The 283,180-nt window shown below is 41.7% G+C and overlaps 16 protein-coding genes, 1 non-coding gene and 1 pseudogene across 32 annotated transcripts in view; 11 read left to right on the forward strand and 7 right to left on the reverse strand.

Moving 5' to 3' along the window:
- Window positions 1-8,803, forward strand: part of gpr161b (G protein-coupled receptor 161b) — a 9,389-nt gene extending 586 nt beyond the window's left edge. The window contains exons 2-6 of one of the 2 annotated variants that reach the window (XM_085765478.1): window positions 1,168-1,558; window positions 3,706-4,427; window positions 5,431-5,538; window positions 5,997-6,122; window positions 6,915-8,803. In XM_085765478.1, coding sequence (XP_085621604.1) covers window positions 1,215-1,558; window positions 3,706-4,427; window positions 5,431-5,538; window positions 5,997-6,122; window positions 6,915-7,192 — 1,578 coding nt within the window. In that variant the 5' untranslated portion in view covers window positions 1,168-1,214 and the 3' untranslated portion in view covers window positions 7,193-8,803. The remainder of the gene's footprint in view (window positions 1-1,167; window positions 1,559-3,705; window positions 4,428-5,430; window positions 5,539-5,996; window positions 6,123-6,914) is intronic. The other variant, XM_085765479.1, reaches the window with a different exon arrangement.
- Window positions 8,804-9,764: 961 nt separating this feature from the next.
- Window positions 9,765-43,363, reverse strand: dcaf6 (ddb1 and cul4 associated factor 6). Of its 9 annotated transcripts, none has more exons than XM_085765470.1 (21): window positions 42,950-43,363; window positions 38,467-38,528; window positions 35,376-35,468; window positions 34,411-34,596; window positions 34,188-34,301; window positions 33,139-33,274; window positions 31,215-31,426; window positions 28,792-28,885; window positions 27,388-27,507; window positions 25,580-25,999; window positions 23,974-24,171; window positions 19,549-19,608; window positions 18,047-18,287; window positions 16,274-16,380; window positions 14,696-15,017; window positions 13,865-13,906; window positions 13,050-13,188; window positions 12,310-12,466; window positions 10,998-11,086; window positions 10,380-10,485; window positions 9,765-10,260 (listed from the first exon to the last, which is right to left on the reverse strand). In XM_085765470.1, the coding sequence occupies exons 1-21, from the start codon at window positions 43,044-43,046 to the stop codon at window positions 10,202-10,204; spliced, it is 3,054 nt and encodes a 1,017-aa protein (XP_085621596.1). In that variant the 5' UTR covers window positions 43,047-43,363; the 3' UTR covers window positions 9,765-10,201. The 9 variants fall into 9 exon arrangements, with proteins under 9 accessions (XP_085621596.1, XP_085621598.1, XP_085621603.1 ...); XM_085765468.1 differs by having other exon boundaries at window positions 10,184-10,260; window positions 14,696-15,006; window positions 16,260-16,380; window positions 42,950-43,339; XM_085765472.1 differs by lacking the exon at window positions 13,865-13,906 and having other exon boundaries at window positions 42,950-43,280.
- A 1,657-nt stretch (window positions 43,364-45,020) lies between these two features.
- Window positions 45,021-50,976, forward strand: mpc2b (mitochondrial pyruvate carrier 2b). 2 transcript variants are annotated; one of them, XM_085765481.1, is made up of 5 exons: window positions 45,021-45,394; window positions 47,674-47,714; window positions 47,934-48,018; window positions 48,378-48,493; window positions 50,209-50,976. In XM_085765481.1, exons 1-5 carry the CDS (start codon window positions 45,301-45,303, stop codon window positions 50,251-50,253), a joined length of 381 nt encoding a protein of 126 aa, XP_085621607.1. In that variant the 5' UTR covers window positions 45,021-45,300; the 3' UTR covers window positions 50,254-50,976. The 2 variants fall into 2 exon arrangements, with proteins under 2 accessions (XP_085621607.1, XP_085621606.1); XM_085765480.1 differs by having other exon boundaries at window positions 48,378-48,489; window positions 50,190-50,976.
- A 971-nt stretch (window positions 50,977-51,947) lies between these two features.
- Window positions 51,948-55,536, reverse strand: rpl24 (ribosomal protein L24). The gene is made up of 6 exons (XM_085765496.1): window positions 55,501-55,536; window positions 55,299-55,374; window positions 54,443-54,553; window positions 53,269-53,405; window positions 52,822-52,885; window positions 51,948-52,078 (listed from the first exon to the last, which is right to left on the reverse strand). Exons 1-6 carry the CDS (start codon window positions 55,503-55,505, stop codon window positions 51,998-52,000), a joined length of 474 nt encoding a protein of 157 aa, XP_085621622.1. The 5' UTR covers window positions 55,506-55,536; the 3' UTR covers window positions 51,948-51,997.
- On the reverse strand, window positions 53,864-54,044 carry LOC146965171 (small nucleolar RNA SNORA23). The gene has a single exon (XR_015034681.1). It is a non-coding gene; the product is annotated as a small nucleolar RNA SNORA23 (small nucleolar RNA).
- Window positions 55,537-55,994: 458 nt separating the features above from the next.
- cep97 (centrosomal protein 97) lies at window positions 55,995-61,078 on the forward strand. The gene is made up of 11 exons (XM_085765485.1): window positions 55,995-56,142; window positions 56,778-56,920; window positions 57,041-57,199; window positions 57,328-57,429; window positions 57,516-57,629; window positions 57,763-57,929; window positions 58,027-58,191; window positions 58,801-58,976; window positions 59,068-59,710; window positions 59,828-59,903; window positions 60,016-61,078. The coding sequence occupies exons 1-11, from the start codon at window positions 56,106-56,108 to the stop codon at window positions 60,499-60,501; spliced, it is 2,268 nt and encodes a 755-aa protein (XP_085621611.1). The 5' UTR covers window positions 55,995-56,105; the 3' UTR covers window positions 60,502-61,078.
- Window positions 61,079-62,541: 1,463 nt separating this feature from the next.
- Window positions 62,542-67,902, forward strand: nxpe3 (neurexophilin and PC-esterase domain family, member 3). Of its 2 annotated transcripts, XM_085765490.1 has the most exons (6): window positions 62,542-62,804; window positions 63,048-63,253; window positions 63,496-64,277; window positions 65,020-65,090; window positions 65,186-65,407; window positions 67,101-67,902. In XM_085765490.1, the coding sequence occupies exons 2-6, from the start codon at window positions 63,161-63,163 to the stop codon at window positions 67,664-67,666; spliced, it is 1,734 nt and encodes a 577-aa protein (XP_085621616.1). In that variant the 5' UTR covers window positions 62,542-62,804; window positions 63,048-63,160; the 3' UTR covers window positions 67,667-67,902. The 2 variants fall into 2 exon arrangements, with proteins under 2 accessions (XP_085621616.1, XP_085621617.1); XM_085765491.1 differs by lacking the exon at window positions 62,542-62,804 and having other exon boundaries at window positions 63,029-63,253.
- Window positions 67,903-71,356: 3,454 nt separating this feature from the next.
- On the reverse strand, window positions 71,357-203,823 carry me3 (malic enzyme 3, NADP(+)-dependent, mitochondrial). Of its 4 annotated transcripts, XM_085765487.1 has the most exons (16): window positions 203,801-203,823; window positions 84,795-84,833; window positions 84,117-84,349; window positions 80,408-80,541; window positions 79,346-79,495; window positions 78,506-78,581; window positions 78,255-78,416; window positions 77,753-77,856; window positions 77,573-77,682; window positions 75,820-75,917; window positions 75,576-75,689; window positions 75,349-75,454; window positions 74,613-74,755; window positions 74,029-74,202; window positions 73,716-73,814; window positions 71,357-73,116 (listed from the first exon to the last, which is right to left on the reverse strand). In XM_085765487.1, exons 3-16 carry the CDS (start codon window positions 84,339-84,341, stop codon window positions 72,955-72,957), a joined length of 1,857 nt encoding a protein of 618 aa, XP_085621613.1. In that variant the 5' UTR covers window positions 84,342-84,349; window positions 84,795-84,833; window positions 203,801-203,823; the 3' UTR covers window positions 71,357-72,954. The 4 variants fall into 4 exon arrangements, with proteins under 4 accessions (XP_085621613.1, XP_085621614.1, XP_085621612.1 ...); XM_085765488.1 differs by lacking the exon at window positions 203,801-203,823 and having other exon boundaries at window positions 84,117-84,342; window positions 84,795-84,916; XM_085765486.1 differs by lacking the exon at window positions 203,801-203,823 and having other exon boundaries at window positions 84,795-84,916.
- On the reverse strand, window positions 86,353-105,027 carry LOC146965175 (inositol polyphosphate-4-phosphatase type I A-like). Its single transcript, XM_085765497.1, has 23 exons — window positions 104,834-105,027; window positions 104,689-104,733; window positions 103,582-103,700; window positions 103,358-103,474; window positions 103,167-103,246; window positions 102,927-103,044; window positions 102,555-102,645; window positions 101,782-101,929; window positions 100,664-100,794; window positions 100,376-100,480; window positions 100,165-100,273; window positions 100,027-100,044; window positions 99,716-99,908; window positions 93,084-93,365; window positions 92,831-92,978; window positions 92,472-92,507; window positions 90,957-91,129; window positions 90,700-90,823; window positions 89,302-89,569; window positions 89,093-89,190; window positions 88,899-89,011; window positions 88,668-88,822; window positions 86,353-88,581 (listed from the first exon to the last, which is right to left on the reverse strand). Exons 1-23 carry the CDS (start codon window positions 104,931-104,933, stop codon window positions 88,449-88,451), a joined length of 2,904 nt encoding a protein of 967 aa, XP_085621623.1. The 5' UTR covers window positions 104,934-105,027; the 3' UTR covers window positions 86,353-88,448.
- slc9a2 (solute carrier family 9 member 2) lies at window positions 112,181-127,632 on the forward strand. The gene is made up of 13 exons (XM_085765482.1): window positions 112,181-112,708; window positions 112,959-113,173; window positions 114,251-114,499; window positions 117,366-117,616; window positions 117,714-117,931; window positions 119,897-120,096; window positions 121,105-121,194; window positions 121,450-121,520; window positions 122,690-122,857; window positions 122,949-123,054; window positions 125,599-125,715; window positions 125,881-125,971; window positions 126,935-127,632. The coding sequence occupies exons 1-13, from the start codon at window positions 112,444-112,446 to the stop codon at window positions 127,363-127,365; spliced, it is 2,472 nt and encodes an 823-aa protein (XP_085621608.1). The 5' UTR covers window positions 112,181-112,443; the 3' UTR covers window positions 127,366-127,632.
- Window positions 128,093-135,468, reverse strand: slc67a2 (solute carrier family 67 member 2). Its single transcript, XM_085765492.1, has 6 exons — window positions 135,119-135,468; window positions 133,669-133,756; window positions 133,148-133,191; window positions 130,932-131,061; window positions 130,643-130,852; window positions 128,093-129,905 (listed from the first exon to the last, which is right to left on the reverse strand). The coding sequence occupies exons 1-6, from the start codon at window positions 135,203-135,205 to the stop codon at window positions 129,031-129,033; spliced, it is 1,434 nt and encodes a 477-aa protein (XP_085621618.1). The 5' UTR covers window positions 135,206-135,468; the 3' UTR covers window positions 128,093-129,030.
- On the forward strand, window positions 137,845-141,949 carry tmem182a (transmembrane protein 182a). Its single transcript, XM_085765502.1, has 5 exons — window positions 137,845-138,255; window positions 139,618-139,741; window positions 140,804-140,902; window positions 140,999-141,136; window positions 141,455-141,949. The coding sequence occupies exons 1-5, from the start codon at window positions 138,097-138,099 to the stop codon at window positions 141,679-141,681; spliced, it is 747 nt and encodes a 248-aa protein (XP_085621628.1). The 5' UTR covers window positions 137,845-138,096; the 3' UTR covers window positions 141,682-141,949.
- On the forward strand, window positions 154,749-192,030 carry gpr45 (G protein-coupled receptor 45). Its single transcript, XM_085765622.1, has 5 exons — window positions 154,749-154,967; window positions 155,562-155,736; window positions 186,988-187,165; window positions 188,963-189,162; window positions 190,670-192,030. Exon 5 carries the CDS (start codon window positions 190,779-190,781, stop codon window positions 191,940-191,942), a length of 1,164 nt encoding a protein of 387 aa, XP_085621748.1. The 5' UTR covers window positions 154,749-154,967; window positions 155,562-155,736; window positions 186,988-187,165; window positions 188,963-189,162; window positions 190,670-190,778; the 3' UTR covers window positions 191,943-192,030.
- On the forward strand, window positions 179,982-182,609 carry LOC146965180 (POU domain, class 3, transcription factor 3-A pseudogene; annotated as a pseudogene).
- On the forward strand, window positions 196,911-201,407 carry tslig2 (tRNA splicing ligase complex subunit 2). The gene is made up of 4 exons (XM_085765495.1): window positions 196,911-197,063; window positions 197,257-197,411; window positions 199,319-199,568; window positions 200,328-201,407. The coding sequence occupies exons 1-4, from the start codon at window positions 196,926-196,928 to the stop codon at window positions 200,382-200,384; spliced, it is 600 nt and encodes a 199-aa protein (XP_085621621.1). The 5' UTR covers window positions 196,911-196,925; the 3' UTR covers window positions 200,385-201,407.
- LOC146965182 (four and a half LIM domains protein 2) lies at window positions 201,251-206,756 on the reverse strand. Its single transcript, XM_085765494.1, has 6 exons — window positions 206,711-206,756; window positions 204,014-204,189; window positions 203,742-203,916; window positions 202,746-202,915; window positions 202,474-202,660; window positions 201,251-202,374 (listed from the first exon to the last, which is right to left on the reverse strand). The coding sequence occupies exons 2-6, from the start codon at window positions 204,167-204,169 to the stop codon at window positions 202,223-202,225; spliced, it is 840 nt and encodes a 279-aa protein (XP_085621620.1). The 5' UTR covers window positions 204,170-204,189; window positions 206,711-206,756; the 3' UTR covers window positions 201,251-202,222.
- A 24,853-nt stretch (window positions 206,757-231,609) lies between these two features.
- On the forward strand, window positions 231,610-273,288 carry nck2a (NCK adaptor protein 2a). 2 transcript variants are annotated; one of them, XM_085765240.1, is made up of 4 exons: window positions 231,610-231,864; window positions 261,480-261,721; window positions 269,017-269,822; window positions 270,951-273,288. In XM_085765240.1, exons 2-4 carry the CDS (start codon window positions 261,496-261,498, stop codon window positions 271,143-271,145), a joined length of 1,227 nt encoding a protein of 408 aa, XP_085621366.1. In that variant the 5' UTR covers window positions 231,610-231,864; window positions 261,480-261,495; the 3' UTR covers window positions 271,146-273,288. The 2 variants fall into 2 exon arrangements, with proteins under 2 accessions (XP_085621366.1, XP_085621367.1); XM_085765241.1 differs by having other exon boundaries at window positions 231,659-231,679.
- A 7,564-nt stretch (window positions 273,289-280,852) lies between these two features.
- Window positions 280,853-281,574, forward strand: otos2 (otospiralin 2). The gene is given in 3 exon segments (XM_085764310.1): window positions 280,853-280,928; window positions 281,124-281,220; window positions 281,355-281,574. Coding segments are annotated over 3 exon segments (393 nt in total).
- The last annotated feature ends 1,606 nt before the right edge of the window (window positions 281,575-283,180 follow it).

The raw sequence follows: 283,180 nt of genomic DNA on the forward strand, positions 1-283,180 counted from the left end.
TGCAGTAAAATAATTTTACGTTTATTATTTGGCAGCAGTGAGATTGTACAACAAAGCTAATATGTGGCTAAATGATATTGTTTTAAAGTTCACTTTTCCGGTACTTTCTCAACCTACAAAAATAGTCATTTTTAACCGTGCTGAGATAGCAACAGACTGATGTGCAGTAAAATAATGTTAACTGGCGAGGCTAACGTTATAGTTTACGATTTGTTTTTTGGGGGGGAAAATTGATTTTTAGCCTCTTAGGTTTGGTGTAAATCTTGTAAATTGTGAATAAGAAGGGGACCAGTTACATGGTCTGTGCTGAATTATACTCAGTGACATGAGAAAGTGTAGTCAGACTTTTTTTTCCCCAAACAAAAGTAGCAATATGACAATTTAAAAAGCTAAAATACAAGCAAAAGTCCACCATCTGACTAAAGTAAAAATTTAATCTGCTGTTGTCACCGATATAGATGCATCTTTTCCTTGATTACTTGACGAGCCATCAACATATTGGTCATTGCTTGATTATCAGGGTGATTTTTCAAGTGAACATGTCCTCTTTCAGTTATGTACCTGTTTGTATTTTGTCTTCATCTGGATTTTTTTTTAAAGTTATTTTGTTAAGGAAGATTTAAAAAACTTAACATGGTGTCAGGCGATTTAACTTATGCTAATGGGTTTTAAACTAAGCAGTGTGTTGTATACAAACCTGAGAGGCACCACAGACCTGAAAGGACCATACCAGTGTTTTCTGCATATTGCAGCTCAGAATAAAAAAAATCACATGGACTATAAAATCTCAATTAACCATTTTTGGCAGCCACGTGTTTTTAGTTCATTTCTGTACATTATGGAAATCCAATAACAAGCCCCTGAAACTCACTTCATCAGAGTGAACATGGAGTAAGTGTTGATGCTTATTAAAGTTACATGACAGGTCTGACTGCAACCTAGGCCGTTAAATACAAGTTAAGTACTGAAATGACAGAAAAGTGGAAAAACTGCATGAGAAAATGTAGCATTATACATCTCATGTTTGGAAATGGTCACCAGAAATGTTAATTATAGCACATAATTTGTAGTTAAGAAGTTAAAATGTGCAGACACCAGAGTGCAGCAGTGGTTTGTAATATACTGTTGTAATTTTCCCCCCTTTCCAACCATGTCTTCCTTTCTCAGCAGTCTCCTACCATTCCTTCACCTGTCCAGCGGCCCGGTCTCGTACCATGAACACCAGTAGGAACTGCACCGTGGTGGGGAATGGTGAGGGTCTGGCTGCCCTGGAGTCGGTCTCCATTGTGACCATCACGCTCCTCGCCTGCCTGGGGAACCTCCTGATTGTGGCCACGCTCTACCGCAGACCTTATCTCCTCACACCCAGCAACAAGTTTGTGTTCAGCCTGACCCTGTCTAATCTGCTGCTGTCAGTGCTGGTGCTGCCGTTCGTGGCCGTGAGCTCCGCAAAGAGAGAGTGGGTGTTCGGGGTGGTGTGGTGCAACTTCACCGCCCTTCTCTACCTGCTCATCAGCTCTGCCAGTATGCTCACCCTCGGAGCCATCGCCATTGACAGGTTAGTGCAGAATAGTAAGAGTGCCTAGATAATAACAATACATGAATGTCATGTCCTTGAAGCTGTATTAATGCATTTTCTTACCTATGTGGGTGCAAGCTGTAAACACAACATTGATTTATAATTACTGTATTAAATTGATATGGTGACAGTGTAAACAAATGGTTGAATATTTACAATTTTACTCTTATTATGCAGCTTAAGCAGTAGCCATTAGTTTACAGTGGAGCAATTGTGTTGCAGTAATTTGTTCCCATGCCCATGAGCACAACAGTTAAACACAACCACCCGAGGCAAAGTGTTAACACATTTGTTCCATTGTAACTCAAGAAAAGGGGCATTGCTGTTTTTGCAGAGTAAAAAGCCCAGTGTTTGTTGTTGGTGGAGCTGCAATTTTCTTGGGCAAAACATAATAAAAACCCGCCAGGTGGTTGACATGATTTCACTCAGATGTAACAAGCGTGGTAAAATTGTAGTGTGAGCTACTGGAGCAGAGGACCCCACATGCACAAGTAGTTTTAACAAAAGATTTGCCTTTAGGAAAAAAAACAAAAAACAACAGGTCTCCGTGAGGTTTCCATTTCATTACAGTCAAATGACTCTGATTAGTTTTTGAAACTGTTCTGAGAGAATTCTTTCCAAACCGTTTTTAGTGACAAAACATCTTTATAAGATTAGCAGTTGTCTGATTACGTCTGTCACAGTTGGTGTAGAGGTCAACAACAAAATACGTGGTTATGTGGTTTCATTTGTGATGGAGTGAAGCCAGTACAGTAAGTCGATCAATTTCCACCTTTGACATTTTCTCCTGCCTCTGCAAGAAACACCGTCATGTTCACAAACATGAAAAGTGAAATGTTTGGTGTGTGTTTCCCTTTAAGGTCAGCCTGTGGCCGTGTAAAATAAGATTAGTCAGCCACACACTTGGGTCGTGGTATTTTTCTGGAGATTTTCCCAGCTCAAGTGACAAGCATTAGACAGACTTAACCAACTTCAAATATCCACTGATATGAATGCACCATTCATCTGCAGAGATGAGATTATTTCCTATGATTCCTATTCTTGGAAATAAGAAACTGATACACAAACTAAGTGTCGACACGTACGTAGCTAATCAGTGAATTAAAGCCCTTTTTAATTTGTTCAAGCCACAGGGATTTTTCAGAAATGGTGGAAGTTGGCATTCAGTCTTTCAGTCTCTGAGTGACTTCTTAAGGTCCTTTGCTTATTAATTGATTTTACATTGGAATGTGTGAAATCATTCACTAGGTGATGAAACACTGACAAAGTTCTTGTATTGTCATTGTGTGTTAAGACAATTATAAAAAGGGGAAGATGTTTATATTCTCAAATACATGACATTGCATTTAATATTACACAATAATGATTTGATCAATCATTTCTGTTATTATTCATGTAAAAAATGGGCCTTCAATCAAATTTCTGGTTTTATATCACGATGAATTTCATATACACCATTCTGTCATTTAGAAAAACAACCCAAAAAAAGAGTCATCAAATGAATCAGATATGAAAATAATTGATAGGTTATAGACATTCATAAAGATTTTTTATTGATTCCACATATCAATATTCAACATTTTACATATACAATTTTCCAACAGTATAAAACATTCCTATACTTCTCCAACAGGGAGCAGAGACGTAGATAAACATACATTCTCAAAGAAAGTGACTGTAGAGTAAATTTGAAGAAAAAAGAAACACTTTTTCTCATAAAGATTTTTTTAACTTAAAAGTTTGTCAGAATAACATTTGACATTGAGTTAAATTGTTTAGTTATTTCTGTTGTCTGGGATCACCGATGACTGTACGCATACATTTCTGTAGCATACAGTCCTCGCTGGTTTCACTGTTTTCCTAATTACCCCGAGCACCTTTTGGGAATATTTCTGATTACAGTGCATGTTCTTGTTCTTTCACCGAGCTCCTCTCTTTCTCCTCTGTATGCACCTTTTCAGAAAAACACTTTGCAGCTTTGTTAGGGGGAGAAAAGTGCAGCCTGTCGTCTCTGTACCACACTCAGATCTGAACCGTCTCTGTGTCGACTGGTTCCCCTGAGAAAGGTGTTGTGTTTCCCCATCATTGACCGTTCCCTTCACTCGTTTCCTCTCTTGTCACAACAGGTACTACGCCGTGCTCTACCCGATGATCTACCCCATGAAGATCACAGGAAACCGTGCGGTCGTGGTCATCGCCTACGTGTGGATACACTCTCTGATTGGCTGTCTGCCTCCTCTGTTCGGCTGGTCCTCCTTCGAGTTCGACTGCTTCAAGTGGACCTGCGTGGCGTCTTGGCACAGAGAGCTGAGCTACACGGCCTTCTGGGTCACCTGGTGCATCCTCCCCCCCTTCATCATCATGTTGGCCTGTTATGGCGTCATTTTCCGTGTCGCCCGAATGAAGGCTCGTAAGGTTCACTGTGGGACTGTCATCGTGGGTCAGGACGACTCCGGTGGAGCTCAGAGGAACGGGCGCAAGAACTCGAGCACCTCGCTGTCCTCTAACGGGAGTCGGAGGAGCCTCGTGTACGCAGGGAGCCAGTGCAAGGCCTTCGTCACCATCTTAGTGGTGATCGGCACCTTCCTCATGAGCTGGGGGCCGTACGTCGGCGTGGTGTGCACCGAGGCTTTGTGGGGACAGGGGAGCGTTTCTGAGGGGCTGGAGACTCTGGTGGCGTGGCTGTCCTTCTGCAGCGCCGTGTGCCACCCGCTCATCTACGGTCTGTGGAATAAGACGGTCAGGAAGGAGCTGCTAGGGATGTGCTTCGGAGACCGCTACTACAGAGAGTCGTTCGCCACTCGGCAGAGGACGTCCCGACTCTTCAGCATCTCCAACAGAATCACAGGTGGGACGGTTTTACATGAATGGGAACGTTGGGACATATCTCTGTTTTTGTATGTGAAGATAGATGAGACCACAGTTTTGACTGAAGACTTTGGGTGGCAGTCAGTGTGAACCAAAAACAATGTTCATGAAGATACGCAGACAACCACTATCATTGTGACTTCATTTGTATTTTGTCTATAAGAGGGAAGAAAGTGGTTGGACGTGTCCAGTGTCCATAGCTTGTTTTATTCAATAAACAGTCCAAAAAGCAACAATGTTTGGATAACAAACAGATAAGACAAGGAAGAGCAGCAAATCATCACATTTGAGTTTTTGTTTGTTGATGGACTAATGATGCAGCTTTAACAAAGTTGTACAATTTAAAGAGGAACTATGCAGGATTTTTACCTTAACTCTGCTACATTTTACCTTAATTAAACAGCTTTGGAGTAACTGTGATGGTTAAATGACTGGTAACTTGTTACAGGGAGAATGGAGGCTCTCTGCCTTCCATGTAGCGTTAGCAATTTAGAGACCAGCTCCTCCGGTGTCCCAGCTCTCGTCTCGGCAGCACCACGACACAAACGCGCCCCATAACCTGTGATCTCTTGTTTACGACAGATAAGACTAGACAAATATACGCGTCGTAACATCGTATATGATGTATAAAGTTATGTACCAGCGCTCTATTGATTGATTTCTCGTCGGCTTTGTTGAAAACAAATGCACATGGCCAGGAAGAGGGTTAGCAAAACAGTGGAAAAGCCACTGGACTTGCATAGTTCCCCTTTAACATTAATATATAAGTCTAATGTACAAGAAGGTGGGTTATATGAGTAGATAGATTAACCATTGATACAATAGTGCAGGGGTGGGTGTGGGTGCAGAGCTTGAATAAATATGAATGGGTGGCATGTTTAAATGTGTATAAATAACCTGCTTAGATATGTACTTTTTGTGTTGCTGTGATTTTGTGTATATCCATGATTTCGTATGACAAGCACTTGGTTGTGTTCTTTCAGACTTGGGTATGTCGCCACACCTGACTGCCATGCTGGCGGGTGGAGGGCATCTGTTAGCCCCCGGGAGCAGCACAGGAGACACTGGCTTCAGTTTCACTCAGGACTCATGTAAGTGTTGCACACAGAGGAATTTTACAAAAGTCTCCCTCTGTGTTTCCCCAAGTCTCATTCATGTTTTAAACAATGTCCTTTCCTGCTTTTTGAAAAAAACGCTAAAAGCTGTTGATCTGAACCTGAAAGTAAACCAGAGATTAAGTTGTGTATGTGTGGTTTTAAGGACTGGCAGATGATCATACTCACCCTATTGCGTCATACTCCCACAGCTTTGTCAGCCTCACATTCCTGCTTCACAGCTCATGTTTTCATTTGGCGATGGTGTAAATAGGACAAGTAATGTCATGTGTAACACGTGTCTTGTGTAACACAAGAGATGTAAGAACCATCCACCTCATTCATGGTGTACTTGATTACTTCAGAGGTATGAGAGGGATTTTTTTCCCCTTGACATTTGAGTTTTTCTTGACGTACTTATTTTCACTGATGGATTTTTTTTGTTCCCCCTGCAGGCACAGACGTAATGCTGCTGGATAACTTCTCCGTCGACGGCTCCTCCCAAGCGCAGCAGCACGGAAATCCGTCTGGGAAGAGGAGGAGCTCGGTCACCTTTGAAGACCAGGTGGAGCACTCCAAAGGTATCTGTCATTTCCCAGCTCCACAAAAGATTAAGAGGAAGCACTTCATGCTCACTCATGGCTCAGGGAGGGGGAAGAGCTACAAAATACATCAACTAAACTTATTGTCTCAATTTGAATACTTTCATACTTACACTAACTATTTTGAGTATGTAAGTGCGTCTCAACTGACGCATGTCAAAATGCAGTGAACTGTAAGTACCTGGATGGTTGTTTTGATTTATTTATTAGCACATGAGAGAGAAAAAAAAATATATACTGTATATAAAACAGCATGATAAAAGAGTAGAACAAAAACAACAACAACATAGAATAGATACAACATATCACAAATGTGGAGGAGAAACCAAAAAAACCAAAAAGGACTTGTCAAGTGGTCCTGGCTCCTAGAGACAAACATTCAACATAAAAATAAGTTGTACAATAATGTGAAGAACATCATAAAACAGTTAAGAAAAGTTATGTTATGTAGCGATGTAGAGGAAGACAGGCGGTTATGCATCGCTCAACTGGGCCAATAAAAAATGAAATATTTGCTTCTTGATACTCTCTTTATACTTTCTAATGTGGGCTGGTAATGTGCTCCAATAGTGTGTACCTCTGAATCTAATTGAGAACTGAGAGAAAGTAAACCTGAAAAAAGTGGGATGAGGATTATTTGCTGACCTTGTGTTGAAATTATGAATTTGGGATTTGAACTGAAATAGAGAATGGAAACAGATGGTGCACTCATAACGGTGGCATCTGGTTAACCTAGACCTCACAAGTAATTCAGAGCGTTATCCTCCTCAGCTGAAAACACCAACACGTCCTCAGTCCAAGTCCACGCAGAGGTTCACAAATCCCTCGACTCGTTCGCCTCCTCCCTGGCGAAGGCCATAGAGAGCGACGCTAAGCTCACGCTGTTTGGAGACGGCCTGGCTCTGCCCGGGGGGCTGTTCACGACCAGGGCAGCACCGAGACCCAGATACCTGGACGGTCAGAGACTGAGGCTGGAGAGCATCGACGAAGGGATCGTCAAGGACGACAGAGAGGAGGAAGAGCAGGATGTGGAGGAGAAACCAGCCTGAGCACAGCCGGACTGGTAACACGCTGGACTTATTTAGACCAAACACCGTTATTACTGGTCAACTCTTAAGGGTTTCGCACCCTTAACACTGTTACATGCGATCTTTCAGAGCGGCGCTCGTCACGCTCTGTGGTACACATTATGAAGTCTTATTACACATGGGTCCGACCCCATACTTGAAATTCTTAGCAAACAGGAAGAGGCACATTATTCATTCCACTATGTTGGACCACAGCAATCAGAGTCTTTGCAGGCGTCTGCATTGAATTAATGTGATCAAATAGGAAGACGTAACTACTGTAACCTTAATGGTTTGAATGTGGTAGTACATTGTTTACTACTCCATACTATTATTATTGTATGTCCTCAGAAATAGCAGGATGCTTCATCAGGGCTGGGTAATATCAGATAATACAGAAATGTCTTCGTCTCATCTTCCAAAAAGGATTCACAACAATCATCAGATCCTTTAGGTTCATTTGATTAAGAAGCTCAGATTGTCAGCCCAGAAAATAGGAAAAAAAATGTCTTGTTTTGTCAAACCAACTGTCCAAAAGCCAAAGATATTCACTTTATTAAAACTGTGTGTGTCTCATCAAGCATCAAATATGAACATCTGAGAACCAGGGACCATCCAATAATAATAATAATAATAATAAATCGATCATCAGGAACAGCTGACAATACATTTTCTCACGTTAATTGACTAATCACTGCAGCTGTAGGTGTAAACACAGGAGTGAATACAGTAGGAATTACTTGATATGACACAGGTAGATTTTGATAATTAACTTGTGTATTGCGGTTCAGAGTCGTTACAGTGATGCAGTGATGTGTACGCGTTGCCCAGGCGACTGAGTGACTGTAGTATTATGAAGGTACATAAATACAGAGCTGTTGAGTTGTTGGTACCTGCAGTAACCACAGGTGTTATTAGGAACGACTGGACATGCACAGTCATTGCATTTGAACACACAGTGTGTACTAGTTCTCATAGAAACCACTCATGTTACGTCAGAGATGTTGAATACTGTTTGTCAGTGTTGTTTTTTGTTGTTTTTGCATTATGGTCCAAGGCAAAGCTGTAGAAAAGCAGCAATGTAGTGACGACCAAATGAGGTAAGAAGAACACACATTTATGAAGTAATTAAGTCCAAAATCATCCATTAAGATACTGTTAACAGTATTTTAAGATTGTTGAATCAATGAAAACACAAAGATCCACATTTCATTATATGGGCAGTGCAAAGCAATGATGGAAATAATTTACTGTTCACTGAAAAAAAGAAATCGTCTTCAGTTCTGTCTTAATGAAACAAAAATGGTCTTAAAACGACAAAACTTATTATTTTTTGGTACATGTGGTTTACCTCAGTTTGTACACTCCATCGTTTCCTTTGCTATTACAAAAGGAATTGAGATTTATAATGTGTAGAGCACAGTTCAGATGCTTCAGTCTTACCTCGTATTTTCATATTATTATGTTTGAACAGGTACTACTTTTGTAAGAAAAAGCTGTACACCTGAGAAGTGATGTAACCTTTTGATTTTTTTTCTCCACTATACAGTTAACTATTAATACCAATATTTCCAGTAAAGTTTTGTATTAAGATTCTTCTATTAAGTTTGTTTTTACATAAAGTTTTCTAAACAAACTCTTGTCCTTTTTCTGTGCTGTCATGACTGTCAGGATTGTCTTCAGGTCCTGAAAAAAACTAGATTCCTCTTTTAAGGCGGGCTTGAACTTTTTCTATTGCCCATCATTGACTGTAACATTAATTACATTTGCTTGTATGTGGTTAGGGTTCTTTTGTACCTCTAATAATTAATATAAATTAAGTTTAATCCTTTATTATGGCGTTAAAGTCAGCGCCGTCAGCCAAACCTGTATCAAACACAGGCACAGTAGCAAATCTTTATTTTAGCAATAACTTAAATTGTCTTCAGTTAGATCATGAGTCATTTTACTCAATCAGTCCATCAATTTTCTGGCACTTACAGTCCATGTAAACTGAATTCATTATCTATCTTATATTACTGGGAAATTAATTTTAATTTTATATACAAAAAAAACTAATATTAAGTTAAGTGAAAACTGCAAACGCCCACATCACAGCCACCAAAACAATGGCTATGTCTCCTGATAACAATTATTGCTGCCAGAACATGTATCCACAGATCAGTGCAGGTCTGGTGACGACCTTCAGGATCAAATCCAACATCAACAATAAATGAGGGCGTACAAAAAAAAAATGAACACAGTGGAATCTCACTCTGTTTTCCATATTAATTGGTTTCATTATCATCCTGTATTTTCAAATACTTTGGTATCTATGAACTCCTGCAGTTAATCCTGTCAGGAATCTATGTGCAAGGTAGGAATTGTTTATTTAATCAATTACCTTAAATTAATTTTAAGTTAGTATATTAAAATAATTAAACAGTTGCCATTAGCTTTCACTTTATTTTTTTTTTCAAATTCTGTAAAAGATTATAATTTAGTGACATGACCCTTTAAGGAGAAAAACCTCCACCCCCTGCCCCCCTTTTTTTTCTCAACAACAAAATTAAAGCATTTTCCACGTTTGTTTTACTTAAAGTTGTTGTTCACATGCGTAACTGCACATCAACATCTCTTAGCTTTGTGCTACAAATCCAAAATATCACACGTTAACACTGATCGAAGCTCACTCTCTCCTAACAAAATAATATTGCACTTAACATCCTTGCACACCAGCCGCCATTATTCTCACACATGTATATTTATATATATATAAGTTTATATATATATATATCTATATACTGACGTCCTTTTTGCATTCACACAAATGTAGTTTATCCTCATACAGAAACATCAGTAAGAAAGTTGTCTTAAAAAAACACAGGGGGCTAGAAATTATACTAATTTTCAAAAGGAAGTATTCTACACTATACTTGTACAAATCTCATTTTTTTCAAGTGCTATACAGCAAGAAGAAATAGTGTTTCTTTATAATAAAATGCCAGCAGGCTACTGCTCATCCTCGTTTTCCTGGCCCGAACCTTCAGAGCGATCGCCTTCTAGTCGATCTACGGGACGGAAAAGCAGAAAGAGGAGGCGGGTAAATAATTCATCTTCCCAAGGTATTAATCAGAGTAAATATTATATATATTTTACATGAGGTGTGTGTGAGTGTGTGTGTTCGTACCTGATCTGATGTGATTGAGGGAGGCCAACATTCGGAGCATGAAAGAGGCCGGGACTGTGATTGTGTTTCTTGTTTCCTCGAGCATCAGCTCATTCCGAGTTATCACCTTGACAGAGGAGCAGGAGAAAAAAAAAAAGTGTAAAATAAAAGTGTGAAGGAGATTCATCAGTCAGGTGTATAACGGGAAGAAAACAAAAGCTTTTGTGCCACAGAGAGCGAGAAAATCTAATCAGAATCCTGCTTTATTGAGACAAATTGTATAAATTCTATTAAAACAATTAAAAATTATAAATAAATATTACAAATCAATTTACTCAAATGAAACAAATTACATTATTCAATTAAAATAAATTGAGTGGAAATTATGAAATTGACTTAATTAAATTAGTTGAGTGTGCTGATGTGATTAAAGTGAACAAAATTAAATTCATTCAACAAATTGAGTTATGCAAATTAAAAATAAAAATTAAATGGAGTTCAATTATTTTTACAAATTAGTTAAATAAAATGTATTGTATGTATGTACAAACACGTTAAAAACCATCCACTTCTCTCCTCCTTTTTAAAAGCAGAGTTCAGGATTTCCACTTCAAACTGGTCTTGGTCGTGTCGTCATACCTCATCAGCGAGGACTCTGTTGAAAGACGCCGACTGTTCCAGTGGCGACCAAATTTTGATATCGTAGTCTATCCCTGAAGAAGCCAGAACTGAAACACACACCCAGAGAAATGCAGCGTTAACACGGTCGACAACATGGTGGCGCTGTGGTGACCACAACAGTCTTTTACTAAAAAAAAGAGAGAGCTATTCAAACATTAACCCCCAGAGGCCTAAACCAGGAGGACGATATTAAACATTTTCTTTAGTCACCCTTACAAAAGCTTGAAGCAGGATTTTAATGTTTTTCTGTGTCTATTAATTATGTAATTATGTGATGTTGGATAATGGTTTGTCGTTTATGCATCTGTGTCTATTTTTTATACTATATACATTGTTTTTACTCTATTTCCTCATAAAGATGAATTTTGGTAACACTTTATTTTAAGGGGTCCTTGTTCCTGTGTATCTACCTAATTAATTACAGTGTAATTACCTATGTAACCGTATGTAATAACATGTACTTACATTGTAAATACATAGTGTATTTTGGTGTACTTACAGGTCCTTGTTACACTTGTAATAAGAAATGCCAAAGTGGCCTTTCTCTTTGCACAAGCATTTCTTATTACTAGTGTAACAAGGACCTGTAAGTACACCAAAATACACCATGTAATTACAATGTAAGTACATGTTATTACATACGTTACATAGGTAATTACACTGTAATTAATTAGGTAGATACACAGGAACAAGGACCCCTTAAAATAAAGTGTTACCTGAATTTTCGACTACGAATGGTGTTCCCACTGATTATATTTATGCGATTATGGATTTACTATGGATTTATTTGGGCTATCAATTAATATTTGATGTCATTGTTTGTATTTCTGAATGGTTGTCAATTTTTTCCACCGTCTTAACGCACAGTGAGGCAACTTTAAGTCGAAGGATGTGCCCCTCACCTTCAGGCTTGCCCCCTTTCATCCAACTGGACCACACATTAACACACCTGTGACTCATGTGGTTCATCTTTATATATAGATGTGTGTTTTCTATTGTTCCAACGGCACCTGAAGAAACCAACAGGTCGAAATCGTTTGTGTGCAATAAAAATCACTGTGTGACTATCCGTGTGCGGGAATCCCCTCTCTTTTTTTCCATGGCATCTTTGTATTGCCCTGCACCTCAAGAAAATGCGATGTGCATATAAAAAACTCTTGCTTTCTCCACAACATTATCATCATCATCATGTCATCTGTGCAGAGAGGATCTGTGGCCCAGAGTGAGGCCGGGGTGCGAGGTGGGGGGTGGGGGGGGGGGGGCGACTCACTGGGGTCGTAGGGGTGCGGCTGCAGGCAGTTGACCACATGGTTGTCGGCTTCAAGGAGCATGAGGTGCTCTGCAGTGTGTCTGTCCCAGATGAAGATGTGGCCGCAGTCTGAGCCGCTCATCACAAAGTTGTTGCCCCAGAAACACGACTCCTTAATCTACACAAACAAGAAATTAAAAACGTAAAAAAACCTTTTTTTTAAAAAAACAACAACAACAACAACAACAACTCTCTACTAAACTCTCTCTAAACTCAGAAGGAAATCTCCTCTCGCTATCTGCATGGACCAAAGATCGAACCTGGGGGGACAGAGCCTCCTGCATCAGTTTGTGTGTTACTTTATATTTATATTAATTTATCATAATGTTTTATTCTGTATTCCATTCTATAATTTCTAACTGTGTAAAGCACTTACAAATAAAATGTATTATTGTAATAATTATTAAATTTAAACAACAGATTATTAGCTCAAGATTTGGGGGGAATACTGGAGACGATCCAGAAGTAGTTTCCTACCAAACAGTTTGTCAACAACCAGATTGTGTGTCGTTTAAAAAGACTTTATGAAGAAGAAAAAAAGTTGAAATATTCCTTTATTTACCACAAAGTCCACAACCTGCTAAAGAATAAAACATACAAAACACCTCTTTTTCTTTCTTCAATTTTATCCGTCGCCAGCACCTCTACAACCTGTTTCTCATCTGAACAAAGAATAAAAACATAAACATCCTGAGGTTTACCATCGTCCTGGAGTTACGGTGGCCCTTGTAGACCATTTTGACCGAGGGTCTCCTGATGTTCTGGGTCTCGCTCTCCTCCATCTCCCTCCTCTCTTTCCTCCGGCGAAACAGCTCCTGGATGCGAGCCGCCGCCGAGCGTCTGACAAACACGACAGAGAAACGAAGCACGTGATGAATATAAAGACAACACAAGGCTGAGAGACAAAACCCATGCTGGCACTGATGCTCGTGAACTCCATGCGCTGACTTTATGCCGCATTGATCCAAACTAGAAAGCAGCCACTTTAAAAAAAAAAACAAAACAAAACAAAACAAAACAAAAAAAAAAGCAGAACGCCCAGCTCGCCAGGTTGTAACTCAATTAAGCCGTTGTACCTGCTGTTACGCAAAGCCTTGTCTGCTCACTCCAAAACAACAACAGTGTCGCTGAATTTATTGAAAGAGTTCCAGCTGATGTGTTTCTTTTTTTTTTTTTTTTCAAAGGGAGAGAAAATCAAACGTGTCTCATGTTCGGCTCTTTTCCATCAGTGCCATGCACACACATTCATCATTTTGCACCTCTGTGTGTGGCGGAGCATCCTCAAGACGCCTGTTGGTGGAGTCAGTACTCACATGCACGGCACTCAAACACAACAGTTAGCTGTGTGCTTATTAGTATTTTTGTGATTTATCTTTTGTGCATATACAGTATGTGTGTGTGTGTATGTGTGCAATGACCAAACCAGCACATAAACCGCTCTGTTCAGACTGCACACTGCTCTGCTGCATGGCACACGGCCGACGGGTTAGAGATGCTTTAAGTTCAAGGACTTTACCTGATCATCCTATCTCCTACTGCAGATCCTCTGGTATTAAATCTATATTTATAGTAAAACAGTCAATGGCAAGGCGTCACCAAAAAAAAAAAACAAGTCAGTTAACCCACCCTTTAAAGGGATAGTTCAACATTTTGGCAAATTCGCCCTATTGCCATAATCCCTATTGTCATAGCAGTGGGTTCGTTACCTTTAATTATCGGTGCATGTTGTTTGTTTTGAGATCCACGGGGCAGAGACGTGAGCTGCTCAGCTAACGCCAAAGAGGAGAACAGTAGTTTTGCTTTTCCCTCATCAAATACACAATCCAACAACTCCAAAACGCTCTCGTGGAGAAGTTGTGACCTGCACATTCACCACGCTATGAGATAATCATGTATAATTACAAGATGTAGTTGTTTTCAAATGCAGCCTGACAAACTACATCCAGACACGGCTGCTGGGCAGAGTGATTTCAAAAGCACAAGTAGTTCAGAGTATTTGCTTTGTGTGTCGTAATATTACATAATTATACATGATTATCAGCGTGGTGAATGTGCAGGTCACAACTTCTCCACGAGAGCGTTTTGGAGTTGTTGGATTGTCTATTTGATGAGTTTGATGAGGGACGGGGGAACCTGTACCATTCGCCTCCATTGTGTTTGCTAAACAGCTCACGTCTCTGCCCCGCTGATCTCAAAACAACATGCACCGATAATTAAAGGTGATGAACCTACTGCTATGACTATAGGGATTATGGCAATAGGCGAATTTGTCAAAATGTTGAACTATCCCTTTAAAAGTGAGAGCTAATAAACACATGAAGGTGTTCTCTCATGTCCTCTAACGTACCTCTGTCCCTGTCCTCTGAGCCTCGCTGACGGGATGAGGATGGGGTCGTCGTCGCTGTCGTCAGAGTCCTGGTTGCCGCGGGCAGCAGGCTGACTCTGCCCCTCCCACTCCTGGGACAGGGGGCCTCTCCCGCAGTGGCCCTCCTCCCCCGCGGGCTCCGCTCTCCTGCAGCCACCCGACGTGTCCGCGTCCGTCCCCTCCGGCTGACCGCCGCCCCCGGACGCGCCCGCTGCCGGGGCCGCGGCCGCCGAGCTGCAGGAGGCGTCACACGGCGGCTCTGTGGAGGCGGCCGGCGAACTGTGCTGCTTCGACTCTGAGGGACCTGAAGGGAAAACGCATCAACACTTAAAGCAGAAGTAAGCGATCCGGTCGTTTTCGCTAATGCTGCGTTCCAGGCAGGCTTTTGAAATCGTAAATTACAGCTTCAAGTCACAACTTACGACTTTGTAGCGTTTCAGGCAACCCACTCGTGTTTTTCCGACGTGTTTTACCGGTGAAAGTCACTATAACGGCCACTCGTAACTTCCGACCGGTGAACTCGTACCAGATCGAACTGGTATGACTTCACGGTCGGAAAAATACGAGTTTCCTTGAACGCACCATAACAGTCCTCGTCGCTACGTCGCCACATTCACGGTGTTCCTTGGCTGCACACACAGCCCTGCATGCCGTTCTCTCTCCTCATTGGATAAAAACTGTAGGATACGATAAATGTTTTCTCCTCGGCTCAGAGCAGAGCAGAGTGACTGACAGACCCGTGTTTCGGTCCAAACACTCTATGTAAGTGATTGCTGTTGGAAGATATAACTATTTAAGACTTATATTAACACAAAAATATCGCTTACTTCTGCTTTAATAATGTTTGTAATGTGTTTAAATCCATCACTGTGTGCTCGGCTGTTGGTTGGTTTGTGTTTGTTGTAAAATAATATAACTTTCAAATATAAAGTTAATAATTTCATTAATTTACTTTCTTATTTATTTATTTTTCTTATAGCATGTAGCAATTTAGATAATGAATAAATTGTATGACACAAATAATTTGTATTTGGTTGTGTTATGGTTTGAGCACAGAAAAAACAAGTGAAGAAAACCATGAAAACTAAAAGTATAGATGGGTGGATTCTTTCAAATACGTATTTGAAAGTTATACTTGTATTAATTAACCTTTAATTTATTTTTATTTATTTACTTTTCTTACAGCATGTAGCAATATAGATAATTAATAAACTGTACTGTATAAATAATGAAAAATGTTTTCCAATAATCATTTTCTTAGTCCTGATTTTTCAGGGTAAAATTTCATGTTGTAAATTTTCTAATAAAAAATGTTGTATTTTTGAAGTAAACTCAACATTATTAATTTTCTCATCCTGCTTGAATAAGGAAAACTCTTATAAATATCAAAATCAAAATCATTCCATCCAACTTTTCTTTTAACTGATTCACATATTCTTACTTTGTTTTTATCTTTACTCGGGATCAGGATTTGGCTTTTTACAGTGTGTTGGAGTTTGAGCACAGAAAAAACAAGTTTCTTTAAAGAGAAGAAAATTGAAAAAACTAAATGTACAGCACCTTGCTCTGACGCTGAGCTCTCCGTCAACAGACTCTCTCTGCTCTGAGTGGCCACAGCCTCAGACGCTTTGGGAGCTCCACTGCCCATAGAGCTGGATGTGCTGCTCCTGTGGAGGAAAGAAACAAACACAGACTGTGTCCATCATCAACACCCTCAAACCTTTTGACTTTGTGTTTTACATCATTTGTTCCCAAGATATAGAACAAAATCTGACAAGTTCCTCAGTGAGAAACAGTCGTCACTCTGAATTACTACTTCCTGTGTAACAAAATGCACTAAACAAGAAGAAGGCCGTCTAACTGTGTTTTTGGGACTGTGTATTTAAAGCCCCTGTACAGACTTTTCATTTAGTGTTGATTTTGGCGGCCCCTGTGGACGAAAGCGGCGGAATGAAGACTGCATTTCCCACTGTCTGGTCGGTGCGTGTAGATTTGTTTTGGAAAGACGGGACTTGCTTTAAAAACTTTTTTTTTTTTTTTAGCAGCTATCTGCAGCGTCAGTGGTCCGACCCGACCATGCCAGTGTATCTTCACACTGATGGGCTCATTTGCTGTTGTAGGTAACAGAGACACATCAACAGAAACCAGAGACTTTTGCGTATCCAGTTAAAAGCTCCGTACAGGGGCTTTAATATGATGTGTCATTTGGTTTGTTGAAACTGATTGGACTTGGATATGGTATCAGGTTGCCTCTAGATTATCCATTCATAACAAGTTGATATCGCACATATTGTTGATTCTCTAAATCTAAATTAATAAATGTCCATCAAAATAATCAACATCTTGAATGGATGAATGAATGAATGAATGAATGAATGAGTGTTTATTTCGATCACAGCATAAAAATTTCAACAAAACAAATTCAAGGTAGTAACAAATACTATACAGCTGGTCGAAAAGGGTTGCGGCTGAAGCAAAGCTTATAGCTGCCGCACCCTCATTTCTCATTTCATTATAAAAAACCATAAGCAGTCTGATCGGAATGGCGCATATACATACACCCCACACACGTACATACATATACCTACAGAGTACGTCCCCCCACCGACCATCCTATATCCACAAACCTTCACAACTCAAAAACAAAACAGGTCTAAATTTCCTAGGTTACATTACAAATCCCATATCAATCCTATACGCTAAAAAACAGTCCGAATCAAACAAACAAGAAAACTTCATGTTTGTTGCAAAATTAAGTTAATTATTTCCCTTTGTTGCTCTCAACATTTTCACTTCTGTACTTTTCAAAAATATTATTTTTAAACATTGTTTTTAAATGGGCAACATTTTTACTATCTTTAATATCTTCTGGTAAGCTATTCCAAAGTTTCACTCCACAGACAGATATGCACATACTTTTCAACGTGGTACGAGCAAAAGGTTGCTTTAACTTCCCTCTCCCTCTTAGGTTGTACCCTCCCTCTCTTTCCCCAAACATTTTTTGGATTTTTCCTGGAAGTAGATTGTGCTTTGCTTTATACAAAAATTGTGCAGTTTTGCAGTCCACTAGATCTCTAAATTTCAATGCTCTTGATTTTAAAAACAATACACTGGTATGTTCATGGTACCCCACATTATGCACTATTCTTATTGCACGCTTCTGCATGACACATATCGTGTGTAAGGTGCTTTTATATGTGTTACCCCAAACTTCGGCACAATAGGTCAGATAAGGAAGAACAAGAGTACAGTATCTTGAATTCCTTTAAAGATGGAAGATTAAAAACGGACCCTCACAGTGATTTCAGATATTATTTACTTTTCCCCACTCACCATTCATCAGTGAAGTCCAGCTTGATGGTGCTGGTGGTGGTTCCCTCCGAGCTGTAGTGGAGGCTGAGGACCGGCTCGGCGCCGCTGGGTCGACTGGTGCCGGCCATGGTGGAGGAAGAGGAGGAGGAGGAAGAAGAGGAGGAGGAGGTGGTGGTGGTGGTGGGGGTGGGGGTAGAAGTGCTGTTGGTGGCCGGGGCAGATACAGGTTCTTCGGGGGGTGAACCTGCAGCTTCTGCTCCTCCTGAGAGCGGAGAGGACGACACAGACAAACAAACGACAACGAGTTGTTATTAACATCTGTCTGTTTGACTAATTCAATTTAATTAAAAATATATATATCCATTAGCTTTTATAAGCGCAGCGGAAATGTGCAACTTGTCCGTTGCATCACTTCCCATTGATTAACAGCACAGATCAGAGAGGGGAACATGCAGCGGACTTTACCAGAGCAGACAGAGGTGAACACACTGAAACACACTGAAACACGCAGCCACAGCAACAAGACAGAAACACAACGGAGACACAAGATGCTCAGATGGCAGCCCTCTGAAGGACCGATACACAACGTACACACACACACACAACAGTCTTTGACAGGATCGTTACAACAGTCCTGTCAAAGAAATAAATCAACCTGGCTTAGTTGTTAGAGATGTTATTTAACTTAAAAAGAAATTAGTTCCCAATGAAAACTGGTGACATCTGAACAGGTGATATTTCTGATCACATGTTGAGTTGCTTTGTAGAGGAAAAAAATATATTCAGCCTTGTCCTACTGATGTGAAAAGAAATATATTTACTGCATTCCAGGTGTAGATCTGCAATAAATGAGCCAATAGATGGAAAATTAACTATTTTAAAGTAGCTAATTGTTGTTGTTTTTTTGTTTTTTTTTACAATTATCAGTGAGTATCAGTATCAGTGCTGAATAAAAAACAATTGTACATATATTTTTAATGTTTAAAACTATTGTCTGACGTTTTATGGGCCAAACAACTGATGCATTGAAAAACAAATTGTCGGATTAATCAATGATTGATGATTAATAGTTACAGCTCTACTCAGAACCAGGGCAAGAAAAACTGGAACTATGCATCTTGTTTATTTGTTAATTTGGATAAACTAACTAACTATTACAGTGACTTATTGTAAAGTCAACTCAATGTGAATTTGCCAATATTCAGATAATATCACAGTATCTCCAGATGAATGTTGACAAAAAGAAAGAAAGAATGTGATTTCACAGCTCAGATTCATTTCTCTGTAATTTATATCATCAGCGCTTTGACGAACGAGTGGGAGGATGACGGGAAAGTGAAGCGGTGGATACACAGACAGAAGTATGAAGAGAAAAGGGGGGGGAGGGGGGGGCAGACTGAAGAAGAGAGGGTTGAGATTAGGAAATAAGCGTCTGTGTCTCTGAGTGAGGAGGGTGAAGGAGACACAGCGAGTAGCAGGGTGGTGGGGGGCGAGGGAGGGAGGGGGGGAGGGGGAGGACGCACCCTGCTGTTCATCGAGAGTCATGGATCCCAGCTGTTTGTTTACCACAGACGAGGGGGAATCTGGAACACAAACGAGACCGACTAAACATTGGACACAGAGGTCAAACCTGGGGGCTCAAACAGTCAAGACGCACAAGGGTTAAAAACTTCCAACGTCCAAAAAAATAAATGTAAAAAAAAAGAAAAAAGAAAGAAGAAATAAAAAAATAAAACCCAAACATCCAAGGCCAAGCAGGAGGAGCTGTAAAAAACCAGCCAAATAAAAATAAAAATAAAAGCTTCATCTGATATCAGGCAGGATCATTTCACATACTGTTGGTGCAGCTTCAGCTTTTAGATGTAAAATGAGAATCAGAGATTCATGAGTCTGAACAGAAATAAAATGACAAGTTCACACATGCTCTCTACAGATGTACTATACTCAACCTATGGACGGTGTGTGTTACATAAACTGGGAAATCACAACCATCGAGACTGATTCATACAATAACACAAATATAAATAAAGTAAATATGTACTAACGCTAAAATAAAATTCTCTCTGCATAATTTCAAATGAGAAAATACACTTTACTCTTCCTTTGATATAAATTTAAACACCTTCAAGCTATGGCTGCTTATTCTTAGAAGGAATCATCACCAGCGTGTGTCAGATAGTTAAAGTTATAAACAATGTGTCCAGTAAAGAACAAAGCCCCTTTCAGACGCAACGCCCGCTCACACGAGTTCACACTTAGATCTCGAGTCCTAATACTGTACGTTAACGTGGAGCCTGGTGACATTTCACAAGTCTGAACTAAATGTTGTGCTGTTCACAGTCGGGCAGCGGCAGCGGCAGCAGCACACGGTGAAACACTGAGAGAGAGAAAGAGACTGACTATCTTCTACCTGGCACTGGAATAAATGAATCACTTAATAATCATCTTAAAAAGCAGGAAACACTTGTCTATGAGTCACTCTTTACATGTCAGATCATATAGCAGGTTGTTTGTTTCCCTGTGTGCTGCACATGCAACCACATGAATCCTCAACTCTGCACTCTGTACAGTATGTATTTTTTAATTTTTTATTTCAATTGAGGCAAACTATACATGGATATGGTACAGTGGCCCAGAAGAAGATACACTACCAGTCAAAAGTTTGGACACACCTTCTCATTCAGTGTTTTTTCTTTATTTTTATTACCTTCTATATTGTAGATTCAAACTGAAGGCATCAAAACTATGGAGGAAAACATATGAAATTGTGTAGTAAACAAAAAAGTGTTTAAAAAAAGCAGAATATTGGCACTTGTTGGCTGTTTTGTCTTCACTGTGTGGTCCAACTCGTCCCAAACCATCTCAGTTGGGTTTAGGTCAGATGAGATTAAGTACTATCTATCTATCTATCTATCTATCTATCTATCTATCTATCTATCTATCTATCTATCTATCTATCTATCTATCTATCAATCAATCAAACACTTTTGTTTTAATTAACACTTTTCTGTTTACTATAACTCCATATGTGTTCCTTCATAGTTTTAATGTCTTCAGTATGAATCTACAATGTAGAAAGTAATAAAGAAAAAGAAAGACCATTGTATGAGAAGCTGTGTCCAAACTTTTGACTGATACATGTCAACATATTACAAAACCCACCAAACAAATGTATGAAGACATAAGTGTGACCTATCTATGTATTTGTGTTGTGAGTCTTGTAATGATTTGGTCCTTCTGGGCCACCGTTGTGCACTGTCGGATAGTAGAAAACACTGACTGTATTTGCTCTCTGCTGAAGTGAAATGGATTCACTTTGAGAAGCTCACAACTCATTAATTTAGGCTCCAGCTGCAGCATGAAATTTTAAAAACCATCCGTGATGCAGCTGATGTGTGAATAATCTCATGATTAAAAAGCCATCGCTTTAACAGACGGGTGAAGAAAAAAAAAAAAATCTGTGTTTCACGTCTGAAAAGGGCTTTTGGTTCTGAGTCTCAGGTTTGAAGTGAGACCGGAGTCACTAGTTAATAGCGAGTGAATCCGAGTGCATCGTCAAAACATGGGTGAACATACAACCACACGGAGCACATGGCGGACGCCCAAGCAGAGCTTCACACTCGTCGGCCGGTGCCACTCCTGCACGGGAGAGTTTGCGGGTGAAAACTCAAGCAAACGAGTGGAGTGATGGAGTGAGAGCGTTAGTGAGTGAGGGGGCCGAGAGGCGACACAATCGGCAACAGCAGCAGCAGCAGCAGCAGCAGCAGCGATGGTGGCGGCGGCGGCTACAGAGGTTAATAAGTACAAGGTGCATCATTGGAAAAATGGAAAGAGGATCATCACGGTGGGATTAGTGGTCAGTTGTGGCGAGACCGGGTCTCTCTGGAGCCTGGCTGTCTCTCTACACACAGACACGTCCGCTTTGCCAACATACAGGGGGAGGGGGGAGATGGCAGGAGTAGGGTGAAGCTGCAGTACCGGAGTAACCGTTCTAGGACCGCAGTTTCAGGACCGCAGTTTTTACATCACAGCGCTTCCTACCATAGATATATACACGTTTGTTTATATTAGGGCTGTTTGATTAATTGATTTAAAAAATCGATTTTTTGAAATCGTAAAAATCAATTTTTTTACTCTAACTAGGGTAATTACGGTAAGCCCCCGTTCATGAATCTGGGCTGCGCTGAATTATCGTAATGACTGCCGCCTCCTTCCTCCCATCACGCTCTCCCACTGCTCATCCCCACACACTGTAAACAAGCATGTCGGCATTTTGCTGAGACCGGTGAGGATTTCGTTGCCAAAAAGACCAACGGCCCTTTTCCACTACACAGTTACAGCTCTCACGGTCCATTAGGTCCATTTAAAAAGACACAAACAGCACACAAAATAGTTTGTCATTTAACAAAAATATCGTAATCGTAATCGGAAATCGATTTTTCAGAGAAGAAAATCGAGATTTTATTTTTGGGCAAAATCGAACAGGCTTCCTACCAAGTGGAGATTGCCGTTACGCCCACCTAAACCTAACCACTCAAACTCAAAATGTGAACTTGGAATATAAATTTCAAATAATCGCCTCCGGAGCGGTGACCATTTCCATAGTAACGCAGCAACTTCCGAACGTTGGGGGCGCTGTGACGTAAATCGAACGGTCCTAAAACTGCGGTCCTGAAACTACGGTCCTAGAACTGTTGCCTCCGGTACTGCAGCTTTACACTATTGGATGGCAGGAGAGGAAGGGGAAGGGGAAGGGGAACGGGAAGGGGAAGGGCAAGGGGAAGGGGAAGGGGAGGGGCCCATAGAGTGCCGAAGCGGAAGCAGGAAGTAACGGCGCCATGGGTCCTCAATTCGAAAAAAGTCTCCATACAAATGAACGGGAGTCCAAGTTTTATTTCGTGATCCGTTTGAAGTGTGCCATGAGAAAAAAATATGACCTCTACCTGTTTAAAACATCAAGTTTCATCCTGAGAAATCAGCAGTTTGTTGTAAACCTATTGTAAAATAAAATAAGGTGACGTCACACACCAGGTGCCGCCCTTTCCCGTGTCAGATCTGTAGTCCGTAGAGCGACGTCACACAAAATACATTCTTCTGTTGCCGTTTTACAATAAACTGCTGATTTCTCGGCATGAAACGTGATGTTTTAACCCTAGAACACTAACGTTACAAAAAGTAACATCATCACTAACGCCGGGTATTTTTTACCCGATATAATATACCCATAAAAATATATTTCTCACCAAAGTATATTAAAATACAACAATACATGGCAAATTGAAGTACACTTCCTTAATTTTCCACTATACAATGTTTCACAAAATGAAAAAAAGGTATCATGGTGACCCTATAAAAAAATGTCCAAAATTTGTGATTTTTTTTGTTTTTTTAACAAAAACTTCCTTTAAAAACAAACTAATGGAGCTGGGACTTTGTCCTTCAGACCACCCATTTGTGGGACATTTGAGCCTTATTTGGTGGAGTAAAAAGAAAAAAGAAAAATTTTCAGCATCACCAGAAATGGTCGCCAGATTTAGATACATAAACACTAACGTCGGGTGAAATCCACCCGAACATGTGCCTGCTGAAAAAACTAGGGATGGGAGCAGGGTAACATGCCTACCTTCAATGACGTCAGTGAGCAGTATGAAGCTACCCAGGGACCCATGAAACTCAGACAACAGCAACATAATGAAAATTATGAAACAATAATTTCATGGGTGAAAATCACCCAACGTTAGGGTTAAACAGGTAGAGGACATATTTTTTTCTCATGGCACAATTCAAACGGATCACGAAATAAAACTTGGACTCCTGTTCATTTGTATGGAGACTTTTTTCGAATTGAGGTCCCATGGCGCCGTTACTTCCTGCTTCCGCTTCGGCACTCTATGGAGGGTTGCTGCGGGCGGGGGGAGGGGGAGGGGAGCTCGGAAGGGGAGGGTAACCTGTATGGGGTTGAGTCTCGGCAGCACCAGCAGCAGCGGCAGCAGCAGAGGGAGCGGCTCTCTGTGACTGTCTCTCGGGGGCCGCGGAGGTAGAGGGGCGGGCCGGTCGCGGACCCTGTCCTGGGGGGTCGGCCAGCCGGAGCAACCGCTGCAAACGCCTACAGACTAAACTTATGGGCAGCCGGTGAGGACCGTACTCTGACAGGGAGGAGGGAGAGAGGGAGAGAGGGATGCAGAAGATTAGAAAGACTGAACGGTGGAAGATAATGAGGAGAGCAGAGAGGCAGGCCAGGAGGAGCAGGAAGAGGAGGAGGAAGAGGAGGAGGAGGGGGAAGAGGAGGAGGAGGAGGAGGGGAAGAGGAGGAGGAGGAGGAGGAGGAGGAGGAGGAGGAAGAGGAGAAGAGGAGGAAGAAGAGGAGGAGGAAGAGGAGGAGGAGGAGGAGAGGAGGAGGAGGAGGAGGAGAGGAGGAGGAAGAGGAGGAGGAGGAGGGGGAGGAGGAGGAAGAGGAGGAGGAGGAGGAGGAGGGGGAAGAGAAGGAGGAGGAGGAGGAGGAGGAGGAGGAGGGGGAAGAGAAGGAAGAGGAGGAGCAGGAGGAGGAGGAGGAAGAGGAGGAGGAGGAGGAGGAGGAGAGGGGGGAGAGGGAGAGTGAATGCAAAAGATTAGAAAGACTGAACGGTGGAAGATAATGAGGAGAGCAGAGAGGCAGGCCAGGAGGAGCAGGAAGAGGAGGAGGAGGAGGGGGAAGAGAAGGAGGAGGAGGAGGAGGAGGAGGAGGAGGAGGAGGAGGAAGAGGAGGAGGAGGAGGAGGAGGAGGGGGAAGAGAAGGAGGAGGAGGAGCAGGAAGAGGAGGAGGAAGAGGAGGAGGAGGAGGGGGAAGAGAAGGAGGAGGAGGAGGAGCAGGAAGAGGAGGAGGAGGAGGAGGAGGAGGAGGAGGAGGAGGAGGAGGAGGAAGAGGAAGAGGAAGAGGAAGAGGAGGAGGAGGAGGGGAGAGGGAGAGTGAATGCAAAAGATTAGAAAGACTAAACGGTGGAAGATAATGAGGAGAGCAGAGAGTCAGGCCAGGAGGAGCAGGAAGAGGAGGAGGAGGAGGAAGAGGAGGAGGAGGAAGAGGAGGAGGAGAGCAGAGAGTCAGGCCAGGAGGAGGAGGAGGAGGAGGAGGAGCAGGAGGAGGAGGAAGAGGAGGAGGAGGTGGAGGAGGAGGAGGAGGAGGAGGAGGAAGAGGAGGACCCCAGGAAGAATAGCCGATGCTGCTGCAGGTGCTAATGGGGATCCTAATAAAGAAAAGAAAAGAAAAGGAGGAGGAGGAGGAGGAGGAGGAGAACAGGATGCTGGAGGAGAACAGGATGCTGGAGGAGAACAGGGTGCTGAAGGAGAACAGGATGCTGGAGGAGAACAGGATGCTGGAGGAGAACAGGGTGCTGAAGGAGAACAGGATGCTGGAGGAGAACAGGATGCTGGAGGAGAACAGGATGCTGGAGGAGAACAGGGTGAAGAGCGGCGGCTGCCTGAGTGGAGCGGCTCCGACAAACACACTCACACATCGACCCGTCGACACTGAACTGAACCGGGAGGAAGAAGAAGATTGTTGATGTGACGTCTTTCTACCTGAGAGCGCCGGGTCTGAGGTGGGCGTGGACGTGGACGTCGTCGTCGGGGTCCCGGTCGTTGTCGTCGTGGTGGCGGTCTCGGCCTGACTCCTCTGCTCCGAGTCCGGGGAGGGGGAGGGGGTGGGGGGGGCCGAGGAGGAAGGAGGGGCCGAGCTCTCCGCCGACGAGGAGCTGGAAGGAGGAGGCGCCGAGACTGTGGATGAAGATCCTGAGGAGGAAGAGGAGGCGGATTTAGGCACGGGGGCGGCGGCGGCGGCGGCGGCAGCGGGTACCTCTGGAGCGTCGGCCCCCTCTCCCGCGGCGGCGGCGGCCGGCCTCTCAGGAGCGCCGGACTCCTGACTGGAGGCTCCGGCGGCGGCGGCGGCGGCGGGAGAGGGGGAGGGGGCGGGGGCGGGGCCCTCTGGACGGACGGCGGTTCCTGAGGGGAGGAGCAGGAACAGGTGTTAAAATGTAAAAACGTCTGTTAATGAAGCCACTGATCAATTATTCTATTTTCCTCTCGTTCAAATGTTTGTTTTTTTAAAGGGATAGTTCAACATTTTGGCAAATTGGCCCATTGCCATAATCCCTATAGTCATAGCAGTAGGTTTGACACCTTTAAAGCAGAAGTAAGTGATATATTTGTGTTAATATAAGTCTTAAATAGTTATATCTTCCGACAGCAATCACTTCTATAGAGTGTTTGGTCTGAAACACGGGTCTGTCAGTCACTCTGCTCTGCTCTGAGCCGAGGAGAAAACATTTATCGTATCCTACAGTTTTTATCCAATGAGGAGAGAGAACGGCATGCAGGGCTGTGTGTGCAGCCAAGGGACGCCGTGAATGTGGCGACGTAGCGACGAGGACTGTTATGGTGCGTTCAAGGAAACTCGTATTTTTCCGACCGTGAAGTCGTACCAGTTCGATCTGGTACGAGTTCACCGGTCGGAAGTTACGAGTGGCCGTTATAGTGACTTTCACCGGTAAAACAGGTCGGAAAAACACGAGTGGGTTGCCTGAAACGCTACAAAGTCGTTAGTTGTGACTTGAAGCTGTAATTTACAATTTCAAAAGCCTGCCTGGAACGCAGCATTAGCGAAAACGACCGGACCACTTACTTCTGCTTTAATTGCCGGTGCAAACTGTTTTTAGAACGGCGGAGCAGAGTCGTGAGCTGCTCAGAGCTACACTACAGAGGCTCATTATGGGATTTCTTGGTTTCCCTCATCAAACTCATCAAATACACAATCCAACAACTCCACAACGCTCTGGTGGACAAGTTGTGACCTGCACATTCACCACGCTATGAGATAATAACACAACGTTACCAGACAGAGTTGTTTTCGAGGTAAATGCAGAGACTGCTTGATGAAAAACTGCCCCCAACGGGAACGCGCATCAGCGGTTTTGCATGAATTTACCTAGAAAACGACTCCGTATCAATAAAGGCATTCTATCTTCTGTCTATCCATACCGTTCCAATCTGTGGATGCTTTGCTCTTGAAGCTGTTAACAATATTAATAATAATTTTATTTTCTGTGACTTCTTGCCAGTGGCTTCATCTGTTGATTTTAAGATTTCTGCTCCTTTCTGTCACATTGAAACCATAATGAGCTCCGAAGCTCTTTAACTGAAATGAAATGAAGTGAATACCTTCAGCCTTCACCTTTTTCAATCTACGTATCAATTATGAATTAAGTTTGAAATGAGGAATGCATTATTGAAGGTTGATTGATGGCTGACTGTAACGATTTGTGCACAAGATCGAATAAACTACTAGGCTACTGCTTCCACGTCTCTGATCTCGGTCCCAGCTGCGGCCTCACCTCGGGGTCGTGTCTGTGGTCGGGCTCCTCTGCTGCCCTGAGCCTCGCTGGCCTCCTCAAACCAGCGAGACAACATGTCCGACATCCTCTGCATCAGAGAGACGTTCGGGCTCTGCTCACCTGCGAGACGGACGGAGAGACACGTTAAGACCTTGGTAACTATTCAAACTGTTAAATATCACGTAACACAATCACAACCCACATCTTTTTAATGTATTTTATTTAATCTTTTCTTTTATTATTGATTTTCTCATGTTTTTTATTTCATATTGTTCTACAGCTTATTTAACTCGTTTCATTGTTTCCCACTGGCGGCTTTATTACTTCATATTTCCTTCTCTTTTTCTTAGTTATCAGTCATAACAGTCTTAAAACTCTGAACTGCAGCATCAGACTTCAGATTTATTGTCATTTCAACCAGATGTCTGGCAGGAAGTGAAACGAAATGTCGTATCATGCTGACTCAAGGTGCATTCAAAAGGATTTAAAAAGAATTTAAAAATTACAACAACACGAACATAAAAAAAAAACAACCACCACAGGACAGTAATAGCTGTGCTGCAAACTGACAGTGCATTCAAACAATACAAATATGCACTTGCTTGTATGAAAAGTGCCATAAAAATAAAATTTGATTGATTGATTGGTTGATTGATTGATTCTACTCTACATCTCTGATGGGACTCAAGGAGGACAGCAGTTTTCTCTTTGCAGATGAGACAAAGAGCAATCTGACGTGGATATAATCACATCTTTAATGTTAATAGTGCATCACAGGTAAGATGAGCCGTATCTATCAGTCATAGTGACAAACAGGTGAAACAGTTACAGTTCAACTGTTTTTTCTCTCCAGAAGTGATTTACCACCGTTGTGCAAGGTCTACTTTGATTCTTAAGGGGGGGTGGGTCAGAGAACAGATTTGGAGTTATAAGTTTATGAACGTCTTGTTAAACTGAAAATATTGAAATATAACGACTTCAAGCAGCTAAAAACACAACGATATTTAGATGAAGAGCTTGTGGCGATGTGAAACTGACCTGTCAATACTGAACTTAAATTCTGACCATGGTCGCTGCTGGATGTTTGAATATGCAGCTGTTTATTTAAAACGAGGACACACTCAGGTTTTATTCTGTCTGGGCGCCAGGTTTTAGCGTTTAGGAGACAAACCCTTCAGATGTGCCACAGTCGGTCCTTGTTTAAGTGTTTGCATCAACATAAAATACTGGGGGGGGTGAGGGAGGGGTCGGTGGGTGAAACTGTCTCAGGAGCCAGGTCTGTAATTTGAGATCTTTGCTTTAAAGCAGACGAGCCAGAGGGGGGGCAGGGGGGCAGGGGGGCAGGGGGGGGGGGCACAGACAGACACGTCAGCTGCTGCGGCTGCTGCGGCGCTCTGATCTTACCGTCCCTCTCTCTCTCGCTCTCGGGGCGAGCGCGGGGTCCGGTGTCGGACCAGTCCCCTCGCAGACGGAGGCGCTTCACCGGAGGCTGCCTCAGCTGTGGAAAACACGCACACGCACACGGAAAGATTAGCAGTTTGTCAGTCAAAGCATGGTCAAAAATAGCTGCGCTGCCAAAGCAAAACACTGCTCGTCTCTGTCAGTGCCCTTCTTTAACGTGCCCACCCCCCACCTCCTCGCCCCCCCACCACCTCCTCCTCCTCCTCCTCCTCCCTTCTGGCTGCACGACTGAGGTTGCCTTCACTTTCCAGTCCCCTGGCTCTCTGCGCGGGGCAACAGGCGGAGAGCCAGAAATAGAAAAAAGGGGGTCTTAGTGCAGAGACTATCAACTGCTTCACTTAGGAAATGTCATCGGGTCTGGACGCGGCGGCGGCGGCGGCGGCGGCGGCGGCGGCGGCGGTGGAGGTGGCGAAAAGGGGCCGGGGGGGGTGAAAGACACAGCAGCAGGATAAATAAAGAGAGAAAAGACCCCGAAACAAATGGGGTCACAGGTGGAAGGCAGCAGAGGAGGGAAGGGTAACGAGCCTTTACTTGGCCGTCTGGTGCCCCCTCTCTCTCCCCCCCTCCCCTCCCCTCCCTCCCCTCCCTCCCCCCCTTCAGTCTGAACTATTTTGGAGGATGGAGGAGCACACTGCCTGTGCCGGTCACTGTATTTGGAAAGGAATGTGTGTGGTAGTTGCATCTCGACACAGCTGAACTCACCACGAGGCTCCGAAGCACTGGCACCATGATCCAGCACATTCAGGCACACGTGAAGCCGAGACCTCGCTCCGCCTCATCCTACAGTACGTCCTACGTTTTCTTGGTTGTTTTTTTTACATTTATCCAATTTTCCAAAAACTGACGGATCGAAACGCCCTGTGTTTAATAACAATGCAGTTTTTTTTCCCCCATCACTGCGTTCCTTCCCCTCTCCTCCGTCCTCCTTGTCTTGGTTTTCTCAGGGTCATTCGCTCCCCTTCGCTGCACTGCATCAGCCAGCACAGATATAGATAGCACTGACGTCTGCAGAGCTCTCAGAGAAGACAGCAGACGGCAACAACAAGGTGCACCCTGTTTACAACAAACAATCCTTCACCGCCCCCTCCCCACCCTTTATAAAATACACCATAATACTGTCTGTATTGGAAGACATGTGCTTATGTTTATCCTATGTTACAAACACAGGTCGTAGCGGTTACGTAGAGCTCCACACTCCAGGCTACAGATGCTTTTATGACCTTAATGTGCAGCATATGCACCAGGGACACATCAGTGTTTAAAGGTTGAAGGCTCTACCTGCGTTATAGTGATGGTGCAGATGGCAGACTGCAGACGCTTCTGCTGCATCAACCTTTTCTGTATCAGACAACACAACATTTTTCACACTTGGTTGTTTTAAACGAGGAAATCAGCCAAACTTTCCTCTGGTTCCAACTTTTTTTTAATTTTTTTTATCGGGATCGTTAATTTCCTTGTTTAATCACATGAGACTGAAAATATAGAGTGACAGGATGGTATCGTTGATCCATCCAGACTGAAATATCTCAATATTTATTAGACAGACTAATTCCTACAGGATGCGTCCTACTCACTTTTGGTGATTCCTAAACTTTTCCTTGAGCATCATCATCATTTTTTTTTTGTTTAGTCCATGACAAACTACCTGTGAGATGAATGACTCTCCTTTCAGCTTCTGCTCTGCTCTGTGTTTAGACCTGATTGGAAATATTAGCTTTCTAAAATGCTGAACTCAGGTAAAACAGACTAAAGTCAGGGGATTATAATTAGTCAACTACGTGTTATTAATTTCTGTATTGTCATCTTTTTTTGACTTGACATGGGGGAGGTATTTTAATGAGCCTTTTTTGGCTTCCACCTCTCCTGCACAATGTTTAATTTCATTATTTTAAGAACTTTAAACTTTATCTATTTTCTTTTCTCTCTCTACTTTTTATTCTTCTTTGCTCTTGCTTTTATCTCTATGTTTAATGTTAATAACTTTTTTTTTCATTTTTAAAAGATTGTTTGTTTTTATGTTGGCTTATGCTGTTCTTTTTAAATGTTTTGTCTTTGTCTTTATGTAAAGCACATTGAGTTGCCTTGGTATGAAATGCGCTATATATAAAGGTGCCTTGCCTATTGTCATTGTTTTTATGTAGGTTTTACTGTATAATGTGCAGATACACTAAACTAAACCAGTGAAGACGCCTCAGCCAAGGTCACAGACCCTCAAGGTGGCGCTAGAGGGAAGGTCGGGGGAACACCGGAGTCACTGGGATTCACCCCGTGTGGACACCTGTATAACGTTTCACAGTGATCACACGCAGTTCCCGTCAGGCCGCGTGTGACGGATGATGTTACAGGAGCCGCGTGCTCCCACTCACCTCCTCCCTGCGCTCCTCGGACGGGCCCTTCAGCTCTCGGGCCTGGTCGTCTTTGGGGTCGAACAGGTAGATGTAATCGGAGGAGTAGCTGACCAGCACCTCCTGACCGTCCTCGCTGTAGCACAGAGACGTCACCCGGCACGACTTGTTGGACAGGTGGGCGGGGACGAAGCGGACGCACATGCCCGTCGTCCCGCGGCCCATGTAGTTCCCTGAGAGGGAGAGAGAGAGAGGGAGAGGGGGATAGAGGGATAGAGGGAGAGAGGGAGATGTTAACGGTGTCGGCCTTCCTCACAGAGTCTGAGGTCATCGGCAGCAGCCCTGCTTTCTGTCCCCAGAGTCAAAACCTTGTTCAGTTTCTATGCTCCACATATCTGCAAATACTCCCCACAAACCTCCAGGGTTTGCTCCACTTCAGTTTAAACAAACCTGAAAACTCTCCTGCTCATCACTTAAACTCACTTCAGGACTATTTTGTACAATCTTTTTATCTGTTTAATCATTTTAGCTCATCATAATAAGACATCTATAACATAATAAGACATCTATAATTATGTTGTTTATTTATTGTCATGTTTTTTTCTCATTATTACATGTATCATTATTGTTTTGCATTATTCATTCATGTATGTACAGTATTTTGATTGTTACTTTTTTCTTTTTACTTCTTTTTACTTCTACTTATTTCTTACTTTTACTTATTTTTTATGTTTTTATGTTTTTAACACCTAGACTGCAACCAAATTGCCCAAGTTGGGACAAATAAACTACTTGACTTGACTTGACTTGACTTGTTATCATTTAATTATTCCTTATTTTCTTGTCTTTACTTGTAACAAATTTGGTTTTTGACATGGGTGAGGTTTTCATATAAGCCCTTTTGGGTTTCATACCTCCCCTTCGCACATCCCAATCATAATACTTGTTCATACTATTTTAAATGATATGTTCATGCAAAATAAAAAATTAAAAAAACAAAATAAAATAAAAAAAGCTTCATTGTTGTCAAAATCCTCTACAGTGATTCTGCTCTGCTATTTATCCACAATCTAATGATCATGTGTAAGAGGAAGCTTATCTCACTGACTGATATTTGATTCAACAGGTGAATGTAAAAGTCCCAGAGTTCAAGATAAGGGATCAAACATATTTCATGTTTCACAGGATGAAAAAACAAGGGGGCGGCACATAACAAGAGCTATTTGAACAACATTCACAGGGTTGTAACATGGAAAATGTAATTTCTTATTTTCACTTTCATTTCTTTTTACATCTCAATTGTGGTCTTTGTGGGGGAAAAAAGCATGTTAAGGTTCATTTTGTATTGGAATACCGCTCTATAAATTGTGGTTTATATTGAACCCTACCTGTTAGGGAGGGAATAAATATTGACTTGACATGGGGGAGGTATTTTAATGAGCCTTTTTTGGCTTCCACCTCTCCTGCACAATGTTTAATTTCATTATTTTAAGAACTTTAAACTTTATCTATTTTCTTTTCTCTCTCTACTTTTTATTCTTCTTTGCTCTTGCTTTTATCTCTATGTTTAATGTTAATAACTTTTTTTTTCATTTTTAAAAGATTGTTTGTTTTTATGTTGGTTTATGCTGTTCTTTTTAAATGTTTTGTCTTTGTCTTTATGTAAAGCACATTGAGTTGCCTTGGTATGAAATGCGCTATATATAAAGGTGCCTTGTCTATTGTCATTGTTTTTATGTACAAATCGACTAAAAACCTGGACAGAAACTTCTCTGCTCTGCTTCATCAGCTTGTTTTTTCCTCACAAACATCTTCAGTCACTTATTTTTTAACTTTGATCACCCTGTTGTTCTCAATATTTGATGCTACGAACACAAGCCTGACAAACAGCATGAATCTACGATATCAATAAAAGTGTAAATATATACTATAGAGGATAGTTTACCTGTCGCTCTGGTTCCAAGCATGCGTCTGTCGTAGATTCGCACGGAGCTGTCCGAGCAGCCCACGGCCAGATAATACGGCACCAGTGGAGAAATGGATATAGAGGTCGCTGCCCTCCGACAGTTTATCAGGATGTCCTGAAATCAGAAACATTAACAATGTGGTGAAGTTTCAAGAGGCAACATGAAATGATTTCTGCCGAAGATGCACTAATCAAAACATCCAGCTGCTAATCGATTAGGTTAATCCATCTGAAGATTGCGTAGTTTAACACAACATAAGTCCTGCTGCATGAAGGTTAAAATGATCAGTGTTTGTTTGGAGTTGATTTGACTTTCTGTCTTTCTGTCTTTCAACTTCACGTATTCCGAAAACTGAAGAATCGTTTTTTCCTGCCGTGTTCACTTCAACATGTTGTAAGATAATTAAGAGGACGAGGTAACAGAGTCTGGCAAAGCTGTAGTGACAGTTTTAAGGTCACAAGTACTGATCTCCTGCATGAAACAGGAGAAGATGCAACACAATCTGGGATGGCACGGCCTCACCCTTGCACACACACATTTGCACACACACACACACACACACACACACACACACCAGTCCATCCCTACACCAGGCACTCGGCTCCCTCCGATGCAGCCTGGCCCGAAGCCAAGGAGACTGTTTTCTGAATTACTCCAGCGGGAGAGAGGTGTTTGTGAAGACAGCAGGACTGATGATGAGCTCTCATTAATTAGATCATCAATAGAAATCTCAAAGATCAATTAAAAAATTTGAAATCTGAAAAATTTTAACAAGCAAAACTTAAGTTATTTATGATTTATATTTCATTTAGTTAGTTTCATTATATGTGCCAAACACTTTTATCATATTGCTTAAAATTAAGGCAAGTCACCTACGAGGAGCAGATTATTGACCTGCAATGGGCCAGTTTATCTAAAACTGGTAAAAACAGACAAACAAAATAAAAAAACAATTGAATCCAGCAGATAACAGATACTAGTGATGCGTCTCACTGACTGAGAACAAACATCACAGCTGTCACCGTACGTCTTTGCAGTCTTCTTTAGTGCAGCTCGTCTTGGTGCGGAGATCGAACCACCGCACGGTGCCGTCCTCCCCACACGACAGGAACGTGTAGGGGTCGTTTGGTACCGTCATAATCTGACCAAACAGAAAACACAGAGGGTTTAAGATTAGAGGACAAGAAAACAGAAAACAAAGCAGCACGGGTTGTCGTGTGATGTCGTCTCGTGTTTCTCTGCTCCGGTACCTCGTAAGCCGTCCCGTAATGACAGGTGAACTGACACTGTCTGTTGTACTCGGGACTCTTCTCGGTGTGGGTGTAGTAGATGATGCCGTCCCCGGAGCAGGAGATGATCTCCTGGTCGTTGGTGTGGGGCATGAACTTGGCGCTGAAGATATTTGCCCGGTGACCTGAACGTATCGACTTCTTGACCTGAGGATGAGGAGCAAAAATATGCAGCTGTTTACAGGGAGTCGGACATCTTCAAAAGTCCCTTACACCGACCCCCCATCACAACCAAACCTAAGTCTGAAACATTACAATTTATTTTCTTTTTTTTTTACTTTATTGCCCTTACTGCACATTAACAGGCAAATAACATCACAAAAGAAAACAAACGAACAAAAAAAAAAAACATCTTGAGATTGGGCCTCATCTCTCACGCAGAGATTTGACTGTATAAAGGTTACTTATCTAGTTAAAACAATAAATCAAAACAGTAAATAAATAATGAAACATAACAATTTCAAAAGAGGAAATTCTCTTCTCTTCTCTCTTTGCTGCAAGAGCTACGTTTGTTTCCCTAAAACAAAGTCAGAAAACAGACGTTTCCTTGTCTCGATCCCGTTGGTGAACTTTATTAACAACCAACTTACTTTAAATGTTAAATGTTTAGAGGCTCAATATTCCTCCAATTTTTTTGGTATAACCTAACCACCTTTTCTGTGAATCTGTTTTCTGGAAACACACACATAAGGATATCCATTTCAAACCTCTGTTACATCCTATATGTAAACAAAACAGACCCAAACACAGGCTTCAACCCCCATCTGTCCCTTCACAGAAAATCAGAGTACAAGTCTATTGCTTGTTGCTCATTGACACACAATTGGTTTTTCTCCATATCCACAGTTACGACTGCTTTACCTCCGTTTGTTGTTCCTAAACAAACAGTCATCATATCTGAGGTGATAGTTTTGGTGAAGACCTACCTTCTTGTTGTACGGGTTTGTAATAACCAAGAAGGTATCGTCTGACCCCGACAGGAGGTACTCTCCTGTGTCGTTCCAGGATATAGTGTTGACCTGCAGAGACACGACAGCTTGGATTAAGAGAGGATGCATCATTAGACTGCAGAGAACGTTCATCCTGAAACAGGTGGTCGATCGATCAATTAGCTGGACACGATTTTGCTAATCGGGCAAAAAATATTAAATGTTTGCAGCGTCTCTGATGAGCAGTGAGAAGATGAATCTCAGAATCTGAGAATAATAATCAGAGGAGAAAATAAGAAGATGCTGTATTTTCCTTTTTTGTTTTTGGGGTCAAATTAGGTAATTTTACTGTTGACCACCAGGTTTATCCATTTACCCATTACATAGACCTGTTGTATTACTACTGTCTAGTTTCTGCATTTTATGAGGATAATAGTACACTTTTCCATCTTTCTATTAAAAAAAATCTACTCAGCATCAGATTTATGAATATATAAACATTTATTATTAACCAAAATGCAATGCAGCAACAAGAACAACAACCTGTATTTTCCTTTTTTGTTTTATCTGATTTCTCTGTATCTGTGTGTATATTCTTGTGAAATTTAAAAATAATGAGATCAGAAAATCAGCTGAACTATTCACAGTCCAAAAACAAACACTTGGACCACAAGAACAAAAAGGGCTTGAAACAACTTATCAATATAAAAAAGTTGTAATCGATAAGAAAAGTCGTATTTTCTTGGCTTGGTCAAACAACTTTCAGTGATTTAATCAACAAAAACTCTGGTCACTCTCTTAATGTTTGCCGTCTCTCTGTGGATCAGTGTTTCATCGTCACGCTACAGAATCACTAACACGACTCTGAAACGATCTTTCCCACGAGTGACGACGGATCATTTCCAGCAATCCTGAAAACTGAACTCGCAGCTCAGTCCGATCAGAGGCTTTAACAGGTTTGAATCGATTCCTGAGAAGCAGCGTCTGAAGAGGGTTCAGATGTTATTAGGACGAGTGGGTGAATCTGCCTCTGGTGTCTCTCCTGTGATGAAACAGCAGGAGACAGATGCTGCCAAGTAGATTCAGACGGAGGCGGAGATGCAGCGGCGAGGTCAGGTGATGTGGTGCGATATGGTTAGACAAATTTAACCAGAGCAAAATACTGCATTGAACTGTTTTTTATTTTTATATTTTCTCCCCCACTCCGACCAACAACTGCAAATTGTATTTTGCCACTGATCCAGATCAACTGCAACATCCACCTACTTCTGTTTTTACTGATTTTGCAACATTTGATGAGACGGTCTGAGAGGTGACAACAGCTGCTGATGGCAACACCAGAAAAACAGGAAACAGCTTCACTACATAATACTACTGACACATGTCAGTTTTATTATCAGTTCACCTGCTTATTACATTTTTTTCCCCACAGACAATGACTTTCATCTTAACCAATCATAATCATGCAGTAAATCTGTGACACTTTTCAAATTATTGATAATAATGGGTCCTGATTATCTTTCTGCTTATCATCTAATTCAGTATTTTTCAACCTTGGGGTCGGGACCCCATGTTGGGTCGCCTGAAATTCAAATGGGGTCGCCTGAAATGTCTAGTAATTGATTAAAAAAATTACTAATAAAAATAGATTTTTTAATTAAAGCAGAAGTAAGTGATATATTTGTGTTAATATAAGTCTTAAATAGTTATATCTTCCGACAGCAATCACTTACATAGAGTGTTTGGACTGAAACACGGGTCCGTCAGTCACTCTGCTCTGCTCTGAGCCGAGGAGAAAACATTTATTGTATCCTACAGTTTTTATCCAATGAGGAGAGAGAACGGCATGCAGGGCTGTGTGTGCAGCCAAGGGACGCCGTGAATGTGGTGACGTAGGGACGAGGACTGTTATGGTGCGTTCAAGGAAACTCGTAGACTCGTGTTTTTCCGTCCTGTGAAGTTGTATCAGTTCGATCTGGTACGAGTTCACGGGTCAGAAGTTACGAGTGGCCGTTATAGTGACTTTCACAGGTAAAACAGGTCGGAAAAACACGAGTGGGTTGCCTGGAACGCTACAAAGTCGTAAGTTGTGACTTGAAGCTGTAATTTACGATTTCAAAAGCCTGCCTCGAACGCAGCATTAGCGAAAACGACCGGATCGCTTACTTCTGCTTTAATATTATTTTTCAAATTATGATTAAAAACACCACACAGAATCTTAAACAACTATATTCTATACTTTCACTTTCTCGAATATAAATCAAGTTCAAATAAAATGCAGCATATAAAAATGTCTGAGCTGGCGCATCTTGATTGACGGGGTCACCAGAAAGTTGTGATGTCAAAATGGGGTCGTGAGCCAAAAAAGGTTGGGAACTACTGATCTAATTGTTCAGATTCTTTTTTTTTCTTTCAGTAATCTATATTTTTTAAAGCATTATTTGTAAAGCACATTGTAACTGTGTTTGGAAAAGTGCAATATACATAAAGTATTTTATATAATCATGAAACAGTAGATACTAGTAGATAGTTGACTAGACTTCCTGCTGAAAGCCTCTGTGTGGATCAGCTGCTACATCAACCAGCCCATCGATCGACTGACCTTTGTTTGCAAACATACTGGTTGAACTATTGATTATTTACTGCTCAGCTTAGTCTATAATGTTCCACAAACGATGCTCAGATGACAGCAGCCTTTACCAGCCATATGTAATTTAACACAGAATATCTGCGCTTCTCTCTAAACACTTCACTCATCCACAAAATGCAATAAAAGCATTCGTCTAATCCCTTTCTCTGTATCAGTTCGGATTTAGACCTGGCAGGTATCAAAGAGCGGCTCCTCCTGGGGGTTTCGTGTGCCGTGGTTGTTGTGGTGTTTTGGACGGACGGCCTGGCGGTCTGGCCGATACTGTGACAGGACGCGTGACTGTTGTGTCAGCTTCAGGTTTCTCAGAGGCATCAACAACCTGACCTGAAGTCAGAGATCTGCTCTCTGTCAGAGACTCAGGCCTCAAGGAGCGACAGGGAAGAAATGACATGGACACACACACACACACACACATAAACAAAGATGTGGGGCACTTACACAGCCATCATGTACATTCAGTGTCGCTTCAAGTTTAAGCCTCTGCACGAATTCTCTTCTACCTGTGAAGAGAGAGAAATTGTAAAAGACAGAGTTAAAACCAAGGAGTAACAAAGACATGTTTCTGTTTCTTGTTTATAACAACAAGAGAGAATATTTTCCTCTTTCTCAGTTATTTTTTTGTGTTTTGTTTTGTCTTTCGAATCAGATCAATCTGAAAATGATTTACCGTACATTGCACACAGAAGGATTTACAAAGCCTGTGCATATTCTCATTTGTCCAGGTCATAGTATCTCAAAGGAATTTAAATCGAAAGCAAATGGACTTGGTTATTTGTCTAGGAAAGTTAAAAAGAAATTTTCCTAGACAAATAACCAAGTCCAGTTGCTTTCGATTTAAATTCCTTTGAGAGGGATTTAGAAACAAATTTTGGGATTTATATGTAAAAAACAACAAAAAAAACTCTCCACAATAATATTCTTGTGGTTGGCTGAACGGAGGGAGACATGTGATGACTTCCTGTTGAAATAAAATACCTTTTGGGGGGATTTTATGGAGAGAGACATTTACATATATATAATCCCCCATTTGTGATTCCTCCTGTGTGCATTTATTCATTCAGACACTAGATCAACCTGACATATTAATTGGACAAGGCAGTGGGGGAGTGACAGGAAGGTTGGAGAAGAGAGAGAGAGAGTCGTGAGGCGTGAGTGTGTGTGTGCTCCCTTCAGACAGTTGAGAAACAATAAAACACACACACTGAGGTACGATCCGAGACTCATTAACATTAACTCACTTGTGTAGAACCACAACAGACATATTTTGACCTGTGAATCCATTTCTCATTGACTGTGAATGGAGCAGGACAATGACATTTAAGATGATGAGCTCTTATTTTGAAAAGCTACTCCTCCTCATGAGTAATAATGAAGGTCGTCAATGTCTTTTACACCTCGACCTGCTCAAATCAAAGGAGGATCCATGTTTCTGGATGTGTTGTGTGAAGCACTGTGAAGCGTCTGTGCACAGTCGTGTCTGGGCTTCTCACCGCTGCGTCCTGCACCGACAGAGACCGATCAGGTGTTTACATGTCGGTTTTATCCTGGTTTCTATCCCACCACAACCCAGGAGACTCATAATAACCAGGACGATTCTCCACCACGCTGTTGATCATAACCAGGAGACTGCGAGTGAGCATGTAAACACTCTCTCTACACGGTCAACATGAAACTCATTTCCAGTCAGGACTGAGGCTGCAGCTAACAACTACTTTCATTATTGACTGAGCTGGCGATTTATGAATTCATCTCTCAGTCTATGAAATGTCCAAATCCTAAAGATATCAATTTCAATGTAAAAAAAATGTTTGTTTTTTTTATTTTGCCATTTTTGCATGTGAAAATATGTTAACAAATTACTCAACAATCAAAATCGGTGTTGTAAAAAACTTGGGAGGACCTCTGCAGTTATGAACAACATGGAGAAAATGAATAAAAACCATTTTCAAATTCAAAATACGACCTTTCAAGTCTGTGTCCCACCTCCACAACATTCACACTCAGGTTTTGTGTTGTAGTGTGCGGCCGGTGTTAAAATGACAAAAGTCAGTATGCATGCAGCACTGAAAACCCTTCAGTTGTTGAGTGTGCTGTTGACACTGCAGCCACAGTGCAATAAAAAAAAACATAAATACAGTCCAGTCAACTATTTTATGAGAATAACACAGCAAACCTCCTTTGTCCCAATAACGTAGGTTTTCTCTTATAGAAACTGATCAACCAAACCTAACTCTGTCAGCAGGACGGACAGGTTTCGTCCAACCAGGTGCTGCTGCGTATCCAACTTTAACTGCTGGTTTTATTAGCACTGCAGGGGCTTTTTCTCTCCCACTGAAGAGTCAAGAGACGAGGCCGAGCCGGTTTCAGAGAGCTAACACGAACTGACAGTCGGAGCCGATCCTGAAGCTCCCGAACACAGACACTAATATTAATCCCACATATTAAAATGTGATCCAATAATCTGAAAAAAAATAATCCTCACAGTCAAAATCAGTTCCCTATCATATTATTATCATATATTGTTGTGTAAAAACATGCTACAATCATCATTTAATACGTTGAGCAGAACAAAATGAATATTTACTGCTTTAATGGTCCAAAACCAGTGAGCTGTAATGATGGTTAAAGAGGTCAGTGTGAATACTGTTGTAATGTACAAATTACTTTACTTTATTAATCCCCAAAGAGAAATTCATTATATCTGCAGCTGCAACAAATTATCATTTTATTTTATTCATAAATTAATAAACTGAAAACTGGTCAGTATTTGGTCAGTCACCCATAGAAATAAGAAGGACAGAGAGGATGCTAAAGAAGTCAGACAGGGTCAATAAATAGATTTAGTTGTTTTATTTCTAGTTTAATCATGAATCGATGTCAGGACATTGTGTTTCAACATCTGTCTTAACCCTGTTGTTTTTGCTTTCCCTCTCTGTCCTCATTACAGTCTCTCATGTCCCTGTCAATAATAACTCCTATATCCCCCCGTACAGCATCAACATGGAGTCATTTCACCTCCCCGGAAGTTTCTCTGTTGGAATTTGATGTGGACCACTGTTTGTCGCCCCCGCCCCCTTCTCAGAGCTAAATATATCCTACAAGAGCTCTGAGCCACACACACACACACACACACACACACACACACACACACCACTGCATGTATCCTCCTCAACACATCCACAATAACTGCTTGAACCATATCTCAGTCCTGCTAAATACAGCGCTGACTAAACCTCCGCGGCCCCCCGCCCTACCTCTACAGGCCTGTAAATCTCCATTCAAACACTGTCAGGTGCTGACTTTTTGACAGGACAGGACACACACTGCAGACGAGTCTCAGAAAAGCCTCGCTCTCAGCCTGGTGCCAGCGGCTCCGTCCGTCCTACGTTGTGCTCTGCGGTCACCGCTGCTCTTACACGCTTGCTCTCCCACAGACAACACACAGTCACAGACAGACACACGCATCAAAAGACCAAGAGAAAAAAAATGACCGGTTTATAACCCAGACGTCTCCCCGATGAGGAGAGGAAAACTCTGTCGGTGTTACAGCTTTGGCCTCAGCAGCCTCACCAAGTCACAAACAGGATATGGAACATTTAAAAAAAAATTAAAATAATATTATACCACATTTAACAGCTGCTTTTCCACCCAGACTATGAAGCTTTCAAGGAACCCAGTATGTTGACATCCAATAGAAGAAATAATGAATCACTCACCATTAATAATTCTTAATTGTTTTGTTATTATCAGTTAGCAAAACTCTTATTTGTTGCAATCTGTTACATGCTGATAATAATTAGTAACAGTGTTTTGCGATATTGGATTGCTATTTTGTGTAACATCAGATTAGTGCCTTTAGTGTCTGTTTTTTTATTACATATTATTCATTATTATTATTTATTATATTTATTATATGCTGTTGTTTTGGGTGATGGGGATTAACTGCAGCTTGGACACAAGACTCAACATGGCACAGCTGCTTCCTCCACTACCTCAAGATATAGGCTGTGAATAACTCAAGGAAGACAGTATATTGGCAAGTGACTTTACACCTGAGAGGACAAATAATCAATGTCAATATATCATGATATCGTGTGGTCAGGCCAATACACCGCACTTCTGTTACAGGTCCTTCCAAGTTTGAGTATCACTTTTTTTTTATATAGGGCTACAAGTATGAACTGTAAGCCTGTGTGCTAATTTCAATTGTGAGCAGAATTTAGATTTGCACTTTGTAGCTATTTATATATGAATGATGACACTTGTCTATAATGATACTGCGAAACTCTGACCACTTCCTCTCTACACATAACTGCAGCAGAAAGAAAGCGGTTTTTAGGTCCCCATAAATGCATTACATGATTGTTTTTATTACATTTTTCACATCCAGTTTGACTGCTACACTTTAGAGTTCACTTACATAAACATATAGAGATGATGCAGCCTGCAGATGGTTGGTTTACTGTACATTAACTCTGTGCAAAACCCTGTGGTTGCACAGAAATTACATTTATGCTGCAAATCAATTAAATCTCTCAGGGAGGGTATGAATATGAGTTTTTGCTGCAGCTACACAACCTCCTGGAAGAGCTGCACTACCATGGGTTATACATAACACTTAATCCCATCTATGTGGTCGCTTTAGCTCCAGACTCTCACATCTCCTCTTTTACATAAGTAAATTAAATTTGCATGCGGTCACAGTGGACGGCTCTGACTTTGCAGAAGCAGCAGCAGCAGCAGCAGCAGCTCTGTTATTAATAAGAAAGCTTGAAGGCACAGCCATGTTGGGTTTTACTGTCAGTTCACCAGGTATCTGCTTAATAAAAGCATGATAGATAAATAAAATAACACATTTCCTCAGTATGTGCTGTGGGTTGGTGTTAGCGTTGAGGAGGAGGAGGTTTGTTTTTGTTCTTACCCAGGTAGTTGGTCCTGATGGTGTTAGGCTCGTTGTATCCAATTAAGCGTTTATTTACATCCCAAACCAGGTTGCCAGTGCAGGACATTGTGACCATAGGTGGCTTTTAATTAACAATAACATTGAAACTAAGCTAACCCTTTCCTGTTGATGTCGCCTTTTCTCTACCGTCGCCTCGGTTTTACCATCGGGAACAAGTCCCCCCCCCCCCCCCAGTCTGTTGGGACGGCGCTAGCGCTAACAAGCAGCGATCCTCGGTGTTTGCATGGCCGGCGGAAAGGCTCGCTGCTCCGGTCCTGTCCCTGCGATCCCGCTGCGTTTCCGCCGACTGTGCCCCCTGCTCTCCGGGCTGCTAACTGTCCGTCCTGCTAGCCTAGCCTGGTGTATTTCTCCTAGCAGACAGCGGTCAGCTGTGTCCAAACAACGCGATAAACAGAGAGGCGCTCGGTCTAATCCGCCGAGTGCAGCTGGGGCGGGCGGAGTCTGTCCAGAGAAGTTTGAAAGGCATGGAGCCAACACTATGCTGTTTGGTTTTTCTTAGTAGTGCCATAGACATTTATTTAATCACGTTTTGTCAATGTTATTAGACTGACCTAATTAGACTTTAGGGCTACAATTATTTGATTGAAATACAGATTATCAAATCTTGGAGCTCAAAAATTAAGACTAGTTTGTTTTTTGTTTTTTCATAAGGACCATCTTCTGTGTTCATATTTTTTTTTTTTTTTAAAGCAAGGTCCAGATCAGCAAGGCTTTTTTGATATCCGCTAACATGTTTATAAAATAATTTTCTGTTATACAAACTGAAGCCTGCAAATATCACAGCCATGCTGTGAAACCTCACGTCTCTTTAAACACAAGTAAATCAAATTTACTGCCAGGCTTTGCTGTATTCATGTAGGTTGGCTCTGACTTTGCAAGAGGGTGCAAAGAAAGCACTGTGTTTTGTAGATGACTTGGCACAGGACTAGTCTGAATGTAGAAATTTCTTTATTTGGATAAACCCCTTGAGATGTATCATCTCGTTTTCGAGGGGGTCTAGTTTGCAGCACAGTTATGGTCGCTACTTGGGTATGGATGTAAACCAGTTGAACAGATAGCATTTGATGTGGTTTGTTTCCAGACACTTCAAAGAAAGGGCCCAGGGAAAAAAAGTGGAAGCTGGCCTTTTTGTTACAGAGCCTTCTTATGAAACAGGGTCATGAGATCATACAGCAATGCAGGCCTGACCTTAACTGATATTTCACTTCAGAGTTTCATTTTTTTTTTAATAGGCCACCTATAACAAAACAATCTCTGTACAGCACTGTCCAGAATCTGATGCTTTTGCACCTTGTTAAAAAAGAAGTCTATAATATACTGCTGGAAAATATTTTGTCAGAGTCAGTTTTACATAATCCATCCATGGTAGGAATCCATTTCGGCCTTGCAACTCAGTAATTTATTTTCAGAAAGAATTGAAGGTTAGTATTAGCCTACCTTAAAATCTGAACATTTATTTTTGTTCCAGTTTAGAAATGGACAAATGCTCCAAATGCTATCCTATTTCCCACTCACCAAACTGTCTCAGTGTTAATTCAAGTTAGAGCAACAACATGCAACATAATGATATAATATGACTATTACTTTGAGTTTTGACTTACCATATGCTCATAGCCCATTGAACTGAAGTCCATTGAATGGGGTTGGGTAGACAGAGAAGTAAAAAGAAGAAAAGAGAGAGCATTTCATACAGATTTTTGCCATTATCTTTCTTGAGTTCAAACCACAACACCCAACCAGACTGAAGAGGAAATGATAGTGAAAATGGGAAGTGTTAAAAAAAGAAAAGAAAAGAAAAAAATATATCTTTCTGTCTCCAATTTGTTGTAGGCTAAACGTTGGATTCATACCCACCCAGTTAGGATACGCCGGCTTTATAAAAGAAGCAGCGTCAAATCCACCAATCACATCGAGGGTCTGACGCGGCGGACCAATGGGAATGCAGGGAACGTGTGGCCCCGCCCCTCACGTGATAGGTTGCATCGCACGAACAGAAAGTCACCTCGTCGTGTCGGTCAGAGAGGAGCTAACTGACGGCTAGCAGCAGCAGCGCTAGCATGTTCACAGAGCCGCCGGGGGAAGGTCGACAGTAGGACAGCAGCATCTACCTCTACCTGTACAATCACCTGCCGTTCATTTATTTATTCACCTGTCGACGTCCTTCAAGGAGGCAAAACAAAACTGTTTTTTTTGTAAACAATCCTGTGGCTGTAAAAGGGAGAAACGCTGCTATATTAGCTAGCCGTGTAGCAGAGCTAGCTGTAAGTTTCTTTATTTCAGTGTGAGCAGCTTCATCTACATATACAGTCATGGCTGCGCTCAGAGCCTCCTACCACAGGATCCTGGACAAGGTCGAGCACATGTTGCCCGCCAAGCTGAGACCCCTGTACAACCATCCGGCAGGTAAATGCAAAATGCAAATGCACAACCCGGGTTTGTGCTCAGTCTGAGTCTGTGTTTATGATGGTGGTGGTGGCTGTTTGACAGATGTGGCGGGGCTCCCGTCCAGCTGTTTTGATATGAGGTGGATAGATGCAGCACCTGCATCCATTCCCGAGGGAATAAAAAGCAGCTGCAGCCTGTGTTTGTTTGTTGTAGTTTGAGGTGTGTGGAGGTCGTTGCTTCAATGTGCCAGTGGGAGGGAGAGACCCTGGTTTTATGCACCAGCTCTGAGGCTCAGTGTCTGAAGAGGAACTGGGTCTGTGACAGAGTCAGGGTGCAGCCCTGTTTGTCCTATAGCCTGAGCGTTATGTGTGGTGTTATGGTATGGATAAGTGGAGGGTTCAAAGGTATCGACATAAAAAAGGCACTCAGATTTTCAGCCAATCCTGTCTCCTTACTGCCATGTTATTAACTTTGTACAAGTTAATAAAATAGAAGTAACATGAAGCCAATGGGTCATGAACAGTGCAAAAAAGTACATTTTTTCCCAAACTTCAATTAGTGTCATTAAATATATAACTAAAGTTAAGTCATTGGCAGTGCCTATAATGTGTTTGTGTTTTTCTTTGATAGTTTTTGAATGGACAAAAAATTTAGAGTTGTGCAACTTAAGTTATATAATAGATATAAATCAAAAAGAAAACTATAAGAAGCTGAAAAGAAGCAAATACTAGGTATTTCGGCATGATTAAAGCACTTAAATGATTATGGGGTAATTATCTAAGAGTGACCTAAGGCTTATTTTTAACAGCTTTGTTTACACACCTTGTTGTCATAAAAGTATGTTTGTCAACTCTTGTTGCTTTCAGTGGATGAGGGAAGTTAAGAAAACAGAAAACACCTCCCAGTTAATGCAGTCTAACAGACCAGAAATCCAAAAGAATCCAAAGGAAGATTTGTTGCATTAGGCTGCATTATAGTTGTAGAAGTAGAAACACCTAGCAACTCAAGAGTGTGTGTTTCCCTTGTGAAAGTACAACTTGCACACATATTGTTTTCTCTCTGACACTGATATTAACTAGAGGCTACTGAGATTAAGATTTTACTGGCGTCACCGGTGACGCTCTGATCTTTGTTTTGTCTGTTCAAGGGCACAAGGACTTTCGGACCAGGTATAAAGGGGCGGCAACATACGCCAACTCCGTCACATATAATTTGCAGTGACATACCTTGTTTAGGCTGCAACACTGGTCGGGAATGTGTCCAGAGCTGATTTCAGACCAGCAGCCTTTTTACACTCCCTCATGCTTTTCTCCCCTTTGCTGTTGCTAATGAGGTTTATGTGAGTTTTCTCCCAGCGACTCAGACGGCCTGAGGTGTCCAAGTCTCTTACACAGATTTGCAGGCCTGACCGTCTCGGGTTCTGTCTAATCTTTTCACCCAGTAGAAAAGCCTGGTAGGAAGATTATCTACAGGACAGAACCTCAGTGTTTGGTATGAGACGTTCACCGTCCTCCTGATGATGTGTTACCTTATCTCAGCCTTAAAAAAAAGATTAAGTTATGTTTACAGTGTAAGCTTTGAGATTAAGAGGAGTTTTGTCATCAAAACAAATTAAATTTCAATCAGAACTGAGGTTGCTGTGTGCTGACTTGTCTACTGCTGTAAGCAATTATTGATTAATCTGCCAGTTATTTATGCGGTGAATTGATTGATTTTGTTTATGGTTTGTCAAAAATTCACAGTGCAAGTACTGAAAGGCCGAAGTCTTGTCTTAAAAATGTTTTTTTTTTTTACTGATTTGTGAAGTTTTAACAAATATAGTTTACCCATTAACTAAAAATCTGTTTGTTTTGTGTCTGATTTGTCACATTTTTGTGTACTATGTCCCATTGCGCCATCTATTTGACCTATTTAATTTACTTCATGCAGGTACATGTACATGATTTTGCAAATATTTGCCCCTCTGAGACGTTTTTCTCTCCGTCTGCACTGGAAAAATATTCTAATATGATGACAGTAGATGTTGCACCAGAGGGTTTTTGTTGTAAGTAGCACAGAACCGATTAAGTTTCCTCCCAGCACGTTTTGTTACACTGAGTCGTCCAGGTATCTGTTACGCTGATGCTCCGACGTGACTTTCTGGAGTTTGGTTTCATATTTACACTCATTCAGAAAATCCTAGACCTAGAGTGCTCGTCTGTGATCTCAGAGAAAATCCATGTAATTAAGAAAGACAATAAATCACACATTGTCACAATCATTGCATGCTTCTAATTTCTTTTGCTTTTTTATTCTAGGACCTAAAACTGTTTTCTTCTGGGCCCCAGTGTTTAAATGGGTAAGTACTATATTATTTTGACCCTTCAAAATAAAACTTTGTCAACGTACGATCTACTCATCAGAAGTTGCATAAATATGTGTGTGGTAGCTATTTAAATCACTGATGCATATGTTATTTTGATATTCATAAGAGCCTACATGCAGTAATGTTGTGTTTCATCCTTTGAGGGTCTCAACACTGAGTTTGGGAAAGAAAACCATGTTCTCTTCTCCACAGGGTCTGGTGGCAGCCGGTTTGGCTGATATGACTCGACCAGCAGAGAAACTCAGTGCCTCCCAGTCTGGAGTGCTGACGGCCACAGGTGAGATGAGATGTCAATAATATCCATCATAATGTTTCAGTTTCAAACACACATTTGTTTAATTTCCAAGAAAATGTTGCAGCTGATTCAAGTTACTGGGTGTAAAAGTTCCCTTCATGTTGGAAAATAATATGAAATCACACTAAAGACATCTGGATTGTAACTTTTCACAATGTGAAACTTGAATTCACCTTTCATCACAGCGCTCGTAGAGAATTGGACCAATCTGTGCTAAAGGTCGACTGATGCATCTGCTTTTGCAATATGTGTCTTTCAACAAATCTTATCTTTTGCCAAAACATAGACTGTGTCATCCGTGTGCATAACCTTCACTCATAGCTGTCGTTCTTCTCCACCAGGGCTCATCTGGTCCAGATACTCGTTGGTCATTATCCCCAAGAACTGGAACCTGTTTTGCGTCAACTTCTTTGTCGGCAGCGCGGGAGCCTCCCAGCTCTACAGGATCTGGAGGTTCGTAGTGAATTTACAGTAACGAGTCCTCACTGATACCTGTTATTACCCCTCTAATGACCAGTAATATGAAAGAATCCAAGATAAATTAACAGTAGCTTTGTGAGATATTCAGTCCTAAATCATTGCTGATATGAAATCATAGAGACAAGTTAATTTTTAACTACATAGACTGCAGCAGCTGCTACAGTTAAGCAGAGTTGTAGTAAATGTGCAACACAGTACTTTTCATGTTTGCTCAGTTTTCACATGTCGACAACTGACTGAACTTCAGCAGGAAAGTGTTGAAATATTTCCTACAAAGAGAGAAGCTCTGTAATTGATTAGAAATGATGATTAGAAACGATTTAAGCAATGACGATTTAGTGAAAATGAGACATGTGGTCAGGAAAACAACATCCATTGGATAGGTTATAATGTAGAAACATGGCGGTGCAAGATGACAACACTCTCTAAAGCAAGACCCTTGCTATATGTATATAAGAATTAAAGAATAATTGGGCTACGAAAACCAAACAAATTTTGTTTTATAGTGATTATAAACTTTATACACTATTACACACAGGACCTTTAAAGGGACAACGAGGAGTTTTGGAAAAGCGAAGCGTTTTCACACTACATTTATGAGCCTCCGCGCGCACCGTAAAATTCTTTGACCGGCGCAAGACAGACTCATGTTTTCATTCATCAATAATTAAAGTCAGAGGTTCAAAGACGTTCAGTTACCGTTGTAGTTCCGACCATTTACGGCCATTCAGCTGCGTTATTCTCATTAAGGAAACGCTGGTCGGCTCGACCAGCATTTCCGCCACCACTAATAATAACAAAATAACGATAGAGACAGAACGATATATTTATCGAAAATGGGCCCATTAACAAGTGTGGGTAGCGGAGATTCATCCACATTAACGTGAGACTTTTTTATAACCGAATAGAAACTCCTCGTTGTCCCTTTAATAAATAACAATGACAATTTCAGTCCAGGGACTTTAAACAGTGATGGTTGAAGTACATCCCAACATGTAGTCATCGTGATGGATATCAAAGATTACTAAGCAACGTCTACTTGTCTTCTTGAGTTTGTATAAATCTGTGTGTTACTTAGGCACCGTGGACGGTGTCATGGTTTCGTTAACACACAGAACAGTTAAAGGTTGTGGGTTGGAGAGGGAGGACGGCAGGTTAACCACAATCAGTCCTCACAAGCCTGGACAAATATCTTGAACGAACAGACTCATAAGCCATACAGCTAATAACAGTGTGGATGAATGTAAACAATATTGGGGTGTTAGATATCATCAAAAATGTATTAATTTTTGAAGGTGTCATAATCAAACTAGTCTTTGTCCTGCAGTTGAGTTGGGCAGCAACAGAGTCTGTGACTCCTAACCAATTACCTACAAAGCCTGAAATAAGGCTCTTTGTAACCTTTGTAACCTTTATAACCTGTAACATGATATTTTGTTCTATTCAATCATGGAAACACCTGTCCAAAGAAACACTTTTTTTTTTTTGCAAACTTCCAGAATAAGAACCTTTTTTTAAAGATATATTTTGGGCTTTTCATGACTTATTATATCAGAGACAGTCTGGCAAAGACAGGAAATCAGGGGAGAGAGGGGGTGGACATGCAGCAAAGGGCCGCTAGCCAGATTTGAACCCATGCCTTAAAGCTGTTGATGTTTTTTTCCCTCTAACAGGCACAAGCAGGATGTGAAGGCACAGGAGGCGGCGGCAGCGGCGGCGGCGGCTGCAGAGTCCTGAGTGCTCGTGTTGCCAGCGCTCCACCTGCAGTGGACTGAAAGGGAGACTTCACACCAGGCACTAACCTGCCCCTTCTCATCATCCCATGTCGTCTCCATTACATCCATGCCATAACCATTATTCTACCACATTAAGCCTGTTGGCCCTGTTGGAAATGTGCACTTTTTACTTAAGTTTCAAATTTCCTCAGGGTGTTACAAAAAAAAGAGAGGGAGAAAGAAAGAAAACAGACAAGAGTACGGTTTTTTAAATAATGTAATCGACACACACTCAAGAATGGTCGTCATCAACGCACAAGTACCGCTTGCTCAACAAGTTGTATGATTGTACATTGTTTGGTTTAAGTTCATGCTTGATATATCGTGCACTATGTGGGAAGTTTTGCTTTTTCCATCATTATTTTTCAGGTGTAGCAAATCAGTACCTCATGCAATAATTTCCCAAAAAAAGAAAAAAAAAGATGTATCTCTTGGATTTGTGTTGAACGTGGTTGAAGGAGTGTTTCCAAATGAAAACTAAGAGGGATGCCAACACATTTATATTTGGGTTTACTTATTTATAATTTGACCACAGTCGCGCCATCTGTACCTCAGTGATTATTAAACCATTATTCATCACCATGTAACAATTCCTTCCATTTTAATGGCTTTAAGTACTTTAATTTGTGTGAGAACAAATCCTAATTTATGAATAACTTGATTAAATCTTTCTCTTGTAGTCAAAGATGTATAGAGATGCTGTTATTTTCTGATTCTCTTATCAGGAATACTTCCACCAATGCCACATGTTTATTCTGTGCAGCTTTTTATTGATTGTTACCGACAGAGTCGACCAGTGAACACTGGCACCGACGCTGTAACCCTGACTCTTTAATATCAACGCAATGCTTCTGATGCCTCTCAGTTCTTAGAAGAGTGTATATTTTTCCACTCACATGTATATTTGTTTTTTTTCCCACTTGATTTTTAGCAATAATTGAGGTAATCACTTTTAAAATATTTCTTGATCTGCTGACTGTTTGAACAAATGGCACTTTGAAGATCGATCATTAAGGCTCTGTGGCTATGTAATGCTAATAAATCTGGTTTAACACCTGCAGTTGATTTTACAATTACAACTATAAGTGACTGACCATTAAGATGCAAGTCAAGATACAGAGCTGTCAACTTTACACATTTAAGGTGCGTTTACTTGTCATGGTATTCAATCCTGTTGAACAGCTCGATTTGTGATATTTACAGTATATAGTTTTATTTTAGCCCTATCAGCTGTATATAAAAACAATGTGATATGATTAACCAACATGAACTAAGGGCAGGTGAACGGATTTAATGCCTTCTCAAGAGCAGGAGACAAGAGAAGCTGAACTTCGCCCCCCAATCTGTCTACACTTTAAACTACAGAGCAACTGCATCAAGCAAGTCCCAACCTCAGCTGCCTGAAGAGAGTAAACTGTTCTGAGATCTGGAGACGGCTTACAGACACAGGTGCTTATTTTGTGTAATTAGGCCTCAGCTGTGGTGAAGGTTGGATGCTGCTGCGACCGACCTTTAACTGATGGTGCAAACCTCGGAGGAGACGCTCGATACACTGTCCAAAATCCCTCACAACTCCCTTTTAAGTGGATGAAGTGAGTGTAGTGATGTTAGGATGTGTGAATAGTGAACAATTATACAAGAATCAACTCAAACAAATGATGGTTTACCACAAAATTTTATTCACAACCATTAACAGTGAGTCAGGCTTAGCGTTTGCCACCGACACGGGGTGCGCTCATCTTCATGGGCTTAGCGATCTTGGGTTTCTGTGCAGTCTTGGCTGCAGCCTACAGAAAGAGAAACACAAGAAACATGTGATTAAAGACAAATTCAATAACCCGATGAATACTGAACAGGATTCACTAATATACAGCTCTGGAAAAAATTAAGAGACCAAAATGATCAGGGTCTCTAGTTTTACTATTTACAGGTATGTGTTTGAGTAAAATTATTTTTTTTTTTATTCTATCAACTACCGTCAACATTTCTCCCAAAATTGAAAAAAATAAAATAAAAATTGTCATTTAGAGCTTTTATTGGCTAATGACTAAACTAGTCTAAATAACAGAAATATCAAGTCTTTTCAGACCTTGAATAATAATAATGCAAAGAAAACATGTTCATATTTATTCCTTTAAGAACACAGCAAGAATATTTTAACTCAGGAAGAGTTTATAAATCAGTTTTTGTGGGATAATGTCAATATTTAATCCAGCAGTGGGTTTTAATAATCTTCCTATAAAATCAGATGTGGTTCAGGTGATGACCTCATCAGTGTCTCATTAAGTAGAATGAGTTGTGTTGGTATTTAAAAAAGAAAAGAAAAGAATGACTGTCATACATGTAGAGATGCTTTTAAGAAACACTTGTGAAAGTGGTGGTCTCTTAATTTTTTCCAGAGCTGCATGTGTATTCAACGTCAAAGCTCTAAAATAACTATTTCTTACTGGCCAATTAAAAAAAAAAGAAGAAAAAAAGTAGTGTTTGCTGCTTAGAAGGATGAAGCCCTGATTTAATAAGGAGATCTTACTTTTGCGCTTGGGGCGGCGGGCTTCTTGGTTGCCTGCTTTGCCTTCTTGGCCTCCTTGGCAGCTCTGAAGGAAGAACGAGAAACAAATCAGTTTATCGAAATAAACAGGAGCAAGCAACAAGATTAAAGTCATAAACCTGCCACTCTCATTTCCAATGTGTTCTTCAGTGGTATAACTGAGGCAGAACAGATGGGACTTAATCTGAACATTAAGTCATATTTGATAGATATTGACCAAAATGATGCCAAACTGATGTTGTGAATTAAGTCATACAGTGAAAGACCCATGACATTAAAGTCATTGCAAATCTTCACCTGGTCTGCAAGCTAAACTGGAGAAACTGTAATAAATTTTTAAGTGCATGATGCGTCTTTACCTGCAGAGTTTCTTAAAATCTAAGAGAAACCCAGAAATCAGATGATAAATAGAGGTAGTTTGTGTCGTACCTGATGGCCTGCTCCCTCTGGGCCTTGCGGACCTCGGGCTTCTGGTTCCTCTTGGCCATGATCTCAGCCAGGGAGGCCCCAGTGATGGCCCTCTGGAATTTGACAGCGCGGCGGGTGCGCTTCTTGGTCACCTCTTCCTGTTAAAGACACAAGGAGATTCAGTTTTTTTTTGTCGGCCACAATCACAATCCCTCAATATTACTTCAGCATCATGTCGTCCTCCCCCCCAGCTCAACCTCTGTTCACTGAATGAGATTAGAAAAAAGGACCGGTAGCATCCTACATCTTCACTAGATGACATCATGTTCAGATGTGTGGTGTAATTTGCCAAACACTTTCACAGTCAACATTTCTCAATAGCAATATTGGAAAAGTCCCAAACTTCCATCAGCTTATGTCTACCTCACACATGAATATTAACATCAGATACTGCAAACAACTGATTTTTGTACATTATGAAGACCAAGATACAACAATTTGGCTATTAAGTTTTAGTTTGTCTAAATTAATTCCCTGCAAAAACCCTGAAATGCTGCTATCGGTGAAAAGCAGCATTTTAGACTGCACATAAAAAACAATTATGATAGGTAACATGACATGTTGGAGAGTTTGGAGGCTGACCGATGGTGAGAGGTCAATAAAGACGTCAAAGGCCAGTACTATGATCTCCTGTTGTTCTATGGCTGCAGGTGTGGAGTGAGCACTGCTGCCCAGACTGAAAAACACAGTCAGACAACAGCACATAACACAGACCAACACTGTGCACACCATTCACCCACAGCCAAACCTAACTGTGCAGCCAAGCGGAAATAAAACTTGTGTTGTGCTGAAGTTTAATAGTTTGAACAAGTACAGATCAATGAGAATGATTTTGTGTAACCACCACACTTTTAGTCCTGTGGGAAACCATCTGCTGTGATGAAACTTTGCAGCAGTGGATTTACACATTTTTCAACTTTGAGACATCAGTGGTAAACATTCAGCAGTAAATTAACACACACACACACCATTTCATCTATCAAACATCAGCACCTAAGAGAGTCACTCCAACAAATACTTTTAGATGATACAGTACAGACGACTACTTTGGTATAGTGATATCCACAAATTAGAAAAACGGTGCACATTTTAATAACCACTGCCCCTGAACAGCACACATAGTATTGTTACTTACAGACTGGCCCTTCTTGTGCTTGCGTCTGTACAGCACAGTCCAGTTGATCTGTCTGGGGTTCCTCTTGGCCAGGAAAGCAGACTCACATTTGGCGTTCAAGAACTGGAACACCTGATGAACACAGTAAAGCAAACTTTAAAAAAGACTTGTCATACATTTATCTTCAAACATGACTTCCTAGTCTATTAGATTGAATTATGATTAACTGTTTTATGTAGAAGAAAAAAAAAAAGATAGCAAACACTGAAGGAAGTACTGGTTGAAATTTCCCAGAGCCCCTTGGTGCCATCTACAAAGTGCTGGTTGTAACCAATCAGTCCAGATATTGTAATCTACAAATGCATGCAACTTTTGGCAAAATAGCTATTCAAATTTCAAAGCTTTTGCTAAACCAGTCTCTTCTAACGCTCATGTAACAGCTGATGGGTCACCAGCTATTCAACTATTGTTTAATATCAAGTACCATCAATAACCCTCAAGGATCTGATGAACACCTTATTGCACCTGAGAGTACACATGTAACTCAAGTGTCACAACTTAGATCACAGACCATGGAGGTAAAATATCCAGTGACAAGTGATTGTGTCCACGCTGCCCAGCTGAAGTTTGGGTTGTGAAGTTTTTCGTATCACTAGTTGATTCACACAGTTTGTCTCACACATTGACGCTGTCAGCTAACGTTAGCATTGACATAGCATAGCACTGAGCCGACGAGGCCTCTCCAGAGACAATTACAGATGTTATTTACACACTGTGGGAAACTTGGACAGCGAATACTTGGATTTAATAGGGTAAACTGTAAACCAAACCAACCCAGACGAAGCTCAGACAAACCGGCTTCGGGGTTTGTAGTTACCTTTCCGTCTATCCTGGCGTATCGGCGGCCATGGCCGGGGTAAATTTTATACCCGCTGAAACTGCACAACTCGACCCTGAAAACGACAAATATCAGACATCACTGAAAGAACATGATACAATTGCATCTTGGACGTGGATAGAGTGCTTAAAATGTTTATTTAACAAGGTAGATGGCGTTTGATAGTATTCCGTTTACTCACTTCATGATGGCTACGAGAGGGCACAAAACCGGAAAGAAAGACGACGGAAGCGGAAACGGAATTTAGGCGACCTCAAATAGATTTTTATAAACTACAAAACAACTCACATTTTTAGTCGGCTGGAGTTTTATTAGTGTTTTACTCATAATATACACACGGGGTTTATGTTTTAATTAATATGTTCATCAAATTAATACAAATTCATAATTTAGCAATGACGTCACAACCTAACGGTTGCCCAGCAATCTCATCACTAGCAAACAAACATTTAACACTACTTTCTTACGTATGATAATACAATGGTTTACAGGCCTATTGTATAAAAAATAAACAAAATAAAAATGTTATTAACCAGCTTTTTTTCCTTTCTACAACCTGGTTCGCGGTTTCCAGTAACGTAAGCGCGCTATGGGATAAACGCCGACGGTTGTAGTTCTTTCCAGCCGCGGAGACACCGCTTCGTAATGAACAGAGCAGTCCCTTTGGACTACATTTCCCAGAAACAGCGCAGACGTTTGACAAGCGGCAGACGTTTCTAGTCACTACCGGGCTCTGCAGCTAATAGAGTTATCCGCCAACATAGGGTGTTTGCCTGGGACAACAGGATGGGTGTATCAGACTTACAGTTTGATTTAAACGCTGGTAAGAGGCCCGTTGGTTTTTCGTGCCACTATCAAAAACGACTCTCGTTTGTTTAAAAGAATATGTTGTGCTATATCGTATTATTAGTGGCTAACGTTAGCTAGCATGCATCACCCGAACACTAACATTAGCTGTGTCCAGAGGTGCAGATCAAAACACCCTGATATCAGACTTACAAATTGTCTAATAGCGATGTTTAACGAACATTGAATGTTAAACCAGCTAATTTAATGGTGTGATCTGCGTTAGACCGTAAAAAGCAAGTCATAGCGATTTATGCAATTGACAGTAGCATAACTTAGGCTATAGATTATTTTTCTGCCCTTTATAGTCATGTTTCATCATGTCCTCAGATGTCACAATGTCAGCAGTTACAATTTGAGTGCACTGATTTTAACCATTATTTGAATCCAAGTAACAAGGCGTAAAGACATGTTGAAATGACTAACATATTTTCTTTTGTTGTCTGGAAGATGTCAATCTCTACAGTACAGAATGGGTTTTTTCTTCATCACCCTTTTCTTTGAAGCACTTAACTAGCTATGTGTATGCTTGGCTGCTTTAACAGCCCGTGTGTTATGTGGCTATGGTGATGATCCAGTCTGTTTAATTTCCAACTTCTTTTCTCTTCCAAGGGCCTGTGCTGGACCTTTCAGCCAGAAATGTCCAAAAGCTGGATCCTAATTTCACCTGCTCTGAAGACACTCACACACTCATCCTGGACCGTAACCACATCATGAAACTGGACCACCTGGAAAGAAGCCCAGGCCTTCAGCAGGTAGTTATCAAATAGTCAGATTCTACTGTCTTTTTATTCACTTTTCACTCCTTTTATCTACAGAAGCATTGTTGATAGTTTACTTACTTAATGTCCGGTTATAACTCTTTTCCTCTTCAGCTCTCTGTTGCTAGCAACCGTCTGGTGAGGATGATGGGTGTGTCTCGGCTGACAGAGCTGAAAGTCCTCAATCTTCCCAATAACAGTATCGGCTACATCGAGGGGCTGAGAGATCTGCCTCACCTTCAATGGCTCAACCTGTCTGGAAACAATATTAAGGTGTGGAGAACAGAGATCCTCATGTCGACGTAATTTCGTTTTTACAAAAATATCAATGCACAGATTAGCTTCAGCCTGTGTGTGTATTTGTTGTTTGTTTAATCAGATGTGTACACTCTTTTACATAGGTCATTGAGCAACTCAGCAACTGTGTTTCCCTTCAACACCTGGATCTGTCTGACAATAACATATCAACCATTGGTGACCTGACTAAACTTGTAGCATTAAAGGTGAGTTCTGCAGCCAAAACAAAACAAAAAACAGGTTGATAATATGAAGTTATGTCATCAGTTTTATTTTGTGATTCAATTTTCAGACACTTTTACTCCATGGAAACAGCATTACAACACTTCGTACTGTTCCTGCTCACCTACCTGCCCATTTATCCATTCTGTCCCTGGCAGAAAATGAGATAAGAGATCTCAATGAAGTAATTAACTCTTTCTCTTAGACTCAATACAGCAACACTGATTTCCATTAGAAAAAATGTTTTGAACAGACTTGACTGATTTCTGCTCTTTTTTTCTCCTCCCTCCCCTGTTTTATTTCTGATCGCTCCATAGGTGTCTTACCTGGCATCCCTCCACGAACTGGAGCAGCTGTCAATAATGAGCAACCCCTGTGTTATGGCAACACCTTCACTGCCAGGATTCGACTATCGGCCTTATATCATGAGTTGGTGCCTGAGCCTAAAGGTGCTGGATGGCTATGTAGTCACACAAAAAGAAGGGTGCGTACATTTGTATACTGTTACATTTTGCTTGTTGCCATAAAGACAGGAATAGTGTGAATCTCTAATTTCTTGTGCGTAATTGTGACCATTCCAGTCTGAAAGCAGAGTGGCTGTACAGTCAAGGTAAAGGACGTTCATACCGACCAGGTCAGCACATACAGCTGGTTCAGTACCTCACCACTGTTTGCCCACTGACGTCATCACCGGCCTTGGAGACGGCAGAAGACGCCAAGCTGGAGAAGATCCTCAGTAAGCAGAGGTATGAGTCTGATCTTACAGAGAGCTTTTAAAAGGGATAGTTCATCATTTTGGCAATTTTTTTGCCATAATCGCTATAGTCGTTACCTTTAATTGTTGGTGCAAGCTATTTTTAGAACGGTGGAGCAGAACTGCGAGCTGCTCAGAGCTACGCTACAGAGGCTCATTATGGGATTTCTTGGTTTCCCTCATCAAACTCATCAAATACACAATCCAACAACTCCAAAACGCTTTCGTGGACAAGTTGTGACCTGCACATTCACCATGCTATGAGATAATAACAGAGTGTTACGAGACCGAGTTGTTTTCATGGCAAATTCATGCAAAACCGCAGTTTTTCGGCAAGCAGTCTCTGCGTTTGCCTCGAAAACAACCCTGTCTTGTAACGTTCCGTAGCGTAGCTCGGGGCAGCTCGCGGCTCGGCTCCGCCGTTCTAAAAATAGCTTGCACCTACCATTAAAGGTAACAAACCTACTCCTAAAACTATAGGGATTATGGCAATGGGCCAATTTGTCGACATGTTGAACTATTCCTTAAACAAGCAGTACATGTGCATTTATTGAAAACATTTACTTAAATGAGTGTTTGTGCTGACATACTTTTCCCTCAGGTTTCACCAAAAGCAGTTGTTAGAGGAGACCCGGGGAGGATGCTCCAGTCTTCCACGACCGACTCAGCTGGATGTGGACATGCGCAGTCCTTCAGATGCCACACCACAGGGGGGAGCCAGAGAGTTGAAGAGCATTGCCCCAGGACCAACTGCTGCCCCGTCAGTTCTGGAGACAGGTACGAGAGCTTCAGCTTTATACCAGGAGACCAGTCCTGCTCATTTTTTTTAAAAATAATGTTGACCTTTCTTTTTGTGTTTAACTTACAGAGCCAGTTGTGCAGTTCAACACTTGGGTGGGCTCCGATTCTTCCCACACATCGTTGCCAGTGGTTCGCAGCCCAAGGCTCGGAGAGCAGCCGATCTTTTTGGAGGACGTTCAGACTGATGAGGACAAACTTAACGGCAGCTTGCTTTCCTCCGAGTCTACCTTTATCCCCTTCACGTCCGATCTGGAGCCACAAACAAACCAGTCGGACAGCGAGGATGAGACGGAGACCTTCGAACTTGATTCCCTCGCCCCAATGCGGCCACCACAGCCCAGAAAACCCACCACTAGCAAGACACATATTTCACCCCCAGAGGAGAAGCAAGAGAGGAAGACTCTTGAAGAAGAAGAAGCCACAACTGCTGTCTCCCCCGGGGTTAATGTTAGCACATCACAAACTGACCTGGAAGCATCTTCTCATGCTGGACAAGCAGAGATGAAAGAAGCTCCTGAGCAGGAAGACGCCGCTGTGTGTGCCAGCAAAGCAGGTTTGATGGAGGCAGACAAGGCAGCAGTTAAAATCCAGTCGTGGTGGAGGGGGCAGTACACTCGCTGTTGTCACCCCATGGCCAGAGAGGTGCGCAGTGAAATCCGCCTGCGCAGAATGCAAGAGCATATCGTCTTCCTGTCTGAGAAGCTGGGCAGGTCAGTGGTTCAGTGTTAGCATGATAATAATAATATAATAATAATAATAATCTGTGATGAGACATTTTTGTTTTGTACTTTGACTAAAAGATAAAACAGATGTGTTTGCATGTGCAGTGTGCAGAAACAGTATGAAGAAGAGCGGCTGCAAAGGCTGGTTCAGGAGGAGGCGGTGAAGTTTCTTTGGAAAGAGGTCAGTGATTTGAATTATTCATCATTACCTTACATAAGTCGTTATTCGTGCTGTGTAATGTTGTGTCTTGTGGTATTGCTCTTATGTGCCTCGTTCCTTTTGCGCCATGTAGCTTCAGTCTATGCAGCAGTGGAAGAAGTCTGTGGAGCAGCAGCTGTCCCACATTACTCACGCTGTCAGCCAGGCTCAGGCCTCATCTCCCGGACAGTGTAAGGCCGCGCTGCCCGTCGCCTCCAGCACGAAGAACCCGCCCGGCACAGATGTCTCCTTCCCCGACTCCGGCATCCAGTCGTCGAGCGATCAGCAGGCGGCGCAGGAGGACAGCTTCCTGAGCAGCGGGACGGAAGACTCCCTGAAGACGGTGCGCGCGCTCAGCCCCGTCCGTAGCGGCTTCACCGGCTGCAGCGACGGCGTGGACAGCGCCGACTGCAGCCTGCTGGAGCAGTACCTGTCCTCGGTGCAGCAGAGGGAGGAGGAGGCCGAGGAGGCGGCCAGCGACAGAACAGAGACGCCACAGCCCTCCTCGCCCATCTCACCTGGTAAAACAGCACAGTCCAGCTCCCCCGTGGAGAAGACAGAGGGAACCGCCCCCGTCTGAGAGTCTCGTACTCGTCCTGTACAGAACTCTTATGTAAATTGGCACTGGACGTAGGATTGAGATGCGCTGCTCCCTTGAGACTTTGGGCCTGACAGCAGTCATCATGATTACTGACCTGGTTATAAATAACTGCACTCCAGCCTGAACCCAGGACAGGCTTGAAAACTAAACCTTACTGTGAATGTAACTTTGTCTTTTTTATACATCACTACGTTTTCCCTTATTTAATGGACCATTTCCTCTTTGTGTGAAGACAATGATTGTAATGTGGCTTTGAAAATGTAATATTAACTTAAAAAGCAATTGTGTGATGACGAGTATGTTGCTTCCTTTTCTGATGCAAAGCCCAGACATATACTGTCAGTATCCACTGCATTGTTTATAAACCACAATACATCAGATTAGAGTTGATGTGTTAAATGTAGTGCACTTATAAACACTACGCTACACATGAGCAAAAACATGCAAACTATCCAGTGTGACACACTGTGTTTTAATGTTTAACTGAAGAAAATGTTGCTGTGTCTTTATGTTCTTAAGATAAATGTAAATAAATCTGCAATTATAATTTTTCAAATATTCTTATTTGGTTTTATGTAATATTGAAATATTGTGAAAGATAAGGCTGCAACTAACAAACACAGTAATTATCAAGGATTCTTGTTATTCCTGAGTTGCTCAACGAATCCTCTGCCAAAAACTAACAAGAAATATACAACACAACCAGAACCCCAGGACTCAGTTTTCAGTTTGAAAGGAGAAGACATGGGACATAATAATCTTGGGACAAGTCTGCTTTAAAAAGAAAAGGAAAAAAAAAGAAAAATTTCTCTAAGCAGAGGAAATTGTATTTTTGAGGATTTTTTTATTGAACTTTTGAGGAAACTAAAATTAAAACTAATAAGTAATAATCACTATCATGAAGTTAGTTTTGCCCTTACGTATCTTTGATTTTGGTCCAGTAATGACCCATTAAATTTGCGGAATTACTTAGTAATCAATAACAGGGATTCTGAGTTATAGGGAGTCTTGCCAGTCTCATAACATACATTTCTAAAAAAGCATTAAACTGTTTTCTGACCCAACACAGTTTTAATCTATCATTCAGAGAGATTTCTCCAATGGATTGTTTGGTCATTTCATGGGCTGCAGGACATCTGGATTAAAAGTTAACTGCTACTTATTTAACTTTCAGAGCTGCCACCCAAAATATGTTGCTGCTGCTGCTGCTGCTGCTGTTGTTGTTTAAAGTTATTCTATAGTTAACTACCTAAAACTGATTATCTATAATTATTGAGTACACAATTTTTTTTTTATCAAGGTCTTTTTATATTGTTTTTACAATTCAAAACAAGTCCAACAAAACAATGAGGAAACTAAAACCCCTCCCACCCTTCCTTCCCTCAAATACCAGACATTTATCGGATACAGCCAGACATAACAAAACACACACACACACACACACACACACACACACACACACACACACACACACACACACACACACACACACAAACAAAAAAAGACAGATAACATTGAAATGAAATGAAATGACAGAGGGCAGCAACAGCTAGTTTACATTACTATATTCTTCAATAAATATTGAGAAAGGCTGCCAAATATTATACAATTTTCTTCACACATGTACATTTGTGACCTTATCTTTTCCCCCCTGTGGACAAACAGCTTTCTTCTGTTACAGTAATTCGCCTTTAATGCAGAAGTTGTAAACGACCAGCAGAGGACGCAGCAGGGCAGGACAGACCGTGTAGTCTACCGTAGACCGTAGACCCACCCCTAACGTTACCCCTGTGGGAGCTTTAACCATAATAACCAGGACGCTCCTCCGGTCTACTACGCTGTCCTCGACCCGCTGATGCCTCCACTCCTCCGGCCAGCAGCTCTCCGTCTCCTCGCCCTCCTCCTCCTCCTCCTCCGTCTGTGTCCGACGCTACGCTTTTAACGTTTCCCCCCCGGTCAGATACGTAAGTTATACGACCACTACGCGGCTAAACCAGCCGTTAACGTTTAGTTAGCTAACGGATATCGGTTTCGCGTTATGATCGATGACACAAACATGTCGGAACATCCGCCCGTGTAGCTATATGTATTGATTACTATCGTCTGGCCGTTTCTTTGTTGATGGCTCGTGCGCCAGACAGTGCAGCAGCCGTTAATGTGATTGATGAGTCAACGTAGAGAGGCAGTCAACCGACCGAACGTCACCGCCGTGACCGTTAGTACGACCGTTAACGTGTCTTTACACAGAGACGTTCATATACGTTGAAAGTAACGGTAGCGAGGTAATGCCAACAACAAGCAGCAACTTTCGTAATAGCCAATACGATAGCCAATTAATCGGTTGGTCACTTGCCTGTAACAGCGTTTAATGCTTTTAAACAACCTAATTCCACATGTTACATCTTGACAAATTTGAATATTTGCTGTTTTTAGTCTTATATTTGTATTTGCATTTGCATTTTGCTGGTCATCAACCAGCTTTCTGTCTTCCTGTCTCACACTTTGACAACGTCTTTTTCTCTCAGTGTTGGGTGCTTGAGGATGAAGTGATGCCATCATCGCCGTGGTGACAGCACAGAGAGAGAGAGAGAGAGAGAGGGGAGCAGGGCCTGATCATGGGAGACAGAAGGAGGTCACCATGTGCCGTTATCTGTCCAAATATGCCCTCGTCTTCCTCTTCCTAGCTCTTTCCGGACTCATCTTCCTGTTGCGCAACATCCACACAGTGGAGGTGAGGAAGGAAGTGGGTTACACATGTGTACATATTTGTATACATTCAGTGACCTCTAAGTAGAAATGGTTAATAGCTTTTTATCCCTGACTTGCTTTTTCGACAAATTTGGAATATTCTGTAGATTTCGAGTCATTGTTGTCAATTTTCTATGGAGATTTTAAGAAATTGAGTAAAAGATAAAGAAAATATATGTGTATTAATACGTATGTTTTGTCAATTCTTTTCTTTTTTCCCTTCAGAGCTGGAATTGCCACACGTTTTCAGCCCTCTACCAGCTACAGAGCAGGATCCACTCGTCCTTCATCTCCGTCAGTCTCCCTACTTTTTACCACAACCGCACGTTCTGTGCTCACCTGGGTCAAAAGCCCTCACCTGAAGATGAGCTTGAGGAGCGCTACCTGTTGGACTCGATCTCCTGGCCTGGGCCTCCGCCAAGGGCAGCGACGGCTGCCCTGCGCCAGTCCAGCGACCCTGTGCACAGTCTGTTTGCCATCCTTCCCACCAAAGAAGGAAGAGAGTGGCATGTGGGCGACCAGCTGGAGGCTCTCGTCCAAATGCACGACTTCCAGGGTCGCCCCAAGCGGTACGGTGGGGACTTCCTCTTGGCCAGGCTGCACTCTCCGGAGCTTGGAGCAGGTATAGGAGGTAAAGTGCTGGACCACAGGAATGGATTTTACTCTGCTCTGTTCCCTCTCCTCTGGAACGGATCTGCACAGGTGGAAGTCACGTTGGTGCACTCCAGCGAGGCGGTCGCGGTGCTGCGGCGGCTGAGGGAAGAACGTCCCGACCGGGTGTTTTTCAAGAGCCTCTTCCGCTTGGGATTCCTCTCTGAAACGACTGTGTGTAACATGTGCCTGCCCCCTGATCAGCAGCCTCTGTGCAACTACACTGACCTTTACACAGGGGAGCCCTGGTACTGCTACAAACCTAAGATGCTCAGCTGTGACACCAGAGTCAACCACGCCAAAGGAGGCTACCTGAAACACCTCATCACCAACAAAGAGGCATTGCTCTTCCAGAGGTTGGTAGTGTTGTATTTTAAAAGTTGGGGATTTTTGGCTTTATTTCAATAGAACAGTTAAAGATAGACAGAAAGTCAGGGGGAGGTGAGGAGGGGATAAAATGTAGTAAAGGGCCAGAGGTCCAATTTAAACAAAAGGCCACTAAAGTTAGCACTCTTCTAGATGATCCAAGGTTGGGGGCACCACTAGCTATATTGTGCCCCATCAAAAGACATTCCACTGGAGGAAAGAAGGGTTTAATTAAAAATTTTTTTTTTAAAAAGACGCTATGATTTCATATTTTCATGGCCTCTATAACTTTTCAATCCCATATGGTGCCCCTGACCAAGGTATCCCATGTGTGTAGCTTTAACAAAGAGGAATATGTGCCTATTTTAATAAAGGATTATATTTTGTAAACCCAAATGTTCTTATAATATGATTAAATTGTCATTATGTTGCTTAACAATGACCATGACCATGATTTTATTTTTAGTCATTTTAATCCTGCATTGGATTAACATGACTAAAGTAGAAAAAATGTGTATGAATCCACAACTGAATTTTCATTTTATTTTATTTTTTTAAAGAAGAAACTATATGTGATATATGTCTTTAGCAATAACAATGTGCTTGGGCAGAGTGTCTCAGACAGGGTGAAGGACAGGCCAACACATTGGTGGTTTTGATATTACATGCAGGATTTGTTGATCATCAATAGCTTTATTTTTAACATTGAACTGTTTTCTTGTTTCACCCTAGCGGTGTAAACATCAAAGTTCACATACATGCTTCAGGACCCGGCAAAATCAATGTGCTGCCTCCAAGGAAAGGTACACTATACCCGCAAAGTCACATTTGTAGTTTGTGTAGTTTTGTCCAAGGAATTGAATTTATTTTGTCTCCAACGTCTCTCACCTTGTGTCAGATAAAGTCAAGGAGGAGAGCAGCAGTGTAAAGCCAGAGCCTACGGAGCAAGCACCGTCTGGATATTACTACGGCGAGGCATGGAGGGCGCTAGGTGGCGTTACAATGCGCCAGTTCAATCATTCATCTGCCGTCACTCAGTGTTTGAGGAACAAGGTGATCAACATGTACGGAGACTCCACAGTGAGGCAGTGGTTCGAGTACCTCATTACTTTTGTACCAGGTGAGTTTTGTCTTCTTGTTTATTATTGCCTAAAGGCCCTTTCACACCGCGGACGTAACGAATAAACGACACGAAATTGCGAAATATTCGCGGCCAAATATTTCGCATCAAAACCATTCACACCGGCGGCGACGCGAATATGCGACAATTAAATTCCAAAGTTTCGCTTTGCGACGGCTGGTTCTTCGCCTCCACGTCATGTCTTTAATCTGTTAATTATCCCTCATGTATTCGCTACTTTATGCCACTGTTGTCTTGTTACCAACTTCACTCAACACAGCAGCTCACTGTCTGATCACTGATCAATATCTGATCACTGTCCTATGGACACACTCTATTGCTATTTCTCCTCTTTCCACTTACCCCCCTCCTCCTCTCTCCTCCTCCTCTCTTCTCCTCCTCTTCCTCTCTCCTCCGAGCCACAGGTTATTTATTGTTTACATTAGCGGCCAAGCACGTGTCCATGCGCCCGCATGTCCGTGTGTGTGTGTGTGCGTGTGCATGTGCGTGTGTGTGTGTGTGTGTGTGTGTGTGCCCAGAGAGACAGCAGGTGGAGGGGCTGACTGGCAGAGATCAGAGCAAAGACGGTGAACAACTTATTTTTCCTGTGAGAGACTGTGGCGGCCCGAGACTGTGCGGCCACCGTCTGTTATGGGAAACAGCTGTCTGTGTTCTGACGTGAGGGATGTGACGTACCTCCTTTTCACGGCACATGATTGGTTGATGCGTTTATTCGCGGGGCGAAAGCTCGGAAAAATCGACCGCACGACGAAAAAAAATTATGTCGCATTTTCGCCGCGACACATTCGCAGTCGATGTGAAAGGACCCGTGATGAAAACCGGGGTTCGAAAAAAAAAATACGTCTCCGGTGTGAAAGGGCCTTTAATCCGACTTTAACTGGACAACTGAGTGCATGTAAACGCGTTAGTCCGACTAATATCGGCCCGGAACGAAAACATCCAAGAAAGCCGGTCGCAGAAGCTATGTTGTTGTAGCGTTACAGCGTTCTTGTCTGCCTCTCGAAATCACCATGGCCACGAGGGATAGCGTCCACCTTAAAGCAGAAGTAAGCAGAATGTTTGTGTTAATATAAGTCTTAAATAGTTATATCTTCCGACAGCAATCACTTACATAGAGTGTTTGGACCGAAACACGGGTCTGTCAGTCACTCTGCTCTGCTGTAAGCCGAGGAGAAAACTTTCCTTGTATCCTACAACCTTTATCCAATGAGGAGAGAGAACGGCATAAAGGGGCGGTCCTCTCTGTGTGTGCAGCCAAGGGATGCGCGTGAATGTGGTGACGTAGGGACGAGGGCGGGGACTGCTAACTCCATCGGCTGACAAGAAGTTAGCCAAAATGACCGGATCGCTTACTTCTGCTTTAAGTAACGCGCACATTACATATGAGATGAACAAAGTCATACGATTAACCATCTTGCTGTTGAAAAGGGGCCGTATTAACCCGCTGAAACGATGCATAATCGCCACCTAGTGTTGAGGAGGAGGACACGTTCCTGTCGTTTATTCAATTTTCTCAGTAGCATGTAAACTGGGACAAGGACAGAAGTCCAATTAGACGCCGCAATCGAATTTTGAGCAAAGCTCGATTAAGCTCTGGATGTAAACGTACTGACTGATGTTTGCCCCGTGCGTCCTACCCACTGGATCTTCCGTTTCTCCCCACTCTCCCCAGAATTAAAGGAGTTTAACCTCCACAGTCCCAAAAACGTCGGTCCTTTCATGGCAGTGGACAGCACACATAATATTCTCTTGAAGTACCGCTGCCACGGCCCGCCCATCCGGTTCTCCACCGTCATGTCCAGCGAGATGAGGTACGTCTCAAACGAGCTGGACGGCCTCTCCGGGGGTCCCAACTCCATCGTCGTCCTCAGCATCTGGGCCCATTTCAGCACCTTTCCCGTGGAGGTGTACATACGCCGGCTGCGTCACATCCGGCGGGCAGTGCTTCGACTTCTGGACCGGGCGCCGGGGACGCTCGTCGTGATCCGGTCGGCCAACCTCCAAGCCTTGGACCAAGAGGTGAGCCTGTACAACAGCGACTGGTACTCGCTGCAGCTGGACGAGGTGCTCAGGGCCATGTTCAAGGGAATGAGCGTTTTGATCGTGGATGCTTGGCAAATGACGTTGGCGCACCACTCCCCCCACGCCCTCCACCCACCCCCAACCATCGTCAAGAACATGATAGATGTGCTTCTGTCTTACATTTGCCCAGTGAACAAAACAAAGCAACATGTTTAGGCCTACAGAGACAGACCAAGGAGTTTACTAATGTGAATCCACCGATTGGTTCTTCACATCCAAACACTTTTTGTTTTTGTTTGGCATTATTATCGACAAGTGTCTGAAGCTACATACCCTTTAAACACCATCTTTACTGACAGGTTTACCAAATGTCTTGTACTGATCAGTGTTTAGATGCCAGGTGGATTTATTTTCTATCCCCTCAAAACTAATTTTTTCAGGAACGCCAAAGACCTTGGTAACAAAAACAAATACTAACGTTAATAGTTAATGGAATAGTTTAATATTTTGGCAAATTGGCCCATTGCCATAATCCCTATAGCCATAGCAGTAGGTTCGTTACCTAGCCGCGAGCTGCTCAGAGCTACGCTACAGAGGCTAATGGGATTTCTTGGTTTCCCTCATCAAACTCATCAAATACACAATCCAACAACTCCAAAGCGCTCTCGTTGACAAGTTGTGACCTGCACATTCACCACGCTATGAGATAATAACGGAGACAGAGTTGCTTTCGAGGTTTGGAGTTGTTGGATTGTGTATTTGATGAGTTTGATGAGGGGAACCAAGAAATCCCATGAGCCTCCGTAGCGTAGCTCTGAGCAGCTCGTGGCTCTGCTTCGCTGTTCTAGAAATAGCTTGCACCGACAATTAAAGGTAACGAACCTACTGCTAAAACTATAGGGATTATGCCAATGGGCCAATTTGCCAAAATGTTGAACTATCCCTTTAAACAGTCAACATGCCAAAGTGTTTTTTTTTTTGTGTGTGTGTGTGTGTGCAATACATGTACCGTACTTAAACCTTCAGTGTTTAGCTTTTGTCTGAGATGAATTACACAAACAGCATTCCCCCAACAATAACAAGCTGCAACAGTGTGAGACTTGTTTATCCTCACTGTAGACTGTAATCCTTTTCTCAAATGCCTCTTATGTTTTTCCACTGTTACTCCACTAGTAAGTGGCACAGAGAGGTTTAATCAGCAACACTTGATCATTTATATGGATATGAAGTCCGACGTTCCAGCTTTAAGTTTCCCATTGCTAAGTTCTTGTTTCAAAAGGTTTTTCTCAGGCTATGTGTTCTTATGTTCTGAGCCGTGGTTCAGCATGTCGAACACTGTCTTTACTTGCTGCTGTGTGTGATAGGTCAGTCTGTGCTTTGTGAACTACATGCTGCTACGTAGAGTGTGTTTCCTGTGCTGGATTTAAATTACATTGGAGTCATTTTATGTTTACTTACCTCACTATGAGAAACAAAAGTTTACGATACAAGAGTGAAACCAACATTAGGACAGATGAAAATGTATTTGACTTGTGTATGTAAATGGAAAAGCCTGCATTGTTAACTGTCAGCTCTTTTGGTGTTTAGCAGCTTTTATATGTTCCTTTACCAGACAGTGTTTTGTGTTTGGTTTTTTTTGCTGGCTACATTATTTCCAATACACACAATATTTTTTACCTGACGACGACAGATCTGCCTCTCAGTCTTTCACACCCACCAGACTTCCCACAATGTTTGGAAAAAGGTCCACACAGGTCCACTATTTGACCTTTTGACCTGTACGTTTATAATGACTCTTTTGTATATTAGTGGTTAACTTTCTATTTCAGAAACCATTTTTCATACCCAGGTCGGTTTCTGGGTGTTTTATATTGTTGTCATCATAGAAAGACGTCTGGAGGAGAGACATCTGTTGGAAACAAAGATAATGTGCCTATTTTGTATCTGCTTCTGTTTGTGAGCTGAGCCACCATTTCCGGTCCTAGTTTATAATGAGTGAATTTCTCTCATGTATTTTTATTTATTTTTTTACTTTTCCAACATTGTTTTAACGGTCTGGTTCTGGACTGTGGAGTTTGGAGGTCGTTGCTCTGTGTTTCACTCAAGGTCTGGTTTAGACGAAGCAGTAAAAAGCAGGCTTGTACAGGAGCTGGGCAAGATGGCTGTCAAATATTATATATTATATAACATCGTATGTAAAGAAATTTGATCATTACAAACTGAAATTCGTTAGACCTGGCGGCATTAATACACTAGTACAACAGATCTAAACTACAGCTGTCACACACTACACTATAAAGAGATACATGATTCCTCTCACAATGTTTTTAGAAAGTCTGAAACATGATCAACATTGATGCTTATGCCAAAGAGTGTTGCAACTCTACCAGACTGATGACTAGACCTCTATTTCCATTAAACATAATTTAATTCTGACAGTTTATTGTTAATCCAGACCCTGAGGGAAAAGAATGAAACTAATGTGGCGTTTAGTTTCAGTCCTATTACACGGCTCTCTGAGAGCACGAGAAGTGATATCATCTCATCTCTATCATCTGGGCGGTTGGACCATATTGCACATCAGCTGCTACAGCTCTCAATCACATTTGGCATTAACGTCATTATTTTACAGATGCTTTTATCTGTAATGAGTTTAGCACGAGGAGCATCGCTTTAATTAATACCAGTTGAGTTTGCATCGCTGTTACTACTACATTATCTTATCAGTGTTACAGATTGTTGGAGGTGCAGAGGGTTGCAGAGAATTTGAAAGCTGCATGTCACAGTCAACATTATGCAAAGGCACGATGACTGCATTTTATTAGGCTGCTTTCTTTCTGTGAAAGTATAAGAATAATGATGATTTATATATATTACAATAGACAAAATATAAGAATTACAGTAAAAAAAATCAAAAAACAGATGTGATTTGGGACAATGTTTAATGTTTTCTGACATAACCCTGCTGAGTCCCTGATTGTGACTGTGATTCCTAACCTTTATCATATCAGTGGCAGTTGTGCTCAGTGACTTACCTGCTTGCTAATGTTAAAACTAAAGAGCCAAGAAATGTTTTGCAATTAAAAAAAAAAGCATTCAACTATTTAATTTTGTAGCATTGTGAGTTAAGGTTAAGTTTATTTAAAGTGCATTATCACACAAGAGTGCCTCAATATATAAAGTGAGCAACGTGGCTGTGTAAAGGTCTAATAATAATGATAAAAATAAAAATATACAATAATAATGATGTTTTGATTAATTACAAGAAATGCTTTAGATGGGAACTGATTGAGGCTGAGAGCTTTTACATAAATAAGAAGAAATAATTGTAATGGACCCAGCTTTGTGCACTGAGGCGTTGTGTTGGAACAAGAATGAGCTTTTCCCAGAATTGGGAGTGCACTAATATGTTAATACGATGTTATTGCTGCGGTGGCGAAGCATGAAATGCAGCCTGCAGCCTAATAACATAAGAGTGGGACAGTTTTCTGGAAGTTATTAACAGAGTGAATGATGTTGTTGCTGACGTTACCAGTTAAATGCAGTGTTATACTTGACATTCATTTTAAGCTTCATTTGCAAAGAGGTTTCAAAGGAAGCTTTTATCTGATGACAGCTCTGTGGTTATGTAAAACTCAATATGTCTGATATTTTCCTCATATTTAAAACAACTTCATGACACTGGAATATTTTGTCAGAATCACAATAAATTATGTTTCTTCACCACATTTTTGTACAATCTGAACCCGTCCTGAATATCAGTTGCTGTAGCTGCTTTCCCATACTTAGTGTGTCCGTCGGCCCGTGTGAAATTGTGCATTCATTGATCACTGAACTTTTGGAATCATGAAAGATGTAAAACTGTCAAATAAAATCATTGAAAAATGAATCAAATGGAATAATTCATTCGTTGTGATCATTTTATTTTAAAAAGTTTCATCTTCCCTTTGAAAACTTCAAACATCTCTTCAGTACTAAAGCTTGTTGAGCATCATGTTCTCTACGAGTCAAAGATAAAGACACAGTTCATCAGTAACTTTGGCAAAAAAAAACAAAAAAAAAAACACATACACACCAGCAAACAGGCAGAGAGCTCTGTACAAAACTACAACAAAACACACCACTGTTTATAAAAAGACAACTCCTGATGGTCACATTCGATTCCTATCAATGCATAATAACTCTAGAAAACAGCAATACCTCCTATCATGAATAACAGTGAATAAAACAGAAATACAGGCTGGAGTGTTTTTTTTTTCAGTCCTGCAGGTTACGACTTGTGCGCACATGGACAGGAGTGTAAAATATAGAGCAGCAGCTGCAGGGATGAGCCAGATTTCAGCTACCCACCGAACAATTTCAGAGGTTTTGACTCATAATCTGGAGCAGTGATGTCCTGAGGTCACACAGGAAGAGGCACTAATAGTTTTCGCTCTATGTTTTTCCTTTTTTTTTATTTAAGCTTTACAAATGAGTCCTCTGTTCATTCGTGTCAAGACAAGAGGAAGTATTGAGTGTTGTTGTGAAACACTGCTTTGTTTTTCATGCACAAGCTCAGATTCACCCATTGAGAACTGTGTCTGAGTCATTGCACTCGCCAGATGTTGTCTGGCAAATCTAGTGAAAGAAGTGCAGTCGATGTTGTACAGTCACAGAGGACTTGCTATTGATTTTTGATATGCTGTTGTGTAGATATAATGTGTGTTTTTTTTCAGCCAGACCTTCAGAGAACCGGGAAAAAAAAGAAAATTACAGCACTGGGAAAAAACAACTTGTACATTAAAAGGCTGACAGAGAGAATCCTTAACATACAGTATTATTCAGTGTTTTGTTGTTTTCTTATGCTAATCTGCACTGTGTGCTACTTGTTGAACTGAACACTGACATTTATAGAAACTGTATTTTTAAGGGGGGAAAAAAACTACAGAAAAAGGCAAAAATCATGGCAAAGTATCTGTGCAGAACTTGTATGCGACATCACGGCAGCACGTTAAAGGAGACCTACTACACTCGTCTCCAGCTCTATAATTTTATTCTGGGACTTCACTTTTGCAGCTTTGTATGATTCAGCTATTCAACCTACTTATTTCTGATTAACCCAACGTTCAGAGGGTGTGGATGTACGAGTAACACACTGTAATTGATCTGGAAACTTCTCAAATCCATCTGCACACGTTTGACAGCACAGCAACAAAGATTACAGCAGGACGTCTCTGTTAAGGAAATATTACACCTATTATCTGCTTAGTCACAATCAGTATACTGTATTTTTCCTATGCTCATATTGATATCTGTACATGTGACTTATGTGGTGAACGTCTTTTGTCAGGAAATACAACAGCTAATGTTGCTTAATGTTATTCTGTGGTTGCCAAAACGACTTTACAGTAAACATGCAGCGTTGGTTATTTGTCGGCTGGAGCGCATGAAATGACAGAAAATGAAGGAAAAGTGTAGTAGGTCCCCTTTAAGTTTAGACAGAGACAGAGACGAGAAAGTCTGGATTACACGTCCTGGACATTCATAGCGTCCTGTGGCCAAGCGTACGTGTCCAGGGTGAAGGAATCGTAATCGGGACTGTAGACGTGGGACAGCACGAACGCCTCCTTGTCTTTAGGCTCCGGGTACAATGAAGCGATGTTGTGTCTATATGCATAGTTGACAACCTGGTAGAGAGAGAGAGAGAAGTGGTGAAGAATACTGAACCTGTTGGATGGGTGTTAATAAAAGTCAGGGGCTCCTCCTTCAAGAAAAACAAGTGCTAGTTGATATTATGGTAATTTACAGTCTTTGTCTTTAAGAGCAGATTTTTATATTACTGTGCCACAATATGCCTTCATTATAGTTTATATGTGTCTTTTTTTTTACCAATAAACCATTGGGTGTGCAGATGAGGATAAACTCTCTGGACGTGTGTCCACAAAACCAATGTCCATTCCTCAGAATTTTCTTTTTCATTTAATATTAATTTCTTAACACAAACAGCTCATTTAGCACAGGTAAATCACGATATCACTGTTCTTCTCAGGTAAGTGGAATAACTACATCACCATTATGTTCCTTCACGGGCAAAACACTTTCAATCATGCTAAAACACGATGAGTCATGGTCAGAAAACCACCTGAGGCTCATTATGCTCTTACCTACAGTATATGCCCTTTTTCCCAACATAATACCCCACCTAGTGGTCAAATCCAAAACTGGCAAAATGACTCCAACAACATGTATCGATGTAAATGTTAAGAAGTGCATAGAGAACACCCACCTTCACTGCAATCTTGAAGGACACCTCTCTAATGCTGTTCAGAGGAGGATAAAGTCTTCCCTCAGCCAGGTTCTCCTCTGTCACCATGTCAGCTATGGCCTGAGACAGACAGAATAAATAAAGTGAATTTGAAGTAGAGGGAGAGAGCAGTATGAACAGAAAACACAGCACTGAGATGAAGATAATGGTAAAAGTGGTGTGAAATGATTATTATATTTATTATTATTTATTATGGAATCAACCGGTGTCACTTTTTCTTTACCATTGGACATGACATCTTCATGAACTACAACCTACGGTAACACTAACGTACCTCTGCTGTAGTGAGGAAGACGTCATCAGATATGTGGCGCACTCCACAGGCGATAACGCCCAAAGCCACTCCAGGGAAGACGTAGGCGTTGTTTCCCTGCCCGGGGTAGAAGGTGCGTCCATCGGCCAGCGTCACCTTGTCAAATGGGCTTCCACTCGCAAAAATACCCCGACCCTGAGACAAAGAGGAAGAGAGAGGGTGGAGTTTTATTTGCTAAAAAGGCAAGTTCCCTTATCACATTTTTCCACATTCAGCCTAATTTAAGCCTGGTCATATCTGCCAAGTAAAAGGGACCAAATAAAACATCTATATGTGTTGGATTAAAACAAATTACAGATCTTCCATCCTCCAACCAATGGATGCTACCAGCCCTAGGCAAGACTGTTAGATTTAGTTAGACAAGACTACACTAAACTTGGTTGGATTAGGTCGGGTTAAGTTAAACTAAACTAGGTTAGGCTAGGCTATCAAAATAAGTCAACTGAACTGAACACCTAAATTTAAACCTGATTTTATTCAATAACAAATGTTGCTGTCTCTGCAGGTAGGCCTATCACTCTTAAAGTAGGCTGTGTGTGCATTACCTCTGTGAGCTTGTAGCATTGCTCTGCTGTGCACTCAGCCTTGCTGGTTGGATTACTCAAGGCGAAGATGATCGGCCTCTCATTGAAGGAAGCCATGTCTTTGATAATTTTCTCAGTAAACGCTCCTCCAATCGCAGCCACGCCTTCATGAGATGGGACAGAGTGAGACAGAAATGATTTCACTTCAACATGACAGTGTCATTTGTAGGTTTTAGATCAGTCAGTTACCATCAAGTAAAAACTGAAATTACAACCTCTACATTGCAGTTTTAAACCTGAATCCATTTCTAATTTGAATTATTTTTAATGATTTCTTCTTCAATCTTCACAGAGGATGTGGACTTCAAACAGGCTTGATTCTGAAGCTGTTAATATCCTCCAGGTCCTCGTACATGCATCGGCTGAGTTTTAAACCCATGTATATAACACAAACCAATGGTGAAACTTTGAGGCATTTAATTAAACAGACAGTGTGAATTAGTTGATTTGTGGCAAATTACCAAGTTGTTACTGTGGCGAGCGTAAAAAAAATTCACCTCAAATAGTTTTCTCTGTTTTTCCCAGGCCTGCTCAGGTATTACCGTGAATGGATGAGAGACACAGTTTGGGTTATGAAGCGGTTTTATATATGACATTGGGGAAAAAAAACAATCTTCTTTGAGAGTTATTTAAAGATGTTTAGTGCTGCAGTGTCTTGAGGGAACCACACAGTTGCTTCACATCGAGGTAAACTCACCTATGATCGCAGTGGGTTTGATGGTGTGCACGACCTCCTCCAGGGTCTTCACGTGTGGGTGATCGTGAGCAAACTCCTCCTTCTCGTGGTTCAAGTGGCCCCTTCCCTAAAAAAATAAAAAAGTGAAGCATATCTTTTGGTCAAAGCTCCACAATGTGCAGTTTTAGTGATTCGCAAGCAGGCGATGATGATGTGAGTGGACCAGACAAGTGAGAGACACACGTCACCTTCACAATGAGACCTTTGGAGTCCACCATCCAGATCCTCTTGGCAGCTTCTTCTCTACTGACTCCCTCCTTGGCCATGGCCATGATCAGAAGGTGAGCGATACCCAGAGCAGCCTGGGAGGAAACAAAGAAAACATTTGATATATACACGTACAGTATATATTTTATATTTTATATCTCCTGGGGATTAAGGGCAGTTATTTATACTTTGAAACATAATCAAATGGTGATTACATCTCCTCACCTCGCCTGCCCCCTGGAAAACAAAAGTGTGATCTAACAGTTTGTTCTTAGTGATCTTCAGAGCAGCCAACACCCCAGCAACAGCTACGGAGGCAGTGCCTTAAACATAAAAAAAACACTTGTGAGAAATAGTAGCCTACATTGTGATTTTACACATTTCTTGTATGTGACCTCCAAGTGTGTTATGAGGAAGCAGAAACACATTCTATGTTTCCACTTTCCTACACGGTTCAACATCTTTTGACATGTATCTAGCGACCTCTGGTGGAGACCCTGACCCCTACACAGGGAACCACTGTGTGCATGGTTGCAGGAGTAAATAAGTCTCAGACTGATTGATCAGTGCACAATCAGTGGATATTTGTATAAATAATTTAAAATAGTAAAATGGATCTTTTAAAAATTTAAAGCAGAAGTAAGCGATATTTTTGTGTTAATATAAGTCTTAAATAGTTATATCTTCCGACGGCAATCACTTACATAGAGTGTTTGGACCGAAACACGGATCTCTCAGTCCCTCTGCTCTGCTCTGAGCCGAGGAGAAAACTTTTCTCGTATCCTACAATTTTTATCCAATGAGGAGAGAGAACGGCATGAAGGGCTGTGTGTGCAGCCAAGGGATGCGCGTGAATGTGGTGACGTAGGGACGAGGACCAATAGATCCATGACGAGAGCGGGGGCTGCTAACTCCGTCGGCTGACAAGAAGTTATGGTGCGTTCAGGGCAGCCTGTAACTCGTGTTTTTCCGACCGTGAAGTCGTACCAGTTTGATCTGGTACGAGTTCACCGGTCGGAAGTTACGAGTGGCCGTTATAGTGACTTTCACAGGTAAAACAGGTCGGAAAAACACGAGTGGGTTGCCTGGAACGCTACAAAGTCGTAAGTCGTGACTTGAAGCTGTAATTTACGGTTTCAAAAGCCTGCCTGGAACGCAGCATTAGCCAAAACGACCGGATCGCTTACTTCTGCTTTAAGGAAGTCAATTCTGAAGTCTCTTGTATTTGAAAGGTTCCTCCAGTTGAAAGCATACTGTACATTTCTGCAGGAAATTTATCCGAAAAAAAGGAGAAGAAACATGTGTGTGCTCATGTATGAACGGACACAGGTTGATGCCATTCGTGGTGAATATTCAACATTTGAGCTCATGAGCTTGTGGTTACGACTTGGGTGTCATGTACACAGAGTGTGCATTTATTAATTCGTCAGTTCGTGAAAAGATCCTGGCAATGGCAACGTGCACGTAAAAAGACTCACAGAGACAAACAATAACGCAAGTAGCAGGCAGCTGACAAAGCATTCTTCAAGAACTCTGCATGAATATTGTTTTAACATCCAACGAAAAATCAAACTGTCTGAAAACATCAGGGAACACATCACAGCTTGTGAAATTCGAATGTCCAGCGTTGTGATACTACAAAAGGGAGGTCGACCCCATTTAGAGGTAGCAACAGCATTTCACGACTTAATCCTGAGAGCGATTACGCACATATGCATTGAGAAACTTTCTTTTTTAATTACTTGCTTTTATACAGTCTTCATTCTGTTGTTATGTTATAAAATTCCTCCCGTGAATGTTGGAAATACAGTAAAATGAGGGAGGTCATGTGGATGTTTGAATGTCAAAAGTGTCTGAACAATTAAAAAAAAAATATATATATATAGTATATACAGAATATTGGCTGGTTATGTAAACAGGCTGCCTGATGAGGGCTGGGTTGTAGGATTAGTGCAGGGTCCTATGAGTGCTACATTACCTTGGATGTCATCATTGAAGGTGCAGTATCTATTCCTGTATTTGTTGAGGATGCGAAACGCGTTGCTGTTGGCGAAATCCTCAAACTGAATCAGACAGTTCATCCCGTACCTGCAGGGTGACAACAACCAGTCAGAGGGGATCACCTGAGCCTCCTCTGGTCATTTTAGTTTCCACTCACTTGTCCGTCACTGCCTGCATGAACTCGTCGATCAGATCGTCGTACTCCTTCCCTCTGATCCTCTTGTGCTTCAGTCCGATGTACAGGGGGTCGTTGAGCAGCGCCTACGCCAGAAATAAAACAGTTAAAAGGATAGTTCAACATTTTGAACTATCCCATGAGCCTCCGTAGCGTAGTTCTGAGCAGTTCGCGGCTCTGCTCCGCCGTTCTAAAAATAGCTTGCACCGACAATTAAAGGTAACAAACCTACTGCTAAGACTATAGGGATTATGGCAATGGGCCAATTTGCCTAAATGTTGAACTATCCCTTTAAAATGATCAGTAACAATTGTTTGGGTTTGGAACTGATCATATCTATGGATCAGTAAACGATTACACAGTCTACATCAGTAATTCTCTTAACTTGTCAGATATGGACTCTATAACAGCTGATAAAAAGGGCAGATAAGAAGCGCTGCAACAGCTCATAAAAACCTCTTTCTAGCTTTCACTTCTCTCTCACCTGGTTGTCTGTGCCCACGTCCAGCAGCACTGGGAGACACTGCTGTGGCTTAACACCTCCGCAGGCTGTGTAGAGCGCCAGTTTCCCAACAGGTATCCCCATCCCATAGCTGCCCAGGTCGCCCAGGCCGAGGATACGCTCCCCGTCTGTCACCACGATGGCCTAGACAGACACAAACACAGTATAATGACGCATTATACGTTTCTCAGGATCGAGCAGTGGCGTATATAAGTGTGGGGAGAGGTGTGAACCTTTATGTTTTCTTCTGGCCAGGAGTTGAGCATGGTGGCGATGTGGCCTCTATCATGGATGGTGATGAAGAGTCCTCTGTCAACAAGAAGCCAAGATTAAAGGAGCATTATCGCAAATACAGCAGTAATAGCATAAAACAAGCTGAAATATGCAAAAGATAGGTCGGGGGGAGCCATAACTAAATTTACAAAAAAAATCGCCAACAGTATAGTGTCCGTGGGGCAAATGCAGCATTTGTCTTTGTTATGATCCAAGCCGGCCCGGCGCTTGCTGCGTTCGATTGCACTCGGAACTCGCAAATCCGACCTCCGAACCGGAAAAATGCAACAGTAAATTGTAATGTAGCAGTGTTAGGCTGCTTACAGTCACTGAATCGTCCCACTGCGGTCTGCACGTCACACCAACTATCATACATTTGTAGGAGGAAGTTGCAGTTGCTGTTGTTGCCGTTGTTGTGGTTGTGCGCGAATAGAGTTGCCGCTTCCACTAGCGAGTTTTCTTTTTCCTTTCCTGCGATTTCACGTTCATTCAGCCTGGTGAGGTAGGAGGAGGGGTGGGGGGGACTAAACGAGGCTGCTCTCTCTCTCTGACAGCTGCCCACTTGTTTATATCTGATATGCTCCGCCTGGCTCCATCTAGTGGCCGAATTAAGAATTTGGATTTGCGATATGGTTTGATAACAGCCTCCTGTCTGCTGCTGATTTTACTTCACTCCACAAACTCTGCAAATCAAAGTGGTATAAATCTACAAAATATTAAACCATGAAGAAGTGGTTTTTCACACATACATTTAACCAGATGTACAAAGTAGAAAATTACACTCCACTGTAAACCCTCACCGTGGTCTCCTGAAGGCCAGTCCGTACTGTTGGCACGCCAGGCCCACGGTGGGCGTGTACACGATGGGCATGTACTCCTCGATGTCAGAGGTCAACAAACGGTAGAAGAGCTTCTCGTTTCTGTCCTGTAGCGTCATCAACAGGATGTACCTGAGACAGAAACAGAGACATCACTGACACCTGACATCATGGTCTTTGTTTCACCAAACCTGTATGATCCTCTCATATTTAAAATCAACTGTAGCTACACTGTCAATATATCTGCATGAATATTGTCTATCTATCATTTGCATTAAAAAGAACACATGACCATGTCCTTTAATTGCATATTTTTTTGTATCAATTAAAAATTCTTGGTTTCTTTAAATATAAACGTAATACTCAACTCTCACTACAACCTTGCCTTTCAATAATATTTAATTAAATAAATCACTGGATATTCCATTGAATTGTTTTTAACCCTAACCTTTATATCCCTTCCATGTGTTACTGCGTTTGATGTGTCATCTTTTTTTTTTTTTTAATCTTTTAACCATTGGCTGCTGTTACTGGTTTTATTATTTCTTCATCAATGATCTCAAATTATTTTACTGCTTGCATTTGATCTTAATATCATCTTATTCAGAATTGTACTAGTAATACATACAATAAAAGTTTGATTAAGGGCATTGACCATAAAAACCACTGACTATAAAATGTGTCACCCTGTGTTGACGACGTGCATACAAATGGACTTTACAGGCCCTTATGAAGACTTTATTTTTAAGTTTGTCTTCATGGGGCAGATTAAAGTGTGAACACATACAGGGAATATGGGGAGACAAAGGGGTACAATATGCAACAAAGGTCCCCATTGGTAATTTCAACTAATAGTCCAGTGGAGGTCCCTTTAAAATCCTTCACCTCGTTTGATAGTAGATGCACCGAGGCTGACCTGCTTAAGAGGATTGAACTCAAACAATTGGGACAGTGTGGACAGAGTTGGGTCATTTTAAGATCTGAAGCCGCAGCGCGACTGTCTTAAACAGCGCTTAAGCCCGATGTCTGAGTCTGTGCTCTTACTTGTCGAGGGGATTGGTGCGCGTTTCGTAGCTCTTCATTACACGCAGGACCTGCACATCCTGGGAGAGGAAACAAGGGGGCAGCAGGCCGTGGATGCCCAGTTGTAAGCGCTCCTCCAGGGTGAATGCCATTCCCTGCACGGTGGAGGAGGAGGAGGAACAGTTATGCAACACTACGATCCCGGAAAAAGACTCTGCATTTGGGTGAAGTCCACAAACTAAATAAGAGGATCACACAACCGAGACCACAGTGACTCATGTGTTAGTCATCTATGACTCATAACCACACCCCAAGATCTGTTGAATCTGTTCTAAATTTAAATTCAAATGATTACTTGATTTTGTATGTGAACACTGGTAAAGAAAAGACAATTAATGCCACATTGTTAAGTGTTTCGAGTAGCGAACAACATGACGCCATGCTTTTCCCCTGATGAGCCGTCTCGTACCCCTCTGCTGTCTGATTATAGTCGGTGCTGGGGCTCCTGTCTCTCTGTTGGCAGGAGTGTGAGGTTTAATCTATTTATTCTGCCCAATAGTGTGGGAGCCTGAACTCACTCCCCAGTCAGCTCGACTTCTCTTCCCTCCACTCCGCTTTGTCACTCACTTCGTTTCTTTGATTCTTGCACGCCAGAGGAAACATTGACCTACATGGAAAGAATGAACTGGCTTTATATGGTCACTTTGTTTTGCTGTGGGTCCGTGTATTTTCTGCACACACCCCTATCCGGGTAAAACATTCATTTTGGCAGAGCGGAGCATGAAATGTGATACTGCATTGGATATTTAGTTTCCAATAGCAACCTCCGCTGGCAATCATTACGCCTACAGTGGCCTCCCCATTGAAGAGTTTTCTGATGATAGATGCTCAACAGCTGAACAACACGACTCGGCTTTAAGTTGCATACTTCATTATGACAGCAATTTACTGTAGCTACACTACACAACACAAGGTCGACCTGCCAGAGGTCGTGAAAAGGAGATACTCTGATACACTGGTGCCTAAAATACCTAACACAAGACAGAGAGAAAGTCAAATGGAGGGCAATTAAAAAAAGAAAAACTACAACCATGTAGAAAGAGATGGAAAACTTTTCACACGCATCATGGAAGGATTGTACAGCAATGAACTACTGGAAACAGACAAGTAAAAGCCTTCCAAGTTACTTTACAGTTATTTGTAGTCACTTTGTGACTTTCTCTGGATGAGTTTTGTGTTTCCTTCAGCTCACTTTGTTTGTGTTTGTAGTTATTTGTCTTTGTTTTTGGCTGATTGACTTGCCAACAAGATATAAGAGCCACTTCATACAGAGGCTCTGGTGCAGAGCTCACATGACCTCAACGGCCCCGGGGCCTGTTTCTCAGTAATCCAGCCATGATCTACATTACTAACACTAACATTACTAAGTTGACAGGGTTAAGTTAAACCCATTTGGATGAGCAGGTTAAGAAGCACTTAAGTAACCCCATGAAAGTGACACTAACCAGCAGCTGTGGCCTACACACAAAGAGAGGGAAGGAAACAGCATGTGGACTATGATATTAACCTTTGTAATGACTCCAAATAAAATCTTATCATGGATTACTGTGATGTTACAATATAACAGGTTTGACTTTTATTGATTGATTCTTTTAATGACCACACAGCCAGGCTGGTGGAATTTGCTTCCAGTACAGCTTATTGGTACAGGTGAGGTGACTATCACTTTATACTCTAGATATATTAGCGAAGTTACTGGAATCAATTTTACTGAGGTGCCCTAGTGTAAGAATGCATTAGTACACAAACCTAAATATGTACATGTTAAAGTGAATGTGTACTATATTGTGAATGGGAAACTTGTGTAAATATGCAACTACAGGTTATTTAAAGATGATTTTGACAGGCTATCAAAGCATACTCCCAATGTGCAAAAACTAAATGTCAGTAGTTTTACTTTTTTACTGAAGTGAGGCTCCACTTCCTGACTGCTTGCGCTGACCTGACACCGTGAGTTCACTCGTAGCTGCTGACTGGGCATCAGCAGGGGAAGGAACAGTGACCGACCTCCTATCAGCCTAAATCACAGCAATAAACTCAGCTGCAGCTTCACTATCTGCCTCGCTGTTCTCGCAGAATAGGCAGGGAAAAAAACACTTCATTTTTTTACGCTGAATCACTTGGAGGATGTTTTTTTTAGATCAGTTTCGACAGTTTCACTGCAACTGCATTACTGGTCATGTAGAAATAATTGTCATTCTCTGACCAGAGTCTGGTTTGAAGAATATATATTATTAAATAGGTTATTACTGTTTTGAAAGAGAAGTCTGTTGTCCAATCACCATTTGTCTATATCATGGTATTTCTTACACTTCACTGAGACTGAGAGAGAGGAAGAGAAGACAGAGACACCTTAGAGGAATCTACAGCGAACCCATTCATAGCTCTGGCCACTTGGCTATCTCACTTCAGATAGGAGCAATGACATTCACGTCGGACTCCTGTGCTGTGTAAATGTAGCACATATATGGTATTCTCTGTTTATATATGTTCCACCACCATAGCACGTGACGCGAGGGGCGTTGTGTTGTGTGTAGACACAGACATGTGAGTGCAAGGCAGGTTTAGGTGAGAAAGCTGAGTGTTGCATTTGTTTAAAAACTTGTTTATATAAAACATAAGTATTACTACATTATTATGTGTACTTTCATGTGATTTACTACAACGTACGTTCAATTACTTTTACTGTCTTAATCACTGTAAATGTAGTGTATGTTGAAACTACACTCATGCAACACTCCTTACATTATCCACACAACCCACCACCAGCTACATGACATTGAAAATGTTAGAAAAGTCTGGAGTGATGTCAACTGACACTGTACTGCTGAAATGTATATACCAATATAAAGCTGAGGGTGTGAGCGCACATGTATAGCCAGGTTGTAATTATATGTTGTGTGTCATCTATAATTTGCCAACTGATAGTGTGCTTAAATAGGCTACTATGTGAATGTCACAATGGCATAACAACTTACACTGGAAAGTTACTGTTTATGTCTGAAATATGTGAATGTTGTTCAATATTGGTAGCTAGCCTACATTAAAGCAGAAGTAAGCGATCCGGTCGTTTTGGCTAATGCTGCGTTCCAGGCAGGCTTTTGAAACCGTAAATTACAGCTTCAAGTCACAACTTACGACTTTGTAGCGTTCCAGGCAACCCACTCGTGTTTTTCCGACCTGTTTTACCTGTGAAAGTCACTATAACGGCCACTCGTAACTTCCGACCCGTGAACTCGTACCAGATTTAACTGGTATGACTTCATAGGTCGGAAAAACACGAGTTACGAGTTTCCTTGAACGCACCATAACAGTCCTCGTCCCTACGTCACCACATTCAGGTGCATCCCTTGGCTGCACACACAGCCCTGCATGCCGTTCTCTCTCCTCATTGGATAAAAACTGTAGGATACGAGAAATGTTTTCTCCTCGGCTCAGAGCAGAGCAGAGTGACTGAGAGACCCGTGTTTCGGTCCAAACACTCTATGTACGTGATTGCTGTCGGAAGATATAACTATTTAAGACTTATATTAACACAAATATATCACTTACTTCTGCTTTAACACAGATATAACAACTATAAAAAAGATTAAAGGTTATTGATTTTAACATAAGGACTTGAACTTAAGCTATAAATGTGAATCTATTGCACATCCTGGTCAGAGCTTGCCTTGTTGAGGTGTGGGTTTCTGGTGATGTCATAGCCCCGCTTCTTGGTGTTGACGCTCCTGCGGTTCGCCCCGGAGTGGCAGACCCGCGCCGCCTGGAAAGAGGCCCTGTCTGCCGGCTGCGCCCCCGCGGTTTGCCCCGGGAAACCTGCGAACACCCTGGGTCCTCCGGCCGCCGCCGAGCGCCTGCACAGAGACAGCGCGGCTCTTCCTGGGAGGGAGTTCATGCTGCTTGCTGCCTGCAGAACAACACAACACAACAACATCACCGTGTTTAGGTCACACAGCCACACATGACCTAGAGACGTCAGACACATACCAGACATAATATAGAGTCAGCAAGTCTGGCTGTAAACAACCTGCTTCAAGTTTTAACAAGCGTGGACCGTTAGTTTGTTACGCTGCGTTGCGTCACCTGGGCACAGACAGACAACAGGTGCCCCCCCCCCGGCCACAGCAGCCGTTCATTACACTGCACATAAATAGTCCTAAATAAAGTGCAAATGATTGAGCTGTGGAGCTTGAACCTCCAGCCGATGTGTACCGTGTTTTCATGTAGAAACCCCCCGCTTTGTGAGGCTGCATCAGAGCAGCTAGCTCCTGTTAGCAACCGGCAGCTTTTAGTGATAATTCATTGTTTTCCTCATAGAACGTTCGGCCTTAGCAACGCGGTCGGTTACCTGGAAACGACGTGAAGCTGCGTTGCACCTGACTTCAATCTGCTGCAGAGGAGGCTGCTCCTCTTCTTAGCTCCTGCTGCTGGTAGCCCGTTGGTGGTGGATGGATGTTGTGGCGGATCGACGGCAAACAGCTGATCCAGGATCCTTTGACATTGACACCGTTTCACTTCCTCCAGTCAGCCCGCCTCTCGGAGCGCCGCGCCCACCAATCACACGGCGGCGAGGCGGGCGAGTTCAGAGTTTCTCCCCACCCACAGCCTCAACATCACCACCCCCACAACCACCTTGTCTGCCCTCACATATAGTAAACAAAGGCTCCATCTTCAGCCGAATGGATGCACTAACACTCAACACTATGTTTAAACTTGGGATGTTCTTTTATGATCCAAACTGTTTTGATTTGACATTTGGTAACTTAAATAATAACCTACTGCTCTGCTTTGTTAATCAACAGATTGAGATTGAGAAACACTTTTTTTTTTTTTTTTTACATGCTTTTACATTTTAGAGGATGCAAAATACATTTTTGTCTTCCATTATGTTTGTATTTTCTTGGCCTGAGCCCTTCCGGAATACAAAATAAAGAGAACATTATGATGTCATAACCTGGAACTGACTTTTCAGAGGGATGTGATGTCATATATAGAATTTTCAAAACAGGCTGCACTGTCCCTTAGGGTCATCCAAACTAAAGTATGAGAGATGACAAGCTCCTGCATGTCCCAACATGGAGCATCCTGGAGGGGCAAGCCTTTAAATAAGAAGCCCGGCAAACACAAACCGAAATGGGTCAAATTTTTGCTCGCTGACTATCAGGGCCAACAACATCAGGCCAGAGCAGAAGTTGAAGATCAGCCAAACGAGCACATAACACACCTTTGAAATCTGCAGAACAGCACAGCGCAGGGTCTGGAAAAGGTGGTGGAAATGAAAGAGAAGCTGAAACAGCAAGACAATCAAACCCAGCAATTTACTCAGGAGTAAGACGACCTCTGCTGCAAGGTCAAACACTCTCAGGAAGAGACAATCAAGAACCTCAAAGCAGAGTTTGCCAGTAAGACTGTCTCCTGGAAGTGATAGAAATCACAGAGGGTGAGAAGAAAGAACTGGAGACAAGAAACAAGCAACTGGAACTGCAGGCGGAGGAGAGCCAAGACAAGTTAAAGGAGACGATAGAGAATGTTAATCAGAAGGACATTCAGATCAGGAGCTCAATGATGCTACATTTTTAAAATGTATTGCTCACAGTTTTTGTGTTTAAACTTTATGTTTTATACATAATATTTTTTTAGAAGAAAAAGTATGACACTGATGATAGATTCAATAGTCCTAAAGAAACTCACCAAAGTGATATTTTTCCACATTTATGAACTATGATTCATCACATTTATTATACAATTGATTGTAGATAATGACATTTTCCTAAATGTCAAAACTTTAACTTACTTTTTGAAGACACTGCTCCTTGCAGATGATACATGATGCATGAGGTGGACATTTTTGCAGCCTAATTCAAAAACCACAGTGTCTCATTTAACTCGCTGACACACAGTACACTGGCATTGACAAGCTTTTATTTATTTTCCAGTTTCAGCTCATACCTCTGTGGGGGTGCAGGTGTATTCCAGACTCCCCTGGCCGACCCGTGTGCACATATAACTGATCTGAACAAGGTCATAACTCAATAACAATGGATTAAACTATAACAGCATTTAAGAACAGCAGCCATATCAACATAAATACATGTTAAGCAAAATAACATCTTTAAAATAAAATCCACTGTCTCTATAAGTTCTGTACAATAAGGTACACTGGAGCCAGTAGCTGGTAAACTGACAACACAAGGGGTGTTGTTGATGGTCAGTTCAATAATGCAATATGCATTTTATCACTTCAGTCTAAAAACATTTATCAAGTGCTCATTGGTTCTCCTGACTGCAAAAGTACAACTGCAACAGTAGAAGGGCAGTGTTTTTTTTTGTTTTTTTTAAATAGTCATGCACATTAAATTAATACTTTCTAGCCAATTTTGATCACAAAATTATCATTCAACTGAGTGATTTAAAACTGAAGTCACACACTTAAAAAATAAAATAAAAACCCAAGTTTGAAGGGCTTACAAACCATATGTGCTGCATAAGACCTGCAGCTGCAGAGATGTCTTCAATATTTTTGTCAATATGTTATGTTAGAATTACAGAATAATGTGATGCACCACTTCTGAAGCCTGTGATTAGCAAACCAGTTTCAGGAAAACTTCAGAAATCACATTATTTTATTACAAATGCCCATGAATAGTGTCATATATGTACTTCTTAAAGACCTGTGCTTGTTGTACTGAGTATTTACGTGATCAAAGAAGAAAGATGAGAGACAGTGGGAGGGAGACAACAGGCTCAAAGCACAGAAATAAATCGCTTAAGTGATTCAACTTTTAACAGTGCAGTGTGATTTAGGTCCAGAGAGATATATTAACAGGCAAAGACAAATGTTTTGATAAAGCTGATCGTCTGCTGTGTTGCCTACTTTGGTTTTTAAAGCTACATTGGGCAACTTTACATGCAGGCAAAGCTATAAACGGCAGAAAGGAGGTTACATTTGTTTTTACATAGTCTCTTATTTGGCTCTTTTCATAATGTTATTGTTGTAGAACTGCCCGTACTTGACAGATAAGCGGAATAGTTGGTGATCTGAGCATAGCCCCACTTTGTTATTCAGGCTGAGAATGAGTGAATTCTGCATATACTTTGCCTAATGTAGCCTTAAAGAATGAGGCCGGTGTTATTCTTTATCTTTTTTCTTTAAAATTGTCAACAAATGCCATGATAAAACCAAAAATACTGCAAATGCAACTCTTAAAAACAAGTCCTAATATGTTTCCACAGCTGGGCACTGCAGTGTTAACCAAACAGGAGTAGACTGTGCATTCTTTATGGACTATTTATCACAGGTGGATTCTTACACATTTGTTCTGCTGGTGAGTTTTGTGGCACATTGACATAAAACTACAGTGCCCATGCTCACCGTACTGAAGGAACGAGCTTGCAGTGTGGCTCACTTACTGGAGTGCTTTGAAACAGTAGAGATTGGTCTGTGTGAGTGGGATTTGTTGACAATGACAACAATTAAAAAATAGAGATTATCACCTGCCTATCATCCTGAAAATGACAAACTGACACCATCAAATCAAAACAGCTTGGATATGTATAGATATGCGTACCTTCGACCAACACCGTCTTTTCTAAAGCACACGTTATTTTCTAGGGAAGTTCAAATGACTGAAATCCAGAGTGACCTACCGACCGCACGCTTCCTGATGCTACTGGTACAGCAGCCGATGGTGGTGTCTACATACTGGCTACGATGTAACACAGAGAACCATGTCTTTACTGTTTTATTTTTTGGCTGTGACGTGGTCGTGGTCGACACGGTGTTGTTCTAGTTAGTACTACTGGGAGGAGAGGAAACTGCTATAAAACTATCTACAGTAGCACTGGCACTTGGACATTAATCATCTTAACAGTGACTAAGCACAAAACAAAGGGGCTGTTGCTCCAGATAGTGGTGGTGTTTTTTTTCTTTGAGTGGTGCCATCATCATCATCATCATCATCCCCCTGCAGTCTTTTGGTTTCCTCCAGATAGAAGTGTCCGCTTAGGTCTCAACTTTCCCGTACGTCCCCTCTGGGGGGCGATATTGTCTGGGGAAGGCCTTGAGCTGGAGAGAGTTAAAGGCGTATTTACGACATCCCACATTCTTCATGGTGTTCTCTCTCCTGCAGCCCTCGCTGTGAGAGAAACAGGACAGAAGCGTTAGTCACTTTGGCATAAGTACATAACATTTTTTTTTTAGAGATGTGGTGCAGAGACTGACCTGCGCATACAGTCCAGAGCCTGGTAGAAGACCTGCGGGGCCAGGCCGTGCTCTTGCTGCAGGATCTGACACTGCTCCAAAGTCAGAGACATGGCCGTGCGGTCCTTGGCACTCTTACAGCTGGTGAAACGCACCCCGTTCAGACGGCGACAAGCCTTTCAAGTTCAGAAAAGAAGATATTAGAGGAGAAAAATGCAGGTGCTGAGAATGACGGATGAAAAGGTGGTCTACCTCAGCTGCCTGCCACAGAATCTCCACGTTCTTGCTTTTCTTGGCGCTCACGTTCTGGCTCAGCAGTTTGAGCAGCTCGGGCAGACCGGTGGTGCTGCGGGAGCGAGGGAGGCCTGGGGAGATAACAGAGAAGGGAGTGATGAGGTGGGTGAGAAATGAAAATGAAAAGGTGCGGTGCAGGGATGCAGACTCACAGTCTTCTGGCAGGACTTCCTTAAACTGGTCGTAGTATGAGCTGAGGCGACCCATGCTCTCCATGTTGATCACTTCCTGCAGTGACGTATCTCCGAACCTGAAAGAACAAAATGAAATAGCTTCATCCGATTTGGCAAAAGTAGAATTTTTTCTCTCCACTGCCCATCCTCCTCTCCATCTTTCCTTTCCTCCAGGCTCAGTGACTCACTTCTCAGCCAGCGTCTGCTGTTCGTTGATCCCCACGTTGAACAGGACGGGCTGGACGCGCAGCAGCATCCCGTTCTGGATCTCTCGCGGCAGCGTGTCGAACATGGCTCCGGGCATCGGGACCCTGACGTTGAAGCCGTTCCTGTTTCCTGTGATCACCGGCAGCATGTCCGGGGCGAAACCTGAGGTCGCCTGGGTGACTTTAAAGGTGACGTTTCTCAGGTCCATCACTCCGATGCTCATATCCTCCAGCATGGCCAGCTCCTCCCCTTTAAGGCGCAACAAGAAGTCAGGATAGAGGTTATTGATAATAATGAGATCCATAATTTTACAGCCCAAATGAGAACAATATCATGTCTGTCTTTTGACTTGTGTGTTCTCCCTTCCTGTTCTTTTTTAATCATCTCACTGTCTGTCTGTGTCTGGGAGTGTGTGTCCGGAGCGTCTGGGGTGTGGTTGCAGCTGAGTCTCAATTTGAGTTTCTCCAGCTCAGCTCTGCCAGTCTCCCAGATCTGCTTGCCCCCTCCTCCATCAACATCAATACTCATTACACATTACTGCCCCTTCATTCCATCTCATTTACATATTGCCAATAAATTACCCTTTCCGCTTTCACCACCTGCCTCTTTGAGTTTATGCTCTGCAGCGTACGTCCTCTAGAGAACTGAATATCACATTTAACACAGATAGAACTAAATTTATCTTTCCGTTAAAACAGCACTTTACGGTTTGGTTCATAACTCGTGACCTGTGAGGTCATTCAAATTTCTGTCTTTTTAAAATAAATTTGGTAAATAAAAATGTTTAATAAGCCAAAAGAAGTTGTTTTTTCCTTTGTTTCTGTTTATTTTATAAGATTTTTATATTGTTGGTTACTAAATCTTGGCCTGTTTCAAATATCCTGCCTTAATTTCTAAGTGGAGAGTCAGACAGCAGTACTACAATTTATTCTGAGTAATCCTACTCAGTTAGGGAAGGATTTTATATATGAAATGTGCATTGGCAACATTATACATCAAATCATGCAGACAAACACTGGCAGATACTGAATAGCAGATAACTTTACAATGGTTTATAATTGCCTTGTGCTCATATGTCATGTGTTGCACAGATTGTTCAGGCTGTTGAAATCTACACCTGCTTGGGCACTAAACATCTGCACTTTACGCTTTCATGCTGTTTATTTATTGATATATTACTTTTTAATCATATTTTATCCCTATTTTAATCTGCCCACTATGACATGCTATCTGTTGTTGTCCATCTGTGTATTGTACAGTGTGTTTATACAGTGTGTTTAAATGTCTCTGTGTGTGTATCTTCCTGGCTGCAAACCCATTTTCCCTGTTTGGGACAATAAAGATACAAAGATAAGATACAAAAGATACACATAAGTTACCGTAGGTGCTGAGCAGGCCCTCGTACTGCACCAGTAAGCCGATGGTGTGTAGCTGCCTGAGGAAGCCCGAGTCACACAGACTGTTCCTCAGCTTGATGATGAAGCCGCAGATCAGAGCCGTCAGCTGTAGGCGGCACGACATGAAGAGTCATGGTTTCACTTTCATATGATACGCTCGGACTAAAACTGACAAAGCCACAAATGTATGACAGACAGGATGGTTTGAGGGAGGAGGAGGAGGAGGCTGACTGACGTACCGTCTGGCAGAAAACGACATCACGGCGGTACTGCAGGGGGAGGCTCATGGCGATGGTGGGGGCGCTGTCCTGCATCAGGAGGAACACCATGGCCTTTTTGGCTTTGTCACTCATCAGAGACGCACAGTCCGTCAGTGTGGTGAGGAGAGGATACAGAGCCTCGCTCCACTCGCCTGCAGACACAGCAAACAGGTTAAAGGGATAGTTCAACATTTTGGCAAATTGGCCCATTGCCATAATCGCTGTAGTAATAGCAGTAGGTTCGTTACCTTTAATTGTCGGTGTAAGCTATTTTTAGAACGGCGGAGCGAAGCGGCAGGCTGCTCAGGGCTATGCTATGGACGCTAAGGGAATTTCTTGGTTTCCCTCATCAAACTCATCAAATACACAACCCAACAACTCAAAAACGCTGTTGTGGACAAGTTGTGACCTGCACATTCACCACGCTATGAGATAATAACGGAACGTTACGAGACGGAGCTGTTTTAGACGTAAATTCATGCAAAACCGCTGATGCGCGTTGCGTTCAGGGACAGTTTTTCAGCAAGCAGACTCTGTATTTACCCTGTATTTACCTCGAAAAAGGCTCAGTTTCGTAACGTTCCATTATTATCTCATAGCGTGGTGAATGTGCAGGTCACAACTTGTCCATGAGAGCGTTTTGGAGTTTTGGGATTGTGTATTTGATGAGTTTGATGAGGGAAACCAAGAAATTCCCTTAGCGTCCATAGCGTAGCCCTGAGCAGCCTGCCGCTTCGCTCCGCCGTTCTAAAAATAGCTTACACCGACAAATAAAGTTAACGAACCTACTGCTATGACTATAGCGATTATGGCAATGGGCCAATTTGCCAAAATGTTGAACTATCCCTTTAAACCCACACATACACAAACAGTGTGCGTGCAGATACTGTGAAATGAAAGGTTTAGAGCATCTGTATTTAAAGAAAATGCTTGAAAACTCGATAGATTTTAAAATTTTATTTTTATTTATTGTTGAACACTTACTGATTAATTGATTGACCTATTTGGTAGCTATGAAGTTTCCACTTTTTCATATCTTTGTTTTGAAGCAAAGTGGAAAAGTGGAAATTGCCCCCAGTTTCAAACCCTTTCAATGACTTTCAAAAAATGGAACCAAAAAAATGTATCGAAATGTTTGTCGATATGACTGAAGGTCGTCTCCATTTTGTTTGTTTTTTGTGATCACATTTTTATAATGTTTTCCAAACTTTGAAAAGCGGTACATATTTATAACAAATACAAAACATGATGCCAGACATAAAAATGAGAAGATGAGAAATAAGAGAAACCACAATAGTAAAAACTAAGGGAAAAAACAAACAAACAAAATAAATCCCCCGTCTTCATTTTGTTTTTTGAATCTATTTCTTCATCATACAATCTTGCATTCTGATGTTTGCTGTAACAATGTTTTTCGAATGGTTGTATAATTACAGCAATAAATACAATAGTTAGTTTTATTTGGGTGTAGTGTTTGGGTTTCATCCTCCTCACCTGGAGACGTCTTTTCTACGACTTCTGGGCTGCTTTCTACAAATGGGAGAAAATTAAAAAATAAATAAATAAACAAATAACAATATGAACAGACTTCACACATTGTACTTACCACTCCACATTCCTCTTCATGTGTTCAAAGCCAATAACACTGAAGCAGTTTAAAGTGTGTGTGAGAATGAACCTATAGATGTGAGAATAGTGATGATAATAGAGGATGACATGCTGCTGCTGATGATGATGATGATGGTAAATCCTTGTTTTATGTTATTATGATGGACATGAATGGTAGTTAGCAAATAGTAGCTCATCCATAGACAATGCTTCAAACACCTATTTCTGTGTATGTATGCGTGTACCTTTCTTAGTGTTACTTGGCTGCTCGTTGGCAAGCAGGAAGACGTCCTCTGAGCTGCTGTCACTCTGGATTTTGTCTCGCTGCAGCAGCCTGTCCACCCTCTGGATCACACACTCCAGACTCTTATCAACATTTAACCAAACCTTCTCCTGCACAGACAGAAAATGCAAAAAAAAAAGTTAGTGCAGATATTCATAGAAATTTAAAAAAACAAACACACATGATCACAGAGAGGCGGTTCAACTTTCTCTTACCCACTCCTCCTCGTGCAAATCTGCCTGCAAAGAGGAGCGCTTGTTTATACTCCTCTCGCCGCCGTCTGGGGGAGCTCCGTGGCGAGAGGGCGAGGTCGCGGCGCGGGACGGAGAAGCCGGGTGACGAGAGGGAGAGCGAGACGGTGAGCGAGAGGAGGGGGAGAGGGAGGAGGAGGACGGGGACGGGGTGCTGTGCCGCGAGAACTCCGGGCGGGCGGCCGCCAGCGCCACGATGGCCGTGGACAGCAGCTTGGAGTCGCACACGGTCACCAGCTGACGAGTCTGCAGGAGGATGGAGAGAGAGGGAAAAGGCAAAGTTGTAAAAAATGTTTTATTGCACAGGTACAGTAGGTGATGTGGCTGTGAGCAAAGGATGCTCTTTAAAGTTCATGAACCATGATATTAAGAATGGGGGCGAAATTGCTTGTGATTACAATTTTATTTTCCGTGCCCTGCAGGTCATTTTTGTAGATTTTTCCTTTTTTACATAAAGTAAAACAATGTTATCTCGCCATCTTTGCACAAGCCTTTTTTTTCCCCCATTTCTCTCTGTTTTTTTAATTTTCCGCATAATTATTTATTTTATATTTTACCTTGCTCAGTTCATATAAGCTGTAAATTTACTTGCATTCATGCACACCCACACTGTGCAATATTTCTGCTCAAGCAACTTGTATATATAGTTTCTTCTCTATTTAAATAATATTTGTACATAACAGTGTATATTTTTGTTTTACATATATTTTGCACATAGTGAATGTCTTTATATTTTTATTCCTAACTTTCCTTACTTGTCCTGTACTTCTATGCTACTGTGGGATCAATAAAAAGTCTTATGGCTTAACAAATTGAACTAGAAAATTTCCTCTCGGGAAATTTTGAATGGGCCACGGGAGCTACTGCGGGTTGTGCCATCTCTGTCAACATGGGAATCAAACCCATGATCTTAAGGTCAAGACAGAGCTGATCAGACAGACACATGATCATCTTTCTATAAGCACTGATATGGAGGAGCTGTAATCACATTAGGTTAACTGTGTGTGTGTGTGTGTGTGTGTGTGTGTGACTGTAATCACATGAAGCTGGCTCTAGAGTCTGTGTGTGACTGACTTGACACATAGTTAGTTAGTAGCTGCATCCTGTGTCAGTCTGATTTAGCTGTGTCTGTGTTTATAAACATTTAAACGAGCGCCAGGTGGATTGTTTATGAAGTTAACGAGCCCTGGCCTGAGGATCAAAGAGGTTACCACGGCGATAGGGGCCCCCGCAGGCTGAGACAGACAGAAACGTGGAGAAAAACAGCCATTTTCTGCCTCTAAACCGGTCTCACAATTAGGCTCAGCATGACAAAACGGTAACTCCTATCAGAACAAAACACAGATCAACGTTGCTCTAAGGACTTACTGAAAATTTCGGTACGATTTGGTGTTTCTACAGTAAATATTTTGGCGACGCTGGCAGTTTTAAAACATCAGGCCGTTCTGCTCCTCTCAGAAAATATTTGTATTGGACTCAATGAGGAGCAGAGACAGACGTGGCCGCACTCAGAGGCTGATTCTGTAAGTTCTGTAAGTCTCTCTGATATTTTGAGCACATGACATGAGAGATAACAAGTTTGTCTTACAAATTCTGAAAAAATTATGTCTGTAGAGTGTAAATTGTGGCCGTGCTCACAGTTTATCCAGAAAAAATACAGAATGTTTCTTCACTCTCTCCCACTCTAACTGATGATGTCACGCACTCTGACACGAACATTCTATGCAATACACACCCATTATAAACTCATAATTTCTCCAAAAATGATCATGGTCATTGATCAGGGATTGATCAAAAACTATATGACCTATCAAAACGTGGAGTAATACGACAATACACAAGACTTGTGTCTACTGTTTAAAGTTTAAATGGAGTCTCTAGGTGAAAGTATGCCTGAGCAGTAGACTTTTGTTAAACTCCAATGATTGGTCTTTTTCGCTCTTTTTTTCCCGCCCGTCCCATTGACTTACATGCAAAAATTTTGCGCAGTAAATCGCGACTTACGTCGCGAATAATTCGTACACTGTTGAGAAAAGTAATAGCACACCGATCCCGATCAGGACGCACATTTTGATATATAATTTGTCCTGCAACTCGACTAGTAGCGAACCGAAAGTTGGCCGGAAGTGGAAAAATAACTAGAAAAAGCATTTCCAAGAATGGAAATGGTGTGACTGCTGATAGCAACTGAACGCTGTTGCAGAATTAGCAAATAGTGCAAGCAGTGATCACCATACAAATGTTTGACCAAGGTCAGAATCGAACCCACAACCTCATGGTCATTAGACTTCCACTCTGCCTCTAGGCCACAGTGCACACACAGTTGCAGAGACTGTTGTCTGTTAATGATCTGCACACTGTCTCACTCTGACATCAAGAAAGCTTGAGAGTCAAGCTTGAATGACTTAGAATGAAAATTTCTGTGAATTTCAGGCTGAGAGCAGCAGTTTCAACATGAAGCAAGTTATCAGAAGTCAACAGAGGACAACTGGGAAAATAATTCACTATAATTGTTGTTGAGGCAAGATTTGAACCAACAACCTTCAGGTCTCCAGACCAGCAAGCTAACCACTAGGCTACAGACAGAGACAGTATGTGAGGGGTAAAGAAAACCTTTGATAAGAGGATCACTGGCTTCTGCTTAAAAAAAAAAGTAAGGAACCGAACCCATGACCTCATGATCAATAAACCTTTACTCTGCCACTTCGCCACAGAGAGCACAGACATAAGCATGTTTCAGACAGAGTTGTGGAGAATTCTCAGCATTGGGCTGAATGAGAGCAGAGAGCTCCCTGGCTGCATTTAAAAAATATTTAAAATTATTATCTAAGTCTCTTTGCATTTTTGACCAGAATTTTAGCCAGAAGACAAGTGTGGCTACAAAACTGGAGAAAATAATTTGTCTAGAGTTTAATTTGCAGAAAAAGTTAAATATTTGAAAAAGTATAAATAGTTAAAAAGAGAAAAGTAATGCCGATAAAGTTCAAAAAAAGCTGCACGTTTTGATATATGAATTGTTGAAATAGCACAACACCTAACACACTAACCATATGGCCACAGATAACCTGAGTTACAATGAGCTTTATACTATGAGGAATCAAAGACTGTCCAATGACAGCTGAATAATTGGAATCAAAAGTCAAGCAATGAAGTGAAAAGACTGAGGCAGGAATCGAACCCATGACCATATGATCACTAAACCTTTACTCTGCCACTCGGCTACAGAGAGCACACTGCTTTCAAATCTGTTGTCATTCATTGTAATGTGATGATGTGCTGCAAACTGGTATGAGTAATCAAGGAGATAACAAACACCTGTAACCAATTGAAGGCGGGGGAGGAGAGCAGAATTGAACATAACATAACAAGAATTCTTCCCTTGGATTCGAACCAGTGACCTTAGGGTTGGCAGGCAGTTACCCTAACCCCTACACTACAGTGGAGTTGTGAAGAAGAGAGGTTGAGACTTTGATGAATGTGAGATTTTTTGTGAAAAAGTTAAATATTTGAAAAAGTATAAATAGTTAAAAAGAGAAAAGTAATGCCGATAAAGTTCAAAAAAAGCTGCACGTTTTGATATATGAATATTTGAAATAGCACAAAGTATGAAGGACTAGAAGAAGACCGTAAAAAGGCGGAAGAAAATGGCCAAACAGAAGAACAATAGTGTGACTGCTTCAGCAGTCACACTAACTAGAAAAAGCATTTCCAAGAATGGAAATGGTGTGACTGCTGATAGCAACTGAACGCTGTTGCAGAATTAGCAAATAGTGCAAGCTGTGATCACCATACAAATGTTTGACCAAGGTCAGAATCGAACCCACATCCTCATGGTCATTAGACTTCCACTCTGCCTCTAGGCCACAGTGCACACACAGTTGCAGAGACTGTTGTCTGTTAATGATCTGCACACTGTCAACATCAAGAAAGCTTGAGAGTCAAGCTTGAATGACTTAGAATGAAAATGTCTGTGAATTTCAGGCTGAGCACTAACCATATGGCCACAGAGAACCTGAGTTACAATGAGCTTTATACTATGAGGAATCAAAGACTGTCCAATGACAGCTGAATAATTGGAATCAAAAGTCAAGCAATGAAGTGAAAAGACTGAGGCAGGAATCGAACCCATGACCATATGATCACTAAACCTTTACTCTGCCACTCGGCTACAGAGAGCACACTGCTTTCAAAACTGTTGTCATTCATTGTAATGTGATGATGTGCTGCAAACTGGTATGAGTAATCAAGGAGATAACAAACACCTGTAACCAATTGAAGGCGGGGGAGGAGAGCAGAATTCAACATAACATAACAAGAGTCCTTCCCTTGGATTCGAACCAGTGACCTTGGGGTTGGCAGGCAGCCACCCTAACCCCTACACTACAGTGGAGTTGTGGAGAAGAGAGGTTGAGACTTTGATGAATGTGAGATTTTTTGTGAAAAAGTTAAATATTTGAAAAAGTATAAATAGTTAAAAAGAGAAAAGTAATGCCGATAAAGTTCAAAAAAAGCTGCACGTTTTGATATATGAATTGTTGAAATAGCACAAAGTATGAAGGACTAGAAGAAGACCGTAAAAAGGCGGAAGAAAATGGCCAAACAGAAGAACAATAGTGTGACTGCTTCAGCAGTCACACTAACTAGAAAAAGCATTTCCAAGAATGGAAATGGTGTGACTGCTGATAGCAACTGAACGCTGTTGCAGAATTAGCAAATAGTGCAAGCAGTTATCACCATACAAATGTTTGACCAAGGTCAGAATCGAACCCACAACCTCATGGTCATTAGACTTCCACTCTGCCTCTAGGCCACAGTGCACACACAGTTGCAGAGACTGTTGTCTGTTAATGATCTGCACACTGTCTCACTCTGACACCAAGAAAGCTTGAGAGTCAAGCTTGAATGACTTAGAATGAAAATTTCTGTGAATTTCAGGCTGAGAGCAGCAGTTTCAACATGAAGCAAGTTATCAGAAGTCAACAGAGGACAACTGGGAAAATAATTCACTATAATTGTTGTTGAGGCAAGATTTGAACCAACAACCTTCAGGTCTCCAGACCAGCAAGCTAACCACTAGGCTACAGACAGAGACAGTATGTGAGGGGTAAAGAAAACCTTTGATAAGAGGATCACTGGCTTCTGCTTAAAAAAAAAAGTAAGGAATCGAACCCATGACCTCATGATCAATAAACCTTTACTCTGCCACTTCGCCACAGAGAGCACAGACATAAGCATGTTTCAGACAGAGTTGTGGAGAATTCTCAGCATTGGGCTGAATGAGAGCAGAGAGCTCCCTGGCTGCATTTAAAAAATATTTAAAATTATTATCTAAGTCTCTTTGCATTTTTGACCAGAATTTTAGCCAGAAGACAAGTGTGGCTACAAAACTGGAGAAAATAATTTGTCTAGAGTTTAATTTGCAGAAAAAGTTAAATATTTGAAAAAGTATAAATAGTTAAAAAGAGAAAAGTAATGCCGATAAAGTTCAAAAAAAGCTGCACGTTTTGATATATGAATTGTTGAAATAGCACAACACCTAACACACTAACCATATGGCCACAGATAACCTGAGTTACAATGAGCTTTATACTATGAGGAATCAAAGACTGTCCAATGACAGCTGAATAATTGGAATCAAAAGTCAAGCAATGAAGTGAAAAGACTGAGGCAGGAATCGAACCCATGACCACATGATCATTAAACCTTTACTCTGCCACTCGGCTACAGAGAGCACACTGCTTTCAAAACTGTTGTCATTCATTGTAATGTGATGATGTGCTGCAAACTGGTATGAGTAATCAAGGAGATAACAAACACCTGTAACCAATTGAAGGCGGGGGAGGAGAGCAGAATTGAACATAACATAACAAGAATTCTTCCCTTGGATTCGAACCAGTGACCTTAGGGTTGGGAGGCAGTTACCCTAACCCCTACACTAGAGTGGAGTTGTGAAGAAGAGAGGTTGAGACTTTGATGAATGTGAGATTTTTTGTGAAAAAGTTAAATATTTGAAAAAGTATAAATAGTTAAAAAGAGAAAAGTAATGCCGATAAAGTTCAAAAAAAGCTGCACGTTTTGATATATGAATTGTTGAAATAGCACAAAGTATGAAGGACTAGAAGAAGACCGTAAAAAGGCGGAAGAAAATGGCCAAACAGAAGAACAATAGTGTGACTGCTTCAGCAGTCACACTAACTAGGAAAAAATCCACACAATAACAGTAGTGCCCGGGCTTCGCCCGGGCACTGGTCCCTGCAGCTATTTCATAGCTGTAGGGATCAGTGCCCGGTGCGATTGCCCGTGGCCCTAATAAATAACTGAACCAATGGGAACATGAAAATTACATGAAATCAAAGCAATTTATTGATTTTGGTGTGGTTGGCTGGTGATGCTGAACTTTTTGTTTGTGTATTGGCTGATGAATCGGGAGAGGGAGAGTGAAAGAAAGAAAGAAAGAAAGAAAGAAAGAAAGAAAGAAAGAAAGAAAGAAAGAAAGAAAGAAAGAAAGAGGACACACTGCCGTGAGATGAAACAGAGCAGAAAGTTTAACACAGCACTTGACTGATACACTCCAGTTCCTCCGAGCGCCGTCTCACCTTCTCCGTCAGGATGGCCAGCGTCCTCTCCAGAGCGTTGGCCGAGCGTTCCTTGGCGGCTCGAGACAGACGTTCGGTGTAGTAACACACTTGCGTCTTCAGGGTGTTTATTTGACCAATCAGCTCCTTCGCTTTGACGACGTCCTGCGGCTGGTACGCCATCCCTTTGGGCCCGGAGCCAGTGGAGCTTTGGCTGTGACGGGGATAGAAAGCAGAAAATAAAATCGACTGTGGAGCGAGTGTGATGTACACAGTAGATAACGAACACACAAACAAACGCCTTGTAATAAATATACTTGTCATAATCTCACCTCTCCTCGCCGTAGGAGCTGAATCACAAAAAGGAAGAATAAAAAAGAGAAAGACTAGTAAATCACAAACAAATCCAACACCGCCACCATGACACCCAAATCATAGTAAGTCTGCACTTTCTGCTTCGCTACACTCACTGTTTCCTGGCCTCCTCCAGCTTGTGCAGCAGATTTCGGAGGCCGCAGCCTTTAAACCCTTGATGATGTGCTGCAGGAGCACCGATGGTCACGACATCGTACGTCCGGTCTGATTGGAGGAGGGAGGACAATCGTAAAATCGGATGAAATAAGATCCTAAAAATAGTTTAAAGTTCGGACAAACACAAACATGCCCCCACCAACCACCTACCATAACCAGTCTCTCCCTGTACCCTCATCCTCTGAATGTGTAGGTTGGTAGGAATAAACTCCAGCTTCCTCTCAGCTTTCAAAGTGCTCGACTTAAATGAAGGACCTGTGAGGGAACAAAATACGTCCTAAAATGAATCAGTTTTTGGCAATCAATTATATGTATTAATGCATTTCATGTATGTAAATTGTAAGAGACAGATTGAAAATAAAGAATTTAGATTAACCTTAGTTTTGATATGTAAAAAAAACTGATTGCCTTATTAACAGTCTTATCTGTGGTTCTGACCTTTATATTCGTGCAGGTCACTTATGGTCTCCTGGTAGGTGAGGATGATGGTCTGGTACTGAGTGATGATCTGCCTCCTGAGGTTTTCCCAACATGGAGACAGCTCCCCCAGCTCCTCCAGCTCACACACCCTGTGTGAACCAAGCCCATTAGTGAAGGAGACATCCAGCTGATGCACTGATGACCTCACAGCTTGTGTTTAAGTAGCTTGTTCAATTGAGGCCTCTGCCATACACACAAGAGCTGTACTGAGCATTATCAGCTCTCCACATATGATGAACATTACAAGAAACCATTAAGAAAGTGGCCACAGTGGGAGCTGTAATAGGTTGCTTTGACCATATGATGAAGATACAAAGCTCATGGTATTGAGAGTGAGGAGTTGTCGTCACAGCTCAGAGCCCCACCCCCCTTCTCCGCCATGATGGAAGGATTCCGGTGGCAAAAGCCTTACTAGTCTATGGGCAAAACAAAATCGTCTACTCCGTAATTTACTGTTTTACAATGCCTGGAAATCACTGCTGTGTTAAAAACTGCTCCAGTGATTTACTTTCTCCTTATTCTTTCTTGTAATTTGTTGATCTGTTGGCGCAAAAAAGAGCTAGAATTTAGTCCGTCTCTGTGCTGTTCTGATGACGTTGCCCCTGGCAACCGATAGCATCTCCTTCCATCATGGCCGACCGGACTGTAAAAAGCTCAAACCCCGCCCAGATTAGACCAAATCGGCACGTGACTCCTCACTCTCAATAGAACAACTCACCTAAAACTCTTAGTGCCGCTTTATTTTCACCCAGTCTATAGTTAAACGCTGAATAGCTAAGGCTGCATTTACACAGTGTTTTGCTACGTTTAGCAAGGAGCTTGCAGTTTTGCCTCAGGACACTTTGACATGTGTGAGGAGAAGCTGGGGATCAAACCACCGACTGTGTGATGATAAGTGAACAACCTGCTGTAGCTCATGAAGCAGAGCCGCCACCGGCCTCTTCACACTGTTAACTGCTATTCAAATGAAACAAACCGAGGAGGGAGGCAGCACCACTTGCATCTTATTTGCAACCGGTGACAGCAGGACAACGATCTGACTGATTCAATGATGAGGTTCAAAATCACATCGTTACCTGACGGCGTCTTCTTCCAGCAGCAGTTTGACGAACTGTCGAGGAATGTGCAGCGACAGGGCGCTCTCCGCCATCTGCTCCAGGATCCGCAGGTGGTTTCCGTCCGTGGTGGGGAACCGGTACGTCCGCGACATGACACCTCCAAACACTGAGACAGACAGAACGATGTGCTTCATACGATAGTCAGCTCCGACCAAGTCTTTTTGTTTGGACTGGAGGTATTTCAGTTATTTCAGATCCAGAGAGTTCAACAACAGTGGGACGATTGGATTCATGTTTTGGTTGTTATCTGTCTATTATTGTGACAATTTTTGCACAAACAACATTTGAAAACGATTATCTACTCTATCCGATCTGTTCTACTATGAGTAAACACTGTGATTTCAATCACATCACATCAATCTTTTAATTCTCACTTTTTAAATTGATGTCATTTTTGTTGGTCCCTTTACATCGTGAGAATATGATTTGTTGGCCAAGACGTTGTGACTTGATTTTGGTTGCATTGCAATTAATGGTGAAGCTCTACTGTGCTTATTACTGTGGCGCTTGTGGAACTAATGTAAAAAAAAAAAAAGAAGCAATATTACACTTAATGTTGTGAATATCAGCAAAATTGATCGTCCTAACTGAATCAGAGCTGTGATGATATTCAGTGCAACATCACTCCCTCTCTGTTGATGCTGCATACTGTAAGTAACACAGCTAGAAATCTCCTGCAACTAAACTTACAACACGAACATAAGAACTGGTTCATATACACAAACACTCACCAGCCTTCAGCAGTGGATCTTTACACAGAGACGAAGACTTGGATTTAATACCCATGGATTCAGTCAGGCTTTCATCGACAGGGAGGACCATCTGATACGCACACAAGCAAACACACACACACACACACAACCATGAACATCCCTGTTTAATAACTTGTTTTGTCCACCAACTCAAAAACCTATAAATTAGTAGAAAATCATCACAATTCAGAAGCTGTAACTGAGGGATCTTTGGCCTTGTGCTAGAAAATCAAATGATCCGAATAATTGCTAATGATCTCACATAATCATGTAATCAATTTTCAATTATTTCATAAAAACAATACTATGCTAGCTTTTATCATAGAAAAGATATCTTTCTTGACCACTCACCCGTCCATTAACAGTGTCTCCTCTCTGTAATCTTGCAACAGGAGCCCTCTGCTCACGCTTCTCCTCTATCTGCCATGCGATGACAGTGATGTTGCCCACACGCTCGTTCTCCGCTGACCTGGCAGACAAACGATGTTAAGTAAATTAAACATCCCTGAACTCCAAATTCAGCATGCAATTGATATCATTTACAGAGGAAATGTGTTTCTCTGTGTCACCGTATCCTGTCTGGCCTGTTACCTGAGAGCCAAGTGCAGCCTGTGGTGTTTGTCCTGCAGCAGCTCCTTCACGGAAAACATGGACGAACCCTGCATGTACATCTAGCACGTAAAAACACAAAGGATATGATTCATTTCAAAACTTTCATTTCCTTGCAGGGGAATTTAAAAGAAATGGTTTTGTAAGACATTATTCTTGGCCTGGGGCCTTACCGTGCCCTGGGAGCGATCTTTCACATCATAGACAGAGAGCTTGACCTGAGTCTGCTGGGTGATCAGAGAGTCCTGAAAGAACGCAATACTGCTGAGGAAGATGGGGTTACTGGTCCCCTGGAGGAAAAAGAGAGAGAGAAAGAGAAAGAGAGGGGATGAAATGGTTTTGAAGCCTCCAAGAGCAGACAGGAGGAAAGGGCAAAGCAAGCGAGCAAATAGTGCACCTCAATGATTTCAGTCTGAGCGTGCTTGGTCCAGAAGGCCTGAGGCGGAGTGGTGCAGCTGACGGCGACAAAGCTGGTGGGCTTACGATCCAGGGATGGAGTAACCAGTTCACTGCAGGCTGCATGCGGCACATAAACACAGGAAGAGATTATTACAAACTGTGGGATTTAACCAGTGGGATGGTCCCTAATCCTCGGCCACGGGAGGAAATGTAGTACAGTTGTCGGTATTTGATGAAAAGCAGTTGCTTACAGTAATGCTTTCGAGTCGAAACAATGAATAAAACCAAAACACAAATGATGAAATTGACTACTGAGCCAATCGCTGACGAGATACATCGCCCGTCATCATAAATAAGCATCTTATTACAATTATTTGTTTGTCCCTCCCGATGCTAATATGTTGTTACGTAGATCCAATGCAATTTTTGGATTACTTTCATTTCCCTTCAGTCACTATTTAACTATCCTGGCCCATTTCTTCTTCTTCCACCAAGCTGGCAGGATGCCCACTACCTCATTAACTCACATTAACATTACAGTAAGCACTATATTTTGCATTACAGCCACAGATTTACACAGGTTATGTTTTTAAAGTATATTTTTGGTGGTTTATTGGGTTTATTGGTTGTCTTTAATTGATAGTGGGAACCACACGCAGCAAATAGGACTCAACCCGGAGCTGGCTGCAGCGAGGACTACAGCCTCCACATATGGGGCGCCTGCTCCACCCACCGAGCCAAACAGCGCCCTTACATAGGTGATTATATATTATACATTATATATTATATTTTGTTTTCTAGAGCATCTAATTTATATCTATAATAAGGTGAGAGAGAAATGACTTTTCGATTCTTCTCTGTGTCCTGAACGAATAGAAAACTGACATTAAAAAATCTTTGAATCTTGGTAGCATTCTTGGTGGCATTCAAGCTCCAGTCACAGACACAGTAACTGCAATATGCATAGTTTGGTTGTGATTTGTTAAGTGCATGAGTAACTTTTAATATTATGACTATTGCTAATCATACTACCTTCAAAAGACAGACATACACCATTTGATCTACTTGTGATGTAACTGTGTGTTTGGCTTCCTACGTGACTTACCCACACTGAACTCCAGCACAGGCTCATCTGGGTCCTGACTGTTGCCTGTAGGACAGAGAGAAGAGAGAAACGGGTGAGGAAGCGAAGCTCTTTTGAAATGCCCTGGTAAATAAACGTGTTACCATGGGAGCAGTTACTTGGTTACCTGAGAGAGCCAGCCCCATCATCTCAGCTGAGAGATCAAACGTGTTGGCCCGGTAGACCGACCACGGCCGATGGCGGGGGCTGCGCTCCTTCCCGGACATGGTGGGTTCGTGTGTGTGTGTGGGGGGGTGAGGATGGATTTCAGAACAAACAGACGGTGGAGCAGAACAATGTGGTGCAGACGCAAATCCAGAAGTCGTCACGCCACGTCACTTTCTTTTTTTTTTTGCAGATATGTGCACGTTCAGTTTCCTGAGAGGAGAAACACAAGAAAACAGCAAATAGATCATCTGATGGTCCCCATAGAAACAGCCGAGACGGACTGACAAGATGGCAGCTGCACTCGGAGAAATTACACAATAGCTGATACTGAGTCCTTTAAAGGATACTGCTGGCTGAAAACACCCTCAAGATCAAGTAACAGTTTTCTTTTCACAAGGTTAAAGTGATTATTAACTAGTGTAAGTTGGGTCTTTGCCATGATGCTCCAGTCTGATATGAACATCCCATCAGAGGCGCTTTGACTTATTCTCCTCTTCTCTGTTGATATTCAAATAGAGACAGTGTGAAAAGTATGTTGTGGGGCTGAGGTGCGACTTTTCACACAGTGAGTAGGATATGAAACACTGACTCTCTACACCTTCCATCTCCAGTTGCTATTTGTGCTCGGCGATTACAGCTTTCTACTTTTAGACAGACTAATCACAAGCATGCACAGATACGCATAAAGAAGCAAACGCTCCAGTTTGATCAGAGATCAGATGCAGCCACTCTGCTCCAGAGAAAAACCTTGTAACAAGCAGACAAAACAGATATTTTACAGCCAGATTCTCTCACAGACTCCAGACTAAACTCTAATTGTGCAAAATATAAAAAAAAAGTATGTGGTGCAAAAGTGCCAGTAATATAATTCAAATCCTTTCTTCTACACAAATATTCTGTGAAGAAAAATCTCAGTTATGAAAATCTAAATTGTATTATTTTCATTGCAATCTATAGATTAAATTATTATATATTTACATGTAAATATGGTTCAGACAGGGAGCATCATCTGGGGAGTATGAATATCAACAGTGAATTTCATGGACATGTAACTATAATAAACAGGACATGTTGAACAAAGTGAACAAAACTTGGTAACATGATAATCTGGCTCAAAATATGAAGCTCACATCCTCTACACCTTGAATGCAAATTATAAATCAATTCCCTCGTTGTCAGCAATCTGATCTCATTTTAACCACAAACTCTTGCATAACGATTATTATATCAGTAAATATTTCCCCATCGTGTACTGTATGTGCTTGTGATGTGTGGTGTGTGTAATGAAAGCGACGGATCGTTTGCCCGTCATGTTTGATTCTCATTTTATGAACACAAGGTTCGTGTTGTTACCTCACTAACACTGCACCTGCCAAAAAATGACTTGGCTCAGTGAGAGACAGGAAACAAAAAGCGATGCCAAGTGTGCCAGCACAGGAGATTTAGCTCAGCTGAAACATTTATATCTTCTCTTGATTAATTTCCTCGCTGTGTTTCTGCTGTGTTTGAGTCTCTTTGGCCTCATTCAATTTCTCTCGATTGCATTGATAGGAAGAGACAAAGAGCTGTAACCGCTGCTTGGCCGTCACGTCATCATCTACCCTTCTGTTTATCAGCATCTTCTGGCTGCAAAGTGATGCCTATTGTCCCCTCTCTCTTTCCTTCTCACATTTCTCTCTGTAGTCTTTTGGTCTGGTGTTAGTGGAAGCTCTAACATGAGTTTTTCCAGGAAACGAAAAGAAGAAGAAATGTGAAAGAGGATGAAAAATGGTTGAAATATAACGTGATTCATTAGGGATCGGAGACAGCACTTGGAGGTTTGTGTTTCATTAACATCAACATAGGCCGACCCTGTGTCATTCTCTGAACAAAGCACAGGAGAGGTGTAAAGACAAGTTCAAACGAATGTCACACGCTGGCTGCTAAGTGAAAACACAGATGTAAGAGTTGGCTCACAACTGAGCATAAATATGAACCACAGACGAACGAAGGAGAGGAGGAGGAAAGAGACGTGGAGAAAGGAACGCAAAGGAGAAAATGTAAAAGGTTCATACACAGTAAAGGGAAAGGATGCAGCAAGTGGTCTGATGACTAACTTGAAGTGAAGACTGCTTCAAATTCACAAAGAGAGGTAAATGTTTACATTTCCAGTAGCATGTCAGACATAGTTAACATTATCCATTTGTGCGTGTGTGTGTGTGCCACACAAAAGCCCTGGCTTATAGTGATCAGCTGAAATAAATGTCACTTCCTTTTCAGCTCTAATATACACAGACCTGGTGCAACAAACATCAGTGTCACGGTCAGGCTGCGCTTTCCCCTCCTTTCCTGTGTTTTCCCATTCTAGTTCCCTGTATCTAGTGTGTGTTTGTGTTTGTTTGTGTGTGTGTGTCTCCCCCTGCACACCTGATTGTCCCTACTTTGGCTCCCCCATGTTTACCTGAACCTTGTCTGAACCTGAACCTAAACTCTGTGTCTGCCTCAGCTCCACCTCATCCATCTCTCCTATCTTCTCTTCTCACGCTGCTGTGTCTACCTCACCCTGAATCATCATCTCTCCTCTCCGCTCCGCTCCAGCGTCCATTCTAGCTCAACTCCTGACGTCTCCAACTTTTATTTCTCCATTACGTCTCTATGTTCTGCTTTTAAGTATTCTCTGCATTCAGCGTCAAATCGATGGGAGTATCTGTGTAGCTACAGTATGTATCGACTACTGCGATGACAAAGAGAGAGCATCACTATATATTGTGTGTGTGTCTCTGTGCATTCATGTGTAATGACTTCTGCAACGGAGGTCTATTTTTACACGTGAATCTGTTCTGACGTCACAAGCTGCACACAATTGAAAACGTCTACCAGTAACACACACACACACACACACACACACACACACACACACACACACACACACACACAGATAACCCTCGAAGTAATTTGTACAGCCGTCAGCCGCCCACAAAATCCAGAATGTGAGTGAGTGTGATGATCTTTGCCAGTTTAATCTTTGCTTTGGCAGCTTCATGTGAGACCAAAACGGATGACAATTAGTGCATGGGTGCTCTGCCTCATTAGGCTGCGATCGAGGCTGTAACTGTCAATGGGAGCTGTCTTCTCCCATACCGTAATCTGCACTGCCTGTGGCACTGTGGGAGGCTCTCTAGGAAACCCACCGTGGATCTGATGCCAAGCCACGGGGGAGGCACGGATCACCGTCATTCCCCTCCTCAGGTACAATCTATTTAACCAATCGATCATCAAACAGAATAATATCGTCATCAATCAAGCACAAATCTGTTCACTAATTCACAAACTTCTCAGTGGAGGGGAGTCGATGTTTTTCTACTACATCTTTACAAGCAGAATGTCTTCAATGATGAGGCAACTGACAATTATTGTCATTCTTGAGTAATTTCACAATCAAATGCACATTGCCGTTTCTAAAGTGTGTTTTCAATTCATGTTTTTTTTGCCCACTATGGATTTAATTAATTAATTACGTGTTTTGCCCCATGAAAGATTCAGAAAACTGAATCACCATAACTTTCCTGGAGGCAGAGATGATGCCATCGAAGTGTCTGTTTCATCCAACCAGCAGTCCAAAGCTATAACCACAAATAATGACATTCTTGATATATATAGTTATGAATTGAATATTAAATATTAAATATTACTGATAGAGCGATAGAAAAATCAATACTTTTTTTTTCAGTCCTATCAATGTACAGCCCACAACCCTAAACCCTGACCTGAGAAAACAACCACACTGATGATGATGATGAGTCTCTGAGCTGAATCCCAATCAGCTCCACATCCACATCCAGTTTGCCTGTCCACCTGCTGGCATCCCTTGCTCTTTCTTTTAGTTTTTAGTATGTTTTTATTTGGACTTGTATTATAAGTATTTTACTCTATTTATTGCACCCCGCACTTTCTTTCTTTCTTTCTCTTCTCTTGGATATGTTTGCCTTTGTTACTGTTTTATTGTATATTATGTTCTGTGTATGGATGTTTTACATGTACATGGCAGCTGTCACAAGACACATTTCCCCTAGTGGGACAAATAAAGTTTATTTTGATTTGATTTGATTTGATTTTGACCTCTACTGCTGGTCATGTCGGTGACCTCTGACCTCAATGACACCACGCAGGTCAAGGGGGGCGGAGACATGTTTTTTTGGTTTTGCAGCTTTAAAAGGGAGGTGAAGATGTGGAAGAAGGCGGAAGAGGTGGGAGCAGGAAGGAGGGGAATGGAGGAGGAGGGGGAGATTCAGGTGGTCCTCGTGGCAGACCGTCCTCAGAGACAGCATGGGGACAAAACCTGACCCAGTTAGTGAGGCTGGCGGCGCACAGCTGGCCCCCTGCGGCTGCTGTCAGCGCCGGCTGCACTGCAGTGGCTCCTCTCTCAGACATCATCTCCTCCTCTTACCTCTAATCTCTCACAAATACCTCCTCTTCACCTTATTCTGCTCTGTCATCATCAGCCCTGTCCTGTTCCTCCGTCTCCCCCCTCTATAACCCCAATGCTCCTCTCGATTTCCTCCTATCGATCCTAGTTTCAGTCCAGAGCCTGAACCGCTGCCCCTCGAGTGTGATCTACAGAGAAACAGCTGTTGTCACCATGGGCACATGGCTGCTTTGTTAGCAGGAGACTGATCCATAAATTGCCCCCCTGATACCGCTGATGAAAGAGGAGGAGGAAATGCAAATGAGTTGGGAGTGGAAAACGTTTATCCACACACACACACACACACACACACACACAGCAACTGGAGAGACTAGCTACTACATCCTGAGTCCATTATTATCAGACAGATGATGACGATGATGATGACGACGACGATGATGAACTATGTATCTGGTGAACATCCCATCCAGGACTGTAGCTACTCCAGAAGTCTCCAACGTGCTTTGTTCAATTTCATCCTCAAAAATCCTAATCATCACAAAACACACACACACACACACACACACACAAGCTCACACAGCGAGAAAGACAAAAACAGACAAAAACCCCCCAAAAACCAGACAGCTGGAAGTGAGTCACAGGAGCTCAGTGTGTTTTAGTTTCCTGTCTGATGTGAAAAGAGTGAAAATGGTGATTCAACAGATCAAATCTAATCCTGTGGCCGTGTCGGTGGAGGCCTCAGAGGGTTTTAACAAAACAACACACCCCTTATTATATAAAAACAACAACAACAACAACAACAAATGTGTAGCATATTGCTCTTCCCTGTCTTGTCTTGGCTTGCTGTGCATGAATCTGGGTGTCATCCTGTCGGTTGGCCAGGCTGGGTGCAGGCGTGGAGAGATCAACATGCAGAGGCCCAGAGCTCCTACAATGGAGATCTATCTATTTATTTATGGCAACACTGATCACTGATAATGTGATTATACATCAGTGCGTTTATGTTTATTCACTGACACTCGGACAATAACAAATATTGCGTCATGATATCTGCTGATGCTCATTCAGTGAGGCTGCTGCACGGTGCTGCAGGGTGTGCACCTCGCTCAGCGATATTAAAAATAACCCACGTTCGTGTGTATATTTCTATGTCTATATAGGCTATAAAAAACACCAGAGAAATAAATCGACATTTGAGATGTTGCTGTGGCTGTAAACATGTCTCATCCTGAGCTGGCTGCTCTCTCTCTCTCATCCACAGCATCACAGTGAACAAACGCCCTCCACAAAACCGTGAAACGACGAGATGGAGCGTAAATCAGCAAACATGAGAAAGAGAGAAATGATTTCATACCGTGAAGAGAGAAGCGATGGTTTCTTCTCATATTGATGCGCATCCTGGTTAAACACTCGACGATGTCTGCAGTTACAGTAAGACTCGCCCTGACTCCCTGTGACACAGCCCAACGTAATAACCCCCCCACCGGAGCAGCTCCACCCGCGGCCGGCGGGGGGCGCTGCAGGCGAGGGGTCCGCAGGGAACCGGCTTCACCACAACACTGAAGCAATGTTGTAACCTCACTGGTCCAAAGTAACATCAGTGGTTGTAGTGGGGGGTTGTTTTCTCTCCGGCTAGGGATCCAGATATGATGGAGACAGAACATCTGGATCATCCTGCTGCATGCATCCACCTCCAGGCGTGGCAACAACTGCATGTTTCATTCCGGAGGGCACTTCTGAGTACTTTGCAGAACAATAATGTAAAAAAAAAAAAGAAAAGAAAAGAAAAGAAAAAAAGATAATAAATAATAATAAAAGACACTTAATTACAATAAAATAAATAAAATCAGATATAAAAGGAATATAAACTACTTAATGGTTTACAAATTGAAATAGCTAAGTGCAACCTCAGACCTTTGACATAGGCCTAGTATCCCAAACTATACACTGTTGCCCATAAAGTTGGAATATTTTACCTCTTCTCATGAAATGATTGTGACAATGTGGTTTATTCTTGATGACAAAGTGTAGGCTATATCTCAGTGTGTAATCATTGCACCTGGTCAAAGGTGATTGGGCTACTGATGTGTAGGGAAAAAAACAGCAATGTGTCTGAAAACTAAATTATTCCAATTTTATGGACAGCAGCGTTCAATTACAAACTTAATTGTAAACACAGTTACAAAGTGCCTTACGCTTGAGAAGAAAAAACTTTTTTTTTTGTAAAATCAGGAAATGCCTTTTGATAAAATATGTTTTGAGGTTAGACTTAAAATGGACACTAACATAAACAGTGTAGCCTATTCCCTAGAGTCTAGGGGGTTTGATCTAAGAATGTTCACACTATTTTCTCCATATCAGACATTTTAACACCATATTTAAAACATTTATATTAGGTGTAGCCTACATGCATGTAGATTACCCTAGTGTGTGTGTGGGTTGTACCATCTCTTATGTAAAAGAGATGATGTAGCCTGTAGCCTTTCAAAAAATGCTCAAATAATTATTATTCCAACATTTTACAGGAAGCAATCTAATGCAAAATTTCCTGTCACACCGGTTTATATTTTTGTTTCCCTTTTTTTTTTTTTTTTACCCACTACCCTTTGCGGCCTGTTGCCTAATTCAGTGCCAATTTAGATGAATCAGGGAACCTGTATCTCACCTGAGACAGGTTGAAACTAGTGTCGCACAGTGAGCTGGTGTCACCGAAACCAAAGAGCGTCGCCTCACCTCCTCCAGCAGCAGAAAATATAAAACACCTCGTCTTCTTCCCCAGGTGACAACCAATCAGGGCGGCGCTCGGGACCGCGCCCAGGCCAGTATCGGAACTCGTGGACGCGCCTCAGGTAAACCACCGCCAGGTGTGTGTGTGTCAATGTGAATGTGAGTGTTTCCCTCAGTGTTAAGGAGACTCGCCGCGACCACACAACTTAAGAAGAAACACTGAGGACAAAAGTGTTGAACTATGACTTGATGATGGTGAAGTGAGAGCACGCGGGGAAACTAAACAACAGTTTGTTTTCTCTTAATTTTTAAATTTTTTAAAAAGTACCTATATTTTTTTTCTTTTTCTTCTGATCGTGGATGGATTGAATCTCACCGACGTGGATATTCACATTCAGTTTTGAGCTTCTGTGTGGGGACTGCTAAAAAAAACAAAAATGGATTCAAACATTTCCACACTGAGAGGAGTTTTATTGCTCCTGCTGTCAGTTTCTAGTCGCCTTCATGGCTGCAGAGGAGAAGTCCCTCCCAAACCCACCGGCGGGGTCACCATCGTGCCCCCGGTTAAACCCGATGGAGGCCCCCAGGCCTACCCGGACGCTGCCAAGGCTAATTTACCAGTGTTTACAATGGATTATGCAAGAATACAGATTCCATTTGAGATCACTCTGTGGGTGCTGCTGGCTTCATTCGCAAAGATTGGTGAGTAACAGGAACATATCTCAAGGAAATTTAAATAGAATGCAATGTTTCCTAGACAAATAACCAAGTCCAGTTGCATTCAGTTAAAATTTCCTTGAGATAACTATAACCTGGACAAATGAGAATATTCACAGGCTTATAACAGGAACATGTGTTTTTTTACTTACACTGAGGTGTGTTCTGCACTGATCACTGAGTGGGTCTGTTGTTTGTTGTCTGTTGTTCACCTGAGGTCACATCTCTCCTTCAGGTTTCCATGTGTACCACAAGATCACCATCTGGGTGCCGGAGACGTGTCTCCTGATCAGCATCGGTCTGATCGTGGGCGGCATCATGCACTCGGTCCACGAGGAGCCGCCCGCCGTGCTCACCAGCAACGTCTTCTTCCTCTACATGCTGCCCCTCATCGTCCTGGACTCGGGCTACTTCATGCCCACCAGGCCTTTCTTTGAGAACATCGGCACGGTCCGTCACACATCAACCCCTGTCTCTTACCACTGATCCATCTTCTTCTTCTTCCTCTCACAGACTGTTTCTTTTTACTTTTTATTAGTTTTCTTTTAGTAATATACACATAGGCAATGTGCCAACTGGGCACAAAAACATATAACAAACATAACATGACAAGGGGGAGGATTTGTTCATTAAGTGGAAACAGCGGAGTCAAACATAAACACATCATACATTTCTTCAGGATATGGAACAAAACATTTCTTAAAGCAGAAGTAAGTGATATATTTGTGTTAATATAAGTCTTAAATAGTTATATCTTCCGACAGCAATCACTTACATAGAGTGTTTGGACCGAAACACGGGTCTGTCAGTCACTCTGCTCTGCTCTGAGCCGAGGAGAAAACATTTATCGTATCCTACAGTTTTTATCCAATGAGGAGAGAGAACGGCATGCAGGGCTGTGTGTGCAGCCAAGGGACGCCGTGAATGTGGTGACGTAGGGACGAGGACTGTTATGGTGCGTTCAAGGAAACTCGTATTTTTCCGACCTGTGAAGTCGTACCAGTTCGATCTGGTACGAGTTCACCGGTCGGAAGTTACGAGTGGCCGTTATAGTGACTTTCACCGGTAAAACAGGTCGGAAAAACACGAGTGGGTTGCCTGGAACGCTACAAAGTCGTAAGTTATGACTTGAAGCTGTAATTTACGATTTCAAAAGCCTGCCTGGAACGCAGCATTAGCGAAAACGACCGGACCACTTACTTCTGCTTTAATCAAGGGTTTGGCCTTATCTTTGTGGTCTATATGACATCAGGTCTTACAGTTGACACGTAGCTGAGCTATTTAACCAGTTCTCTTCAAAAATATCAGTTTGGTTTTTGAGTTTGAATGTAATTCTCTCCATAACATATATATTATAAATGATATCAGTCCATTCATTAATTGTTGGTTTGTCTTTTTTAAACCACTTTCTGGTCAGAGCCTTTTCAACACTCTCAGAAGGTATTTGTCTCTCTTTGGAAGATCAAGTCCTCACAGACTGTGTCATCTTGTTTCCCTCCCTGTGTGTGTGTGTGTGTGTGTGTGCAGGTGATGTGGTTCGCGGTGGTGGGGACTCTGTGGAACAGCATCGGCATCGGCATGTCTCTGTTCGCCATCTGCCAGATCGAGGCCTTCGACGTCCAGGACATCAACCTGCAGGAGAACCTGCTGTTCGCCACCATCATCTCGGCCGTGGACCCCGTGGCCGTGCTGAGCGTGTTCGAGGACGTGAACGTGAACGAGCAGCTCTACATCGTGGTGTTCGGGGAATGTCTCTTCAATGATGCCGTCACTGTGGTGAGTGGGCGTCGACAGACCAAACCAATTTTTAAAGGGATAGTTCACCCTAGAATGATATTTCGCTCATTATCTACTCACCCTCATGTTGACTAAGGGCTGGAATAATTCTCAGAGTCCACCGTCCCTTCTCTGAGTTACAGGGGGTCTTGGCGTAGCAGTGCATGTCCATATAACGGTTGCAAAGGGACACAAAAAAAACACACACAAAAAAACATCCAAATACCTCCATGATGCTCGTATGTAATGTCCGTCTTGTGCTGAAGCCCCAAATTGCGTAATTGTCCCGAAAAAAATTAAATAAGTCTATATTTTAAGCTTGTTTGTAGCGGAAGCTTCTCGAAGCTCCTCTTCCTGGTCCGTCCAAATCTCGCGTGATTTGCGCCGGCGTCAGTGCGGTTACTGCGAATCACGCGAGATTTGGACGGACCAGGAAGAGGAGCTTCGAGAAGCTTCCGCTACAAACAAGCTTAAAATATAGACTTATTTAATTTTTTTCGGGACAATTACGCAATTTGGGGCTTCAGCACAAGACGGACATTACATACGAGCATCATGGAGGTATTTGGATGTTTTTTTGTGTGTGTTTTTTACGAAGAGCTCTGGTGTCCCTTTGCAACCGTTATATGGACATGCACTGCTACGCTGAGACCCCCTGTAACTCAGAGAAGGGACGGTGGACTCTGAAACTTCTTCCAGCCCTTAGTCAACATGAGGGTGAGTAGATAATGAGCGAAATATCATTCTAGGGTGAACTATCCCTTTAAGGTTAGACTTATCTGAGGCCTGCTGCGACACAGTGACCTGACGTGGATACCTCTGGGCTGCTGCTTGTTATGAAAACACACAGTGCAAAGGACAAGGTACCATTATTGTTCAGGATCGTGGGGTGTACGTCAGTGACTACAAAAACAAAACAAAACACAGATCAAAATCCCACCCTAAATGGACACACTGAACATCTAGTAAAGTTATTTTATCCAGGTCAAAGGTTGTACATCCCAGTCACACAGATACAGACGCCATCGCAGCCTTTACTGCGGTTTAAAAACCCGTCTGGGGCGTTTCATTTTAACATGAAACAGCAGATTCACCATTGTGTCGTCTGAGGCTTCTCCATTCTTTCACTCTAAAAGACTCGGCTCAGGTTTCATAAGATACTGTACAAGTTGTTCACTCAAATCTGGGTTAGGATGCACGTATGAGAAGAGAACATGGTGCGTGGGAGGAAAAAAAAGTCTGTGCGTGGATGTGGGAGTCAAACAGATGAATTATTCAGATTTGCAAGTGAGGAAATGTTGACGGAGATGTATAACGGATGTCTCCACAGCCAGGCCGGGCCGCGTAGCCTCAGGAGTCCGTTTCCACAGATGCCGCCAAACCTGTTTCTGACTTGTTTCATTTGCTTACATGGGAGGAGTTAACGCACACATACACACACTGATACACACACTCATTGTTGCCTGAAATTTGACTGAAGTGAGTTAATGCTCAAATTTCCTCCCCTCACCCTCCTTTTTTTTGTATTATTGTGCTAAAAACGAGCCAGGAACCCGCTGTGGGCTCTGGTGACCCTGTTGTTTAGTACACAGCAGCAGAGCCATGCAGGAGGAGACAAACATTTACACAGGAGCCTGGAAAATGTCCAGATGAGGCCTGTGTAGAGGTGTGTGTGTCTCAGTATGATCACATGTTGAAAACATATTTCACTTTCATTTAATGTAAGTGGTAAAAACAGGACCTATCACTTTCCTGTTTGCCTTATCTTGATCTTTCAGGTATTATTAAAGACTTATCTGCCCATGTGTGTGACTGGCTTGTCCCAGAGCAGAAAAGTCTCCTTTAAATCTGACTTTTCAAGGTAATGAAAAAGGCAATACTGTTTCTAGTGTTGCCAGGATAGTGGCAATTAACATGTAAACATGATTTAGAATTCAAACCAAATACCACAATAAAACTGGTGGTATTCTACAGTTTTGCTACATTCAGCAAATCCTACAATCAGACCAAACTAAACATTTAGTGAATCTTTAAAACAACGTATAAATATATGTGTTTTCATACTTTTAAAAAGAGGTAAAACACTCTTTTTTTAGCCACACATAACTCAAACAGGAGTAAATAATGGATTTGCTGTATATAAACTGAAGATTTGGTGCTATAGTGAGTTATTAACAGCAGCCAGTTGATGCACATGGAAGTGACACAGGACAAACTGACATGTTAATGAAGGAACGTGTCACAACAATGGAGCTCAGTGACACTAATATAGATGATATCACCAGACTTGTTTTAAAATTAACATTATGTATTGTGTTCTTCTATGTTTTAGCCTTTCATATCATTTCCAGTAACTCTAGATTAGTTTGAATACACTCTAAAATGCCTGTCTTGGTGTCAGACTACATTTCCTGACGAAGGATCTCAGCCGAAGCGTCAAAGGTCCTGTTTGGCCCTTAATGCAATAAAAGCATTTTAATATTTTTATTTACGTAAGATGAGTGCCTTAGTATTTTCTCTCTTTTTTTCTACACTCTAAAATCTAATGAAACACCACAAATGCAGCTAATATAGACTAAAGGGCATACTCTTTGTAAATGAACAACAGTAGCCCAATGGTCCTTTTCCATGAGTCATTAACCGTGCTTGGTGAAATGGTATTATCAAATTGCAAACAGTGCAGAGTAAATATTTCAATAAATCACTCTTATCTGAAACGGTGTCGTTAGAGGCCACAGCCCCTGACACCGCCCGTGACCTCTGACTGGGATGTTTGGGCTGCCCAAAGCTTCACATAAAAGTGTTTGCACAAGTGTCTCTGAATGTGTGTGTGTGAACATTTGTGTGTATGTGTGTGTGTTTCCAGGTGTTGTACAGCATGTTCAGCTTTGTGGCCGACATGCCGGAGGTGGAGCCGGTGGATGTTTTCCTCGGGATGGCGAGGTTCTTCGTGGTCGGGCTCGGAGGAATGGGCTTCGGCGTTCTGTTCGGCTTCGTGGCCGCGTTCACCACCAGATTCACCTCCAAGGTCCGAGAGATCGAGCCGCTCTTCATCTTCATGTACAGCTACCTGGCCTATCTGGTGGCCGAGCTCTTCGCCATCTCATCCATCATGGCGTGAGTGCATTTAAATAATGTTAACAGGTCCAAATATTCTCACAGCTGCAGAAATATAGAAAGTATAGTGTTTGTGTTTGTTTGTGTTTCGCTGCAGCATCGTCACCTGCGCCGTCACCATGAAATACTACGTGGAGGAAAACGTCTCCCAGCGTTCCTGCACAACCATCCGCCACGTGATCAAGATGCTCGGCTCCATCTCTGAGACGCTCATCTTCTTCTTCCTCGGGGTCGTCACGATAACGACGGAGCACGAGTGGAACTGGGGCTACATCCTGTTCACGCTGCTGTTTGCCTTCGTGTGGCGCGGTCTGGGTAAGCGCCGGGTCATGGTGGAGGTCGGGGCTTGTTTGACTGCATCTGTCGACTGTGTAGCACCAGGAAACAGAGCGACATAGAGAAAAAGTTGTGGGGGGGGGGGGGGGCAATGAAACAATCGTCTTAGGAGTGGGTCCTCCTGCTTCGTTTGTTTTGTACTAGGGCTGTCAGGCGATTAAAAAAATTAATCTAATTAATTATAGAATTTGTAATTAATTAATCTAATTAATCGCATTTTAATCTTATATCTGCTAAAGGTAGGCCTACCCAAATAAAGAATTCAAATTCTAGGACGTTGCAAAATTGTATTGCATGACTAATCATTTGAATACACGCAGAGAAGATTTGAAATCCACAATTTTATTGGTGATGTGCGTTTCATGAATGAAATTTAAAAGAAAATGGTCAAGCACATCCAATTAGGCCAGGTGAGGAACCGATCAGCGCCCATGTTAACCTATCTTCAGTTCGCTGTCTGTTCTATTTTTCACGCGAGCCGTGAGCGCCGTTGTCAAGCTGGATAGACCAGATCGTACCAGACAGGAAGTCGGGCTCAGAAAAGACGAGAGAATCCGGTCAATTTTCAAAATAAAATAATTAAATGATGATTAATTAAGTTGTTGCTTGTCCGTCTATTTGTCAGTTGTGTCTGCACGCGAGACACACACACACAAAGTTCCTCGGTGCTATGCTACCGTGACGTGCTACTGCCAAGTAGCCAGGGTCATTCAATGGCCAAATTTAAAGTGCTCGCGCATTGAATTGCGTTAATTTTTCTAACGCGTTAATTTGCAGTGTAATTAATTAATCTAATTAACGCATTAAACTGACAGCCCTATTTTGTACACACACACACACACACACACACACACACACACACACACACACACACACACACACACACACACACACACACATGAGTGGTGTAACTTGCAAAGCATGTTTCTTTTGTTCACCTCCCAGTGTTTAGTAGCTCAGCCTTGCAGACATCACTGGAGGGAATGGCTACTAACGCACACACCTGTTGGTGGGTGTGGTCAGCTCAGCGGAGAAAACTTTGAATTAACTTTTCAGCCCGGGGCTAAGTTACTCTATAGAGCTCCATGAAGAGTTGTTTTTTTTTTTTTTTTTTTTTTACTGCTTCGGGCAGCAGAAAAAGCTGTGAACACAACACTGAGATATTATCTCTGTCTGTTGTTGTTAATGGGGAAAGTAGCTGACAAGTCTCCTCAGGTTAAATACTGTTATGTTCAGTCTCCAGGCTGATGTCTGTTGAAATAATGAAAGTGAAATTTAGGAGCTGAAAGGAGCTGCAAAGTTTGTCAGAGCTGAGATTCTGTGTCACATTACACACAATGACTTTATCCACTCTCAATATAAAATATAAACTGCTGCAGCTTTAACCCTCCAGGGTCTTTGATCACCTGACGGATCAGACCAAGGTCACCTGGAGCGCTGCTGTCAACTTCACTGGAAAGTGCAGATTTGAAACTCTCCCAGTTTTTGTTTGACATTGATGGACCAAGTAAAACCAGAGATAGTGTTAATTTCATATTACAAAAATACTTACTGTATAACATAAAAGTGGGATGAGATGGGCAGGCGTCGGATATTTTTTCTCTCTATATTCGTCATTTTTTTGTAATTTCACCAAACAGGAAAAAGTGGTTGAATGAGCTGATACTACTCTATGTGACTTTTGTGTATTTTTGGGCCCAATATGTTAATAAAGTAGGTTAAAGGGGAAAAATAATTGTCATATCATATAGGTGAAGTTGTGCTGAAAAGAAAAGATACCAAACATGGCTATGGTGAATATATTTTTCTATGTGGTTTATAAAGATAAAATCCAAAGTATTCAAAAACAGTCAAAACCGACTCAGACCTCTAAATGTGAAACCTTCTAACAATATAATTTGAACAAAAGCATCTTGACGTTTCTTTTCTGTTCCTTCCTCTCAGGCATCCTGGTGCTGACTCAGATCATTAACCCTTTCCGTACCATCCCTTTCAACCTGAAAGATCAGTTTGGTCTGGCTTACGGTGGCCTGCGAGGCGCAATCTCATTCGCCTTGGCCTTCACTCTGCCTGACACCATTGCCCGCAGGCAGCTCTTCATTACAGCCACCATCGCCATTATCCTCTTCACCGTGTTTCTTCAGGTAAGAGAGCATCTCTGTGTTTGCACCCAGAACATCTTGCACTGGGAATACGTTTTTACACCTTTAGTGTGACGTCTCCATATACGAGGCCATTTTCTGAGTCTCAGTGAAACAGACTCGTGGCCTCAGTCATGATTTTCTTTTAAGCTTTGAACACATCACATGATTTAAGTCCAGATCCGACCTGATTTCATTATCTAGTTCAATGTGAGGGTTTTAGATTTAATGTTCTTGCATTCCCGAGTCTGAGTCAGATCTTTGGCCGCAAAACCAGTCAAGTTTACAGCAGGACAACCTTTTGCTGCAGAAATTAAACTCTGACTTCTGTTTAGTTAAGTTTAGTTTATTTGTTTAGCACAGAAAATGTGTAAAACGCTGCGCAAGGAGGGAACAAAGTCCTGACGAACTTGTACAAAGTTCCACCCCTGTCTATGATACAAAACAAAAGACAAGCAGACAACAACACATGAGCTAAACAAAAGAAAAAGACAAGAAATCAATAGCAGTAGGAGTTACAGTAGGGTACCTGAAGCAACTAACAGCAAAAAATAGGTGACAAAAGCAGAACAATGACAAAGAAAATATAGTTAGAGAGCAGACTTCTGACTCTTATAATTTATAACTGTCCTCTTACTTTACTGTGACTGGTATTTATTAGGTGTGATTGGTATTTATTATGTAATATGTTTCCCCATGCTTTAAGTGGAACAGTCACAAAAGGAGGTCACAATAATTTCAGGTCAACTCAACTTTATTTATAGAGCACTTTAAAAACAGCCACAGCTGAAACAAAGTCTTGTACATAAATAAAAATAGGACATGAGACATCAAACAATGAAAAACAATAAAACAATAACAATGTTAAAACAGTAAAAACAATAAAACACTGCTGGGTTGAAAGCCAACAAATGAAAAAAGTCAGGTCAGTTGGGATTTTAAAAGTGTCTAATATTCATGTAACACTAATATTTTTCTGGGTTGTGTTGCTGTGTTTCTTCCTCTCCACAGGGCATCAGTATCCGGCCTCTGATTGAGTTCATCAATGTCCGCAGAACCAACCGCAATCTTGACACCATCAATGTAGAGGTCCACTGCAGGGTACGACGCAGCTTGTGGTGATTGTGCATGTAATAAAAAAAATGCAAATAAGAACAGAAACAGAGTTTAAAACAAATGAGATATATTAGAAATACAATATAGAATAAAATGGAGTGGGAGGCCATAACTTTTACCTGTCTTGAAATGTTTATCATTTAGCTTCTGTACAAGCAGATGTAGTTGAATTATATTGAAAGCTGAACTTAAGTCTGTAAGTAAAACATCATTATAACAACTGTTTCTTTTTTCTCTCAGCTCATGGAGCACACTATAGCAGGTATAGAGGACCTCTGCGGACAGTGGAGCCACTTCTACTGGAAGGACAAGTAAGAACTTTGTCTTCTCTGTTTGCTCATACTGCTCAACAAAAAGTGTACACATTACTCTCCTCATCTTAAACCAGTCGCTTCACGCTAATAAAACTCAAGAGAAAGAATCTGCAGTGAAGCTCGAGAGGCGAGATGACAGTTTTAGTTTTAGTTTACCTGCCTTTAGTTTCCCCCTTTTGTGGTTTTTGTTTAGCAGCGCTATTGTTCACATGGGGACAGTGTGGGAATGTCGACGGCTAATCACACGTTGGTGTCATTTTTCTTTCTAAAAAAAACAGCCTCATTTCCTCCTCTGACTCTTTTACATGTCCAGTTTTAAGGTAACATTATGCAGTTAACTACATGGTATCGATTTTTAATTAACTTAGTTGTTGTGAATCTTGTTTCTGTGGATGTTATAAAGACGACAACAGATGTATAGATGGAGCTACATTAGAAGCAGTAATAGATTGTAGTATTGTACCTTCACACTAACGTAAACCTCTTAAATATCACAATATTACACTTTTATTTGTCTTTTAGACGCACAATACTCTACTAAATATTCCTGAAAATTGCAAACATTATTACACACCTTATAAATTGTATATTTTACAACATATTGGCGTTTTTTATGGGACAGTTTCCTGTCATTATTTCACTGCTTTCACTGCTTTCTTTCTTTTCCTTCTACTCCTCTTGGTTTTGTTGACACTCTCCGAATCAGGTGAGACTGGTTCCTCAGGCCTCAGGTTTTCAGTTTGAGTGAAGTCAAAACGTGCTGTAAACATTGACTGTAACACACACAGTATTAGGATGTATATAAATTATATAGAGTGAAACATATCAACATAGACTATCTGCTTAACTTAGAGCAGTCAAGTCTGCAGCAGTTAACAGCTGTTAGATGTGGGTCAGAGATTTCAGCCATTCATCAACTGCAAAATAACATGATCCCAGAATAAGAATTAGTTGTCATACATACGTAACAAGTATACACTCTACTATTATGCACAAAATTAAGTAGTCTTGTGGAAGTTGAGATAAAAATAAATAAATATGGAAATGCAACTATGCAACCAAGTATTGCCTACATGACGACTAAATGAAGTCTTCTCCACCGGGTCATCACACCAAACTCTGTTCCGCACAAACCTAATCCACTCTTTTGTTTATTTCAATTTCAGGTTTATGAAATTCAACAATCGAATCCTGCGCAGGATCCTGATCCGAGACAGCCGGGCCGAGTCCAGTATCGTGGCGTTGTACAAGAAGCTGGAATTACAGAACGCCATGGAGATCCTGGACCAGGTGTCAGGAGACATCAGTGCTGCGCCGTCCATCGTCTCCGTCTAGTACGAAACCCTACACACGGTCTCTGTGCTGCTCTGTTGCTGTCAGGAACAGACATTTTCATCATCATATCTGTTTCTATCTGATTTTCAGTGAAGAAAAGAAGAGCGCCGCCAAACCTAAGAGGAAGTTCCTGGCTGCCGACCTGAGGAACATGCACGACATCCTGTCCAAGAACATGTACAAGATCAGGCAGCGGGTGAGAAACCATTCTGCCTTTTACTCCCTTTTGATTCATTCTCATACAGCATAGTGGTGGAAGTACATTCAATTAGGTGCTATATAAACTATAAAAATTAAACATACACTTTGCTGCATCAGCATTAATAGTAGTAATATTATGTATAGCTATATATTAGTTGTGGGTCATCAATTTAATTTAATTAGCTCTTTTCATAGTTTAGTAAAATAAGGTAAACCAGGTTTAAAATTAAATTAAACTAAGTTCTGTTGAACTACTTCAAATTAGACTCGGTTTCATTCAAACAGTTTCATTCAAATTCTTCTTTATCATAAAATCAAGTGGGTTAACTCTGATTCTTTTAGGATCAATCCATGTCAAAGCCGTAAATGTTAAAGCTCCTCAACTGGTGTATTTAAAGTTGACCCAAGATCACAGTTTAGATTTGACTGTAAAGTTTGGTGCAACAGATTTAAATTTTATTTAGAGAAGGTTTTTGTTTTTTTACCAGTTTGCTAAAACAGAACTTAAACTAAAACCATGACCTAGTCTGGTTTAAAAGGTAAACGTTGTTGGTGCCATCCACTCTTATTCTGAAGACTCCTTCCACCACTGATCACTGCACCGTAAACAACACTACACAAAACCTACAGCCTGTTTGCTCTCATGTGATCTGTAACTCTCAGCTGCTGACAGTACATACAGCAAAGTGTAATGTGAACTCCTGCTTGTTGGATTCTTCCTGGATGAACAAACAAGCCACTTGAAGCTATGCAGCTATTTGTCCAACTCAGCTTCTCTTTGTTTTTATTTGAACAGAAACCATCGTGTTCCTGTTTGTCAATAAAGCACACGTGTAGTTTTCATGCTTGGTCTACAGAAAACAAACATATGTTGGCGACTATGTCCTCACTCCAGTGTGATTCCCACAACCACTGAAACTTGGTGCTGTTTTGCATACCCGCTCTCTGCGGCCGGCAGTACTTTTCCATTAGTGACATGACATCACCCCTCAGAAAGGCTCTTTGATGTTCAGGCAAATAGACAGCATGTGCTTCTGTTCTTGGGTAGACGAACTGTCTGATAAGTGTAATAGCCCCTCTTTTCAAGTCGGTCGCCCCACCGCTCTTCACTTATTCACAGCCTTGTCTCTCCCAGAAACTCACGTCACTCCTGTCTGTGATGTTATCTTGGTCTGGACAAGCTGAACATGCAAAACTGTGATGGTAACCAACCTGAATATCACATTGTTTCCTTCTGACCACTTTGAAACCCCCTCTGAGGTAGACGGGAGTGTTTTGTTGGCATGATGAGACCTCCCTCTAAAGAACAATGGCCACCTAAGAGTGTTTGAAAGGCAGCTATATTTGCTTTGGGTCTTAACAACTGCAGGACAGAAAGAGCTATGTTGACAGCGATGGGTGCACCGCGCTGAAAAAGGTTAGAGTCGCAGCTCATAAAGGCCAAACAGAGACATTTACTCGGGTGTGGTCACTAGTATTGGTTGAGTAATCTGAGTCAGTAAAGAAAGCATCTCGGCGGTGAGTGTGTGTGTGTGTGGATGTTATTGAATTAACAGTTAAATTTGTTGAGATGAAAAATGCTCCAATCTTTGAGTTTAGGGCTGAACAATTAAATTAACTATAATCTAAATGGCAATATTCAAATAGCAAGAGCTGCCATTTTTTCAATAAAGGTAAAACATGACACAACAGGCCATAAAATGAAGCATTGTGGAGAGTTAAAGACATAATTCAAGCTGGGAAATATTTTCTATAGGCATAAAGAAACTTGCTTATTTCCAACATAAAACATAATAGTAGGGAGGTTAAGCCCAAAAAATAGGCCTTTGACTTCAAGTCATGATGCAAATGTCCCCTTTGGCATGGAGGTACCTTAGGGCCATACAAATAAATCTATCCTAAGACACAAGTGAGATCACACTTTGTATCCGAAATAAACATTTCATTGTTTTTCAAAAATTAGCCGCCAACCATACTTGAGAGGCCCATATCTTTGCTTCTGTTGTAGCTACAATAACTAATTTGGTGTCAGAGTGTACATTTTTGGGGTCAAGGAATCCAATAAAATAGGTTTCAAGACTAAAAGAAACAATGATGTTCTCCTTACCATGACAGTTGCAGGTAAGACAAAAATGCACGCCAAAAACACATTGCATTTAGAATGTCCATATAAACTCAGGCAGATCCCCTAATGGCTTCGGCTCCTGGATGTTATCTACAGCTTCTCAGACAACATGGAGCTGCTTGTGTGACAGGATATTGGGTTTTATTAATGTAGAAACAGTAATAAAACTATACTGATACTGATTTAGTGAACATCAGGCGAAGTTCAACAAATATAGCCAACAAGTAGTTAAGTAATAAGATGTAATTCAAATCACAGTGGTGGCAGAGACCAATTAGTAACCAAATACAGTATATAATATAATCACAAGTCCCAGTTTCAACTGAAATCATGACTCTTTTTTTTGTGCAATCTGTTCACGATGTTGTGTGTATGTAATGTCCTTTCTTCTGCCTTTGTATTTTCTGTATTTAGACGGTGGCATTCAAAGGGAAGCACGCCTTGCCCAACGACAGCCACGCCAGAGAGATACTGCTCAGGCGCCACCCCAGCATCCGCCGCAGCCTCCGACCTGGAAGCTTTCAGACATCGGTAAGTCGGTTAACTGTAGCTGACATTGACCTAAGGGTCTTGCTACATGACGTCTATCATTCTAAGAGATAGAGGTAAAGCAGGTTAATCAGCTCTTGACTACACCCCCGTCTACTCATTTTCCTTTCTCACCATTTTTCCTCTCCACTTTCTTGTTATTTTCAGGAAATGCCCAAATCTCATAAGTACTTCTCTCTTCCTGCTGGGAAGAGTCTGGACTCCAACTTCTTTCCCCCAAAGAGGCTGAGCTATGAAGGTAAGCTTCCCTCAGTTGCAGTGTCCATGGTGATTTGTCTTTAAGTAAATTCAAGGTTGGAACGACCTTGTTCCACATTGTACGACAGGGAAGTAAAGTCAAGGTTCACTTGTTAGCTTGTCTACAGCTTTAACCCCACAACCTTTTTCAGTGAGAAAAACGTGCTCAGGTATTTATTCACATCGCCATCAGGTCAACAAAACTTTGGTTTAGAGCTAAATATCTGCAGAGCTTCTCATATTCCCAAGTTCCTCAGCTGTACTTTTTTAATTGGTGCTGATTAGCAAATATTAGCAACACATCATGCTAAACTATGATGAACAGAGTGAATTCACAGAGCACCGACGTCCACTTAGGCCAGTGTCAAACCACATGCACCAGACTTCAAACATATGATCATCATGATAGTAAATCATACTATCATCATAGTAAATGATCCGTAACTTCCTCCAAAACTACTCAGTACTTTTCATGCAATTTTGCTAAAAAGACATGAGTGAATTTCAGTAGAAGGATTGGCCTCCTGGTGACGCTGCTACAGCAACGCATGTCACTGGTTGAAAATGCTAAAAGGAAATAATAATCAGAACTAATTAATGACTCACAAACTCTTTTTATTAATGCAAAAATGTCAGATTGAAACTTTGGTTGTTATGTTTTTGTTTGTTTTGTTTACTTTATTGTAGGACTGTTGCTCAGTGACTGACAGGTTATTTCAGAATAATTATGTAATGAGTGAGGGGCAGGCAATATTAGATGTATCTTCTCCCTGCTCCTTTCTAACTAGGGAATAAGAAAGTGTGTTTTGGTATGTTTATTGGGAAAAGTCGTGAAATTACCTTGGCTGGAACAAATAAAAAAAATGAAAAGAAATGAAACGAAACTTCCTTGAGGCGTAACATCAGCCTTGTCACAGTGAGCACCTATGTAAAATATAATGTGGTATTTGATTTTCTTTCCCAGATGGTCAGGAAACCATGTCAGAGGTGGCGTACCCCAACAGTCGCTCTCGGTTTGGCCATCCAGCGCGCTCCTCCTCCAGAGCCATGATGCCTCTACGGAGGCTGGACACCCTGAGAGAAGCCCCGTCCGTGGACGCTCTGGATGAAGGCAGCGGTGGGAGCGGTGGGAGGGGCCGCGGCATGTCCAGAACTAACTCCTCATACAGCGATTCCCGCGTGCCTGCCGCTCGCCGTCACTTCAGCTCCAATGACAGCGGCTCAGCGGATAACTTAAGAAACGTGCATCATGAAACAGAAGAGGACGGCGAGCAGCAGCAGCAGCAGCAGCAGCAGCCTTTGTCTCCACCTCCAGCCTGGGCTGCAGAGCCACGGGACAACACGACACGAAACCCTCTGCTCAGGCGGCCGCAGTGGAACCCCAAGAAGATATAAGAGGAGATCGTGGGCTTTGAGCAGCAGCAGCAGCAGCCGGCCTGCCACAGACTGAGTCTCGGGCTCCACAGCAGCTCCAGGGGCCTCGACATGTAACTGTGTATTCATGTCATGTAAAGGCCCGGCAACGGAGACGCTTTCGTTTCTCAGAGGAGCCGACCCACCTTCAAAATGAGCCAAAGTGACAGAGCTCACAGACTCATCACAGTGCACTACAGTGGAGGAAGTGTCAGTAGAGTCCAGGCTTCGTCTACAAGTCACGTGAATGTGATTTTTAATAATTTTATATTCCCGTAGGATTTTTAAAAATGTTTAAAGTTGATGTAAGTTAAACTGCTTATTTTATTGTGAATATTTTAGTTTTTCTTCTATTTTTATCACCTCCTGTGTGTCATAGCTGTGTGAATGAGGATGCATGTTCTGTAAATAGTCCGTTTTTAGTTGAACATGAGGAACAAATCGCTGTTCAGTACAAAGTACTGGATTTTGTCTGTTACGCTCATGGATCTCACAAGTCTGGGCCCGCTTAGTTACCGTTTTCTGTAATAAATTTTCTATATTACATAAAAAAACAGTTTTCAGTGATTTGATGCGATGAAACTTTGAATATGACTTAAAAAGCTAGAAAGATGGGATGGGTGTATTGACTATGACATAGATGGATGTCAACATGCACATTGCAGCACTGACTTTAATGTTATACGATTGAAAACACAACAGACTCCAACATAGAAAACATTGTTTATTCCTTGTGACTTTTTGGCATGAATCTGAATCCTTCTCAGTAACATCTTACATATCATACATTTTACACCATACTCCTTCTAGACTAGTTAGTGGTGGGGTTTTTTTTTAGACAGTTGTGCCCATAGTACATTTGCAACTCAACTTAAAACAAAACAACAAATCACTTCTTAAAATGTCAACTCAAAACACATCCTAAGATAAATTAACAAATCTCAAATCTGACAAAACTGTAAAATTCAAGTGTCAAAGACTAGAGCAACTATTTGCTCATATACCACCCTAGGAACCATTTCTGACGCAGTGTATTAGAAAACAAAAAAACAACAAAAAACAATTGGTATTGAGGTAAAAATGTGTAAACCAGCTTGGTTTACGCCTACAGTGGAAAAATGTTGTGTTCAGGACAGGTAGTTAATTGCCTCCACAGTTTCATCTCATCTCTGAACATCTTTAAGTGTAACTGCCAGGAAAGTAAAAGGGAAGAAGGTGAAACTTTTACCTTTTTCCCCTTCGGTTCGTGCAATTGAGGGAATTTGGACAACGTAGTGGTTACAGGGTTAGAATAAAAATCAAAGTTAACATCGTTTCCAATCAAGCTGTCACCAGCAACATGTGCCAGTGCCAGTTCCTGCCCCTCATGTTTCTATCTGATCGCGCTTCAGCCCTGGACTTCGCTCTCGCTCTCAGCGCTGCTCTTGAATTTTTGAGTCCTTTCTCTCAGAGAAGGACCACAGTGCCGGTGGGGACGAGCCACCTTGACTCACAAATTTGTCGGTAAAGGAAACAAGCTCGAGTGGTTAATACACTGCTTCCACTGTGAGTCTGCCACCTACAAGATAAGAGCACTTCTGAGTGGTGGGTGTGCATTGTTTGTCAATTCTTTTTTCTTTTTTTAAATTCAATCGATTGCACTGAGCTTCAGAGTTTTTTTTCCTCTGTTTTTGTCCTTCCTCTCCCGTCCCATTTGGGGATCCTGATGAGCAGTAAACCCACCGCTGCTAGAGCCAGGACCACCCCCAGACTAGGGGGGCCGCAGGGGCTGAACTCCTGAGCCAGACCGGAGAGCAGCGGAGCCAGGACGCGACCCACAGCGGTGACGGACTGCCCGGCGCCGATCAGAGTCCCGCTGGCCTGCACCCCGCCTCTCTGCAGCTCTAGGTCCGTGATACACGTCCGTCCGATGGTGGTGGAGATGGCGAAGAAGGTGGAGGTGAGCAGCACCTGCCAGACGCTGGGCGCAGCGGCGTAGAGGGAGATGAGCGAGCAGGTGAGCACGGTGGAGTGCAGCAGCAGGTCGGGCATGTTGTTCCTGTAGAGCTGCGTGACCGGCCCCACCAGGAACCCGGCCAGGGCGCCCAAGGTGCTGCTGTAGCTGATCAGATAGCCCGTCACCTTCGGCTTCAGGGAGAAACGCTCCTCCATGGCCAGAGAGAAGTTGCTGTAGTAAAGCATGATCGCTATTCCCATCAACAGACGGACCAGGAAGAGGTCCCACATGTCGGAGGAGGCCACCATGTGGATCTTGGAGCCGACCGACGACAGCTGCCTCCAGGCCGGCTGCAGCACCGGCACCTCCCTCCACCTGACGCCACCCGGATGCTTCCCGGCGGGGCCCGGCTCGCCGCCTGGAGCCGCCGCCGCCGACACTGTGTGGTTTCTACTTGTGTGAGAGCCGTTCTGCACCGACTTACTGCAGTGGTTGTCATGGCAGCGATTGCTGGTGTTGTTGCTGGAGTTGGTGTCGTTACGTTGAACTACTAGTGTCTCGCTCCACGGCAACATCCACACCAGTCCTGGAAATGACAAACATAAGACCTTATAATAAAAAAAATGTAATATCTCAAATTGTGTTAGTTACATCTAAACATAGAAAAATACAATTTAACAATTTCAATAAAACAAATTATACTCCTATTTATATTAGATAACATTCACCACGATGCCTCTTCAAACTGTCAGTGACTGTAAAACTTGTACTGGAGATTTACTTCACATGGATTAATTTGTTTTATCTGAAATCATTTTGGAAATGAATTGCTAGAATAACATCAAACGCCTTAAAGAGTCTTGGGTGCCGCTTAGCTCAGTGGGTAGAGCAGGCGCCCCATATGCAGAGGCTCTCTTGACTATACTATCAATTAAAGGCAAAAAGCCCCAAAAATATACTTTAAAAAAAAGTCTCACTGGACCTTTAGATCTGGATCCTGGCAGACATGACACATTACAATACAGTAAATCTCTATCTATCTATCTATCTATCTATCTATCTATCTATCTATCTATCTATCTATCTATCTATCTATCTATCTATCTATCTATCTATCTATCTATCTATCTATCTATCTATCTATCTATCTATCTATCTATCTATCTATCTATCTATCTATCTATAAAAAAACACACAGTTGAGAGCAGTTCACTGTTAGTACGTCATTAAGTTGAGTTGAGGAGGCGGGTAAAGGACTTTTTAAAAGCCCCCTTAGCCAATGTGACTTAATTGGTCTTAACATGGACTACATATTCAACCCACCTGCATTAATAAGGAAGATAGCGGCACAAGTAAAGGAGGAGGTGTAGAAGCCTCCTTCATGCTCTGTGAGATAACCACCAACCACGGGGCCCAGGATGAAGCCGACACTGGAGGCGGCATTGAAGTGTCCCATCACCAGAGGGCGCTCCGACTCAGACACCAGGTCGGACAGCAGGGCTCTGCAGATGGACAGGGAGTGCTTGAACAGCCCTGGGATGGAGAACAGGAAGGGAATAAGTGGAAAAACTCAATTTCATGACATATTTTTCTGGGAGGTGGCCTGACTCACCCACAGGGATCCGTGCGAGGACGAACAGAGCGATGCTGGTGGACATTCCCAACAGGCCGTAGCCCAGGGCGCTGAGCAGCAGGCACGTCAGGAGAGAGTACCGCCGTCCCACCACGTCACTCCAGCTGCCCTGCCGAACACACACAGGAAATGAAACTCAACCAGGAACAACAATCGAACCTGTTGCAGTTTTTATCATTATCTCTGGAAGAAACATCTGGGCAGGTGGAGCTGGTGCCACAACAAGCATGGGCAATTATTTTTTTTTTGTGTGATGTTTTTATTTTGAATGAATTGCCCCCCCAAATTAATTGGTGTCATAATTTATTTCAAATAATTGATAACATCAACAAATTGGCCCAATGCCATAATCCCTAGGAGTAGATTTGTTACCTTTAATTGTCGGTGCAAGCTATTTTTAGATTGGCAGAGATATGATATGAGATAATAACAGAACGTTACGAGTTGTTTTCAAGGTAAATGCAAAGCCAGTACAGAGCCGAAAAGAGATTGCTTGCCGAAAAACTGCCCCCGATGGAAACACGCTTTGGCGGCTTTGTATAAATTTACCTCAAAAACAACTCTGCGCTTCGTGCACTGGCATGGATAGGGCCCCACTGACATTACGAGTGTACGGGGCCCAGAATTTGGTGCTACGCCCCTGACAACAAGAGATATAAACCAATGAAAATAAAAGCCTGATCCCTTACTGGCCGTGGACCCCAAACAAAAGAAATGTATTTCAGTGTTGTATAACTTTCTTTGGTCGACTGCCTTTGACTCTCTCAATCTAACCAGGACCGCATGGGAAAATGACCTGGCAATGGTGTTGACAGATCAGCAATGGACCTCTGCTCTTAACTTAGTCCACACCTCTTCCATCTGCGCCCGTCATGGCCTGATTCAATGTAAAGTTCTCCATAGAATGCCTGTAATCAATCCCCTGCTACTCATTATCACATGTTTTGGTCGTGCCCTAAATTGACGACTTTTTGGCAAAGGATTTTTGATACTATAGGTAGCATTTATTTACGATTTTATTTTATTACTATTATTTTTTTCTCTCTTCCTTTTATCTTCCTTCTCCTGTGTGTGTGTGTGTGTGTGTGTGTGTGTGTGTGTGTGTGTGTGTGTGTGTGTGTGTGTGTGTGTGTGTGTGTGTGTGTGTGTGTGTGTGTTGTGTGTGTTGTTTGTCCCAGTGTGGTTCAGACCTGAAGTGGGTGGGTTTGTGGGTGGGTGGGACTGGGTTTAGGGGTTTTGTTGACATATTGTTGTGAATGTCTTTTTCCCATATTGTACGATATCACTTAATGTCATCTTGTTGGAAAACCTCAATAAAAAGATTTGGAAAAAATAAATAAATAAAAGCCTGATCTTTGACCTATGGAGTGATAAACTGATTTTATTTTTTTATTTTTTTGGTGGATGTCTGTGTGAAAGATCAGGTGACTAAAAAAAGAAATTCAAAAACTGTGCATTTCCTCTTAACCAAGCATCCCAAGCCTTTATTAGATTCTCGCCCTGTCTCTCTCTTTACAACACACACACACACACCCATCTGATGAAATAATGAAATTAGGACCAATTGAGTTTACTGTGTTCTGGATGTAGCTGGGTGGGATTATCATAGAGACCCAGCTGTTCATGTATCCCCTCCTCTATCAGGAGTCAACCGGTCTGCACACGGGAGCCAACAGATGACTCCTTATCTGTTTAATTTGTCGCATGACCCCTGAGAATTAAACCAATTTCAGGAGCTGTGCACGGCAGGAGACAGCCGCGGAAAAGCTGAGAATCTTTACGTCAGATGACATGCTCGTTTTCGAGTTAATTACTTCACAGTCTCCGTACTGTTACAGAGTCATTAAGGCTTTCATATTTCATTATAACGCTCTTAATGTTGAGTCTGCCCAATGTCCGGGAGATGAGTGAATAATTCATTTCTGTGAAAGAGGTGAGTGATATTTGTGGATCTGCAGCGAACTGGGAGTAGCCAGCGTGTGTGAATATCCAAAGACAGGACGTATTGTTTGACCACAATCAACTTAAAACGGCCAGTGTTTATTGTTCTCATGAAATACCAGAGATGACATGGAATGCAATCGTTTCGGCCTCTAACTGTGAGCATGCCTTGTCGAGCACGGAGGGACTGAATAGACGGTTAGTGACAGAGAGATGCACGGTTTTACAGGGGAGGAACCAGGTTTAATACTTACAACTATTGTGCTTGAGAAGAGCTGTAAGATCCCATATGTAGATCCTGCAACAGTTTCACATTAGTTTTAATACATATCGGTTATACAAAGTGCAGAGAAAACATCGTGTGATGGAAAGCTCAACATTCGACAGTAGGACATGATTGCTATCATACACACACTTGGTGCATTACTGCTCATCATTATTCTGCAACAAATTGGTGTATCATATCATCCAGTTATCTTTACTTTGTTTGGCTTCAAGTTTATGACAGAAATGACAGAAAATTGAGCCACAATTTTCAAATTTCCATTCAAATTTATTTTGGTCCAGTGTACAACTGCACTTCTCTGTATTTCTCATATGGTTGATTATTGAATTCATGACTTACTGTTTCAGCCCTTTTGTCTCTAGTCAGCAGGTAATTACTTGGTGGTAAGACTATAAATATGCACCAACTATTATATATATCACTCTAAGGATGCTACATGTGCCGCTATGTGTGTTAAATAGACGACTCAGTGTAATGGACACACCTTACCTACTATGCCAGCCACAGAGGGACTGGCTCCTAGGGCTTTTACATGATGGCTCAGCAGCGGGATGATCATGCTCACCCCAAACAAATCCTGGAGAAAAGGAAAAAAACAAAAAGAGGAGGAGGTTTTTTTTATCACAACAGAAACCCCCCTGAACTGACCGGGACGTGTAAACCAATCAGACAGTGCGGAGCCAGTGTTGAGTGTTTGTTACAGAGAGTTTGGTGGTGGACAGTTGGAGCAGCTACAGAAAGTCACTGCTCGTCCTGTTTATCTGCATAGCTGAGATCAGAGCAGCTCTTGCCAAACACTTGATTGAAGTCACACAGCGATTCATACGATGTTCCACCACTGCCTATTACACTAATTGCTTAAAACTTTCAGTGCCGTTACTGTTCCAGCAATTTCTGTCTGCTGCCTGTGCCAAAAATCTGACCCTCCGAGCCACCTTAAATTAGAGGCTCATTCCGCGAGCTATTCAGGCTGAAAAGTAGAGTTAAGTTTTCTGGAAAGTGACTCTGGTCAGCCCTGAAAAACACGTTGAATGTTGGTCGGTCTCGCCGTCTGTAGAAATTAATTTTTAGATCAAATGCAACATCTTTTCATACGGGGTTCAAGTGCGTCCTTTGTCTTGCACCGTTTGTCTTTGCAACACATTTTACTGACAGTGGTGCTTTGAAAAGGCGACTCTCAACACTCAGAGGTGTCAGAACAACCTGCCATGTTCTCTAACGCCTCTCTTATTTAGTGGCTACACACCTGAGCAACTCCAGTGTACACATTCACATTTCTAATGTAGCCTACCTGTAGATACAGACATGTAGTAGTAGAAGTATAGGTACACACTCCTAACCCTTACATGCTCAGAGGTTAAACATGTATCTACAGGTAAGTAGCCTATGACAGGTAACATTGATCAGTGTTACTGTATGTTTAAACGGGTGACCATTGAACTTCAGATGTTACTACTGAAGACATAATCAAATAGCCTATTGGAGAAAACTAATATTAAAATATAACATAAGATGTAAACTTTGACATTATGAGCCATACATTTAGGCCTAATCTAATACCTGAGTTCAGCTTCCTCACCTTTTAAAAGCAAAGACAATGTGACTGTATTGAAATCTTTTTAAGTCCCTGGTTAGGACCAATTAGGACTAAATGATTATTTACATTGCTTCATTTTGAAAACTTGTTCTCAGATATATATTTTTTACTTACATTATTAGCCTATTTTAATTTGACTGTGTTACATAGCCTGAGTTACATTTCCATACATTTTAGGTTTTCTACAGAGTGTAAACATGACTTCCTTGAGGCTGTTGTGAAATATTTTTTTGGCATCACACCACTGGGTTATTATGAAAGCATGACTTTTATGACGCAGCAGAGCTCAGTCACACATAAACACTCACACACACACAGCTGAAACGGAGCTATATTACTCACCATGAAGCCCACCACATAGATACATTGTATAATCCTCGTCCGTCCTCTTGGTTTCTGAATTAAAGTGCTACATCTCTGGTCGTTCATCCTCCCGCTGTGACGCTGTCACGGCTGCAGCCAACGCGGAAGAGCTCATCCGCTCCACCGTTGAATGAACCAAAGCGGACGATGTCTCCGTCCCCGGCGGGGGTTTCGCGGACAGACGGCGTCGGTGTGTTGCCAGGTTTGTTACCGTCTGTTCAGATGAAGCAGGTATGAAAATGTTGCAGATTTTTTTTTTAAACAAATAGCAAATATACGTCCTGCGCCAGCACTCGCTCGCTGTTGTGTTGTAGTGTGGTGTCGTCTGCTCGGACTCCCTCCCCGCTGCAAGACACACATGGTTTCGTCCACTGACGTCACAAATCCGAGTCGACGGCATTCCTTATTCATAAGCATACGATTATCATATCAGAGATGATGTTTTTCATTTTGATTGTTCCAGTAATTGGTTATATTTAAATGTAATATTTCTCTGTTGAATATCGATCAGTGTATAAAAAAATACAAAATAAAACAAATATTTAGTCATAGCCTAGAACCAATAATAAAGGCAAGTCAAGTTTTCCTTGATAAAGATTAATGAACTCAAGAAATAAGTGCAAAGCAAACAAATTACAAATTCGTAATCACATCACACCATTCAGGGTAATTTCATTTTCTCGCCCAATTAACCACTATTTAGGCTAATAGCAATAACTTGGATATTGATTTTGCATGGACTAAACATAAAAAGTTCAAGATTTTTTTCTTCTCTTTTTTTAATTGGTCTTCAGTTGTGTGGATGAGCTATAATGTTTGGTTTCTCTGTCACCACCTGCTGGACGAACTGGAGCGTCCATAAAACATAAAAACTGTTCTGTTCAAATAATTTAAGAAGGTTTGTTTGTGTAAATATTGCACTTTAATGTCAGCAGTGCTCAGATAGCAGTGTACGGTATGTCTTCTAGGCTATATTCTTTGAAAGAACGTCACCACAAGGATCCAACAAGTTAAGAAATCCTATCTACATTATTGTTTTGTCATGTCCAGAGTTGTTTCAGTTATTTTAGCAGTGCAGCCTTGTTTCTGTTGGAACCAATAATAACTTTAAATAAATAAAAACAAAAAAGGCATTTTAATTAAAAACCAGTAAAACAGCCACAGTAAAATGAGGCGTCCAAAATCTAACTGAAAGTGATTTTGGATGTAGTACTGATCTGAATTTTTACTCTCTCTCCCTCTCTCTCTTTCTCTCTTTCACACACTCAAACACACACACACACACACGCAGACACACAACAGAGTCGATGAGGGTGGAGAGCTTGTGGCTGAGGGGGGCCCTGAGTCACATCAGTGTGTAAATTGGTCGGTGTCTACATAAAGGTTCACTGCTAAATGTTCCTCATAGATGCTAATAAACCTGCAGTTCCTACCAACTCGCACTGAGTTCTAGGCTACTAACCACAAAATACGTTTTTAATCCTGTTTCCAGTCCTATGATAAATGGACTTTGTACTCGCTTAAATGAGATCCAGGTCACTGCTGTTTTTCTGGTATAAGAGAAAACATTAAACATCTTCTCTGTTGCTCAGTGTCATGGCTATTCTTTTCTCTATGTTAGCCTTCTTTTGTGAGTGTCGAAGGACTGATGTAGTTCTCATGAGCTTTTTGTTGTACTCTTGTGATGTTTAGGCTTTGTTTTGGGATTCCTCTTTAATATCAGCCTTAAGCACGCTGTATTTCAATCTTTAAGAAAAACTTTAAAAAAAACAAAACAACTATTGTCAATGTATGTGATTGATTGGTCATGTATACGGGTGGGTAATTTGGCACTAGCGCTGTGTTTCCCTTCACCGATGTTGCCCTGACAATTGTTGCCAATGCTTCCCCTTAACCGTTGTGTCCTGACTTGTTTTTTTCCTCACACACAAAGTTGCATTTGAAAGCTGGGAACGTCTGTTGTGTGTCTGTCCTAGTGTGAGTTATTGTATTTATTGTCTGTTGTGTTAATGTATCTGTGAGAAATTGGGCTTTTTCACACACACACACACAGTCACTGTGGTACTAATGTAAATATGTTTGTAAGATTTTTTCAGATGACGTGTGCGTGTGTGAAATAAAAATCAATCAAGCACCTTGAATTGTCATATGACAAGTTCTGCACAAATGATCACTGACCTTAAGTGGTTTTTAAACGAAGGCCATGGAGCTTTTAACAACGAGAAGTTAACACAGAAAATGTGTTTTTTTTGACAACTTGCTAGATGCAAAATGTTCAGTGTTGTTTTGTGTAAATTTTCAGACATTGTGACTTTGTGGCATCTAATTGAACCATTTTCAGTAATTGACACTAACCACCCCCATTTACAGGAAGTGGTCCTGGTGTGTGTGTGTGTGTGTTTATATGCACGTTGTCCTGTTGAGCCAGAAGCCTTGGACAGGGTGTCACAGGATACTTTACCTTTCCTCTGTCCTTTCGCTCTCACCCTGCCTTGACATTCCCGTGCAGACACTGGGTGTCCAGTTGCCACCGGTTATTTCTGCGATGATCCCCTCCCTCTCTCCCTCTCTCTCACACTCTCCAACTGCTCCACACACTCATCCCACAGCCGCCCTCAGTCAGACCCCAAAAATAACTCTGGGGGAGTTGTGTGGGGGCTGGCTACAGACCCCAGTGGATGGTCCAAAGGAGTCATGTGCACAACCTTGTCCTCCCATAACACAGACAGACAGACAGACAGAGGGGACAAGACAGGACAAGACAGGAGAGGAGTCCAGATCCATTAACCCGACATAAAGCAGCTGTGCAGAGTAACAACTGGTCTCACTCAGTGGATCTAATACACAGCAAGAGGAGTGACTCTGCTTGTCACATGCACTTACTGTAGTTGGAGGGGAAAGTCAGATTATTGGGCATCCAGAAGAAGCTGAGCGGAGCGGCCGGTCAATCCTGGACCATGAAGCTAAGTGTGGCGTTGTTTTTCGCCGGCCTCTTCGGGGCTTTGGCAGCTGTGTTCATCCTCCTCTCTTTTGGAACTGATTACTGGCTGCTGGCCTCGGAGAGCTGCCACCCAAACCCTGACGGATCTGTTGGCCCCGGTGGTGTGACCATAGAGGTGGGTGTTGGACTTGGAGGTGAAGAGTATAGCCAGATATCATTGACTGCACTCAATATTAGTGATTGCATGTTTTCAAGTTGATATTACTGTAGTAACTCTGACATGAGGCGATTGTTGTTGTTTCTCTAGGCTATATAGGGGCAAAAATACACAAAGTAACTCCATTGTTTTTTATATAGGCTAGTATTTAAACTTTAAATGGTGTGTTGTGAAGTTTCACTCTTCACCCATGTGTTTCAGGTCTAATATAATAGTTAGCTCTTAAACTAGAATCATGCTTCTTCTATTTTGGAAACTGTGATCAGTTGCTGCAGTCATTCTCCCAGCGGATAAATTGCAGGGCAGAGAGAGAGACATCCCTGCAGGACCTGGCTGTGTAATCAGACACTGTTTAATGTAGCATGTGTGCAGCTATGCAGTGATTGAGACATCGCTTGTACCATGTGCCCCTATAACTGGAGTACAAATACCACTAGTCCCAGCGGTATGGCACTGGATTAAATATCACCGAGTAGAGCATACTTTGCTTTACATAGTACGCACTGATATTGGAATTGGGAAATGATATCAGTACAATAAAAAGCCAAACTGGTACTGAGCATATGCAGCATAGTAAAGCAATGTGATCTCAATCGAATCAACTATTTAGTATTATTTTTAGAGTGTATTATATAACAGAGGATATCAGTCTATAAAAAGCTGCTGGATCCAATCAGAATTGTTTTCAATTATGTTTGGAGAGTTCATTGTTTGCATCATATAACACTGGTTGCACAACTTGTGTCCCTTTAAAAGCCATAATTTCAGTCTATGATCCTTCGTCACAAATAACAAATATTAGAGATTATTATGCTGTGACTTCTGGGGGAAGTCCTCACCCCTGGGGGCTTGGGAGACACTGACCTAGTCAGGAATCTGGATCTATCTGGATTTTTGAAAACAAACTAACACTGCAATATAATTCAACAAGATAGTGATTTGAAAATGTAAGATCTTGTACAAAACCTCTGCTCTGAGCTCTTCATGGTTGATGTGACAGGTAATTTGGGTTGTGTTATTTCGCTGATGTGCAAAAATAGTGACCACCAATGATGAATGTTTCCTGATTGGGAACATCCTCGACCTGCACGCTCACTTGGCACCTAAACCAAACCTGAATAAGGTCAAAAGTGCTTGCTCAGCTCGACCCTTGACCTGAATCAGCAGCTGCCAAGTCGCATGTGGCCGCTCACCGTACACCTGCTCTCACAGACTTTATTTACATCAACAGATCAACATATGAAATGCCCCACCCACCCTGTACTGTAGGTTGTATATTCCTCTTATGTTCGGTAACAAGTCTTATTTTCATCTTTCCAGAGTGGAGATGTGGTTGTGCAGGACGACATTCAACAAATCACTCTGTACCATGAGGGTTTTTTCTGGAGGTGCTCCTTTGGAGCCGACATGGACGACGCCAACTTGCTATGGAAGCTCTGGTTCAGTAAGTGAGACATGTAACATCACATTAATGCTTTTGCTAAATTGACATTAGCTTTATTTTCTCTTTGTTTCCATCACTTTACATTGAAGAATGACAAGAATATCTTACTGTAAAAGCAGCCATGGGTCTCTTCTCATAGTTTGTTTCTTTTCCTCTAACTTTATTATAACTGAACTTGGAGAAAAGCATTTATGTGGTAAATTATAATTAGTATATTATTATTTGAGCTATGCACAATATGAATTTACATGAGGTCATTCATAGACAAAGAAATGTTTTGCTGGCACCCTGTGTTTGACGTCCTCTATAATAAATATTGGGTTAGGGAGGGTCACTACTATGAGATAGGTCTACTGTCAACACCAACACACCAATTAGCCATATATTTTCTCTTATCTATAGATAAGAGAGAGAAGTAAAAGCGATTTTTTTGATCTTATGATTGGTGAGTGCAGTTCTCCTCCAGTGCTTTACTTCACCAGAGTCACATGGCAACGTTTGCTACGTCTCTGCTGCAGAATAAATATCAGCTTCTGATTTGCTGCCTCGATGACAAAACAGCACAAACTCTCTCTAGTGAGTTTTTAGAAAAAGTGCCATGTGATGTTATTCTGGTCGTGTGTCAGATGATTGTGCGTCGTCTATTTTCTGACGGAGACTTTGAATGGTGGTTCATTGTCAGGAAGAGCCTCCAGCTGCTGGAGGGACCTTGTGAGGGTCTGAGGAATTTCACATGGTGGAAGAAAAGAGAGAGAAAAGGGCAGGGGAGGAAAATCAAAACATTAGAGGAGATCTTTTCATTTCTGCGTTGTCAGATTTAGACAAAATCAAAAGGGATTGCAGTCAAAGACAAAATCTGAAAATGACTAAAATCATTTTTAAAATAACATGCAATGCATTTGACCTTCTTTAGCATGAGAGTGGAGGGAGGTTTTGAGTTGTTTTGCTATGTAATGGTATTGTATTTGTAAGTGATGTCCTCTTACTGCCAACTGTGTCTGTTAACCTGCACAATTACATTTTCATTTCTTGTCTCTGTTGATTTTTTCTCTCTCTCTTTAGCAAACCAGCCACACTCCAAAGTGTGCATGCACGCCTACCTCTTCCCGTTCCCTATATCTCACCAGACCCACAATGCCACAGAGTATGATTCTGCCATAAGTAAGTGTCGCACAAAATGGCATTGCAGAGATTTCCTCTTCATTTCACTGGTTCTTATTGTACAACTGGCTATAATAATATTCCTGTTTGTTCTAGTCTACAGAGGCTTCTGGAGCATCTTCATGCTGATTGGTGTGGCAGCTGTGGTGCTTGGTGGGTTCGTCATCATCTGTGCTGCTCCATTCGCCAGCTATCGCCTGTACAAAGCAGGCGGAGGCCTCTTACTGACATCTGGTGAGACTCGAAAATGGTTAAATCCACTCTTTTACTGTTTTACACTTTGACCCAACTACATTTCCAGAAGAGACTGTCCTCCAGTAAAAGAAAACACAGACAAATAGTTACATTTTTCTTAAGGCGACATCTAGTGGCCGCAGTAAATATGACAGAGGGAACAGAGGGAGAACTGGTGTAATTTTACAGTGTTGTGTTTATAATCTCACTCTTCCACTGGTCTTGTGTTGAGGATCTTCTGGTTTATATGTATTAAAAAAATTATATGAGTGGGTTTTTGTCTCACATCTCTGCTTGTGTCGCTCCTCTCTGCTCCAGGTGTGTTCCTGCTGTGTGTGGTGGTGATGTACGTGCTGTGGGTGCAGGTGTTGGACGTGGTGGACGTCTACGTGGAGCACCAGCGCACGGCCGTGTGTCCAGACTTCCAGCTGTCCCTCACCTATGGTTTGTCTTTTATGTTTGCCCCCATTGGCATCTTCTTCTGCCTCCTGGCCGGCCTCCTCTTCCTCCTCATCGGCCGAACCATCCAGATTCACTATCACTAGTTTTTAACCACCACCAGCAGCAGCAGGTTAGAGGAAAAGGTGTGATCCTGAGATGTTTAGAGCACCTTTTTTTTAAACCATTATCTTTATTTTGTCTACCTTTAAAAACAGGAATCTGTGGAAGCTTAGTGGTATAAATTATCTAACAGGCTTGAATACCTGTGGTGTATGACATAATGTTGTTGGTTATGGCTATGAGACTTACGAGTATATTTTTTATGTATAATTAGCTGAAACTGAATGTTAATGAGGGTTTTTTTTTGTCCGTTGTGGCATATTTTTGATTGCATGGGAATATGTTCCCTGGTTTAAAAGCAACAAAAAGTGTGCATAATGAAAAGATCACAAGGTGGCATGATCATTTTTATATTTTGTATATATACACTGAAACAAACACAGCTTTTCTATATTCAGTTTAAAGGATAAGGCTGATGATGTCCTATATTTTTGTTATTATCGCCAATAAATCAATTAAAAGGGCAAAACCACCAGTGCCTTAGTCTCTCATTATTTTCCAACTTGCCGTCATCCATTGAAACTGAACATGTAAATCTTTAAAATCAGATAATAAATACATGTATATACTGATTATGTCTTTAAAATGTCCACTGTAAACTATTTTCTACCTACATTTGGAGAACAACATATTTATATAGCATTTTATGAGAAGAATATGGAATATCATCAGACTTATCTTGTAATATGATCAAATATTGTGTAGTGTATCATGCTTCATATTTTCTGCTTTTTCTGCAGTATTATTCAACTAATTCTGTACATATTCTGAAACTGTGCTGGTTTTTTGGTCATATTGTTCCAGTTTGACGTTATTGGTTCAGCACCTTTCATCCTGTTTATAAGTGAAGCTTGAAGCATGAAGTACTTTTTTTAATGGTGCTTTTATGTATCTGTTTTATGTTCATGTTTCATGTTATTATGTGTTATACTGGTCCATTTTCTATGTGATTTATGAAGTGTGTTGTGAGATTCTAATATAACATTATATCTGCTTTAGTAGGCCTAAAAAAACACAATTTTTGTGATGAAGACGAGTGTAAAATAAAACATTAATAAATAATTTTATCATTAACACCACTAAATCCAGGTGTTTTTTTTTTAGAAGACAGTGGCAGATGCATCTTCATAGCAAAACGTAAACAGTGTATCAGGTAAACAGCAGTGACCAATCAAGAGAACAAATCAATTAGTAGTATGAGCACTTCTCTATGTAACGAGATCAGAGGCCTGGGTTGAACCATCCCGCCACAAGATGGCACTGTTGTCTCACTTGACTCAAACACAATCTTAACACCTGAGAGGCAGAAATCCCATTTTGCTTATCTGGAGTCTGTGAGGAGTGTGTGTGGTGTTATGCATTTAATCACAACTTCAGAGGTAGGATCTGTAGATGAAAGAATTCACACCTTGGCTGACAGACGGATGGTAATTTCACTCATGAATGGAGCATTTGATCAGGATCTGAATGGACTCCTGTGTCGATTCTCATGTGTCTGTATAAACTCTGTGCCTTTTGAGGTTTATAATATACTTATCATACATAAGGAAATGCATCTGCGGTTTGCCTTCGAATGCAGGAGAGAGCGACACAATGTAAGGCATTGATTACTTTGTGAGATTGACTTTGCCGTCACAGGAGACTCTCATGATGGAGATTCATGCTTCCAAATTCCCCCCCCCAAAATTTTTTTATTTTATTTTATTGCTGTCCATGTGAGAGTGGCCGCACCAGACTTCAGTTCAGCCGTGCACTGAGGTAAAACCACAGCAGGTCACAGGAAGAGGCCACAGAGGTTGTCAGATGCTAATAAATAATAAAGATCACAGGATTGTTGCTGTTTCAGGTTTGGACCAGTCCTTTCAGCCAAGTCTGCCCTGGGGGAGAGATTTCTTATCTGGTGGACTTCCTGGTTTAAATGAAATCCTAATAAGATAAAAAATAATGTTTAATCATTTCTCTTCCCATAGTGAGAGCGTGGGTGAGAAAGTCATAGAGAGAGGGGTGTGGGAGAGAGAGAGGGAGAGAGATGTTTAATGCAGGTAAGGAGCAAGCTACCTCCAGAAGACGCCCAGGCCTTGCAGTCAGTAATGTCATCAGAGTGGGAGTCCCAGCTGAATTCAGCACTGTTCTGCATGATTGCCCATGATAATTGTGTGTTGATAGGGAGCGCCGGAGATGGAGTATAATTTCCACCGAGAGATTCCTAAACAAATACCTGTGCTCAGCAGAGGGATGGAGTGCGGCAGGAGGTGAGGAGGAGAATAGCGGATGAGGGGAGATAGAGGATGAGAGGGTAACACTTCTACAGGAGGAGGAGGAGGAGGAGGGGGAGGAAGAGGAGGAGGAGGTCAGGAAGCAGTGCTCTCACTCCCGGCTCGTACAGTCTGCACATACTGCAGCCAGGGCAAGGCCCCGCAAGATACTGCTCTTTAAGAAAAACGGGGGGAAAAAAGAGAGAAAATGTCTGCACTAAAAAGACTGTGGAGACAGAACAGACCAGAGCAGACAATGACAGAACAAAACAGAACTAAAGTGGGGCAGACAACCGTAGAATAGAAAAGAATAGAATAGAATAGATGAGACGAACAATGTATAATACTCATGCAATGAGGACCTGACATTATAGCAAAAGCACAATCTTCTTGTCTAAAGCCAAATGAGCTCAATGACAATAAATTAAAAAGAAACTGCAAGATTGAAAAAAAAAAACAAGAAAAACTGTGACTTTATCACTGAGAATGACAAATAATCTTTATTTGTATTCCACTTTTCAAAGTTACACAGAGGTTCATGTCAAAACAAAGAGACATCATGAAGTTGAAGGATTGCTCCAGAGGTTTTTTGCTACTGTAAGACAGTAAGTGCTGCGCTTTGAATAATAATCAGTGTCTGATACGAGTTTCCCATTTAATGGAGTTACATTATTATACAGTACCTACAGTACTCCCTGTCTCTCACTGAACAATCCACAACCTATAGAAATGACACAAGATATCTCCTGCTACATAGAAAAGTCCACTAGTGTGTATATATGTGTCCTATGTATGAGCTGCACATTGAACCACAACCGACTCCAAACCCACCGTGATGCCACAGAATCACGTGTTAGACCAGAGATCTAAGGAGAGCAAAGTGAAACTTTTCACCTTCAGCAAATGAACGTGTCACTGAGCGTCAAAAACTCAGAGCACACGCGTCACTCTGCACAGTGAAGGTCAAAGATCCAAGAGAAGAAACAAGAGGCAAAACACATTTTTGTTGAGCTGAGGGTGACTTTAAAAAAGTGACAGAGTGCGGAAAATACAAGTTAAAAATAACGAGATAAAGTTTAGGAGTCACTGAGGAAGCAAGATGAAGCTCACCAGAAAGGAGTTGTTTCACAGTCTGAGGTCCTCGACACTGACGGCACAGGATACACAAGCTCCTCTACTTCTGACTGGGTGAGTACTTGCTTGTGAGTTATATGTTCGGACTAATGGCCTTTATGTAGTGACCAGGTGTCCTACTTTGTGTTGATGCAGCATTTTCATCCCTTGTCCCAAGTCATGCATGTTGAGACGATGTCCCACATTTTGACTGAGCTCTAGGTCCAACACACATTACATCCTGATTATACTTACTAATAATGACACAAAGCACAATTCAGTCAATGCATACAATGGCACGCATTGAGTTCTTAACCTTCGTCTTGTGCTACTGTAACTTTCTGCTACCATCCATGGTGTTAGAGTCAGTTTTGACCCGTGTTTTAAATCAGCTGTAAAACACGCTAAAAACAATTATGTATCATTCACTTTGTTTCTCATCTCTTGGTTACATTGTTAGGCTTCCTTATCCATGAAAAGGTTGGTTTTGCACTTACAAAATTGACCCTAACATCACAGATGTTGATGAATCTTTTTTTTTTTTTTAGTTGGTTTTATTTTGTTCAAATAGAGGTTCCTGACAAAGTCAAAAACCCTTGATGCAATAAACAAATTTATATGGTACTTTTATGCATTTAAAACCTGAAAACGGGTCACTGGTGACCTGAACACAAGAGGAGGGTTAAACTTTTTTACATTAAGGACTCCTAAACTGACACAAATTAGACCACGGACCCCTCATTGGACAAACTTTTGAAACAAACACCAGAAATACACAAATATTTGTTCTAAGACTGAAAAATGTTAAGGTTGTGGGTTCAATTCCCATGTTGACAGAGTTAACATCCCGTCAGCGCCCTTACTGGCACTCAAAATGTCTGCACGGACGTTTTCTACTTTGTTGTGCAGGCTTGCATTTGGAGTGTGAAAGCACCAATAGTTTAATTGAATCTTTGAGTCTGTGTAATTATTTTTCAGGACTAAGTCTGAATCTATCAGCATTTTAGATTACCTTTCATTGGTTGTCCCACCTTGTCCAACATAAAAAATGTCTTTGTCCCACATTTGTTGTTTTGGGATCTGGTCATCCCTACCTACAGTATGCCACATGCAGTGTGTACCTCAAAGTGGAAAGCAAATCTATTTCTGTATTTAAACTAACTTTCTCATCTCTGCCAGGAACCTGTTTGTGTATATGTTTTGTATATGTATATGTTTCTGTGTGAAGAAATCATCAGAAAACAAAGTCCACACAGAAACAAGGAGACACCACGGGACAGGCTGAGGTCCGTTTCTCGTCTGGTCCAGAGGAGAAGATAGGTTCGTCTCTCAGTCAACACTTGTATATTTAACCTTGAGGGAGGTTTAAGTTAATTGGAAGACACTCTTTGCCTGAGCGCTCTCACCTCGTGGCACGTTGTGTAGTTATCATAGCTTATCTTCCAAATGTATCATAATCCCACATGACATGCAAGTCAGATTTCATTTAAATCTGATTACTTTCAACTCTCAGAAAAAGCAAAGTATTTGAATTGCATGAACAATATGGCAAGTCATATTACACGCTGCTTTCCTCTTTAGAGATAGTTTTACATAATTTCCCATTCGTTTTGAAATAATGAATAGACAATGGGCTGTATAATTGTGAGAATTTACAATTCAGAGGACTACGTCGTATAATCACCATGCATAATTCAGAGAGTTGAGCGCATAGGTCACCGGTGGCAGTGCCACAAAAAGTAACTCAGGTCTTCAAACAAACAGCTGAAAATCAACACTTTTCACTGTCGCTCGGCTTGAAACGTCCCTTTGATGAGGCAGCGTCTTCCTTCAAGATCACTGAGGAGATATGAAGACGTACAAGCAGGGCATCCAATTATCCACACACCTCGTATATTTCCTTTTGAGCGGTGAGATTGTTTCAGTGGAGTCTGTAAGTTCAGAGGAACTCGCTGATGTGTAAAGAGGCGCTGGCAGGATAAAAATGGTTATTACATTGTTGGCCGGTGAAAACTACACCTGTACTGAGTGCTTCCTTTCTGCCCCTCCAACATCCTCTGGCCCCACACCTCAGTTTGTGCATATAAATTACATACCAAAGTGTGTATGGATGGCCCTCGTTCATACTCAAGGTCTCTTGTTTCAAAGGCATGCTAATGTCTTTCACAGTGAAACTCCTCTCAGCGGCCCTCTTTTAACTGCCGGGGCAACCGTGTAGGAGATGATTGGGACTCTTCATCCATCTCACCTATTGAATATTCACACACTTTTAATGGAACACACACGCAGACATGTATATTTATATATATAATATATATCCACAACTCCTAAACAAAGAGAAGTTCTGATCAAGTCTAGACTATAGCAGATTATTTCAACTATTCCATTTGCTTTGTTGCCTTTTGCTTTTTGTTGCTTCTTTATGTGCCCGTTGATTGTTAAACACACGAGTGAAAACTTTCAGCACTGACATAGCCTACCCAGTGTGTAGTTAGTTAGTCACATATTTCTCACTTTCTTTCTCAATTCTTTCTGTAGGATTGCTGGTGTTTCAGCACCGAGCACTTCTTCAGGCTTCTTCTTTGGGTTTAGCTCCCCCTCGAGCAACTAATTAATGCTACAGTACAAACAGCCGTTGGATTTGGTCATGAATATTCAAATATTCAGCTTGCATATCATTTCTTATGCAGCGTTGTAACACAGGGTGTTGCTGAGGCGGGCGTCAGGGTTTCAAAGCCATTTGAGGTTTTCTGCATCGTATACCTTCTCCATCCCAACGTGAACAGACAGTCTGTCCCCACTGTTACTTGACAAAGTGAGACTTAAGGAGGTGTCAAACTGAAATGTGAAATGACATTACCTACAAATGTCATTATTGTGACACACATTTTTTTTTTTTACTCAGTTGTCTTGTTTTGTTAACTTATAGCTTTAAATCAATTCATTTGGCTGGTTACATGATTGATTTATTTTGTTTTCTTAATTAGATAATCATGATTTTCCAACACATCTGTGGTGCAAACATTTGAAACTGTCTTTTATAATTACCGAGCTATAAAATGCACATTTAAAAAGCAGCAAAGCGACTATTCATTAAAATGAGCAGACAAATCCAATAAATAGCCAGTATTTATTTGCATAAACACCAACAATTGTTTGACATTTTTACACCATAATTTTGAGCTTTAGTCATTTTGAGGAAAAATGAAAGAAAAAAAGGTGGTAACTGGTGCTGTTTGAGGTTTATTATCTTTTGTGAACCTTTTTTATTTCACAAAAGGGAAACAAAAAAATATAGATTTATTTTTACTAAATTGATTCAATTATTATTTTTTCTCTCAACATCATTAACACGTCCATAACCATAACTCATAGTACAGAGATCGGATACTATAAACTAAACTATAACGTCTAATAAATTTATAGGGAATAAAAAATCTGTCTCTTTACATCCCTGGTCACAGATTCACTTCATGCTGCTTTAAACCTCTCATTCTTCAGCACAACAGAAATATTTCTTGTTCCGTTCTGCTGAACTATAATTCCTCACATGTATATTAATGCCATTTTACAAGAGGGCATTGTCATATTTGTTTCCCTTAAATATGCCAACATGTTAAAAAAAATAACAAACCGGCACGAGCACTATTTACCATATCTAATAGAAACGAATATACAATTCTAATGTAGCTATTCAAATCACTTCTACTGTCTTTGTTTCACTCTTCATGTGAATTCATAAGAGTTGCTTAATATGCAACCTCACTTCATTAGAGTAACATTTATGAAAATGATGTATTATGTATTGAAATTACAGCAACGCAAACACGGGCCTATTATTAACACTTGAACTACATCTGTACAGACATTAGAGTCACATCGGCTGGATATTAACAAAGGTGACGTCTCGCAAAAGTTACAACAGCACAAAGAGACTTCTTGTGCTCAGATTTATATGGAAAAAAAGAAAAAGAAAACAGCACTGACAAGAACAGGAAATCTCAATGGCTCGAGGTAACGTACAGCATGTACACTGCGGTGATATGGCTCTGATTAGCAGATAAAGCACTTTGAGGAAAGTAAAGAAACAAGAGAAAAAAGAGGGTTTAACTGCAAAAATACAAGGTGTTGCAGCTGAAAACGTTAACTACACAGTTCATGGACATGCAGCAAATCTGACAGAGACACAGACAGTGAATGTCAAATGAAAAGACCCAAATAAAAGCCAAAGGAAAACAGTCTGTTCACACACAGACTGACTGTCTTACCTGCTGAATTCCTTTGAGGTTTTACAGCAGCTCAGACGACAAACAATCATTTCCCCTCATCGTTTTCCAAATTAAAGCCCAATGTAAGCTGGGATATCTTAACATTACAATCCTTTTCATTCAGCCATGCAACCCAACAGGGCTTCATGTGTGTCCTCATCCTGTGGCTGCTGCTTCTGTGCTTTTATACGAGTCTCAACTTGCAAAAATTATACCTTTGACCCCGAGTGGGGCTGACATTCCTTGAAAGTAAAATTCTGCGTGGAGAGAGTGTGGTTGTGTAGTTTTGCAATGGTAAAAGTAGACTTTATATTAATTGAAGTATAATGACATCCCTGGTGTGGATGGTGCATGGGGAAAGGGGAAACAGTGAATAATGTATCTCCATGCAGATGATAAATGAATATGTTCATATTATTCATTTATTAATTTATACATCTGAATTGCATTTATGCTTTCCATTACTTAAGACATATCTGTTTTGGTCTGACACTAAATCTGCTCCATGTGAGACGTGTTCAGTTATTTATTGTTGTGGAAATTCACTTTCAGATATTTCATCTTTCCTCACAAAAGACAAATAAGACATGAGTGTTATAGCCTACTTTCTTCCTGTTTCTCCCTGTTTATTTCTGTTTCTTCCTCTTTCTTCATACCTTTAAAAGGACAGAAACCCTGATAGACAGAGAGAAAAGTTTCTGAAAGTTTCCTGGAGTTTGACTGAGTAAAAAAGAAGAAGAAAGAAGAAAGAAAGAAAGAAAGAAAGAAAAGGAAATGCCAGCTGAGGAGACACTGTCGGGGCTTCAGGCAGTTGGAGTCACACGCCAGAGGGGCCATACGGGGGGCTGGTAAATGTTACCGTTGATAAATAAACATTATTTAAAAGATCTGTCAGCTCTTGTTAGAACGTGGCCGTGGTTCATTTGTTTCACTGCTCTGAGGGTATAAGGAATATTTAATCACTCCTCTGAATGACATGAATAATCACAGATACCATTTTCTGGAAGCCATGAACACACACACACCCACACCAACACACACACATACACACACACATATTGATGATGACTGGTGCACTGACTGGTTAAGATTTACATACAGTACGGACTATATGAAGTTGAGAGAGTACAGGATGTTCTGAGTGATAACAAAGCAGTACAACAGTTATTGTTCAGTTAAAGTTTAAAAGCCATTAAACATACAGACATTTAGACATTAAAGATACTACTGTTTTTTTTGTTTTTTTTTATGATGGTTATATTCATGACAAGAGGTTTCGAGAGGTTTCAGAAAATCGAATTTGAGACATTTACAACCGTGACATTCTCAAATAAAGTTTAAAAAGCAAGTAAAATCACATTAAGTTTCAAAATTACTGAGAAATAAAGACAAAGGAAATCAACTTTTACTTACTGTAAAAGTGAACATGACATCAATGTGTGGGCTTATCCTTGAACAAATCTGCATTACTAAACCACTGGGACAGTTTTATTGTCCTATATCCTATAATTTAAATCATTTTAAATGCATCACAATCTGACTCTTCATGAGACTTAAGCTCATGAGACTTAATTTTTTGGATTTTTAATCTCTGGTTTGATTTCACACCCACATCCATACTCTTCTGATTCACTCTCATACTATCAGTTACCTGCGCTACCTGCTCAGCATTGATCAGAAAACAGACACAGTTAGCGACTAGGTGAGTGTAGTAGAGCACAATAATGGCTTCAGCTTCAAATGAATGCCAGTGCTGCAAGTTCTTGTACGGTCTGTAACTGTGGCTGCAAATGAAGGCAGTCCAACCTCCGCCTCCTCCTCACTAAGTCGTTCTCAGGTCAAAGTGGATGTAAAGGTAGATTATATTCTTTATTTCATGACCCTATTGATGGCCGTTTGTAAAACTGACATATATTAATTTTTTAAATCTCCAACTCATCCTCTAAATGAAGCTCATAGGCTCGATCCAGTGACATTAGGAATCCAGTAAGATTCCTAATCAAAAACCAAACCAGATGAGAATCAACACCCGGCCTGCGACTCTGGCAACTACATAAAGGAAAAGAACAAAAGTGACGTCAGGCGCTGCAGGGTGTTAAACACATGCACTTAGTTTGCTGCTCTGTTCGTATCTGTGTATGTGTATGTGTGTGTGTGTGTGTGTGTGTGTGTGTAACCGCGGTCCGGTCGCTCCCTTTGCCCCTCCATGCTCTGCAGAAGATGTCTGCCCATTGGCACATAGGACACCTGCTTGTTGGCATGGCGACATCTGAGCCTCTGGGACGAGCACAGGGGCATCTGCTCGACAGACAGAGGGGCTGAACGGGTTGCCCTTAGCAACAGGCTTCAGAGCAGGCCTTGGCATCTGGTCCATCTATCTATCTATCTATCTATCTATCTATCTATCTATCTATCTATCTATCTATCTATCTATCTATCTATCTATCTATCTATCTATCTATCTATCTATCTATCTATCTATCTATCTATCCATCTATCTATCTATCTCCACGGCCGTTACTTAAACAAGCTGCATGGTTCGTGCAGTCACTATCGCGGTTCCCTCATAACCACTGTTACATAAAAATAATTCATTAAACGCAAGATTTTTTTTCTTTGTGCATTTCAGTGATTCATTTAATTGTTTGGGTGTGTTTTATGTAAATGAAATCTTTAGAGAAACTCTACCACCCCGCTAACTCGCGTAAAAGGGTTTAATTAATACAAATTTAATGAAGCGTTTTAGTCTGATGTGATGGTTCAAATCCTGCTTCAGAGGCTCTCACACCATGCTTAGGATTTTTTTTTTCCAAGATCAGATTACAGTAAAAACTGCCAAATGTTGGCAAAACAGCTGTCTGAAAATGATTTGTAGCAGCCTGAGCTCTTTTTCTTTCTTTCTTTTACACTTGTTGCCTGTGACTGCAGTGCAAAGCCATTCACCAGCACTTTGTGGCTGTGCTGTGAGGAGAGTTTCATTCTGCGTCTGACCTTTCTGTGGCTTTTTTTTTTTTTTTTTTTTGCATCTTGCCATTCCTTCTTGTTTGAACTCGTCCCTTCCTGCCTCTCCATCTGTTTCCCCAATACGTTCCCGTTGCTTGCAGCCTTGAACTTTGCAGACTACATTATCCCATTTTTATTTATTTTACTTTGGATTTAATGTTACTGTCACGGTGGATTTGCTCAGGTTGATTTTCACGCCAGGTTGCAGATAGTGATTGTTTACATGCATGTTCCATGTTGTATTGATCTGTGTCAACCTATCATTATACATTAGACATTGTCCTGCTTTTTTCAATAATATTGATTTGTATGTGATTTATTCTCCATTGCAACATGTGGTCTTTTAGACAAACATGTGACCACTTTCAGTTAATATAATGTGCATCTTATCTGGTTTTAATAAAGTCCAGTCAATCTGAATTTGAGTGAATATTTATTCTAAATGTCAGATTATGCATGGCCTGTAGTCGTCTCCTTTTTTAACCTTCACAACTTGTAAATGCTTAAGCAGCATTTTAATCTCATTTCATTTCTCACAGCGAGTTTAATATCTTTTTTGCATTATGTGCCAGAGTGATGGATTGTCCTGATTGTAGATCCAAGCATTGACAAAACAGAGAAGGTGAAGGAGCAGGATAAACCACCATTTGATGGTGTTTGTCGAGCTTCACAGACCCATCAACTCAGGACAATAAATCTCCTGAATGCATATTTAACAATGAATCAACTAACACTGTAGCTTCCAGTTCAGATTTGTTATTCAAATACAATCTGTCTGATATGGCAACATTTATCTACTTACTCGTGGTGGTTTACCCGTGTTAACTTCTCTATCCTCTGAAACAGCAATAATAAGACCCTCTCCATTTGTGTCTAAATATGAGCATCATTATTAAAAAACTGAATAATTTGTATAACAACATGAATTTTAACCTGCCAATTTTCTACTGTTTATACTCATCCTTGTATAAACAGACAGGGCAGTGGCTCGGGAGGTAGAGGGTCGTCCAATAACCAGAGTTGGCGGTGCGAATCCCAGTCGCTGTTGTAGTGGCAAGACACCTTACCAACTTTGCCTCATATTACAGTAATGAATGTTTGGTGGTGGTCAGAGGGGCAGGACTCAGAGGGGCAGTAGCCTAGTGGCGTGCAATGGCAGCCATGCTTCTGTCAGTCTCCCCTAGAGCTACATTAAAGGGATAGTTCACCCTAGAATGATATTTCGCTCATTATCTACTCACCCTCATGTTGACTAAGGGCTGGAAGAATTTTCAGAGTCCACCGTCACTTCTCTGAGTTACAGGGGGTCTTGGCGTAGCAGTGCATTTCAATGCACCGGTTGCAAAGGGACACCAGAGCTCTTCGTAAAAAAACACACACAAAAAAACATCCAAATACCTCCATGATGCTCGTATGTAATGTCCGTAATTCCAAGCATGTTTGTAGCATTAGCTCCTAGTGTCTGTTGTCCGGCTCCTCCGCTGCCAGCGCGCATGCGCAAGGTTCGCACTGAGACCGACTCGCTTCCTTGTTTACCCCGGCGAAGGACTAGAAGCAGTCCGTAATAGCCTGCCTTGCACCGGGACAACACTTTTTCGTGCAATTTTGGCCTCTTAAAACATATTTTAGCCATGGCTGAAGATTTTGATGTCGAGGACGAGCTGCATTTCTTTGCTGAGCCGTATTTGTACGAGCCAGAACCTTGCGCATGCGCGCTGGCAGCGGAAGAGCCCGGACAACAGACACTAGGAGCTAATGCTACAAACATGCTTGGAATGTGGACTTATTTAATTTTTTTCGGGACAATTACGCAATTTGGGGCTTCAGCACAAGACGGACATTACATACGAGCATAATGGAGGTATTTGGATGTTTTTTTGTGTGTGTTTTTTTACGAAGAGCTCTGGTGTCCCTTTGCAACCGTTGCATTGAAATGCACTGCTACGCCAAGACCCCCTGTAACTCAGAGAAGGGACGGTGGACTCTGAAAATTCTTCCAGCCCTTAGTCAACATGAGGGTGAGTAGAAATGAGCGAAATATCATTCTAGGGTGAACTATCCCTTTAAGTAGCTTACCACCACTGGTGTGAATGTAGAATGAATGCTTTCTGTAAAACACTTTGGGTATATTGTGCCTATATAGCCATTATTATTAAGGTCACTTACAGTCCTACCTACAACTACGGATTTACATTAATCAATATTGAATTATCTATTTATTGTAATTATCTTTCTTTCTTTCTTTCTTTCTTTCTTTCTTTCTTTCTTTCTTTCTTTCTTTCTTTCTTTCTTTCTTTCGTCAAACCTCTGTAAAACAAACACTCAGATTTCGCGGTGACAGTGGGAGGAGCCGACATCGAACGGAGTGACGTGATCTCGACGTCACTTGCAAAGAACGCGGAACAGAACGGAACGTAAACACACCGCGCGCGAGAGAGAAGGCATGCTGGGCCCACTCCACTTCTCCCCTCCTGACGTTTAATGTGAGTTTATCGATTAAAGTCGGCGAATCACATGGACCAACCGCGACCTGTTAGAAAGCGCCGGTTCTACTACTTAAACGAGAAAAAGCGGCGCGTGTCTAGCTGAAACGGTGGCGGAGTAATGACGCTGTAAAGACAACATGACAAGGTTGGTAGCCTATGTGGGGAGCATACGTCAGTCCGACTGCCCAAAAGTCCGACGGCTCATTTCTCCGACTACCCATTCTACAGTGTTAAGGTTAGGTTTAGGGTAAGGTTAAGCGTTAGGGCTACTTAAGTCGGAGAAGTGGGAGGTCGGACTAATGGACGCAAAAATAAAGAAATGTATGGTCGGAGAAGTGGGAGGTCGGACAGACGTCATGCGCCCATGTGGTTGTGGATTTTATGCAAATTGGGTGGCTCAACTTCATCTGGTATTGTGATTTTGATTTGTGGTGGTGCGGAAGTGAGTCCATATGTTATAAAAAAAGAAAAAAAAAGCTTAGAGTAAGTATAGGTAAGGTGTCTTTTACTATTTCCTAATGAATTATTCACATTTTGATTTGATTATAATGTTTTCTAGTAAGGTCAAGAAAACACCAGAAAAAACAACATACTTTGACACTTTTTTTTTTCATTAAGTATATTTTGGGGGATTTTTCATGCCACAATGGATGGGAAAGTAAAGAGACAGAAAGAGGGGGAATGGCATGCAGCAATGGGCCACCATGCAGTGCAAAATTAAACTGTATCTCATTTGCAGGTGATGCATGGAGGAACCACAGGAAAGCCTCAGCTGACCAGGCCACCAGAAAGACAAAAAAACAGGAGGACTGACTGGTACACAAGATCAATTATGAGGATGCATCGGGAACATTGCATTGAAAAGGCTTACAGGTTCACTGCATTCATGAAGAACACCACGGAGGTGAATCCAGGTAAAAGCCATTTTCTCATATTGATTTCCTTTTTTTTTTTTAAACCGACCAGAAGCAGATAAACATGCATGACGCTGGTTTTTCATTTTGAACTGGAGGAACTGCTCCACAAGCAACACAGTGTCTTGTCTTGGGATTATGAGCCCCTGTTCTGTTAACAAGGTGCTGTGGCAACGAATCAGAGCTGCTAATGACTTAAAGAGCATATCAGCTATGGCTCGTTTGCTGAACAGCAGAGGAGCACAGCACTTTGAGTTTCTACTTTAATTAGGGATTGGCTAAAACATAGCTCCCTGTGGTCCTGACACATTACCAATACTCTTGTGCTCGGGGTTATTAGTGCTTAAAACAGCCCCACAAGGACTGCACGTTGTCCCACAGCTGTCCAATAAGTAATGTATAAGAGTGTAAATGTATTCAAAGTATACCGTTGACATTGCCTAATGCCTAGATGTGCATGACAGAAAAGCTGTGTAACCGTTTCCTGCGGGCGCCGCTGACCAAGTTCTGTGTGGCGGTCACAAGCTCACCTTCATTCCTGATCCTGAGCAGACATTCATATTTTTACATGGGAGGGGAAAAAACAGTCACAACCTCTCTCAATCAAGCCCTGATCAAGCACAAAGGCAGATCCGACTCTAAATAATACATGACTTGCCTTCCCATATACACTCCCCACTGGGACACTGAAAAGAGGGTGCGGGTTCAAACATCTTTCCTCATCTTCAAACGTCCTGCCTTCATCTTAGCTGCTGCCAGATTCTCTGAAACCTCCTCATCCTGGAAAAGGTGATATCATTCATTTCAGATCATGATTGTCCTTGTCCTCAAAGACTCTGTTTGATTGTCAGACAACTCAGTAACACCCTGATTTCCAGACATTAGAGAGGACGATATGCGATGGACAAGCTTGAGTTTTGGAGAATATTTTGATTATGTTAAAGGGACATTGTAACAGATTGTTCCTTTGGTACAAAAGGCCATCAAAGAGTCACTGTGTTGTCTGTGCCATCAACCTCAGCACAGTTTGTAAAACTAGATTTTCAGGTTCTCCTCAGGTTAAAGCAGAAGTAAGTGATATATTTGTGTTAATATAAGTCTTAAATAGTTATATCTTCCGACAGCAATCACTTACATAGAGTGTTTGGACTGAAACACGGGTCTGTCAGTCACTCTGCTCTGCTCTGAGTCGAGGAGAAAACATTTATCGTATCCTACAGTTTTTATCCAATGAGGAGAGAGAACGGCATGCAGGGCTGTGTGTGCAGCCAAGGGACGCCGTGAATGTGGCGACGTAGGGACGAGGACTGTTATGGTGCGTTCAAGGAAACTCGTATTTTTCCGACCGTGAAGTCGTACCAGTTCAATCTGGTACGAGTTCACCGGTCTGAAGTTACGAGTGGCCGTTATAGTGACTTTCACCGGTAAAACAGGTCGGAAAAACACGAGTGGGTTGCCTGAAACGCTACAAAGTCGTAAGTCGTGACTTGAAGCTGTAATTTACGATTTCAAAAGCCTGCCTGGAACGCAGCATTAGCGAAAACGACCGGACCACTTACTTCTGCTTTAAAAAAAAAAAAACCTTATTCAAAATCACACAGATATTTGTGATAATTCAGTCATTGGAACATAATCTTAACCACGAGTCATACAGTTTATTTAAAGAGCAACAATGCAAGATTTTTACCTTTTTATGGAGTTTTAATTAATTAATTAAACAGCTTTTGAGTAATGGTTAAATGGAGGCTCTCTGTCTTCCATCTAGCGTCTCTTGGCCTCTCCGACCCGGCGTCCCAGCTCTCGTCTTGATGGTACCACGACACGTAACCTGTATTCTCTCATTTATGACAGATAAAACTGTAAATATACACATCGTGTCATATATAACGTTATCCACTGCTCCACAGATTGCCTTCTGGTTGCCTTCGTTGAAATTAAATGCACATGACCGGTTGGGGGAGGGAGGTTAGCAAAACAGTGAAAAAGCGACTGGACTTGCATAGTTCCCTTTTAATATGTAGGCCTATTGTCCATGATGTTTATTTTTTATTGTCTTGATTACTCATGGGGGGGTAATGACAAAGGCTTTTGTTCTTCTTCATGTAACACTAACACTTACCAGCAGTGTTGACCTTGCAGTCGTATCATTCAAATCTTCTACCTATTTGTCAACAATACAAACCAGACTCATCCATAATCTGTGTATAGACCCTTTTTAAATTGGATGATTTAAATGTTAGTGTGTGTTGTTCTTTTAGCGCAGTGGGACATGTCCTCGCTGTCCAGAAGAGACGAGTCCATGGGTGAGACGTGGATAATAGCAGAACATGTAAAGATGAATAGTGTGCAGAATTTGATGTGTAAAAGTGAGCTCGTATTGGTACGATGGATATGAAAATAGCCAGTTATCATGACGTACTGTATGCATGCTGCCACGTTATTAAAATACTATAGGAACTATATTTTCTTATTTTACTTTAAAACCAAACACTTTAGGGATGATAAAACCATTAGCTCACAGCACTGCGTTACAGAAGATAGTGGAACAAATATGTTACAACCCAAAAGTGGTGTCAGGATTTGTGCCTCTGTTCTCTTGTATTTGTCTTTTATGCATAGCTATGAGGTTGATGTTGCTGAACCAGTGGTAAAACCTTGACTTGTAGTGAGTAATTATCTCTACTCTTTCAGTGAAGCGATTTTGCAAAGAATGCAAAATGCTAATTGAGGTCTATGTTAACTTTTCTTGTCCGAATTCCTGGTCATTTGATTAGAACGAAATAATATTCCCTCTTCTTTGACCGGGAATGCAGACATGCACAGAAGGCAGGCGGCTCAGTGCTGCTGCTCTTTGGCTGGTGATAAAGATTCAGCCTGTTCCTTTAGCTCCAAGTGTAGTCATGTGTATAATTGCTCTGGGACTGGAAATGCACCATGTGTGAATATAAAGGAAGGGCCATCTAATAGGAGACACTGTTCAAACAACATAGTTTCAGTTTGTCTAAATGTCCCATGTCACTGAGAAGCTGCAGAGGATGGAGACGGGTTCAGGACAGCTGCAGCAGCAACGGGCGGAGAGAGTGAACAGAGGAAGAACAAGAAACCAGATAAAAAGTGACACAGGGCTGCTGATCAACTCACATCGTTAAAACAAAACAAACAATTACTGAAAAAGGATGTGATTAGCTTCACGAGGGGAGGTGTGAAATATGAAGTTCGCTGTCCTCCTCTGTAATTCGGCTGATTGTTTGGATGGCACTTTAATGAGACAGAATGGTACTTGTTGCTGACATAACAACCGCTCTCCTAATGGCTTTGCTTTAATTTCCATCGTCATATTGGTTTCCAAAAAGGCGATGACACGTTTCCATAGTAAAGTCTATTTTTTATTTATATAGCACCTATCATAGGCACAGAGTCACAAGATGCTGTACAGGTTGTAACGCATAAACATTTGAAAAAAACAATCAGACAATAAAACACGAGCATCCATAAATGATTACAATGCAATTACACAGAGATTAATAAAACGCATGTCTAAAAAGGTGCGTATTTAGTTGCTTTTTAAATGAGAAAACTGAAGAGACAAGATATTCCATAACCTTGGGGCCAGAGATTCGAAAAGCTCTGTCGCTCTTTGTTATGAGCCTGGTACTGGACAGTGAGAAGACCTTGGCTGGAGGACAGTAGAGACCTGGCTGTGATGTGCGGGTGTAATATAGTGAACTTATATAGGTGGGTGCCTGATGACGGACGGTGAATGGCCTGATGGGTGATCACCAGGATTTTGAAGTGTATTCTGTGTTGGACTGGAAGTCAGTGCATCTGGATCTGTTGTAGCCGGTGGATGGAAGATTTGCCAAGACGGGTGAACAGTGACATATACAGCGGGGAAAATAAGTAGTGAACGCGTCAATAGACTTGCATGGTGAACATGCATAGAGGCCATGGCGGTTGAGTGCATTACTCAATGTTTTTTTTTTTTTTTTTTACAACTGTACCTGCTAATTGCACATCTCTCTAAAGCTCTTACTGTAGTTTTCTTTTGACTCTGTCAGAAATCTTGCGAGGAGCACGTGGTCGTAGCCAGTTTTTGGTAAAATGTTGTTCTTTTTTTGTTCCCGGATAATGGCACTAACGGATAAAACGGTGCATTGAGACACGTCTGTAACCGATGCCATCAGTTTGTTCTGCAACATAAGTGTCTGAAGGTCTTGAGAAGCTCTTTGCTTGTACACATCATGAGATGCCTCTTGTGTGACACCTTGGTGATGAGAAGCCTTTTTATAGGCGTCAACTGGACTAAACCAGCTGATATTACTTTGCCCTGACAGGGGACAGGATTACTTTCTAAATACTGACAGACTCCAGCTGCTTTCTTGGCTTTCCACACCTTTTCTTCCTGTGTTCAATACTTATTCTCTGTGTCATTTTCCTTTATTACACATCAGTTAGTATATGGACATAAATATTTGGATTTCTTTGTGCATTACTTGGATTGTTGCCGACGTCTGGTGAAAATTTCATGTCAATAGCTCCATTAGAAATATATTTTCTGAGAAAAATGTTGACGCGTTCAATACTTATTTTCCCCGCTGTAGGTGCTTTTCCATCAGAAGTTTTAGGACCTTTATTTTTAAGACTCAGGAGCTTCCCCCAGATGAATCAGGAGTTTCATTTCCACACAGCTACTGGAAGATGAAGCAAATTAGTCTGCTGATGTATCAAGAGCTGGGTGATCACTGTCTGTACGTGTGAACCAACTTGCTGACCAAAAAATTCTCTATTCCACCGTGTTCAACACGTTTTCCTGTCGAAATGAGCCGTTGTTTTGGTTTATTTTTACTTGTCGGAGCTGTGAGATGCAAAACTGTGAATTTGTGAACTGTAGATTCAAAGAAATACTTTGAAAGAGGAGAGAAGAGTCAGTGAAAGAAGAGCTGCTTTTAGAAAACAGGCATCGATGTGACCGGGATAAATGTAAATTTCTCATTGATTGTTTGGCTGAGGCAAGCAGAGACCCCGCTCCTATCGATCATCTCAAGGCCAAGGGCAGGATGAGGCTGACAATTCAGACGCTGAACTCTGCCACCTTGACCTTGGCCTAAAGCCAGAAAGTTGCCCTTTGACCTTTATCCAGTGATCTCTGGCCTTCGGAGGGGGGAGGGGCCCAGATGTGACCTGAGCAGAGTGTTTTGGTGTCTCCCCCTCTCCTAGAAACACCACCTTAAAACAGAGGAAGGCCGAGTGAAGGCAGCTTCACCTCAACGGTTTTACACCTCGAGAGCAGAGGCAGTGAGAAAAGAAGGAAAGAGGAGGGACAAAGTAAAATGTTTTCTTTGTACTTAGAAACCGGTTGCAAGCTTCACAGCTCTGTTGTATCGATCAGGTAATTTAATTACTGCATTAGGTAGAGGCACAGACAGAGAGGTGATGGATCACAGCATTAGGCAGCTTCTACTTTCCTTTGTGTTGATAAACCACAGAGGGGGATTTCTCCAAAAAGCTGAATATTGCCTCCAATTCAGTGCTAGTTTTTTTTTTTTTAACAAGATTTCTCCCTTTTGAGACTAACAGGAGGAAGGCCATACTAGAAAGATGCTTACACAAATGATCCACGGAGGATTTATTATAGAAAAGTCTATAAAACATGAATTCAGAATCAGACCAAAACTATGGCTTTAAGGGTTGATGCCACCAGATTTGTTTATTTTAACATAACCAATCCTCAGTTCAGATGAAATGCAGATGTTCATAGGTCATAGTAAAAGTGCTGTAAACTTTCTTAGCTTTATGTTATCTGATGAATATAACTGACAACCAGATGCTCCTGTTCAAACCTGCTGTGGATCTGTTATAGATGCTTCAACGTTATTGAACGAGTAAGTCCTTCCATAGAGCCATTTTCAGTTTCCTATGTTGCTACATAGTTTTCCCTGCTGTTTTCAACTCATATGGTTTATGTTGTTCAGTTCATGTAGGCTACAGTAGTTGTCTTGTTGTCTCCTTCAAAATTAATCAAAGAAGATCGATGGTGCTCTCATATCTCTGTACCCTAAATATGAAGCCATAACATGAGCAGTGAATTAACACACATGTAGATTTATATTTAACCTACCTGTTGTGCTTAGATGAAACTAATTTTTGAACAGTAAATATATTTTTTTAATGAAAAATAGATACTTTCTATTCTTCGACTAAGAAAATGTTCATCATAATCTGACAAGTTGCAAAAGTCGTGATACTGAAATGTTCACTGACGACCTATTTTATGAGTTTTCTGCCCGAACATCTGATCTTGTCGCACAACGAGCATCTGTGGTGACTAATACTGAGATCATTAAACTTGTTTATGGTTACGTTTAGACTGTGGCTGCACCTGAGGGAAGATGAGGGAAACATTGTGGTGTGGTTAAACACAGAAAAGGTTCACAGTGACTACAGACACAGTGTCTTTATTAACGTTTAACCAAAACCACAGGCTTTCTCTTAAGTCTAACCAAAGTGCTTTTGTTTTGTGATTCCATGGCTGGATAACGAGAAGAAACACAACTAGGTAAAAGACCCCCCCATCCCAAGACCGAAAGAAAAACAAAATAATGTGGTTTGGTGTAATTTTGTGTCTTTTTATTTTTCTCTTCTGCTTTGTCGTTGTTTCATATCTCTGTGGTTATTTTGGTCGTGTATGTTATAGAGTTAGAGCGCTTTGTTGCCGTTTTTGTCTCTTTGTTCTCACATTGTGACCAATTTGAGTCCTGACCTTTCGACCCCACTGGGCCTGTGCTGTTTGGTGATTCATCTACGCCTAAAACTAACCACAGATGGGAGTCAGGTGTCACATTCCCGTGCTCTGTGCCTCATCCCTCCCGGCAACTCTGGTGCGATTCACTCGTCATCAGATCACAAATATGTTACTTCTTCAGCCAGTAAACGCTTAACCACAATAAAATAAAATGAGACTAAACAAAATAACAGGAGAATAAAAGGAGACAGAAATGAGACGTAACCTTCCCATCGAAGTCTCAACAACAACAAAAAAAACAATCACATGGTGGAGTGGTGGTTTTCAGAAGAAATTTAGAAATAATAACTGGAAATCAGGGCTGAAGAAACATGGAAAAATGAAAAATGGGAAGTAAAATAGGTTTTCAAAAGAAATTTAGAAATAATAACTGGAAGTCAGGATGGAGGAAACATGGAAAAGTGAGAAGTGGGAAGTAAAATACATCTTATTCTATTCTATTCTATAACGTCCCAGTAAAATGTCAAACTGTTCCTTTAATGTTGGGTTGAATGTGTTTAAATGGGGAAATTTTATTTACAGTAATCACATGAGCCTATTAAATATCATTTTGTCCTCTTGTTTGTGGTGTGGTGGGGTCAGAGACTAAGACAGAGACACAATCAATAGTCCATCAGACGGGTTAAAGGGAGACGGGTCAAAGGTCAGAGTTCAGGGTCGGCGTCGCAAAGACAGAACAAGCGTCTCCCTCTCTTCTCGGCAAATATCTGTTTGCCAGAAATGTCCTTTTCCTTAAGAAGAGGATTAACGTACGTGTGTGTGTGTGTGAGGTTTGGCAGGTCGTCTCGGTTATTGATCACTGCCACCACCCACCTCGTCCAATTGGAGCGAACACCTGAGCCTCTCATAAATCAACAACGGCTCGAACAGCGGACGGACCAGCGAGGGGGAAAAACTGGGTTACAATAGGAAACTGTAGTACACTAACAGTCTGCACTTTGATGACGCTCAGCCGCTCTGTGTGTGGTATAAGGAAGTAATGACTGAAGCAATTAACTCAACTGATCTTTTCAGTAACACCTGCAGCACCGGGGCCTCAATCACATGTGTTTTTTTTTTCCAGAACAAAACTGCTAATTGTCTTGTTATGTGGTCCTGGTGTGTTAAAGTCTTTATACTGTAAGTTCACAGCCCCCCGTCCCATCTCCAGTCGCTCCACATTGTGCGCTTCTTGCCTTTATCAATCTACTGGAGCCCAGAACAAAGACCTTCGTGTTCAAACAGCAATTACTCTCTCATCTCCTGAGGCATCAGCACAGGCCTAATTGGATTTAAATGAACCCCCAAATTTCCCTTTGTTACAGCAAATAATATGCAAGGCTTTTTAATTAAGATCCGATACAAGCCCACGTGGAGGGTCCGTTGGTTGCTTTCATGTCCTGCTCTTCAAATAGAGGTTTGGGCTTGTGTAGCGGACAGTTAGGTGCAGAGTTTGGCACAGTGGGAGTTTTCATGCGGAGGTAGTGTTTGTGTGTGTGTGTGTGTGTGTGGGTGGGTGGGATGTTGTCTATCAAGAGAAAGAGGATCAGTTAATTAAAAGAGCTCTAATGTGATTGATCAACTTCTTTCAGAAATCTGAAGACACAAGGGGGTTTCGTCTCTGGTGTATTTTGTGTAGTGCGTCTGCTCTGTACCTGGGAGGCGCTTGATGTCCTCGTTGTCATAATCTTCACATACGTCTCATTTACAGTATATAATGTTTTCATTTACTGTCGTTAGCTCAGACCATTGTGCAGCATTTTCAGTCCTCTGTTGCTTCCCAGGGTTCGTCATGTTTTTTTCTCTTTTTTCTTTTTACATTTAATTTTTAATTGTTGGGGATTTGATTTGAGTGTCTCATGATAGAGAGAGGGTGTGATTTTTAGATGTCCAAATTTTAAGAAATTAAAAACAATTAGTGTGCTGTGAATGAATGTGTTTGGCCACATTTAATCAGAGAGAAAGTCTGACGTTTGTTCACATTGAGCATGGAGAGGTGAGACTGACCTTGTGCTCACGTGGCAAAACCTGGCGACGGTTTGCAGTTTGTCGCTAGATTTTCACAAGGAGCTTCTTGAGAAAAAAGGAGTCACTTTATAGGGTACCTGAAAAGTCAGTTAAAGGAATAGTTCACCAAAAAATAGAATTCACCCTCATGCTGATGAATACTCCGGAGTAGTTTTTTATTCCTCAAAGTGCATCTGGAGACCCGGGAGGGGGGTTCGTAGTCCAACAAAATCCTTATATGAGAGTCCAGTATTTCCCATACAATCATTTATTCGTGGCGGCCCGCCACAAATAGATTTTTCGGCTTTTGGCTCAACCAACGCAATATCGTTTCGTTCATTTATCTCTGCATAGCGTTGTTTCTCCGTTATTGGTGTTCATACACACAGAGAAGCGCGCATGCATGACAGTAGTGCGTGGTAAAGCTCATACGTCCCCCCCTGACCCCCTCCACAACTTGCAAACCTGTGGGAAACACTGGAGTCAATAGCGCCCGACACAAAAAGGTCCATAAAACTACACAAAAACCTTGTACTATTCCTCCACACTGCTCGTCCGCTGCAATCCAAGTGTCCTGAAGGGATATAGTCCAGAGTTTACTTGAAATGATGTCATTTAGGACATTTTTACAGCCTAAACAGTCCTGTAGTGAATTTGGCTGGGGCATGCTCTCTCGTTCACACGCTTGAAAATCAGAGTGCAATACAGGACTGTTTAGGCTGTTAAAATGTCCTAAATGATGTTGTTTCAAGTAAAATCTGGACTATATCCCTTCACGACACTCAGATTGGAGCGGACGAGCAGTGTGGAGGAATATTAGCAGGTTTTTGTGTAGTTTTATGGACTTTCTTGTGTCGGGCCCTATTTTTCTCATATAAAGTTTTCTTTGGACTACGAACCGGCCTCCCGGTCTCCAGATGCACTTTGAGGAATAAAAAACTACTCCGGAGTATTCATCGGCATGAGGGTGAGTCAATAATGACTGAATTTCATTTTTTGGTGAACTATTCCTTTAATCCATCAGCAAAGGGGTCAAGTCAAGGCATTACCAAGGCATTAATAGTTATCTTATTTGCGATTTGCCAAATATATAAATTAATAACAGATTCTCAGTTGCAAAAGTCGTAAATTATGTTTCTGTTGCAGTTTAGTTGAACATAAACAGCATTTTAGGAGACATGGCTGTTTAAAGTGTCTCGCCACAAATACTCATCTGTTCTTACAAAAGAAATAAATCAATGACCAAATTTATAGTTTTTATTTATCTTTTATAAAGGGCTCAGTCATTTCCTGAAAAAAATATTTTTTTCAGATGTGGTTTGAAACACATTTGGGAGGAAAGTGACTTATTACAGCAGAAGACTGGTTTATAGAGGGCCGACTGAAAATAAACTACAATGACGTGACGTCTTCGTCCTATTAAATTAACTGTTACAAACACTTCTGGACAACAACTGTCAGGCACATAGAGTAAAATGTATCAACCCGTGTCTACACGGATGGGCATCAGGACAAAGTCATAAGTTGAATTTAACTTGACATTTAAGAAAATTGTAACATTTCCAGTCTTATTCTCTAACAGTAACATGAAAAGCCTCCACGGTAAATCACATGGTGCTCCTTCTGTCTCAGGAACGGTTCGCAGCATGTGTACCCCAGGCGTCATTTAAAGCTGTTGCATGTGTTTAACAGATGCTCAAGCTCAAAGAATCCTTTGCCTTTGGCATAGGTGTAGAGACGAGAGCGAAATGTGCTGAGTGTGCAAGCGGAGGTGTCAGCCTTTTACACTTGGACGGTGCAGCGACGGTGATCATTGGCTGCTCCAAAAAAAAAAAAAAAAAGTGATTCCACTGCAGCTCAAGAATGTTCCCTGAATGGATCAGTATTGTGAGATTGATTGATTGATCCTCTGCTCGTGTCGAGTGTTGCAGGAAGTCATCTGTCAGCCACTCGCTGTCATGAATCGTTCAACCTTCATTATTTTGTAGAGTCAGCTTCAACCAATCACATTGAGAGATTCAGGAGAGGACAAAAGTGGCACTAAAGCACATTCTGCATCGCCGTTATTATTGTGTCTTCTCTGGTTCGGCTGTTAAATGGGGTTAAATGCCAACTGTGAGACCACAGCTCACTAAAGTATCAAGTTTAAAGTGAGGATGGACTTTTTTTTTTTTACCTCATGCTTCAGAGAATTAGCAGAGGAAATAATGACGGGTGATGGAGGAGAAAGGAAATCATCTTTTCGTTTGCTGACAGCAGAAGAACCTCCTTTTTCTGTAACTGCACACAGTTTAGGTCATTTCCATTACCGCGGCTGAGAGTTTTGAAGATAATGATAGAAAGTGCTGAATGGAATACATATTCACACTCCGCTTTCCTAATGTGTGATTGCTCATTTTCTTTTTTCTTCTTCTTCTTCTCATCTCATCTCTTTTCTTTTTTTTTGAGAGAGAGAGAGAGTGAGTGGAGGAAATATTACGTTTTGCTAAGAAAATATTAGCCTGACTGCAAATGGAGAGCAATGTCAAAAAACTTCTCCGCAGCTGTGTTACTTCATTAGATCTGCAAGCACATTTACATTCACAGCTCACGCTTGTGTTAACATTATAGATTTTTTAAGAGCCAATGCAATTACAAGCATCACTCTATAATCACTGTGTGTGTGTGTGTGTGTGTGTGAGAGCGAAGTGTTTGTGGTGAAAAAGAGGAAACTTTAAGTTCGTGGTTGTGAAGCTGCAACAGAGAAGATTGTGAAGTTCCAGCTGCAACTATGGTATTGAGAGGCTGATGAAGAGTGAACGGAGCTGCGAGACGTTCAATCCCTCTCGTTTCTCGCTCCTTTTCATGTCCAGAGAATTTGGCTCTTATTCCATATGGTAAAGTCAAACAGTTCCATGTGGTTTGTGAGTGAATTAATCATGATGATTAATTGGCTTTCAAGTTAAATATCCAGTGAGCGATGTCAGGCTGCCAGACATCAGGGCTAAATTGACAGGCCTTTAAGGAGAAGCAGATTGATTTACACAGCAGCTAATGAATGCCCCTCCACCCAGAAGGGGAGGAAAGGTAAACAACTCTTTTCTCTTTCTTCCTCCCATCTGCCGTGTTCGGGTACACTTTGCTCTCTGTGTTGAACTCTAACCTGACTTTCAGGCTTATATATTTTTTTATTTTGCTTTTGCACCACAATAACATGACAGCCAGGAGAACATGTGTTTGCGATAACTATGATAGTAAAAAAAATACAGCTGTATAGGGCTCAGAAATTATGCATTATGCAATATATAAATATGTGTTACTTCTAAGCATATCACACAAAACCAACATCAAACAAGAGTTTAACAGCACAATTTCCCCATTGTGAGCTGGTATTTCATTACTCTCTGACCTCTTCTTTAATGCCAGGAAGTGGTTGACTTGCTAAATGGAGGATCGATGGCTATAAAATGTGATACAGATATTGATAGTGTCTGGTAGTTGTGGGGACTTTGGTGCTACTCTCTCTCTACTCTCTTTGAGTGCTGGAAAAGCAGAAAGACACAGTTTAAAAAAAATATCATATAACATAAGTGTAGTTGTTTTAATGCAGACAAGTTATATACAGTATTACACCTGTAAGAGCAAACACGATTTCAAGCATCACTCTGTCGTCATGTGGTAAGAGAGGAAGCTGTAGGTTGTTAGGTATTGTAAGGAAAAGTTACATATTAGTACAATTTCACAGAGTCATCAGCTCAACTCAACTCAAACTTTATTTATAAAGCACTTTAAAAACAAACAAAGTTGACCAAAGTGCTGTACAGATTAAAAAAAACAACAACATAGCATTATTAAAATACATACAAGTAAAGTGCAGAGCAATACAATACAAATGAGCTATAAATAAACTAATAAAATACAGTAAAAGACAAATGAGCCAACTCAACAGCCTGTAGTTTTCCAGATCTTCTACATGTCGGTTCACTCAGGAGCTGTTCTACATACGATACAATATTTTGAGGATGAACAGCTGATTTATCCAGAGGAGCAAACATTTTTCTAGAGTCCTAGAAGTGTGTAGTGTTGTGCTTTCCATTTTGATATTCTGTGAACGTGTTTACGGAGACAAAGGTTCTTCATCAAGGTGCTGGTATAGCGTTTGGTTGTATCATCTCATTATACAGACTGTTGGGGATGCTCATAAACTTTCATCACAGCAGGAGCTCAGACAACAAGATCTCAGTCTGCAGGAGACCGAGGGTCATATGATATCTGGCTGCTCTGAAGACTGACTTGTATAAATTTAAAGCACATCTCTGGAAAATAACTCCAAAAGGTTGAGCAGCATTGAAGCAAAGAAAAAAGGAGAAATTGGAAGGTGCAGACTTTAGAGTTTTTCATCTGCACACATGGTTGGGGATCAGCGGCAGAAAGAAGAAATATTATGCAACCAGAGGGTCCAAGTGTCCGGGCATCGCTGTCAGTTCACATTGTTGTTTCCTCAAACCTGTTGTCCATCATTCGCAATACTGTCAAAGTCCGTGTTGAAGGATTTGTTTGTTGGGTGTTGAAACAATCTGTGCAGTGTGAGTCAAGTCCGGTGTCTGGTTGTTCATGAATGAAGACTGAATGAGGTATTTTTGCCTCTTGTAGACTTTTGTTGTTCTGGGAAATTAGGTTAACTTTGTTACTCTGTCTATATGAGGTGGAAGAGTGCTCTGTCTGTACTGCACACCAGGACAGGTGAGAACTACTCTGTCTCAATTCAAGGGGCTGCATCCCATGGAGGACCCGGTCTACAAAGTCTATGAAGACTTTGTCGTCTGTAGACCATGTGGACCAGAACAGGACATTGGTAGATCATACTGTCTAGCCCACAGAGGAGTTGCCCACTGTGTTTCTGAGCTCCCATTGCCTAGCAACTTAAACATCTGCAACTCATTCAGGTGATTAATAATGGCAAATTATCTGCGGACTAGACCATCGTATTTACAAATGACTTAAAGAGGAACTATTAAGGATTTGTAGCTTAACTATGCAACAAGATTACCTTAATTAAACAGCTTTGGAGTAATTGTGATGGTTTACTACTTATTAGTCTTCCTTGGGTGATGGTACCTGTTCGTGGGCTCACACATGTATCTTGCCTTCAACTTGCTCAGGCAAATGTTTTACAAGCAGTCTATTTTCGGAAATATCATTACATGATTAAAAATGACAAGTATCATTTTAAAGCATATTTTTAAATGTGCTCTGTTCAGTACTCTAGAACAAAAACACTTCATTTTCCAGTGGACCTGAGAGAAACCCTCAAGGACCCCTGGAGGACCCTCAAGGACCCCTTAACGGCAGGCTGGCCAGTAATGAGAAGGGAGTGCGAGGCAGACAGCAGCAGCGACAAGGAGACTGAGTGAACCGGGGTGTGTGTGTGTGTAGGTCGGTGCAGTTGAACTTTTGGGCCGTACCGCCGTGCATCTGGGTCAATGTGAACACAACAGTCGCACCAAAATGTCGGTCGGGCTCTGGCGCGGTTTGTGAATGCGGCCCGACCTCAATCCGCTCCGACGGCCTGGTGCAACTACACCACAAGTTTGAGCCAAGTTTTATTTTTTCGATCGTGAGACATGTCAACATGACGCACCCATAGACTGTAAAAAGAATGGACGTAGCACCGTGACGTCACCCATTGGTTTGGGGGAGTCTGTTTTGTGCCTCTACTACGGGCATTTGAACTGCGCCATCTTGGATTTTAGTGGGAGTGTTCTTTCCATATTTGGAGAGGTGCGGCGGTTTGCCGGCTGAGAACCTGCCCGCTGAACCTGAAGCAACCAATTAACGGCCGCTAACTGTCTGCGAACCTGTCACTGAACGTAACCACAGTGTTCACGGTGGTGGAAACTATCGGTAGAGACGAAAAAAATAAAAGGCACAGGCTGTAAATATGTTTTTTTAAGCTGTAAAGTCGGCTATTTTAACATGGCGGTCAATGGAGAGTTGCTCACTTCCGGTACCAGCCCCCAGAGGCCGGACGAGAAACTGCAGCTTTTTGAACGCGGAAGTGGTCTTCACTTGTAGAACCCACAACTCCCCCCTTGGACGCACCACGTTTTTTTTTTTAACGGTCAGCCTTCATGGAAACATGACACAGCAGGGTTTGGACCAGAGTGAAAACAAACGTGTCTGAACGTGAACCGTACGAGCTGAAAAATGAAACAAAGTATTATTTTCACATCTGGTGTGGACGAGTGAAAACACCCTGAATCATGAATCGTTCGGCCGTGGATCAGTTCAGTGACTCGGACTACGCAGGTGCTTTTGTGGTATGGATGTTTTTTTCGCCAGAGTGGCTGATTAGCCGACTTCATTTACCAGCCAAAGGGTCAAAATTAGTCGGCACTGGCGACCGGTGACTGCTAATTTTGAACCCTGTCCACTCCTATACATTACTTTTTCATTGTTTAAACGCACATCGTATTTCTGTATTGTTTCCTGTGATATTTATTGCGGTTCAGATTTCCTTGTTACATCTTCTCGCTGGTGTTGAAAGGTCACGGCTGGTGAGAAGCATAAGTACTGGATGCGTTTTGATGTTCAGTGCTACCTATTCCCTCTCTCTAACCCCCCCGAGCCCCTCTGATCTACTCCTCAGCTCATTAAAACACCCTCTCCACCTCCGCATTAGCATCAGAGTCATGGTCAGACTGCTTTGTGTTATAAGGGTGGAAAACAATATCAATAACAACAACAAAAACAATAGTAGCCTTTGGTCCAGGGAGGAGAGGAGGAAAAAGGTCTTTGATAATGCACATCAAAGAGAGACGCTGAAGTAGGCTGTGTTTCTGTTGCGTGCATGCCAAGGTCGTCTCTGATCCTGTTCGTGTGGTGTTGGCGCTTGGGGCCGGTCTGATGACACAAGGTGAGTTGCTGGGTCTGCTCGACATTTCCTCAAGGATGGGAAGTCAAACACCAAAGCCTTGTTACAGGTTAAAGTTGTGCCTCTTGATTGACGTTGATTTCCTCTCTCTGCCTCTGTGTGCATATGAGAGTGTGTGTGTGTGTGTGTGTGTGTGTGTGTGTGTGTGTGTGTGTTTGAAAGCCTTGGACTACAGAACTGTTTCCGCACGTCGTTCTTCTCTTTATTTTATGTTCCAGTAACTTGTTAAGGACACATTGGGAAGATTTGGGAAGCCGCAACTTTTCCTCTATTTTATAAGTTTGTTTTCAAAGTTATGCTGGTGACAATGTGGCTGGTTTGTGTTCTGGGGGAACAATTTTATTTATTTGACTTAATGAAAGGCTGCAGTTGTAAGATGTGCTGCAGGGCTCATTGAGGATCAGCCTGGAAGTTAGCATCATCGGTAGTGTTTTTCTGTCGACTTTTGGATTATTTTGTGAAAAATAACAGTGTATCAAAAGTTTGTTACACTTGCTGCATCAAAATTGCAAAAGTGCTTACTTTATTCCTGGGTTTTAGGACTCTTACCTGAGATTTGGGGTTTTTACGTCCATAGTCAAGTCTTTGGTTGTGTGTAGGCAACAAAAGCAACTTGACAGATTGTAATTTCTACATTATAGTTCAACATTATAGGGATAGTTCAACATTTTGGCAAATAGGCCCATTGCCATAATCCCTATACTTTTAGGAGTAGGTTTGTTACCTTTAATTGTCAGTGCAAGCTATTTCGAGAACGGCGGAGCAGAGCTACGAGCTGCTCAGAGCTACGCTACAGAGGCTAATGGGATTTTGTTACGAGCGTTATGAGACTGAGTTGTTTTCTAGGTAAATTCATACAAAACAGCTGATCTCATAGCGTGGTGAATGTGCAGGTCACAACTTGTCCACCAGAGCGTTTTTGAGTTGTTGGATTGTGTATTTGATGAGTTTGATGAGGGAAACCAAGAAATCCCATGAGCCTCTGTAGCTTAGCTTTGAGTAGCCCACGGCTCTGCTCCGCCGTTCTAAAAAAAAGCTTGCACCGACAATTAAAGGTAACAAACCTACTACTAAAACTATAGGGATTATGGCAATGGACCAATTTGCCAAAAATGTTGAACTATCCCTTTAAGAAACAACTCCTGGGTTGCCAGGTTGTGTAATCTCCATTTAGGCCTATACCTTCCTACAGCTCGTTGTTTTTATAGCTCTTTGATAATTTATCAGGAAGACCATGCGACTCTCCTTCAACTTGTAGTTGCAGTTGTAAATGCTAATATGTTTCTAATATATGCGCTTTGGTCCAGATGCTGTGCAGCTGTTTGCTAGAAGGTAACCGGTCGTGCAGCCCATTGACGGGCTTCTGCTGAACTTATGAGCAAACTACAGACAAAAACTAAATTATAGCAGTCAAATGGATTTGTCATACTCTGACAAATCTAACCTTTGTTCAAACAATCGCAGTCCTCCATGAACCTGCTTTTTCTGGAGCGTTTAACCACATGATATGGTTTTCATCAGGAGATGGTTTGCTTAGTTGTCATGGAGATTGTTGACTCTTTCTTGACTTCAGCTGTTGTTTTGATAGGATCTGCAGCACTTTAAAGACTCTGGTGTGTGTTGATGTAAAAGTGAAGCATGAAAGTTTCCTCTCCCTTTGAAATAGTAGTTTGACCAATCAGTCGCCGTTCAAACCTTTAACCCTTTAAATTCAAAGCTTTTAAATTTTTAAATACATGATTTCATTCAACATGCTGCATGCTCTTTTGTTGGGATAAGTGCGGCTTATTAAAGTGGTACCAGTGTAACTGAACAAAGAAGACTATAATCAGACTGTATGCAGACTATATTAAGTGCCACCTGAGCTGCCAAACTGAAAATGTGCACCTGATGTACTTTACATTCACACTTATGATCACAGGATGATGTGACATTATCTTTCATACTCCAGATCTCATCAACACTGAATGCAGTCGCTCAGTCTATGTGTTGTCCTTCATTAAAACACTGCATGTGTGACGTTAACAAGGATTTAAAAGTATTGCAGTTTTAATCTAAAAATAGCTTTTAGACATTTTCTCTCCACGGAGGAGCATGTGATGGGGGTTGCACCTCTTGAAGAGTGCGGTGTTAATGTGAAACTCAGTGCTCACTGTGCAGTGAATTCATGTTAATTCCAAAGCTGCATGGCATCATTACCCTGCTGTGTTTAAAGCTATTCACTATATTTATTTAATTAGACGCCACACAGTGAGGTGCGTTGATTGACGTCTAGGCCGAGCCACACAGAACTGCTTGGTGCTGATCAATTCAATAACACTGACATGTTTAAGTAATAAAAAAGAAAAAGTGACAAAAGTGAGATTCAACCTCCTCTAATCTATTTATAATGCACACGCTTGTCTGACAATAGAGGTCAAAGGCCAGTATTCTCCAGTCAGTAACATGACAATTTACTGTAAACCCTAAACAAATATGTATAAAACAAAATGTGATATTGAGCTCATGAACACGAACAAAACAGCTAATGTATGTGAACATCTTGGTCCACGCTGTGACCACCCACCTGTGGATCACAGCACAAAAGGATCAGGGTATAGAGACCCCATTATGTAGCAGGGAACCCCGCAGACTGAGGAACAAATGTTCCACGCATTGATACTGGAGGTCTCACTTATAACAATTATGTACACATACAGTGTAATTACAGCTATAACATATTCCTGCTGTATTATTATAATTAGATAAACCCTGTTACATGAGGATTAGCTTGTTTTTGTATCATATTCCTTATATTTTGTTTTTTTACTACATAAAAACAAACCAATCATAATGCATATGCTTTATTGAGTATAATTAAATAGTAATAATATAATATTAAAGTAGTTTACATTTCGTTTGGACAAAAGGTTGTTTCATTCTTTTTCTTTGGTAATTAGACACTGTTGCTTTAAGAGTCTGCACCTTGTTCATTTACCTCATTAAGATGTGGGACAGAGGAATCAGAGGCAGTTTTCCCACTGTGTCCTGGTGACTGGTGATATGTGTAATAATTATTTTGTGTGAATTGTTGTATTGTTGTGATGGCAGTTGGATCAGTTGGACGTGTGTAAGCTGCGACCACAAGCGAGGTCACAGTTTGTGTGTCTAAGACGCTGTGAGCCTCTTTTTTAATATTGTTATTAATAAGGTGGAGATACAAGAGATACAAGGTAAATGATGCTGTCATAATTTGTAATTTAATGTTATTAATGAACCACAATCACTTTATTATTGTGTTTTGTATGACACGGTGATCCTTGATCTAAAGGGACGCGGTGCGACACGACCATGAATCAAAATGCCACAATCCGCTCTGCCCCTTCTATCAGAAGTCACTTAATATTTCAGTATCTGATACTTCCTTCTTTTCCCCCCCAAACCCACCTGAGAAATCATCTTAACTACAGAGAGCCTTTATAACCACGTGGACCTCAGAGAAATCTGTCCATTCATGAAAGCCTCAGGGCCAGCCAGACTGGGCCAAACCGGCCCTTCAGGGACACCCGCTGTTTGACTTGGCTCGTGCTCGTGCCCGGGTACAGGGCTGCAGTTGTCCGTAGCCACAGGCTGCAGAGCTGCAGGTATTTCCTGACTAAATTTCTCTGTCATACTGTTTGCAGTCGCATTGGAAGGACGGCCGGGGGAGAGGACGTGGATAAAATCTCATTAGATGCCACTGTGGCAAGACACAACGACAACCACAAATGTAGTCAAACCTTTTTTTTATTTCTATTTCAGAGCATGAACTTTACTAAAAGCAAAGAGGAAATTAAAAACTCAAAGACTTCCTTTCCTTTAACCCAACTTTGTCTTTTTTTTTTTTTTTTTTTTTACAGGCGTATAAGAACCATATTTTTTTGTATAGGCCGTGACTTCATCTGAATGCACTCAAGCCCGAGACTCTAATCTTTTCTGAATTTCCTCTGCTCTTCTTCCTCTGTGATGGCCCAGATGTTGCTCTCCCATGTTTAGTTCTGCATAAATATTCATCCTAGACTTCTATGCCATCATTCCAAGAACATCTTTCACCATTATGTTAATGCATATAGACACTTAGAAATGGTCGCAGCACACACCTGCAAGCACCTGGATAAACACACACACACAGATGCACACACTGAAACAGAGATGAGTGATGTCTTTGTACCATTTCCCGCTGTATTTTCTCTTTGCTGCTCCTTGTCACTTCGGCCCCTTTCAAATTATCTGTTGGGATTAATGAATGTCATTTTCACACATTACCCCCCCCCCCCCCTCCTGCTTGTACATAATGGGCTGGCCCACAACAGTGTTTAACCAGTGCATCTGTCCATCGGGTGTCATTATTTAAGTCGCAGCAGGGGTTTGTAATTGACAATTGTTCCAGTGTGGTAAACAGAACTGGCCCCCTCTCCCTCTCCCTCTCCCTCTCCCTTCCTGTCCTCTCCCTCTCCCTCTAGCATCCCTCTGCTGTATGTGAGAGTAATTCCACCACATCAAGTGCAGTAAAGAAATGCACCAAGACTAACTTCTTGTGCCTCATGAATCATCTTTAAACTCAGTTATTGACTGAGGAGCAATTTGAAATGTCACATCACGGTGCATTAAGACACATGTTCAGGCCTCAGAGATGTCATATGCCTTTAAATTTGAATATAACTCTGGTCATGTTTGTCTCATATTTTTCAGTCACTCTGAATGGGGACTTTTGGAAATGGATATACTTTGATCATTTCCCCTCCATATCCCCTGTTTCCCCCGCTCTCTCTCTCTCTCTCTCTGTCTGTAGCCCGACTACCACACTTTGTCTCTCTTCTCCCTCGCTCTCTTCCTCTCTTCTCCGCGGCCGCCTCTGCTTCTGATTTAAACACGCAGCAGGGGGTTGTGGGTAGGGACTCACGCTGTGAAGGATCCCTCTGACTCAGGGAGAGCTGAAGGTCAAACACACTCATGATCAGAACCGCGGGATGACACCGGAGAGGTGGAATATAAAGAGTAAAAGGGATGAAAAGCCGGGGAGATAAGTTCTGTTCTCGCAGCAGTGTTTTCAGTCAGACATGCAGTTCAGAGCAGTTTGCTCTGTAAACACAACGTCGTATGGCTCGCAGCGGAGGAACACAATGACTCGCCTGGTCTTCCAGCTTCTATAGCAGTGATAAAATGAGTCAATGAAAAAAGAAAAGATTTATACCTGATGGCAGCCAAAGGAAGATATTGTTCAAGCCTCTGCAGAAAATACAGATGAACTGAATAACTGTGGCAGCGACGGCAGCAACAACACTGTCACCCTTGTAGCTTCAATTTTTGTTTTGTCTGCATGGTTGTTTTTTTAAAAAGTTGTTTCCCTCTCCTCCTAATTAGACAGACCCTTGACTGTGAAAGCAAACAGAACTGGAACAAGAGCATGAACAAGAGAAAAATCATCTGTTTCTTTGAATGGAAAACTCCTGCAGCCCAGATGAAGGTTTTTCCCTTTTCTCCTTTGCAATTTTTGTTGGAAGCATTTGCATATTTCAAAAAGTCGACCAAAGAAAATAGCCCGGGGGCAGAAATGGCCGATCTGCATATTGAAGACTCAACAGAGGGCGAGGAGTGGGAGACAGAGAGAGGGAGAGGGGAGGAGAGAGAGAGAGGGAGGGAGGGAGGGAGAGACAACATCTCTGTGTAAATGATTTGAAGACGATCTAAAAGAAACAATAATGTCAATTAGCTGATGGTGTCATGCTCATTATGCCGGATTAATTGCAGGATTCACTACAACTAAAACAGCACATTTGCTTAGTTGTCAAGCAGCTCCGTGGCGCGAGAGAGAGGGAGAGAGAGAGGGAGGGAGGGAGAGCAGAGAGAAAAATGTGCATCATAAGAAGGCCTCTTCACCCAGCTTCCTTCATGAATAACAAATAGAGGACCCAGTGCTGTGACCAGCCAGCACAACACATGAAAAACATTACTGCATTCCCTGAGTCGTCTGGTTTTCTCCACAGTGCGTTGGTAGGTTGGAAACATGAGAAACAGTGTGCGGCTTTAGCACAGCTACGCTACACGTTTTGACTTTGTTTTACTGAATGCAGCTCATAAAAGCTGTGGAATAAATTACCACCTCATAATGAAACTCTGTTTCCTGGAGCGCTTACACCAACTTATATAACTTTCTATCAAATAAAGGGTTTAGAAGTGGTACGTATAGCTTTATTCGTGATTAATAAATCATTTATTCATGCTTAAAAGCTATTAAGTGACACCAACCAGTCAGAAACAAATCCATCTGGCTGGTGTGTATCCTCCTCTACATGACACTTGTTACTGACAAATGGTAGTAATTAATAATCAGTTATTACAATAATCAGTCTGCAGTTGTGAATTCGGTGTTGCGAAATTTATACTAATGTACCCAGGAATTATTAAATTATTAAGTAATTCTCACAACCATTACAATATTTAGTGATAGTATTCAACTTTCATATGCACACCTTTTCATGTGTTATTAATCTCTATTTATAGTCACCGGTTTTTAAATGCTGGATTATTGAAACCACAAAGTCTAGGAAGCTCTAATATTATAAAATGAATGAATATAATGAAAAAAGTCATTCAAAAATAGAAAATAAATCCTAAAACTGAACATTTGTGGGCTCCTTCATAAAAAGACCTCTGGCTGTCTGACACTGGCTTTGTATTTTTTTTTTTTTTTATGCAGTCCTTAAATTCATTTGAAAAACTTGAACAAAATTAATGCAATTCACAACTGCAGATTTGCATTATTCTAAGAGCCCTCCCTTAATTAGTAATTAACATTTATAACCAAGTCATGCTGGAGAAAAGCTCTTCACCAGTGGGGATTTTTCAAAAACTTGCAACCCAAAAGTTGTCCTCATAAATGGCTAAGAACTTCTCATCACTTCTTTGTTCATAAACTGGTTATAGAGCCGGTTATTTTTGACTTATTCACTCTTTACAAAGGAGAGTACAGTACGCCTTAGAAAGTAACAATTCTTCAAAATTGTGTCAGACATGAGAAGATTCTTAAATTTGCAGAGGTTAAGACCTTATGCAACTAAATTCCTGCAGCATTTAAATGCAGCAGATAATTCTGTGATGGTGTCGTCTGATACAGTGTGTGTGATGATACCCAGACCTACAGTTGAGTGTGAGTGAGCGTGTCACTGTTTCTCTGGAGTTGGACCTTCGAGTGTCACCCTGCACCTCAACACATCGCTGGGCAGATCTCCCTGACCGCTCTCCATCTTCCAGACAGAAACAAACAAAATATGAAAAACCTCTTTCTTTTAAGATTCCTGAAGCTTCTCTGTTGAAACTGATACAGTTTCTCTTTTACAGATCTTTGTTTGCTGTGGTACTTTAATGCTTTTTAACCATTTTAACAAATCTGCAGCATATAAACATGTCTACATTTGCTGAATGATAAAGAATATTGCACATTTCTGTTGCTGCAAATTATGATAACAGTTTGACTCAACTACAGCCTTTCCTAAAATCTGCTTAATCCAAAAGTAGCTTAACTGATCTGACAAAACACTATGTTGCAGATTTGGGCAAATACATTTCGGTGGCTATTTCTCCTTTTTACCTTTTTGGATAAGATCCAAGACAAATCCGCTGAAAAACATAAATTAGCACATTAACTGGGCTGCACCTGGCTCTCTCCTGCAGCCACACAAACTTCATGCGTCTCAATCGATGCTTTGCTCTCTTAAGGCCCTTAAAAACCGAGGTAGAAAAATTCCCCACTACACGTTTACTTAACAGGCCATCCATAAACTGACCCGAGCAAATGGAAACCTCCCCACCGAAACTGGTGTGTTTACTGTGGATGGAAAGAAAAATCAAACTGCTGGCTGGTTTTTGTGGCACCCTCAGAGCTCGCCAGAGCGGCGCGTCACGCCACCGTGGCCTTTTTTTCCCTTTACCATATGAAAAGGAGAGCGCATTAAGATGCAAGAGGCGTACAAACCCCCTGTTTACCCACAGCCGACTTGAGTATCCTTGACACAGGCCTCGCTGCACTGCGTTATTATAAAAGAGATAATTCACAATTGTAAGGCTTTATTTGTTTGGCACAACAAACTTAAATGACTTTATAACCTCGGAAATGGTCATAGAAATATAACGATAATAAACAACAATGCAGATCGACAATAATAACTGCAATAATGATGGGTTTTTATTATTTAAAGGCTGCTTTATGGGTGTTTTGTTTTGTCTGCTTGCAGGCTTTCTTATTCTCCATGCTGAGATAATTCATGCTTTGCGCCTGCTTGAAGACACAGCCAGGGTATTCAGTGTCCGTCATATATTTTTTTTTCTATTGTAATATTTTCTAGCATACTGTTGCTTTTTTTTTCTTCTTCCTGCAGCAAGAACTTTGTGCACCCGGGGCGAGACTGCGAGACGCACCAGCTCCTCTCCGGCTGCGCGTCCAATCAGCGGGAGCTTTGCAGAGTCTTCCAGTTGTAATTGGGTGGAGATGGAGCTGGGGGTGTGGGGGAGGGGTGGGGGGGGGGGAGAGGGAGAGAGAGAATACGCAGCCTTGGCACCGACCGTAAACACACGCTCATCTCCTTCTCTCCGTAGAGGACGCACCGGATGGAGCAGATGGGGAGACAGAGACAACCGAGAGGACCGCGGAGGCTTTAAAGTTTGTTTCGTCGCGCTCCTTTAATCACATTCATAAACAGCTTCAATATCAGAGAGGCAGGTTTCACGTGAGCGGTGTAACAGCTCCTCGGTGTGGCACGAGGGGAAGGACAAGGTGTTTTCATACTGAACACCATCAACGCGTCTGTGGATTTACGCACGGCGGAGCTCACGGGACAGAGAGAAAAAGTTTTGTGAACTATCTTTTTGTCGCACATGCAGGACTGCGCAACAAAGTATGTTTTACCGCACATGTCCACGCACTTCAAAGCCTCCGAGTAACTAAAGAATTATCACTTAAGCCTCCATGGAGTGATTTTACACTTTTTCTTTTTCTTTTTTTTACAAGCGCAAGAACAAGAACACCTCTTCATGCTGACACAGAGTGACTTCACAGGCTATGGATTAGAGTGAAAAGTGGGACTTTAAAGCAAACAGCACACGAGAGAAACACATAAAACACTATATGCTTTGGGGGATGGCCACGGCCACCTCTAGTCCTTACCTCGCCAGCAGCAGGATCTTATCCGGCCCGGTGCTTCACTCTGACCGGCGGGGCGGCGGTGGCATGCAGCCGGGCAGCGCCGCTGTCACCACGGTTTCTAGCGGATACAGAGGAGGAGGAGACCCCTCGGCGGTCAAGATGGTGCAGACTAGCGACTTCATGCAGGGAGCCATGGTGGCGAGCAACGGGGGCCACATGCTGAGCCACGCGCACCAGTGGATGACATCGTTGCCCCACGCGGCCGCCGCAGCAGCAGCCGCCGCCGTGGCCGCGGTGGAGGCCAGCGGCTCCCCGTGGCCCCCCAGCTCCTCCCAGCCGCAGGAGGTGAAGAGAAGCGGCGGCAGGGAGGACCTCCACTCCGGCTCCGCTCTGCACCACCGGTCCCCGCATCTGGGGCCGCACCAGACGCACCCGGGGAGTTGGGGAGGCAGCATCACAGAGGGGCAGGGGCAACAGCAGCAGCAGCAGCAGCAGCAGCAGCAGCAGTCTCTCCTCTACTCCCAGCCAGGCGGGTTCACGGTCAACGGGATGCCCAGCTCACACGCCGCCGGACAGAGTCTCATGCACCCGGGGCTGGTGCGCGGAGAGTCCCCGGAGCTGGACCACGGCAGCAGCCACCACCACCACCACCATCACCACCACAACCACCACACCACGCACCTTCACCAGCAGCATCACGGCGTGAACTCACACGAGCAGCACTCGGACGAGGACACCCCGACGTCCGACGACTTGGAGCATTTCGCCAAACAGTTCAAGCAGCGGCGGATCAAGCTCGGCTTCACGCAGGCGGACGTGGGCTTGGCGCTGGGCACGCTGTACGGCAACGTGTTCTCGCAGACCACCATCTGCAGGTTCGAGGCGCTCCAGCTGAGCTTCAAGAACATGTGCAAGCTCAAGCCTCTGCTCAACAAATGGCTGGAGGAGGCCGACTCCACCACGGGCAGCCCCACCAGCATCGACAAGATCGCCACCCAGGGCAGGAAGAGGAAAAAGCGCACGTCCATCGAGGTGAGCGTAAAAGGCGCGTTGGAGAGCCACTTCCTCAAGTGTCCCAAACCCTCGGCGCAGGAGATCAACTCTCTGGCGGACAGTCTGCAGCTGGAGAAGGAGGTGGTCAGGGTCTGGTTCTGCAACCGCAGGCAGAAAGAGAAGCGCATGACGCCTCCTGGACTCCCACGAACCCCGGAGGACACGTACTCACAGGTGGGCAGCATGGGTCCCGACACGCCGTCACCCTCCATAGACTGCAAGAGGATGTACAGCGACACGTGAAAATTACTTTTTAAAAAAGAATGACGGAGAAGGAGGAGAAATCTGAACAACGTGAAGTGTTTGAATAGATTTTTAGAGACACGTTTTCCCCGGATGACTAGAATATTTGTTTAACTTTTTCTTACAAGTGCATACGTCCATTGATCCACTATAATGTTATCCTGTGTGTGTGTGTGTGTGTGTGTGTGTGTGTGTGTGTGTGTGTGTGTGTGTGTGTGTGTGTGTGTGTGTGTGTGTGTGTGTGTGTGTGTGTGTGTGTGTGTGTGTGTGTGTGTGTGTGTGTGTGTGTGTGTGTGTGTGTGTGTGTGCGTGCGTGCGTGCGTGTGTGCATTTCAGACCAGGACAGATGTTTACTTTTATGCATCGTCGTGTATTTCTCTGCACTATGAATCAGCCTTTGGGACAGGAAAATAAAAAGCTGAGCTGAAATTTGACTAGAAAACAAATTTAAAATCATGCTAAAGGCAAAATTTCACCTACAGATCACAGCCCACAGAGAAGAAAAAAGAAGAAGCACTTAGAAAGAAGTTGACACAGGCAACGCTCCTTTACATACAGTATCTCTGTGTTGTTGAAAAATAAAAGTTCCCTTGCAATGCTGCAGATTTTAATGTCCCACAGGCTCAGACTGGGCTGTAACCTGTCCCCCTCATGTTTTTTGAAATGGAAGACATTGATTTAATGTGCTTTAGTCAGCATTAAGTTGCTGTTTCTTTTTAAATAAGCAATAATTTATCTCCTTTAAAGGTGTTTCTCACATTTGTGTTGTGTGTCAGTGGATTTATGTTGTGACACAGTTGAAGATGGTCAAAGAGCAGAGGTAATTCCAGTATTGTGTTTTCATTCATAGAAACGTCTTCTTACTCCCTTCTTACTTCTTCTCCTTTTTTTGAAATTAGCAAACATTTCCCTTAAGTTAATGTACAAGTAAGTCTGCTGTGTGTTCTTGTGTGATGATTTGGACTATTTATTTTATTTTTTCCACTGTTTATTTTCATGGAATAGACTAATTATTTAATAAATCTGAGATAAAAGAAAACAACTGTGTTCAGATATCTGAGATTGACACACACACACACACACACACACACACACACACACACACACACACACACACACTCGATCACATACACACACCAAAGTAACAGTCAAAAAGGCACAAAATTAAAAATAATTCATGTTTTTTTAGGCTTTGCCTCCAGAGATGAAATGACTCGTCAGTGTATGGATCTATTACTTACCAATTACTCTGATAATCGATAAGTTTTGTACTCAAAATTGCCAAACCTTTGCCTCCTCCAACCTCTGCTGCAAAGATGATTTTCTTTGCCATATTTGATAGATATGTATTATGATAAGAGGCTGTTTCACTGCTCGTCTTTTCTAGAAAAGACAACTAACCGAATAGTAACTAATTTAAAAAATAACTGGCTTCATCGATTATTGAGACATTTTCCAGTTGCAGCCCAACAGCTTCACTACGTCAACCCATCCCAGTGTTTCCTGTAACATAAACCAAAGTCACCTTTCACTATCTGTTTTTTTTTTTTTTTAAATGTCTTTGAACACATCACACAGACCTGTTCTAGAAATGATCTACATTTCCGTGTGGTGTATGCTGTGCTGTATCAGTCCAGCCACATACATCTTGCTGTGGACTGCAGCTCTGTGGAGCGCCGCCAACAGAGGTCGGCTATCCCAGCTGGCAGTTCACCTCGGCAGCGGTTGCCAAGGTGACGGCGAGATGGAGTGACACGAGGCGGCGGATCTTTTGCCACAGATGATGGGTTTGGCAGATAGGCGGCGAGGAGCTCGGGACGCTGCATGGCTCTGAAAAACAATCTGTGTGTTTCTTCTCCCTGCGCCCACAAACACACAACGGCGACACAGCAATGAATTCATACAGAAACGTACACATGCATGTGGTGATGTCACCAAACAAAGATCTCAGAGAGTCAGAGGACGAAGCCGCAGTTTCAGTGAAACCGGGAGGGAGGTCAAAGGTCGGCTGGCAGGCTACAGCGGCCTACTGACAAACCAGACAGAAAACTGAGCAATAAACATAAACCTAAGAGTTAATGCATAACAGCAACTGTTGCACTCTTTGATTACGTTTTCTGTGTGTGTTCGTGTGTGTGTCTGTGTGTATTTTTGGCATCTTCTCTTTTATGAAAACAAATAGGTGACTAACACACTCTTTTTTTAGTAACTCTTAGTAACTAAATCTGATCCACAATGAAATACTCAATGGTTTTCTATCTTTATTGGAGTAACAAGCAAAGAAAACAAAACAAAACCCCCCAAAATAAAAATAAATTTATCATAACAAACAACTATGAAGACAGTCACACAGACATGTAGTTTAAGGTGTGTGTCTTCGATGAACATTGGCAGGATTAAAGGGAAACTTGGGCCTTGTGGTTATAAATAGCCTCACTCGTCTTCCTGTATGAATGGGTCTTTACACATTAGCCTATACAGCTGTTGTCACTCCAGGTCAACTTTCTGAAGGACACAAGTAGATATAACAAGGACTTATTCACGGTAAAAACCTGCTGTTTGTTTGTTGAACTGGTTTGAGTCCCCTCAAAAAATGCATATTTAAGAAAATTAGGTGTATTTTCTTTGCACCAGAGAAGCTGAAAGGCAATATTGATACTGAAGGTACACTTGAAAAAAAATAAAACCTGTCCGAATCAAGGAACTTGAATGTAGAAGAAATATGGACATACAATATGTCAATCAAATCTATACATGGAGCCGAACACAATGTTAATGCATTGGCAGATCACGTAGAGATGGACACGTCGTACCGCAGCTCACTGTCATCACCCACTGATGATGTATTCCCATCCAGTTGTAAAAAAGTATTCTGATAAAAAAGAAAAAAAAGAGGGGGGTGGGGGAAGGAAAACCTAAGCTTCCAGGATTGTGGTGTGATCCCCTCAAAGCTTAGTGATGTAAAGATGAGAGATAAGGCTGGAATTGGAGTGGGATAAGAAGCCCTTTAAAGGGGTTTTGTCATCACGCGTTACCAGGTGTCTTTTTCTGAATATCAATGCTGGTATGTGAAGCTACAAGCTGATGATGCCATACAGTTCCCAAAGTATCCAAACCTGAGCCCCCTCCCCCCCAAAAAGAAAAAAACACCTGTATCTGTGCAGCATTTTTCTCTTTCTTTCTTTCTTCCTTTTTTTTTGCTTATAATGTGTGTGCTATTGAAACTTTGTAATAATTATTTTTTGTATCCCTGACACAGTGGCTGTTTGGAGCCACACTAAAGATGTTATTACCTCCTCCCATAACAACTGCTAATATAATTGCTCATAATTGCTCTTAAAGCCCTTTTCAGAAGTACATTACATAAAGCAATTATTGCTTGATAATCCCTCCCTTAATGATTGCTGTTTGTGTCTCACAGCTCAGGCACGGCCACATACAAACAGACACACACCTGCACTGCACTCGTTTGACAAATTATTTCACAACAGAAAAGTCTTCATCCAGAACTATTCTCACTGTGGTTTGCACATTATTGGTCCCCCACTGTTCGGTGTTAATTATTTTCACATAGCGGAGATTGGCTAACCACTACAGTCTAACACTGATTAACACATCATGGCTTCGTCCTCAGTGTGAATCGAACCTCGTGAGTCACATAACTCTATACCTGGAGTCAGAAGAAGTGGCATGCACGGATAAAAGAGTCCAAACTGTAACATTAGAGGTGAATGTAATGTCAGAGAGTCTTTTGTTTGCATGTGAGTTTATTGTGGCTTTTACCCTCTATATGTAACACAATCGCCTCTACATGGCTCAGTCAACATTGTTACATGTGTGAGTACTCTCCTCTCCTCTAATCTGAATATTCAGATTTTTTTTTTTGCGGTGAGTATTTTTCACTTTGACTGTGTTTGCTTTGATGGAGCACCAAAGTCTCTCCATCAGGAAGAAATTAAAGCAAACATCTGTGGAATAATGGACAGGGAAATGAATTCTCTCACTAGCAAGCTTGTTGTGTGGGTGCCACTGAACGTGACGAGCATGCATGTGCCAGACCGGTGGAGTGGAACTCGTTTGATGGGCATGTTCAACACATGGGCATGATGCCAATTTAGACAAGCATGCCCAAGAAAAGGAGCCCGGCCTGCATACTAAGTGTGTGAACGAATTGTAAGTGTGTGAAGATTGAAAAATACAACAGATTTTTCTATATACATTAATTACAATTTAATTATTTGTGAAGGAATATCTCAGTTTTATTTTGCATAGCTCTGTGTTGGTTGTAATTATCTAAGATCACAGATACTTGGTGATGAAAAAAGTACTACAGCTTTTTTTTTGGTCTGAAATAAAAACATAAAGCAAAAAATACCTAAAAAACCTTAAACGTATATCTATAAATACCCAGACATACCACCACAAATGCCTCACCACCCAAAGTAAGAGAGTGCATAAAAGGTACAATGCTGCCATCTCCTGGACCAAATTATTCATGCATTTTTACTGACACTGTACTATATCTGTTAATTATGTACTTTTTGTTACAGAGGGATCCATAATGGGCCAGACAGAAAAGATTTACTTTAGTTTACACTAATATGAATATTGCTGAAATTTATTGGCACCCAATACCTACAATTAACATATTGCATATCTGTGGATGTTCAATCTAAATAATGCATTCAAGTCTTCAAGTTGATGATGCTTTTAAACTCCATAGTTGTAATTCACCTGTATCTTTATATTGATAAACATAAAGATATACATTTGGATTTTAGGGTCAAATAAACAACAGCATTCTGGGTAAAAATGCTTTAAAAAAAATCTAATCAAATTAGTATTGGGTTTGTTTATAATCCAGCAGTTGTTGTTTATGTGACCTACTTTGAATGCAAACAGTCAATAATTTAGTTAGCCTATCATTTTTTGTTTTGTTAGTTTTTGAGGAAGCAAATACAGTATAAGATGCAATAGTGCAGAATATTGTGGCACTAAAATCATATATATGGATTATGTTTAGCCTAGTTGTTTTCCCCCCTCTTCCCCTCTCTCTCTCTCTCTCTTTTTTGCCACACTGCTCCTTTAAATCAGCGACCACCTGCTCTTTGGCGTCAGCATCCTCCGCAGGCGGCACGATGGCGATCGATACGGCAGCGAAACGTTCAAAGTGGGATATTTCAGGGAAACCTCGGCGTGCGGAGGGAGAGGAGCGCGCTCACCGAGCTGATTGGCCCGACCACAGACGAGCATAAGACCTGCGACCGTCCAGGTAGGCCTCCGCATGTCCGCTTCCTGCGCCAAGACGCATTGATTTATTGCTCTAATCTCCTAATCCAGACTCGAGGAGGAGAAAAAAAATGTGCCTAATTTTATTTTTTTGCATGATCGACCTGTTTTGCTGTAGTAGTGATGGCGGACAGACGGAGAGAGAGGGAGAGAGTAGTGGAAGACAAGTGTGGTGGAAACGGGCTCAGATGTAAATGCTTATTAAAAACTCATTGATGTGAGGATCAGCACAGGAAAAATGGGTTCTGGTGTCAGACACAGTGACAGCACAGTAACAGGCTGCATGGTGGTGCTTTCATTTTAACTAAATAATGATAATAATTACAATTGTGTATGAATGAAATGAGGAACTCAAAGTGTTTTAGTGTTTCATAACACCATTGTTTTTCATACAGTTTTTCTTGCTCTGTTATTATTGTGTTGTCACATCAGTCTCTTCATCACCTGTTCAGTCAGTCAGTCCTACCTGGCCCGAGCAGCAGCAGCAGCAGCTGTGAAAAATCATGTGTTTCTGATGAAATAGGCAGCAAGGATCCTCCTGCAGAGCAAATCAGCTCATCATCATTTGGAAATAATCTGCATTTATAGGCCTACCCATTATTTAATTTGTAAGATTCAAATTTACGCATTTTATTCACTGGTTTTATCATCATGGAGGATTTCTAGGTCATGCCATGCATTGTCCTCATTTTTTTTGTATTTGTTGACATAGGCTGATCAATGCTTTAGTGCTTTATTGATAATATAGAAAAAAAGGTGATGTCATGATAGAGTAAACAAGCAGAGACCTGTATGTTTGTGAGGTGTGTAGGTGTGTCTTTTAAACAAACAAACATTATAAACAGTTGTGTGTCCGTTTAGTCCTGAGTCATAAGTGTTAAAGTCTGTGACACAGAAATATTTGTCATAGAAACTTGTACAGGGGGATGGGGATGGGATGGGGTGATGATGAGAGTACAGGCTGCTTGTTGCCATGGAACTGGTGACCTTGTTTCCTTGGCAACAACCACCAATGCTATTCAGTGGCCTGTGAGGGATTTTTGTGCAAGAATGTAGCTACAATCACAGAGGAGATCCTTCCTTCCCCGTTTTAGGATAGTTCTCTCTCTCATCTGCTGCTGGGATGAATCAGCATGAACGGGGCAACACTTTACCTTTTTATTGGCATAATGTGTGTTTGACAGAACAGTAACCAAGGCTGTGGCCACTGAGCTCCACACAGCACAATCACTGAATCCATATTATATCCTCAAAGGAGTCATATTGATTCATGTTAAGTAGGAAAGTCATGAGTGCAGATAATAATATTAAGTCCTGGTGTTGAGACGGTTTAATAGACTGAAGGTATCGATGATGTTATTCTCATGTTAGAAACTGTGACAATTACACCACCTTTAAAAAGACCCATAAACAGAGAGACCTGCTCTCGGGGAACCTCTTCGTCTTTTCTACTTTGTGTATGGACTTTTAACTTTGATGTGAAGTGGGACTTATTTTTTTGTAAGATTTCTGTTTTATCTAATTGTCATGGTGTAGGCTAATGTTTGTATGTTTTTTTTAATGATACCTGCCTTAGGACAACAGATGAAATTTAGCAACTGTGCTAACTCCAGCATATGCTTTCTCGCTGAAATATTGATTAATGTCCATTTTCCTAATCAAATAAATAATAATAATTAAAAAAATACTTTTGGTTTTCCTACTATTAAAAGACAACATGTTTGTGGTTTAAACATCTGCTACAACTGGGATCAACAAACTGTGTCTCCTCTCTGTGCAGATCCACCTGGAAGCGCTGGGATAACCTCAGCCCAGTGTTAAACACATGCACTGCCCCGTCATCAGGAGCAGGAGGTGGAAACCATAGCAACAGACGTGTCCTGCGTGAGCCTGCTTGCGTGTCCTGAGGATGCCTCTCTGTTTTGTCGAGGTTGCATCGGAGTCTGAAGTCGAGGAGAAGAAACGGCAGCTCCACTACGGGTGTGTGTGTAGCCTACGTGTAGTCTTGTGTTGTGTAAATGTGTGTGTTCCTGTTCATGTGTGAAACATTACAGCTCAGTTGTTAAACATTAACCTCTTTCAGGGCCGGGCGGCAACACGTATCTGTCCTTTGTGGCTGTATCTGTCTGTGGGTTGGCCGCCGCCGCCGCCGCCGCCACGTGTCTTGTAAAACTCCCTCAGCATCACAGGGACGTCATCCCTCCTCTCACTGTCAGATATTCATAAGTGTCACTGAGTAATAGATCACTGAGCGAGTGAACTCCTCTGAATAGCTGATGAGATACTCCATTTTTTAATGGTCATGCCATGTTTACTGCTGATTTTTAAAGGGATAGTTCAACATTTTAGCAAATTTGCCCGTTTCCATAATCCCTGTAGAAATAGGTTCATTAATTGTCTGTGTAAGCGTGGTGAATGTGCAGGTCACAACTTCTCCACGAGAGCATTTTGGAGTTGTTGGACTGTATATTTGAAGGACAGGGGACATTGTGTTCGCTGAGCAGCTTGTGTCTCTGTTCCGCGGATCTCAAAATAACATCTGCTGACAATAGGCTATAAGATAATGAACCTACTGCTATGACTACAGGGATTATGGCAATAGGTGAATTTGCCAAAATGTTGAACTATCCTTTTAAAGAGACTAACAGTGCATACATTTGTCAATTTCTCTGAAAGTTACAGGTGTTCTCTCTGTTTCACTTAAAGGGATACTAATTTTCTACTCACCGTCATGCCAAGGAACGGTTTGGAGGACTTTCGGAGTCATCGAAACGCTTTTGGAGTTCCGGGGGGGGGGGGTGGGGGGGTCCGGCTGGCAACGGATTTTCATATATTGGCGGCAGATAGTGCTCACTTTTGAATTGTCCAAAACACACACTATGAAACATCCAGATACCTCCACACTGCTAGTCCGTACTGACCCAAGTGTCCTGAAGCCGCAACATGAAAAAGTTGTTGGGAAAAAATTTATTTGATCTCTGTTTTTAGCCTTGTTGTGCGAGATGTGCAAGATTTGCTGTGAGATGTTCTTCCATGTTTACATCATACATCCAATGGTTTACAACGACAAACGAACATCTCGCAGCAAATCTCGCGCATGCGAGAGCCACAGAGCCACTGGGAGCTACTACTACAACAAGGCTAAAAACAGAGATCACATTTATTTTTTTCCGAACAACTTTTTCATGTGGCGGCTTCAGGACACTTGGGTCAGTACAGACGAGCAGTATGGAGGTATCTGGATGTTTCATAGTGTGTGTTTTGGACGATTCAAAAGTGAGCACAATCCACCACCGTTATATGAAAATCCGTTGCCAGCCGGACCCCCCCTTGGAACTCCAAAAGTGTTTTGATGACTCCTAAAGTTCTCCAAACCCTTCCTTGGCATGATGGTGAGTAGACAATTGGTGAATTATCGATTTTGGGTGACGTATCCCTTTAATATTCTTGAAAAAGTCTGAAAGATATTCTTCTATTTCTCTCTCAGATATCACCATGGACGGCCGACTGGTGGACAACAACTTAACATCTGTGCCACAGTAACAATCCACCATGTGCAGCTTCTCTCGGCCTGATGCCCCCTGAAAACAGCCGCCATGGCTTTTTGTAATGAAAGCCTGCTGGAGGAGTGCGACTTCATGGAGCCGCACAATGTGGAGGAGACACCAGAAAACGCGTCGTCCGAGGCCGCGACTCCTCTCATATCGGTCACTCTGCGCGTGACCCTGGCGGCCATAATGATCTTCATGATCACCATCGGTTTCCTCGGCAACGCGATTGTGTGTCTGATCGTTTACCAGAAGCCCGCCATGCGCTCCGCCATCAATCTCCTCCTCGCCACGTTGGCCTTCTCGGACATCATGCTCTCCCTGCTCTGCATGCCCTTCACCGCCGTCACCGTGGCCACGGCGGACTGGACCTTCGGGAGCGGTTTCTGCCGAGCCTCCATCATGCTGTACTGGCTCTTCGTCTTGGAGGGCGTGTCCATCCTCCTCATCATCAGCGTGGACCGATTCCTCATCATCGTGCAGCGGCAGGACAAGCTGACTCCGCACAGGGCCAAGCTGCTGATCGCGGGTTCGTGGGTGCTGAGCCTGTGCGTGTCTCTGCCGTCCGTGGTCGGGTGGAGGACGGGGGCGGCGGGTATCGGGGGCGCCTGGGCTCCGCAGTGCGTGCTGGGGTATAGCGAGTCTGTGGCGGACCGCGGATACACGGTGCTGTTGGCGGTGGCGGTGTTCTTCGTACCGTTCACCGTCATGTTGTACTCTTACATGTGCATCCTGAACACGGTGCGCCGCAACACCCTGCGCATCCACAACCACACCAGCAGCGAGCACTCCTGCCTGCCGGCGCTGAACCAAGTCAGCAAGATGAGACTGACCGGGCTGCAGCGCCCCCCTCAGGTCAAAGTGGACATGAGCTTCAAGACGCGAGCCTTCACCACCATCCTCATCCTCTTCGTGGGGTTCTCGGTGTGCTGGCTGCCGCACACCGTGGTCAGCCTGCTGGCCGTGTTCAGCCGGCAGTTTTACTACAGCTCCGTCTTCTACCCCATCAGCATCGGAGCGCTGTGGCTCAGCTACCTGAAGACGGTCTTCAACCCCGTCATCTACTGCTGGAGGATCAGGAAGTTCAGGGAGGCCTGTCAGGAGTTCATCCCCAAAAGCTGCAGACTGTGTCCCAGAGTCCCGGGCCGGAGCCGCCGGAGAGTGAGGCCCAGTAACATTTATGTTTGCAGTGAGACTCAGTCGGCTGTGTGAAACAAGGAGGACCAGCAAGACAGCAGCTTCTGAGACTCTAACCAGCTCCTCTTAAAGGGATAGTTCGACATTTTTGGCGAATTCGCCTATTGCCATAATCCCAGTAGTCATAGCAGTAGGTTCGTTACCTTTACTTATCGGTGCATGTTGTTTTGAGATCTGCGGGGCAGAGACGCGAGCCGCTCAGTGAACACAGTGGAGGTGAACAGTACAGGTCCTCTGCCCGTCATCAAACTCATCAAATACACAATCCAACAACTCCAAAACGCTCTCATAGAGAAGTTATGACCTGCACATTCACCACGCTATGAAATAATCATGTAACATTACGAGACAAGAGTTGTTTTCGATGCAAATGCGTAGCCGGGACTAGATTCCAGACACGGCTGCTGGGCGGAGTGATTTCAAGGTGCAAGTAGTTCAGAGTATTTGCTTCATGTGTCTTAATGTTACATAATGTCACATGATTATTTCATAGCGTGGTGAATGTGCAGGTCACAACTTCTCCACGAGAGCGTCTTGGAGTTGTTGGATTGTGTATTTGATGAGTTGGATGAGGGACAGGGGACAATGTACGGTTCGCCTCCATTGTGTTCACTGAGCAGCTCGCGTCTCTGCACCTCCGATCTCAAAACAACTTGCACCGATAATTAAAGGTAATGAACCTACTGCTATGACTATAGGGATTATGGCAATAGGCGAATTTGCCAAAATGTTGAACTATCCCTTTAAATCGTAACAACTAGAGGTCACTAAAGGGCCAGGCCATCTTGTTGGTTGATCAGATAATCTCACCACAAGAATGAGCCCTCAGTCTCACCCTGGCTACAAAGTGGATGAGAAGTTGTTGAAGTGCTCAGAGGAATGTAAATATGAACACTGACGACACAACGCCGCCTGCTGAGGAAGATCAGGTGACACAGTTAAAAGCTCCAGAGCAGCAACTGAACGGAGCTCGTGGTGAGATTATTTTGTGTGAAATATCAATATCGAACTTTTGTTGTCAAGATACAGTTGGAGATTTTACTTCATGGCCTCGACGGCTCCTGATACTTAACTACCATTTCATATCCTCCACTGACCATTTACTTCTCTGTTTCATTGTTTGTCCCTCAAGTGGTTCATCAGTGTTTTCTGTTCTTCTGCAGACTGTAAACTCAGTGTTCAGTCTCTGAGTAGTAGTGGTGATTATTATTCAGTTTTCAGTCAAGTGATGAGGGGGGGAAAGAAATCAAAAACAAAACATACTTGGTATTAATGTTGAGTGATGTTTTATTAAAAAGAAAATAATGAAATTTGTGCAAAAACAAATGTTTTTGCCAGTTTATAACTGTTATTTTGGACCATGCGTGTGTCATAAAAGGAGAGTGTCAGTTATTGAGCTGTAAATGTTTTCTTGAATGATGAAACCTTGTAAATAAATATAGTTTTGAAACAAAGTTACACTGATATTTTGAGCTTGAATGGAAAACGCAGGATCATGAAGAAAATATGTTGCAGAGTTACCTCAGATGTCTGTTCAATGCATTTAACATACAAACTGTAAATGTCTGCTTACATAGCATACAAAGTGTCAGTGACCGATGTTGCCCAAAGTACGGTGGCCCTGAGGGCTCAATGCACTGTAAGAAAACACATAAAAAATGTACAGAATAAAGACAAGTAACTTGAAAAGAAAAATGTGCTCTGTCATTGAACATTGGAACACAATTGGAAACACTTTTTGTTGTCAAATCCATAAAAATGTTTTCTCAATTTGCAGCCATTTGTGTATTTACATGTGTTTTTGTGCATTGAGCTCTCAGGGCCACAGTATCAAAAACACTTGGGAGACAAGGAGCTGCACCACACATAGTAAATCTTCATTAAAGGCGACATACAGAGCCTCTAGAAAACTCTAACCAGCTGAATGAACAAATTGAGTCATGGTTTTTAGTGTAGTGTAGTTTTGACTCAATTTTATGCAACGTTTTTAATGTGTGTGACTTTTTATCATTGATGAATCATTAGTGCATTGATTATTTGGGTTATTATTTTATCGATGGTATAAAGCAGGTAGGTTTGTTTATTCCCAGCAGGCCTCAGGCAAAGAAGAGAAGCTGTGCAGCATAAAAAAACAGAAAGATAGAGCTGCTCTTTCATTGCAAATTAAGTTAAGCTCCATTTGTCACTGGATTCTCAGCCTCGTTAGCAGAGTGAACCGGCATTTTGTTTCACCGTATTCATTCATTCATTAATTCTATTTGAATAGCTGAACAAATCAGAGACGCTGGCAATGATCCAGATGTCGGAAACTAGATTACTAAACTCGAGGTACAGCAATGTGGTTTGGACCAATGAAGGGGAACATGGTCTCAGTTTTCAGATGTATAGCAGAACACGGACTCTAACTTCTGGACCACACAGAGAAAACAACTAAACAACTAATCAAATATTCTGTGAAAGATGCCGTAATTTATATCACATCACACTGTTTTCAACATGAAAAGAGGTTTATTCGATATAATCTTATATATAAACTGATCCTATAATATTATAAATTATCTTACTGTCAAAAACAAACAATTATGTTATTATATAACATTTCTATGATGCATATGGATCAAGAATCTATTTCCAGTGTTGTACTTGGTGTGGGAAGCAAAAGAAAGGCAAAAAGATGTAAGATAGTAAAACATGAATTTACGCAGCATACACGTGTCAGCAACATAACGTGATCAGCCCATGATCCATCTTAATTTAGATCTCATGTTTGCTTCTACATCTCATTGCTGTCCTAACTTAATCACCTGACTTAGAGCTGGATCTAACTAGTCACTCGTCTCCAAAGACGTCACAGGAGCAGGAGGAGCAATGTTGTTTTGGTTTTTTTTTTATCTGGGGCTGTGCTAACACATCAATTCCCAGCCAGACACTGTTTTTTTATGTAACACTGCTCAGTGGCGATCCAACTCTAAGTGCCTTACAGACGCATGGGAATACATTGAAAATAAGTCATAACATATACACCCAAGCAGACGCAGTCTGTGTTTGATCAGCACCGTGGTCCTAATTCGCAAGAAAATTTTAATGTGGATGTGGAACATTAATTTATAGATCTCTGACTTAGATTATTGTGAAACTTTGAAGAAATATATTTACAAAATTGAAATATTAGACCAGAGAATTACATACAAGACAACAGGACTAAGACTTGTAAAAAACAAAATGTTCCCAGGCAACAGGTAAAATGAGGATCCGTGTTGTTTTGCATCCAACTCATTCAGAAGTGGGAACATGTGATGCCTGTGTTGTGTGTAAACCAGTTTTAACACAATTTTTTAATATTCTGCACAGGCCCCTGGATCTTACTGATAAACATCTGTCTGGAAAAAGTTAAATCCCACTCACCACATACTGTAGGAGTTCTCATTGAAGACGTTTTGCTGTTCATCTACTTCTTTTGTTCAATTTTTTTTCAGATTAATTAGTATATTGGAGACATTATTGTGATAGATTACAATAGCTATTTAACCCTGTCAGGAGACAAATTTCCTCCAATGGTTAAATCAGTACATGATTGAAATCATGGTTAATTGTCTTATTTTCATTCTTCATGTGACACTATAGCTTCTCTAAAATCATTTGGTAAACTAACCTAATTTGAAATAACTTCTGATTTTCTTTTTGAAGACTATTTTCAGCAGGGTTTTTCTTTTTTGTGTGTGTCCATTTGGCAGTCAGCGTCAGAGAGGCAGAATAGAAACATAGGAGGGGAGAGATGTAGTGTGACATTACATTTATTCATTTGGCAGATACTTTTATCCAAAACAACGTCATGCAACAAAGGGCCCTGGACAGAATTGGACCCAGGACATTGTGGTCACGTGGCATGTGCTGAGATTCGCTTTCCAAAGCGTTGTGTTCGTTTGCATTTGAATTAATTTCAAAGTCCTGAGCGTGACTCCAATCACGACGGAACCACCACAAATAGCTTTCTTCTTTTTTTTGACAAGTGCGAGACATCAACACGGCACGACATGAAACAAGTCTGTGTTTTATTTTGGGGGTTATACTTATTGTTGTTGTTGCCATTTTATATCTAATAAAGATAAATCACCATGCAAATTAAGAGCTGAAAATACCCGCCCCATCTAACAGGACAAAAAAACAACATTTTCCTTATTTACCACTGAAACTGGCAGATTTTTTTATTTTATTTATTTTTTATGAAAAATACCAGTGGCACTGAAAACATTTAATCTTTATTTTATGCTAATAGAAGAGTGACAGTACTGGAAATTTCTTAATGTTTTACAGATAGAGGTCCCAGTTTATCTGCAAAAGAAGATAAGTTTAGGTGCAGGGTCGCACGGAGGTGCAGTGGTTGGCACCATAACTGAACTGACCCCCTCTGTTTCAGCTGAGATCCTTGATGGATCCTTGATTTTCCTTTTACTTATTGTACCTAATAATCCTTTATTCAGCGCACGTGAATTAATATCTTAGTAATAACATCTATATAGAGTAGCCTAGGCTAATAGTTGCAACAATAAGCCAAAGACCCACAAAATGTCTGTGAGGGACTCAGAAATTATTTCCTAGAGGTGCTCTTTGGATGGGACAATTATATCTATTATGTCTAGTTTTTCATTTGTCAGTAAATGTGTCTTGTAATCCCATATGGGATGGGCCACAGGCATGACACAAAAAAAATCATTCATTCATTCATATGAAAGCTGAAAAGAATCTCCAAGGCACTCTCTTTTAAGAAGTTAAAAAGCCTTTATTTATGGCTTGGTCATGTTTAACCTTTAAAAACTCCTAGGCTACACGTTTCAGCATAACATCAGGGAGAATAAGTCAAAGACATCTAGCCTAGTTGAACTGGTAAACGAGCAGTTTAAACTCAAAAACTGACATAACATGTTATTTTATCATAAACTCAGCACAACGCAGGCCCCCCCAAACCCCACCCCCGGCCGTGTTGTTGTGACGCGGTGCATGCCGGGTAACAGGGGAGCATCCAGTATGGCGACTTCCACGGGGCAGGATGGAAAGTCGGTCTGTTCCTCGGATGTGGACGTTTTGCTGCACCCCGAGCTGTTGTCTCAGGACTTTATACAGCTCGTTTTAAACGAGGTGAGTCAAGGTCTAGCGGGGGGGATTGTGGGAAATGTCGTTCGTTGTGTAGTTTTGTGTTTAATGTAATTAATGTAATGTTAGCATGCCGCCGGCTAAAACCAGCCGCTGGTGTCTGAGCATCAGACCTCATTCATGTGTAGCTATTATGTGAGACAAGGTGAAGTGACGGTGCTTTGTGTGTCTGCACCAGAGAAACGTCAGCACCGCGGACGGTGGCGGTCGGGACCGGCTCACCGACCTCTACCTGCGGCATGTGATCCCGCTGCCGCAGAGGGCTTTACCCGACAGCCGCTGGGGCAGGAGGGTGGAGAGGAGCCGGGGCAGGCAGACAGCAGCCGGCCACAGGTCAGATCCATCACCTCCACCACGAAATACAATGAATGAATGAATGAATTTATTTATTAATTAAATTGTATTACTGTGTCATGCATAGCCTACATATGCCCAGCCTACATGGGTTTACGAGACACCATTTCAGGCTTTGGAAATAAAAATTAGCAGTCTTAAACACATTGAAATTAAACAACCATTCCAGTTTTTGATCATCAGAGCACCAACAATATTTCAGGGTTTTGTCTATAGATTTAGCAGAATAATACCTCTCTCAAATCCTCATACTTTGAGCTGTGATCAGGTATATTACTAGGTTTAAATGGGAGGGTTGTTGGCACCACTGGGATCTCCGTCAAGAGCAATGAAAAAATGTCCACACAAACAACATCCAGATCCTCACTCTCAGACCATAATGATCATCAGTGGGTCATATCTACATACAGTTCAGTTCAGCTTTATCATCCCACAGAGGGACATGTGTTTTGCAGAGGTAGCAACAATCACAAAGACAAAAACAAAAATACATAGAGAGATAAACACAAAAGCCATAAAACCATAGAAACCACCAACTTGGGTTAGACAACAATTTAAAAAAAAGCAGTTTTAAAAACTAAAGTGCATCGCATAAAGTGCAGGTTTAAGGGCAGTGCGAATTGTTTGTACTGTAGCTGGAGGCTACTGTTAAATAAACCAAACCAATATGTTAACTTTAACTAGGCCTAATAGTTTTGTGCGTAATGTATAACTGTTGTCATAGATAAGTTAGGACCGATGAAAATAGTCTAGACAGGAAGATATATAGAGATGTAGATGAGACTGGAGGTTCTATGAAAAATAGAAAAACTGGAAAAGCTAAATATCTTTGAAACAGCAAATAGAATATTTCCTACATAACTCTCTCTGGACCAGTTTGACAAGTAGTTACCCATGTGACAAAAGACAAATATGCCCTGATCATTGTACACTAAACTACAGTTCATCATACATTTTCCAGCTTTAGCAGCCTTTGTGCTTCACTCCATTTTAATAGACACATGCCAACCAAATGTATGACCATTTATTTACATGTGTCTGCTCTGCAGCTGGCAGTGGGGCGGCCGCTGCCTCGTCAAAACCTTCACAGTCCTAAGCAGCGTGTTCGGCCATGTGAAGTGCATCAGTTCATTTGCCAAAGAGGCATCAGGTTTCTGAAATATTGGTTTAGCTTTCTGCGATATTCACTCTGAAAGTCCTCATTCACTGTCCCATCAGCCACATTAGATCTTCACTTAGGGATGAAGGAAAACACGGACCTAATCAGATAACTAAACAGGTTTTAAGTAAATCTTTTAACACTAATGTGCGTATTTCAGTGCGTGTTTATTTTTTTTACTTCTTGCCAGATGCTGAGTTCATAATACTGACATTTAGAAGTGGCTTTCTGTTGGTGTTGTTACCGCTCATTACTGGCCTGCAGTAAATTTTGTGAAAGTTTGCACCATGAAGTACCCACCTGTTGGATCCTTTTGTCGCCTGGGAAAAAGAAATCCAATGTGACCGTCTAGTTGCGTTAGTGTGACGCAATTGGCTTTTAAACGCTGCCTTTAAATTGGGACACAGCTGCAGCCTCTGGTCGGTGGGAGCTATTTTGTCCCAAATTTCATTTTGTCTTTTAAAGCGTCATGACTCAGTGCACGTTCAAGATAGAGATAAGTCATTTTTTTCTTATTAAACTTTATGGCTACTTTCCTAAAAAACACTGACTCGCTGATTTTTATCAATACACTAATGTTGAAAGTCAAAAAACGTTCTCCATGTTTACGCTCAGATTACACTGTGTTGCTGGTTCGGCAGTTGGCTCCTCCTGTTGCAAATTTAATCCAATTGATGCAATGCAAACAACTGATTATTATTATCATTTATTGTTTGACCATTTCTAGTTCGAGTAACGACCACAATAGGAAAAGGCCCCTGATCGTGTTCGATGGCACTTCCTCCCACTCTGGCTCGCTGAAAGTGAAGAAACCGGAAGGAAGCAGCGCACCGTCCACAGGGATCACCGACAGGTTAAAACCTCCTCCAGCTGCGAACCTGTCCAACCCCATCCGCAAACTGGCGGGCAACACGTCTTCCTCCTCCGTTCATCGCACCACTGAACCTGTAAACCTCAAACGAGAAGCAAACAACTCGGTAAGAACATCTCCTGACATCAAATTTAAAGAGGAACCATGCAAGATTTGCTTATTTAAACAGTTTTGGAGTTACTGTGATGGTTAAATGACTTGTTAGGGGGAGAATGGAGGCTCTCAGCCTTCCACCTAGCGACTCTCTTGACCGAGAAGCATTCCGTAATCTCTTGTTAACGTTACCCACCTTGGTAGACATCACTCCACAGATTGCCTTCGTGTCGGCTTTGTTGAAAATAAATTCACATGGCCAGAGGGGGAGGGAGGAGGGTTAGCAGTGAGTTTTTACAACAGTGAAAATATGCACTTAGATACTGTAGGGAGGGGGGAGCTCCGTAGAGAAGCAACCAAAATGGCGAAAAAGCGACCGACTTGCATAGTTCCCTTTTAAAGGGATAGTTCAACATTTTGGCAAATCTGATGAGGGGAAACCAAGAAATCCCATTAGCCTTCGTAGCGTAGCTCTGAGCAGCTCGCGGCTCTGCTCTGCCGTTCTAAAAATAGCTTGCACCGACAATTAAAGGTAACGAACCTACTCTTAACACTATAGGGATTATGGCAATGGGCCAATTTGCCAAAATGTTGAACTATCCCTTTAAATTGACTGAACTGTTGAAGAAAAAATATCAATCTAGTTTTTATTAAAAAAAAATTTATTAATTGCATTGAAATTATTGGTGAAATTATTTAAGTCTGTGCAAAAAAGTACAACAGCAGATTGAATCCAGCATTAATATACTTGTCTCGTCTTCCATCACTTCAGGGAACACCAAAGTCTCCAGAGGTGAAGAAAAAGATCCAGCATGTGACATGGCCCTGACTCAGCATGGACCGGATCGGAGCTCAGACTCTGCTGGACAAATCCTTCACTTCCCGTGACCCGACGCCCCAGTGTTGTTGCCCACTAACTTTGTTCTCCTCATCGCAGTTTTCATACTAATTCTATCACAGACAGAAGTGGACACTTCTTCTCCCGTGTGTCATCGTCCACTTCTCTGTTTTGTCGTTCTGCTCCGAGAGCTCACAGGACGCGGCGGTGGCGGTGCTCTGAAGATACAGTCGTCACAGGCCTCCATGTACGTAGCTTTCCCACAACCTCAAGTGCCCTTACCATCAATGATCGGCAACTCCAGAACGCCCTCTAGGACACGGCTCTTCATTATGTTTCTGTGGAGGGATTGGTTTTGGTAACTGGGTCCTGAGTTCTGGGCTGCAGTGGAGTTAGTGGTGAGTTTCTTTGCTAAAGGATCTCACAGTCTGGACGTATCCTAGAGACATCGTGAACACATTATGTGTTTAGCAAGTCTCAGCTGTTGTTCTCTGGCTTTTTCATACATTCTTGAAGGAATACACACCACAGCTTATGCTGAACCACAGCAGAAAGTGTGTGCTTGACATTTTTGAGCAGATGTTCTATGCTCAATTTATTTTTATTTAACTTCATCCCATCGGGCTTTGTTCAAAACCTCAGTGCAGTTTCACAAGTTGTTCAGGGTTTTTAAATATCTATGTAGATTGTTAAACATCTCATAGATAAAACTGATATTCTTGTGCAGCCAGAGCATCATCCACTGCTGAGCAGCCACTCTGACACCGACGAAGCAGGTAACTTCCATTCATACGTGTAAATATCACATTTTAATGCTTCAGGAAAAGAAAGGAATACAAACTAAACTGAGAACAAAGTCTTTTTGAAGAAGATTTATTTAAAATTGTGGACAAATTGACTTTGCGGTTGCTGTCTTTGAAACTATTCATCAGAAACACGCAGTAACAGGATTCACAAAAACGTTGCGAATCCGCTGTCAAACCAAGCGACACATTTGTACCAACATTTCTTTTTCTTTTTTTAAAAATAAAATGTCGATTAAAATTAATCACTTCTGTTGATTTTACTGCAGTAGAAAAGTCAGCAGCTTCGTGGCCCATGTTTGATATGCTAGTATTGTGATATTTATTACATAATGTACTTTTACACTGAAGGATGGATGAATGTTGTGGTTTAAAAAAATAAAAATAAAGGAAGTCTAGACTTTTAAAGTGATTTAGACCCAGCAATCTGCAACATGTTTTTAACTTTTTAATTAAATATATATATTTTAATTTTTTTTTTTCATTTGCCAAATGAGACATTACAAACCTTTTGTAATGTTTTTTCTTTGTATTAACAATTCAGAAATTTCATGCAGCTACAATTAGGAATAATAGAAACAGATGCAACATGAATATTATATTTATCTAGTTACAGCAGAACTCATTCATAAAACTCAAACCAATTATAGCATCAAGCTAATCCATGCACAGAGCAGTAATTATTATTACACGTTTAAGTCTGCATTAATATTGTAGATTTATTTCAAAATGCTTACAGTGTCAATCTACAAACGTGTTGCTCCTTCATTAGCAAATGTATAAATTCGTGCCGACAGTTATTTGGTTAGTAAGGACTTTCTCAGAGAGATAAAATTTAACATAAACTTTCTGAATTCAAATAACATTGTTAGTAGTTTGTCTGTCATGTACATTCATAGTAATGCTTGATAGTAAAGATGCTATTCTCTGTGCTCAGATAGTATTTATTGCATATTTCTCATTCCTTGATCATAATTATCATCAGCCAATCAGCTGTAGGCCTATCTGTTATCCCTGACACTGAGTTTACATGTCTTTGCCGCACTCTGGGCACAGGATGTCATCACGCTCGGTGAGGAACCCACGCCCGACCAAGGACACGGAGCACTTCTTACAGTTGAAGCAGTCATTGTGCCACTGGCGCTCCTCAAAGGAAATGTACTTGCTGCCTCCGAGGCCTGAAAGAGAAAATCCGGTGTGAGTCAAGACAAAAGAGAAACAGGAGAGATTTGTTGTTAGATCCAGGAAGAAGAAGATGACTGATAATTAATAGTTACCGCTAATGGGGGTGGTGCAGGAGGCGCACTTCTTGGCATAGAGGTTGCAGAAGCAGTTGAGACAATAAGCAAAGTCATCTCTAGAGGTAAACCTCTGGCCAGACAGCTGCTGCTTGCAGCTAGTGCACAGGAAGCAGTCCTTGTGCCAGGGCTGGTCGCGGTAGGTCACCCCGCCAGTGGTGATGGGCTGGTGGATGGGAGGACATGATTAGGTGTGAACATCAAGACCGATTGAACACATCAGTTATGATTGATTTCATTCCGGCTCCTACCTTCTTGCAGTGCACACACTGCATGGCAAACTGCTTCTCGTAGCAGGGCACACAGAAGTTATGAGTGTCCTTGGGGATGAAGCTCTTGGTGCCGATTGGCTGCTGGCACCTCTGGCAGGTGAAGCAGGTCTCATGCCAGCTGTTGCCCTTGTGCTCCATTTTCCTGGAGCCTTCAGAGGAACATGAGATTGAGTTGAGTGAAGTTAAAGGTCAATAAAGCAGTAATAAGACAATTACAGAAACTACACATTTTATGTCTCGGTGTAATGCCTGTAAAAGCATTAGTGTAACTTGTGCTTCGATGGTTCTTTAGTATCGTCTGAGGAGATGTTTTCAGAATTACTCATTTCAGGTTTGTTATTATCTATTTAGTCAGCATTGGCTCATCATAACAGGATACATTCAATTGAATGCACATGATTGAATCTCAATGGAAAAAACATGTGGCAATTTGTGAGCACGAGTGTGCACGCACAGTGATGCCCTAACCAGTTAGTATTTTTATACTGAAAAACTATAAAGTTTCTAACACAGCCTGTAATAGTCGACCTTGTCCCACTGATTCCAACCCAGATATCTCTGCTTTTACTCCCGTTGGAAAGTTAAGTGACTTCCCAGTTTCATGCTCTTTTCACCTACAGCCTACACCAACAAATACATGATGGAGTTCAAGAAAACACTGAATATTGTTTGGAAGACAGTTTAGAGAAAGTGGATTTGTCATTTTCTCCCGTTAATTTTTGTTTGATATTTAATCTATTCCTAAGTAATTACACATGCAATTGTACTGGTGCAATGGATTCACCTCTGGAGATCATTCAATCATTAATCCAACTCATGAAATAACATAAATGAAAGGCTACTTTTTATTCATAAGGGTTTACAGGACGCAAAATGAGAGCTACTATTCTCTGCACATCAGAAATTGCATTTTTGTTTACTCTGTCTGTTTTGTTGGTGTTGGCTCAACTCAAACTGGCTGTGCTCTCTTCCTACCTGGCATGATGGTCTTCTTGCACTCATGGCACTTGGAGGAATACTCATTGGAGTAGCACTCGGTGCAGAGGAGCTGCTCATCCTTGGTGGAGAAGGGCTTGTCCACCAGCGAGCGCTTGCACTGGAAGCACTTGAAACAGTCCTCGTGCCAGTGACGGTCCTTGTAGGACAGATCCTGCAAAAGACACGGGCAGGACAATTTCAGCAAAGAAACCCACAGAAAGAACATATTATAGGTAAAAAAAAAAAGAAGTATTCTGTGAGTGTCTTACCCTGGTGTTGCAGCCAATAGGCTTCTTGCACTCCTCACAGGTGTTGGAGTACAGGCTCTCGTAACATTTCACACAGTAGGGATTCTCCTCTCTGAGAACATACTTCTTCCCAAACAGGGTCTCCTTGCAGTAATGGCAGTCGTAGCGCTCAGTCATTTTGACCCGGGGTCACTCACCTGATAGAGAGAAAGAAAGAAAGAGAAAGAGAAGGTGGGAGAACAAAGACTCAGAAACAGTCGAACAGCAGGGAAGCTGAAGAAGACGTTCACACAGCTTCATCTGGATCATTACAGCAGCTTTTCCACATCCTGCCACCAGAAAAACAACAGTAACTCTTGAAGACAGTTTTGCTTATTTTTTTTTTTGCTCCTCTGTCCAAATCCATCTCTGCACTGACAGTGACGCTCAGCAGAGAGCAATTTCCTAGTGATCGGAAATTCCTCGCAATAAATTTTTTCCAAGGCACAATATCAGCATTCAGTATCAAGACCCTTCACGGTGCAGGGTTTTTCCACAATGTGTTGTTTTTTCTCCCCTTTCATCTCCTCCTCTCATCTCTCAGCAGTCCTTTTATTCTCTTCTCAGTGTCAGGAGCAGAAGGTGACAGATGAGGAGCATATAAATAACTCCTATCAGTCCTGCTTAGAGACAGTCGACGTCTGAACTGATGCATACCAACACCCGCCATGCCACCGTGCACTGACCCATCCATCAGCTCGCCTCCAGCTGTCAGCACCAGATCACAGTATCCCTTGTCATTGTGGGTGTGTGTGTGCGGCGCGTGTGTGTGCGTCTGCGTATAAGTAGGTTTGAATGGCACTTGTAATAATGACTACTCGCAGTCTGCAGCTGTTGGTGGTCTGGCTGCTAAGCCCTCTGGTTATCCCACCTGTGGCTAAATACTCTTACTCTCTGTAGACCCAGGATAGTGTGGGCTGTATATTTGAGCACTCTCATGTGAGTGAAAAACGGATGGATGGATGTCCAGTGATCCTGCACATAAAGCCTTCAATAGCAGCAGGCTTTTGATTTGTCACTCACTCACATGCTCCAATATTCATGCAACTATGTGTCCACTGATTCCTCAGCAGCTATAGCTGGAAACAAAGCTGGACAACGTAAGTTTTATTCCTACATGTTCATTTGTGCTGTTCTTAATTTCTTGGATTCCTGGTTTTAATTGAGTCGCTCTCCTCTGTTGTTCTGTTGTTAACTTTTTTCCTTTTGATCTATTTGTGTTTCACTGTGTATTCCTGCCTCAGCGGTTTAACATGAGATCTGCGAGTGATTTGTGATGTTCCCGACACTCAGAAGGTTAGAATCCTTTATCTGGTCGAAGTTGAGACGCTTAATCTGCGTGTCCTCTGCGCTCTGAGCTTTCTCAACCCCTCCCACATTCCCTCATTGTCTGTTGCTCCCACCATGACTCACCTAGCTTACATAAGGATTTATCTGACTCCTAAAAATAAAAATCGGATAATCTGAACTGCCACAAATAAAACCCCCAGCTATTCAGACGTGCCATGCAGCTGTTTGCCAGCTTCTGGGGCCTCTTTGATGCTTCTCATCTGGGAGTCTGTCTAAGCTGAGCTACAGCCAGTTACATGGTAAGTATTGGACCGCTGTGCAGCCTGGTCGATCCCCAGAAAGTTCCAGCGCTTAAAGACAACTCGCCTGTCTTTAAAGGTGAGGAACTCCTCATGTGATACTGTTTTTGTGTGATCCATCAAATGATTGTGCATTCATTGCCGTAAAAGTTTTGCTTTTACTAGTAAATGTGAGTTATTGGTCAAGCTAAATAAGGAACTCCACTGTTGCACAAATTTCTCTTCGTTTCAGACATTTTAAAGATGCACAGGCCTGTGTCTCAAATATTCTCCAACCATCTGAGGAAATGCAAACCACTGACCTTTAAACAGCAGCAATTCCTAAAGTGACAGCCACTAAGAATCACCTGGTAAGTGGATAATGAAATAAAATGTCAAATCAAATTAGGTCCTAAATTTGAAATGTTCCCTTTAAATCTCGCATTACAATTTGCGTTCTAAGTACCTACAGTAGAAAGTAACTCAATAAGCTCTCATACATCCATATATTTTCAGGAACCTCTCAAATCCCTTACTAACTATTGTGCTCACATTACCACAGGATATATCTGTGCTGAATTGAATGATGACAAAATGCTGTGTTATGCATGAGCTGTTTAACAAAATAGAAGTTACGTCTATGTAATATATTAACTAGTAAAGAGCTGACACCTTCATCAACACAGTGTTGCTGAAGGGAAGTGTGAGGTTGATGAGGAGAGAGGAAAAGAAGAGGAGGAAGGTGGAAATTGACTCTGCTAACAGGAGCCAACAAGGGTTGTGCATTTCTTTTTTTTTTTTTGGATGAGAATAGATAGTGAAATGATTTATAATAAAAGAGGAAGTCAGACTGTCTCCAAGACAGAGAGGAGGAACATGAGGAGGGGTGGTGGTTAAATAGTGAAGGTACTGTGCAGGTGGAAAAGACGAGGACATGAGCAGGTGGGTGGGGAGGCAGGTAGGTAGGAGGATGCCACAGTGAAGCAGCTGTGGCTCTGGGAATGGAAGACACAGTGCATGAAGACCAGTGAAGGAAAAAAAAAAGGATGGAGAGATGGATGAGTGGATGGATGGATAGATAGTGGAGCAGCTGAACAGAGCTGGGTCTTACCTTCCTGTCTGAGGAGTGTGTGCCTGTGCGGAGTCTGTGGCAGACTGAGAGGGGAGGCTCCGGCTCAGCTGTAGTTACTCCTGATTGCATTACTCCACCCATCAGGGGCTAATTGAAAATGGGGGAGGGGCGACATCGGGGAGGGGGATTTCGGGGGGGGGGGGGTTACGAAGAGGGGCAGTGGGGGGATCTTTTTTGAGATGATCTAAAAATACAGCGGTGCTTCACAGAGATAACCCCGAGGCCCCCTTTCACTCATTCAGTCACCAGTGAGACCGTGCAGCCTTTTAAGGTCACTCACTTCTTGTTCGCTCGCTCACTCACTCACATACTCACTCAGTGATTCATCATCTCACGCGTGGCCTTAAATTACACTTTTAATTTTCCAATAACTTGTGTCTCCCCCCTCCACACACACACACACACACATCACCCCATCCTGCCTCCTGCAGAAATGCACGTCGGTCTTCTCCGCTGCTGTTTTGTTTTCATCAGATATCTGCGGTTATCATTATCATAATACTGGACACACACATGGACAAACACACAATTCACTGTTACATAATTCCTCGATCTTCCTGAGGCCCCTGATGCGTGATGAAAAGGATGCCAAGGGTCGAATGTCAAAGACTGTTGTCCTGGGAGATTTATCCCTACACTCATATGTCTCATCTGTCTCTACCTCCCTATATTCCTCCTCCCGGGGGAGGACGCGCTCGGTCCCAAACGTCTAACGTGTTGAATATGGTATCCAGGCCTGCTAATGACAGACGCCCACATGGTTTCTAAGAAACTTGTGGCACTATTTTCTGCAACCCCACACTCTCTTGTTCACACTGCTACACCCCCTCTGCATCACATCCAATACTCTACTCACAGTCTCTCTTTCCTCATCCTCTCTCTCTCTCTCTCTCTCTTTCAAACAGGTTTTCCTGACCCGGTGGTCTCTCCACTGAGAAAATACGTCAGCAGTGCTCCACTAAGATTATGATGCTCTATTTGTGGCAAGCCATGAAGAGCCCAGTGCTTAGGAAAGTATTAAATCAGTTTGTGTGCATGTGTTTATGTTTATACCAGGATAGGTTTTTCTTTTCTTATATCGCAGGCCAATTTGATACCAACTAAAATACCTGTCATGACCATCCTATTGTCCATCCTAAATCCTATTGACTTTTCATCCAGTGCCACCGGCAGCAGATTGACTTAACTTGAGTTAAGATCTAAACACCTAGGTTGGACCACCATCATCCTGCACCAACATTGATACGCAATTTAAATTTGTCCAGTACTTTACTTCATGACCAGATACCTGAAAAACTAATGAGGCCCTAGTGTGTGTGTGTGTGTGTGTGTGTGGTGCTAACAAGCAAATGTTGGCATGGTGAACATGGTATGCACATCAATTTGTGTGCTAACTTTAGCATTTAGCTCAAATCACCACTGTGTTTACAGATAATGTAGACTGATTAGCTGTTGCAAGGACATTAGTTATCAGATTTAATTTAAATGAACAATGTTTTTCTGTCACTTTGGCTTATTTTATTAGCCATTTCGAGTAACGTCTGTTAAGCTCTGCAACCACAGGCCAAATACTGGACAGGCCTTTGGATATTTTACACACTGGGTTCAAAATAAACTCAGCAGAGGTTGTTCAATTTCTGATAAACCGTGGGCAAAAGCTTTGCAAAGTTTTCCAGAGTCTTACTGTTAACAGGTTAAAAGTGGGCAGCTTGGGGTAAACAGGAAGCTGTGCCGTTTGGTTGTAGGTGAAATTGAAGTCAGATGACTTCTCTCCAGACAGAAGACAGAGGATGCTCTACTAGTTCAGGACACGGACAAGACTGGGAATTGATTTGATTTGATTACTCCGCGTTAAACAGACTAGTCATCTTTTCCTTCATGTATCCAATGTACTTTTGGTTAAAAAAAAAGAAAGAAATAGTTGAAATTCCGGCATAAAACATGCGCACATATGTTAATCACATGTTCTCCCTCACCCTCATATGTTGCTAATGTATAATTTAAACACATTATAGCCTAATAATAATCCTGTAGTAGTTCACCCAGGAATTTTCAGTTTACGTAATTTCAGACATGTGGTTTAATTTAAACCTCACAGGACAAATCTGTTTCATGACCAATTGAAACATTGCCCACGACTGGCCTGATTTGCCCTCAGCCCTTGCTCTCTTGCCCCCCCCCCGCCCCACCCCACCCCAGCCTTTCCTTCTTCCCTGCCTTCAGCTGGCACACAGTCATCCCTCCCCCACAGTGTACCCCCCTGGACCGAGGCCTCCAACTCAGCTGCTAAGGCCAGCGGATAAAGGTGCAGCTGTCTGGGCACAGCCAGGCTATCGTGATGCTAAAGCCATGGTGTTTACTTCTGTTGCAAATGGAAAGGTCAAGCCAGGCGGACCCCATCGTCACTGGAGGACCGTTAATCATTAATGCCAAAGGAACCAATTGGACTGGAATTTCTCTGGGTCATCCAAGATCCAGTATGATCCTGTGGAAGAACTTCGCTGCCTGCCTGTCAAACTGGTTAAAATGGATCCCAGTGAGTGATTTTTAAAGAACGTGCAATGTCATAATTAAGGTCTCAAATGGGCAATTAGAACTGATGAGGAATCATTTTGGGGCTCCCACTGAGGGAATAGGGCATAGCCACGGCTTAGCAAGTGTAGAGCAGGAGTCTCCCAACTCAGGCTACCATATAGCCTCATCTTGATATTTCACTCTCTAGGTTAGGTTGCATGAAGTAAAGAAAATTCATCAGATCAGAAGATTGCGGTACCATCCTGTCTGGAAAATATAAAGCTACAGTTAGGAATCTAGCATAACGACAGCAAATTGGGGAGGCGGGGGGCTTGCGTGCGTCTGTCCTCATGGCAACATTTGGACAAATTTCAGGAAGTTGCTGCTCCCAGCCAGGACGCGTTCATCTAGTTTTTCCAACCCAGTTTAAATGAAACCACGCCCATCTGCCCTTATGATTGACTGAAGCCCAATCCCCAACCCTGACCAGCATGGAAACGACTATTTTCTAAGCAACCAGGAAGTAGGCCCGCCAATAAAAATCGTATAATTTTATGATTCCAGTTTTTGTACGGACACAACAAACAGTTGTGCCAACAAAAGTTTAGCTGTTTCCCTCACCGCCTCCAGCTAACTGGCTGTAGCCAGACATTTGATGCACAAGCACAACAATCTTTCATTGAACTATTGACCGGAAATGTTGAGCTGATTTTGTTTAAAAAAAAAAAATCTGAATAATGCTACCTTCTGTTTTTACTAGGACTCGATATAATTTGTAGTTATTGGAATGCAGTCAGTGACATCATTTTTCTTAGTATCGTTCTTTTTCTTCTGCCAAAAAGACACTACTATATTACCACTAATGAAGTCTATGAATCAAATTTAGCTGCATTTCCAAATACGTACTACATGTCTTTTCATACTGCCCTGTATTCCTTGTGACTGTCTTGAACCCAGAGTGAGGACAGGAGCTGCAGAAGTATCTGGAAAGAAAAGAGAGGACTTATGTCTTTGCTTTGCCATGCCAGATATAGTCCTTTAACTCAGGAGTCTGTGCATGGAGCATGGAGCCCCCACACTGTCATTTTATCACTATTTAGTCTTTGTCTTGGCTTCCACTTCATGTCCCCAATAACTTTTTTTTTGTTGTCATGATTTCACATGAAAATTACATAATTAAGCTCAAATGATGAGAACATGTGACCCTCTATGGATCACTGCTGCTGCACTAACAAGTAAACTGAGATTTCAATTAAAGCTAAATTGTTGTTGTGTCAGAAGGCAATGCAATGATGGCTGTGTAACTTCAATAATGCCCATAATCAAGTATGAAGTCTGGCAGAGATGAGGGGATTTTTATATATATATCTGGCTACTGGCAAAGCTGTTTATTGTTTTAACTTGCCTAATGATCGTTTAGATTTGAAGAGATCAGGCAAGGGAGCATCCTGGGACATGGGGATAGGAAAAAACAAAGTAATTGTGGTGAAAGTAATTCAATTCACTCCTGCAGTGGCCAAAAACAGTCTGAAAGGACTTTTTCTTTCACAGGTCAGTGTTTCTTTGTCACCTGACGCTAAAGCCATGATGATGATTAAAAGCCTCCTGTACTCATTTTCACTCTTTCTTCGCTTGGTGCCGTCGCACTGATGTGGGTCTATATATGACACAGCAAAGCCTCAGTCATTTAGCCCGGTGTTGTGTTCCCAGACTGCTAAATCCCTGAGGAGATTGGTGGGATGTTTCAGCCCCAACAGTCACCGGACACTTTATTTAGATGCTGAAATTCCTCTTTTCTTTTTGTTCTTTTTTACTCAAACTGTCTCTCCACACACGCTGTACGTGCAGCCGTGCAGACAGTCAACCTGACACCAATACATGCAAAATTTCAATGACCTGCTTTTCTCATAGTGTGACATTTAAAAGCATCTAGCAGTTTGACACAGGCTTTTAGAGGCTTTGCCTTCATTGTGAAGAGCACTGAAGAGTAGAGCAGAGAGGATCCTTGTGACAGCATTAATATTTTAACGCGAGACAATAATTTCCTAACTTGGATCTGGCATTATTGCGTTACTCTCTTCCCACAGAAAAGCTCTCCTTTGGCCTCATCGCAGAGGTGAAGTGACTGACGGTAAAATTATTTCGTTGCGATCTGTTTTATTAACTGTGTGGGAGTGAACTGACATCTGGGGGTTTGTTCCGCTTCCTCCTAAAAACTGGTCACCATGCATCTCCTCCTCTGCTGATGATAGCTACACAATAAAATCCAGCTCTTCTAAAAGAGTTTCAGCCAAAAGTCCCAGGCTTTGTTTGTATATCTCGTGCTCTCATTTACTAAGTGGGTAAAAGACTGTTGCAGTCTCATCTGACCTCACTTATCTGGACAACAACTGGGCCCCTCTGTCTCTGGCTGCGTTTATCCTACTAATTCTGTCTGCTGCAAAGAAAGGACAGCTGTCACGGTGGGACCTTTTACAGTCTATGGCTGGGACCCTGACAGCTAGTACCAGCCCCCCCCCCCCGCAGGGCTAATGGGCAGCCATTTATGGGTGATTCTTCAATTAGGGGCACTTCTGACTTTTGGAATTTTGAAAATTTTTTTTATTTAATCTCAGTTTTTTTCTATTTCAAAAGGTCTATCAATTGGTCTGGAACAAAGATCTTAGCATAGCTTTGATTGTACTTCATGATAATTTTGATATTATGATGCTTTTTTCAAAGTTGTCACAGCAAAATGTCATTACCATCACAAAAACAAAACACTGATTTTAATACAAATGATTTGACAAGCAAAGTTTTCACAATCATTCCAGTAAGTACAAAACATGCTCTTTAAGGGATCCATGTTCTAAATATTTGTAATGTACATTTAAAATACATTTTAACAGCTATTTCTCTCTGACTTTTTTAATATATTGCCTTTTCATCAACAATGAAATATTGCGTAAAAATCAGAATATTTGAATTGCAATGTATATTCTTTCAGAAAATGCAAATTTTAGACTTTTAAACATTACTACAATGATTGAGGTAAAATCCATGTTGACAAAAAAGTAACATTTTTTATCAAAAATGTATTGTAGATGGTAATGACAATGTATTCCCGTAATGATAACACGTTTTGGTAATGACATAACAATTAACACTGGTGTTTTTTTGTTATTGTTTTTCACAACAAACAAAAGATTAAAGAAAAACTACTTTTTAAAAACAAATAAGACAAAAAACAATTAAACACTAAACCTTCCATTAGAATTAATTACTTGGTAAAATACCACATTGCTTTGCATTGCTTATGTAACTAGAAAAAGAAAGCCTTTCCAGCAGGAAATGCGCGTGAATGCTGAAAGTAGTGAAGGCCATTGCTGAAAATGTTGAAATCCTGCATGTTTACATGTAACAGTTGAGAAGTTTTGAAGAGTTGAAATCTGCAGCAAACCCAACAGTAAAGAAAACTGATGAAACAGTGCTAACATAGCTGAAGCAATGGCTGGGAATTTATTAAAGTAGAGCATGTAAAGAAGGAGGCTAATTTTGTATAAAAACGGTTGGAAATGGTTGAAGAATTATTATGAAAAGATGAAACATTGAAGTGCACGCGTAGATAGATGAATAGATAACTGTATGAACCATATTATATGAACCGTATTGACCATTTGGTTAAGCTGGGGCCATGTTGACATCTTAAAAAATAAAAATAAAAAAGTAAATTACAGTTGGTTACTTTTCAATTATGTATCATAAAGTAGGCTAGTAAATAGTAAATAGCTAATATATTCTAGTTTATAAGGTAATAAACCCATAAATTGTCATTACCGTCACTGATTGTCATTACCATCACAGTCACTTTGTGATGGTATATGACACGTGATGGTAATGACAATTTTGACATTTTGCTGAAAATGTTGGCTTTAAGACTTACTAAGCCAACTGGTTAGCTAGCATACAATGTACACTGAATATATGTAAATAAAGTTACAATTTCTTCATTAATGAATTAAAATACTCAAATACTAGTTTGGTAATGACGCCTAATTAAAGGTACTCTCAGATCAGGATGTATAAAACGTGAAATTACTTACATACGTGGGCATCAAAAAATCTGGGTTCTGCCTCATGTCTGGGAATGTTTCCTTTGGAGCAATCTATTTGCATGCAACAATGTAAGTAACTGTTTGTAAAAGCTTAACTGATCTCTAAAATGTTGAAGTGTGATGGTTAATGACAGATGTATGAGGGACAGCGATATTTAACTATAAATAAAAATTGCAAATTGAACAAATATAAAACTCTATGAATTTGAAAAATGTCTTTTTAAGTTGTTATGAGAAAATGCAAAGTAAAATTTTAATGAATTTAGCACTTTTTATTGCTTTATTATAGAGGTGGATGTCAAAAAGTCTGGGTTGGGGACAAGCCCAAAACAGTGAAAATTCTTGCACATTTGAATTTTCAACACACTGAAAAAAGTATTAAAATGTCATCATTGAGACACAGTTATTTTTTTTCATAGCTACTACAACCTAAATACAATAATTGTTTTTCTAAAAAATATTTTTTCTTGAAAATTCACCCTGGGGACAGAAAAACTCCCTTAATTGAATAATCACCCTTATACACTATTAGCAATTGATGTAATTTCTACAGTAAATTTTACAACAATGCATTGTATTTGTGTTTTTTACTGTAAATGACAATGCATTGTGGGAAATATATGGACAGTCCTCCTGTATTATTACCAAAGATATTCAATAAATGGATTATAAACGTCTTTACTGTAAATACATTGGACAAGCGGAGTTTTACAGCCACCGCTTTGCATCATGGGATTGCCGATTTGAATTTTTAGGCGCTAAAACCAAAATAGACGAGACTCCGACTCAGAGACCTTCATTCAACACCACGGACCAGAACTAAGCAGACGTAAACCTAACATATATTTTAAAATGGATAATGTTATATTAATTTGCCTTTCTGATGGTGTTGGTTGTGGTTTTGTTTACTTTGATTCAGTTAACGTTACGTAGCTATCAGTGAACTGAAATCAGGTTAGTTAAGTTAGTTCGTTAGCTAGCTAACGTTAGGCTACATGTTCATCTGAGGTTGAAGCTATTAATCTGCCCCGTTTACGGTACGTTGACACGGACACGAAGCGACTTTTTTTTTCACGCGACGGGGATTGAAATACACGAATTATGTATCTCGCGACGCGAATATTTGTGCAAGTTCAAAATTCAACTTCACTTCAGCATAATATTCCCGCGGTAAACCAGTCTCTCCACGGGGCAGTGGAGATAGGCTACTGGTTTACCGCGGGAAGAGACGGTCATCTCGTCTCAAATGCTGGACAGTAAGTTAACGTTATGGTGTAATTCACCCAGATGTGTGTGTGTGCCTTGTTTTGATCACTGATCCAAGACACGGAGGTGTTTTAGTTTTCCGTAAACGAGTGCCGCTGTTTTTTTTGGTTTTGTTTTACTGCAACATCATAGAGCGCAACATACGGTTCACGTCGTGATAATGTGGCCCAGTATGGACAGAGCCAAATGAAGATTCATGTCAGGTGGCTGAATGATCCACTCTGTGGTTGAAATTGCAATAGTAGTTGTTTTGTGTCTTGCATTGAGGTGCTCATCACATTGGCCATATAATAGTGATGGGAGTTCAACCCTGTGTATTTGGTGTGTGTTGTTTAGACTTTAATCGTCTTTTTAATGTTTTTCAGGAAACACACTGAGCACAGAAACATGGTTCTTTCAATGGAGGGAAGCTGTGTGATGATGAGGCAGTATCCAGCCGAGGCCTCTTGCCCCCTTGAGTTTATCCAGAGGTATGTTATAAACTGTATGGTTTATACTAGGGATGCACCGATGCATCGTTTAACTGCCATCGGTCATCGGGAGGAACCTTTCTTTTTTCCTTTTTTTTTTTTGGGGGGGGGGGGGGGGGGTATTTAGTGGTGCAACCGGATCATCATTGATCAATCAATTGTAAATCTTCTTTTTTCTATGGCTGGTTCAGACTTGGCCCATAGGTCTCTGCTGCAACTTTGCTTCTTTGTGTGTTTTATTCTTACTGTAGGTTTCAGCAGAAGCTAATAATACATCTTTTGTAATTATGTGAATTCACCATGCACTCACGGCATGCATCATTTTTACTCATAAACAAACCTTAAGTACATTTTCATATCTTTGTGAACTTGAGAGCAAAAAGAAACCAACTCAAATTTTTATGTTGTTGTTTTTTTTAATTATTATTGATTGAAAAAAAGTGGTAGGTAAAACCGGAGTACCCGGGAGAAAACCTACAGAAGATGGTATTTTAGTTCATTTGGATGTCAGTCACTGCACTAGATCAATTTCTGATTGGCCAGCCATTACGGTGGGCTCTGAGACAACTGAGGATGTTTTTAGCGGTCTAAAAATTGAAAATTGGTAGGAAAATCTTTCTAGTATCACTTTTTAGTTTGATACTTTTTTTTATTTAGGTTTTATTCTTTTTTACTTTTAGGAAAAAACCGGAGCAACACCCGGAGAAAACCTTACATACTGTAAGATGGTGAATTGAAGATGTTACAGTAATGGAAAGTATTCCAGTTTATTCGGATGTCAGTCGGTGGGCTGAGACATGTTTAGCGGTCTTTTTTTTTTTTTTTTAAAGGTTGTACAGAAAATGAAAATTGAATTTGAGCCGCTCTGGATCATAAAATTAATGTGATAACTCATCTTTCAGACGATGTTGGCCAAACTTTGTGCAAAATTTCTATTTTTGAGTAAATCCGGGATGAAAAAGTGTGTATTTTTTTTCCCGCATTGGATACGCAGGCGCACGGATTATACGTCAGCCTGTACACGATTCATCAGCCACTGATATTGGATCTGTAATCCATCATTCAAACGTCTGAGACACGCACACACACACGGAGCTCGGGCTCGCCCCAAGCTTTGAATATCCCGCCCGCTCTGATAAACGACCAATCAAATTCATTTTCCTTACTCGGTAAACTCGTGTTGCAGCTCGGGACAACTCGGCGCGACAAACAGGACAACGGCCATTTCTGTACACTTTAATTGAAAATTGGTCGGAAAAACCGGAGCACCCGGAGAAAACCAGTACATGAGATTAATTATTATTAATCACTTACAAATCGAAATTGATCTAAAGGCAGGACTAACATATCTTTGATCTAAAAAGCCCTAGCATGAGCATTGAAAAACCTGGAGAGGTTTTGGACCTCTTTGGTGCGTTAAGGAGGGTATCCAGGCGGAATTTTAGAAACCTGACAAGAGCATCATCCAAAGGATGTGGTCACCTGATGTCAATAAAGCCTCAAGTACCTTGGTCTACAGAGCCAAACTCCCTCCGGAGGTCTCTGAGAACGTCATTGTTGAGTCTTTTCAGGTTTTTACCTTGGTTTCTTTGGAAGAGGAGTCATGGAGCATGCCAGACAGATGCGGGATGATGGTGTCGATGTCTTCTATCTGAGAAAGAATCTTCAGTTCTAGCTTGGATGTGTCCTGATGAGCCTCAAGTAGAGTAAGGCTATGGTTTGGGGGGTCATGCCCTCTGAGCGGAAAACAGTTAGGTAATAGTCGTTTGAAGAAAGTTTGACCCTGTGGTGGGGAGTGCAGTCTCTGTCTTGGTTGGTCATGTCCTGTGATCGAGGAGAGACCGTGTCAGCTAACCGCGATTGCTTGTCTTCTATCTTCTTCTATCTTTGAGATTCGCACTGGAGCGGACGGAAAAGACTTGACGACTGGGCTTAAACACTGGTGTTGTTCTTACAGCTGGTTCTGAGTACCAACTGGGATAATGACAATGATAACGGGCATTCAAGGTAGCCGCAACCTTCCCAATAGAACAACCAGGTGCGAAGGGAAACCAGGAGAAATTTCTGCAGTTGGTGGTTCTCATCGCTGGTGATCGTGTAGCCGGTGATCGAGTAGTTGATGACCATGTAGCCGGTGATCGTGTAGTCTGTGATTCTGTAGCCAGTGATCGTGTAGCCGGTGATTCTGTAGCTGGTAATCTTAGAGTCGATAATCGTGTAGCCGGTGATATCTGTAGCTGGTAATCTTAGAGTCCGTTACTTGTGTAGTTGATCTTAGAGTTGGTGACCAAGTAGTCGGTACATCACAGGTTTCAGGGGGCTCTGGTGTTGGAGTCATTGCATCTCTTCTTCCCCCTCTCCAGATGAGCTCATTGCATTGTCAATTAATTCTCGGATCTCATTCAGTGTGTGTTGGCAGTAGATTTTGCTCTTTCTGGGTTGTTTTTTCTTTGTCGGCGCAGAGTATCAAATTCTGCAGGAGCTTTCCCACCATGTCCTCTGCCATGGCATAGCGGACTTCAGGAGAAAGCCTTGTTGCGCCATCTTCCCTCTTGGTGACTCCAGGGATGAACAGAGGTTGGTAAGATGTCCATCCACTGCAACCACAGGAAATTGATAGAAGTTCGTCTTCCAAATGAGGTTGTCGTAAATTTTTCCCAATCAGTTCCTTAATTAGTTCCTTGATGTTGTCATTCAACATGATGTTTTCTGTGATGTGCTGGCATGTGCTCCAAAATTCCCTAACTTGATCTTGTCATACAATTCTTCAATTTGAGGTTTTTTTTTGATGGCCTCAAAATTAACTCCAGTCTTTGTCCCGGCTAAATACTGATGTCCGGCTAAATGTCTAGGAGTCGAACTAGGGGACTCTGGAACCTCTCCTGGAATAATGTAGTCACCTTCAGTGACCACCAGCTCTGGTGACTTTCTTTGCTTTCCGTCTAAAGCTTACTCAGATACTGTGAGTGTGGTCCTCTTTGCTTGGGTCTTCAGCTCTGTCATCATTTTTCTATATTGGTTTTTGGCAAATGCGACCCAAAGTCTGTTTTTCTGATACTGTGGGTCGACAATTGACGGTGAAACACTTAAGGTTTGGCAAAAAAGTCTTTCCACCATGGCCACAATTGGCCTCATGTCAAAATGAGGTTGTGGTGACTTGCTTTTCTCACAAGCCTCCAATGTGTCAAAGTTCTCATAGTGCAGGTCTTCTCTGATTAGCTTTGACAATTATAGTATACGCTACCAACCTTTGCTTCCACAGCTTTTATAATCTTCATGAGTATATTTGCCACTGTACTCGCTTATGTCTGTTGATGTCTCATTTGTATATTTGACAAGAATGTCAGTCACAGCGCTGGAGGTCGTCCACATATCGATCTTGGATTTTACACTTGAAGGTGTTTCCACCCTTTCTGGTACAGATATTTCCATTATCTCTGGTGATTTCTCAGGGCTTTTACTTGTACTTTTGCTTTTGCTTTTTGCTTCTGCTACGGGCTTTTGCATGGGGGAAGTCTCATCAGAAAGTGCTGGGTGCCAACATGCTCCAAAGCACTGGAATTTCAGCTTATCCAGACAAGTTTTCAGACATTTGGTTGCTTGAAACACCAATTTGGTTGAAGAAATTTCACGTTACGACAACCACTGACAAAGACAGCGGGATTGCAAAGGCCAGTCAGGGCAACTGAGGGCTTCTGATGCGATGGAGCTGATTTTCTGAGAAACTTCTCTTTTCGATTTAGTTCAGTTAGCTCTGCAGCGCTCTCACATTTGTCCTGTGGAACATTGAGAGCGAGAGCGAAGCTGGCCGAAAGAGAGTCTCCCAAAATTTGGTGCTAATGCTCACCCAGCGATTTTTTTATATCATCTGGAGAACATTTGTTGTTGGAATCCTTTCTCAATTAATGGTCTCACAATTTTGAGAACCATTGTGACCACTAAACTGCACAATTTCTGCGCATAAGTTAGCGATGGTAGCTGTCGTGTCTGCATCTTCCATTTCCTGCAGCCAGCAGTTCCATTGCACTGAGGTTGAATCTTTTTGAGATATTTGCTCACAACAGGAAACAAGATCCTGCGGAGCGACTTCAACGGCGTCTTCCATTGGGGATCTTGGGCAATCCATTCTTCTTTCACAAAAAGCTGTAGCAAACGCTTTTGCTTTTTTAAGAAAATGTCTGCAAATGTTCTTCGACGAAGTCCTGCGCAGAGGGAGTGCGTACTCATCTTTTCTTACTTCTTTGTGTCCTCTTTCACTGAAGTAGAGTGGAAAGAAGAGTTCAGCCCTCAGACTTCAAAGTACAATCTATCTGACGTCCACTGACATGAAAGGCAAAAAACAAATCAGCCAATCATATGCGAGTGACGTGGCCCGATTAATGACGTCACCGCACATTAAATGACCCAAACACGTCATCCTAATATCTCCATGACAATAGAATGTATGCCTCCAAAGTACATTGACGTCACACGTCGTGTTCTAAAAAAAGATTCTGCGGGCGCACGTACTGTACGCGCACCAACGTAGATTAAATTAATATGTGCGTATTAATGTAATCTAGTTATCCTAACATAACGGTTACAGCCGACACCAATAAAAATGTTAAGTCTCAATTTTTTTCCCTCTATTGGACGTATCTGGCTGGAAAAAGGTAGAAGTGACGGGACGGTAAGCCGTTGTCAAAGCAAAAAAAAAAAAAAAAAAAAAAAAAAAAAAAGCTCCAGAACTCGAGGGGGGGCTGGCCGGCCTGCTGCCCGGGCACAAGGCGCTGCGTGTGCGGATGAGTGAAGGAGGGAGACTCGGTCTCTGGAGCTCACCATGGTTACATACATAGCATGAAACGCTTTTTGTAGGCTACATTTTTGTCCTCGCGCTTATGACATGCGCTGTCCCTGCAGATTTGGCAGCTGACTTGAGAATGATATCAGGCTACTCTGGTTAACTGTTGAGACAATTGTAAGGAAAAAAAAAAAAAAAACCAAAACGGGTAAAAACAAATGTGTATCAAAAAATTACAGAAAGAAAGGCGCAGGCAGGGAAGTGAAGTTTTACACGATGGCAGAGGGAAAGGGCTTGAGAGTGTGATTGTTGCTGAGATTAATCAGATTGATTTGTCAGTGATTTATGACAAGACCGGACACTGCACAAGCAGCAACCACGAAGACTTGTCATCTCACTGGTCATTAAATAAGACAATTGTTTTACTCCAGCACTCCTAATTCTTTACTAATTCTCCGCCGGACCGCGGCGTGTTTTTTTTTTCCTTTTTATTTTGCAGATCTAGAGCAGTGAGCGAGTGAGCAAGCGCTGATAAAACAGCGGATACGCACCAGATGATTGACCGGGGCAAAAACTGAAACGAGGCATACAGAGAGGAAAACACAGCATATTTCGGCTACAATATAAGGTAGGTAGCCTATGTCCAAAAGGCTTTGTCCTGTCGTCTCACGACGTGAGTGAGGGAGGATGGTGGTTCAAGTATGAGGAAACTGTCACTAGGTGCGTTTCCATTACCCCTTGAAATGCGCAAAACCTTAAATATCGAAATTAAAAACTGTAATGGAAACACCTACATTTCGAAAAAACTCTCAAATAGCCTATCGCAAAAAGTTTTTACCGCTCTCATGATGTGGTTTTTGAGACGTATCGATACAAACTTGCATCGCTAAAGTGTAATGGAAACACTTTTTTTCGCTTTTCTACACGTCAACCGGCGTCACCGACCAAGGAGTGTGTGTCCACGCTGTGTGTTGGTTTATGTAACTTGAGGGGACAAATGAACCACATGTTTATTGTCATGCATTGTTGACGTGGGCATTGTTTCTCATTAAATTAGAAAAAACCTTTTCCTATCATTCCCCTTTTCCGTGCATGGTTGAAGGAAATTTTGGCTCACAGCCACGCTCCACTCCCTCCTGCGCCGAAATGTCACCTTAAGTCTACATAAACCTGTACGGGGTGTGTGGACACAACCACCTATATTGTTGTCAGCGCGACAGCGCCTCAGCACCGCTCGTGTTTAAAAAGGCTCCGTTCTTTCTGCAGTCAGGTTAAAGCGCACATCCACAAAGTTGGTAAACAATTAATCCCTCTATGATCTATATGCAACGCTGAGTAAAAAAAAAATGCTTAGTAACTGCTCTTATAGTCAACAGCACTCTAAAAAGGTGTGACTGGGCTAAATTAATATTTACAAAATAAAAACTAGTAACCTATTACATGAAAAAAATGACTTTTGTGCAGTTTGGTATATTATTATGTTGATTTAATCAAATTTTGAACTATTTATCAATTGCATTTTAACTCATTTTTGTTTGAATAATATCAGCTCCAAAATCACTGAGTAAGATTTAATTATATTTTATCAGTAAAGTCAACAAAGTCGAAAAATTTAATAAATTCTACTAAATGGGAACTCTTTGGTGTTAATCGCTGTAGCTACACTTCCGCCTGAGGCACACCACACCAACATGTCTGCCACAGCCAACACCGTCTTGTCTGTCTCATCTGCTCAAGGTAAGAAGCTTCAATAAAGACACGTTATTACTACGTTGCTCCAGCAGTTGAACACTCTGTTGCATTACCGCAAGTTATCTAACAAGGTTTAACAGCATTGTATTAAGTTTTAATATCGCGATTCAAAATCGGCCTACTGTACTGGGGTGGGGGGTATCGGTAGCTGCGACACCGTGTAAAACACTGCAGCGTTTTTTTTCAGTCTTTCTTTCTATTTAATCACTTTGTCTGGCATTATGTTTACAGGGCACGAAAAAATTCTGGTCACAAAATTATATTATTATCCTGTTTATCATGTGAATAGGTGATGGACCGTGTGGCAGTCTATCACAAGCAGACATAAAAAAACAAACATGTTGTTTGTTTTTTATCCCCCTCCAGGCCTGAGGAACAGAAAACATATGTTATGATTGCCATCCAAATAATTATGACTTACTGTTACATAGAAAAGTTAAGTGTAAAACTTTTATTACTCATTTAGTTTATTTTCATGTATCACCCCCTCTGAGTTTAAATGCTTAAAATATCAATTTATCCAAAATGACTATGGCTTTTCTTAGATGCAGGCATAATCAGCAATTCAAGACCACTGTAGGCTATGTATTGCAATTGTGATTTGTCAACTATTTGATATAAAATATAAGTTATCGTCATCTCATATATCATGTTTTTTGGGTATTTTCAAAGATCAAATATGGTTTACAGGCTACATCATTTGTCAATTCATATTCAGGATGAGTTTCACAGAATCACATGTCCAAGCTGGGATGAATTACTCTCTTCTGAACCTCCACCATTCAAAGGGCAGGACCATGGGACTGAGGGTGGCCGACTCTATCCTACTGAAGGTATTGTAACTTTGACCATATGTTTTTTTAATTTATATTTATATTAAATCTACAGGAGGACATGTTAGCCTGTGACTGTAAGCATAACTTTTTAATTTCAGACATTTGTATGTTATTTTCAGGCTCCTACCATCAACATAACCAGAGGACATTGTTTATTGTCCGATGTTGTACCCTGGGGATTCAGCTCCTTAAAGAGTATGATTGTAAGTTGAAAATACATTTTAATATGTAAAGAAGTCTGTCTCTGTCTCTCTGCTGTACAGTCTAAAATACAAAATGTTCTTGTTATTATACGTAGGATGAACGACAGTGTGGCAAGCGATGAAAATCAACAGCATCCAAACTAATCTGTCAGAAGACCTGAGGACATCGGAACAAAGGTCCTAACAGCTCTGGGTAAACTTTCCAAAGGCTTGTGCCATGCTCATTGGCTTGACGCATAGTGAATCTTGCCTATCCCAAGAAGCTCAGGTACACTTCTGAAGCCTTTCAGAAACACAGTCCCACTTTCACATAGGCAGACACACAAGTGGTTGTTGTTCTCCAGAAATATTTTATCACTCTGCTTGCAGGCCTCATAGCTCCAGAAATTTGGAAATAATACATATACGTCTGTTTTATCTGATGTAGTTGTTGATGTTTCAAAGATTGCGGATGGTCTGTATGTAATTTGTTAAGTCACTGTCAAATGGTTTTACTTCAATGCTTTGCCTGAGTTTCAGTGCTGTAGTTCTAGTTTGTCATAGTCATTTGAGGGGGAGGGTTATAATTTTAAGGACTCAATATTGGCATAACTTGCTGCTGTGTTGCGTGGGATGTTGCATGTTTTTAATGGAGGAATTTGGTTTGGACATAATGATTTGGGTGCCACTTTAGTTCATGAAGAACCAAGCAAAAGTACATGACCTTTTATCCCCAGACTTGAGCCAGTCAGCAAAGGGAGTTTTGATTTCTTTTAATTGTTAAAAAACATATTTGCCTTTTTTATAATTTTCAGCTTTTATTTAAACATTTTAAAGGCTTTGCAATTTAAAAAAAACTTACCGTGAATCACACCAAAAGTCCTTCTGTGCATGCAACAGCAAACAATTATGGGCAGAGGTCAAAGGTCATTCTGCACTTTATATTTACATTTATAGATCTCTCTGATCTTTCCTTGTGAAGATGAGACCACTTGAGAATGAACTTTGATCAAAATACATAAAAAACAGATTGTCAGCATACATATCCCTTATTGTATACATTATGTCTGTTTTTTATACTGCCTTCCTCTCTATGTCTTTGTATTTTTGCATTTTACCAAAAAGAAAATCTTTTTGAAAAATGTTAAAATGTGTATGTAAACAAAGCTGCATAAATAAATGTTTACCTGCTGTTTTCCTACATGGTAAATTTGTTAACTGACTTTCAGTAAATTCTTGCAACAAGAAAGAGATGGTATTGAGTAGATTCAACATAAATAAATTATGGCAACAAAGTGACAATTAATAAACATTAAATAGATTTTAAGTCATGTGGTACCAGATTATAAGTTGATATAACTTATTCATTTATTGAATCCAAATCATTCTTAACCAAATATTTAGAAAGATAGCCTCAATTTCACACATAAAATTAGTGAATATAAAGCATTATCATCCACATATTTAGTAAATCTAAATCAATTCCACCTAATTAATTAGTAAATCTAAATCACTTTATCACAGATATTTGGTAAATCTAACTTAATTTTCTTCAGATACCTAGTAAATATTTATTCAATAGTTTTGTTTAAATTTACTTAATTAAATCAATAGTTTTTAATCAAAGTTGAAGTAATTAAATTCTATTCAATTATATTAATTGTCACTTTGTTGCCTTAATTTTTTTAAGTAGACAATGGTCAAACTTTTTTGAGTGAGTAGAACAGGTCTAAACATTCCCACTGGCGTAGCCACGGGTGTGCCAGTGCCAGTGCCACCCACAGAGGAAGCTGGCATATCCAAAAATTTGATGCATTTTTTGTTTTTGTTATCTTCTAACATGTTCTCAATCAGTCAATAAATTTGTAAAAATCGCCGTCAGGTGATGCGTTGCGACACCTGCACCGGCTCGCGGAGAAACTGGACTAATGGAATAATTAACGAGTTCAAGGCCAAACCACGCCGTCTTGACCTTTAAATTGAGAGCGCAGTGCGCACAGGAAAGCAGCGATATCGTTGTCCTCTGCTGCTTTGCGATATAAAACCATCAGGCCAAGCTGTTACATAATCATATGTGATGAATGATGAGCCCAGTAGTTGTGTTCAGATGGTTAAATGGCTTTGTTGATCATGCGATCAAAGTAATTTAAGCGCCGTTACGCACGCCGCATCTCTCTCGTCCAGTGCGCTCCTCTCCTCTCCTCTCCTCCCTCTCCAGTACCTGGCTGAGACGTCACCGCTGCCTTCACTCAGTCTGTGATCCCTCTGGTCAGCGCGTTTAGATCCGAGTGTGGCCTGAGTGTCCCACACCTGAGCTCTGTGCCATAGCGCGCAGCTCCAGCTCAATGAATGACAGCAGGTCTCCCAGTTACCTGCTCAGCTGCTGCTCAACACTGATCAGAGCAGCTCTCCCTCGTTTGCTGAGGTTTTATTATAAACTAAAATCTTCTTTTGTTCTTTGCCGCATAGGCCTATATCTCCCCATCTTCTCTTCACTTCATCTCTTCTCTTCTTGTTCTACCAACCACATTTTAACTTTCTCATAGATAATCTCCCACGTTTTTATGCTGCAGCTCCACAATATCTTTATTTGTCCCTCTCTCTATTAATGCGTCGGATCAAATTTTTATTCTGCGTTTGTATCCATCCAGATAGCGGAAACGGTTACGCGCAAAACCCTCATTTAAATACTGCGGTTTGCGCGTGTTGTCATTTAGCATATTACTCATAGTAGATCATTGTGCTTGCGCTAACCAGACACGCAAAAGTGTGTTTTTTTTAATGACTTTGTTATTGATTTATTTGAGCACGTCATATCCATAAAACCTGTCCCTCTTCAGTCATTTCTAATCGTTAACACACACTTTGTACGTGTAGACACTCCGTGACTCTGCTGTTCTGGCCCTGACATCTCTTCCTCATCTTTCTCCTCTTTTTCTTCCTCACCACAGTTCTCAGCCTCTGCAGATGAAATGAGGAGGGGGGAGCCTAATGCCATTTGATTCGTCAGGGGCCAGCGGGGCCTTCGAGGAGTGAGATGCTGATGAAGAGGAGTCACAAGTTATATTGATGGCTGTTTTGTTTTATTGATTGAATTTAAATATTTATTTAATCTATTGATGACGGTTTTATTGATTGAATTTATGCTGTTCTGTAGCCTAACCTGAGTGAAGCATGAATAAAGTTTTTTTAAACTTGACTTTTGCCTCTTAATTGTACATGCAGCACACAGGGATTATAATTTATTTATTTATTACGTAGGATTGTAGAATTATCGTATTATTGTAGATATCTTGCCAATGAGCAAACGCTCTCCATGCGACGTCTTGGCGACGGAACTTGATGCGTCGGGAATACGTCGGCACGACGTATGTGTGCTATCTGGGTTTGGTTTGGTGGGGAGGTGAGAGTGAGTTATCTGTAGACAGCTTCCCAAAGAAACCGCAGGGCTAATGGGCAGCTATGGATACATGAGCGTCGTATCACTGTCCATTTCCTTGATGTAAATCTCTGTTGACGTTGCAAACACTCATCCAGTTGGCTGTCTGCCACAAGAAGGTGAGTTTTACATACAGTTTTTTCAATATGATATTAATAGCTGAGATTCCACCAATGCAGGTTGGCCTTCTACCCTGATATTCATAATGTTGGGTCTTTGTTGCAATTTAAAACAGAACCCCAACCAGAAAGTTGCACTATATGCAGAACTCGTTACTACTGAGGGATTACATCTATTGGTTGTTGACATTTGGCTCCATGAGCTGTCGAACCACTTTGAGCTCAGATTTAATCATTTTAAATTGTGGAAACATCCAACCTAAAAGGCAACACAGAGGTAGACAGGATGTGTGAAACAACAATCTGCAACAATCACCTCAGTAAACCTTGAACCGCAGGAAGTAACAGTTCAATCCAGCTGTAGATATGCACTTATGGTGTGATCCAGTTAATCATAATTATAAGAGTAAACTAACTTTGCATTTTGATTTGTTTGCGGATTGGTTCCTATGTAACACAGTTGTGGTCTTGAGTCGCTGTGGTTAAGAGATAAAACAAAGGACAGTCTCAGCTTAAGTTTTTCTTTCACTTGGAAATGATCTTAAATCTTTTTCAGATAATAATCGTTTGACATTCATCTTAAAATTGTTCATACAAAGGTAACACTGAGTCCAAACATACAGAATGTCCTTTAATGTGGCCCGGATCACTTGCCTTTACAGACCTAGCATTGGCAGCGGAGTCATGTGAAGATACTGTATGAGTTCAGTTATGTGTCTGAATGGATCTCTTTCATAAGTCCATGCATACATACATGTTGACTGTCAAAAAATAAAGAGGCTGTAGCATGTGCTTGTCATTAGCAACACAACTACACATATATCCACTGAATTAACGTGTAATAGATAATGCCAATATAATGATACAGTTTAACTGCAGTGTAGCTGAAAATGAATAAGACAAATTGAATTGTGTAGTATAACTTTAATAGTCTGAGTATACTTGATCAAATCAGTTTCCATAAAGGCTGTACTCAGTGTGTTCATTGTGTTTGACGACATCTTTCAAGATGGATTAATTCAATTACTCATAGCTGCCCTGATTTCCCCCCCTTTACCCCCAGTATTTTAGGTAATTATATGGAAAATTAGATTTCTTTCATAAAGAGAAAATTGTCCTCTTTTTATGGTTTGATTGAAAAAGCTTTTTCTTAAAATTTTCTGACAATTATCTGTTTGATTTTACAGGACAAACTTTTCTTTTCTAAGTTTATTACATTACGTTTATGATGTGCTCATATTTTTGTTTGTAAAGACATTTCTGGAGCATTGCACTTTTTTCAAGCTTGCATTAATATAGGGTCAGTAATACAGCTTCTTCGAATGAATATATTCTATATTATAATGTAAAACATATATTGCTTAAGTTTATGGACATTTCTATGGTTTTCTCAAAAATTCTCAAACCTCAAAAATGCACAAATGTATATCAAGGAAATTCTGCTCAATCCCTTCATGGTGAGGTCAAAGGTCAATTTGTGATCCCTGGTATTTCTAAAACCCTTGTGTATGGCCATGATAATCTGCATTTACTGTGATTCATATTTCACATGGGCCTGCAGGCCACAGAATAGCAAACATAGCCCGGGAGCCAGGGCTTCATCACATACATCATCACCTCCAGTCAGGTGGACTTGAAGACGGGCGCCTTTCTGCCAAAGTAAACATCCAGTTTCATCAGAGCGCTGTAACTATAGCTCCTCTTTCAGCTCTCAGTAGTCACTCAGTGGGATGGTTTTGCACGGCTGGTGAGAATATGAGGGGCATGGGTCTAAAGTGGAAGACATCCTGGTTATAGCAGTGGCAGATCGAGTGTTGACAAGTGTTACTCAGCCTCGATTAATAAGTCAAGCTCTCCTGGGGCTGAAGAGAGGAGGCGTGTGAGGGGCGCTCTGGCAATTTTGCACTTTTACTGCAGCTTTAATTCCCATGCACACACTAATATTCTTTTATAATATCAGCACTTAGTCACAGACTACCAGATTCCTTCATTATTAAAATACAACAATGAGATCTAATAACATCTGTTGTAAACATGCACCTCAGCTCTTTCCACTTATCCTCTGGTTAGCTGTGTTTAAACAGATGTATTGTTAAATGCAGATCTTCAACATACAGTATAGGCCTGAGCATGTGGTTGTACTTATTGGTCTAAGTGCTTTCTAATTAAATTGATTTGTTAGAACATGTAAGCCATTGTCTGCGCTGCAGAGCAGGGAGGTGGGTGAAAAGGTCACCAGCGAGTTTTTTATTTTTAACATCCCGACACTGTAGTACAGTGAGCTGATAAAGGTTATGTGACGTGCACAGTCAGTGTTTAACTTCTCTGCCAGGGATGCCCTGCCCCCTTGTGATGGGACATTCAACAATTCAGGAGTCAATGTACACTGCTTTCAATTTGTAGGATTTTCCAGATTTGTATTTTTTTTTTTTACCACAAACAAACAAAACAATAATTTGGCCCTCAAACCATTTTGAGTTTCAGTTTCAAATCCAAAAGTCCAAGATGAGAATCAGACATATTTCACGTTGACATTTTATCACTCCTGATTCCCAGTGTAGGACTAAAGATCAGCCATGTGGAGGTGCTGTGGAGCAGGGAACAGGTGAATACATTTGAGTCCATGCATCTCTGTCAAGTGAACTGATAACACATGCAACTGTGGGGGGGAAATTAGATCAATATAGTGTAGACTTTGATGATGTAAATTCAGTGTAGAATAAGGATGTGAGGGGGCTGTGGCTGTATGTGACGAGGATATGATGTAATCTGATGAGTCAAATAAAAAAGTAATGAACCAAAAATAACCATGATGAAAATTAATTTTGTTTCCAAATAAAAGAGGCTACCAATTTAAATGTCAATTTAAACTGACATTGAACTTAAACTGACCAAGAGAAGCTATAGAGCCCATTAATGGACCCAACATCTATCACAAACACACACACTTTAACGTGAACTAAAGTAAATAAAGAGTTTTTAGCATTTGACTTAACTCATTGGCTCATTTCACAGGTACTACCTTTCGGTGTGAGGCCAACATCACTTTATGATTCAATGCAATTTCCTGTACAATGAACGTCTGGCAGGAAGAACGGACCAAAATAGATTCACTGACTCATTTCTACCATGTTGTAAACTGTAACCTGTCATAATGTATACTGCACAAGGTTTACGCATCAATTCATCTGTGCATTGTCCATGTTAAACTCACTCCACAATGTATGTATTCTCTCTCTTCGTTGTTAAAAATATAGATGTTGTCTATTTATCATATTCAGTAGCCTATAACAGCATTAAGATCTACAATATTTGTGCCATGTGTAGATCTAATGTGATTATTGGCACCTTTTCATTCTACCACATTAAGCTTAATTTTTCATGCTGCCACCTTTGCAGTCTGCAGATATATTTCACTTCACTGTCTTCACATCTTCAGTATGTTAGCTTTGTTCACGATTATTTGTGTTTTCTAACCACACATGTTTGTTGATGTCATCCTTTGTCAACCTCTTTGCTTCAAGTGTCTGTAGGCTACTTCCTTTTTTGGCTGAGACAGTTTGATTTTCTTGTGTGAAAACTACTGTTGATTGTTGTCTAATGTGAAGTGGATGTCAAGTTCCAACATTAAGGAAATAAAACAGTATTAAGCTCATTTTGACCCAGAAAACAATGATTTTACTAATCTGTTATGAATGCAATATTTTTCCATTGTGTAAAATTCATCTAAAAAAACAAGACAAAACAAAACAAAGCAAAACAAAACAAAACAAAGAGAGACAAAAATTCAATTAAAGAACACAAGTGAGGAGAACAGGAAGTGTGTGTAGATGAATGAGTTTTAGATGACTTTATTAATCACTGTAGGCTAGATATCTGACATTTGGATTCATGAATGGGGAGATTGTGTGTTGACACAGAGAGGCGTGGAGATGTGAGCCAGAAGATTTCTCAAAATAATCACTTCCACAATAAAAATGCCGGAAGCAGATCAGCGTCGGAAAAAAAAGGAGGAATCAATAAAACACATTTCCCATTGTCATCAGCAAGGGGCGACATAGTCCCCCAGTGTGTGCGTCCCTTTTTCCTCTGGCGTTGTCCTGTACTACTCCCGGCGTTGGTGACGTCACCAACCCGGCCGGCGATCAAGCCGATCGAAGAAACCAGGATCCCACCGGAAACCGACGAGGAACCTTCAAAATATAAGTGGCTTTTCTCTCTAGTAACTCATTGTTGAAAGTTTTCTAAATCTGAGTAAAATGATGCAAGTGAAAAGCACAGAAATGAATCAGTGGGTCATAAAATATTGTTGATAAAAAAATAAAATTATCATCTGGTTCTGCACTTAAGTAGGCTACTGTTTCACTTGAATTCATTTGTAATATAATAACACAATAGGTAGGCTACAGTGATATATTTTGTCTTCTTGTCTAAAGTCTGCTGGAATGATTAAGTTCATAACATGGTTACGAAGTTGTGTTTTGTCAAAGAGCTTACATTTTATCCATCAGCCAATTCATACAGACAGGATTGGGTACAGTAGCATTATTCCATCATCCATGGGGGAACAATACGGCTGCAACCAAAATTATTCTTCAGACAGAGTTCTGTCTTTTCTAGTCTCATTGTTATATCTTTAGCTACATTAGTCAGATTTCCGTCTGAAAACCAAATGTGTGTTGAGCATATTACCACAGAAAACTGGTGGTTTGAGGTTTTGCTAGTGTGAATCAACTTCCACATATTATCGTGGAGGATGTCAGAGTCAGAAACAGAAAAAAAAAAAGATTTGGTGTATTTGTGCAAAGAAGAAAGTTAGATTGTTAAGTAGAATAATACATTAGGAACTAAATATGAAATAAATAAATAAAAAATAGAAAAGAATACATTGGAAAGTAGTATTGTAAAAGAAGAAGAAAAAAGTTCACAGTTCAGTGAACAGTGATGCACTTTGTGCATGAAAGGTGCTATACAAATAAACTATTATTATTATCATTGTTATTATTATTATTGTTATTATTATTATTATCATTATTATTATTATTAATAATATTATTATAATAAATAGAGCTGTGCAGTATGTAGTAGGTTACAGGTGTAGTTTAGTTTAGTTTATTTCGTTCTTTGGTTTGACACAGCATCTCATTGTGCAATAGAAATTGCAACTCAACACAACAACAGCAGCTAGACAAGGTCCAAGAATAAAATGACAAAACCAAAATAAGCAAATCAGAGTAAACAAACAAACAAATAAATAAGGTGTGAAATAGACATTTAGACTGAAGAGGTGTAAGATGTAATGTGCTACCGGAGGGAAGAGGGTAGGAAAGCGTCAAACATCACAACTGTAATCTAATAACGTCCCAAACGACGTTTTATTTTGGTAGTCTAGACCGGAAGTCCCGTTTCCATGGCACTGGCTTGATAGGAGTGATTGAGGTGGAGGCAGTGAGCCTGCGACAGAAAAACAAGCGAGGATAGATCGAGCACTACATGGTCAGTGTATGATTTAGAAAGAAAAAATAACAGGGAAACCAGAAGATATGTGGATTTAAACGTTAATATTTTTTTTAGTTTTTTCTCGCGGGCTTAGTTACTTATTGTTTTTTGTCACACGGGTTTCCATTTCGGCGTGTGGAGTGTGTCGCCGTTTGCCCATTCTCACTGGAGTGAACATTAAGGTAAGAAGCCTGTAGCCGAAAATCAACTGTGTTAAGTTGGTGCACTTGGACGGGCGGGATACTTTGCCCCGGTCAAGCTGCTGTTTAAGTGACGTTTTTCCTCGTGTTATCGTCTCTTTAAAAAAAATGTGCCAACAAACAGCGGTAAAAGTTGGCAGAGAAAACGGTCGCTTTCTCGTGTCACTTTCTACATTTGACGCTGGGTCTTTGTCCACTCAGACGCTGTGCTGGAGCTCACAGTCTCTTGCTTGTTCACGATTTAATGTCAAATGGGCGCACTCAACGTGGCTTAAATGTCCCAAACTGTTAGTTTAAATGTGTTCACTCTGCCGTTTTGCAATATTTATACAGAACCACTTCTGAAAGGCCTGTAAGCGCAGCCGAGTGTTGCAATCCACAAGCAGGTCTCTCTGTAGACATCTCTGATTTCTAAGAGTCATTCCCCCCAACATTTATGTGCTTTACTTTCATATTTTAAAAAAGACAAACAAACAAACAAACACAAATTAACATTTATGTTATTAATTAGTGTGCATGTCGTATGTTACTGCCTATATAAAGCGCTTTAGCTCACGCACAATGAACCACATTGGCCAAAACACCATAGATTGGCTACTGGTGCCACATGCAGAGCTTGTCAATGTTTCTAGTGGCTCCTCCTGGTAACTGCACCATTGTATCCATCCCATCATTCCCAGTACATAATAATAATAATAGGATGCACTGGATTTCTTCCTTGTTTGCAGAAGCTGGACTAAATTCATGATTGTTAACCTTTTTTCTTGCTCTGTCAGGTCAGAGATGTGATTCATGTTACTTGAAGGTACAGACGCAGCAGTTTTTTTTTTTTTTGTAGCAGGTGCACACTGATGGCACACCTAGCAGACACACCCTCTGTTAAGGGTGCTATCGAAACACAGACAAGGTTTGCTCGGTATGACAGGTATGTGGACAGAGAGTGCAGTAATAGACTGCCAGGCCTGTATTGCAGAAACTTCTCACCTCATGACATCAATGTAGGTCATAAGTCTGCACACCTCTTCAGAAAGGAAGTTTATAACCTTTCCTCCGTTACATTCATCTGAGAGGTAAATGTGTGAGGGGCTCTGCAGTTTTGTTTTTACAGTTCAAGTGGATTTTTTTTTTTAATTCAGGGCTTTTAGTGTTGGCTTCAGTGCTTTTACTGTGAGCACTTCCTCTGACTCAGCTTGATGTGTTAGATCTGATCGTGAGCTCCATGATCCCTGTTGTGAGGCTGATACAAGAGGTGAAAAAAGAAACAAACAAATCAGCCATGTTTATCGCAAAAATGTGGCAAATCCATCTTCTCTAAGGTGAATATTTTCTGGTTTTCTCAGTCCTTTTTGATATAAGTAGGTTGAATATTTTCTGGCCTTGCAACATGTACTGGCTATTTTCTGATGTTTTATAGACCAAACAGTTCATCAAGAATGTAAGCAATTCATTAATTGATCAAGTAAGCGTTAGCTGCAGTCCCACAGTGTAATACTATATTTATATAGGCTGAGGATGGGTGGGTAGGAAGTTTGTCTGGAGGTCACCTAGGGTTTCCTGATCTTATCCATAGTCAGACTGTATTCTTGCAACCCTGTAGTCGATTAATGATTGAATGATTGTTCAATTTCTTGACAAGAGAGCTAATGGAAAAATAACTCGCTGTTTTCCCTAAAAAAAACACAACACAGAATAAGGTTTGGCTGAATTTATACCATCATATCATTATAAATGGAAAATATTCCTGAACAATATCAACAACAAACTAACATCAAGACATTTTAAAGAACAGACTTGTCTTTGGGGGGGAAATGTGTTTCACTACTTGTTGACCTTTTACATACTAAACAGTTGCTGAGAAATTAATTGACGGTTAGTTGCAGGCCTACTGTCGATGTGCCTCCATTACACAGCTTATAAAAATGTCGCCCTCAGAGGACCGATAGAGGAACATTTTCCAAATGAGTCACAGTGAATTGCCTTCCTTATCCGCACAGAGACTAAAACTAATGGTGCATTCAGGCAGCCCCTTATTAATTAATAAAGAAATTCAAAAGTTAACATGCAGGAAGTTATTCTCCCGCAGCTGGTCAAACAAGCTAAAGTAAGTTTCATGACCATTTACAGTGTTTATTTCAAGGGGGAAAACAGCGCTCCAAGTTAATGATACATGATTGACTGTAACTTCATATTCTGTGTAAGTAATTATTATAAGAAACCTACATGTAATGATTAACAACATATCAAAGCTGATAGAGAGAACAAACAGAGGGAGTATTTGCACCTTGAAGTGACCTTTTTTTATTGGTCCAATTCATGTGTTGTATTTTCCAGTGACTGGCAACCGAAGGAAACACATTCCAAGTAAATAAAATGTGGTCATACGGTAGTTTCCAAGTTTTGCAACTTGACAAGGACCACGTGAATTCACCGTTAAACTGAGCAAAGGATTCTAGGAAAACTGAGGGCTGCAAAGGAGACTCTGCTGGTGATTTGAGGTGACACTGTGGGCTCAGGCTTGGTGTTGTTGTTGTTTGCTGGTCAATGCCAAGCTCGTATTATGAATTCAGCTTTCATAATACCATCCGGTTTAAAGATTGCTCCATTTCCATTTTTAGCTTTGGTTGGTTTAGTTTTGGTTTCACCGATGCCTCTTGTGTAACAAAAAGATTTTCCTCTCTTTCATTAGCTGTCATTTAAAATTACTTCACATACAGATTTGCCATTTGAGTCACATCTTAACAGATGAGATAATAAGCCAAATCCGCTCTTCTTTATATTTGATTGTGCAGTTATGAGCTGACACTAATTACTCAGCAGTCATATGATGCTTAATGGGCCTCAACTGTCCTCGCACACTGTGAGTGATTAAACATCACACAGTGCCCACACAATGTTTTGTTCATCCACTGTTTTCGTAGGAGTTGTTGGAAAAAGATGTTAACAAGAAATGTGTTTTTTCCCCCCGCAATCAAATTGAGTGGGCAATTTACATTATAATATTGTACAAATGAGGAAGCATTGACCAAAGTAACAATTTAAAAATCCAATTTTAATAATGAAATTGGTAGTTTAATAATTTAAGAGGGCAAATAAAATACAAGGCAAAATATCTGCATTGTCTTCTGTCTAAATAGATGTCACTAAATGACAGTATGGTGGTCGAACACCAACAGCTTTTTTTTTTGCATCTTTAGTCCACTGTTTATGTTAACGTATAGGCCTATCACTTTATCATGTGTGGACTTGTTTTTGAACTTTTATGTGGACATCCCATTCAAAGTCACACAACTTTTTTTTTTCTAAACCTACGACAGTGTTTGAGACAAAATAGTTTATGGTTCCTTTGAAGTTTTATGACTTATCCGTCACTTTGACTGTAGCTCCCTGCAGTGCAGCAGGGGAAACAATGAAGGTGTACGAAGATCGTTGTCAAAAAACTGGCATTTTGGCTCAGTGGAAATTCACTTGTTTTGCCTCCCTCAGGAAATCTTTAACTGTGTTGCAGAGGAGAATGAATTAATAAGTACAGGCACAGATGGGCAGTCCAGAGACAAAGTGCTACTCATGAAGAACGTTGTGGTGAGATACAGGCCAGGTCATTGTCATGGTAATCATCTGTAATCTGGGGAAAGGGCAGCCCATTAAACTGACAGTACATACAGTAATGACAATGGACCCCCTTTTCTATGACCCCGTGATCTAGAAAGCGAAAGAGGATTTGTATAAAGCCGAAGATGCACAATGACCACTGATCAATATGTGGTTATGTTGTTGTTGTTGTTTTATGCACAACTGTGTGGCTTTGTAGAATTTGAATGTAATTCCCTGGTGTCAATGATGATGTCCTTCACATCACATTGTTGTTTGAAGGAAATGGTTGAAATGCAGTCATTTTTTCCCCGTGTTGTCATGATTATCAATTGTGGTGTGATTTGAAGGGTGGTGATGTCGGTCTGTTGGTAAAACTCCACTCCTCCATTCACATTCACATAGCAGTATTCCAGCAATTTCTTAATGACTTTTGGGTACATGATGGAGCTTAGATTATAAATTGTAATGGTTTTGATAAATTCCTGATGGTTTTTCTTGAGTGAAATGTGTCAACATCTGCCTGACAGATTGCATTTATCCTTAACAGACAGTTAAGCCGAATGAATTTGACAATGACTACATTAAGGCGTGAAGGCAAATGTTGAGGCATCACTTCAGGAGGATGTAGGCTACGTACTGTTTTTCTGCGCATTTTCACCGTATTCAGATTCTGTGACCTGTGGCAATGCAACGAGCAACGAGTCCCCACTATGCATGCAAATCACCCATGATTTATTTAATTACACTGTTAGATTTTTCGCTGTGAATTTACAATAAATTATTGGATAAATTTTGCATGACTTTCACAATAAGGTTACTGTGAAATATGCTCACAGCAATTTACTGTAATTTCACATCTGTGATATTACAATGCATTGTTGTAAAAGCACAACTGTATACTGTAACTTTACAGCTTCAATGACAAAGCAATTACTGTGATATTACAGTACATTACTGGGGAATTACAACCTTTTGCTGTACATCATTACAACAAGGCCCTGTACTTTTACAGTGTGTACTGTAAATGTAATGCACAAGTTCATAGTAATTTATTGTGAATTTACAATGTATACTGTGGAAGTCATATAAGTAATGCAGACAAAGTTTCAATTTACTGTTAGCCCAATGGCATATTTATTTACAAATAAAACATACATACATACATACAGTAAATGCCAAGATATTCAAGAATTCAAGAAATTCAACAGTTATAAACTTTCCAAAGCCACCTTAAAGGGATAGTTTACCCAAAATTGAAATTTCATAACTCCTCCCCCTCTGTGACCTAAGTGTGACTAAGGGCTGGGAGAAGTTTCAGAGTCCTTTGTGTCTTCTCTGAGTTACAGGGGGTCTCGGCGTAGCAGTGCATGTCCATATAACGGTTGCAAATGGATACCACTTTTCTTCGTAACAAAAAGACATACCAAAAAACATCCAAATACCTCCATGCTGCTCGTATGTAATGTCCGTCTTGTATTGAAGCCCCGAAATGCGAAATTGTCCCCCAAAAAATTAAATAAGTCTATTCGTCAAGCTTGTTTGTAGCGGAAGCTCCTCTTCCTGGTCCGTCAAATTTGGGCGAACCAGGATCTGTCCTCTTCCCAGTTCGTCCAAATTTGACGAACCGGGAAGAGGAGCTTCTAAAAGCTTCCGCTGCAAAACAAGCTTGAAGAATAGACTTGTTTAAGTTTTTTCAGGACAATTTCGCATTTTTGGGGCTTCAATACAAAATGGACATTACATACGAGCAGCATGGAGGTATTTGGATGTTTTTTGGTGTGTCTTTTTGTTACGAAGACAGTTGGTATCCATTTGCAACCGTCATGCTACGCCGAGACCCCCTGTAACTCAGAGAAGCCACGGAGGACTCTAAAACTTCTCCCAGCCCTTAGTCCACATGAGGGTGAGTAGATAATGAGTGAAATTTCAATTTTGGGTGAACTATCCCTTTAAAATACAGAGAAATTGTACAGAAACGTGGAATTCACTACCTAGCTGTGTCACAATAACAGTAAGAGGATAGGAATGAGGCCTACATGGCAAGATACGAGAAGGGAGAGAGCAATGAAGGGATGTCAGAAAGGGGTAGTTTCCTCAAAAGGGTGCTCACATAAGGGTTCATTGTTGTCCACTTCTTGGTCTTTGGTCCACTTCTTCCTCGATGTCCAAGAAGCACCTGTTAACAAGCAAACATAGTTTCAGTTTTAAATAGACTTATGTATTGCAGGCAGCATTTGTCAAGGCATTTTCCCATATCACACCCTAATAGACTTATAATCCAAACTTGTTGGATCTCCTTTGATCATTTGGAAAAACTAACCACATATTGGGATCTAAACGGTTACTTGCATGAAAAACATCAAGATTGCTGATCACTGAATTAGAAACCTATACTATAATATGAATTACAAGATCAAATCTGATCTTTATACAATACCTTTAGTGACTGTCCAGCGACAGGATACTCAAGGTTGAAGATGCAATAGCTGCTGAAGAAAGCAGGGTGGGCCCATCATATGTCCCTCGATGGATATCAGCCATCCAGAGGGCTTCATCATGTCACCTGAAATGAACAGATAAAACATCATGTGTTATGAGCACTTTGAGATCTGTTTCAAATATAAAGTGCTCCACAAATGTTCATTGTGGCCATGTAAATTCCTAGAATCAAAACAAAATACTGAGTTAGAAATGTCAATAAAAGATCCAAGAAACATTACCTTGAATGATCAAGCAGGCGGTGGTGGGATTTCTGCAGTAATTGACGTCCACAGCAGTGGCACAGGGCTGTAACATAGTAACACACGATAGCAGAGATTTAATGTAGAATAAATATTGTTCATTGGTCAGAGGTCAATCATACAAGGTAATAAATTGCGTTAATCACTCATTTTGCATTTTAAATATTTGAATAAAAAATCTTACACTTCATCTTCAAGCATCAAATTCTCCTTTGGCTCTTTGAAGTATGACATTAGGAGCAGCAGGATGCAGGCAGACTGTCAGGGTCCTGGATCACAGCAGGCCAGAACATCGCGGATCTGGGTGACATCGATGTCCCGTCAGTAGGGCTGTGGTGGTAGAAAATTGACATGACCAAGTATAGAGGGGAAAATAAAAAACGTAAAATTAATTTCAACACATATCAGAAAATTATTATGAAGTTTGTTTTTAAATGTTATAGCAGTTCTTTAAGGTATATGTGATCAATACGGCCGAGGGGTCCCACTTTCATTAAAAAAAGCCCAAACCCAACTATATCTGACCAAAATGTTGAGTCATCATCCTTTATAATCTTATCATATGAACACTTTGGTTCAGTAAAAGCATAATGTACAGTACATTATTTACGTATTCAAATTAAAATAGTAAGAGGCTGCATTTGTCTGGTCCAGGCTGTAACGTTAGTAAATAGCAAAGCTAAACGTGAAAAGACAGCTATCACTATTAGCAAATGCAGTGAGAGAACGTTTCGACAATTTCGGGCACTTGCTAAAAAAATATAAACTGTGTCATGCGATAAACGTTCATTTGAAAGTCAATATTTAATATCATATTTAAAATGACATGGGTGTAAATGCATGCAGCTCACCTTCTCCATTCAGTCCAGAAGAGAAAGGGAAAATGGCATCTTTTCAGGTTCAGTTGGTTTCAGTGCCCGTTATGTCATGTGACCAGGGAATATTTGAAAATACAATATTTCACTGTAATAATACGGTTGAATGCTGTAAAATCCTTGCATTTTTTACTGTGTTGCTGTGATATTACAGACATTGTTGTGATATAACAGGAGGTTTTTGATTGCAGTATTTAACTGTAAAATAACAGTTAAATGCTGTAAAATCAAAGGATACTGTATTTTTTACAGGTATTCATTGGGATATTACAGGGGAACTTAATTACAACAAGTTACTGTAAAATAATACTGTTAATTATTGTGAAATCCTGGTAATTTCTAACAGTGTAATATTCACAGAATTAATAATAATAAGAAGAATTAATATTATTTTGACTGTTGTTGTTTTTTAAGTGTAGCATCTCTGGCTCCTGCAGCTGCTGCAAAGCCCCCAGTGGGAAGCAAACACTGTTTTTCCTCACGGCAAAAGGAAAAATGAGTGGGGTAATGAATCTCACAGAGCAATGGCAGAATATGTGGTGAAAACCCTACAGACAGTCAGCATAGACAAGTGTCTGTGGATTAGGTTTAATCGTTAATAATCATTTTGTATAATAATTATCACATTTTTAACTAAAATATGTATTATTTCCTGATCAAATAAACTACCTAATAGACTTGAGGAATTAAAATGGATAAAAAATCAGTAAAATGCTATTGAACCCATTAGCCTCAGCAGCTGTACTTGTACTTTTTGTCAACATGCTAAAATGCGAGTAAGCTGGTGGCCATGGCAAACAGAGCCCGCCTAACATCCACAACTAAACATTTTCATTGAGAGCATGTTAACATGCTGATGTAAGCATTCAGCTCAAAAGCACCACTGTGTCCGAGTACAGCCACGCAGAGCGGGTGGTGCGGCTGCAGACGCCTTCTTTTCTTAAACCTGTTTTTCAAAAACAAAGTTGATATCCAGACATGCCTGTAATATTACACCTTAATTCCTCTGTGCCTTTGCTTCCCTCGTCTTATCAGTAGTTTAGGGTTTCCGTTGCCTGTCCTTTTTTGTTCTGCTCGTTTTGTCCTTTCTCTCCTCCCCATCCTTCATCTCTATCATCACCTCCCTCCTCCGCCACCCGGCTTGAGTGTTCCTAATTCGTGGCCAACAACTGAACCAACAGTCTGTTGGCTTCAGTGTCCCTGTGTTACCACTGGGCACCGGGCCTAATCCTTCTCTGGGACACTGAGGGGGAGACCGTGAAGGGAAGGAGCGAGAGAGAGCGAGAGAGAGTGGAGGAAAGCAAGTAGAGCTGGTTATAATGTATGGTACAGTATCTCAGCATTGCACCCACACACACATGGAGGAGTGGGGGTGGAGGGCTGCAGCCGCAAAATGTATAGTGGAAACACTCAAGTGAAACCTAAGACTTCTTAGCAGGAGAGTGTGAAATTTGGACAAAAGTTCAGGACCTTAGTTGCCTCTGCACACACACACACCCACACACATACGAAGAAACCATTAGAGCTGAAAGATGCTGCACAATCAAAAAAAAGTTAGCTGAAAACAAACAAATTAATTAATAGAAGCGCTATACTACCCAGGATGCAACATTTAACCTCCTGTGTGAAACTGACCTCAGATTTTCAGTTTCTCTATATGTGTGGTAAGTTACACATGTGGGTAATAGAATTGCAGCATTACAAAGCGTTGGGTCTTATGACTGACAGCAGACGCATCCTCACACTAATGTGTAGCGCACACATGGTTTCACAGTGCAGTATAGACGCACTGCTTTGTGAACAGATATAGACCTGACAAAGAGCACTGAGCTGCTGTGATAAATGATGACTGGAGTCAATGCTGCACCCGCTGCCTTTGGAAAAAGACTTCCCTCAGCTTAATTACATGCCTCTGCATCTCTACACCAAACCACCTTCACCTGTGTGTGACCCCATCTTTTTTTATATCACAGACCAAATGTGCTAAACAACAGTGCAGGAAAAGTAAAGATGAGGGAGTAAATCCTCAGTTATGTTTCCTTAAGGCCGTCCACTGCCTTCTCATTAAAATGTGTTAATTAGTTAATAAGCTTACCACTATAAATGAAAGGAGCCGGGGAAAAAAAACACTATACTTAATGTGGATTGCTGATGTTTGGTTGATACTTTGCTTCACTGGGTAAGGTCATTAACAGTGTCAGCTTGATATTGGTGTCTCCCTAGAAAATAATCAGTTTAATTAGAAATGGAAAATAATTGTTTTGTTTAATCCCTCAAAGATATTGCCAATATTAGATGAAGACACACCACTTGTATCATAAAAGTATCTAAGATGTGAAACGGAGAGACGTCTGTTGTTCATACATCATCAGAGTTTCTGTGACTCATGAAAAGAGTAAAGCTGTTGTTGGTGAGTTTGTTCCATCATGTTGTTTTTCTGTGGAGGCTTCGGCAGGCCCTTCATGCTCTAATTAATTTAATTAAGTGGACGTTTTCCCCTTTGGCTGTACTGATGCACAAAACGGCAGCGTGCAGACAAACATTGAGTTATCTCACCCAGAGCACAAGGGCTTTGCTTATCAGTATTTCACAGAATGATCCACGCTCCAAGTTTCCCTCGGAGCCATCGCAGCCCACGTCTCCCACCATTCCTCTGGACGCATGGAAAGCCACGAGTGTTTGAGTAAATATTATGATTTGCATTTGTCGAGTGTTTTTTACTAATAGAGGATGAATCATTCCTCATACTGCTCACTTTTTGTCACGGGCAGACAGACACAATCGCCAGATCTCTTCATCTCTATGACAGCCTTGTCCCTTCAGGTTAATTTGATGTCAGCTTCAACTGAAATGATACATGTGTGAATAGAAAGTTTAAAGGGATAGTTCAACATTTTGGCAAATTGGCCCATTGCCATAATCCCTATAGTTTTAAGAGTAGATTCCTTACCTTTAATTATCGGTGCAAGCTATTTTTAGAACGGCGGAGCAGAGCCGTGAGCTGCTCAGAGCTACGCTACGGAGGCTCATGGGATTTCTTGGTTTTCCTCATAAAACTCATCAAATACACAATCCAACAACTCCAAAACGCTCTGGTGGACAAGTTGTGACCTGCACATTCACCACGCTATGAGATACAGTGTTTCCCCCAGAAAATTTGTTAGTTAAGGTGGTGTCTGACCTGTCGACGGGGGGGGGGGGGGGGGGCGGGGGGGGGGGGGGGGGGCGGCGGCGGCGGCGGCGGCGGCGGCGGCGGCGGCGGCGAATATCGCTACATTTTTTTTTTTTTTTTAAGATGTTAGTTTAGGCGGCAGCTCTTTGTTGTTAAGGCGGCCGCCTTAACAGGAAAGCGCTGCGGGAAACCCTGAGATAATAACAGAACGTTACGAGACGGAGTTGTTTTCGAGGCAAATGCAGAGACTGCTTTGCCGAAAAACTGCCTCGACAGGAACGTGCATCAGCGGTTTTGCATGAATTTACCTTGAAAACAACTCTGTCTCGAAACGTTCCGTTGTTATCTTATAGCGTGTTTTTATCTTTCTATGAAACACAAACACACGGCGCTCAGATGGAGGTTAGATCTTCACATTTTTTATACAAAGCGCAGGCAAACGCGAGCTTTTTTTTTTTCCTCTTTTACCAGTGGCACCGTCCTTACAGGTGAAGCACATGACGTCTGTGTAGTGTACATTGTCGTCTCTTCCTTCACGGGGACTGTGCTGCAATACTGGCACATAGCCTACTGTAAGTCCTCCCGTGTAACTTTTTGCTGCGAGTGGAAGTCCGCACGTGTCGACACGCCCCCCATGAGTTGATGACATGAGCTCCACGCGTCCATGTGGCATCGATCGGTCGTCATATTTGTTCTGGCACAAATTCTCCTGTTCAGTCGACTCATATTGTTTGCAGTTTGTTTACAGCGGCAGCTTTCCACTCTTCTTCTGTCTATCTATTATCGCAAGTCATATGGCGATATCGAACAGTGTGATCGCACATCTCACATTTTGCTGGTTATATGCAGGCCTAATTTCATGCACCACTATTTTAAACTTATCAACTATATTAAGTTGTTGTCTTCAGTAATAGGGGCTTTTGAAGGGAAGTTGTGCAAAGTGTTTTTCAATCTCTTAAACAGTTGTGTAATCAACGTTTTATATCTTCTGTTCCTCTTTTCCTTTTCAGATTGCAGCCTTAAGTGTTGAACATAAATTAGACCAACATTTAAGAATGCTATTGAATCTCAGCCCTGCACGACAGTCTTAATATCCTCTCTCAGATAAACAAATAGAGAGTTAGAAATTAGGAAGTCCTTGTGCATAAGTGAAATGTTTGTATCAGAGACTTTGAATACGGTCAGTGCAGAGGGATATTTTAACAACAGTGTAAAACAGTCGAGCATTTGCAGTTAGTCTGTATCAGGAGACAAAGTTCGAAGAGGTTTGTATAGTGACTTGATGAGGATATGAACTTGTATACGTGACTATCCGGCTTTAAAGTAATGCACAGGATTAGGATCTATATGCAGCCTCTGCAGGTTCTCAGTTTATTTCTTATGACATTCATGTTAGAACACGCTTCCGTGGACTGATGATGGAAACCACTGGAAATATGTTTCTAAATGCTAACCCACAGGATCATTGGGATATCTCTGTGATTTAAGGGAAAAACCCACACGGATCACAGAGAAAAAGAAAGTGACAGCTTCGGCAGGCGTATCAATAGTGCATGCGTTTGCAGGGACATGCATTATGGGAGGGATTATAGAGAAGGAATTTAACACTCGTGAAAACCTGCCGCCACCTCTGCTGCCTCCTCAGCACAGGAGCCAAACGGTGATGAAAGAATTACACAAGTCACAACACAGAGCAGCCGAGTGATGGTAGCAGCCCGCCACATGTCTGAATCACAGATCTGCAGATCTGGTTGTGTTTCTGTCACTTGTCACGGTGATACTTAGGGTTTCTTAACTTGTTCTGCTCTGTTCTTTTAAAATCATATCTCTATTATTAGAATGAAGTCAGTAATCACTGAATAATTTTTCCCGTCTTACAAATATCTTAAGCAACATACCCCAACAATGACATTGTGTTTCAACTTTCTGTCTGAATACCGAGGATTTCCCTTATCTGCAGATATGATTCATTTACAAAGTCTTCAGCTGAAAAGCTCCTTTTAAAAATGTGTCACCTGACTTGAGCCACAGAATGAAGCCACTCATTATCTCCTGACTTGTTTTTGATTCTCCAGTTTCCTTTGAAAACATTTTTTATAAAATAAAAATAAGTGGATAGATATTAATCAACAAACAAAAAGCAAAAGCTCTCTGAACTTCAGTCAGAATCAGTCACACCAACCATCTGGACCACAGTCTGGCTGATCATGCCTGATAATTCAGTGCTCATGAAATCTGGATGAGGACAGATTAATGCTCTGGAAACAACAGTTCAACTTTGATATTTCTGCTCTAAATAGATCTAAATAATTTAAGGCGGACTATGGAGCAAATTCACCAGTTCATGTAATTTTTAACGTGCCAGCTGTAAAGATATGATTTTTTCAGTTATTTGTCCTGAAATGTGCTGCTGTTGTTGCGTGCATGCATGGGAGGTGAGTCAGTTACTGAACTGAGCAATATGATAGGCCTCTTCTAATCCATTTGCGCCCTTCCTCTCTCTCACACACACACTCTCTCACACACACACACACACACGGCTGCAGCTGAAGGAAATCCTGCGTTATTTATGAGATGTATAGTTCCACAGGGTTCTCCTGAGACTTCAAACTGCACACATACACAGTATTTGCCCTGTAGTGTCTTTCTTCCTTAGTCTCTCTCACACACAAACACAGACACACAGACACACACACTCACAGAGTCATACACACTTGCTGCAGGACATCTGTTTACCCTATCTGCTGTTTTTTTGGCTTGGCAGATCCACAGTTGTCTGAGTGTGACCTCTGTCTTCCCCAGCAGTGCGTGGAGAGCTGCCGGCAAACGCTCCCTCAGTGCGGCGCTACGCTGCTGTTTTCATGTGGCAGCGGTTCAGTGGAAGGAGTGATATCATCTGCATGTCAAAGAAGCAGAAATGCCATCCTGTGCTGAGGTCACACTAAATCACCGGCAGCATTCAAGTGTGTCGTAAAATGTCAACCTACCAGATCCTATGGTGCAGAAAACCGTAATAGCTACAGGAAAACTCAGAGAGCGAGGAGAAGTGTCCAAAGAAGCGGTTTAAATGATCAGTCAAAGCACTGCACTGCGTGGAGATAACATCAAATGCAACCTTTTTGGCCCTCAGCTGAGAGATGAAAAAGCAAAGTTGTCTGTATGATTTAGAGGTGTCTTGAGTATTAGTTGTTTTTAACCAGGTGTTTTTTTTTTTTAGCCAGGTGTTACGTGGATTTGCTGTTTAACACCTGAGGCTAAATAAAGCAGCTCAACTACTAACAGGTTACAAGTTGGACTTTATATAGCTATACTCGATATTTATACGATAACAATGTCTCAAATGACAATATGAAAACTCTCCCCCTACAGACAGCTGTTGCCTGAATCTGTAGCTCCTCTCGGTTTTACAGAGATCAATAAGGAGGTTCAGCTGATGCTCTTCACCACCTAACGTTAGCAAATATCTGAGAAACATTTTGTAGTGTGTGGCAGCGAAAGAGCTGAATCGTAAACAAAAAGAAGGTGGACAGAAACATGACTCCATATTGCTCTGTCGCTCACAAATAAGCAACTGTTTGTTAGAAAGTTTGACCTGTCAAATTATCACCTTTCCAGAGCTTTAAATGTTAAAATTACTTCTAATTATTAAAAGACGGTAAATAAAATGCACAAACTCTGTGAACTGTATAGTTTAAAGGAGTAATCCAACATCTTACCTGGCATCTTATTTTCAAAGTGTAGATCAAGTGATTTGAACTTCAGGAGCAGAGAAATAGTCAGGTAGTTTCTTTTTGTTTTTTAACAGATGAAACAAACATAGCGTAACATTTAAAGGATGATCCTTGAGGTGTTGTTGGCTTATTTGTTGCCTTCACACAAAACCAGGCCTTTTCCTGTTTCTGCTGGCAGACTGTCATTGCAGAGGTCAGTGTCTTCTCCAGATTCGACCAACCCCCCTCTTATAATGTGAATGAGTGAAGGCATGCAGCGAGTCCATGCCTTAGTCAGCTGCATTTAAAGGCACGGCTTCCATGGAAGTGACAGGTTCGTGCTTCATTCATACAAGTAAAAGAGATATAGTAGCTTTTACATATGACAGTTCCTTTTTCAATACACTGATCCGGTCCCCCCGGGGGCGCTGACGTCAACACAAGGTTATGTAACATAGGCAAACAAACATAATATGCAAGAAAGTCAAGCCGGATACCAGCAACAACTCTCTGCTCGTGCCTCTCAGGGAGAGTTCCCATGTGTCTCGGAAAACCTGGATAAATTTAGATTGTTTCTTTAGTTGGTCATGGAAAATAACAGCAGTTTATGGAAAATAAACACCATGGATAAATCTTCCTGAAGATGTTTTCTCTTCTCTGAAAATATTTGACATATTCTCACCATTCTTTCCATTTCCTGAAAACAAGACGCATATTCCAGCCAGAGTAAATGTGGGTCTCTCCAGTTTTTTAGTTCGGTTTGCGGAAATATTTTTTGATACAGATTTGTCCACAGGATATTAGTCAATTGATAAATCAATCCATATAATCAAAAAGAAATCAGATATGTATTTATACTGACAAGAAATCCAACTTAGGAAGACCTCACAAAGTCTATGTATGGAGAAAGAGCTGGCAGCTGCAGCAAAGATGCGGCCCGGGTGAACTCGTACGCGTGATTACCGACAGCAGCTCGGTGACATCTGCAGTAAGGCTCACACGACGGCGGTGGTGTGCTGCCACGGTATGTCGGAAATACTCAGCTCCCGTGGAGACGGGAACGAGAGCGGCTCGATAGACTGCAGCTCGGCCCAGTACCATCAGTCAATGACATCCATGATTATAGGTCTGGGCTCCAGAGTCAACAAGTCATCGATGAATCAAGGTAGAACAGACAGATTAATGTCTCTTGGCCACTATTACTCTGTTTTTGTAAAGGCACTTATTCTATGTTTGGTCCACTTTTTTTTTTACACTTTCTAGTCAGACAGATTAACAGATCAGAAACACCTTAGCAGAGACTATTTAAGATGTAATCCTCTCCCTGGAGGTAATTCATTATTTTGTATCCAGAACAAGACTCGAGGCGTTTACTTTTAAGGTCCCGATCCCTACAGTCTTTTGGCACGATGTCGTGATGTTGGACAGCTTTAGTATCCGGTATCTGGTGTGAGAGAAAGGTGAACCTCAAAGAATGAATGAAATGAATGTTTGTCACACGTGTCAGTCAGGTTGAAGATATGTAACTGTGGCATGTCGGCATTGTTATCACCGACACTAGGAAACCATTGACACATTCCAGTTTGTATACTCCACTCTAACCTTTCTCCTGTTGTGGCACTGACTGTAAAAGTTGTCACTGTCGATTCGCTGCAGAGTAAATGATCGAGGGCTGAGGGCTGGTTCAAAACGTTCAACAGGTCTGCATTGTGTTGCACCAGTTTTTCTGCATTTCTCTCGCTACGTACGTCGTCTGTTATTGCTTTTGAGGCCTCAAGGTGTAGCATCTGATCAAAGGGAATAATTCAGGTCCATAGCTGAGACAGAGGAGCAGAAAGAAGACCGGTGGAGCAGAAGGTACAAAGAGATGGTAAAGCCCAAGCTGGGGTAGAGTCAGCAGTGCTTTGTGTTACACAGAGAAGAAGGGGGGGAGGAGGGAGGACTATATTTCATTACTGTGTTGCTGCATCGGCTCGATACAGTACGACTTATTCTCTCAGTTAGTTTTAAGAGGAAGCTGGCATCCCACTGGGTGATTGTGAGCTTATATCCTAGGGTCATTAGTGGCGGTGGTGCTGCAGCCTGCATACTCATCACATATACTGTATGAAGCACACAGTGAATTAACTAGAAGATTGCTAATTGTGCACAGATCACACTGTAGATGCAGCTTGTTTGGTTTCCCTCCCATGTTACCTCATTAAGATGAAGTCTCTGCCTGACATATGCATTGCTCGCAGGAATCCTCCCAGATCTGTGTTAACGTGTACTGTTGTTACTCGAACTGTACAAGCAAGATGTTCGAGAGCGAAATCCCCAAGTCCCTTCCTCAAGCAGAGGATTTTTCCCCCACTAATGCTTTGTTTTCCCGATTTCAGTCTGTGTTTTTATTCTTGAAGATACTGTAAAAAAAAAGATCCACATTGAGGTTTGTGAGTTATCCAAAATAACCAGGGAATTGTTTCTGGAAAGAGGCGTCACCGTTGAGTTTTTTTAAATCATTTTTTAAAAAACTGCTGGGAGCAGCACAAACTAAATTTTATTCCTCTCCTGTATTATGATTGGAGCAGAAATCCCAAACCTGGGAAAACAGAAGCAAAACTTTCTGCATGGCTGGATACCACATCAGTTCTTCTCGCTGAAATGCAGGATCCATCAGTCAGGATGGGTGGGAGCTGACAGGGCTGTGGAAGAGAGCAGGGGTCCGGGGAGGCTCACAGGAGTACAAGACAATTTAAGAAACCAACAGCGCTGCCTCCGCATCCCTGGGTGGGAGTTGTAAACAGCCGCACCATTTCATGAACGGAAGCAAAACAACATTAACTGGCTCACAGATTTACTCCTGTGTGCTCCAGCGGTGGAAGTGAATGTGGCCTAGATTGTGTTGCGATGGAGTTTACACTCCCATGCAGGGAGTAATGAGACTTTATTTGAGCTCCTCTACTGAAGTGTTGGGCCTGTGGTTGAAACTTTGCTCTGACAAACACTCCTCAGCAAAGAACACATGATGTTTCTTCAGCACTGCCCAATTGTTTGGTGATTAAATGTTTGCAGTAGAGATGCAGGTTTTTGCCACCGATACCGATTTGATATCGAAACCAGTAACATTTTGAATAGTACACCCCTTAGGTTAAGAAAGGCTAAGATGTAGTGAGTAAAAATAAATGTAACATTATTGCTCTGCCTCTGACTGTAATCACAACAAAAACAAGAACAGTTATGACTCTTCAGAAATCGACATTTATTATTGTTTTAAATCAACTTAAGGGGGTCAATGGACTGAAAATGAATAAACTCAAGGCAATGTTGGCTAATTATAACTGGCTGATAACTACCGGTACAGATAATTATCAGCCAATACCGGGCCGATGATTGTCTGTACCGAGAGTTTCCGTTCTCCCTAGTTTGCAGTTGAGGAAGTTGTAGTTAATAGAAAACAGTCATCTGATTAATTCAGTTCAATATGATGGAGGTGTGTTTTAAGGTTTGTCTAACCTTGGAGTTTTGTGTGTTGCTTTCTACTACCAACAGTAAGGACTTCGGTGTTTTAGAGGTTTGTTGCAGTGTAAATCATAGATATTGTTCTACAAGTGGTTGAAACAGAAGATAAAAATGTATTGAAGTAAATGAACCAGCCACTGACTTTAACTTCACTAAAGTCTGTCAGTTGTTTAAAATTACACATCAATGTGGTCAAAGAGCTGAAAGTCTTCAGCTATAAGAAAAAATCTGACAAAGCTTTAATAGCAAAGTTTGGTGACAGATTTCAAAACCCTGAGTTAGAGAAAAGTATTGAAGTGTTACTGTAACACACTCAGCCACACGGATCTCTTAGCAAAGAGACATAATTAGCGCCGTGTTTGTTTGTTTATATTGTGACTAATTATCTTCTTCTGATTGAATGTGACTTCATGTAATTTAGTCTCCTTTACAAAAACAGACTAAACGAAGACCAAATTATATTGAGACAATAATTGGCTTGTTTTCAATGCAGAGTGTCATGGCCACCACGGCTCTAATCAGATTCAAAGTGGTTTGGACAGCTGCAGAGTGGTACTTTGTGCATCGCTCTATCCCCCCCCCCCCCCCCCCCCAGAAACAGTTTAATTTTCCAAAATGGTTACCATGACAACCTGACAAAGAAAAATTAGGATATTACACCAACACAGACTCATAACTCCTCAGCAGGCAGCACTCAATACATTTCCATCCAGTGTATCTTCTTACTGCTGAGTGCTCCTCTCAGATTAACTCTGGTTTGCTAATTGACTATGTCCAGCGCTCTAAGGAGAATCTATCTCATAAATGTGCGGTTTGTTTGGCCTCGGGGCGTTTTTGTCTATACGAATTCACAAGCTGCACAGATTCAATAAAGTTACGTTTTCCAGGCCAGTAATACTCTGCTGTGTGGAAATGTTTCTCGCCTCTAGTCTCAAAGTGTGCACAGAGCATCGCTTGTTCTCTCCCAGCTAACTGTTCTCCTCCATATTTTGACAGCACATAGATTTTCAGAGTTTGTTTAGAGAAGAAAATGCCACACCAGCTAATCCCGCTAATGCAGTCCAGGTATAAAAATAACATTTGTCCACAAGGGTGTTTTTAGGCAGTGTTTGCAAAGATCTCTGCCCACACCTGAACAACAGAACAAATCTCTTACATCTTTTCTGTCCTTTTTAGGTCAGCAAAAACTCTTGCAGCTTTTTACATGGGGAGTAGAACATCCACAGCCCAGTGCTTGGTTAATGTTCGATCAAAGACGTCAGACAAAATCAACGCAGCCAATCAATTCTCAACACTACATCCAGGTTGCTTGTTTCTGAGGCTTTTTATATCTAAAAACCTTTGTCATATCCAACAATCAGCAATAACAGTAAAACAGGTGACTGGTTTTAATGTTGTGGCCGATATTGCATATTTTGCTTTAGACAAACGTCATCAAAGGCGGAACAAGCCGTTGATACAGATCTGAGCCAGTTCCTCCTGTACCAGGGCCAGACCAGACCAGACCCTGAGGTTAAGATGTGTTTCTTGTATTTCTGTGACATTGCAACTATACTACTAAATTAAAATGGCACAATGTAATTTCTGAAAATTGACTATTAATTACCAAAACGTTTATCAGCAATACAATTAAAATGGTGGAAAATGTTGAAGGGATGGTTAAACATTTTGGCAAATTGGCCCATTGCATTCAGTTTGTTACCTTTATTTGTCGGTGCAAGCTATTTTTAGAACAGCGGAGCAGAGCTGCTCAGAGCTACGCTACGGAGGCTTATGGGATTTCTTGGTTTCCCTCATCAAACTCTTCAAATACACAATCCAACAACTCCAAAACGCTCTCGTGGACAGGTTGTGACCTGCACATTCACCACGCTATGTCTGACATAGGCTAATAACATAACGTTATAAGACAGAGTTGTTTTCGAGGTAAATTCATGTAAAATGGCTGATGTGCATTCCCGTCTGGGGCAGTTTTTCGGCAAGCAGTCTCTTCATTTGCCCCGAAAACAGCTCCATCTAACACCTTGCACTGACAATTAAAGGTAACGAACCTACTTATTATTATGGCAGTGGGCCAATTTGCTAAAATGTTGAACTATCCCTTTAAAGGGCACCAGCGCTCCTAAAAAAAAAAAAAGTAGCCCTGGGCCCCTGTAAATACACCTCGTCAGTATCGCATATTATGAACTATGTGATCAGCTATATTGACATTTAAGATAATTGATCACAGTGTCAGATAGTAATTTTTCTCCTTGTCCTCACACTAATACCCCCACATGGCCGGAGAATGGTTTTGAAAACCTCAGGGCAATAAAATAAACAAAGGCAAGCTCATGACACAAGCTCAGAGAGACAGAAGCTCCTGGCCTCTCTGTGTGAGGCCGTAGAAAAATATACACAGTGTAGTGCAGTTAATTTAAAAACAATAAAATAGCCTATAGCTACTGCCATATCTCTGTTGTTTGACCTGAGAGTGACTCGTAATTCATTCTCATCCATGCTTTATTTCTTTCTTCACTTCCCCCCATCCCACCTCCCCTATTTCTGTCTCTGTGAAAAACAAACTCATCGTCACCTCAGGTTCTTCTGTCTCCTCCAGTCAAAGTAAAAAACGAGCAGTATTGTACATCAAAGCTGCGTTTGCTACATTTGCCCCGCTGTGACTTACGGTGTTCGTCTTTTGTTGCTCTGCCAGGGGACATGGATACCAGACTGTCACATACAGAGTTAAAAATAGAGACAGTCCTTTCCACTTTGCTGCAAAAGAAAGGTAAAAAAACAAAAAAAAAACAAACATGCTAATATGTAATGGCCCTCAGCAGAGAGAGGCTGTACAGAGGGCTGAGTTAGAAAAAAGAAAGAGCCGCACAGAGGAGACATCGCATCATGTGTTTAGTGCTCAGGGAGGTGTGTGAAGTGAACAAGCATCACAGTGTTGTGCAAAGAGGTAAAGTGGGCATCAAGGAGAAGAGAAAACAAAGTTTGAAATCAGCCAAACAGAGGGAACGAGGGAATAGGAGGAAGCCAATGCAGCAGGGATTTGAAGTTGTTTATCTCCTTTCAGTGCAGTCATTATGATGGAATAATGATATCAAATTAACATGACGCACTACCCTGAACCTACATTAAGCAGCTACTAATTAAAACAACAACCCTCATAATGTGATCTCTAACAAATTAGGGACTGGAGTTTGATGCCTCAGTTGAAAAAACACCACCACCTACCATCTGTCTGCACGGATAATGTGTGAAGCAGGGATTAAATAACAGCGGCGATGCACAATCAAACCCCACTGTGGTGCCATCAGTCTGCTGTCAGAATAGGCTGTTAAATGAATATTATCATGTAATTCAGACATGCAATGCATAAAGGATCTTAGTAGCACTTTTTTTTTTCGGTCTTAATCATCTCTCCAAGGAGACTCTTGGAGATTTAGTGCTCCCTGTCTTGTCTTTTTCTCCTTTGACTTCACTAGGGGAAAAAAAAAAAAAAATAGAGACCCTTTGTTTAAACCGCGGCTCTGCGGGTGCTGAGCCCACGGTCGCCTTTGTGCGGAATGAAAGTTGATCCTTTGTAAAGAAATATCGAAAATCGAAGAGTGGAGGGATGCAAGTCAGATTCCTCGGGGAACGCCCCTGTCAGCGAGAGTGGGACCACCCAGTGACTGTTGTCATGGAGACCGGCTCAACAATGTCGGCTCCGCTCAGGAGAAGGAGGGCTGGAGTAATGACAGAAAATGAAAGTGACATGTGAAAATTGCTTGTAAAGAGCAGGTTGGGTGGGGGTGTGGGGGGAGGGGATCCCACATCTCTGTCATCATTTAGACAAGTTAAGATCTGAAGCAGTATTCATTTACCTTATTTTATAGCCTATAAAGCTGCACGATTAACTGCAATGTCATTGAAATCACAGTATAAAAGTGCAACATCCAAATCACATGACAAAAATAACATCATCGATTTTATATTTTTTCAGTGAAAATGAAAAATAAAAATGATCATTCCAACTGAAATCACATTACATTAACTCATATGGGGAAAAGTATAGAGTGAAATGTTTATTTTATTTTCTATTTTTACATTTTATTGTTTAGTTGCATGATATATTAAAGGGACAATGAGGAGTTTCTATTCGGTTATAAAAAAAAGTCTCACGTTAATGTGGATGAATCTCCGCTACCCACACTTGTTAATGGGCCCATTTTCGATAAATATATCGTTCTGTCTCTATCATTATTTTGTTATTATTAATGGTGGCGGAAATGCTGGTCGAACCGACCAGCGTTTCCTTTGTGGCGAGTCATGAGAATAACGCAGCCGAATCGCCGTTTATGGTCGGAACTACGACGGTATGTGAACCTCTTTGAACCTCTGACTTTAATTATTGATGAATGAAAACATGAGTCCGTCTTGCGCCGGTCAAAGAAATGTACGGTGCGCGCGGAGGCTCATAAATGTAGTGTGAACACGCTTCGCTTTTCCAAAACTCCTCGTTGTCCCTTTAAATGACAGAAAAGGACTATCACATTTCTACAACGCCCAGTTTGTGTCCAAAGTTAAAAAACTCAAGGAAATTAACTTTGGCATCCCAGATAAAAGCTATAAATCGTTATGATCAGAAAAAAGAGGTGGGGGGGGGGCATTAGTAGCCCCTTGAAACCACTTGATAATCAAAACTTGAAATGTGTGCACAAGTTTGGATTTGCGGCGTAGCGCTTGGGGCTTGGTGTTGGTGCAGACTGGTGTTGTTGTCAAATGAAGGCAGCTGTACAAGTGCAGAGGTCTGGGAGCAGCAGAACAAACATGTCGTTTTAACAGAGAAGTCGGGGCAATAATTGGCCTTTTCACATCGTTCTGTGAGCAGTCATCCTTGTTACACTGGACCCGACACGAGTCTGTGATCAGCAGGACGCAGTGAGAGGAGCTGGGTCCTGGATGAGACGTTGGAGGTGTTGGGTCTGTCGCCTGCAGCTCCTCCTCTAACAGCTCACCATGGCTGCTGATCGCTTGTCCCATTACTTCCTGCAATTTTACAAACTGATCCACCCTGGTTAAAAAAAAAAAAGCCTCAGCTGCTCATTGAGGCAAATATTGGATTTGATGGTACTGCTTCGTGATGAAAGTCAGCTCGGGTTTCACCAGTTAAATGCTTTTAATGTGAAGCAGGAAACGGAAACATTCAGTTTGCATTAGCAGCCACTTTATTTGACATTTTTCACCAAACAGCCAGATTGTTATATGTGTGAAATACTGTATTACTCATATACTCACGACATATGCTCAATCACTAATCAACTCATTTAGCAATCGACTGACACTTAAGAGACACTTATTAGATGAAAATCCTTGATAATGCCACTTTAAAGTGATACTCCCGACAATGTAACACAGTTAGATGTAAAATGTGTTTTGTGGCTCATCGTGAGTGAGACTCAGGTCTTTGAGTATGTGATACTCAGATCCAGTGTTTTTGAGGTTCTTTTTTAAAGGTACTAAAAGTCAAAATATTTGCTCTCTGTTTCTTTTTTTGTTTTAATTTGACTCCCATCTCCCATAAATCTCTCAAAATAGTGGATGTGGGAAACCACTCACTTAAGTATCTGCATTTATTTGCCATTGGTTTTGAAAACTAAGTTTTATTATGCTATTTATTAAGTTTAACATGTGTTATTATGTAGGCATGCTGCTCAGACTGACTGAAACCACCATCAAACATCAGTTTTGTAGGGATGTCTTGCTTGACTTGGCCATGTTTGCCCTCTGTGCTTTGTATCGGAGCTCAGCTCGGTTTGATGAAGAAGCCTCCTGTCTTCAAATGTGCAGCAGTCATATGGTGTGTTGGTAGCAGCTCTGTCTCTGGGCTGAGTGTGTGGTCTGAGGGAGCCTTTCTTCTCAGGACTATTTTGAGAAGACAGCATGGAGCTCTCCGAGTCTTGTAGCTGAGCTGTCATTGAGTGGTTTGAGTTTTGGACTTTTAATAATCATTTTGATGGCATCCATGTGTGTGGCACCTGTTTCCTCCCCTAAGACTGAACAAGAGCAACCACAGAAAACAAACTGTAGTAACATCTTTCACGATCAGTAACTTTACATGACGTTGTGTAGTCGGACGGACTTAATGCGTTACTCAACCGGTCTTTAGAAATACATGGAAACACGTTTGTACGAAACTGTATTGCGCCAAATTGAATTTCTCAAAGTCAGATTAGATATTGTGGTCGGGAGTAAAGTAATTTCTACATGTTTACCTCAGTTGGAGGCTGATGCCCGTTCCCGTCTCAGGCTTTGAAAATGTGTACAGCACATACGAAATATACTGAACTGTAAATGCTCGACATGCTGCCAGTTTGCAGTAGCTACAGTATAACTTGCTTATCTGTTGTTTTGGTCTGTTTCATAATAGTTCATTTGGAAAAAGGTGTGGTAAGAAGCTAAAGGTGACATATCGCCACCTGTCGTAGCAGAGTCAGCCGCACTTTGATCAATAACTCGATTTCTATCCCATGTTTGTATATTGGGACAAGGCCAGTAGTTCCAATATAGTCCCTTTTTATAATCCAACTACTGGAGCTGCAACTGTTGCTCGACTTCACTGTGGATGTAAATGCACTGATTGAGTGCATGTGAAAGGCGTCTAACACAGCCCCGGCCTGTTTTTTCCCTGATAGAGACAATTAGGTCTTTAAAATCACAGAAGCTTTTTTTTTTCCAGCAGCAGCCTAATCGCCAACTCCTCCTTCCTCATGTTAGAGCCTGTGTGTACTTCACTCCAAATGTTTCAGACACTCGTTGCCAGTAGGGAGTAAAGCAGTCTTCCTTCCTGTGAGAAGCAACTACTGCAAACACTGTGGAGTGGAGGGGGGGTTGGAAATGTCCTCCCATTGGCAGAATCCTGCCTGTCTTTGACCTGAATGCCAAACACAGAAAGCTCTGCCAGACGGGTATTTTTTCCCCCCTTTAAACATCCCCCACTTTTTTTTTTTTTTTTTTATAATCCTCTTTTACTTTCCCTTTCTCTTTGTGTAGCGTTGAAAGAGCCTCTGAGCATCTCCCCCAACCCCCCCACTGAAGGGAGAGTTGTGAAGTGCTGGTGAAGCCCAGCTCAGCAGTCTGTTGCTCATCTTTCCTCTTTTAACTCTCTCAGCAGAGGAATGGGGAGGTCACAAGGAGCATGAGCTCTGAGGCTTTTTTTTCTTCCCTTTTTCAAAACCCCAACCCGCTCCTAAATCTGTTTGTTTTCTGTTGTGTGAGTATTTGTTGGCACTCTCACAAGAAAAAGCTGCTTTTTTTTGTTAAACCACCTGTCTGTTTATTAAACAGATCAAGGAAACTGAGATAAAAGCTCTGATTAGATGATGTATGAAAAAGAAAAAAAAAAAAAAAAAAACATTTTAAAGGTGTTAGCTACAAGTTTAATTCCTCCCAGCCAGTAAGTGTTGCACTCACATTCGCCCGCTCTCGCTCCAACCTTCAATTGACCTATGGCTAAGCCACGCCCCCAAACACGATGAGCCAATCACAGTGCGCATAGCTAGCCCATACACTCGGACATTCTCTGCTTCCACGTCCATTGAAATGCATTGCAGGTAGTCAGTTTTCATTAGTTTTTATATGTTTTTTCTTGACATTTTAAGTTTAAAATGGTCAAACGGTGTGCATGGGGTACATGCAACTCCGACACTAGGTATCCCGAGAGACTGGGCGACGGGGTGTATTTATTTTTAACCTTTTCTAAGCCACATCTCAACCGAGAGAAGTGTCTGCTCTGGATAAAGTTATGCAGTAGACCACAACACTAACTAAACGTGGATAAACTTAACAAGGATGTCTACATCTATTCTAAGTTAGGTCAACAACGTATTTGAGGCAACATATTATGAGAGATGTTTGGATGTTAGCCAGCATCACAACTAAGCATAAAGCCCGCTAGCTTAATGCTAACGTATAATGCAAAACTCCATAGACAGGCTAACAGAAGTTAGCCCGTCGCTATCGGCGTTTCCTGGCAAACGGCAGCCATAGCAGTAAAGTTAAGTTAAGTTTTGGTGACTTCGAGATGATATTTAATCTTTCTGTCTCGAAAAACCATAAATTGCCTCCTGTGAAATGTCTCCTACTGTGACAGCTGTCATAGCGCCTGTCACCGAATGTTGACTGTTTGTCCGAGTGAGTGGAGGGGGCGGGGCTTAGCCATAGGTCAATTGTACTGGTTGCCGCCAGGTACGCCTACAGGGAGCTGCTAGTAGCTAAAGCTAAGCTAGCACTAACCGTATTAAACGAGCAGCAGCTCCGGTGTTGACAGCCACTGAAAACACATCTGAATCATTTCACACTAACTCACCTGCAGACGAACCCGACAAACCCGCAGCATCACGCCTGCCCCGGAAACGTTAGGCTACAGTACCGGCTGACCGTTAGTTAGCATTAGCATTAGCACAATGCCATTTTCTCCACAGAGCCATCACGATCTGGCTCCCCCTGAGCTCCGCCTCACGTGACATCAACGTACTAATGCTTTTGGCGCAGAGATAATTTCATGCCGACGTTGCCAACGCAATCAGATATTTATATAGTTTGGACCCGTCAAAATTTATAAAACAGTTATTTCTATACTATAAAAAAAATCAGTAAAACCACACCTCTAGATGTTCTGTGGATGTATTATTTCTGAAAAATGAATCGTTTTGATGAAAAAGGTGTATATAATCTTACAGTTTTTACCCACAGATGACATTTTTAAAATAAGAGTTGGAGTTCAATTCCTCTGGGTTTAATCACATGTCGAGAGCGACGGCCCGTTGTCAGGCCTCTAAAAGAGCAGCGGTATGGCTGCCGCTCTGACATACACGATTGCCCACAGAGGAGGATCGACTTGACTTGGAGTGGCAATCCCATCACTCTGCCTAATGGGCGAGGTTGCCAAGGAGACGGAGAAATTGGGTATCATGGATGAGGGGAAGTCGGAGAAGAGTACTCGTGCTCGGATAGGAGGAAAGGCATTATTCAGCCAATTTACATGGAGTCGAAAGTGGAGTGGAACGACACTATGGTGGAGGGATTATAGAAAGTGGATGTTGTGCCTCTCACACGCTGAACCTGTTGCTCAGGTTTTAACTGGCATTGGTTTCGGTTCGATTAGCTTCGCGTTAGGCTGATATCGATGTTGACATTTGGCAACCGGATCACACTACAGGTGTGCAAGTGTCCCCCCCGATGCCATCGTGCATTTCTGAGCTGCTCCAGATGTCAACATCCCAACGTCGTCAACGTCAGATTCACCTCATCCCCGAGGGAGGAAATGCAGTGGAAATGAAAGAGGTGGCCCGGTCTAATCCAGCAGCTGTGGCCCGAGGCGGATAGAGGCTCCAGCATGCTCACATACCTCCCGTCTCTAAGAAGAGCTGACGTCACCGCCCCTCATCTTGTTATAAATCCGTCCCTCCATTTCTATTTCCCGTGTTCTCCAGAGAATCACAGCTGCTGCATCTATTTTTATTTATTTAATTTTTTTCAGCTTCCTGGCTGTTGAACTCACCCCTTCAGCTTCTTCACCCCGCTGCAGGAAAAGTTGTCACATCCTAGAAATTTGAGTAACTTAACTTGCGGTGAACTTGATATAAACTTTCTCAGTATTGCATAAGCTCCTCCTCCTCCTCCTCCTCCTCCTCCTGTCCCTGTCCTGGCCTGCGAAGAAATGCAGTCTGACAGCTTTAGTGACGGCAAGCAGAGACACATTCACAAGTGCAATTCTTTACTCTATGCAAACTGTTGCTCGTGAATTTTTTTCTTTTTTTTTTTTTGCTCGTGGTGGAGATGCCATGCTGCTTTTTGACACCCATGACGCAGTGACACACACACACACACACACACACACACAACCATGTTACTGTAAAGAAAGTACTCGGTAATGGCTGCAATATCTCTGTGGCTGTGGCCTAATTGAAGTGGAAATAAATATCTTACAACAAAAAACAAGGCAGCGCTTTTTGTGTGTTGCCATTTGCATTTCATAAAAAAACAAAAAAAACATGGCCTACACAGAAGATATCAATCTTTCCACCAGTAATGGAATCTTTTTATTCGCTCTAATTTGCGCAGCTACACTTCCCATGAGTCATATTTCTCTTTGGTGGCCACACGCTATTTGCGCTCTGTCCTCTCAAAGAATAAAATATAGACGACTAAGGGAATATACAATCTCCTCTCTGCATTTTAAATGTGTGCTTTAGTTGTTTTAGTCCTTGTGTCTGGTCTCAGTATTGCTGTGCACACAGACTGAATATTAAAAAAAACAAAAAACAAAACGCTGCTTGCTTTTATTATCAGCACTGCTTTTCTGTCCAACTCTGTTTGTTTTCCCCTCGTAATGGTACGACCGTCATAATGCATGTTATCTGTGTACGACTCGACCTGTTAGCCTTGTCGAGCAGCTCCATAAAAACTCTGTTATGTGTAATTGTGCTGAAGAGGACGTGCGCCAGTCAGTTAAATACAATTGCAATAAATCAGAGTCCCACAATAGCCACTGATGGCCTCATGTGAGATTAGATATGATGCAGACGTTTTTATTTGATTATTCAGGCCGGACAGTCGGCCACATAAAAAAAGAAAAAAAGCTTTAAAACATGAGACTGTTTTCTGTATCTCTTGAATTCAGTCTCATCTTTCGAAACCTTTTTTTTTTTGTTTGTTTATCTGCATCTTCCTTTATCTATCCCGGGGATCTCGTTTCCAGCTGCAGACTGTTAACTTGGTGATGCGCTAAATATAAACCGGATTGCTCGGATGGTTGTCATACCGTGCAGCGCCTTTTATCACAGCAAAGCCTTTTCATTTTTTTCAGCGGCCAAACAGGAGTAAACTAAATTAAATCAAACTTTCCCAATCCCTTTATGCATATTCCTCAAACAGTCCGTTTTCCATCCGCCCGTCTCCTAAATAGCTGCACGTAATTCCTCAGAGGTTAAGGGGAGTCCAGAAAACCCATGTCAAATCACCTCACCTGGTGAAATAGAGCATGCAATTGCTCACTCTGTCTAAAAAAACTAATAGGCAAGGCTTTGCGTGTGTGTGTTTGTGCATTTGTGCGTGAGAGACAGAAAGTATTGCAGAATGAACACATAAATTGATTTTGTGTGTTTGTGCCTCTCCCTCCTCAGATGTGCTTTTTTTTCCCTTTTTTTTAAGGCTGAATGTTGCATTTTATAGCAACGGTGCCACGGCTCTGCTGAACCCCTATGCACGTTATCATGTTTCCAGCTCTGTCCTCCTCTTCAGTTTCACACGGGGTGGGTGGGTGGGTGGGGTGGGGTGGGGTGGTGATCATGCGGTCAGTGGCAATTTTGAGATTTTGCCATAATCTTTATCCAAGGAATTATCAATGTCGGTGCCAGTCAAGGCAACTTAATATTACCACCACTAACCTTAAACTCATATTTGGCTCGGTTATGTAATTCAGCCCTCAGTGATAAACTGGCAGCCTGTTTGGGGTGAATCCTCCCTAATGCCCACAGTGAGCCGGAATAAGCAGTTTAAAAATTGTGTGCATGGATGGATATGGATTATTTTTGTAATGACTTGTCACAGCAACACTGAGCTTTACGCACACACACCCCCACACACCCACACACACCTCACACTACATTAGAAATAAGCATGTGTGTATCTGTAATATCTGACACTGTTGTTAAATTAGCGCCGTAGTTCCTCAATTAAAGAGGAACCGTCTTGAATCATCAACAGACTATTTCTCAATAATCAAATAATCAGTAATCTATTCCATTACCCACGATCCTCCTCTCTGCTTCCTTCCGTTGTCTTTAAGTCTACAAGTGACTCAGTGAACCGTGGTGTGTGTGTGTGTGTGTGTGTGTGTGTGTGTGTGTGTTTTTTGTTTTTTTGACACTAATAACACACTGAGGCTGTTGTGTAACAGAAGCAATCTGTGAGGTGTCGTACTCCTGGTCTGACTCCGGCGCCGTCTTCTTCTTCTTCTTCTCTACAACAGGGGGACTCCATGAAAGATGACAGAGGAGGTGATTGTTGTAGCCAAGTGGGACTACACAGCCCAGCAGGACCAGGAACTTGACATCCGAAAAAACGAGCGTCTCTTCCTCCTGGACGACTCAAAGACCTGGTGGCGCGTCCGCAACGCCTCCAACCAAACGGGCTACGTGCCGTCCAACTACGTGGAGCGCAAGAACAGCCTGAAGAAAGGCTCGCTGGTGAAGAACATCAAAGACACACTGGGTAAGTTTCACTCTGGATTACTTTTCGGTAAAGGTGAAGACTTCCCGGGCTTCCCTTCCAGTAGTCTGGGCTCCCGGGAGGAGGCGATAAGATGTGGTCATAAGCAGCGGCCGGTTTGTGTGTACGCATGTGTGTCGGTCTGACTCTTCTGCCCAGCTCACCGGGAGCTGTCACTGTGCACTCAGGGGATCCTGTTGAGGCTGCGTTGCTCTCAGCTGTCAGCACACTGTCTCCCAGTCTCCACTCATGACTAGAATATATTACACTGTGTCTGTAGCCATAGCTACCAACGTATAAGATGGGCTGTTTGACGATAAAGCGGAAGATATATTTATATTCTTCTCCAATTAGAAAAAGGGCAAAAACACAAAACAGGCTGTAATGATGTATGAGAATAGAAGAGTTACATCAGATCGCTGTTATATGCACCAAGGATCGTACAGAAAGGCCTTTCCTTCATGTTGCTGCTCAACTATAGAAAGAAAAAACACTGCTGTCTGACTGTCAGAGCTTTTTATACATTCATTGTTTTTTTGTGTGTCATAACTGGTAAAACAGGATCAGCGCATGATGTCAGGAAAACACAGAAGACACATTTGATGCATATTCACAAGTGGTCTGTCTTGTTTGAAAACAATTAGCCTACAAAGCTTACAAACCATACAGAGCTCCAAAGGTTGAACTTAAATGAAGAATATAATTAAAGGTAGGCACTTACGTATAAGCTGAATAGCTTCAGCCTACACCTTTTTAATCAGGTAACATTTATGAATTAAGTTTGAATTAATGAATGCATTATTGAATGTTGATTGATGCCTGACTGTAACAATTAGTGAACAAGATCGAATAAACTACCTCTACTACTAAGTGAGCATTAAGTGAAGATCGTCCCCCAAGAAAAAACTCTGGCTTCCTTAACCTTTGATATGGTTTGTTATGAACGTTGTATGATCGGTTAATGGAATTTAACAAACCAAGAGATTTAAAGGCCTCTGTGAATTTTGATGAGGCGTTTATCTTTTTTCTGATGTTTTATAGACTCATACTTCTAGTTGTGATAGTAATAGTAACCAAGATTATTGGTTAGCGGTTGTAGTGGGGCTGTAAGACATCCGAGTACTCGCTCGGCTTGGGCTGCCTGGCCTTCAAGTCTTGAGAAACACTGTGTCATGCTACAGCTGCCCGCGGCGGAGTGTGATGGTCCGTCAGCCGACGCAGACGGGGCATCTCGGTCTCACTGTTTGTGCCGCAGCAGGACTTGATTTTAAGTGGTCTAACATGACGCCTCTGTTCGACTCGCAGCATAAAGGCTAAAGGCTGTCCTCTGGTTAATAATTGTACCAGTTTTTGAAAATACACTGACAGATAGAAAAACGGTAAGCCCCCCCCTGTCGAAAAACGAGTACTGGAGTAGTGACCCCGAACATTTGGATAGTAAAATATGCCACTCGTTGCAGCCCTAAGTTGTAATAGCGTTGTTCTGGAGCTTAGACACATAACTTTGTGCTTAAAGACGGAGCTTGCAGTGGCGTAGTGTGAGAGTGTGACACACAAGCTCTGCCACATGACAGTGAGCAGCAGCTTTAACCTTTCGCCAACACAATTATGTTCTCTGTTGGTATTTTGATAGTTTTTGATATTTACCACAGCGCTGCCTTCGAGCCTTCAACTACACATCCTGTCGTGTAACTCGCGCATCATGACATCGGTTTCATTTATTATTACTGATAGTGAAACAAAAGAAACTCATACGGAGATATCAGGCTTTCAAATTGTATGCAGTCTAATTTATTTTTAACTTTTGGGTGGCGTAAGATAAGGGTTCACAATTATTTGAGCTACTGAAGCTTCCTATCACCCACAGAGCTGCCGCCTCGCTGCAGTCACAGAGCACAGATGCTACAGATGTGGTGGGCAGACAACGGCCCCCAACAAAACGAGCCGTCCTCAGTTTATAGATTTGTGCTAAATTGGGATGTGTTGGTATACAACCGCTCAAGTGAAGAGTGCAGGAATTAATCAAAAAATGATGAGCCCGCTCTACTTTCTAATGGTAGACAGACAAAGAGCGGGCGGCAGAGCAGCGCAGAGATGAATCTGTTTTGACAGTTTTAGCTCGAGTTTCGAACTATCTCTTTTTTTGTCTGGGCGGCGCAGTGGCGAGAGAAAGAGAAATGGATACAGGGGAGGGGGAGAAAAAATCGAAACATCTGGCGGAAACTCTAACAAGACGTAATGATCAAGAAGTGACAATGTCATAAAAATAGAAAGGCAGCCATATTTAGAGCTGGGGGAATGGGAGGGGAGGGGTCCGGTCTGATGCACTGATTCCTCTGGGCTCCGGGGATCTCAGCCCTCGGGGGGGAAAGTGCAGCTTTATGTGGGCCGGCATGGCACAGCCTGCCACTGTCACCCTCACCAGGGTTCATTGTGCAGCAGACACAGCTACTCTCACTTCAACACTGCTGCTGTCAGACCCCGTCCCCGTCACTGTACGCCTCTGCTTTTCTGTGATCAGCAGATTGATTAGTGGGGGAAATCAGCAGCCTAATGGTTGTACTGAAATGATGGATTACCTTACCCCCCCACCCCCTAACTCTCCATGTTACATATCGACGACAACATTATGGCCTAGTTCCATTTCAGTCTAAGTAGTTTGCTTCCAGCCAGTAGCTCTTTAGTGTTAAAAGCCTGGGTAAATCCAATAGGCGAGAACATTTTCATGATGAGGTGATGAGCAATAGGTGAGGTCAGGGGCTAATGGAAGTTACTCACACACTTGGATAAGGAATGTGATTGGCTGAGAGTGTGATTACTTCATCCCCTCTATAGTCTCTGGCAGCTTTTCCTCTCTTTTTCCCACTCTTTGGTAAGTCAACATTGTAATTATAGGACCTTTGCAGATACTCTGTGACTGTAGTAGTGTTGCTGCCAGCTTCTCCTCCTCATTTACTGTGCTTTAATGTGGCTGTATATCATCGACATCCATCCAGGCGGAATTGAATGGTAGATGGCCGCATGCTGCTTTGTGTCCCAGTTTTCTCTCACAGGAAATAAAAACGGTGACAGGCGAAAGAATTCACTAAAGGTCTTACTCATTGCTTGAAACTGGGCCAGTGCCCATCGACAGGACATATTGAGGAGCTGGATTTCTGTCCACCCGACTTTTTTTCTTTTTTCTTTTACAAGGCTGCTGCTCTGCTGTGAGTGTGCGTAGGTGAATGTGAGGCTGCAAAGCGCTCAGTCCTGTCCCCATGTCAAGTGTTGCATACCTGCAGTTCTTTTTTTGTTTGTTTTGTTCTTCTCTTTTCTTTTTTCCTTTTATTCTGTGTCCTTGTCTTGTTTTGTATGATTGTTAGTTGTTTGGGATTTTGTATGTTCAATAATGATTTCTATGGACTGTTTGGTAATTTTTAAACCAAATCAAATGAAATGAATAAATAAAAAAAGTTGATCACAAACCAAACATATTTATTGTTACCGTTCAGCTTTATAGCCTCATTTCCAGCTTTTCCAGAGGTGAGAGCATGCAGCTGTATAAAATACAATAATATGTAGTCTACAGCAGTTCAGTCAGAAAGCTCCTAATAAGGGCTTAGATTTCTTCCAGAGCTTCTTAAATCCTCTGTCTGTAAAAGGTCTATACAGAGCCTGACAGGTATTAGGGATTTGTGGAGTGTCCCGGTGGCCTCATGGTTTGGATGAATACAGGATATAAAACCCCATGTCTCCCTGTTTGATTCCTGCACGCGACCGTTGTTGCATGTCGAAGCCCCCTCCTCCCAAGCTTTTAATTGGTCCAGAATGAGATGCCTCAACAACTATTTTACAGATCGCCATAAATTCAGGTTTACATGAGTGAAATGTCTTAACTCAACTTCCCCTCGCCACCCAAAGGATTCAAATGCATTTAAAACCAATCGCCTGCAAAACATTCCCATCAGCCTCGGCTACACAATGTGCTAATTCAATTCAATTCAGTTTAAGTTTATGTGTCATATATGATTACAGTGAAATTCTAATGTACCATTTGGTCGTTGGATAAGAATATAAAAAAATCTGAATAAAATAATTTAGAAACAATAGCAATAGAGGAAGTAGAAAATTATAAAATACATTAAAGCACGTGAAAAGTATGAATAAAATAAGAGAAACAGAAATAAATAGCAACCAGTTGTGTAACATATTATTATTGACACAGTGAAATGGCAACCTGTAGAAAGTATTATAGTGCATATACAGTATAGATGAGTTATTATGGATACATGACAGATATGTGGTGATTGTGTGTATTACAAGTCCAGATTAATTAGCAAATATTTGCTAATATAACTTAATTAGCAAATATTAACATGCTACAGTAGATTATCAGGAAACTTGGGAGAAAATATCAGCATGTTGACTGTATACATGATGACTGTATACAGCTCAGCTGCACATTTTTCACTTTACCTCAAGCATCAGCTTAGAGTTTTTACATCTTCAACCTCTGTAAATAGTTTAAGAAAGGAACAAGTAGTTATTTGTTTTGGATGTTTAAATTTTATACAGTTTGTTTCCACAAATGCTGCTCATACGCTCTGTAAGCTGCAAGCCTCATGTACCAACTCTGTTTTTTATTTTAAGCCCTGGTCTCACTGACAATATTTGTCTCCTCAGGCTTTTTCCTGGTTGTACACACAGTTGTGCATTAAGAGCTTGTGGCACTTTCAGAATAATGAGAACAGAGCGTTTGCTGCAAGGCTCTTCTTTCTGAAGGGGCTTTGATTCACTTCACTTCTCTTTTAAATCACAGCGCTCGCTGACACTCCGCTAATGCTTCATTTAAGGGCCAGGTTGTGCTTTTTTCATTGCTGCAGCCACTTAAATGCGTCTGGTGGGTGGTGGTGGTGGTGGCGGTGGTATTGTGTGCGCTCATTGAATACAGTATAGCTCTCGCGCTGCCCCCTTCACCGGGAGCCGGAGAGTGAAGCAATATGCTGCAACACGCCGTCATCGAGGCTTTCATCAACTCACTTCCCTCGGAGTTGAAGTCCTCTGGGCAAGAAAGTCTAGTCTCCTTCCACAAGATGAAGAGGCAGGTGAAGGTTGGGAGTGAATCTGTGGGAGGAGAGAGTATAGCCCGCTGCTGCTGCTGCTGCTGCTGCTGCTGCTGCTGCTGTAACCAGCAGGCCAGTGCCTTGAAGTGGAAATGAGTGAAGAAGAAAGGTGTGTGTGTGTGTGTATGTGTGTGTGTGCATTAAAGTGTTTAGCTCAAAGGAAGTGCATGTCTCTCTCTCTCTCTTTACCCCGTGGCAGCGATGGTCTATTTCATTGTTCCTCGGGGACTACCTGAAGTACTGTAGGCCCAGGAGTCGAACCTTTGTCTTTGGCTCACAGCCAGGAGATGTCGAATCCCCCCTCACGCAGCGATCAGATATGGGGGCACACACACGCACACACATACACGCACACACACTGTTATCCATAAACATGATCTGCTTGTTATTCCTGTCTCGTCCCCTTCTCTTGGCATTTTTTTGTCAGCTGTGGTCTCTGATGTGCCTGCTCCACTGTTTGTGTGAGAAACAGCTGCCAAGGGACCCCTTGTCTTTCTTCAACACTCTCCTCCTCCTCTCCTCCCTGCCAACAAGTTTCATGGCACTCGGTGTGAACCCTGCAAATTTCTTCCCCAAACAATGTAAATGTACGACTCAGCGGTGACATTTCAGCAGCCTTATGTGGCACAAACTGGGTGATTAGCTGTCAGCAAACTGGCTTCAGTCATTAGTAGCAGCAGACTTGAGCGTATGCTGACACCAGCCTCAGCTGTCAAGTAAACGCTTTAAATGTTGTCAGCCGGCATATTGTATCATTATTATTTTAAGAGGAATTTGAGGGGGAGACCTCCTTGGTTATGTTCAGCTGAGAGACTTTATAAACTTATGGTCTCATTGAAGTGTTCAAACACGTGTTTAAAGTCTCGTCTTTTGAAAGTACATGAATGGAAAAGTCAGAGACAGGTAAGACAGGAGACGACTTTGATCCCGGATATGCCTGTCATTATCAAGCCCATGGTGCCTGCTCCACTTTTCATTCCCTGTCTACACCACCTATTTTCAGCCTTTTGATTAGAATAGATGTGTGTACGTAGATGGTGTCGACAGAATACCAAGCAGTAATGAGCTTTGACTTGATTGGTTTTGAGTAAAAACGACGTGGGGCTCTCGGTTCGAGTGGATGTGTGTGCACCTCTGTGCTAATTCTATTATCGGGAGTATCGATCAGTCTTTAACCGCTGAGGTTTCCCATGAGACACTCAGAGATTCTGTATCCTTCACTTCTAAAGTAGTTTTATCTTTTCGTTTTTTTTTTTGCTTCTCAGGACCCATGAGTACAATTTGCTGCCTCAATTAGTGTCCTGCTGACCTAAACTGCCTCCTCTCCCCGTGGAGCTCCAGCCCTTTCGCTGCCTTCTAAAACGAGCCTTAACGTCATAGCAGCAGCCTCTCCCCGGTTGCAGCTCGGTTGCAACGGTCAAAAGGAGGAAAATGTATCTGGAGCTTAAACGGATCGTTCCAGTTCTATGACGCGCTGCTGTGTGAGGAAGCTGTATACATAACCAGTGTGCTGCTGCATTACGATTCGGTTTGGCCAACGATGTCAACCGAAACAATCCTGTATCCGTTGAAAAGTTTACCTCATGGAGAATATTTTCAGTGGTTTATCCTCCCATTGAAACATTACATTCCTTTGGCAAATTGGCATTATGTTTTTCCACCTCTGAACTCAAAATATTGTACAGTATCTTTCATTTCAAGGGCTTTTTATCTTAAAAGAATAGTCTAAAACACGTTGTTTCTGGTTGCACAGCCACACACAACCTAATACAACCCCATGTCAAATAACCTGAACTATCCCTTCTAAAGCTTTACAGCTGCCAGTGTCAATGTTTGACATTAACAATTGATCAAGTTATATAAAAGTAGTCGACCAGTTCTGCAGTTCACCCCTCCAGAGCTATTTAGCGTCTTTCAGCTTTTGTTTTGGTTTTTATAACATACAACTTTCCTTGTTTCCCTGTTGTGCTCAGCGTTGTTTACAGATGTTGTTTAAAGTCGACGTACAGAGTCGGATCTTTAAGTGAATGCGAATTGTGTCTGTCTGCTAGATGTGCAGCGGTTTTCTAACACATTTGCCACAACAAGGTTTTTCCGGAAACATCAAATAATGACACAAATATGAAAACTGATAAAAACAAAGATGGACGTTACTGATCTCTGTCCATCTACGACCTTTCTCTTTTGTCGCTGCAGGTTTGGGAAAAACTAAGAGGAAGACGAGCGCCCGCGATGCTTCTCCCACGCCGAGCTCAGACACAGAGTACCCGTCTAACGGCAGCGGGGGCGGCGGCGGCGGCGGGGGCGGAGGAGCCGCCGAGAGAATCTACGACCTCAACATCCCCGCCGTGGTCAAGTTTGCCTACATGGCGGAGAGGGAGGACGAGCTGACCCTGGTCAAGGGCTCCAGGGTGATCGTGATGGAGAAGTGCAGCGACGGCTGGTGGCGTGGCAGCCAGGCGGGCCGCGTGGGCTGGTTCCCCTCCAACTACGTCCAGGAGGAGCTCGGAGGAGGAGGAGGAGGAGGAGGAGGAGGAGCGGACGACCAAGGGGAGGGCGACTCCCCGCGAGCCTTCCTCGGAGGCTCTCAGGGGACTTTGTTGGCCAACGGGCGCGCCGGCGGCCGAGGCGCGGTGCTCCACCTGGTCCAGACGCTCTACCCCTTCAGCTCTGTGACGGAGGAGGAGCTGAACTTTGAGAAGGGCGAGGTCATGGAGGTGGTGGAGAAGCCGGAGAACGACCCCGAGTGGTGGCGGTGTAAGAACTCACGGGGCATGGTCGGCCTGGTGCCTAAGAACTATGTGACGGTGCTGGACGAGCGGCCGGGCCAGCCCTCCTCCACGTCGGGCTCCCCGCAGAACCGCCTCGTGGCGCCGGCACGCTCAGGGAAGTTCGCCGGGAGGGACTGGTACTACGGCAGCGTCACCCGCCACCAGGCCGAGTGTATACTCAACGAGAGGGGGGAGGAGGGCGACTTCCTCATACGAGACAGCGAGTCATCGGTGAGTCGGTGGGGTGACGACATAACAGAGCTGTGAGAAAAGGGAAGAAGAGGAAATTTTAAAAAAAAAAATACCCAAAGACAAACCTGATGTGGAAATATAGAGTTCCACATAAAAACATCAGTCTGTGCAGGTTATGACCAGTTTTCACTGTTAATCGTTAACGTTAGATTTAAAATGTTTTTCCTAAAGGTGAAGAACATTACACATTCATGAACTGACTCATTCCTTCTCACCACAAGCTGTGAGTCGAACCATAGACGTTACATCATTACTGACCTGCTGAGAAGAGAAAGAGCCAATCAGACACAAGGACTCAAACTACAGTATAGATTGCTCTTTTAGAAAATAACCACTCATTTTCCATTCATTTGCTGTTGATTTCCTCCCAGTCCAAAGATCAGTCAGTTTTCAATGATATCAAAAAAGGAAAAGTGCAAAAAAAATTTGGTATTTTTCTCAACAAAAAAGTCAGATCCTTGAAAAAGCTGATTAATTTCAACTAATTAAATCAGTTCGTAATTTCTGTGAAAGCAGCAGCTGCAGACATTTGGAATTACATAACTTCTATTTTTTCATGAGTAATGTTACAAGATATGAATTTAACTAACAGAAATGGGGAAGAAAGAAAAAGGGAACAATAACAAAAAGTATAAAACCGTCATATGTAAATATGTAATTCAGGAGAAACCCAAGAAAAACACAGGCCACATGACCGTAATATACAAAAGAAACTTTAATAGGAGTGCAGCATGAATATCAAAGGTACTTTTAGATGAAAAAGGAAGAGCAAAACCGTGTATTATATCGTTACACAACAGTATAAAAAGTGACAATGTGACAAAGTCTCTAATGATGTGAGAGCACTGATCCAGCTGAAGTCATGAAGAGTCGACTCTACTGGATCTCTTTCTCTCATTAGAAGTGGAGGAATTTTACTTTTATTTCACCACATGCTTCAGTCTGATAAATGTGGGTCCAGCATTTTAAATATGAGAGTACACCGCCCCCTGCTGGTGTGAAGCACTGTGTTTTTTATTTCTTGTGTCATTGTATGATTTCCTCTCGCTCTCTGATTCCTAACCGTCTCTTTCAACGACTCTTTTTCTCTGTGTGTGTGTTTTCCAGCCCAGTGATTTCTCGGTGTCTCTGAAGGCGGTGGGGAAGAATAAGCACTTTAAAGTGCAGCTGTCGGAGGGCGTGTACTGTATCGGCCAGCGCAGGTTCAACTCCATGGAAGAACTAGTGGAGCACTACAAGAAAGCCCCCATCTTTACCAGCGAGCACGGAGAGAAGCTGTACCTGGTCAAAGCGCTGCTGTGATTCACACATCCTCGCACCTACACACTGGATCTTCCACACACGCACACACACGCACACACACAGGCTCAGAAAACACACAATCTCGCATACAGTACACACTATACACACGTAATACTAACGCCACTCCCTAACTGTCTTAACTCAAGCCTTAGCTCTGAACACTCTTGCTGTGGCGTCTGTACCACGCTCAGATCCTCAGTTCACTCCTTTTAGGTTTTTCTCTCCCCAGTTCACCCCGAGACTGTGCACTATGAGAACGACAACAAATAAAAACCCAGCCACATCCCTCCATGTGCAGACACATTAAAAAAAAAAAAAAAAAGCCTCTGTAGTCTGGATGTGCTCGCATGCAGCAGCGACGACACCTTACCACCCATCTGCTGCACACGGGAAACGCCCGAGGCCTTGTTGATGTCATACATGACGCCCATTTACTACCACGCACATCGTAGGTTACGCCATTGCTCTTAAACCACACAGAAGGACATTTATTAACAGTTCAAAGAGGACTCAAACCTCCGAGGGACCTTACTCTGATGTTGTCCTATCCAATCGCTGGCTACCGTTTTGTTTTTGTTCATTTCTTGTTGTTGTTTTTCTTTTTCTTTTTAATGCTGGTTCCTGAGTTAACTTCTGTTTTGTTTTTCAAAGCTAATTTAAATTCCTCTCTGGAGGTCTGAATCATTGCTCTTTCATACAGTGACTTCACAAAGTGACCAGAATCACTCTCTTGCCTTTTTTCCTCCTAATTTTCCACCATTCCACTACACGACTTCTCTCGCTCTCTTTCCCCCCATTTGAATCTGCGTCTTCTCCAACTTTTTCAGATTCCTCACCTTCATCTCCAGTCATTGTTAGTGATCTTATTATTAAGAATCTGGATACAATACTTCCTGTAGTTCCTCTAAAAAGGCAGTGTTGGGGGGGAGGAGGGTGTTAATGCAATAGTGGGGGAGAACTCTGAATTCCTGTAGAGTTTGAATGTTTATCAATGTAACCAAATGTGCCACCCTGTACCCATAGTACTGGCTCCAGGTCTGCACTGCACTCACCATACTTGGCATTCATTCATAGCTCTATGCTCATGCTTTATATTGTGTCACAACGAACCTGTTCTCCAGTATGTGTCTGTAGCTTCACGAGGATACTGACTGAAGAATCATTATAATTACTATTAAGAAAAAAACAGAACAAAAATGTATTGGTAACACTTTTTGTTTGAATACACTTGATCTGCTTCATTTCCTGTAAATGAATGCAGTTAGAAAAAAAAGTACTTCTCCTAATGTAGGTAGTATTTGTCAAAGATAAATATATCTTGTGATAACAGAGAATTTTGCAGGACAAGTGTTGTTTACACAAAAAAATAATCAATATAATTTAGTGATTGACTTAGACCCCAAACGTTAAACTAATTAGAAAAGGGCGGCCCTATAAGCTCTGCATTTTGTTGACTCCCAAATGATTTAGAAATACATATTAAATCATGAAACCAGTCCAACAACAGCCAACGACTGTTTGTTAACCTCCTGTACTAAACTCTGCGACTGTCCAATAGTAGCCGGGCACGGCAGGTCTGACAAGCGAGGGACCGCATAGTATCGGCTGTACGAAACATTTGCAGGTACAGAATTTCAAGGGAGTGGCACTTATTGTGTTTGAAATCAAAAATCACTACAAATTTCTATTTTCTCAATTTTCTCTTCTCAATGTTTATCTGTGCGAGACTGAAACGTCGGACAGTCGCAGCGCCGGTAACCGAGGCGGACGGAGCTTAACAAACAGTCAATATGAAGTTAACAGTCATCTTTCACTGACAAGAAACCAAATATACAGTTCATCTGGATTATAATGAAAATAATTCTAGTCCTACCAAACATGTTCCTGTTTGTTTTTTTTTGCTATGTGCATTTGTTTACCAATGGAAGTGTTGATCATGGGGTCCTCAGCTTTTATATGATATATCTGAATGTTATTGAGCATTGTTATTTAATTCTTGTCTCCACTGTATGTATATATTCAAAATAAGATGAGGTGCATATATGAATCGTTAAGATCCAACTATGGTACTGTATCACCGACAACGTGATGAGAATTGAAATACTTTTGTTCAATAAAATTTTTTGAAGAATACTAAACTAAATGTGTGTTGAGGAGGTGTGTGTGTGTGTGTGATTCTCATCTGAAGCGACGTCATCTCAGCAATGACAGAAAGCCACAATCTTTACATTCTCTTCATTTGATCATAGTGTGTCACTTTTTATTTCATTACATAAAAAACATACAACAGAGGCAGCAGTTCAGAGTTCAGTAATGTCAGGGTTCCTACGTGTCCTGGAAAACCTGGAAAATAGTTGACCAATTTTCCAGTCATGGAAAATGAGAAAAAAAAGTCAAATATGGAAGAGCCTAAGTTGTCCTGGAAAATTATTTATCACATCAGCTACCAGAGCTCGATTTGACCCTTTCAGATCCCACTAAGGATTTGTTTTCCAAAGAAGTGCCTCATGAGAAAACTAGCAACTTTGGAGTGATGAGTGACAGAGAGAGGAGCAGCAGAAAGCTGTAGTGGGTGTGGTTTAAAAACAAAAACAACATGTTTGCGTTGTTAAATGATGAATTTGTCATAATGTCTAAGCATGTAAGAGATCATTTCGTAGTTACGTTAGTGAGCCATCAACTGCACATCTTTAAATCAGACTTCTGGGGGTGAGAGAAGAATAAAGAAACAAACTGATTATAAATGTACAAAATAAGATACAACTGTCGAAAAGACCACTTCTCCAAAGCATGAATGGGATGGAGGATGTAGCTATTAGTGTATGGCATAATTACATGTGTGTCATAATGTAGTAGCTGGAAATGTCCTTGAAAATGATTTCAAGAAAAGAGTGGGAACCCTGAAATGTACTGAATGACACATTGACATGCTTTTAGATAAGCTGAAATAGATGTGACATTGTCTGATATCTAGAGTAGAGCAGGGCTTATTTATAAGGACGGTCGATTCAGTTCTGTAGAGCTTTGATTAGGCGCTTCTGAGTTGTGCTTCTACTGAATATCAAATGGTTTACAGGTTATTATTGATTGGGGGATTACAAACTACATGCATAATGAATCACTCTGGTGGGATTGTCGCACAAACTATAATGCAGCTGCCTGATTAAACTGAGCTGAAGTGTGAAGTGCTGTTTTCAAAACAAATGAATATGTGTAGTGGAGTTACTTCTGAGCATCCTAAATTTATGCTCTGAAACCCTCAGGGCAACTTGTGTTTTTCACTTAACCAAATGATTTGAGAGTTTGTTGTAACCTTGTGCAGAAACTCAGTCAGCCGTCAAAAGCCTCCTCAGGGCGACTGGAGTCCTGTCTGCCAAACGGTTATCCCCCTGCCCTACATACTGTATCTGTCAGCTGCACGATGCACATCTGGAAGATGCTCGAGGTCACCTGAGAGGAGTGTTTGTGACTGCGTTAGCTCCTGTTAAACCACCATCTGCTTCGGCTTGGATGGCACCCAGCAGCCAGCAGTTAGGCTTTTTATATCTCCAAGTGAGCGTGACGACAAACAGAGGCACTGTGGTGACAAAAACACATTAGTTTTACGATGGAAACATTCAGTTACATGCATTTATGTGTCCACTGGGCACAGTGATAATAAAACAGGACAACAATTGATTGTTGTGGTGATAAAAAAACATTTCAAATGTGTTCAACAGTGGAGGAGAGAAATTGATCAGATGTGGGCTGTAGCACCTTTAGATTTCCACATGATGGCAGTGTTGAGCTTCCATTAAGATCCTTCAAGAGATAGAGACACAGCATCAGTTTGATTAGTTAATGATGAATTCAAATTAACTCTGTGACACTGAGACTATGTGCCAATGTCAGCTACAAATGAACTAAAAAAAAACTGAGTAGAGACAAACAATGACTTTGAAAAAGAAGCAGAAAATCAAAACAACTCAACACGTTTTGTCTCTCGCAAAAAAATCATTTCAATAAAATTTAAATTAAGGATGGCTTTGAGACTTTGTGTTTGATTCAGCTTTTCTCCATTTGTTTTGAACTCTAATACAATAAAAATGTTATAACGCAGCCTGAGGATGCGCTACCAGGAGAGAGCACTCAAGATCTGTGCTGCTCTATAATTGATTTGTACTTGACTCCAAAAAAAAAAGAAACAGAATGAGAGAGATAAAAGCAAAAAAACAAAAGAGTTGAAGCCGAGTGGAAAGAGAGTCACTTCACATCAAACCCACTTTTCAGTCAGTACATTAGCCTACAGCATGTGAAGAGTTACTTTGTCAAAAATCAACGCTGGACCCAGTTTTATAGAGTTCATTGCACTCATCTCACTTCTCTCCGTCAGAAGAAGAATCTAAGATGAAGAACCTATAAAGTCGCCCTCAACTCTTTCTCCACATGCTCCACGCCCACTGTTTAACCTTGTAGGTCCCACCCCCGTCGAGATTTTGAAACAGAAGAACAGATCTTCTCTTTGTGCTTTGGAGAACTGAGAGTTGTCACTTGGTTCGAGACAACAGAGTCTGTGACACAGTTGGCTCTTCAAGGCTGCAGCACCTTTACATGAGGAGCTTGAGAGCTACGTGGTAAAAGTAAACAAACACAGACAGTCAGCAATCACTGAGCAAATAACATTTCCAAACAAAATTGAATCCTTCACTAAGTCCTTCGCAAAGCAAACACAAGGCGGAATAAATGAACATTAATTCAGGCAAGCTGGGATCTCTCCTGCTGGTCTGATACTGTCCAACTTACCGAAACTACAGCCACTACACAATCAACAAAACGCCTACAAAACAACAGACAAGCCTTTTCACTGACGGATGATAAAAACGATTTCAAAATGTTTGTTTTGATCCCAAACGAGTCCTCATCTGTTACCTCCTGGTTAAAAGCTGGCAACAAAATGAGAAGTCACACAGAGGTGTGTAGGACGGGCTACAGTTTGAAGGGGATGCTGGAGCTGAGAGAGAGGAGGGGCGGGGGTGGAGGGGTGGAGGGGTGGGGGGAACTGGCCACATGAACAGACTCCTACTTTTCAAAGACCTGGCAGAGACGTCACAGACTGGAGGAAAGCATCTGCCCAACGACGCCTGCAAAACAACCTGCAGGAGAGACACAGCAGAGCGAGAGGGCACATTGGGACAAAAATAAATAATTTACTGAAGAATTTACATCTAAATAAGCACAGTGACAATAAAGATGAATCTAATCGAACAAATTTGAGTTTTGTGCAAATTCTTCAAGATATAATGTGTTAATTGATCAAATTTAAAGGTGCTGGTACCAAGCTGTTTCCCACAGGGTCATCCGTATGTTCCCCGCTGTGTATGTGACCGGGGAACATAGAACCCTTTTTTAGAAAAAGGGTCCTATATGTTCCCCGCTTTTCCCCAAAAGGACCCGGGGGACATGCAATTTTTGTACCCATACTTGGAAGTGGAGTTGTGACTTTGCAGATTTTTGCCTATTTTTGAGTGAGAAGTGTAATTTACCCATTGGTTGTGTTTAGGCAATGAAGAAAGGAGTTGGTTAAGTTTAGTAAAAAGACCAGGTAGAGGCTAGACAGGCCAGATAGATAGAGAGAGTCCAGATAAGTAGAGAGAGTCCATCAACCGACAACAGCGGGGAACATAGGACACTTTTTGGGAAAAACGGGGAATACAGGACCTGGGGAATGCTAAGCTAATCGGCTACTGGCTTTAGCTCCATAGACACGTGAGCTTGGTATCAATCTTCTCACAAAACATTTCTCTAGAGAGTAAATTAAAAGAAAGGTCAGACTTTTAAAATTTAAAACAAATCACACCATTAGCTACATTTCATCAGCATTTAGCTTTACACTACAAAATATCTATTAGAAACTGTAAACACAAACTGTAAAAGTCACTTTGATGAATAAAATCACAGTAACATTGATGTGGTCTCAAAGTGCAGGACCCAACATGTTCAAAAAGCCTCCCCTGTCATCTGCAGACCAGACGTTTCCATTCACAGCCACTGATAGTTTTTCAGACCATATATACGATCCTCATATTGTTGTGCAGAATCAAACAACAATGGGCTTTGCTTGTTTGCACTTGTCAAGGCTGCAGAAGAGTCACCGTAACAGAAATGTAAAACTTGAAGTGCCATATTCAATTTCCTGCTGTGGCTGTTTTTCCATTTCGCTCCCACACTGGCTGCTCCCTCCGGTACCATCCCTCTCCATCTCCAACACAAAGAGCATTTTAACTCATTATGGAAGAAGCTGCACTCTATTGAAATCACGTCAAAACACAAACACAGAAGTGACACACAGTCCTGAAATCATGCCAAATGTAGTACATCATATTGAGGCCCGTCAGAGGGACAAATGGCTGAAAGATTACGCTATTGGATGTGAGATGTTGTGGAAGTGGGAGCACACGGGTCCTTGTAACTACAGCAGCATTAACCACACACCTGGCTGCCACCAAGCAGTGATGTATTGACAAGATAATGGTCGCTTCCTCCTCCCTCCAGACCTCTCTACGTCTTATTCACTTATTACTGTCTCTTCATACAGGACCTGTTGAAAGCACACAGCCACATTCACGCTTTTACCAGCACCTACACAAATGGAAACCCTTTAATTTAACAACATTTAATAACATCTTTTCACAACCCAAGGCTTCTTCTTTCTTCATGGATAAAGCTAGATGCAATTTTTTCTCATTGTGAACAAATGTTCTGAAATCCTAATACCAAGTATTTCCTGTACAGTTTGGATTTATTCCTTTGTTACCATTATTTTCTTCTTTATTCGCTTTTGTGCAAAAAAAAGGGGGAAAAAAGCATGAAAAATGCACATACAGTACCGTAAATGTCTTCAAATTTGAAGAACAGCAGCAGTCTCACTCTGGAAACACTAAAACATTACATTTTAAAGGTCAAATTTTGCGTTAATTTCAGAAGGAACAAATCTAAATTTGGTCACACTGAGAAAAATAAACTCTGAAGACAAAGGGTTGGCATTCACAGTCTGAACCTTTGCTACAATCTGCATTATAAAAACTCAACCTAAAAGTTGTGCTCTTGACAAATTCTGAAAGATTATTGTTTGCCTGATCTGCATATTAGGACTGCACAAACACTCGAGCACTTTAAATCTCTTTTAAAAACTCATCTCTTTTCCTTGGCATTTTAGTTAGGTTTTATATGTTTTCACTCTTGTTTTTTTTTGCATGTTTTATTGTAGCTACATCACCTGTATCCCATCTAGTTTTTATTGCCACTAGTTTTGCTTGTGTGTTTTACTGTGCAGCACTTTGGATAACCTGGGTTGTATTTTTAAATGTGCTATATAAATAAATATGTATTGTATTGTATTGAATTCAGTCAGATCACAATAAAACGACTCTCTTGTCTAAACTCCATACTCCACAGCTCGTGATGAAGCTGGAGATTAAACGTGGTTTTATTCTGTCTCTTAGATAAAACAGGCTCGTTTCAGTGGCTTCCTCTCGGAGACGAGGAGTGAACTGTGGCCTTAAAACTGTGGCTTCTCACACGTCACTGTTCATTACACACTCCTGAAACTCTTTGAGATTTAACTCGCTCACACATGATAAAGCAGGAAGCAGGAAACGAGGAGACAGAGAGATGTGTAATTACATGTAATAAAGCTCTACTACTGGCCGTGAACTGCAGGGTTGTGGTTTAGGATCTAAGGCACCTGGTTTTATTTATTCAGGTTATTTGAAGCTTTTATTTAATTGTTCCAGATTAAAACTTTTATACATGTTAAACTTCTTTTCTGTCTCATCTGTTTCCTCTCTCATGGTCTCCGTTTATTGTTGCCTATATACGCCCTTACAAATAGATCTTATCTAGGTTAAAGGGATAGTTCAACATTTTGGCAAATTGGCCCATTGCCATAATCACTATAGTCATAGCAGTAGGTTCATTACCTTTATTTGTCGGTGTAAGCTATTTTTAGAACGGAGGAGCGGAGCGGCGAGCTGCTCAGAGCTACGCTATGGAGGCTAAAGGAATTTCTTGGTTTACCTCATCAAACTCATCAAATACAAAATCCCAAAACTCCAAAACGCTGTCGTGGACAAGTTGTGACCTGCAAAATCACCATGCTATGAGATAATAATGGAACGTTTCGAAACAGAGCCGTTTTCGAGGTAAATACAGAGTCTGCTTGCCGAAAAACTGTCCCTGAACACAACGCGCATCAGCGGTTTTGCATGAATTTCCCTCTAAAACAACTCCGTCTCGTGATGTTCCATTATTATCTCATAGCGTAGTGATTGTGCAGCTCACAACTTATCCACGACAGCCTTTTGGAGTTGTTGGGTTGTGTATTTGATGAGTTTGATGAGGAAAACCAAGAAATTCCCTTAGCCTCCATAGCATAGCCCTGAGCAGCCTGCCGCTCCGCTCCACCGTTCTAAAAATAGCTTACACCGACAATTAAAGGTAACGAACCTACTGCTATGACTATAGCGATTATGGCAATGGGCCAATTTGCCAAAATGTTGAACTATCCCTTTAAATAACAATAAAGTCAATTGTGAAAGTGAATGATTTATGACTTAAACACATTTTTTCTGCACTATCCTGACATTCCTACCCTTAACCCTGACCAGTCATCACTCTTCATGTCTGAACCAAACCTTAAGTTTCACAGTATCAGTTGACAGTCGACATCAGATCGAGAGTTTATGGGGTTTGTCCTCTGTGCTGTGACTTTCTTCAGTGGGAAATAAACAACCACAGAGCAGATTAATGGATGGTCAAAAAAATAAACAAAAAAGAGAAACTGACTGGTTGGATGTTAGTACAGTCTGTCTGGAGACAGAGTGTGAAAATTGTCTGGTGTGTGTTTCTTTTCTTCCACTTACATTCATGTTTTCACTCCTCACTCAGCTTTTCTTACTCCTTTTAACCTTGGGGGGAAAAAATCCATATTAATCTACAGTATGCACCTCAAGGCGAGAGACTGTATGTATGATTTACTCACAGAAGGTGAGGATGAGGCTCTGACATCTCCTGACTGCTCTCAAAGGCTCATATGGAAAAGAAAAGATCCTGAAGGGAAAACATGGGTTTCTCAAATGCACGTAAAAGTTTTCACTAAAGACTCATGTGGGTTAAAACAGGAGAGATTTGGCCGGTTCAGACGCAGGCCGGTGGCCACACACTGCACCGGAAAAAAGTGCACATAGTGATGGAATATGTGAGCGCACAAAGACTCTGTTTCAGGTACAAAAGCTTTTCTTTTTATTTACCCACCAAACCGTGAAATGAGCATCTCAGAGTCCAGAGAGCATTGCTGGACAAAGATGAAGCAGAACAGAATAATCCTCCTCGTGCTGAATGCACAGTAGAGAAATAATGAGTATTAACATGAAGCAGTAGGATCTAGATGTGACGTCTAACTTTGTGTTCCACCTATGTTTTAATCATCTGTAGTTTAGACGGAAAAGAAACACATTTGAGCAACACATCAGTGCAGCTTTCTTGCTTCTTCTGTTTTTTCTTTCTACATTTCCTGGCTAGAAATTGCAAAAAACGTCACATTTATACACCTCTGTCTGAAGGAAATGGGCATGAGAGGTGTGAAAGAAGGGGTTTTGGAGACATGCAGGCGTAAAGAGGCAAAATGTGAAAAACAAACATGTCTGCCTTCTCCTCTTTTTCTAAGCCTGATGCAGTCAGCGTCCTCAGATCAGACGGACGCAGGAGGACGAGGAACAGGATCAGGGACCATCTGCTGCTGATCAGGTAGGACGAGGCACAGGATGATGTTTAATCTAAACAGAGGAGAAGATGAATACGTCTTCTTTAGAGATAAATGCAGAAAGAAGAACTTGATGCATTTGACCTCTAGATGCAAGTGTTGCTATGATACTCAATGCACACTTTGATGCACTGACAAGCAAATTTCTATTTTCTTTTTTTATGTATTCTGTCTTTCAGTTGCTGAAAGCATGCGTGCTGTGTTCGTGTCTGCTCTGCTCTGCTCTCTTCTGCTCGGCCTCCCGTGTCCTACAGGTACGGGCAGCAGCCTCAATATGTGACATGATAGGAACGGACTTGACATGGTGATACGCTGTCACTCTTAAAATGACAGAGGGTGGTGTGAAATAACATTCACACCTCCCTCTGTCTCTGTCTGCTTCCCTTTTCGCCAGGAGCGGAGGAGGAGAGCGAGGCGGCGGCCGGCGGGAGGCAGGAGAGGCAGAGGCGCAGCTTGCCTTACTGGGACTTGTGGGCCTCAGACTTTTTCGGGTGGTTGGAGGAGCTACGAGCTCAGGCGGCTCACGACGGGATGCAGCACCTGGCTCACACCTTCTGGGCTCACTTTCCGATCGGCAGCGAGCTGGGCTACGACAGTCCAGAGCCCGACCCTGAGCTCCAGGAGGAGTGAGGCGGAGGCGGAGGGGGAGAGAGACGGAGGCGGAGGGCCCGATGCTGTTGTCATGTCTACAGATGATTCATTGTGGTGCTGTGACCCGCTCCGTAGAAGAGTTCATCCTTCTCTCAAAATGTTTCTTTTTCTTCTCTTCTAACTTTACTGAAGTTGAGTGTGGGCCAACTCTCCCGTGACCACAAACTGGACTGATATTTGATTTGAGTGATAAAATTAAATGAAATTAAAAGTGTTAAAGGTGTTTTGTTTATTCCTGTTAATATAAAATGTATTCAATATTTGGATGATATGCATTACTTCATCTAATGTTACTTATTGAGAAGTAAAACTCTATCACCATCTTCCAGATTTGTCCAGTGTTTTACAGCAGGGGTGGGAACTGTTTTATGCTATTTTATGTCACTTTACACTTCTATTCAAATAACATTAATGAGGGAAATGCATTTATTTGAAAGGTGGCAGTTTGATGTCCTCTCTTACATGTAACTTGTGAGTTGATTTCATGTATGTCATTTTTTTTTGAAGGCTCAAATAAATCAAACTGTCCAATGATTCACTAAAAAAATAAAATTCTCTGAGTTGTTGTGCATCGTCAGTTCAAAATCCATTTCTCCTACAGTAAGGTGCGCAGGTGTTGCTGGGTTTTTATTTTATCAGGTAGAAAGGGCCTGGAGGTGGAAAATTATACTTCAGAAATTCACTTTTTTTTTCTTTGACTGCGGAGTGTTTGTCTGAGTTTTTGAGGGTCATCTGTGATGTCTGTGCACTGAAGTGTCAGGCGCTGAAGTGAATCCTGAGGTCACACACTCAGTCTGTCAAGTCGAGTGTCGAGTGTGAAGAGAAGAGAAAGAGAGAGAAGGAGGGGGAGAGTTGGGAGCAGTGTGAAGAAAAAAGATAAAATTGTGTTTTGAAGCAAAGTTCGATGTATATTTCTGATCTGACTCATGCTCTACTTCCTAATTCCCGGGACAACAAACACACATATGAGGGGATTACTTTGTTGTGCTTTCATCTTTGTCCAGGTCTGTTCTGACTCTGAGATGCTCATTCACGGATTTGTTGGCAAATAAAAAAGGAAAGCTTTGCACCTGAAACAGAGTCGCTGCATCAACGTAACCCCAACGCTCTGCAGTTCTTCTTCCGGCACGTCTGGACAGGATGAAACCGGGGATCAGATGGAGGTTTAGTAGCTATGAAATTCTTCTTCCTGTCAGAGACTCCATGTTCTCTCCGCCCTTTATTCTCCTTCTACGTCAGTGTACTCCATGACCCAGAAATGGCACCTGAAGGAAACATGAATGATTAATGTGAACTAATTCGCTGGACTTTATTATAGAAATGATAATAATAACTTTAGATATTATATGCAAAGCTGAAATTGAGAAAAATCTGCATGTGAATCTGAGGAATCCATATGTCCCTTTCCCCTTTAGCGTGTTTCTTTTCCATCTGCGGTGGAAATATGTGCCTGAGGACAGTGAGCCATTGAGACAGTCACTCAGGAGAAGTCGGAGACTCAGCTGCCTCCTGTGAAGAAGTCATACAGTATCTGTAGGAGGCCTGCTGAGACTCCAGCCTTCTGCCTTTCACTCTGGCGTGTGCA

The sequence above is a fragment of the Trachurus japonicus genome, chromosome 21 (genome assembly GCF_045865225.1).
Source record: "Trachurus japonicus isolate A0001 chromosome 21, Traja_1.0".
NCBI lineage: Eukaryota > Metazoa > Chordata > Actinopteri > Carangiformes > Carangidae > Trachurus > Trachurus japonicus.

Excerpts from the sequence above, each read along its gene's own strand:
- dcaf6 (XM_085765468.1), bottom strand. The coding sequence starts at position 43,046 with ATGGTCACAATGTCCTGCACTGGCAACCTGGTTTGGGATGTAAATAAA. Across the intron at positions 34,597-35,375 it reads CAAACCCGTACAACAAGAAG|GTCAAGAAGTCGATACGTTC; the intron begins GTAGGTCTTCAC and ends CCTCATCCTCAG. Across the intron at positions 13,907-14,695 it reads CTCAGAGGACAGGGACAGAG|ATTTAATACCAGAGGATCTG; the intron begins GTACGTTAGAGG and ends CTATAAATATAG.
- mpc2b (XM_085765480.1), top strand. The coding sequence starts at position 45,301 with ATGGCTGCGCTCAGAGCCTCCTACCACAGGATCCTGGACAAGGTCGAG. Across the intron at positions 45,395-47,673 it reads CCTGTACAACCATCCGGCAG|GACCTAAAACTGTTTTCTTC; the intron begins GTAAATGCAAAA and ends TTTTTATTCTAG. Across the intron at positions 48,019-48,377 it reads TGGAGTGCTGACGGCCACAG|GGCTCATCTGGTCCAGATAC; the intron begins GTGAGATGAGAT and ends CTTCTCCACCAG.
- rpl24 (XM_085765496.1), bottom strand. Across the intron at positions 54,554-55,298 it reads ACGCCAGGATAGACGGAAAG|GTGTTCCAGTTCTTGAACGC; the intron begins GTAACTACAAAC and ends TGTGTTCATCAG. Across the intron at positions 53,406-54,442 it reads AGCACAAGAAGGGCCAGTCT|GAAGAGGTGACCAAGAAGCG; the intron begins GTAAGTAACAAT and ends TGTCTTTAACAG.
- cep97 (XM_085765485.1), top strand. The coding sequence starts at position 56,106 with ATGGGTGTATCAGACTTACAGTTTGATTTAAACGCTG. Across the intron at positions 57,930-58,026 it reads GTAGTCACACAAAAAGAAGG|TCTGAAAGCAGAGTGGCTGT; the intron begins GTGCGTACATTT and ends TGACCATTCCAG. Across the intron at positions 58,977-59,067 it reads CCCGTCAGTTCTGGAGACAG|AGCCAGTTGTGCAGTTCAAC; the intron begins GTACGAGAGCTT and ends TTTAACTTACAG.
- nxpe3 (XM_085765490.1), top strand. The coding sequence starts at position 63,161 with ATGTGCCGTTATCTGTCCAAATATGCCCTCGTCTTCCTCTTCCTAGCT. Across the intron at positions 63,254-63,495 it reads GCAACATCCACACAGTGGAG|AGCTGGAATTGCCACACGTT; the intron begins GTGAGGAAGGAA and ends TTTTCCCTTCAG. Across the intron at positions 65,091-65,185 it reads TGTGCTGCCTCCAAGGAAAG|ATAAAGTCAAGGAGGAGAGC; the intron begins GTACACTATACC and ends ACCTTGTGTCAG.
- me3 (XM_085765487.1), bottom strand. The coding sequence starts at position 84,341 with ATGAACTCCCTCCCAGGAAGAGCCGCGCTGTCTCTGTGCAGGCGCTCG. Across the intron at positions 79,496-80,407 it reads CGCACCAATCCCCTCGACAA|GTACATCCTGTTGATGACGC; the intron begins GTAAGAGCACAG and ends TTTCTGTCTCAG. Across the intron at positions 78,417-78,505 it reads GGCCAGAAGAAAACATAAAG|GCCATCGTGGTGACAGACGG; the intron begins GTTCACACCTCT and ends GTGTCTGTCTAG.
- LOC146965175 (XM_085765497.1), bottom strand. The coding sequence starts at position 104,933 with ATGTCCGGGAAGGAGCGCAGCCCCCGCCATCGGCCGTGGTCGGTCTAC. Across the intron at positions 92,508-92,830 it reads GCCAAGTAACACTAAGAAAG|AAAGCAGCCCAGAAGTCGTA; the intron begins GTACACGCATAC and ends TCCCATTTGTAG. Across the intron at positions 91,130-92,471 it reads CGTAGAAAAGACGTCTCCAG|GCGAGTGGAGCGAGGCTCTG; the intron begins GTGAGGAGGATG and ends CTGTGTCTGCAG.
- slc9a2 (XM_085765482.1), top strand. The coding sequence starts at position 112,444 with ATGGATTCAAACATTTCCACACTGAGAGGAGTTTTATTGCTCCTGCTG. Across the intron at positions 113,174-114,250 it reads TCTTTGAGAACATCGGCACG|GTGATGTGGTTCGCGGTGGT; the intron begins GTCCGTCACACA and ends GTGTGTGTGCAG. Across the intron at positions 117,617-117,713 it reads GCCATCTCATCCATCATGGC|CATCGTCACCTGCGCCGTCA; the intron begins GTGAGTGCATTT and ends GTTTCGCTGCAG.
- slc67a2 (XM_085765492.1), bottom strand. The coding sequence starts at position 135,205 with ATGAACGACCAGAGATGTAGCACTTTAATTCAGAAACCAAGAGGACGG. Across the intron at positions 133,192-133,668 it reads CTCTGTGGCTGGCATAGTAG|GATCTACATATGGGATCTTA; the intron begins GTAAGGTGTGTC and ends AAACTGTTGCAG. Across the intron at positions 130,853-130,931 it reads CCTCGCACGGATCCCTGTGG|GGCTGTTCAAGCACTCCCTG; the intron begins GTGAGTCAGGCC and ends TCTCCATCCCAG.
- tmem182a (XM_085765502.1), top strand. The coding sequence starts at position 138,097 with ATGAAGCTAAGTGTGGCGTTGTTTTTCGCCGGCCTCTTCGGGGCTTTG. Across the intron at positions 139,742-140,803 it reads GCTATGGAAGCTCTGGTTCA|CAAACCAGCCACACTCCAAA; the intron begins GTAAGTGAGACA and ends CTCTCTCTTTAG. Across the intron at positions 140,903-140,998 it reads AGAGTATGATTCTGCCATAA|TCTACAGAGGCTTCTGGAGC; the intron begins GTAAGTGTCGCA and ends TGTTTGTTCTAG.
- gpr45 (XM_085765622.1), top strand. The coding sequence starts at position 190,779 with ATGGCTTTTTGTAATGAAAGCCTGCTGGAGGAGTGCGACTTCATGGAG.
- tslig2 (XM_085765495.1), top strand. The coding sequence starts at position 196,926 with ATGCCGGGTAACAGGGGAGCATCCAGTATGGCGACTTCCACGGGGCAG. Across the intron at positions 197,412-199,318 it reads CAGACAGCAGCCGGCCACAG|TTCGAGTAACGACCACAATA; the intron begins GTCAGATCCATC and ends GACCATTTCTAG. Across the intron at positions 199,569-200,327 it reads AACGAGAAGCAAACAACTCG|GGAACACCAAAGTCTCCAGA; the intron begins GTAAGAACATCT and ends CCATCACTTCAG.
- LOC146965182 (XM_085765494.1), bottom strand. The coding sequence starts at position 204,169 with ATGACTGAGCGCTACGACTGCCATTACTGCAAGGAGACCCTGTTTGGG. Across the intron at positions 202,916-203,741 it reads CAAGAAGACCATCATGCCAG|GCTCCAGGAAAATGGAGCAC; the intron begins GTAGGAAGAGAG and ends GTTCCTCTGAAG. Across the intron at positions 202,375-202,473 it reads CTGCACCACCCCCATTAGCG|GCCTCGGAGGCAGCAAGTAC; the intron begins GTAACTATTAAT and ends TTTCTCTTTCAG.
- nck2a (XM_085765240.1), top strand. The coding sequence starts at position 261,496 with ATGACAGAGGAGGTGATTGTTGTAGCCAAGTGGGACTACACAGCCCAG. Across the intron at positions 261,722-269,016 it reads GAACATCAAAGACACACTGG|GTTTGGGAAAAACTAAGAGG; the intron begins GTAAGTTTCACT and ends TTGTCGCTGCAG. Across the intron at positions 269,823-270,950 it reads TACGAGACAGCGAGTCATCG|CCCAGTGATTTCTCGGTGTC; the intron begins GTGAGTCGGTGG and ends TGTGTTTTCCAG.